Genomic DNA, 288,358 nt, shown 5'->3' with positions numbered 1-288,358 from the left:
ATGTGTGCATATTTAAGACACCAGAAAATTACACACCCAGATTTTAACAGTGGTGTTCTCTGTGAGGGAAGGTTATATATCATTTTAATTTTCTTCCTTGTTTCTGATTGTTCCAATATTTCTAATATTAGCATGTGTTACTTTTGAGTTGAAAAAAAATTTTAAATAAAACACAATAGAATAAACTGTGTGTCTACACGTCCACGGTACCAACGTAGTAGATGAATTCTACCATGGACACATTCAGCTACTTGGAATCATGGCCGTGAGGCCACACTTTGAAGATAAATGATATGTCTTAAGACTCTAGGGAGGAAAGAAGTGAAGGGAAAGAGCAGTAACAAGAAGTACCAGAAGGTCCAAATGCATTTATAATACTCTCAATGTGATCGTTTTCTCCCATAGAAGGTCCTAGGAAAGAGACAGATTATGACAGAGTGGTTCCTTCATCTCCGATTTCTTTTCTTTTATTTGACCAAACCACCAAAAGCATTCTGAAAACACAAGTAAAGCTCCATCAGCAACTACCTGTTGAACTGACACATTACATAAAATTTGCTCTTGAGAGGTTAAAAGAAAGAGTGAAATATATGTAAATATGCCTGTGCTGTTTATTTTTAAATACGAAGGTGGTTTTAATTCATGTGGTCACAGAAACAAATGTTTGGGGGCGCCTGGGTGGCTCAGTCAGTTAAGCATCCGACTCTTGATTTTGGCTCAGGTCATGATCTCATGATTAGTGTGTTTGAGCCCCAGGTCAATTCTCTCTCTTCCTCTCTGACCCTCCCTCACTTGCTCTCTCTCACTCTCTCTCAAAATAAATAAACCTTGAAAACAAATAAATAAACTAGTAAAAACCACAAATATTTGCTTAGATTTGTGAGAATAGATTCAAGAGACTATCCTAGTGCTAGTCTACCGTGAATTCCTGGAGAGCTTTCCTGTAGTCCCAGCGTGCGCATGTAGAATTATTACTATAATCTACGATAATGGTTGGTTCCAAGTTCCCCTGTGATAATATAGACTGAATTGGGCAGTCTAAGAACTTTGGAAAGAGCTTTGTCATGAAACTGAATATGCCAACTGGTTTTTATATAGCTCAGACCTCTTATAGATTGTTTTCTCTGACACAATGTCTATAGCCTTATAAAACTTCTCGTATGTTTAACCTGTACATAAGAAACTCACAAGACGAAAGCCCAATCCTGCCGAGGTAGCAATTGCTTTCCCTGGAAGGAAGACCACGTGTTCCCATAAACCTTAAAGACAGAACCTAACTTAACTTTTCTCTCATGGAATATTTCTAATGCTTAAGCGTCCAACATGACCCAAGCACATTTAAGGTACATTTGTAAGCTGTTCAAGAACAAAACGGCAAATAGGCAGGGATTGAATGCTTCTGGCCACTGCATCAGAGAACACTGGCTTCACGTCTCATAGGCATACCTTTCTCTTGCCTTTGAGAAAATGACATGTAGGCCATTGGAAGGAAAGAGTTTTCATTCTGTAGACACTGGGACCAGCAGATAATCTCTACCCCCAGGAGAAAAAATAACTACTACTCCGTAGACGACACCACACGCCTTCACTGAGCCACATCTGACTTATAAGAACTCTGCAGAGCACTTTGGTTGGAATGACTGTGTCACTGCCTGTTTAAGTAGATTTTTAATAAAAATTCCTCTGCCTTGATCAATCCATGCTCTTCAATTTAGAGCTGAGATTAATTCTCCAAGACACATGATGGTACAGTATTAACACTTGAAATCATCTCAGAACTGCTTGCTTTCATATTTGGCATAACTATTGTACCACCTTGGAAACTGCTTCTATTGACCTTTAGATTAAAAATATGTTGGATTATCGTGATTGACACTTTTAAAATGACTCATTCTTGCCAAACACAGCATAACAACTTTTAAACATCCCCTTTTCTTTGCAACTGCCTCCACTTTCATTATTCGAAACATGGCTGTATTCTACACCACCTCTCTTTGCCTAACATGTTTTTTTTTTCTTTCTTTCTTTTTTTTTTTTTTTTTTCAGAGTTCGAGAAGATTTACATTTGGAGCTAAATGTTTCAGTGATTGCTCTGTTGGGTTTCATTATACCAGTGTAGTTAATCAAAGCAAGTCTGGCCTTGCTACCATGATTCATTGTATGGTTTTTTGAACTTAATCATTTACACAGAATGAATATACACATTATCACCAGGGCTGGATTTCTTTAACAGCCTGCACGACACAGTATTGTAATGCCTTTGTCAACTGCTGGGTCCCAAGAACGTCACAGTTGCTAGGGTTTTTAAGACATTTCATTGATGGGCTTTCGATTAGGAAAAAAGCAAATAGGAAGCCCCTGGTTGGAGCTACACGGAGCAGAGGAAATGCAGAGTGAGTTGGCTCAACTCCAAGTTGGGCTACCTGGAAATCCTCTGGTTAGGACATAATGTTTCTTTTCATGGTGTGTGTGGTCTTCACAATCATAATTAACAAGTAACCTTTCTTCTTCCTCATCCCTAAGCCCATCATAAACTATTGGCTCTTGGCATCTGGGTAGGCTTTGGCAGATGCCAGATGTGGGGACGGCCTGAGAGAATTACTGGGATTGTTGTTTTGAAACTGAAAAAGCTAATTGCATAAGTATTAACACCTGTGAGCTGGGTCTAACAAGTCTAGTCTCTGTATTTAACAATTCAAGTCCAGCGATGCTCCCCTTGACACCCTGTTCCTCCACAAAAAAGCCGATTCACATCTAGCCAGAAAAGGTGCAAGGCGGGGTTCCATTCCAGCCTCATGGAGGTCAGTTGTCAGTTGTTCAAGAATCTTAAAAACTGTTTGCTAAGCGCAGCCGTTATTAAAAATCGAAGCATATAAACTTTTAATGAAGTCAGTTATATATTTTAAAAGGTAATAAATACTCAAAACTCATCACTTCCGATGTATTTTGCCAGATTGTACTGTTCTCTATGCCCTTGAGGTTATCTGTGTCTAGTGTATCTTGTATGATGGAGACAGGATATAAGAACACATGGCTGCACATCTTTCCCCAACTTCACATTCCCCCTACGATGTCATGTCAGTAACCTGAAATCAGCCATAATGAGAGTATTTGCACCACGAAAATCACAAATGCTATAAACCAGGACTTGACCTGCTGTTTTGCCTCTTCCTCGCATAGGGAGGAGGTACTATTTTATTTTGGCTCTCAGAAAACTTTAGGAAGTCAGAGAAAATTGCACTAGGTAACCTGGCCAGAGGATTCCACTGCAGCTGTTTTCTGACCTCAAAATCCATTCTCAGTGTTGTGTTCTATACCTCTCCCTCGAGTGGAACTTGAACCTACCACTGTCCTGATAGACTCATAAAAACTACTAGAGGCAGGGCACTTGGGTGGCTCAGTCAGTTCAGCATCTGACTTCAGCTCAGGTCATGCTCTCGCAGTTTGTGGGTTCGAACCCCTCATCAGGCTCTGTGCTGACAGCTCGGAGCCTGGAGCCTGCCTCGGATTCTGTGTCTCCCTCTCTCTCTTCCCCTCCCCCGCTTGTGGTCTGTCTCTCTTTCTCTCAAAAATCAATAAACATTAAAAAAAAAAAAAAAACCAACCTAGTAGGACCATTAACTAGTGTTTGGTTGGTGTATTTGCTGTGCTCCTTGAGTTAGTTACAACTTAAGCACCTTAAGGTTTAAACCTTTTTTTTTTTTTTTTTTTAAATCAGAGAGCCAGTTGTTACCCATTTACTGACATATCACCATCCAGGGCTGGAGGTCCAATTTAAACAAATCTACCCCCAGGAATGACCAGACTGTTACAGCAATCCTGTCACTGGGCTTTCATATCCTCATTACCTCTCTTCCACACCATCTCCTAACCCCAGAAAACACTGAAAAGGACTCCTAGAAATCATTTTTTTTTCCTGTTCATTAGAAAAATATATATCCTAATTACTAGAGTTTACCAATTGTCAAAACTCTCACTGGTCTTCAGCCTTTCTTTGGGACTCACCATCTCTACCACGCATTTTGTTTACTGGCATCGGCCAAGATGGTCCCATCTGGTTTCAACAAGGAAGCAAGATGAAGGCGATAGAAATGAGAAACTGAGTCAGTTACACAGACGTACAAGGAGAGGCTGGGTTTAATGGGCTCTGAAAGAATCAGGCACGGGACTACCTGCGCCTATCCTCTCTATGCCATCATGATTTGCTTTCTATGGAGAAAACACCCTCCCAGTGGGAAACCCAGGGTATATTATCAACCAAGTACTCTCTTGCTGATGTAGGGTGAAGGAATTGAATGGAGCGCTGGCTGAGAAACAGAGACTGCAAGTCTGATAAAATCATATGGGGCCCACCCACTTCTGTTTCAGATTTTCTCAGCATTATTTGCTAGCACACTCACAAAAGAAGTATTAAGTCCGTCTTTGTGCCTTGTATTCAAATGTTGTGTGGGAGCAAGGCTGAAATGTGCACGTGTCCTATTGGTGGAGCTTCTCTAATGGGCTATTTTATCCTCACCCCCACCCCAAAGCTCTTTAAATAGTGACCCCAAAACCTGACCTCCTGACACATTTCAGTCTTTTCGTTGGTTATTGGTACCATATGCAGCAAGAATTACCTTCGGCTTTACCATTGACCCTGGGAGTCAAGACTTTCTCACAACTTTATCCACTATGGCATAAAAATTGTTTCTTCAAAACTATTAGTCACAGTGAATACTTTCCTCATGTGTACCATCGTCAACATCATTGCCTGTTGGGAAACTTCTGATGGGGTGCAACTGACAAGTTTCTGCCTCACTCCTGATTCAAAGAAGCCCTTGGTAGCTCATAATGGAAATTTTTTGGTGTGTCATAATTAGATATAAATCACACTCGAACTTTCCAAGAAGATTTGTTCCCAAATGAAGGAAGGAAGGAAGGAAGGAAGGAGAAGGAAGAAAGGAAGGAGAAAGGAAGGAAGGAAGAAGGAAGGAAGGAAGGAAGGAGAAGGAAGAAAGGAAGGAGAAAGGAAGGAAGGAAGGAAGAAGGAAGGAAGGAAGGAAGGAGAAGGAAGAAAGGAAGGAGAAAGGAAGGAAGGAAAGAAGAAGGAAGGAAGGAAGGAAGGAAGGAGAAAGAAAGAAAGAAAGAAAGAAAGAAGAAAAAAGTAATAGCAAAATTCCTTAGGTGATTACAAAACGTTTTTTTAAGTTTATATATTTTGTGAGAGAGAGAGAGAGAGAGAGAGAGAGAGAGAATGGGGGAAGGGCAGAGAGAGAGGAAGAGAGAAAATCCCAAGCAGGTTCTTTGAGGAGCCTGACATGGGGCTCAAACTCACAGACCATGAGATCATGACCTGAGCCAAAATCCCAGACACTTAACCAGCTGAGCCACCCAGGTGTCCCAATAGTTACAAAACTTCTATGCAAAGATACTAAGAAGAGAAGGTAACAGGATTCACTTAACTGGAATGCCTAAAAATCAAAAACTGAAGACAGCTTATGACAAAATTATTGTCCATTGTTGGGATTCCTTTCATTCTCTTAGTAAAAATGCACTATAGCCCTTGTTTTTTCCTAGACATGCATACATTTTCCTCCTCAGTTGGACTAAGAATAAAGTATTTTGCAAATAGCAGTCGCTCCCAAACACTAGTCCACTGGCTGACTTCAAAAGCCGTGGGATTCTACAAATTGACCCATTAAGCAGCTGCTCCCACCTAAAAGTTACTCCTATTACCACTAAAATGCATGATTAGACTTCACATAGACTCGGTAATGATGCTCTCACCTAGTGTTCAAGTCCTATCTGTCAAAATTCCAATCAGGTAACAAGATGCTGGGAACATAGCTGGTGAGATGCCTGAAGGTTGGCTTTCCATGCTATTCCATGCAATGTTATTAAGGAAAGCTTCTAGCTAACTTACCTTAAGGTTAAACCGAAAGAAAAAACAAGCATTAATCACATACAGTAAAACTTTAGGGTGAAAAAAACCTAACAACGTACTTTAAAGCAACTCATTTTTGTCAAATGAGCAATGACTACTCTGGAGTTTGGTTTGAGACTGCTGGTATATGTTCTGTAACTTTGGCCAAGTCACTTTAACTCACCCTTTTGTGAAAATGGGAAAATAAGACTGTCTTAGTCTACTCAGGCTTCTAGAACAAAATACTATATGTGACATACGTGCTGTGACAAAATGCCAAGGTGACTTACAAACAACAGAGATTTATTTCTCATGGCTCTAGGGCCTGGAAGTCCAAGAGCAGGTGCTGGTAGGAACCGGTTGCTTGTTCACAGCTGGCCATCGTTTTGCCATGTCCTCACATGGCAGAAGGGGTGAGGGGTTTCTGGAGTCTTTTTTTATAAAGGCACTAATCCCATTCATGAGGGTTCCACCATTAAACCCCCTGACCTCCCAAAGGCCCCGCTTCCCAACACCATCACACGGGGGATTAGGTTTCAGCATATGAATTTGAGGGCAATACATTCGGTGTCCAGCAAATTCATCGTTGGAAATGTTTCCCTGGAGTTCCAGCAAATGATAATTCTGGCATAGGTATCTGCAAATGCTCAGAAGGCTGTCTAGGGCAATACTTCTGCATCTCTGGCACAATGGCAGGGTGGGGTGGGGGATAAAGAAGTCGGTCTAAAGGAGAGAGATGCAGCTGCTGTGAGCCTTCTTAGCACAAAGCAGGATTCTGTCCTCTTGAGTCTGTGAAACACTCAAATTCGCTGAAAGCAGAGAGGAGGAGGACTATATATATATTTATATATTGATCTGCATGCTGAGGTTTCAAATGTGATTCATTATGTACCATTTCCTTTACCCTAATCCATCTGCTAAGGTTCTCTTCTGCTGTGCAGAAGGAATTTGAAAAAGACATGCGACTTTAACTGGGAAGAGAGTAACAGCATGACATAGTTAGAACCACCTGCACTAAAAAAGATTCAAGATGGTATTTGTCAAATATTGGAAGATGTGTGTCTGCTAGCTGAGGGATAACGGGATGTTTTCAGAGACTGTTTTAAAGTTCTATGGCCAAGAAAAAAAAAAGGCTACATTTGCTTCTCATAATAGTGGTTATCATTTCTCTTGTGAAATGTTTATCTACTGGTGATCTCACTATGGCTTCCTTTGGATTGTCTTCTTGTTTTATTTTCTCTCACTAGAAAAAGCAAACATCTTGGTTCCTGTCTCTTTCTATTATAAGTACCTAGCATGTGCAAAGTTAAAACAAAGACTGCACATTTCCAAGGAACTGGATAAGTACACTCAAGTGGATCCTAATGGAAACTCCGTGCTGTGGGCATTTGGTTACACATGCTTGTTGATTCTGTAAGAAGTGGAGGAGAAATGGATCAAGAAGGGGGTGAGGGCGAGAGAAGAGGTAATAGAATGAACACTTGGGATATAGCTCCTAGGCAGGAGTGAATAAAGCGCTACTCTTCAGCTCAACTTAGAACACATAGACAATGCTTTATGTACCTGTCATACTAAATTTCATGTGTTGAAATCAGCCGATAATTCATGGATTCGCAAAGTTATGTATCATACCTCTATGGGAATTTAAATTGTAGTCTACTGACTTGCTGATTATCCATACATACTGGAAGGTATTAACTTCATCAAAGTGTGTTTTTGAGCTTGACTAAGGTATTTATTGCCGCTGCATATTTTCCTTTATTTCAGAGTCTAAAAGAAATTTGTTATCATAAAACTGATATAACCACATTATGAAAAATTTGGACAGGAGGCAAAATGAGAACCAAAAAGTACCTAAGACATAACCTCATGAGACCTTAAAAATGTTGGTGTGTGGCCTTTTGCCTTTCTGTTCTTTAATTCTTCTTTGATTTTTACATTATAACCATTCATATAAATATTACATATTTATATATATATATACTTCTTTTTTTTTTTTAATTTTTTTTTCAACGTTTATTTATTTTTGGGGCAGAGAGAGACAGAGCATGAACGGGGGAGGGGCAGAGAGAGAGGGAGACACAGAATCGGAAACAGGCTCCAGGCTCCGAGCCATCAGCCCAGAGCCTGATGCGGGGCTCGAACTCACAGACCGCGAGATCGTGACCTGGCTGAAGTCGGACGCTTAACCGACTGCGCCACCCAGGCGCCCCTATATACTTCTTTATATATATTTATATTTATACAAATTTTATATATATACAAATTTTCTGTCCTGTCTTTTCTCCATAAGATTATATTTTCATCATTCTCATATACTGTGCTTTAAAAAATAAAATTAAATAGCTGCATATTATTTGAGAATGGATTATAATTTACTTAACCTGGCATTAAGTCCACATTATTATATGTATTTAAAAAAAACTGGGATCTAGAAATAAACAGATTGGAATACACCTCGTTGGAAAAGGTTAAAGATGTTACCTTATAACATCTCCTGTATACTATTATGTTCTGTGAGGCTCTAGGAGGGGAGCTTAGTGTGCTCATCTCTCCAACTTAATTAAACATCAAACGGTTTTCACCATGGAGCATTGCACAACATTGGTGTTCCCTAGAGCACACTTTGGAAAACAGTGGTTTAACCATCCCATTATTGTCAGATAGGTAGGTTGTAAGATCTTTCATTATAATAAATAATTAAGAATTTAACATCATATGCAAATAGATTTTGCAATATTTAGAATTGGGTGTTTTCTTTTTTTTGAGGTTAAGTTCCCAGAAGTTAAAACAAAATAAAACAAATGGAAAAGTTCGTAGAGTTTTAAGGTCTTTGATACGTATTGCCAAATTTGCTTCCCAGTTGCTTCACTGGTATGTTAAATATTTTTTTGGCAAACATGACACCGTTCCATAGAGTCGGTTGTGATACTTTGGACAGTCACTACTGCTCTAGGATTTGAGTGTGGCTGAGACAACCAACCAGTATACAATCAGCAGTATAGTTCTACACTATGCAGCGTGCACATACTGTTAGTCTCCTGAAGTATATGCCTTGTGAGACTTACTGATTTCATGAGCTGCAAAGTGAGTCACCTACTTCTGACTATCATACCCTTAGATTACAGGCAGAGATTATTTTCTGCTGTTTATAAAGAGACTGAAGATTGTGTTGTGTTTTTGAGATACCTAGAAAGTTGCTGATGCAGGGGGCATGCTCAGTAAATATTTATTGAGTGAATCATTAAATGCATGAATGCATACCCGTAAAATGTTTCCTTCCAACCAGCTCTCTTGAGATACCCCCCATTTCACCCATTACCCCCTTACCACTGTCTTCACCATACAGCCCTTAGGCAAAGCTCTAAAGCACGGATGATCCAGGTTTGCCACAGAGCTTAAATATGGTAGACCAAAAGTGGTTGAGGTTCTTTTACAATTGCTCGCTGGAAGGATGATGGATACAAGCAGCAGGCCTTGGGCGTTACGAGCCATTTGCTGGCTGTGTGACCACTTCAGCAAAGCTTAGACCTCTCTGAGCTTCAGTGTTTTCATATACAAAATAAAGTTGATGATACCCTTCCCCGGGTGTCTCGAGGCTCAAATAGATACAAAATCACTTTGAAAAGTTAATACCTCATTGAAAAATGAGGTGTAATTATTATTTTTACCTACTCTACAGTACGCATCCCAAATAGTGAGAAGATCTGGAAAACGGAGTGCTAGGAGTTTGTAAATTAAAGAGAAAATATAATGGTTTTATCCTAGACTTGTCCCTGATACTAGTTTTATTGGGTTTTAATGTGACGTGATCTTGTGAAATGCTTTGAAACCTGATTAAAAAGCAACATGAGTAAAGGTGAAGAAGAAATACCAGCAGTGTTGCAGACCTAAATAATAAATTAATGAAGATGCAGTGGTAATTATATGTAATTAGAGTAGACACTTGACATTCATGAGGGATACAGACTGAGACCTTTGGAATCTCCCAGTTTGTGAATTCAGAAATATTAATACAGGCATTCTTTTGAGAGTCACACATTTCTTGGATATATCTTCATATCAAATCACTATTTCAAACCTTGAAGTTTAGATCTTGCTCAGTTAGTAATTTTGACAGTGGCTGGCACGTTTTTCTGATCAGTTTCACGAATCTAATTTGCTGGTTTCCATATAGAATTTATGATGGTCTTGTTTACCTCATTTACTTATGTCACTGCCAAATCAATATTGCACTTAATTGTTTTCTTAAAACTCCTAGTTGTGCACAAGAGCCCATTATTCCTTTTCTTTTTCCTTTTTCTTTCCTCTCCTCTGCTCTCCTCTCCTCTCCTCTCCTCTCCTCTCCTCTCCTTCCTCCTTTCCTCCCTTCCTCCCCTTTCCTTCCTCCTTCTCTCTCTCTTCTTTTTTTTAAACCACTACAAACCTGAGACCTGTTAAGAGCACTAGACATACAGCAAGTGTGCTCAATAAATATTTGCTTAACACTTTCTTGTATTTCTTCACTTCCAGGTCAGTACCAAGGGTTGGTTTTTTGGTAAGGATAATTTTTGCACAAAGAAACAAGGAATATTTGTTTGCTTTGCTTTACTCATTTTGTGAAATTACTGTATGCACTCCCACCCCTGACATTTTGGGGTTTTTTTCCACCTAGAAGTCCTAATAGAATAACATTCCTTGGCCTTTCTCTTTTACTCTAGAGTGGTGATTCTCCACCAGAGGTGATTTGGCCTTGGCAGTGTCTAGAGACATTTGTCACCGGTGGGGTAGGAGGGATGCAACAGGCATCTAGTGGGTAGAGACCAGGGATGCTCCTAAACATCTTATGGTGCACAGGACAGCCCCTTACAACAAAGAATTATCTGACCCAAAATGTCAGTGGTGTCAATATGATAAACCCTGATCTAGGATGAGAAAGAGTCATGTGAAGTAGAAGTTGTTGAGGATTCTTAAACCAGTCCCATGCCCTTTTTTTCCCCCTTCTCTTTGTGCTTACAAAGAACACACATTTCCATCTGTTTGCACTATTTCATGGGATACAACTAGTGGGGCAGGATCTGCCACCAACAGTGTAGTACCTGAAGTCTGGGGAGTAATAGCAAACCCATATATCTACATTCCCTAAAGTCAGTTGGGGCGGGGAGGGGTGGGGGGGGTGGGGGGGGAGATTTTAATATCCCTCTGCTTGAGTCCTGAATCTCTCTCTCAGTCCATTCTAAACTTGGGTAGGAAAGATTACCATTTGGGGGACTCCCTCAAGCTCCAACATTGTATATAGTGAAGACAGCATGAGATATAGATGCTTAATGGCCAGCTGGGTTTACTGACTAGCTATGGCTTCTCCCTCCTTATACCAGCTCTGCTTAAAAAAACAAAAAAAAAACAGTAGAAATGATGATGGTTGAAGAAGTAGATGTCAAAGGTGTGACAGTTGGGAAGATTAAGTTCTACAGAGGCAGGGAAATTGAAGAGTTCATTTATTGATAGATGGAAGAATGACTATGAATGGAGAGAAAACATGGTACCCATTTGGGATATGCCCACTAATATGTCTGTCCCCAACTTGGATGCTAGAATGGACAAGTGTTATTTCTGTTTATCCAAAATACATCCTTTCAAGACAGAACCTACTTTGTCCTTGGGGGACAATCTTTCTTCCACTCCTGGTCCATGTGGTCCAATGCCATACCTGACTCCAGGGACAGGCATGAAATATGGTCCGTGAGTACCTTGATGCCCTTAGGCCTCAGTACTGACCAGTGAACAGATCGGCAATAGGCATGTGTCCCAGTCAGAGCCAAACCAATGCCAGGATTTTGCTAGAAGAAACAGGAAATAGACACATTTTATTCCTGCTGGACTTGGGGCTATGAGTTTGTTAGCCTAAGCTGCCGTAAACAGGATGCATGAAGTAGAAACCAACATACAGAATACAACCAACTGTGAACTAGAAAGAATCTAGAACCTCATGCTATCATTTGATCACGGAGATGAAATTGTGCCTAAATCTTGGATTCCTCACTTACATGAACCACTAAGTTCCACCTTACTACCTTTAAAAAACAACTTTACAATATAAAGAGTCTTAAGTAACAGTGACACCAGTTGTGGACTCACCGTCTCAATGTCCCTAAATATGATAACTCCTCCTAAATCTGGAGGCATACATTCTGCCCATTGTCTTTGCATTTTTACATTATAACCATTCGAATAAATATCACATATTTATATATATAAATTTCACATATATTCATATTTATACAAATGTTATATATATACATATATAAAAGTATATTTTATAATAATGGCAAATTACATACTCTTGATTTCCCTTAATTTCATTCATTCAACTGCTTTGGTCACATTGGAACATATTTCCCTACTAGTCGCTAGAACACTCTGACAGCCATGGGTAAAATGATGCCATGAACCAGGTTATAGGTGAAACACACTGTTTCTTGGCATTTATCTGACCAAACCCTGAAAAAACCCCACCAAATGCTATTCTACAATAATAACTAAAATAACAACAAAACTCCTGTTATTAGCACCTACATTGATTAGTACTTTGCCACATTTCAGATACTATGCTAAGTGTTTTTTGTATTATCTCATTTAATGCACTCACCAATCCTGTAATAGAATCTTGATTTTTCTACTTTACAGAGGAGGAATGAATCAGGGACAGAGAGAGGTTCAACAATTTAGAAGAAGTTGCAAAGCTAGCAGTAAGTAAGTGGCAGTCTTGACAAGCAGATCAGACTCCAGACCCTGGGACCCTAACAATTGTTCTCTCCTATTTCTCAAGAGTACTCACTGGTGAGTACCTTTATAGCAAGGTTTTATACTGATCACAAATGGGAATCAGTGGTAGGCTTCTTATTCATTTTTCCCAGGAAATTCATTAATAAAGTGATCCTTTTCTGGCATCTACCGAGAACAATTTTACCATAAAATATTGACAGGTAAAAATAAAGCAGAAGATATGATGCCTGCACGAAAGACACAGACCGGGATGGCTTTTGCCATTACCAGTCTCTAACATTAGTCAATTATTTACCTCTCTCAGTCTGTTTCCTCCACTGCAAATAGAAGAGGGTGATTAAAGCATAATGATATCATTGGGGCGCCTGAGTGGCTCAGTTGATTAAGCATCCAACTTCGGCTCAGGTCATGATCTCACGGTTTGTGTGTTTGAGCCCCATGTCAGGCTCTGTGCTGACCGCTCAGAGCCTGGAGTCTGCTTTGGATTCTGTGTCTTCCTCTCTCTCTGCCCCTCCCCGTCCACACTCTGTCTCTCTCTCCTTCAAAAATGTAAATGATAGGGGCGCCTGGGTGGCGCAGTCGGTTAAGCGTCCGACTTCAGCCAGGTCACGATCTCATGGTCCGTGAGTTCGAGCCCCGCGTCAGGCTCTGGGCTGATGGCTCGGAGCCTGGAGCCTGTTTCCGATTCTGTGTCTCCCTCTCTCTCTGCCCCTCCCCGTTCATGCTCTGTCTCTCTCTGTCCCAAAAATAAATAAACGTTGAAAAAAAAATGTAAATGATAAAACAACATAAAATGATAAAAACATTAAAAATAATGTAATGATATCTTTGATTGAGGACCTGCTATGTGCTAGGCATTATTCTGGCCTTTTACATCCATTGTCTCTAAGCAATCATTCACAATGAAGTTTTGGGGTAATGGGGGGTTTTGGGGGCCTGGAGCCAACAGCTGAGAAAGAATTCCTGAAGACATCTTCGGTGCAAAAAGGTGATTTTATTAAAGCATGGGGACAGGACCCATGGCAGGAAGAGCTGCATGGGGTTGGGATGGGTAACTCATTATATACCCTCAGGTTGGGAGGGGGTCAGGGATAGAGTAAGTCTCTAAGGAATTTTGGAAGCAAGGTTTCCAGGACCTTGAGGGGCTAGCTGTTGCTAGGGAAATGCCACTTATTACCATTTAATAAAACCTCAATCATGAGACACCTCAGATGCATATCGGGGGGCCATAAGCTTGGAGCATGATTGCCAGCATATATCTCGGGTGGTTGAGATAAAGGAAGTAGACTTAAAGGATCCTTGAGCTTGGGATCATGTTAAGCTAAGGTTCTCTTTTGCCCCTAGCCAAGCGGCATACAGGCAGCTGAGCTCCTAGAGGGAGGTCACTCTCGGTCTCAAGGACTTGTCAGTAAGGGCTTCAATTTCTCATTTACCTTAGTTTCCCATGTTACCATGGCAAGCACTTAAACCCCTTTCCTTTGTCCTTGAGTAGCCAGGAGTGTCCAAGGAACATCACACAGATTCCACCTGGGGCGGGGGGAGGGGGGGGGAGGTGCCAGCCTGTATCTTGCCCTCAGCTTGCCCCACACTCCCCCATCAATTCATGCCTTTTTAGGTCTAAACCTTCTGCGATGGCAGGCTGTCTATGAATTAAAATGTTTTTGAAAGGGACGCGTGAGAAGACAAAAATGCGATGGCTTGCAAGAGTTGGATTAAAAATTCCAAATAATACAGTCTCCCAAAAGTCCATTTTTACTTTTATTCTTGACAGGGCAGCATTGTTTGCACTTGGCTAGCACACACACTGCCGCCATTATCCTTGTTCCAGGGCAGCGACCGCTGGATTTGGTGTGAATAAGAAATGAAACGCTCACAGCTGAGCTCTTGGTGGCCTGCTTAACTTTTTGGCTGAGTCCTCTTGCCCTGCTGACGCCCAAATGGACACGTGAGAAGCCGGAGCATTTTGTTACTATGCAGGAGTTTTCTCCCAGGGCCACAAAAGGCCTCCGTGACTCAAAGAAAATTAGGTTCCTCAGCAGTAAACTGCCCTTGCGAGGGGGGGGGGGGGGGGGGCGGGGGGGGCTGGAAGGAAGAGAAATTCCAGAAGAAGGAAGGAGAAAGGGAAGAAGGAATTCCAACTACTTCTCTCCATCTTAATTGACCACAAGGAGGGCAGTAAATGACAATTACGTCTTTCAGATGCGTGACTGCCTCAGAGTCCTCCTCCAGCGGGTTTCCTCAGTTTGTATTTATTTTTATTTAAATATCCTGGGACAGGCACATTATTATCTGCTGCGGACATCTTTAGTAAACAGGGAGCTTAGGCATGTTTGCATTGTTCTGGCTTGTAGAGTTGTTGACCTGATTGGATCATGCACCAGCTTTGATCACATAAAAATGAAAGCAGTTTTTACTGCAAATTGCGCTGGAATGATTTGAAAACTAAACAAACCAAAAGGACATGTTCTATTTATTCTTTATTACTTACACATTTAAAAGAACACACAGGCCTCCCTTCTTGCACTCCCCAAAATGTGAATGTGTTTAGAATGTACTGTTTAACCGCCTTCTCTTTGAAGGTTCTAGGCAAAATTCTCTGGAGGGTGCTTCTGAGAAAGGAGCTATGGGCTGGCAATTTGGGTTTGAGAAGGCACCCTTTGTGTTGTTGTTCTTTTTTGTTTGTTGGTTTTCTCACTAGACTCTTCCCCACTGCTCTGTTGGACAGACCCAGGAGTTGTTGTCTGGACCCCAGCACTTACTGGCCATATAAACTTGGACACCACAGTGGAGCTGTCCCAGTGTCGCTGTACAATGTGTGTACAATGGGTCTACGATGGGGATAGTCGCTTAGTCTTATTGAAATGATTGAATTAAAGCGTATGATTGGTATTCAAGGAAAGGTGGCGACTATTTTTAATTTTGGTGTTGTTTTTCATTTACAAATGAGGAAATGGGATCCCAAGGAGATGAAATGACCTGTTCAGGTACTCACAGCTTACAAGTAGTAGAAATGAACCCTATTCTTCTGCCTTAAAACTCACCTCTTCCTATTTTCCTCCCCTAGTAGCAACAATCTAAGTAAAAGCTCTGCGCTTGTTACGCACATGTCCCTTTAAGATGAATCTATCCCTTGTTACCCCTAATAAGTTGTCGGCCCAAAGTTTCCTAGTACAAAGACATTCCAAAGCTGCCATTTCTCTATCTTATTTTTTTTTCTTAAAATGCCCCCTAATTAAAGGATACTATTAGGAAAATGAATTGAGAGCCAATGGTTTTAAAACCACTATTTGCATAATGATGTGTCTGTTGCTCTCATTGCCTTTTCTTGCCTTTTTGATCAACGCCATGATAGCCTTATCTTCTCAATGCTACAGTCATGAGGTTATTAAAAGGGACCAAATACCCTAACAGCCTTGTACCTTTGATTTTCTGCCATACTCTCCAAGTTAATGAGTAAGAGGGTCAAGGGAATTTATTCCTGTGCTTTAGGAAATCCACAAACAATATTAAAAGAGAAGTTGGTGGCAGATTAAGAAACTTTTAATAACCTTGTGCAAACCTTCCAGACACTCATTACTCAGCTGCAGTTAGCTCGTATTGGTGATTGAAATATGCAATTTCAAAATATGCTGTAGGAGCTAGAAGACACCCAGCGGCAGACAGAGAAGTAGTTTAGGCAAGAAGAAAGAGGTCTCAGGGCCAAGGAGTTCAGTGGAAGAGTGAGCTCTTTTATGTTGCTGTATTTTTTTAACTAGAACAACCACAGAAGAAGGAATGTTGGAAGCCTTGGAGGGTTTTGTATGCACACCATTTTGGAAAACCACTAAGGACCACTGATTGATTTATGTGAGGCACGTATACTTTGGTTGAAAGAGAACACCGTATTCTCTTTCCTCTCTCCCTTTCTCTCTGTTTCGTAAGGTGCTATTTTTCCGGGCAAGCGAGTAGCTTCTTAACCGTTTTATCAGTTCCAGTCTAAGAAATGGAAATTCTAAGGTGTATTCCTCATCATCTTCGAGGAGGCATTTACCTTCCTCAGAGCCAACTGTGAATTTGTACATGGTTTAAGATTATCAACCAGATTCCAACTTCCAGTCTTAGCTCTTTCCACTTCTGGGAACCTGTGCCAGTCACGTAATAGTTTTATATTGAGTGAGTTAAGTATCTTATCCACATTTGATAGATGAAAATCTGAGGCTTGGAAAAATTAAGTGACTTACTTGAAGTCACACAGCTACTGGGTGGAGTTTTTAACATCCAACTTATGTCAATCTGGCTCCCAAATCCTTGACATTGGACATCCCCCCCGACATCTGTTTCCTTTCCATAAGATCGTAATAATCCCTGCTTTATCATCTCAAAGAATTGTTTGTAAGAATCAAATAAACTAGTATTTGTAAAAGTGTTTTTATCAACTCAATATAGCAATAAATGAATATGAAGTTTTCAGAGAGAATAGAGAAAGGGCAATTTCAGTGGAGGAATCCAAATGGCCAATGGCATGGAGTGGAGAGAGAGTGACATCCCTAAAATACAGTCTGACCATGCTGACTTGAGTGGGGATTCATTTAGTAGAGCACGGGTCTGCAGATTTCTTCCGTAAAAGGCCAGAGAGCAAATATTTTAGACTTCGCAGCCCATCTGTTTTCTCTCAAATACCTCTGAATGAAAGCAGCCATGGACAACATGTAAATAAATGAGCATGGCTGAATTCCCACAAAACTTTACTTACAGATGCTGACATTTGAATTTGATATCATTTTCACATATCACAAAATATTATTCTTGTTTTGATTTTTCATTTCAATTGTTTACAAATGTAAAAACCATTGTTAACTCACAGGCCATCCAAAATGAGGCAGTGGGCCCCCAGGGCGTGGTTTGCAGATCCTCACTAGGAAGCCATGAAAAATAATGAAGTGGCTGACTCACTCAGTGTCTGCTGGGCAACACAATGTCACTAAGGTTTATTAGCAAGAGGATTACAAGACTATGTTTGGAGTGCTTTGGGCTGCAAAGAAACCAAAAAAAAGGTAACATTGGGTTGGAAAGCAGGCAATTTTATGGTACAATTAACAAGAAATCTGAATGGGAAGATTCCAAGTCTGCTCAGAGGTTTAAGAGTGTCATCAGGGACCCAGAATCTTTCCATTCTTTTGTTTCTTCATTCATAGCATGTTGAATTTCCACATTTATTCTTGATATCTCACAGTCCTAAGATTGCTTCTATGGCTCCATCGTGTCCTCACCGGAGCATCCCCAGCATGAAAGGAGAACATTGTTCACCAGGAACACTCCCTGTCCCATTTGCTTTTGTGTGAAAGCAAATGCTTTGACAAAGCCCTTTAGCAGACTACCCCTTGGATAAAATTGGGCCATATGGCCACATCTTTGCATTGCAGAGGAAAATGCAATTGTCATCATTGGCCTATGCCAATCATCATTTGCCATCAGGCTGCTATAACAAAATACCATAGACTGAGGGGGCTTAAACAAAGGGAATTTATTTCTCACAGTTCGGGAGGCTGGGAGTCCAAAATCAAGGCACCAGTCAATCCAGTGACTGGTGAGAACCCTCTTCCTGGTTTACGGACAGTGTTCATTTTGCTGTGTCCTCCCATAATGGAGAGCAGACAGCAATCACCTCTCCTGTGTCTCTTCTTATAAGGTCAGTAATTCAATTTATGAGGGCTCCACCCTCATGACCTAATCTAATTACCTCCAAAGACTCCACCCATCACATTGGGAATTTAAACACTGACGTATGAATTTAGGTGGGACACGAACATTCAGTCCATAGCGATCATTTGTCACCTTGGTCCAAACAAAATTAAGATTCCATTAGCAAGGAGGAAGTACAGTGATGACTCTTGGATATGCCATTGACAAGATCCATCCCAATGAAAGAAGCAGTGTCTTATGGGAAATTGAGATAGGATGAAATGTCTGTATTCCTACATGATCCTCTATCTTACCACTTATCATGTACAGCGAAAACTATACATAAGTATGGTTTTCCAAATCCACCATCAGTTTGCTGAGGGCCAGGACCATACCCTTTTCATTAGGGTGCTCTCAGTGCTTGCCACCTGCTTTGAGAATACTTGTCAAATTGAAATGTCAGAGCTTGCAGACAGAGTTAAGGAAGTCTCCCAGTAAACGAACCAGAGTCTGAATTAGAGAGGGGGAAGAAATGGAAATAAGAAAGAGGAATGTTCTTGAATTGAAGCTCATGCAACCTTAACCCTTCACCAACCTTAACTCTTTACCTAAGCTCCGAAGCCATCCTGGCCCCTATGTCTGCTCTGCTCCCACGAGTCCTGGTCCTGCTGCATCCTCAGTGGGATGGAAAAGACTAGATCCAGTCTTCTTGCATCACAGTGAGTTAGCCAGAAAAGCTATCAGCGTCCCCCTGAGAAAGGGCCAGGGAAAATCCGAATAAACTTGAAAGACATTTCTGTCGAAACATGAAGGTGGACTCATAGGCAGGGTGGGACTTCACCAGCAACGGTTGGAGGCTAGATTCCAACTGCAGAAAATTACATTGTCATCTCGTTCCTTTGTTTCATGAGAGAGACACTATAATCTGTTAGGCTCTCTTCTAACTTGTAAACTGGTGGCCACGTTCTCTGAACAGATGGCAACACCCTAGTGAATAAGGTAAGCAAAGCTTTGTCACCAAGCAAACTACTGAGAACTATAAATGCCTTTTTATCTAATTTTTGTATCGTGTGAGTTCAATGTTGTCATCAAGTAAAACGCACCACAAAGTTAACGGATTACACCATCAATGATATGCTTATTATTTGCCACGCTGCACGGGGAGTAAAACAAAGATAGTAAGCAGGTCACGTGCGTGGCTACAATTATTATTAAACTTATGTGGCCAAGCCAAGGTTTCATAATTTGTCTTTCCTTTATTAATTAACCAGTACCTGTAACAATGTCAACCTATGTTACCTTTGTTAACGTCCTGTAGTTTTATGTGCACCGTATATCGGGACCTATGTAGTCACACAGCACAGTTCATGCCAAGAGTCACACATGCTCACTTCCAGACACAGTGCTGAGGTCGGCCTCGTCCACAGCTAGAGTTTCCTGCGTGCTTCGCTCTCTTAGCCTCCGGGCCCCTTGTTCCACCCACGTCTCTCATTCCTGGTTACTTCTTCCACCCTTCCTATCCCACCCACTTCCTGCTACCTCAGGAAAGGATGACAAAGGACTTTTATCTGGAGTACCAACTCCAACCGAATTGTACTCGTTGCTAGGGGAGCCCTGTTTAGAAAAAGCGTGAACAATGTCTACAATGCGCCTGGGAGGGAAAGAGAGCCAGGTGCTTAGAAGCTACTGCTTGGCCCTCCCCAGACCTACAGAGGACCTGCCCTCAGTGTCACAGTTGCTGGAGGGCTGAGGTCACCAGGCGTTCAGGCACACGGGAGTGCCCGTGGCCCAGGCCAGGAAGAACACCCTCGCAGTCTGCGCTAAGAAAGAGAGAAATGATGGCCAGAAGGTGGGTTGTGCGTGAGCGTGGGTGGAAGGAACCGACACAAAAAGAACAGACCTGACAGTGAAGCAGAAGAGGAAAGAGTCGGGCGCCTGGGTGGCTCAGTCAGTTGAGCATCTAACTCTTGATTTCAGCTCAGGTCAGGATCCCCGGCTGGTGGGATCGAGTCCTGAGTCAGGCTCTGCGCTGACAATGGAGCCTTCTTAAGATCCTTTCTCTCACTCCCTCTGCCCCTCTCTTCCCCCTCACCTACTCTCTCTCTCTCTCTCTAAAATAAAACTTAAGTGGGGCGCCTGGGTGGCGCAGTCGGTTGAGCGTCCGACTTCAGCCGGGTCACGATCTCACGGTCCGTGAGTTCGAGCCCTGCGTCGGGCTCTGGGCTGATGGCTCAGAGCCTGGAGCCTGTTTCCGATTCTGTGTCTCCCTCTCTCTCTGCCCCTCCCCCGTTCATGCTCTGTCTCTCTCTGTCCCAAAGGTAAATAAACGTTGAAAAAAAAATTTTTTTTAAATAAAACTTAAGTAAAATAAAAGAAGAGAAAAGAGTAAGAGGAACACCTGAGCAAGAGGAACCGTGTTCAGGCACATCTCCTACCTGCAAACTTCGTTCTCTGTGTCCATAATCTTCATGGGAACAGCTCTTAGATAAACTAGGTTTAAGGGAAAAATCTCTGGTGCCTTCACCATTCTCTCAAGGTGTGGGAGAACAGTCCTACACACATGCACACACACAAATACACACATGGTCTTACCTTTTTTCACCATTCCTCATGGATTTTCCCACTTTTTTTAAATTTACTTATTTTTAACATTTATTTATTTTTGAGAGATGGAGAGACAGCGCATGAGTGGGGGAGGGGCAGAGAGCGAGGGAGACACAGAATCCGAAGCAGGCTCCAGGCTCCGAGCTGTCAGCACAGAGCCAACATGGGGCTCGAACCCACAAACCACAAGATCATGACCTGGGGTGAAGTGGGACGCGTAACCAACTGGGCCACCCAGGCCCCCAGATTTTCACACTTCTTGGAAACATCATCCTTCTCGTGGATTCTCCCGTGTGGAGGGAGGAATTGGTTGCACAGCCCTGGGGCTGAAAACATGGCTGTTTTCTTACCAGTATGCTGTGCCGGCCTAGAAGCTTACTTTCATTTTAGGCACCGAGTGTTGCCAGGAGAGCTGAGTGGGTGGCAGATTACAGATAGGTAATTGAGGGCTGGAAGTGGTAATTGAGGGCTGGTGTGGCCTCCGTGGCCCACAGCGTAGTGGGAACGTTGCTACTGACTGGGTGGGGAGAGGCTAGAAAAATCTTCTTGCGGAAATAGGAAGCGCAGACAGCTGTGGGTGATGCCAAATTAAGAGTTTACGTGTCTGGGGAACCTACTTGCGAGGTGGTCCCAAAGTTCAAGTCCTACTGCTGAGATTAATTCTGCATGTTGCTGATACTGACTGTGTCGCCTCATCTAGCATATCACTTGAGGTCATTTTAAAGGCTCCTCTCTCCCCTCTCCACCCTCATTCATTGTTTCCCGGGATTCTCAAAGCGGAAGAAAAAAACTTTTATTCCGTGATTCAGTTCATGCTGATGGACTAACCTGTGGTGTAGGAGGCATTAGGTGCTTGGAGAGGTGATTCGTGGCCTTGGGGAGCGTACAATCAGGAAAATTGGGGGGAAAAAAGCTAATGAATTAGAAGGAAAAGTAACATCCTGGCTTAAATTGATCATCAGGTGCTTACCTGTCTCACCATCATGAAACTGTTCATAAAAGAACCTCCGTGATAAGGAGGACGAAAGCATGTGACGGACAGGAGGGGGACAAAGCTCCAAATAATCCATCACAACCACAAAAATGTTTTGGAAGTGTCATGCCATATGCCAGTGGTTTTCGACCAAGAATCACTTTGGCCCCCTCCCCCAGAGGACATTTGGCAACATCTGGAAACATTTTTGGTTGTTGCAACTGGGAAGAGCATATACTTCGAGGGGGTGAAGGTCAGGGACGCTGCTAAACCCCCTACAAAGCATAGGTCGGTTCCCCAACAACAAAGAATTATCCAGCCCAAAATGTCAACAGCACCAAGGTTGAGAAGCCCTGCTCTACATCAAAATTCATGCAGATTTATTTTGCATTCCACTCGATGTTGAGCATAATGTTATTTGACATGTTTGTTTCAGTTTTGTTTGTTTTCTCCCCCCCACCCCACCCCCAGTGAAACTGACACTGAAGGAAAATGAGGTCATGTTTTTCTGATGCTCTGTCCTGGGCTCTTAAAAAAAAATTTTTTTTAACGTTTATTTATTTTTGAGAGAGAGAGAGAGAGACCAAGCATGAGCAGGGGAGGAGCAGAGAGGGAGGGAGACATAGAATCCAAAGCAGGCTCCGGGCTCTAAGGTGTCAGCACAGGGCCTGACATGGGGCTTGAACCCACAAGCCATGAGATCATAACCTCAGCCAAATTTGGATGCTCAACCGACTGAGCCACCCAGACACCCCTGGCCTGGGCTCTATAAAAAGCATGGCCCCCAAAGGTGGCCCGTTAGTACAGTAGGTAGCTCATGAGTCTCATTAAAAGCATGGCCCCATCCCTACCTCTCCATTGACTATATTCATCATTCAGCTTACTTCCCACCTCTTCTGGGAAGACATCACAGAAGCTTTGTAGCTAGGGGGTGTCAGATGAGGCAAGTAAAAACACGGGATGCCTGGTTACATCTGAATTTCAGAAAAATAATTTTGTGGCGTAGGCATAGCCCCAGAAATAGTTTGGACAGTTGAAATTTAGAATTTTAGTTTCAATTTGGGATGTGAATTTCAAATAAGCAAGAAATAATTTTCTTAAAATATAAGCGTGTCCTGGGGTGCCTGAGTGTCTCGGTCGGTTAAGCGTCCGACTTCAGCTCAGGTCATGGTCTTGCAGTTCGTTGAGTTCAAGCCCCATTTCAGGCTCTGTGCTGACAGCTCAGAGCCTGGAGCCTGCTTCAGATTCTGTGTCTTCCTCTGTCTCTGCCCCTCCTCCACTCACACTCTGTGTGTGTGTGTGTGTGTGTGTCTCAAAAATAAATAACATTTAAAAAATATATGTGTATATGTGTGTGTGTGTGTGTGTGTGTGTGTTCCATGTGATATTTGGGATATGTTTATACTAAAAAATATTTTTTAAATCTGAAATTCCGTTTCATCCAGTAGCCCTATCTACCCCTGCTTTCATTGCTTTCTGTCTTCTCTCAAGTCCTACGATGCTGCGGACTGGTTGTAGTCCTCCTTTAAGTACTTGTATTTAATAACTGTGTTTGAGTAATTCTCCCTTAGCAAGGATATTTTAACCCCCGCTAAGTAGAATCTAAGTTTCATAAGGCTGGGATCAAACCCCATCATTTTGTTGTTGTTGCTTAGAAAAGCACCCTGAATACTGCAGGAACCCAATAAATATTTTGTGGCTGATGCATCGTGTCATCTTAATGCTATGCTGGGAAACTAGAAACTTTATCTGGTCTCATTACATGATACGTACTCGTGAGACAAGGATTTTAGCAGTGAGTACAGACTATATTGGTTGTGATTAGCTTGGCTGTTAGGATTACCACAAACAAACAAACATCATCCCTAAAACAGGACACGAGTTCACTTCTCTCTTGCACAGAAGCAGCCTGGATCAGCAAGGCAAGGCTGGTGCGGTGTCTCCACAGTCAGAGACCTAGGCTTCTTCCGGTTTTTCACTCTACTATCCTTAGGGTTTGGTCTTTGCCCTCACATTCCAAATGGCTGCTGGAGATCCAGCCCTCATATCCACATTCCAAGAACCAGAAGGGCAGAAGGGAATAAAAAGGCTTACCCTCTGCCTTTAAAGACAGTTTCCTCCACTTGGCATCTCATTGACCAGATCTCAAGTATATGGTCACACACGGATGCAAGGGAGACTGACAAATAGGGTCTGTATTCAAGGAAGAAGTGTGCCCAACTACACATTAGGTTAATTTGAGAGTGAAGTGAAGAATGGGGATTTGATGGGCAGGGAGCAGTCTTTGACACAGATCTCTTCTGGCCTCAGACGCGAATTCCATTACCACTTTTGACTTAGAGCCCTTATTCTAAAAGACACCAGGAAAACAGTCGGTCGAAGAACCCTGACTCCCGTCACGACAGTTCAGACCTTGCTCTACATGCCACCTCTTTCACTCAGCCTTGTTCGTTCTTTGTCTCACTTGTCCCCTTGTGAACTATCCAAGCACTTTATGTACCTTTCTCGGGTATGCACGATTTTGACCTTGCCTCATAGTTATTTCTGTGAATTCACCTTTCCCTGGTGGGTTGGGGGCATCTTGAGGCCAGAGTCGCTTATGAAGCCCTGTGGCCTCCTGATGTCTTGCACACACTAGGAGTTCACCTGTTGGCGTCACAGGAGAAGGTCAGCCGCACACCTGACACAGGCAGGCAGGGCCTCGAGGGAAATGCCCACGTTATCTTTAATGATGGCAGAGATAATAACACTGTGGAGATTGCTCCGTTGAGTTAAGCGGATTGGGTAAAGGGGAGAAATGAGTTTGTTTGGAGACTACGGGGAGCTTTTTAATATACCTGCAGTTGAGAGTGTGTAGATTCGGGCTAAAATCCTGTGCCAAACTGCTCGCGAAAACAGCACATCTGCAAAACTTGGCCATTACTGAATGCATTGGTGTAGGAAGGCCGTTAGTGAAAGCTAATGCCTATACAGACGGTGTAATGAAGAAATGGGAGGTTTAGGCACGGGAAACCACAGCTCCAACAGAAGGAGCTGAAAAGATATAGATAAGATTAGTGACATATGTAAAGGCCCAGATACTGTGTGACAAAGTCTACCCAGCTGAATAGGCTGAAGCCAGAAGTAATAGGAAGGCCATGTTCTCCCTAATCCGCCAAGATAAGCTGTTCCATCCAGAATTATCAGCCAACAATCTTCAGGGTATCAGGCTGAAAATGAAGTTTCAGACTGCTTTGATTCCTCATCCATAAATGAGAAAGTGCCTGAAGGATCTTTATTTATTCTCGCTCCCACCGAAACACTCTTCGAAAAGTGCCAATATACCAGCAACAGATGCATAAAGCCTCCCTGCCTTTGATTGACAGAACATGATATAAAGCAACCCTCACTTGACATTTCCGTTTCATAAGTCTCCTAGCAGGGGGAGGGAAAAAAAAAAAATCTTGAAAAAAAAATCCACTAGAAAATAAAGAGGGTTTATGCAAACTCACATGAATGTTTTCAGAATCAAATTTAACAGTTTGATTTCTCTCCAGCCCTTATTTGATATTTTGGGTTGCAGATGAATCATTTCAGCAGAAGTAATTTCAGCCATGTGCTTATTAATGTTTATGGCTTATTAAAACAAAGTATTTACATGTTAATGTTTGTTGATTACTGGATGTTTAAGTTGCTTAGTTATAAATAATTGGGATATTCACTCTGGGGAGGAGATATTTAATTTGGTGCTGTGTGCGCTTTAATTTAGATTTCAAAATAAGTAACTGAATGAGAAAATGTCATCCACACCTATACATTTCAGTTTTGAAAGGTCATCCCGTGGTTAGTTTGTACATTTAAAGATTCTTGTCACACTGTTCAATAAGATATTAAAGTCAACTGCACCCCTCTCCATAGTTCTTGCAATTGACATATAAATGTTTTGTTTGAAATAAGAACTGAATTTAATGCCTACATATTTCTTAAGGATGAAGCGTTGAAAAATCCTCCAGACGAGCCTTTAAGAAAGATACTAATGCTTTTGGTTTTACCAAAGGCATTTGCTTTGTGTTTAATTCCTCTCTGAGTTTTTGCTAAGGTTATCTGGAGCTGGGGCTGGAGTTGTCCACGTTCTGTGGCAACCCTCTAGAACTCCAGCATGCCAGCATTTCCCTCACACACATCAAAGCAGCTTTGGATCCCCGGGGTTGCTTTTACATCACTCAAAGAGCATTTCAAATGGTAATCTTCAGACTGCAGAGAAAACTCTGGGTGAATGAGAACAAGAGAAAGAATACACCGTCTCTGACAAGCCTTCGCTAGATGGAAGGCAGTTTTATTTCAAACATAATTTACTTATCTGTGTCTCTTGCTTTCTCCACTTGCCAACAAGCTGAACAGTAGAGAGCAAGCAAGTGTTGCTAAGAATCGTGTTATCACTTTTTGTTGTGCTTTGTGTATTAGCGGCAGGGGTGGCTTGAAATTTTGGTTATTTTGCCATAGGGAAGTGGGAACCTGAGGAAAGCAATTAGGGTAATAACATTCCTGTTACACACCACATGTTAGCGTCCTGCCAAAATTCATATGTTGGAGCTTAAGTACATGCCTAACGCGATGTATTTGGAGACAGGGCCTTGGGAGATGACTAGGTCAGAAGGGTGGAGCCCTCAAAATAACATCAGTGCCCTTATAGGAAGAGACTTTCCCCTATCTCTTCCCCTCCCCCTCCTCCCTTACCTCCACCCTCCCTTCCCCCCTCTTCCTGTCCCTTATGAGAACATAGCAGCAAGAAGGTAGCCATCTACAAGCCAGGAAGTGGTCCTCAGGAGACCTCAGATCTGCCTCACTTTGATCTTAGACTTCCCAGCCTCCAGAACTGTGGGAGATAAATGTTCCTCACTGAAACCACACAGTCTATGGTATTTTTGTCATAGCAGCCTGAATGGACTAAAACACACCTAACGGTAGTATTTTCTGTCGGCATAGAGATACGCTTAGAGAAGCCAGGAACAAGTTATTGAATTGCCCACCCCCCCACCTTTGTTTTTTGATTTGGTGAGAGATTCTATAACGTTTCCAGATTTCAATCAACAACCAAGGAAAACAGAGGAATTAGATTGAAAAGATTGAACAGAAAGTATACAGAGAAAAGTATTTGCGTAAATACGGAGAATTCATTTTAAAAATAGACTTCTAGGGGCGGGTGGCTCAGTGGGTTAAGCATCTGACTCTTGATTTTGGCTCAGCGTCCCCACAGTTCCTGAGTTTGAGTCCTGCATTGGGCTCTGCACTGATAGCCCAGAGTCTGCTTGGGATTCTCTCTCTGTCTCCCTGCCCCTGTTCCCCCCCACCTCCACTCTCAAAATAAAGAAATAAACTTAAAAAAATAGATCTCTACTCCCCCATTAATTTAGGACCCAAATATTCGTCTTAAACACAATAGTTCAGATGATACATGCAAAGTGGTTGAAGAACACAGGAAGGGATAGATTACTGGGAGCCCAGAAAAAGGAGCCGATTAAATTTTATCTACAGGGTCAACTATGAACCCTACATCAGAAATCAGTGGTTAAATTTTTCAAAATATAAAAATTGGCTCCTAAGAAGTTCCAGGCTTGACTACCAAAGACATCGGTAGGATGTATATTTTGATTAACTATAGTTCACAATGCCTCCGCCCCCTTCAATCGATTTCATCAGTTCACCTGGTGATTAAATATACTATATCGTGGCACAAAATATCTTCTCTTTTCATTTAAAGTTTATTTGTTTATTTTTGGCAGAGAGAGAGAGAAAGACGGAGCACAAGCAGGGGAGGGACAGAGAGAGAGGGAGACACAGAATCCAAAGCAGCCTCCAGGCTCTGAGCTGTCAGCACAGAGCCCGACACAGGGCTTGAACTCACGAACCAGGAGATCGTGACCTGAGCCAGTCTGATGCTTAACTGACTGAGCCTCCCAGGTGCCCCTCTTCTCTTTTCATTTAAACCTCATAGAGACACCCCAGAAGACACAGGCTAGGAGTGACTATGTGACAACAAGGACTTTCATCTCCTAGGGGAAATGTGAAAATGTCCTACAGCATTTTAGAAGTATCGTATCATAACTGGACCTTAAAGAAAAGAAACACTTAAAATCAGCAGACAGTATTAAAATAAATCGGGGTGGCATAGAAGTTTCTCCTAAAAGTTAATAGTTTTTTAAATGCAGGTTATGAGACAGAAATTCTGTCTACATTATTTAAATTTCCCAATAACCCTGTGAGGTGAGTGCTGTCAAAGGCCCCATTTCACCTAGAAGGAAATGGAGGCTTCCTTTGGAGCCTAACTGAGCACGGTTCCGTCACTCGGCCAAGACTGCATGGCTAGTGAACACCCTAGCTGTTTCTGATTGCAAGCCCAGCCCACGTTCATCACTTTATATTTCTAGTTTTTTGATTCTTGTGGTTGGGAGTTGCTTCAACACATCCATTAAACACACACATTTTTGAAAATATTGTAATGAGGAAAAACCACCTGTAGCCTATGTTTTACTTCTAAAATCTCTGCAACCTCAGACATGATTATATTTCAGAATATGCAGTGTGGACAGGATTGCCACAATATATTTATACGGTAACGATTTAGTATGATGTATGTGTAGGTATATGCATGTGTTTAGAGGAGTCATTCTGTTATTCTAAAATACATTTTGCATACATAAGTGTACATCCTCTGCTAAAGGCAACATGTCAGAATCGCACTTATAATTTCAGGATAGGCTCAAATTAAGTCTGCCACCTAAAATGCAAAAATCTCAAAATCTCAAATATACAGACTTGATTCCAAAAATGGCCATTTAACACAGAATTGTTGAATAATCCATTCTGTGCTATATAGGCGAGTCCTGCATTCGGTTGGCATTGGTACAGGTCACATATAAGCTGATGCATTTTACTGTAACTCATGGCCACAGTTTGTGGTCCAAAAGTCTTTCTAATGTGTAATGTTGCCTATAGAGAGACAAGATAAGAATGCAGATGACTCAGTCAAGACTCCCTCACCATGTGTTCTGTACACGTCAGCAATAGATGAAGTTTACAAATAAAGATAACACTTTTAAAAAAAGTAAATATAGGGGCACCTGGCTGGCTCAGTCAGAAGAGCATGCGACTCTCCATCTCAGGGCTGGGAGTTCAAGCGCCATGTTGGGTGTAGAGATTACTTAAAAAAATAAAATCTTTAAAAAAATTTTAAGTAAATTTTAAGTATATTTAAGTATATTTTAAGTAAATATAGGCATATTCTCATTAGCACAGGAAACACATTCCTGGAAATAGGAATGCTAAGTGAATCAGTACCCTCCATGTTCGTCATGGCATGGCCCTTTTGAGGATGTGGTCCCTAAGTGGCAATTGTTCAATCATTAACAGTGCCTGAAATAGTCCTTGTCCCAGAGCAGACACTCAATAAATATTTGTTGAATGAATGAATGGATGATCCATTCACGTCAGCTTCCCTGAAGTCATCACATACCTTTCAACATTGTTTCTTCTGGGTAGGAGCCTCAGCGCTGCAGTCTGTCTCCCTGTCTGCAGGGATGTTTATCTGTCTGAGGGCTTCTGCCCATGCTGGTGTGGGTTGAACTTTACCCCTCTGTTTCCCCACCTGTAAGCTTGTCCTTTGAAAACATCTCAAGCCATTATCAACCTCGAATAGGAAAACCCTCCTACAAGTCTTGCTTGCACTGTTGCCCCTCTTTTGGCATGTTTACAAATACATTTATTATATGCTATTCTGAGTCAAAGTTGTTCAGCTAAACATGAAGCCACAACAGAATTAGATACTCAAGAGAATCAATAAATTGCCTGACAAACACCATTCAAGCTGAGCCAAGCATCGCATGGTTTGCTACCAGTCTTTGACAGATCCTGGCCTCCCAGTGTTCTCTTCGGTACCAGCTACCCTGTCATAAGAAAAGTAGCTACTAATTACACTATTCACTACCTACATATTTAGCAAAAGTACTTCTGAGACAGAATAAAGTAGCAAGTAAGTAGGATAGGAGGGAATCCCAAATGTATGCCTCCATTCTAGTTAGACAACAACAGATTTGTTTTGTTTTCTTCCTCCGTTACAGTGTAGCATGCATACCAGAAAGTGTAGTCTCTAACAGCACTGTAACGAGTTTTACAAAAGAAACATAGCCACCCCGCAACCCAGATAAAAATCATTACCAGCAAATCAGAAGCCTCCCTCATACTTTCTTCTACTGGTTACTTACCTCATTCCCACCTCACAGCAAAGAAACTCTGAGATCTATTACCAAAGGTCCATTTGCCTATGTTTCACTTCTTACAGATGTGTTGACACAGTGTAGACTCATCTGTGTCTGTGTTCTTTGACTCAGTCTTTTGTCTGTGCGATTCATCCACATTGTTGCTGGCTGTGATTCATTCATTCTTGTTGCTGTATAGTATTCCATTGTATTAGTTTATCACAGTTTATTTATCCATTCTTTTTTAATGGACATTTGGATCTCAATTTGGGGCTGTTATGAGCAATCTTGTGCATGTTTTGGTGCACGCATGTAACATTTCTGTTGGGTGTATAACTAGAAGGGAAATTATCAGGTTATAGGATAAGCACATTTTTAATTTTTAGAAAGTACCGCCATACAATTTCCCAAATCAGTTTCAATCACTCTACACACATAAAACACTTGATATATTCTGGAGTGTTTTGGTTTGCATTTATTTTAGTCATCTTTGTGAAGGTGTAGTGTTGCCCCAGTGTGGTTCTCTTTGCATTTCCCAAATACCTAACAATGTTGAACGTCTTTTCATATATTTTTTGATCATGTAGATATTCTTTTTGATACAGTGCTTTTTCAAGTTATTGCCCATTTCTATTGTGTTACCTATTTTTTTTCTTATTGATGTACATAGTTTGTACATGTAAACATATATGCAGATATAAACATATATATGTACATGTACAATAATAATGTATATGTGTGTATGTATATATGCATATACAGAGAGAAAGATAGAGGAGGGAGAGAATTTTTTGTTGGAAATACATTAATAGCAATTATCTTTGTCCACCGTCTCCCTAGTCTTTTTCACTGTCTGGATAATGTCATTTCATGAATTGTGATTCTGAATTGCAATACGGTCCAATTAATCAATCTTTCCTTTTAGGGCTAGTGTTCTTTACATTCTATTTAAGAAAACTGCCTAACTCCAGGTATAAAAATAAATCTTCTGTGTCTTCTAAGAAGCTATATGATTTTCACTTGTTCCTTTAGTTTCTGTGATGCTTATGGAACTGATTTTTGTGTATGATATGAGTTAAGGGTCAAGATTCATTTATTCTTTTAATAGGGATATCAAATTGATTTAGTACTATTTTTTGAAAGAAAGAAAAAAACTTGGTTCTACATTACATTGAAGTGGCACATTTGTTGTAAATCCTATTATGTAAATTTGTGTGTGGACTCTGTTCTTTCCAGTGATTTCTTTGTCCATCTTTGTGTCAATACTGTTTTTGTTAATGTAGTCTTTGTAAATACCTAGATAGGACCTCTTTCTCCTTCTTCTCCAAAATTATCTTTGCCAATTTTGGCCATTTGCACTTCATATAAATTTTAGAATCAGGTTGTCAATTTCCACAAAAGAAAATCTGGGATTTTGTTTGGGATTTCATTGAATCTCTAGATAATTTTAGGAAGAATTCACATTTTAACAATAATCAGTCTTATAATATCTAAAAATGGTATGTCCCTTCATTTATTTAGGTATTTAAATTTTTGTCTCAAAAAATTGTTTTAGTGATCTGTACAGAGATTTTATACATCTTTGTTAAATATATCCCTCAGTATTTGTTATTTTTCATGCTATTGTGCATGTATTTTTAAAAATTTTAATAACTAATAGTTTTTTGCTAACATATAGATATACAATAATTTCTTATTGAGTATGTTTTTAGATTTTCTATGGTACACAATCAGGTCATCTTCAAATAAGATGGTTTACTCCTCTTTTCAATCCTTCTACCTTCTTTTTTTTTTTTTTTTTTTTGGCTGATTAGGACCTCTGGTGCAATGGTGAATTAAAAAAATGATAATTGACATCTTTATGCTCTTCCCAAACCCAGGGTTAAAGCTTTTAATATTTCAACCTTAAGTGCTTATTGGTTGCGTGTTTTTTTTTTTTTTTTTTTTTTTAAAGTTTATTTATTTTTGGGACAGAGAGAGACAGAGCATGAATGGGGGAGGGGCAGAGAGAGAGGGAGACACAGAATTGGAAACAGGCTCCAGGCTCTGAGCCATCAGCCCAGAGCCCGACGCGGGGCTCGAACTCCCGGACCGCGAGATCGTGACCTGGCTGAAGTCGGACGCTTAACCGACTGCGCCACCCAGGCGCCCCAGGTTGCGTGTTTTTGAAGGTATCTATAATCAGGTCAAGGAAGTTCTTTTCTATTCCAAGTTTATTGAGCTTTTCTTATGAATCAACCCTGGATTTTTATCAAATGGTAACACATCTATTGAGAAGGTCATGTTCTTTTTCTCCTTTATTCTATAAATTAAGTAAGTGAATTTCATTGATCGATTTTTCAAATGTTAAACTGAACTTGTATTACTGGAAAACTCTAACTTGCTTTCTCTTATTCGTTTTATATATTTCTGGATTTAATTTACAGAAGTTGTGTTTAGAATTTTTGCCTCTATGTTAATAAGAAATATATGTTGGCAAAATAATCAGTATCTATTTGTGAATCAGTAGCATCCAGTGACATTCTGCAGATGTGGGGTCAGTAAGAATAACCTCTTTTAGGGGCTCCTGGTGGCTCAGTTGGACTCTTGGTTTTGGCTTAGGTCTTGATCTCACAGTTTGTGGGTTCAAGCCCCACATGGGACTTTGTGCGGATGGTTCAGAGCCTAGAACCTGCTTTGGATTCTGTGTCTCCTTCTCTTTCTGCCCCTCCCCCACTCAGGCTCTGTCTCTGTCTCTGTCTCTCTCTCAAAATAAACAAACATTAAAAATTTTTTTAAGGGGGCACCTGGGTGGCTCAGTCAGTTAAGCGTCTGACTTCGGCTCAGGTCATGATCTCATGGTTCGTGGGTTCCAGCCCCGCGTGGGGCTCTCTGCTGGGGTCACGAGCTCATGGTTTGTGAGTTCGAGCCCTGCAATATGCTCTTGGCTGACAGCCTGGAGCCTGCTTGGGATTCTCTCTCCCTCTCTTTCTGCTCCTCCCCGGCTCTCTTTCTCTCCCTCTCTCTCTCTCTCTCTCAAAATAAATAAACTTTAAAAGTAAATAACATAACATAAAATAAAATAAAATAAAATAATTGGCATTCAGTTCCATATCTCTTATAGAATACTAAGGCTTAGATACCCAGGAACAAATACAGCTAAGAGTTTTCTGAGTCTTCCTCAGCTATGGATCTGCACACCAGGAGATAGAACAGAGGCATTGGCTCTGCGCTTTGAGGACATGTCTGTGAACCTACAACTTTCTCTTGTTGATGGTTGTGATGAATCCATGTAGTGGTTAGCTTTTAGGATCAAGCCCAAACTCCTTAATACAGAAACCAAGATCTGTGTGGTCCTGGGGTCTACATACCTCTGGGGCCTCTCTCCTCCCTAGATGCTCCCCCCGCCCCTACAACCCTCATGCAGTTTGAACAACTCCGCCATACTGACCTCCTTGCAGTTTCTTCAACATGTCAGGCTGCCATTCATCTTGGAGGCTGTGGCTTGCTTCTCTCCTGATAGCAACTACATTCTCTATTTAGGATTCAGCTAAAGTTTCCTCTCTTGGTGTCTCGCATTATATAGAGACATGGCTGGGGATAGGGACTATGTTTTGTGCGTCCTTTCAGCCTATAAACTTGACTGGCACATAAGAGGTGCTCCAGAAACATTATTTGTCTGGATGAATGAAAATGTACTTACTACAATTCCCCTACGCCCACTGATCATCTCAAGTGTAAGAACTAAGGACCAAAAGAAAAGTGAGGAAAAACAAAACTATCGCTAATTTGTTCACCAATTGAGTCAGCAAATAATTATTGACTACCGACATGGGTTAGGCACAATGCTAGACATGAGGGATACAGCAGTAGGTAAGACAGGAAAACTGAAGAAGTTTATAGTCTGGTAAGGGAGACAGCCAGGTTAGTATAAAGGGGAAAAAAGAAATAAACTCATAAACTCCGCCTGAGCATTTTCTATTTAATTGGGAAATTTTTGTAGCCTCTTGTTTATAGCACAAGGAATAGGAAACCAGGCATCCTTAAGTAAAATAAAAACAGAACAAACTGCTCATTTTAAACTTCTGGAATCTTTTCCTTGAAATGTGGCCTCCAAGTCTCTCCCACCCAATTAACTGTACCAAGACCGCTCAGCCACTGTCCAAGATGATCAAGCCCGATCCATAAAATATTCAATCACTCTGTGCCTCCACCTGCTCCCTGGGCACTATGGCACCGTGTCTCCATCATACTTTCATCTGGTTTTCACTTTTATTGGCCAAACAAAAAGTTATGAAACTGCCAACCATAAGAGATCAGTTACGGAGGAAACATTTCTTCAACACTTATTAGAAAACAAAAAACAACAAATTAAACCCCTCCCAAACTAATTTCCGTCTTCTGTCATTGCTAAGAAAAATTATCTATTTCCCTTTGTAAAAGTCTTATATACTTCAACACGTATCTGAAACTCAATTAGAAGTCAACAAAAGAAAGCACACCACGAAAGAAAGAAAGGAAGAAAGAAAGAAAAAAAAAGTAACAGAAATATTTTAAATTGATATTCTTTTTTTTTTTTGCTATTCTTATAGCCTTGTTCAATGTGTTATCCCCTAAGAAACATTTATATCTATCCCAGATTTGTAAGCAGAAATTATCATATTACTTTGGAGATCCTTCTGTTTGAATTTAAGCTTTCTAAGGTTCTGGCTTTTCCTGTTGTAAACATGCTCTTGCAGACTTATACAAGGTACTGTATATGAAATGTATGTTACACAACAATGATATAAATACTCATGTATTGGACTGTTATTGCAAGTAAAGAAAGCGAAATAGAAGTTATTGACACTATTCTATCTAATCCCCTCCGGTGATCGGTAAGAGTGTCTGTATCCAACGTGTTTTGTTTCTTGACTAACGGAACATTTCTCAACTGACCCTTTCAAGTATATATGCCATCAAGTGATCAACCTGTAATCTGGAGCCCTGTTTCTTTAAAGATCTCCAAGTCTTTCTTGGATACTAATTAATCTATTCCTGAGAGATTCTCTATTAGCTAAATTCTACAATATGCATTCCCCTATGTACCCCAATATTGAAACAAAATAACGATGTGTAGATGTTATAACAGATAAAGACCAAGCCATACCATTATCTTTATAATTAGGTACCCAAATTTCCTTGGGTGCATTGATACATTCTCCAGAGCTAGATTTTCCACTTCAGAGAACCAAGAGGTTCTCAGAATATTAGGGGTAAAAATAACACGAAAAAATCAAGCATTACAATAACAGACTCATAATAATTGTCATTCCTGTTGTGAGGACTCAATTTATTTGAACAGATTTGACTAGAAGAAATAATATTCAGTGAATGTGAGGATGCGGGATCATTATTGTATTTCCTTGAAATCGTTAATAATAGTTAAAAAGACATCATGACACTGTAAGATGAAACTACTTCTGTGTAATTATTCTGCTGCTAAGGACTATGAACACATGAATACCGATTTTGTCAACAAGATTGTATAAAATCTTCCATAAAGTGATCATTTACTCGGAGGCCCTCAGTCATCACAGCATTTTAATGTTCTCTAGCTTTTTGGCATACTATGACTGTGATTTGGAAGGGGTAGGTCTCCAGAAAATATTTACTTCCCGGATTTGCTTTGTGTGATATGATCCTTTACTCATCGAAGTTTCTAGACACCGTCTTTGTTTCCCTGTTAGTGTCACTCTAAAATGAAGAAAGGGGAAGGGAAAGATGTGAAAATGCTTTCTCTCCTTAAATCTTCCACCATCCTTAGCAAACACTGAATAAGTGAGAACCTCAACCCCAGTTACAAAAGAGAGAGATCCACAGAGCACATTTTGGGACGTCCTAAGGAGATGCCTCCTATTCTTAAGCACACCGCATGCTCAGAAAGAGAGACACCTTTGTGGGGTTTTTTGTTGTTTATTTGTTCTGTTTTGTTTAACATTTTTTTTAATGTTTATTTATTGCTGAGAGGGAGAAGGGGAGAGGAGAGAGAGAGAGAGAGAGAGAGCAAGCGGGGCAGGGGCAGAGAGAGAGGGAGACACAGAATCTGAAGCAGGCTCCAGACTCTGAGCTGTCAGCACGGAGCCCGACATGGGGTTCAAATTCACGAACTGCGAGATCATGACCTGAGCCCAAGTCGGACACTTAACCAACTAAGCCACCCAGGCACCCCAAGAGAGACATCTTCGTAAGGAGGGAAAAAAAAAAGACACAAGAGTAGAATTTCAAGTTTCAACTTTATGGTATAAGTACGTTTCCTTCAGAGGAGAAGGAAGAAGCAGACAGCTTTGACAGCACTTACATATTTCTGGAAGGCAGTGAGATGCCCTACTTTGCCCAGTGTTCATAATCACTTACAACACTGAAACCATAGTTTTTGCCCCGAATAAGTCCATCTGTCAATCATACATGAACAAAATTGGATTATAAAATGATTAGAATGAATTTAAATGTGTTTAAATTGCCATTTATACTGCTAATGAAGATTATTTAAGTGTAGACTAGCTCCAAAACCTATATAACAAAGAAAATATCATGCTTAGCAAAAATCAGGCAAAATATTTGGTTTAATATTTGATGTATCTGAACATTTTTTTATTGGCATTTAGGTTTTTCTTTCTTTATCCTCTTTCTATGTAAAGTTGTTAATGAATAATGCAGAAGGTATAGCATTTCCAACCTCCTCCCCATTCCCCTTTGTTGGAGCTGAGCAATCACTTGGTGCATTCAGTGGGCCCGAGTTGGATGTCATGGTAAGGGCCGAGGGAAAAGCCTATGAGATCAGAATATTGGCTATCTAGGAGTACTGAACAAATATATAAATAAATGAAGTGAGGATAATGGGAAGCATATTTCCCACTGTTGAAGAAAGGAATTACAAATATGGAAAGGGGGGGATGCTGGAGGTAACATTGTAGTCCTAAACTGAAATCGGAAGTGTTGGTATGGAGTCATGATTTTTAAATATACATAAATAGAAATAGATATAACTGTATACAGCCATGTGTGGGTATGTTTATACATGCACATAACCCTTAGTTCTGTCTGCTAAAAGGGCCTAGATGCAATGGCACCCTGGTAACAACAAGCATCCAAGGTACTCAGATCTTGACTCCTAAGTAGCTTTCTCTACTTTAAAAGAAGTATGGGAAATGGCTGTCTGTAGGGTTGGGACAGGGAAACAAGATGAGTATGGACTATCTTGCGCCAGAAAAGTAAAATAATGTCCAAAAAAGTATGCCAAAAGGACACAGAAGCCAGCTTGGAGGGACTTTCATTGGCTAAGACAGGGACAATTTGATCATCAAGACATATAATAATAATAATAATAATAGGTCGTAAAACATTGAGTAAAATGAGAATCTGAGTCAAACCTGGTATAGATAGATGGTAGGTAGGGAGATACATGATAGTTTGGTCGATCTAGCTTTTATGGTGAAAGGAAAACTCTATCATGCAGTAGGATGACATACATATTTTAAAAGAACAAACTTACAATATCACCATTTGCTGGCCATTATAGAAATAATTGATTTAGGGGCGCCTGGGTGGCGCAGTCGGTTAAGCGTCCGACTTCAGCCAGGTCACGATCTCGCGGTCCGTGAGTTCGAGCCCCGCGTGGGGCTCTGGGCTGATGGCTCAGAGCCTGGAGCCTGTTTCCGATTCTGTGTCTCCCTCTCTCTCTGCCCCTCCCCCGTTCATGCTCTGTCTCGCTCTGTCCCAAAAATAAATAAAAAACATTGAAAAAAAAATTAAAAAAAAAAAGAAATAATTGATTTAACAAGATTTATCAAAGGTTGCTAAACCTGGTGGGTAAAGATTTGATAAGGAGCAAGATACTTACATAGTCTCAAACTTTTCTCCACAGATTAGTTAATTACTTACCAATTAATAGGTACAAAACACATATTAAGTGTTTCCATGGAAATATCTGGAAAATATCGTCTAAGGCAAATGAAGAGTTAATAGCACCAAGAATGGGACATGGAAATCATTTGCCTCCAGAAATGATGCACTGAGAACGCCCTTTACTTCTATGATGCTTCTGCCCAAAGGCCGTAAATCACAGGCAAACATCAGATAAACCGTGATTGTGGGACATTCTACAAAACTTGGCCTGTGCTCTTCAAGCTTTTCAAGGTCATGAAAAATAAGGCAAGACTAAAGAACTGTTACAGATCAAAGAAGACAGAAGAAATATAACTAAATACAACATGTGATCTTAGATTAGGCCTTGTACTTTATAAAGAAACTTGTTAAGAGAATTGGCAAAATTTGAATGGGCCTGCGGATTAGATGGTAATATTTTATCAATTTCAATGTCCTGATTTTAAAAGTTGGACTGGGATGATGTAGGAGAGTGTCCTCATTTTTAGAAAATATATGTTGAAGTATTTTTTTAATGTTTATTCATTTTGCGGTGGGGGTGGGTGGGGGGTGGAGGGACAGAGAGAGACACACACACAGAATCCAAAGCAGGCTCCAGGCTCTGACCTGTCAGCACAGAGCCAGATGTGGGGCCTGAACGCAGTGAGATCATGACCTGAGCCCAAGTCAGGTGCCTAACCAACTGAGCCACCCAGGCACCCTACATTGAAGTATTAAAGGGTCACAGGGTAACATACCTGAAACTTAATCTCAAATGCTTCAGAAAAATATACTGTAATGTGTACATATATGTATAGTGTGTGTGTGTGTGTGCATGATAAAGAGTGATAAAGTAAATGTACTAAAATGTAAATATCTGGGAACCTGATTGAAGGGTATATCAGAGATCTTTGTACTGTTTTACACGTTTCCCATAATTTTAAAATCATTTCTAAGTGAAAAGTTAAAGAAAAACTCCGTTCTCCTCACTTCTCAATAAAAGGACATGAAACCATGACTTTAAAAAGCAAAACAAAACACATACACATAAATGTAAGAAGCAATGGTCCATAAAGCCTACAAAAAATAATTCAGGGTTGTATTAAACCATCAAAACATAACAAGGAAAACAGTTGTGTATTTTACCCAGTTCTGTCTCCCAGGAGATGTATGTCAAAATTTGGGTTCCAAATTTATGTTCACTTTTCTGTATTTCAATTTATTGATTTCTAGATTCTCAGAGAATCATTTTGGCAGTCTTCCGCCCTTTCCAATATTTCTCGGTGAGGCTACCTTCCAAATATCCATCTAAAGTTTTATAAATGTTCTCAATATGACCACATATCATATCTGTCCCCTCTAGGAAAACAGAAATTTTTAAATCCCTAGACAATACCTAGTATTTTAATTTGAGACATTGTACCTAAAAATTATGTTTCCTCCTCTAGAGTTTGGACTTAAAGAAGGAGCCCTTAGATGGTAGGCAGAAGAGAGTAATAATATCAGAGGTGTTTCTTGTCAGCTTTGGAGTTTTGTGATACAGCCAGTTTCATGTTTTTTCTATGATTTTCTCTAACTCTAGATATTTTCATGATTAAAGTTTAAGACTATCTTTTACATATGACTTTTTTTAACTGGGAATCTTGGTAAATTCCAATACCTATTTGAGTTATAAACTATCACAAGCAATACTTTTTCTGTGTCACATTCTTCTAAGTTTTCAAATTCCTGATTAATTAGTAATTTTGTTTAAAGTTAAAAACTACTGGGCACCTACGTGGCTTAGTCGGCTTAGTGTCCAACTCTTGATGTCATCTCAGGTTGTGATTTTCCAGTCGTGAGATTAAGCCCCAGGTCAGGCTCTGTGCTGAGAGTGAAGCCACCTTGGGACTCTCTCTCTCGCCCTGTCTCTCTCTCTCTCTCTTTCTCTCTGCCCTTCTCCCACTTCTGCTCTCTGCCTCTCTCAAAATAAATAAATAAGCTTTAAATAAGAAAGATATTAATAAAGTTAAAAACTTCTCCCCCAAAAGAAACTAAATAATGCGCTTGCTGGGTTGGCAAGATCAAGTAATTGAGTTTGGGTGGATATCTAGGGTTACAGAAGTCCAGCTAGATCCAGAATGATGATGATGATGGTGATGATGATGGTGGGGAGGATTTTCCTTCCTGAATAATAAATAATACAAAGCTGCTTGAGAGACACACGTTGGATAATACCTAAAGGCACAATGACATCTCACAACGGCAAGGCAACAGCATGAGGATAAAAGCCAGCTTTCAAGAACAGAAGCATGAAAAAACAGGATCCAGCTGACATCAGCAGCCAGGTGGCCTTAAAGCCCATCCCTCTGCCACCAAGAGGGACAGGCTGAGCAAGGAGCAGGCAGGGGATGGTGAGTATTTCCCACGAGTTCATCTTTCTTAGAAGCCTGAACTGGGACCCAAGAACACAGAAGGACTGAGTTTCTGTCTTTGCAGGTCAGGCGCTCTTGAGTTCTGTAACTTAGGAGTAGTCTTAAAGTGATTCAGCCTCAGAGCCACGCACTCTGGTCACCTGAGGACATTTGAGTTAACACTACTATGGAAGACACCACTCTATTACATCTGCTTTCTATTATCGGGTTCTTAAAATCCCTACTTGTACTTTGTAACTTTTGGTTGCAGAAGATGAAGTAGGAACAAACAAATCGAGATTCTGTGTGTTTTCCTGACAATCTGTCCAGCCATCCCGATGTGAAAACCTGATGATTTGCTATCTTTCACACTGCTCTTCCCAAAGACATAAAAGCTTGTCTGGACATTGAGAGGGATCTGGTACACGGCCATGACTTCATGTGTTCACTTCTTCAGCCAATACCTGTTGAGTACTTACTGTTTGCCAAGTAGTTGATATAGACAGTGAGCACAGTTGAGAGTGTGGGGAGAGAGATCATTAACACAGTGCACAATTAATAAGTTAATTATTGGGGATGCTAGAAGACACAAGTGCTATGGAGAAGAGAAGGAGGATAGGCTGCAGGGATCAGGAATGGCAGACAGAGGAAGGGAAGGGAGGTTCCAGTATTAACTAGTGTGAATAAGTTTAATGTTTGGCGATGGGAACAAGTCAGAATTGTTTAATCTGACCCATCCTCAGGCTGCCTTCCAAATGTGCTCCCAACAGTTGTCCAGGTGAGAATTTCCAGCTGGAATAATTTAACTAGAAAAATTTAAATTATTAAGTTTAATACTTTAACCGTGTGGGGGATGATATAATTGAAGGATACATTATAGACTTGTATAGTTTTAGATTGGGGGTGCCTGGGTGGGTCAGTCTGTGAAGCGTTAGACTCTTGATTTTGGCTCAGGTCACGATCTCACAGTTTGTGGAATCAAGCCCCAAGAGTCAGGCTCTGTGCTGCCAGCACGAAGCCTGCCTGGGATTCTCTTTCTCTTTCTCTCTCTCTCTCTCTCTCTCTCTCTACCTCTCCCCCACTCACGCACTGTCTCTCTCTCTGTCTGTCTGTCTCAAAATAAATAAATATTTTTAAGTATTTTTCTGAAACACAATTTTCAAATTTCCCGTAACTTAAGTTATTCTTCTATTTCTTGTTTAGTTTTTATTCTAATTCCCACATCATTCCCAAACTACCCCACCTTTCCCTGCCTTGGCTCTTAGTTACGTGGTTGTGTGCACGTGTGTCCTTTACGTGCATCTTTATGTGAGTACAAAAAATATGAATACATTATTTAACCTCTTTTAAACACAAAAGTAACAGATAGACACTAACTCTGTACTTGCATGGACTTTATTGTTTTTAAAGAGATTCCTTTACCTCTTCCCCTAAATTCTCCAGTTCCTATCTTACACTGAAGGATATAATAGTAGCAGTTATTTATTTATTTTTTTTTTTAGCGGAGATTGGGACTATAGAACAGAGTTCTTTAATCAGGGTTTCAGTTAGAAAGGCTACAGCTTGCAGATAACAGAAACCTGATTTACAGAGACTCAAACAAATAGGCAGTTTATTCTTCTCTTATAACAAGAACCCCCAAGGTAGACAGTTGCTGGCATTGAGTCAGCAGTTCAACAATGAATCAGGGACCTGGATCTTGTTTTTTCATGCTTCCATTCTTGAAAGCTGGCTTTTATCCTCGCGCTGTCGCCTTGCCATTGTAAGATGCCATTGCACCCTTAGATACTATCTAAAGCTTGTCTCTCAAGCAGCTTTGTATCATTTATTATTCAGGAAGGAAAATCCTCTCCGGCAGTCCTCCCCTTACACCCCATTGGCCAGAACTGAATCACATGCGCATTCCTAAACTAATCACAGGCCAGGAGGAATACAGTTACTTGGCCCAAATAAACCAATCGACTCTAGGGGCTGAGGTAGGATTCTATCCTCCCAGAGATCCAGGGATCTTTATGCTGTACCTGAACAAAACAGGGTTCTTTTAGCAAGAAAGAAGGGCATCAGGAATGATTGTTACATGGGTGACACCCAACTGATACACTAGGAGCATGAGGGAGAGAGATGGCCGTATGCAATTTTAGGAAATCATATATTCTGAGAAGTGTGAGGGTTCTCTTATGTGTTGAGAGTATATCACAGCTTCTCACATCCCGCCCATTGTTTCATTGTATGCCTTTGCTGTATTTTCAAGGACTTGGATTTTAAAAAATAATAATAAAAGGAAAAATCACATGAGAACAAGAAAAATGAAAGAAGGGCGGGGGAGGGAACTAACTTTGAGATACCACATAGAAAGAGGAAAGGAGAACAGGGCTTCCATATCTGGGTAGATAGAGGTTACGGTAGAATAAAAAACAACTGTGCTCTCTTAAGGCTATCCCAAACTACACAATAAATAGAGATGTAAATTCATATTGCAAATCCTAGCTCTGTCCTTATTAACGTTTACTAATTACAAAGGGGAAAATAACTTGACAGCGGAGAAATCTGGCATTCATCACCTTACTCAAGGGATCAAAGTCAACATCACCAGTAATGAGGTAAATTGAAACCATGTGACACGTGATATAACTGAGCTGACAGCTCAGAGCCTGGAGCCTGCTTGGGATTCTGAATCTCCCTCTCTCTCTGCCCCTCCCCCCACTCACACTGTCTCTGTCTCAAAAATAAAAGAAAATGTTTAAAACAAATATTATATCTACTAATATTATCTTTGTTGTGGTGATTTCGGCTAAGTCTGGTTGGCAGTTTGACACACGGAGTCCTCTGTTTTTTTCCTCCATTTCAAGGTTTCACTGAGCCTCCGTGGGCTTCAACCATCTCCTGAAAGATGGGGAACAGTGGCCCATCTCCACAAGAATGAAATATTATTTTCAAGGTTGTTTTTCCCACATGTTTTCAGAAAGGAATTTAGAAGTAAATACATTCATAAAAAATTTTCAAACGTAAGTGGAGGCCACTAAAGACTCGCACTCTAGGAAATTGACACTTAACAGAACTGACAAATTGCATAAATGGCCTTTTATGGATATTGATACCAGCTGTGCAGACGGAGGAGGCTCTCCATCAAGAATTTATCGAGGAGATTCCCCAAAATAAATCGTAGTGCAAATCCCAGAATATTCCTAGACAGTCTTGTTAAGGAGTAAATAATGACAAACAATTAAGACCCCAATTTACCAGGAAATAAATCTCTTAAGGTCAAAAAAGTAATTCCTCTAAATTGAGGACCTCCATGATAAGGTTTGGAGTTAGAGCTAGAGGTTTGTCCAAATTGGAGGTCAGTCTCTGGTTTTTAAAGGGCCAGGCAAAGCCCTGGATGTAGAACAGGGCAGTGGTTGGGAGCCTCGTGATGACTTGGGAGCGTATCCTCAGTATTTTATAGTGTGACCATTCAGTGGGTTGGTGATTTACCTTCTCTGAGTCTCAGTTTCTTTCGCTGTTGAATGAGATAACAACACATCCTTCTACCCAAGGCCTAAATAAAAGTAATATAAATCCAACTAGTAGCCTGTCTGCAACGTGTTGAAATTTGCGTATGAGTGCGCATGTTGAGTTTTGTTGGGTGTCTGAGTTAGCGTGTCATTAAAGAACTGCCCTGAGCCTGCTTTTCCAGCCTCACCCGTCTCCACACCTCCCCTCATAAATTACACTTTAGAAATAATCCCCATAATGTCACGTTATCCACGCTGCTGCACTTGTCTATTCTTCTAGCCTAGAATATTTTCTCTGTTTCTCATGCTCAGCTCAAGGGTAGTATCCTTACCACTGGCTTTCCCACTTGGCCGAGTCCAGCATATATGCACCTGTGCCTGAACATGTTGAGGAGGACCGGGTGGGGGGTGGGGGGGTCTAGAGAGAGGAGAGTGTACAGGAAGTGAGAAATGCATGAGGCTGAGGAGGTCCTCTGGGGCCGGACTGGGAAGGGCTTTACACGATAGACTCAAGAGCTTGGCTTTATCTTAAGGGCAAAATCTTATAGAAGCTTACAGAACGTCTTACTAGAGGAGTGACATGATCAGGTATCTTTTCCTTAGGGAGATGACCTAGCTGCAGTGATGAGGATAGATGGCGGCAATGTCACAAATCCAGCTGGGTGCTGAGAACAAGTCTCCCTGCAAGCTTCTTTCTCCTCTCCTCTGATGTTTCACAGAGGTGGTTGCTTGGCGTATGGACCTAGAGTGGGGGCATGCAGCGCAAGTCCTGGAGACTTACAAAGCATCAGGGGGTGTCAGGGTCCCCCAGGGGTGAGTCTGACTGGGGCAGCCCCAGCCTCTCCCCAGGTTCTGCTCTCAGCCTTCCTTTCCTTATAAGAGAGAAGACCCAAGGCAACACGAATATCTTCTAATAACAAAAACGTAGTTACCACTTTTGCACAGGAACACTGGGCCGGGAGTATTTCCTATTCGGTGGTTCTCCAATCATTATAATCACCTAGAGGGCTCATTAAACCATAGAATCAGCAATTCTGATTCTACAGGTCTGGGGTGGGGCCAATAATTTGCAATTCTAACCAAAAGCCCAGGCGAGGCTGATGGCTGTTGGGCCAGGGACCATACTTAGAGAATCGCTCGTCGTCCTATTTTGTACCCTTTGCTCCTCTCAATAACCTGGAAGGTGGTACTGATTCAACAGAAGAGGAAATCACTTTTGGAGGACTTTGTAACCTGTCCCCTGGCCTAGGTCAACTAGTAAGTAGAAAACAAAGCTTTGGGGCCAGATTGTGTTGGGCTCAAAAGCCCCTGTTTTTCTCACCTCAGCTCCCTTTCCCCCACAGCTGACTGTAAGCAAAACAGGTCAAGTTCCCAAGCTATTTCCTTCCCATCAGGGTCCTAACTGCCCACAGCTCTTTAGTGTGAGAGTTACATACATCCTTAAGTATGTAAAGGAACACAGTGTATGTCTGAGCACTTCCTTTTCTAGAAAAACCGTTCAACTCCTTAAGCTGTGGTTCCCAGCTAGGCCCCAGGCGGTGATATGGAGCCCCTGCCTGTGCAGTTGCCCCCGGAACATTTTCTTTGAGAGGGCTACAAAGTGAACATCCAACTGTTCCACACACAACATAATGCCTGGAAGTCTGCAATCTGCCCACATACGTTTTGCCTTTGATGCTTTTTCCAGTAAGTTCCGGCTTCCCCCGAGCTTGCATTATTAACTCTTAGCACAACCACAACCAAGGGGTTTTATATGCAATTGCCCCCTGTGCTCTCTGCAGGTCTTTGCTTTTTTTCCTTTTTCAACATTTCCACATGCTATGGCTGTCCTGTCAAATCCTGTTTCTGACTTCAGATCATTTGTGTGAGCATCTTCACTTGCCGGCTGTCCACTTTGAGCTAGAAAACAAGAAAAAACAAACAGCCCAAGTAAGCATTCCCTTTGAATATACCTTCGTTGTTGTTGGGCTTTTTTTTAAGATTTTATTTTTTGGGGTGTCTCAGTGGCTCAGTCAGTTAAGCATCCAACTTCAGCTCAGGTCATGACCTCAGAGTTCATGGGTTTGAGCCCCAAGTCGGGCTCTGTGCTGACTGCTCAGAGCCTGGAGCCTGCTTCGGATTCTGTGCCTCCCTCTCTCTCTGCTCCTTCCCCTGCTCATACTCTGTCTCTCTCTCAAAAATAAACATTTAAAAGAATTTTAAAAAAGATTTTTTTTAAGTTATCTCTACACCCAGCATGGGGTTTGAACCCACAACTCCGAGATCAAGAGTCATACGCTCAGGTTGCCTGGGTGGCTCAGTCGATCGAGCATCTGACTTTTGGTTTCAGTTCAGGTCGTGCCCTACAGCAGGCTCTATGCTGACAGTGTGGAGCCTGCTTGGATTCTCTCTCTCCCTCTCTCTCTGCTCCTCCCCAGTTCATTCACACTCTCTCTCAAAACATAAATAAATAAATAAACAAACAAACAGACAGAGTCACATGCTTCCACTGACTGAGTCAGCCCCTCAGTGCTCCTTTATTGCCACTGTTTTATTTTTTAATGTTCTATTTCTTTTTGAGAGCAAGAGAGACAGGGGGAGGGGCAAAGAGAGACAGAGAGAGAGGGAAAGAGAGAGAGAGAATCTGAGGCAGGTTCCAGGCTCTGAACTGTCAGCACAGAGCTCTAGCACATGAACCAGGAGATCATGACCTGAGCCAAAGTCGGATGCTTAACTGACTGAGCCACCAGGTGTCCCATATTCCTACTGGTTTTAAACATAATATTCAACCTGTACAGTAGCAAGTTTTGCTCGAGGAATTTTACAAATTCTTTCTTTCTATATTAGTTACAAGGCAAGTGTTCCATTACTGCAATAATCAAAAGAAGGCTATGGGGCACCTTAGGGTGCCCAGCTCCAGGCTATGGGGCTGGGTGGCTCAGTTGGTTGAGCCTCTAAGGCTTTGGTCATGATCTCACAGTTCATGAGTTCAAGCCCTGCATAGGGCTCCATGCTGACGGTGCAGAATCTGTTTGGGATTCTCTCTCTCCCTCTCCCTCTGTTCCTCTCCCAGTAGTGTGCTCTCAGTCACTCCCTCAAAATAGATAAGTAAACTTAAAAAAAAGAAAAGGCTAATTGCTCTGAGATTTTTTTTCTGCATAAGACTTTTTTTTTCCTGAATAGAGAGGTAGTAAGCACCAACAATAAATTTTGCCCACCTAATTTTGTACAAAGCAGGGCTTGATAATCCTCTTGAACTTCCAAATTTACCTCATTGGTATAGTGCTTGTTGACCTCATTAACTTAGTATTAGCTGATGTAGGATTAACACAGCTTAGTATTTCTTGACTGTAGGTAGCATTTTTGTCGATGTGGGTTTTTTTTTTAACATTTATTTATTATAGAGGGACAGAGGGACAGAGACACAGAGCATGAGCAGGGGAGGGGTAGAGAGAGGGGGAGACACAGAATCTGAAGTAGGCTCCAGGCTCTGAGCTGTCAGCATACAGCCCGATGCAGGGCTCGAACTCACAAACTGTGAGATCATGACCTGAGCCGAAGTCGGTCGGTTAACCAACTGAGCCACCCAGATGCCCCCATGTGGGTTTTGTTTTTTAATCATTAGACTTTGAATGGTTTAGGCAAATGAAAAATTTATTTTCATAAATGTAAATTTTCAAAGTTTAATATACTCTTCCTTTTTTCTCTCTTGCCTCTTTTTCTCTACCAGCTTCCCTCTTCCCCCTTTTCCTTCCCTTCCATTCTCCTCCCTTTCTTCCCCAACAGTTCAGCCCAAAAGCTATCAGATAGTGGGGGAGGAGACAATCAGCAAAGGCTGTCAAAACTCCAGTGAGGTGAGGAGGGTTCTACACTGGGGGATGGTCATGCTTGGTGACCCAGCATGTGAGGTTACCAAATTTAGCAAGTAAAATTATGAGAAACCTACTTAGGTTTGAATTTCAGTGAAGCACTGAATGTTTTTCTTTTAGTATAAGTATATCCCAAACATTGCATGGGATATACTTACACAAAAATTTTTTGTTTATCTGAAATTCAGATTTAACTGAATGTCCTATATTTTATTTGCCAACACTACCAGTGTGGGATGTCAGAACCTAATGTAGATGAAAAGGGCATCCACATGGGGAAGGGGCAGGTTAACACATGGTATCAGAGCTAAGGAAAATAACAAGGACATCCCTAAAGTAGAGGGATGATGGGATTGTTCATTTACAAGGCAATTGATCAAATAGGGAAATATATTGAGGATAGTGTTAGAAATGGGAATTAAGATTTGGAAAAGGAGAAAACTAGAATGTGCCATGTTTTATGAGGTTGGGATTGGAGATATCAGCGTGAAGTCATGGTTGATAATGTGCAAATGGTACATATACTTGCTTGGTATGCATAGAATGTCTCTGAAATACGCACAGGAGAGTCATAACGGTTTTTGCCTCTAGGGAGTACTACTGAGTGGCTGGTCCATGAAAGGGAAAAACAACTTTTCCTTATACTTCCTTTTGCTCCTTTTTATATTTTGTGCCACATACTCACATTACCTGCACCAGATGATATTTTTTAAACATTTAAGAAATAGAATTGGCTCTATTTCAAATCAGAATATCAGAAGTAGCAGAGACCTTAGAGACTTTTCTAGGCCAAATTCCTGAATTTAAGATGTTATAACAGAAGATTAGTGACCTTAAGTGACCTTCAATGTCAGAGGACCAACTAGTGTGTTACAATGGAAAGAAAGAGCTCTGGATTAAATCATGATTCTATCCCATGGCAGCATGGTGCCCTTGGGCAAGTCACTCGCCTCTCTGAACCTCACACCCCCCATAGTACAGAGCACAAAGTAAGGGCTCAAGGTCAGCTCGCTCAGGGACAAGTCCTGCTCAGTTTCACCTGTCACAGTGCGTGCTCTTGGGCAAGTTGACTGGCCTCCATAGACTGCAGAATCTCCATTTGTTACGATTGTATTAGCTTTACTTTGTCAAATCTAAGAGACTTTAGATTGTTTAAAATGAGCCATTATTTTATGTTCCACAAAGGAATTTTATAAGTGCTATAATTAATTGTAAGATGGCAATCTTACACCGTGAGATGCATGCTGATTTCAAAATGTTAAAATGTGAAAAAAAAAACAGTATGCATCTTAGAATCAGCGTAATATTATGGGGAAAAGGGAAAAGATTTATAATATAAAAGGTGGTCCAATGGTAATTGAGAAATAAATGGATATAAGTGAAGAAAATCAGGCTGGCATTTAAAAATATTATGAGGACGGGAGAAAAAAGAAAAAATAGTAAAGATACCATGGGAAGGAAATACTTCAATCTTTATACAATTTTTTAAAGTTTATTTATTTTTAGGGAGAGAGAGAGAGAGAGGAGAACTTTGGAGGAACTGTCGACCTGTCCCATTGACCCGGGTAAGATCCAAAAAATTGAAAAATAATGTGGCTGTGTACCTAGATTGCCTGCTCACCTCACCAACTAATCAGTACCACATACTGGATCCGAGTCCCAGAAGGAGGGAGCCATGTGAGGGAAGAAGCAGAGGCTCACCCTAGAGCCCCAGTCTGGGATGGGGGCTTCCAGCCAATCAGTTGTTCGGGTCAGTCTGACCTTATAATCCCCCAGGAGGGTGAGGTTGGAAAGTAGGGTGTTGAAGAGAAAGTAAACACTTATCTCATAGAAGTGTTACATGAATTAAATGACATCACCGCATCTGGCACGTGGTAAGGGCTCAGTAACTATTGTTAATGGGGGAAAAAAAACCAACCTCTCGCAACCATAAAATGCTATACAAATATTTATATCATTTAGATTTTTTAAGCACCATCACTATCAGATCCTGATTCTTGAGGCTCACAATCTAGACCTCTTTGCAACATGCCACATTATACTTGTTTCATGCACTATTACTTTAAATTGAACCCTTTCTCAATAAGCTGCATTACATACACTTGTTCATAAACAATAGTTGTGTGCATGGGGCGCTGTATATCTTTCAGATATTTCCATAATACATACACACGATGTAACATAGAAACAGATTTTTCTTTTAAAGAGCAAAGCTTCAGCAGTTTCTCTTGAATTTTACTCTGTCATTTGACTACATTATATTTCTGATGTTCAATTTGCACTGAGTACATTATGGACTTCTCTAGGGAGCAGAAAGAAATTTTTTTAAGTAAATATAAAATGCTTTGATAAATCAAAACATGTGAAAGAAATTTCTGTTAAAAATGTTCCAATCTGTTTTGAGGCTTGAAATAAACCTCTGTCTTTAACATAATAAAACCTGTTAACCCAAAGGCAACAACAAAGTAATAATAACTTGTTATAGGAGTAATGCATAAGGCTTATTTTAAAAGATTAGTTGTTATATAAAATACAAAAGGAAATCTTGCTATAAACTAATTGTAAAGAAACTTAAAAGCTATAAAGTCTGTGCTTTCTGATTTTTGCTGGCAATAAGAAGTGTACATTGTTTGGAATCCGTACATAACAGCTTGTATCATAAACTAGCCGTAATGTCTCTCATATTCTAAACCGTGGAATATCACTCCAATAATAGCTCTGTGAGAATGAGACCCTACCTGGCCCATCACAACAGGATTCCCAGTATCTAGAACAATGTCTGCCCAGAATAGGGCTCAGTAAGTGGTTATGGAATGAATAAATGAATGAACAGTTCAGGTAGACATTCAGTGACTTTATTTTATTTTAAGTTTATTTATTTATTGAGAGAGAGAGAGAGAGAGAGAGAGAGAGAGAATCCCAAGCAGGCTCTGCATTGTCAGGGCAGAGTCTGAGTTGGGGCTCAAACTCATGAAAACCATGTGACCTGAGCCAAAATCAAGAGTCTGACGCTCAACCAACAGAGCTCCCCAGGTGCCCCATATATTCAGTGATTTTAGAGATCCTAATAAACAAAATTCTAAATATAAAAAACAGGTAATTGGGGAAAGATAATTTAAAAAAACTAAAAAGGTGCTATGAGCTTGCCAGTTTGATACACATTAAAGGGCTATAGAACAGAGATCTGAAAATCTCAACTCAGCTAGGTAGCTATATTTAGTAAGTCACATAGCTAAGCCATTTGGCTTTTGAGTTTCAGTTTCTTCAATCCTAAAGTGAAGGGAGAGGCGTGGCTAGAACTAATGATTCTAAAGGCCCTTCCAATTTTAAGAGTCAGTGATGCTGGAAATACAAAGTCCCAGCCCCAGGCATGTATGTGTATACTTGCTCATCTTAACTTGAGATAAAAACAGAGAAGCTTGTAGCTAAATCACTGTCAAAATTGAATACGTAGAAGAGACTTCTTGGTATCCTCGAAAACATGCTCTCCCCTTCTTCCTGGAATAGGGCTACATATCTCAGAGTTAGGCTATGTATCTCTTCCTCTAACACAGTGAGGCGCGGCCATGTGTCCAAGTCCTAGGGGTGGAACGTTCGGAAGGGGTGTGCGCCACTATCAACCTTACCTCCTAAAACCTCCCATGTGCACGCCTCCAAACCCCTCTCCTTCCAGCTGTCTGGGATGGTGGCATCCCCATTCCCTAGAGTAACCTTAGAGGCCACATAGCGAACATACCCGAGTCACCATCCGTCTGGATTTCTGAATACCTTTGTGCAGTACAACGCCTACGGCCGTCCTCCCCCTAGGAGTGTTGGATGGCAATTCTCCTTGGGTTGCTCATGTTTCTGCATGTCCTGTGAGCAGAGGCACTGGCTCTCTGTGTTTCAGACTATCTTTTCAAGGACGTCGATACTGTGAACATAGCCTTGGAAGACAGAGATAGCATCTCCCTGAGAAGCAAAGGGCAGGTTTTGCTTTGTCGACCGGTATGGTGAAGGTCATATCTTCCTGTGGGGGGAAAGGGCAGTTTTGCTTGTGGCTCATTATAAAACAGCCAGGTTCCCTAAGCTCAAGGATCCTTAGCTTTGACTCAAACTTGCTTTATACGCAGTGTTCACACTGGACACTTTCTGTCCTCCTGTGAGACTTGAAGGACATGGAGAGATGACACACACATAAAGCTCACGCCACTTTCTGTGGCATGAGTAATCGGGTCACCAACCCACAAGTTGTGTCTTCTGCCAGCTTCCATGAAACTGTGGTAGGCTAGCTACCTCATAAGCTTATGCATGGGGTAAGACCAGATATTTACAGTTCTTAATACGCGCCCACTCTCTCACGCCATAGAAACTCTGGACTCTTAACTGAGCGAACCATTACGTTTTAGGTCTTTTTCTTAGGGCCTGAACTAATATAGCAGCAGTCACATTCCCATTGAAAAATCAATAAGAAATTAGAGTCGCTTACCTTATCTTTGCCAAATAAGATGATGAAAATAAAGAATATGAGTCTGTTAAATGGGGGATTGAATTAGATAAATATTTTCAAAATGTATCAGGGTACACGCTAGCGCTGTATCTGGTGAAAATAATGTTCCTTACTCAAATATATCTGCAATACAACTCACTGTATAAATCTGATTCCCTCTCCTTCCCTGGAGAGTCGCACTGCACATAAGTTTATTAAAGACGCCGAGAAATCCTGTGGTAAAGAAAATTATTTGCATTATTTAACTAGCAGTATTTCCTAAATTTTTTCCACATAACCTCTATTGACATTCTGTGAAATGAGTGTTCCATGAAATACACAGGGGGAAACGCAGGGCTAGATCATTTCTAACATCCCAGTATGCTTCTACGATTCACCTGTCTGAAAATAAGTAAGAAACATACTCATTCATTTATTAGACTAATGTGAGTACACTCAGCGCTTCTTAAACTTCAACGTACACTTGGGAATCTTGCTAAACTGCAGGTTTTGATTACGTTGATGTAGGGCCTGATACCCTGCATTTCTAATGAGTTGCCAGGTGATAGCAGACCATTGTTTGAGTAGCAGGGGTCTAGACAATACAGGATCTAAAAAAGGCTGATCACACTTATGATGATTGTGTTAGGGCATGCAGCCAATTGGTAGGTAAGGATTTGTTACTGTAAATAAGTTTTTATTACATCTTTAGAAAAAAAATGACCCAAACTTCATATTGGACAATTTAAGGGTGATTTCAGAATTTCTCAGTATCACCCGATGAATTTAGGGACATGTTTACTAACCAGAAAAAGAAATGGGTATCAGTTTGGGAACTCTGTATCATATAGCCTATTGCCAATTTATAAGTTTAAACACAAGAGTCGGGATCTTCAGTAAGAACACTGACAAATAGTCCGTGATTCAACCCAGTGCAAGGTATTAATCTGACCAGATTGTTACCTATCTACTCTAGATTAAAGATGGCTACACTTTTTTCTCTCCAGAAAAAAAAATGCTTTTCCTTCCTTTGTTTCCTCTTAGCTCAAAATTTGAACTTCTTTGGCTTATTCTCAAGAAATAATTTTCCCCACTCTATTCTAGTGGTTCTACAGCATAATTTTTTGACAAAGTATAAAGGCATGTGAGATCAGGTAGAAAGGTCGTAAGGAGATCAGCTTATGAGAGCATGAAAAGTTAATATCACTGAAGTTACTTCCAACAACGAAAACGAGAGAAAGTTTGGCATGTGCTAATTAAGGAATTTGATATGTGTGAATTTGTTTCCAATTATGAGATCTGAGTCCAATAATGAATTCTTTGAACCTGTTTCCAAAGTAACATATTTGCTTCTATGATAAAATCTCATAGCAATCCCTAAATAAAAATAATTCGCAACCTTCACGCTAGTGAGAGGAGAAATGTCAAAGAAGGCACACCACATGTTCTCAATGGAAAAATAATTTTAAAAGACATTTAACATTTTAATAATCTGAGAGAAATTCATGATATAGCTTTATGTGAAATAAGAATAAAAGAAAGTATATCTTTTCTATAAGTAGACAATAAGAAAAAAAAAAGTTTAGCAGGTGGGGTGATAGAATCATGAATGCATTATTTCCTTATTTTGACTTCCGTTAATATTGTATTTCCACTATTGGTAGACATTATGAGATTGCAGATAAGTATTTTTTTTTTTTTTTAAATTTTTTTTCAACGTTTTTTTTTTATTTATTTTTGGGACAGAGAGAGACAGAGCATGAACGGGGGAGGGGCAGAGAGAGAGGGAGACACAGAATCGGAAACAGGCTCCAGGCTCCGAGCCATCAGCCCAGAGCCCGACGCGGGGCCCGAACTCCCGGACCGCGAGATCGTGACCTGGCTGAAGTCGGACGCCCAACAGACTGCGCCACCCAGGCGCCCCAGCAGATAAGTATTTTAAGATAGCTCGTGCTGATGGGTCTGCGGAAATGGTAGTAGTTATGTCCACGAGAATTAGAAAAATATTCGTTTTGGTAATTTTTTTTAACCTGTTGGTGTGGGAGAAATGTTGCTCGATCAGAACTCTCCAGTCAGTGGAGTGTATAAGTCTGAGCAACGCGTAGGGAACAGGGGAGAGTCTCAGCAGAAAAGAGATGACAAGCCCAAAGCGAACCTTTGAGGAGAGTTTACTAGACTATTTACAGAGGTGAGGGCAGGGTTATGGCAGTCCTGGTGGGGAGGAGGGAGAGCAGAGAGGGTGCTGTTGTCATCATCGGGCCTGAAGGAACAAAGGACTGAGTAGTCACAGGGACCCAGGTTGGGCAGCCCAAGGGAAACGGCTACTGACGGAGACAGACAACTAAAGCACCAAAGGCACAGCATCCTGGTGGGAAAGCCCGAGACAGAGACACCTGGACCTCACATTCCTCCTGCCTGGACCTCACATTCCTCCTGCCCCTCTCACCTCCGGCGCCTGCGCCCTGATCGTCCACCCCAATCGCAGCCACGGGACAAGGGAGCTAGTTGGTGCAGGTCAGCTTCCCCGGGCCGGAGTGGGACCAGAGAAGTGCGGGACGTGGATCTAGGGTAGGTGGGAGGGGTAGGTGGAAGAGAAGCAGAAGGAGGGTCCCGTAGCGGTGCAAAAGCTCGATCTGTGCGTTTACGCAAGGGGGCACGTGCGGGTACCTGCTAAGTGCTTCAGTCTAATGCTAATGAAGAAAAATATGGCCAAAGGCATTTCTGAAAACCTAGAGCATTGCATAAACATGTTTATTTCTCCTTATGTGCGACGGTGCTCATGCTGTGTTTGCTTGACTAAAATAAAATGTTCCAAGACATCCTGTGCTCGCCTTTGCGTTAATAGCGGGAGCTCGTGGAGCTTAAAACAAGAAGACTCGCAGTCAGACCTTTGTTTAAAAATCTCTCCTAATCAGCTTTTATATAATAGAGAGAATATATGTTATGTAAAATTAATAAATCACTATTATCCCCTCATTGAGGCTCTCTGGATTTCCAAATTTCCCCCAGAACAATGCCCCCCCCCTTTTTTTTTGCTAGAAGTGTAAGTTAGTGGGGATAGTGAGGACAGTGATGGTGATGATGATAGCTATCGCTTACTGAATGTTTACTAGGTGCCCAAGTACCTGTTTTAACACTGTACTGGAGAAGAATTAAGGTTCAAGGAAGATCATTAACCTCTTCTAGTCACATCACCAGAAATAAATGACTAGGGTTTTGGAGACACCCAGACTACAGAGCCCCAAATTTAAAACACTTTATCGTCTCCTGTCCAGAAACACTGCATTATACCCTTTTTTTAATATTGGAAGAGATGATTGAGGTTCTTTAAAACTTTTGCTTGAAAGGGGTGCTTGGATGGCTCAGTTGGTTAAGCATCCAGCTCTTGACTTTGGCTCAGGTCGTGATCTCACGGTTTGTGAGTTCAAGCCCCCATGTCGGGCTCTGCTATGACAGTGCAGAGCCTGCTTGGGATTCTCTCTTTCTCTCTCGCTCTCTCTCTTCCCCTCCCCTACTCGTGCTCTCTTTCTCTTTCAAAATAAATAAATAAAATCTTTTGCTTGAAAGCTCAGCAAATAAAACGCAAGATGGTAAAGATGAAGGAAGAACAAAAGAAAAGACATCAGAGGCAGAGTGAGCTGAGGGGAAATGTCAATTGAGGAAGGTTCTACACAGACCTCAATCTACCTGCTGGCTCCTGCCATTCATGAATGTTCTGTTCTGCACCTTTCCATCTCCACTGGAATGTCTGTCCTTCCCTTTCCTGAATGATTGCTTTGGACACTTGGGAGCCGAGTTTGATTGTTTTGTTGAATCTGTATTAAGGTCCTACATACAAAGCTGTAAAAGAATGTTTTTGCCATTGGCCTTAAACTTATCCCGTGTCAGGTTTGTTTAGTGGAATTCTGAGAAATGTCATGAAACTGTGGAATGCGCATACGGCCACATTGCATCTATCAGTGTGAACAGCATCACTAACATATTAAGCTGCTTTTGTAAAACATTGTGATCAACCAAACCACATATGGACAACCAAATATAGACAACCAAGGGTTATCCATATTACTTCACAGGCTTCAATGCTCAAAACATTAAAACATTGTAAATAAACAACTCTCGCTCTACTTTGGAAGATCAAGGAATAAATAGGCAATTATAGATTATTGAGGCTTGATAGCTCTCCATCTCTGCACTGCTTGGCTCATTTTTCTATTTATTGGATGATAGTCCTGAAAAATATGTAAAAATGGACCCCTTCAGTAAGTTAATTTAAGGACTTGTTAACAGCTTTGACACAAAGGTTGGTGGTGACATTACAATATTTATGGAAGGTGACATTTGGAGGTTAACAGTAGGATTCAATTATCCGTGATATCCATTAGCACGGAAGGCTAAGAAGTTGCTGTAAATTTCCTAAAGCTTGGACTGCCCTGTAGTTTCAGCAGAAAAGATGAGAAGGAAGACATTGGCTCCAAAGTGATCTGATTCGCCTTGTGGCTGTGTGCCAGTATGTACTAGCATAGATATGTGAATTGTAGGCTGCTGAACATGGTCCTGTAATACCTCATGCCTTTGCTACATACTAGAAAAGCCTATCTGGGCCAGACCTGGACTTCTGAAGTCGTTTCCTATCATGGTCATTTGTTATTTTTGCCTCTCTGGTATCTGTGTTCTTTTTCTCGATGTTACAATACTTCATATTTCCTTTGGAGTACCATCCCCAAACTCAGATCAAGTGGTTTGAGACAGATTACGTGACCCAGCACTCAATTTTCCTAGCCAGACTGATTGGTTCAGACATGGATTCTTGAACCAGGCCTGTCCTAGCATCAAAATTCCGTCCCTCTGGCACAATGACTGGTTTAGAGCCAGGCATAAATGCAAGTTGATCCAATAATAGTTAATTAAAAGTTTGGGGAAGGTACACCAGAAAAGCCTTTCCTGCTCAGATGACTAGCACTAACAATGATATAATCCTAGAACTATAGGGCATCTTTATGGAATTCAAGAATGAAGCCCATGAATGTAATGCAGAAAAAGCCAGGAAACTGATCCTTGATAATGCTGTTTGAGCCCCTAGATCAAACCATGCCTAAAAATATAAGTACTGAACTTTCAATAATATTAGTTAATTTATCCTTCTTTTTGCTTAAATGTGTTTAAATCGGATTTTCTGTCACATGCAACAAGAGAGTTCTAAACAATATATCTCTTATCTACAATGATTCTCATCTTCTGGTTCTAGAAAAATCCTGCTATTGATCTCCCTTTTGATCTAGCACTCTCCTATTCAAGAACATTTAACAATGACTCTTCAGTACTTAGCCTAACAGGCACAATCTGCTCTCTGCCTAACCTTGGCTGGCTCAGGCATGTGGTTTAGCAGCATGAGGCCAGTTGGGAGGAAGAACAAACAGGACTTAGTGAGAAGCGGTCAGAGGGCCATGGCCTGCTTGGGAGAGGACAGCGTGGTGGCTGGGAGCAGTGCCTTATGGTCATTTCTAGAATCGTGAGTAAAATAAATTAGAGACAATTAGAGACATAAAACAAATACTTCAGAGACATCATTCTGGGAAATCTGGGTCATCAAAAGGAGTAACAGTGACACTACAGGTCAAAGGCTAAGCTAGTTTCTCCCAGTCCATTGGTCCTGCCTGGTTGCAGGCAGACAGCTAGTCATTTGGTTGGGCCCCCGGAGCTTACTCTGGAGAGCAGCCATGTTAAGCCTCACCTGGCAGGGGAACACAGGTCACTACCAAATGCACTAACCTTGTCGATATTCACTCAAGAAGTCCGATGGGCCTGAGCCTGGCGCATTAGCACTTCAGTACCTTCTACCTTCAGCTGGAAAAAAGGAGAGGCAGGGAAATATGGTGGCTGTCAACATGTGCAACCAATAGATTCCGGCTCCAGAGTGGGATTGTAAGTGTGGGCCTGGGCTTAAGTCCCAGATCTACCGCCCGCTAGTGGTGTGGTCTTAAGCAAGTGTGTAAATTGTCTATGCCTCAGTCTTCTCATCCACAAAATGATTGTTTCCCTCAGAAAGTAATTGTGAGGATTAATTGAGAAAGGGGTATAAAATGTTTAGCACAAGAGTAAATACTCAATAAACACTGTCTCTCATTACGCTCCTGTACAACTGATAAGCTGAATGTACCATGTACAATTTCTTATACATAGCTGGTGCCCCCATGTTCCCACGTTCCATTTTTTTCCCCTATGTTTCCCTACTGAAATTCTACCCATCCGTTAAGATTTAATTCAAAAGCCATCACTTTCATGAAGGCTTCCTTCCAACTAGATGGAATCTTTCCTTTGGCTTTAGCTCTTTGTAACAGATAGAAACCACATATAGGACAGTAGTTCTTAATCCTGGCTGCACATTAAAACCACTTGGAAATCTATTAAAAATATTGATGCCTGGGCCCCTATCCCAGAAATTCTGATTTAATTGGTCTGGGGTGAGGCTTAAGCATCAATATGTTTAAAAAGCTCCCTAGGTGATTCTAATGTGCAGCCAAGATTTCGAACTGATGGTTGAATGAGTATGTTCTTAAATAATGTTTATCAATGAATTCAAGCTAAGATATTAATGGCTTAAAGTTTTAATAGACTAACCTTTAGAATACTTGCATTTTTATTAAAAGCAATGCAAAATTACAAAGGTAAATAGAAGTTTTAAATAACATTTAGCCTAAAGCAAGGAATCATCATCTAACTAGGGAGATGCCTAAAGAACTATAAGCATAGAATATGATATATGAGTGCTATTCTAGAAATATATCTAAAGTATTTGGGGAGCACAAATGGGAAATGTCCGTGAATTTGGAGTGGCAGAAAAATAAGAGGGAAAGAAGCTTTAAAATGTGGGTAGCATTGCTCTGAGTGTTGAAATGTGAGAACAGGTTTGCAAGGTAAGCCCTTCCAGGCCATATATGGAGGTGTCAAAGTGTATGGCTCATTCCAGTTTATACACTTTCCTAACCCAAAGAATGAATTGTGAGCAAAGAAAATGGCAACTCTATCTGCCTAGGTCTTAGTTGTGAGGGGGTAAAAGCAAGTTTTGGGGTACAGCTATTTCCCAAATTTCAACTATAGTAGACTACTTTGGTTGTAATGGACCAACTTCTAACTTGAGTTATTAAAAAAAAAAAAAATAGAAAGAGTTCTCTTCCAAAACCAACTCATAGGAAAGATGAATGTGATAGGGTTCAGGGATAACTGTACCAGGAACTGGAATGCCCCCATTCTCCTCCTTTCCTTTCTGCTTCTCCCCAAATGTCAATTGCATTGCCATAAGCTTCCTTTGTTCATGTTGCCATGGCTGATGTCACAGGTTCCTACATTCATAGATGTTCAGCCCTCCCACCTGTGGAAACATTTCGAGTAGCCTGAATTAGTCCTTGTCCACAACTAGACCAAGCACTAAGGCAAGATATGGAGTACTCTGATTAACCTAAGTTGGAACAGGACCCACCTCTACCTAATCACTATGGCCAAGGAAGCAGAGTCAATAGGAAGATGTCAGCATTCTCTTAAGTAAGTCCTATGGTTAAAACAAGCATTTCTTTTTTTTTTTTTTTTAATGTTTATTTATTCTTGAGAGAGAGAGAGAGAAACAGAGTGTGAGTGGAGGAGGGGCAGAGAGAGAGGGAGACACAGAATCTGAAGGAGGCTCCAGGCTCAGAGCTATCATCACAGAGCCTGATGTGGACCTTGAACTCATGAACCGCACGAGATAATGACCTGAGCCGAAGTCGGAGGCTTAACTGACTGAGCCACCCAGGCACCCCTTCTTTTTTCTCTTAATGTTTATTTTATTTTTGAGACAGGGAGAGCATGTGTGTGTGCATGTGTGTGCAAGTGGGAGAGGGGCAGAGAGAGAAGGAGACAGAGGATCCGATGTGGACTCTGCACTGACAGCAGAGAGCCTGATGTGGAGCTTGAACCCAAGAACCAAACTGTGTGATCATGACCTGAGCTGAAGTTGGATGCTTAACCAACTGAGCCACAGAGGGGCCACAAAACAATTATTTCTTAGGAGACTGGAGGTGTAAGAATACAATAACGCTGGACAGATCTTAGATACAAATCACTACCACTGTCCATCTCTTAGGCACCTAGCTCTCTCATATACCTTCTTCTTCCTATTTAAATAATTTCCTGCACAGCCTCTGTGGTTGATTGATTGCAAAAATAGCTCCAATTCCCCCTTTGCCCTCTATCCACACTCTTTGCAATGTAACTTTGCAGCAGCTTTCATCAATAGGTGGAGTCTATTTCCCCACCTTTGAACCCGAGCTTGCTCTGGCCAATAAAATAGGACAGAAATAACAGTAGGTTAGTTGACCGTAGGCTTGAAAAGGTTCCGTGTGCTTATGTTCTTTATATTACAACCTTCCACCAACACTAAAGCAAGCCCCGGCTAGTCTGATGGAAGATGATGGACTTTAGAGGCAGAGCCAGATCATTGTAGGTGAGGACATTTTAGACCAGGCATCCCCTGGCCAACCCACCAGCTAAGTTGCAGACACAGGAGTATGTTCAGCCAAGATCAGTCAAGCCTAGCCAAGACTGAAGAACTGCCCAACCAACCTACAAACTCATAAACTAAATAAAATGGTTGTTGTTTTAAGCCACTGAATTTTGTGGTTTCACGTTAACAGATTTTTTGTGGAGATAGATAAACCAATATGGCCACCGGTTTACAAAGGCAGTAATGCCACATACAAACACAGATGCATTCAGCGCATCTCAATGCAAATAGCTGAATGTGCAGTATCGGATGATATCTGATCTTATTTATTAAGTTTAAATGTGACTTTTCTGATATTAATATTTAATGGTGGCAGAAAATTAAGATACTGCTAATCAAAAGTTTCCACTTAGAAATAGCAGATATAGAAGCCACATGCAGGGGCAAATGCAACCCAGCATTGAGTATTGCTATTGATCCTGGCCCAGAGCACTCCAATTTCCTTTGGGAATTGCTCTCAGTCTTTGTATGTGTGTGGCCTTGGCAGGAGAGTGTTTCTAGCATTTTCCATCCACAAAAAAAAAAAAAAAAAAAATCCTGCTGGTCAGGCATAATAAGATAAATGATGGCTTTAGTAGGTCTCACTGGCATCTATGTGTTGAACCATTTCCCTGGCAGTATGTTGGGTTCTTTAATTGGCCAATCTGGTAGCTCGGGTTCTGCCAGCTGGGTGATTTCCCCCCTCCATTTTCGTCAGCAGGATCCCCAAGAGAAGGGAGAGAGGTTTGGGGACGTTTCGACACCTCAAGCATCCAGCATCCCTACAATTGGCACCCACCTAGAGGTGTAAGGATTTCTTGGTGCTTAAGCGATCACTGGCTTCTGTGTCCAGATTTGAAATTTGTCTGGCAACATCACAATGGCCCAGTCACCAGCGCCAGAACTGTGGTCCAGCCTGATAGTTGAACTAAACATCACCATCACTTTTTCCTCCTACCCTCCATCTGCCTAGATTTCAGTTTAAAATCATAGATCTCGGCCTCTGTCTTGTGGTCAGGAGGGGTGAGTAGAGAAGGGAGGCAAAAACTATTTTCTCCCCTAACTTTAGCTAATGCTGGGGAGAGGGCCTGGGAGATCAGACTTCCTTGTTTCCCTGGGTTTTCCTCAATCTCCCACTTTAGCTTGGGCTGAGAAAAAGACTTTTGCAATTCACCGGTGCTTGAATACCAGGCCCTCGCAGTTATAGGCCCTCTGCTGAGGACAGAAATGGATTCGCTTAGCAAAACCATTTTGTTCTCCTGCTACTTTAATAGGGGCAGAGCGTGTCTTTCTCTTGCAGCACCATGCCGAGTGCCATAAGAGGAAATCCCACACTCCACTATCATGATATCCTCTATCACATCCTCTAAAACTTTAGTCTTGATGGAGATGGGTTTTGAATTCCAAGAGACCACAGGCTGCAGTTTAACCAAACCTTCAAACCCACATAAAAGCCCAGGATTTGAACCACACGCTTGGAAGACTTTTCTAGAGGAAGAAGTGTGCTCTTCCCGGAACATCAATATTCTGGGCAAACGAAAGAAATCTCTGATGACTACAACTCCATTTTGAACCCCGCTCCTGTAGGGGATTGATTGGTGGGTTGATTGGTAGGGGCTGCTTTTAGGGCCAAGTTGAAAGGAATTCTGAGACCATGCCTTGACTCTATGAGAAAGAATGCCATGATTAATTAGTTATGTCTGTGAAGGTCAAGAGATAGGAGAATAACAAGACATATGTCATGTTTTGCCATCCTTGGTCTACACCAATTAAATGTAAGATTAGGTCTGCTATGTGGCTTTGTCTTTATAAGATAAGAATTGAGAATTTGATAAGCATTTGAGAGAAACTTTGAGAAGAGTCCAATATGAAAAATAATCGCCTTAACTTCCAAATAGAAGACCTTCATTTTTCAGAAAACTAGTTCATTTGTATATATAAATCAACACTGTCGACAGAAGATTTTGTTTGCACTCTAAATATGCTAAAGTCATCCCCAGTTGAAACTGTCGCATACTTAAGGTTACACATCTCTTTCTTTTAAAATAAAAAGTCAGGTAATCACTGAACACCTTATATTCTATAAAAACAATCTCATCTTTTTGAAGCTCAGATATAATACCTGCTCTGCCTGCATCTCAGTCTTGTGAAGATCAGATGTACTTTGAAAACCTTAAAATAGTGTATGAAAGCTATTTTTACTGTTTTCCACGTTGGAAACTGTAATACTCTATGCAAATTATTCTTACCATCATTCTTACCATCATACACCTTTTTATTTTGGCTCCCTAGCTTTGGTCCTTCTTCCCAGAGTGTCCCAGTCTCCTTTGGGAGTTGCCCTCAGGCACTGTGAGTGTGGCCTCTGCAGGAGGGTGATTAAGGTACTAATTGTCCACAAACAACAGGACAAGAGTGGGGGCATTGGATCCTGCTTCCACTCATTTCTGCAATTGCCGGTGTGCAGGCATGTGAGAAAGCTCAGCAGAACCTGATGCCTGCTCCTGAGAAACTGGCTCTAGAATTCTAGAATACAGGCAGAAGTCAGCAACCCTGGAAGATGTGGTTACAAACTCAGTGGAGACTGTGAAGGTGGTCATGGCTTGATTATGACTTGGTCATTCCTGGGGACGACCGTGGCTGTGCCTTCTGACGCCCAGCCTTCCTCCTTGTCTTCCGTCCATTTTCCAAGTCACATTTTCCAGTCTTCCAGTGAAACTCTCATTATCTAGTCTCTTCTATGAATCCCCTCCCCCATTTCATCTTATATTCTAAAGTATTTATTGCAATAAATCTATTGCAAACAGAAGCCGTGGGTGATACAATACCTGATGGAAGTAATGAGTGAGGACCACAGACACGTATGTGTCTGTGTCTTGTGCATCGAGCCTGAAATGTAGCAGGTGCCCAATAGATAATTGTGGAGGAAATGCAGGCATGGAATCCAACTGACCTCTGACCTCTGTGCTCTAATCAGCCACATGGAGATCCCAGTACAGCTCCAGACAGCATGTCAGAGTTCAAAGCTGGAAGAGCCATGCCCACAGTGTCTGTCTTCTTCGGGGAGGGGGGTAATCTTTCTCAGAAGCCATTGTCCCAATATCTCCTACTTCCTTCTCTTTCACCACCACCCCCAGTGGCCATGGAGGTTGGGAAATCATGTATCCCACATAGGTGTGGATCTTCTGTTGCCACAAACAGATAGGGGTTCTGTGAGTAAGGAAAAAGTGGGTTAATAGATATCGAGTAGACAACCAATGATGTCTGCCGGAAAGAGATCTAATACACACGAGCCTCGGGCCCCATGGCCCATTCCCTCTGCCCCAGGCCAAGCAAGATGTGCCTGCAGAGGATGTGTGAAGTCTGAAGATGGGGTGCTACTTTCAGACCCAAACATGGAAGCTCTGGCTGGAGAGCTGGACTCCTTTCTTCAGAGGAACCAGGATTACTATAGTGAATTGAGGTCTTCTAAGCCTAAAGGTTTCCGCCTGGATGGCCCTCAAATGCCCAGAATGAAGGCACCCGTCTGTGACGTGTTTTCCGGGATGCAGCTGTTCTGGTCAAATGCTGTGTGTTGCCAACACTCCTGCTGGATCCTTCCTGACAGCCTTGCAAGGGCTGCTGCAGACTCCTGACCCCACCCTGACCTGCCCCTTTAGGACAGATGGTCCCTGGGGACCCCACTAACCCAGCAATGACCCCTGCCACTCTGACCTGTCCTGGAACTCCCTGCCTCTGACCGCAAGAACTAAACAGCCCCATACTACGCCCTGCGGAGGCCCCAAACACTGGGCCCGTGGAGTAGCTAATTGGTTTTTTACAAGCCTGAGATAATTCAGACATTTAAATATTGATGTTCATTTCTGGGCAGCTATAAACACAAAGGGTGGGGGGGAGAACATGTTTAACTGCTTCCTCTCATTTGTTCTCACCGTGATAATGGTTTTTAGTCAATAGGCCCAGCTTTCTAAAGAGGGGATTCATTTGCATTAAAAAGGATGTTCAGAGTGCCCCTTCTCATTGTGACAGGATGATCCGTCCACTGGGCAGCTACCCTGTTCACCCAGCACCCTCACATTTTGGGGTGGTGGGAGAGCTATAGAAATCTGGAGTCCTGGGCTGAGGGAAGAACAAAGCAGGCTATATTCACTGCCCAAGGAAGCATTTCCTGGTAGCTGGTGAGACCCCGCTGAGACTGGGGGGGGGGCCCAGAGTGGCAGGCCATGGGCCCCTGCCTGCCTCTCCTTGAAGCACAGCTGTGAGCGGGGACATGGGTGGGGACTTCAGATGTCTGGGGTAGGTCACTGAGCTGATGTGTCCCAGAGGAACGTCCGTGCCATTTCTGTCTCCCTCCCAGGCCCGCTTACCTCCTCCCATAAAGTTGTTCTGTGCTGCTGTCCAGGTCTCACAACCACTTGTCCGTGTGTCCCTGACATCTGCTGGGTTTTTTTTTTCTTGAACTAATTTGTATCGTTTCTGGAAAAGGCCCAGCAACAGGTGGACGATAATCTGCTCCAATGCTGATACTTCTGTTTTCACATATATTTGACTATTGTTAGTCAAAGGATCTGCTGCTTTCTTTTTAAAAAAATTGTTTTAATGTTTAGTTATTTTTGAGAGAGAGAGAGAGGGAGGGAGGGAGGGCACGAGCTGGAGAGAGGCAGAGAGAGAGGGAGACAGCATCCAAAGCAGGCTCCACACTGTTAGCACAAAGCCTGATGTGGGGCTCGAACCCAGGAACTGTAAGAGATCATGACCTGAGCCTAAGTCGGATGCTCACCTGACAGCCACCCACGCTCCCAGGATCTGCTGCTTTCTTAATCAGGATCAATAATATTAATATGTATAAACAATTTTAATAGTGAAAGTATCCTTTGGTTCAATTAAAACACCCTTAATATTACAATACAGGTCATAGAATCACAATTTGCTAATTTATGCATAATTGAAACATGGTGTATCTCTCATAGACTCTTACGCGACTGTCTCCTTCGTGTTACATAGGTTCCCATATTATCCCTCTTTAGATTCTAGACTTCTTGAGGGCAGTGATGTCATTACTCTGGGGCCTGGAGTCACATATTTACTCACAGTACAAGTCAGATGTTAATGGAAAGTACAGTTTCTTTTATTTTCCTGTTAACTCATCTCCTTTTATAAATGCCTAACTGATCAGCAAGGAAAAAAAGAAAAAAAAAAACAATTTTATTTTAACAACCCAGAACATTTCATCCTCTTCCTTAATTGTGACATTTTCTCTACCTCACAGTTCAGCCTGTTTTGGAAGAAATGCTCCACACCTTTCCAATTTCTGCTTCCTCTCCCTGTTTTCCCCAAGATGGCCCCTGAGTACCTGTGGAGAGGTCCCGGGGTTTCTGTGGCTAGTGGAGGTAGTGGGGTGACAAGGTCCTCAGATCAAAAGAGTCTATCTTGGATCCTCATGAGGTTTGCTGCGGAGGGACTCAAAAGAGTTCTCCGGGGAACTGATGACCACGGAGGGTTAGTGGCTCTCCTTCCAGGAGGTTCTACGGTGAAGCCATCCTGGAGTAGGGAGCTACAGCAACTGACTGTCAGTCTTCTCTTTCTTGATCTGGACTGGCCATTTCCCTGGTGACTTCTTCCCACATTTGCTCTGCTAGTACTGAGGACTCCCTAAGAAATACTGGCCCAGCCAGTCCACCAGGCAGAACTCAACTGCTGCTCCTGACACAGTGGCTATCCTCCTTCTAGAGAGTTCCTGTCAGACTCTCCCTTAACTTTTCAGACTCCCTCTCTTTGGTTCCTTTGGGTCTCATTCATGCCACTGAGAAGCAGACAGTGGTTCAAGAGGTCTGCCCTCTGCCTCACTTTGGGGTATCTGTGAGTTTACTTTACTACGGCCATCCTTGCTCTGTCCTCACAGAGCCACAAGTGGAAAGGAGGGGAGAAGCACCTCTCTTCACCTTTTCCTTCAACTTAGAACATTTCTTTGAATACACAGTGCCATTGATTTTATGATATACCAATGTTCTATATACCACTGGAAAAAAAAAAAGAAAGAAAAGAATTCTTTGGAAGATATGACACATCCTGATAGGTCCTGATTTCAGAGATATAAAAGGGTGAAAATATGTGCATGAGTGAATGATTTATGTGCGTAACATATGTTCCTGTCGACAGAACATTAGCCCAAGAACAAAGATGGAGTCATGGGCCTGACCACTACCAACCTTCCTCTCTCACTTCCTTCTCTCCACAACCCTCAGGCCAACAGGAATAAGCTTGGGGAATTTTGTTGTCACTGCATTGTCCTGCTACCTCGGGGCAGTAAGCATCACTGCCTGGCTTCCCCTCCCATGGAAGAGACTCATCTATTCGGCCAAGCCTAGCTCTCGATACAATGGTACAATGAATTTGGAAAGTCCTTTCTGTTTCAACAAAGCCTGGCTTTCAAGTCTACATTGACTTGTGACAAAATCTTCTTTTGGATATCAGCAATTGAATATTAACTTTTTTTTCATTGTGAAAGATTTCTGTAACAATCCTCAACTTCTAGGAAGTGAGCTTTTTGAACGCCTGTGGCAACATGGGAGGAGTTCCCTTAAGGGAAATAAAACAAACGAGGGGGAAAAAAAAAATCAAAGCACGTGAAAATATTAGCAAAAAATGATGCTCTCTCATTTTTAATCTCCCCACAAGGCCTAGCATGGAGCGATGGGCAACATTGATATGCAGTAAATCCTAGCAGAAAAACAAAGAATGAAAATATTGGCACTTGTCCCCCAAGCTCCTTTTTATGAGTACTTCTGAAGGCAGAATTTGTATCATTGACTTTTTTGGCAATTTCCCACAAAGAGCTAAATTAGACCTCATTTTCAGGGGACCCACAGTGGAAGTTGACTTAGTAGTTGACCTCTTTACCATTTCCAAACTGATAATATCTCTCCCACCAAAAATAACCCCGAGGCCCTATACACTTTTGTGCGTCTCTGTGTGGCAATATTTGGATGAGGAGTGAATATTTGCTTCTTTTTGCTATTCTAGTATTGGTATCTCATAGGCGGAGTAGAGTTTACACATGAAAATGGTTATTATTGTATTGTATAAATATTACTTTTATTATTATTATTATTATTATTATTTTGGAGAAGGCCCCAAAAGTAATTCCAGGGGCAAGACTTCGTGTAATGGAGCGCTTTTGTGCAACTACTGAAGCTTTTTGTTCCTGGCATTCCTTAAAAGGAAACTTTATTGAGATGCTTGGTGAGCTAATAGGGGCCAGGCCTTAGCTGGCTGCACAAGGAACAACTATCTCGAAGGTCCTCTCTCCTGGCTAGCCTGTCCCAAGACACTGGTGACAAAATCTAAATAGAAACCTAAAGTAATTGCAGGTCAGTGGTAGAGAGTATTCCAAGAATACAAAAGAGAGCATACTATGATTGCATTGACTTTAAATAGGTAGTTGAATGAAGTAAAAACTTACAGAACCCCACAGATTTTTCCGTCGTATTTTTCTTCACAAAAGCCTCATTAATTATTTCTCATATTTTCAGTTGCAGTGTTTTAATCACGGAACCATCATTTAAAATATAATTTAAGGGGAACTGTCATATTTCTTTAAATATGCATCTTGAAGTGCGATCTTTACCATTAGGGCAAAATTGTGTGTGTGTGTGTGTGTGTGTGTGTGGCACTAAATCCCCCTACACTTGACTTTAATATGGAAGTCATCAAGAACAGAAGTGAGTGAATGTCACTGAAATTCACATTGTAGAAATTTCTTTGGGAGACTGATGGTGAGCTAAGCTATTGTTAATTTTGCAAATTGATCTTTAGGATTCTGAAAATGAATGAAATGTTTCAGTTAGAAGATCTTCCCATATGTTGGAGGGATTGCTTGAGGTGAGGGGAAAAATGTTTTGATACTAACTAATTGTTAATAGCTTTCTCCTGCTGCAAGTATAATCCAGTATTTCCTCATCAGGTTTTTATTCTTTCCGTAATCGCTCCTGTGCCTCACTTTCTGTAACATTTCCTACCAGCAGGTTAATAGGATGCGATACACAAAAAGGGCCCACGAATCTGTTTTGTTACAATCTACTCGCTAAAGCTATGGCCACAATACTCTAGTGCTGAAGTCAGTGAAAAGGCATCATCCAAATACAATCCAAGGAAAATGCAAGCTGATACAGCACAAAGATGCTTTGTTTAAGAATGGCAGAAATTTCCAGCAACTATCTGGAAAAAAAAAAAATGCAGGATGGGAGGGAATGTAATCAAATAACAAAACAAACCCAAACTAAAAGAGAATCTTTATAAACCAGCACAAGGACACTTTGTTTTTAAGTGCACACAATGAATTTTAAAGATCTTTGTTCAGAAGGGAAATAAAGTATTATGAAGGACTGACACATTTGATGGATGGATGGTTTCTGAAAAAAAACACATTATCAATTACTTTTTCCTTGTTTGGCCCCAGTCCAGTAATTTTTATTTGAACAAGCCACATGCTAGCATGGTTTTGATTGCAGGAAGTAACTGGTTGTTGTTAAAGGCTACTATTTCACTCAGGAGCTTATCTCTTCCTCCCCCTCCGCTTTCTGATGGGACTCTGATATGAAAGGCACAGCTTCAGTTGTTATAAACAGAGTCAGGGATTGTTTGATAGACCCACCCGTGTTTTGCTTTCAGCCTTCCGTGGTACAATCTGGACAATGTATTCAGCGGCCCTTCAGAAAACAAACACTTGAATTTCTGTCCTCGACTTTGATATGAAATTTTGATTTTTCTGACATCTATAGCTCTCATAAATTTAAGTTTGTTAGCAAAAAACAGTTATGAATATGATATTCTTTTTTCTTTCTTTCTCTTTCTTTCTTTCTTTCTTCCTTTCTTTTCAGTAGACTCCAATGAACCTTGCTGAGAAAAAAGGATCTTTTTGAAACAGTTAACCTAGAATATGTCAAGGATCTTCTTAAACAATACAATGCCTTGTTCTTGCTTTGCTTATTTTTTATCTAATCAAAACAAGTATATTAGAACACTGATCATTAGTCTAAATATAAGAAAGATAGCAAATGAAACTATATTATTAACTATTATCAGTTTTCCTCTATAATTAAAGAAAGATTTGGGTGCAGTCATCAGCAGGCAGGAAATTATTTATGAAATCAACTGTTGAGACTCACATGTATATGTGTGTCTTTTTGTGTTAGTCTCTACTATTCATGATAACTTCCTTTATGACTGGATTTTTTGCATGCTATCACGCCTGAAACTTAAAATATGCCGAAATTCTCAGGGTACCATGTTGACGATAGGCTTTGGTAATTACTTAAGTGTGGTTCCTAGTTCTATATTTTAAACACTAATTTTAGTGATTATTCCTCTGCCAAGAATTAAAAATAAAACTGATGGGCTTAGAGAATGGGTCATTTGATTATTCATTGGAACATCAAAACAATTTGAATGAATTAGGATTTAATCTTGTTCAACTGAGGAAATAAAAACTTAGCAAACATTTGTTGACTCATTGGTTCACATCAAAATTCTTCCAAAGAAGATCACACAATATAGAAAGACACATAAAACGCATTGTTAGCCACAACTTATTCCCTGAAAACAAAATGAAGAAAACAAAAGATATTTTATTTCACAAGTATGTATCTAAATGTCTTACTCCTTTCTGACCTAGAAAAGGGTAGTTCGGAAGCAGCAGAAAACAAACCAACCCACAAACCTGAAAAACTGTCTAGAGAAACGGTCTTGAGTTTGAATCTTTCTGTGCAATTTGCAGGTTGGATGAACTTATGCAAGTTAGAGAAGTTGTTCAAGAGTCTATGGCCTCACCTTTAAAATAAACATGAGATGGAATTTAAGGTATTGTATTAGATCATTTATATGACAGTGTTGGGCACACTTCGTGGGACTTCTCAAAGAATGTGGTTTGAGAAGTAAACATTAGCTACCAGTGGGGGTCGATTACATGTAACTCAGCTGTGGAATAAATAAATACAGGTCCTTCTTAAGATATAACAGAAGGCCATGCGGCAAGGTTCATAAGAGAAATCAGTAACTTTCCAGCACCGGAAGTCTTGATACTTGAGATGTCAAAAACGAAATACACATCCCTTTTGATCACTATTTAAATTTTCAGTTGAATTGACTAGTGAGTATTTTATTTGGCTATGCTTCCTCTCTAAGCTATGATTTTGTATATGTTTGGCTTTAATAATTAGTCAAGTTCTAGTTGTGCATGCAGTAGCTTTACAGATAATAAAAATTTAATTAAACTTACTTTGATGCAACTTTGATTATAAAGTTTCCTAAGCATTGCATAAATAATTCAAAAATGTATGTGACTAACATACTTCATTCAACAGAAAGCAAATTTTCAAAAGGTAAATGCTGAATCTGGTTGTTTGTGTTAGGCTATCGTAAACAGTTTGCTTGAGAATTGATGGGAATTGTACAGTTAGCATACCTTTTGCCAGTACAATTATTACCATCCAGTGTTTTTATAGCTTAGAGTTGATTTCTGAAGCTGACTAATTTTTTCACGTGTTTACTGTTTTTGGAGCAAGTTGTTAGGGAACAGGGCTGCATAGCAATTTAAATGTTGTAAAAATGCTCCTGAACACAATTTGTAATAAATATTTGACAATTCTTTAGTTTACATTTTCAATGTCTTATTAAACTATACTTATACATGACAATTACCATCATAATAAATCATTTTCCGCATGATTAATTACACATCTTAAAATTTTCACAGAATATAAAATCCTCCACGGAATTAAAAACAAACTGTTTCCTTTCAAGAAAGCGTTAAGTACCAAATTTCGTAAGCCTGTAAAGGAGAAATAGTTTATGCTGCTGTTTAAATCCTTGATGAATGTCATTCCTGGAGACTATAAGATTATTTCCAGCATGGCTTCCCTTTCACAAGCCTTAATTTTGCTTTAAATTCTCACTGAATTATTTTTAAAAAGGTGCCTCGGTTTGGGTTACAAATCAAGAGAAGAATGAGTGAGTTATTCCTGCGCATCTCTCTTTCCTACATAGATGTTGCAACAATTGGGTTCAGAAATCAACCTTCCAGTGTAAAAATGCTACACAGTGGTAACTATACTAGAGAAAGTATGCCAACCATGCTATCACTGCCTGTCCTACGAAATGAGGCAGGAGGAGGGAAGGAGAATTGCTAGACTGAACAATAGTTGGATGGTGTCCGTAATTGAGCTGGTCAAGGGGGTAGAGATAACCAAGGGCCAGGGATGGTTAATACTCTATTTTCCTTTGTTTGCCCTACTGAGTTGTTAACTCCCTCTGTCACCCAAACCTTCAGTAAAAGTGTTCATCACAGACTGCTTGTGTCAAGGGTACTTCAGAAGACTGAAGGATGTCCGGAAGGATAGCCTCATGTGGAAAAGGGACAGATGAGCAGGAGGCATCACATAGAGATCAAGCTTTCAGCAGTGATGGTGAAGAGAAACAGAGACCCTCCAGCATCCCTGGAGCTACTGAGAAGGATGCTGAATTTTTTACTGTACATGGGTTGGTGGTGGATCATTCCTGTTGAAAGCTATAAGAGCAAGAAATCCAGCAGTCTGCAAGATAGGGACATGGGCTAGCTGATTCATGGGTTATACAGATAACACCTTTCTATATATTTTCTTTTTTTTTTTTAAGTTTATTTATTTATTTTGACGTGGGAGGGAGAAGAGAGAGAGAGAGAGAGAGAGAGAGAGAGAATCCCAGGCAGGGAATCCCACGGTGTTAGCACAGAGTCTGATGCAGGGCTCGAACTCACAAACCATGAGATCATGACCTAAGCCAAAATCAAGAGTCCGACACTTAACCTACTGAGCCACCCAGGCACCCCTGTATATTTTCTAGCTGTATATATTTCAGGATATTAACTGTTATTATATACGGCTATACATAAAAATTTACATTGTAGAGTTGGCGTGTACCTATATTTATACACAGATGAGTCAAGCCCGTCACTTTTCTCTGAGTTACAGTATTCACATGTGTAAGGTGGTCACAATACCTGCCCTCCTTGCCTACCAGCATTTTGTAAGGAAGGAAGAGGCACGTGGGAGCACTTTGGAAAGCACAAAGCCTTATAATTAACCTATGATATTGAAAGGCAGATCTTGTGGAGTGGAGTGGGAAGAATGAAATTGAAAGCTCGAGTTTGAGTCCCATGTGCTTACTAGTTGTATAATCTTCAAGAGGCAATTGGTTTCTCTGAACTTCAGTTTCCTAGTCTGTAAAGTGGGGGTTTTAATACCCATTCTTCCCATCTCTCAGTGTCTTTACATATTACCAGATATAATAATGTGTGACAACACTATGTAAACACTTGTGCTCCATACAGAAATAAGGTATCCAATAGTCTCTCTTGTGGACATATTTAATAAAAATCCATAATAAAACCATTTAAATCTCGTTCTATATAAAGCCAAGCAGTGGTGGTTATGTATAAGGTGTCTCCATGAATGAAAATTTCCCAGAATTAGTCTTTCCTAAAAGTGGTTGTGCACTAGACTAGATACTACACTATGAATGATGGCTCCTTCACACTATTTTACAAGGATTTCTGTTAAAGGAAGTCATGTGACTTACCAGAATTGTTCCAGGCTCCATAATATTGAGGACAAGTCCTGAATTAAATTATAGCAGTGGGAGCCAACATACTGGCATTAAGATTCTAGAGCCTTACAGTTTTGGTCACTTTATAAGACAACTAATCGATTCTCAACAAAACGTGTCGGCTTCCACTTCCCCCAATAAACGTTCCCTCCAGAAGTTCATTTCTTTGAAATTATTAAAGAAGGGGAAAGAAAAAGTGATCGTGCTTGGCAGGGGATCCTGAACCCAAATCCATTCTGTATGATCCACGCAACTCCCAAATTATGATATAAAACTCTCTGGGGGCTGCAAACGTTTGCATTTAGTGGGGAAATGTTTCCCCGCATTATGGAGGAGGCGCCATACAGATGGAATCAGAAAGGTGGAAAGGACGAACCAAAGTGGACCAGATCACGATAAATTGTAAACTGAGCCCTGGTTGTGAAAAGAACACTGGATTTTCATGAATCATTTTCTAATACAAAGCAGTATGGTATCTAGTTATACTTTCCTACACCTACCCCATTCCCGTATCACCCGCTTCAGAAAGTAAACCCGGTTTTTGTTCCTGGAATACCTGCATTACAGGCTGTTGTAATGAGCAGCTGAGTGGCCGTGAACCCTGCTGTTGTGGAAGTGGAGAACGACTTGTGCCTCAGCACCCTTGATCTCCCTCGAATTGTGCTTCTCCAGCCTGCAGAGACTCTGAGGGTGGGGGCTGGAGGAAAGGAGGGAGCAAGGTTCTCCTCAAGCATCCATGGGAAGCCTCGGGTTCAAGTTTTGTCCACTGGCAGCTGCAACACAGTCATCTCCCTGATTCACCCTCCACCTCCAGTTTAGCAAGAAAACCTCTGCTTGAAAAGGAGTAAACCATGCAGGTGAGATGGGTAGTGCTTAAATCACATACCCACTTGTGGAAAACAGGTTTTAGACAGGTCTGAAATAAGGAGGCAGGAGACAGAAGTTTTGATCTCTGCCACTGTACCTGTAAACTGTATAACCTCAGGCAAGTAACTTCTTTCTGAGCCTCAGCTGATTAATCTTTAAAGTGGGGATAATAATACCCCATTTGCTTAAAGGCAGGGGTATGGAACAGATGTATCTATTAAATGTCTCTTCTAGATTCCAGGAAAGTAAATATAATGTGAACTTTTCTTGAGCAAGAGGGTCATAAAAAAATTGTTTTTGGGGCGCCTGGGTGGCGCAGTCGGTTAAGCGTCCGACTTCAGCCAGGTCACCATCTCGCGGTCCGTGAGTTCAAGCCCCGAGTCAGGCTCTGGGCTGATGGCTCGGAGCCTGGAGCCCGTTTCCGATTCTGTGTCTCCCTCTCTCTCTGCCCCTCCCCCGTTCATGCTCTGTCTCTCTCTGTCCCAAAAATAAATAAAAACATTGAAAAAAAAATTTAAAAAAAATTGTTTTTAATGTTCATTTATTTTGAGAGAGAGAGAGACAGTGCGCACGCACACGTGTGCAAGTAGGGGAGGGGCAGAGAGAAGGAGAGAGAGAATCCAAAGCAGTCTCTGCACTGTCAGCGCAGAGCTTGACTCAGGACTCTGTCTCACGAACTGCGAGATCATGACCTGAGCCAAAATCCCGAGTTGGATGCTTAATGGACTGAGCCACCCAGGTGCCCCAAGAGGGTCATTTTTAATAGTGTATTTCTTAAATATAGTTTGCTTTATCAGCTTGGAATATAAATAAATTCACAGCTCCTCTTAAATATTCAGACAAATTGTCAATTGTTCATTGTTCAGACTAGCCATAAGTCCAGGCTCTCTCCCAGAACTCAGGACTATTGCTGCCATAAGGAGGTCCTCTACTGACTTCTGTCATCCTCATACAGCCATTTATCCCAAAGCACTCCATTAGTGCTAGTATGAGTAAGCCAAAGGGGATGATTCCTGTCTTTAACCCAGGCTTCTTTCAGAATGAGAAAGACCCATAAATCCCTGCCTCTGTAGCTACTGATGCCAAACCTAGGTCACTGGTCCATTCTCCTGTAGACGGCATGGTGAGTTCTAGACAACCCCCCATACCCCACTGTGTCTGTGCCCCAACCCCTGGTGGGGGGGGGGGGGAAGAGAAAGGCTTCAGTGTTCCTTCTTGCCAATAAACGTAATCAGGGACCATCTGAAGGGGTTCAAACAATGTAGCAGTTCAATAAGAAGAATTCTTTTCTCCCAGGAAACCTCCTTAGTCCCTATATGCATTTGTCCACCCTACTCCTGAGCCAAGTGCTACCTTTCCCTCCAAAAGCAATGGGTGCCCACTTGCCTTTTAACCAAGTTGAGAAAAGACATCACAACAAAAAGGTAGTTTGGCAGTCTCTACCAGTAAACCTGAAGGCAGCTGGCAAAGAAAAGGCTCCACCTCACCAGGCATTCTCTTTGACATTGATAGACTAAATCTTTTCACATAAGGAGTACACTATACAGTCAGGCCCATCTTATCATAGCTGGGAGGGTGGTGACAAGTCAGTTATGAGGCAAATCAGTTGCTGATCTAGAAATGAATCTCCATGTCTTTAATTCTCTATGATTATTGCTGTTCTGCTTGACATTTCTGAATTGCATAAATGGCCTCTATTCAAATTAAAATTTACCCATCACTCGACAGTGGGGGGAGGCAGCGCCAATGCCAAGGGGATGTATATCTCCATAGTCGGTATTAGCTGCCCCAAATAAAAGTAGTAGGTATTCTTCCATATGGAAAAGGATGTTTTCTCAATCGTAGGCCAAGAGTGAATGAGGGCACTTACAGACCACATTCATGTTTGTAATCATCCCGTCCCTCCCTCCTACCATCCTTCCTCCTCCTACAATGGCTTTCCATTACGCTCAGAATACAAAACAAATGCCTTTGCCAGATGTCAAAAGTTCCATGTGATCCGGACCCATCGATGTGGCTGTGACCTGATCTTACACTATTTTTACCCTGACACATACCAGTCTTTTTGAAATCCTAATGAATTCACCAACATTTCTGCAGATGGGGACTTTGTAGTCCCCCTAAGAAGGCTGCTCGGTGATCCCTGCCATGGCTGGCTCCTTCGTGGCACTCAGGCCTCAGCTTAACTGTCTCCTCTGGGGAGCATCCTGCCATCCCAGCTGGTTCCACTACTGCAGTCACCCCTCTCTGCCCACCTTGCTTTATTTCCCTTCATAGCACACACTGGGGCTTTCGTAGCATGCTGCTACTCGTTCAACTGTTTGCCTCTCTCAATCAGAATGGAAGTCCCCGAAGGGGAGAGACTCTGCATATGTTGTTTACTGCATCAGCCTGAGTCCAATTACACAGTAATTTGAACAAGAGAAGTTCAATATAAAGACTTACTAATTATGACAGGGCATGGGAGTAAGGAGGGTGTGGTGAGTAAGAGGTAAAGAGAACCCTCAAGAATATACAAATAGCAGATATAAGGAACAGCCAGTACCTCTAGGGCTGAGACAGAGGACTCAAGCAGGAAGCTCCCCAGGACCCACACACACCCTATGGCTGAAATCCAGACCTTGCTCAAAATGGCACAGCTGGAGCGGGTGGACCCTGATAGAAGCCTGCTTTCTGGAACTTGCCAGAAATCCACACTCCAGAACTTACTAGAAATCCATCCTCTGGGGTGCCAAAGAAAGCTGTTTCAGGGAATGTCTCCCCAGAGGCACTCTGGTCCGAAACTACATGAGGAGAGTCTTGGAAGAAGCTTCTGGCTGCTGGGTACAATGGATTGTCACCTGTGCTGTGGCAATCTGCCTGGCCTGCACACCAGAACCAGGAAGCAAAACCCTTTCCCCTTGTAATGTCTCCCCAGCACCCTCTATTGACAAAGTTTTGGTACCAGCTGGCAAAGAAAAGTGTTGAAAGGGCCCAGATCTATTTTCACACAGCAGGCAATGAGGATGAATTTGAAGCTGTGAGGCAATAAATTAAAAAAAAACACCCACATTTATTGCTCAGTTCCCTTATCCTGGCACAAAATAGGTAAAAAAAAAAAAAAAAATTATTTCAATAAATGCTTGAAGGAGGAATACATAATTTATAACATATAACATAAGAGAAAATAATGTGCTTGCTTTGCATGTATCACTTTAAGATTGGAACCTCCAGGCCTAGCTTCCAACAGGCATGCTGTGCTGAGCCCTGCCCACAGAGACATTCCAGAGCTCACCACTGTGTGTAAGGCGAGCCCCACCCCCCGCACCCCCACCCCTGCCAGGCCACTTCACAGCTTGCTTAACAGTTTGTGAAAAAAGTGCAATCAAGGGAAGCACAGGGGTGCCTGGTTGCCTAAGTTGGAGGAGCATGTGACTCTTGATCTCAGGGTCGTGAGTTTGAGCCCCACACTGGGTGTACAGATTCCAATAAATAAATAATAAATAATAACGAACTAACTAACTAAATAAATACACTTTAAAAGAGAGAGACAGAGAGAGAGAGAGAGAAGCACAAGCAGAGAGCAGAAGAGACAAAAGCAGCTGTTTTTGTGTCCTGCTTTCTGTGTTCTGCCGGGTCACCAGTTGTTTCATTTGGCATCTTTCTGAGACATCATTGTCATGTAGATCTGCCAAATGAGCAAAATGTGAAACATATCCAAGGGCAGTATTCTAAAACTGCACTTAATAAAAAGTAAAGAAACATCCTGATGTCTTATCACCTTTCTGTTGACACGAACTATTGAGAGAGTTTGGGAGAGAGGTCCCTGCCGTAAGCTATTTGAGATTTCCTAACAGAGCAGTTTCCCTTTGTCCGAGCTCTTCAGTTTCTGTTATTAGGATTCACATTCCCCGTACTAGGAAAAAACTGCACAGAATCTCCATAAATATGGCCCAAAAGATACAGAAGCTTTCCATGCTGATACAACTTGGGGTTTGCTCATTAATGCCATTAGCAAATATTTACTGAGCACCAACTATGTGCCGGACAGCATCTGGAGCGTGGCTGTGAGCATAACCAAATTCTTGTTCTTATGGAACTTGCTAACATTCTGGCAAGAACAGATAGCACGGAACTTCCTACAGAGGCGCTGTGGGTCATTTAACCAACTATTGAAAAGCTCCACTGGGAGAAAATAACCAACCATAGAATAAAACGTGATTGTTGCTGGTGTTCTTAGAAAATTCACTGTCCTAGTGTAGAAACTGTATCACTTAAGTCTTCTAACTACGGGTTCTTAGGAATGTTTCAAAAACAGTGCTGTCCAGTGAAAATACGTGGGCTCCATCAAGTAATTGAAACTCTCCTAGTATCTGGGTTAAAAAAGTAAAAAAGAAACAGACAAAAATTAAGTATAGCAACATGTTTTGTTTAAGCAATCATATTAAAATATTAGAATTTCAACATGTAATCATAAATTATTAAGCTATTTCACTTTACTTTTTTTTTTAATTAACTCTTCAGAATTCGTGTGTGTTCTTACAGTACATCTCATTTTGAACTGGACACATCGGACAGAGGAGGTTCAGAAAACTGCCCATCCTCTTATTTTGGGGGACGGAGAAAGTATTCGCTGAATTGAATTGCTGAAAGTGTTTGGGGATGGACTTTACATTGTGAAGACGTTCAAAGCCTTCCTTTGCACCAGCCTTCCACACTGCCTGCACAGGAAGAAGCCCATAGAATGTGCTAACTTGGACAGTAAGTCATTGATTGTCCACTGAGGCGTGAGATATCATTAAGAAGACTGGTTTTCCACTAATGCTGAACCATCTCTGCCAACGTCTCAAGATAGAGTAGGCAAAAGACACTCAGAAATGAACGTCCAAAACAGACCCTTAAATTAGTCAACCCTCAATCTGACTTTTTCTGAATTCCTGCACACCCCCAAAAGGCTAGAGGGTTACTAGGAAAGGCTACCAGCTTCACCGACAACCCTTAAACCAGGGAGCAACTCCAGCTGGATGAGGACTAAGAAGGCGCTGTCTACCTCGGGCCCCTTCTTCTTGTCACAGAGTCGGTCCCCTCCTCATTAGCTCCTTCCCTAAAAATGCCCCTTCCCTGGCCTCTGCCCCTGCACCACCCCCACTTTCCCGGACCGTGTTCCGGGGGTGGCCGACCCACCCTCTCTCGTGGTCCGCTTGGCCTCCTAGCGGGTTTCAACCACGTCAAGCTTGACTTGCTCCTCCCAAGAGCAGGAAAAAGAGGGGCAATCTCCTTCCTACTGATCCGGGGGGAAGGAGCATCTCAGGGGCGCAGGGGGGTTTTCTGCCCAGTACCTGCGTCTGGTACCCCCTTGACACTGCCATAGTGCTGACCGACTGCAGTCTGCGGAGTGAGAGTGGCCCTCTCGACAAAGTTCTTTTGGGAATCTGGCGACCCTTGCCCCCGGGCCTCCAGCCCTACCCCGAGGCTCCACGGTTGCGCCCCCGCGGCTCTCGAGGAGAGCGACTTGGGGCGCTTCCTCTCATAGCTGCTTGAGAAAATCGGCCCCACTTCGGGGTTAAACGACAATCACAGCCCCTCGGGCCTCGGAGGGGCGCCCTCCCCACCCGTACCCCGGCCCCCTGCCCCAGTAAGCGTCTCGCAGCTCCGTCTCCTGCTCTAAACAAGAACAGGGGCCCGAGACCGCGTTCACACGGAAAATTATGCCGGCTCCAGCGGCGCGTAAAATTGATGTGAACCGAACGAAGTGGGATCGGTGTGATCCTCCCTCTCTTGTCTCAACAGGGGTTTCGGCGCGTTACACAAGGCCGAGCTTGTCTCTTTAAGGAGACATTGGACCCTAATTAGTCCGCATTCCTGGCGAGGCCGAGGAGCAAGGGGCCGAGGGTGGTTTGGGTTGGAGGGGGGCGGAAGGGAGGACTAGACTCGGAAGAAGATCTTCTGACCAGCCTCTAGCCTTACCGCCCCCTCCACCCTCTTTATTTTGCCGCCACCATCGCCACCAACACCCAGTTCTGAAGATGCAGCCAGGGCAGCAGCAACAGCAGCAGCAGCAGCAGCAGCCGCCGCCGCCGCCGCCGCCGTTACTCCCAGGCCCACGTTACTTTGATTGACAGCTGAACAAATGTTTCCCCGGTTCGAACGCTCGCGCTAAGGAACGTCAGCCAAGGCGAAGCTCCGCCTTGGGCGGGCCGTCTCCGCTCCGCCTCCGCTAACCCCATCCCGTTCCGTTCATTGGCCTGAACCTCAGACGACGCCCGGCCCCCACGTGGGCTCCAGCCCGGCCTGCTCCTCCCCTCTGGCTCGCCATTTGTCAGCAGTGAAATGATGGGCAGTAACACAGAACGGCGATTAATGTTCAGCCACCTCTGATTGGTTGCTGGAGACGCCTACCGCGCCGAGGGTGGGCGGGGCGCTTGAAGAGCGCCCCAGAGCAGTCGCGTGGCGGGCCGGTGATTGTAGTCAATCTGGCCGAATCCTCAACCGAGGTCGCTGGGGGTGGACTACATCTCCCGGGATGCTCTGCGGTCCCTCCACGGACGGTTGTGAATATGTATCAGAATGTTAATGATTAGCTGCTGCTAAATTTGGTCAAAGAAGTCACCTACACAGAGCGTGTTGTTAGAGCTGTTCTGAGCGGGTGTTTGGGCTGTTGGCTGCTTTCTTCCCCCTCTCTCACACACTTGTATATTATTTTGAGGTGGTGTTCGCAGAGTTTGAAAGGAGAGAGAATTAAAAAAAAAAAAAGCCGCAAGCGTTTCACTCTCTTTTATTTTTATAATCCCCTTCAATTTGGGGTTAAAAAAAAAAAGACAAGAAAACAGGAAGGAAGAAAAATAAGGAAATGAGATGTGGTAAAAGAAGCTAAAAGGTGCCTTTTAAAAGATCGTTGCTGTGAAGTGAAAAAATCTCCAGAGAAACCAAAAAGCACCGCCGAGACCTCTTCCGAACCAAAGGAGTTTGTGTTTGCTTTTAGAAAAGAAGAGAGAGATCATTCATTCGGAGGAATAACAACCAATTAAAAGACAAATAAAAAAAAGTTTGGAGTGGGACGAGCGAGCGAGCGGGCGGGCGGCGCTGCCGGCGGGCGCTGGTGCGCGGAGCTCGCACTTTCCCGGCCCGGGGGAGCGGCGCGGCCGCGGCGCCGGGCTCGGCGGGCGCGCCTCGGCGGAGCGAACGTCGGAGCGTTGCCGCGGGAGACGCGCGCCGGACAATGCCCGCGGCGGGCCAGTGACGCCCGCGAGGAATGCCGAGCGGCCCGGCCGCCCGCACCCAGCCGCCGCCACCGCCGCAGCGCGTTCCTGCCGCCCGCGTCACGCGAGACCCGGCGGGGGCCGGGACCGCCCGAGTCGCCCCTCGGACCTGGCCGGCCGCCTCCGCCGCCGCCTCCTCCTCCTCCTCCTTCTCGGGGCCATTAAAGCCAATGAGCCGCGCGCCTCTGCCCAGCGCAGCCAACTAAATCGGTTTGGATGATTCGCGATCTGAGCAAGATGTACCCGCAGACCAGACACCCGGTGAGTGCGGGCGGCGGGGCGCGAGCTCGCCGAGCGCGGGGGGATTCCCCGCGTCGCCCCCTGCGCGCCGAGTTGTGTCTGGGGCCGGAGGGGCTGGGAGGGCGGCCCGCGCCCCGCGGCCCGCTCGGGGAGCCGCCCGCCGTCATCCCCCCCCTACCCCCCGGCGCGGTGGCACTCTCCTAGGGGGTGCGGAGAGGCAATTGAGTTGTAGCCATTTTCTTATTGTTGTCTTTGAAGCCCCTGGAAGCCGCGCCGAGCGGTTCGCCGTCCCCGCGACTCCTCCGGGGGAGGGGGGGGTGGCGAGCGATGGAGGAGGCGCGACTCCGCGGCGGGGCGGGGAGGGCGCCCTCGGCGGCGGCGCGGCTGGTCCCGCTTGCGGCTCGAGAGTGCGGGGCGCCGGCCCCTCGCGCCGCGGGCCCCGGGGACGCGCGAGCGAGCCCGCCAGCTGGCCGCGGAGGGTGGCGGCTGCGTCCCCCCTCCCCCGACCTGACCGCGGCCAGACGCCATGGCGCGAGTCCCCCCGACGGGCCAGTTTCGATTCCGGGTGGGGAGGGAGTGGGCGCGGCGCGCCGGACGCCTGGTGGGGGCGTCTGCGGTGGGCGAGGGAGAGGAGCGGGGTTTCGAACCCGCAGGGTCCGGGGCGGGCCGGCGGACGCGGGGGCCTGGGGCCACCCCGAAACCGGCCCCTGGCGGGCTGTGCGGCGAGGCGGGGGTGGGGTGGGGGAGCTAGATGAGAGTTTTAATCGCTCTTTGCCTGCCTGCGCGGTGACCCCCCCCCCACCCCCGCTAGCGCCGCGTGGTGTGTTTTCTCCATCTCTGCCTCGCCTGTGATGTGGGCTAATTAAATATTTTATTGTTCTTTAGGCACCGCATCAGCCTGCTCAACCCTTTAAATTTACAATTTCCGAGTCCTGTGATCGGATTAAGGAAGAGTTTCAGTTTTTACAGGCTCAATACCACAGGTAACGATATTGACTTTAGCTGATCCTCCTGTTTGCTTAGCTCTTGTCTCCCCCCCCCCCCCTCCGCCCCACATACACACACAAACACCCCCCCCCCCCTTGTTTTTTTGGCCGCCGCGGGGATGGTATTATCATTTTTACTTGTGGGCAGAAAGGGCAAGGCAAGGCCTCTTTTCCTTAGGCAGGTGTAAAGAAATTAAGCATTCTTCCCTTCTGTAAGTAAATAAATAAAAAGGAGGCAGAACAATCGAAACTGGGGAGACTTGGAAAATGCTGAGGCCAAACTTTCGATATTGATTTATTGGGGCCAGGAGAATGGAAGGTTGGGAAGATTCTGGGGCCTTTTGACTTCCTTGGTTCTTTATTACTCCGGGCTTGATTCCGTCTCACTTTTTTCTGCCATTCCACTGAAATACCGAGAGCTGAGAGCCCTGGGAAGTCGCAAGTGAGCGATTTCATTACTTTTATGCTGAAAAAATGTTTTCTTCTTAGAGACGACCGTTGGACTTGGAGTGCCTTTGAAATATTTTTCTTTCACTGGCTTTCTAATGACGTGGAATTCTTTCTTAAATGCAAGAACTTAAATGCAAGCCACTGAACCCGATCCACACTTTGCCCCTGGGTGGTGGTATTAAACTTGTCTCTGTTTTGGAGGGAACAAATAAGACATCATTCATAAGACATGCTTGATTCATATTTTCGTTAATCTCTTCGCGGAACATGAAAGAAAAAAAACCCCTTGTGACATTTTGGGGGACTTAAATTTGTGTTTGGGTGTGTAGACATTCTTGATGTTTATTTTCTTCTTCTTTTTTCATTAAATGAATTTAGTGAACGTTCGTTTCTCAATGCGGTTCTGGAATTAAATGGGCCAGAGGATTTTTTTCTTAAACAAAACCCCCGCTTTTGGTCCTTCTTGAAAGGGCAAGTCCAGGCTCCTTCCAGTCACCCCTTTCTCTCCTTGGGTAATGAGAGCGGTATTTAAGATAGTTGATTTGGCACCTTGTAGGTGATGATTTAGAGGAGGGAATGCGTGTTTACTTTTGAAGAACGTAAGTCAAGGTCTGCATTGTATTTAGATTTCATTATGTCTTGAACAGCCTGAAGCTGGAATGTGAGAAACTGGCCAGTGAGAAGACCGAGATGCAGCGGCATTATGTCATGGTAAGAAAACTGTGTCACAGATTCAAAGTGCCTATTAGTTTAGGATACCAAAAGCAAGGAAGGGTATGTTCAGATTGCTGGAGGCTGTAGGATAGATCCCAGTCACAGTGCCAGCGTAGTTGAGGTTGTGGGAATGTGACCATTAGCAACCTGTAATTCCAGGATGTTAGAACTTGCCTCTGACAACCAGCTTTGATTTCATTTTCAAAAAGTTCAGCTGTGTGGGGTATAATCCTCTGGGCTTTGTTTTTATAGATTGGAAAAAAAAAAAGAAAACCCCAAAAAACAAACAAACAAACCCAAACCTCCTTTATGTTTTGTGTAGAGTCACAGGCAAAATGTTTCTCTGTTAGTGGTTTTCTTTGTTGTTTTATTGTTCTTGTTCCAAACAATCTTAACCAGTTTTTCCGTACACAGTTATATTTTTAATGTTTCATTTCTCTTAGAGAATGACAGATACCCAGACACCAGACACCTTTTCAAATTTTTCCCGCGTTTTAGGTTACTAGTTTGTGTGTCTTTGCATGTGTTTTGTGTGTTTTCAATTTCTGTGGTGTTCCATTGGTTTGAGGAGTGTTGTCGGCCCCTGTATAACTGATTTGTTCTGCCAGAATTTCTGTAATGACAGTTACGTTACACGTCCAAAAAAGAAAAAAAAAAAAATCAGATCTGCTTTTTCAGAAGTCTTACCAAGCATGTTTTTATGCTTGTTCATAAAGGCTTCAGAGTAACTCATTCATTTCCCATCAAGCCCTTTTCCTTTGAATGTATGAACGTGAGCATTACACTAAAAATGAGAGAACTCTGAAGTAGCATCACATTTCTGAACAGTTCTTTCAAAGCGTCAGCGTTTGTAGGAGACTCTTGCCATTAACTTGCCCGCTGTGCCTAGGAATTAGAGTCCATATGGTACCAAATTTTCATCAGACCTTTTTGATGCATCTGTTTGTGATGTATAAAGAGAACTGGCGATGTTAAGAATGCTATGTGTGAACTTGATTTTTGTGAGTTATTTTCCTAGAGTCTGTGTCTTAGGGTGGCTTCTAGTTTATTCAGCTAAGTGTTCCTCTTTAGCAGCATAAGTATTATGGTTATTTTGGTTTAGGTGAGGCTTTTACGTTTGTTTTAAACACAGTTGGAGCATTGGGAACAAACTAGGGAGACCAATGAAAAGCATGAAATTAATTGCTTTCCCTTCTTTGACAGTATTATGAGATGTCCTATGGGTTGAATATAGAAATGCACAAGCAGGTAAGTTACTTCTTTATACCATTTGAAATGACAGTAATATTGTATACTTTAGAAAGAAAATTGTATGTTTCGCAATTTTATTCTGCACGTTTTTGTGGCTGTCTGTATTTTAAAAGACTGTACGGGAAACAATGCTATCTTTTCAGGTGTGGTTCCCCATCCTTTTTGCATATTCCCCTAATTTTAATCATATAAAAACATGACTTAAAGTGTCTGAATTCATATTAAACTGTGTACACTTTCAAAGGCAGGATGCTAAATTTTAAAATAGGTTTTGTTTTTCTTTTGAAAGAGTTAATGTGTGTATTTCAGGCATTGCAAACTTGTCCTAGGAGAGGGCTTTTCTTAGCGAATATTAAAAAGAAAACTGTAAATTGTGTGGAACCTTCCTTGGCTTGGTGTGAAAGAATGGATAGAGGGTGAGCTGGGAGGATCAAAATGAAATCTGTAGCGCTACAAAAGAAATTGATGTAAAATAAAATCCTTGTACCAGTCCCCTGAGGCTACTTAGTTGGGTCTTACTAGGAATTGTAACTGTACTTCCAAAATTTGTGCAGTAAATTGAACCAGATAGGAGGTTGTGATCAGGTTCAACACCACTGAGTCTTCAAATCTAGTAATTAGTTCAGCCAAAAAACAAAACAAAACAAAACAAAAACCACAATGATTAGTCAGAAAGTGTTGAGAGGTATGACTCAAACAGCTTTTTTTTTTTTTTTTTTTTAAATGCAGGCAACTGAATTAAATGGTTTGGTTTAAATTTTCTAGATAGAAAAATAGCATATATGTAAAAAATATTGTTTGGCAGCAATAATTTATTTTTAGTGATCTCCTGGTGAAAGTGCTTCAGGTCTGTTTCATCAGCTACTTTAGAATAGGTGTGTATGTGTTTACCTGCTGGGAAAAGATGAGGGAAAACTTAATGCTCTTCATTTCTTGTTGATGCTCGTGGTAGATATCCTTATTTTCTAAGTTTATAACCTATAAAATGGTCACATATTATTAGGCTTTTAGTACTTACGGATTCCTTTCTGGATATAATCACATACTTACAGGTAGTAGATATTTAAAAGATGCGTGTTTTAAAAAAGCCATCAGATAGGCAGTATTTGAAAACAGAAAGTTGGAAAAAGGGAGTTGTTACTTAAGCTGAAGACTTGATTTCAGGTACTTTTGTTTTTATCATATGCTGTTTACGTATGTCAGTATTAACACAATATAGTTTGCTGCATATTAAAATATCCCCTCCAAAAAATCATCAAGCTTATGGATGGACTCCTCTTAGCTGTACCTTACAGGAGTAAATTATATGAGAGAGATTGTTCGTTAATTATGCTCATTACGTGTCATTTTAGGTCTGGATCTTGTACGTGTCTTTTTTTTTTTTTGTCCTCACCCCACCATCCCAGGATTAATTAGTGTCTTTTTAAAGATTGAACCAGATGATTAATGTTCCTTTATTTCTCCTCCTGTGTCTTATTTACCATAACACTTAGTTTCCAGATCTCTTTACATATAACATTTACAGTTCTGAGAGACCCAGGGCTTGTATTTGATTGTATGCATTTCTTTGGCGAGGGGGGGATTGTGTGTGAGATCCCTTAATTTTACACATTTTGTACCTCCGTAATTCTGTCATCCTCTTGTCCAGGTGGCCTCACATGCAGTCCATTTAAAATTGAGAATGGAGTACATTTTCCCTTTTTTTTTTTTCCCCTTGCTTTTAAAATTCAATCATATCAAGAATCCTGAGGGCAGTTTATCACATTATGAAATACAGACAGCCCTGCAAACCACCTACTTATTATATTTTCTTTCTTTCCCCCCTTAAGCACAGAGGCATATCTGTCTTTATTTGTTTTCCTAGGCAGACAGCCTTGGTTCCTCTTGGCCTCTCTTCCAGATGCACTCGCTGGATACCCTCGTAATGGAAAGCAGCAATAATGCAGGGAAGTTGCCCTGCGGCATAATTGGGCCTAGTTCTCAAGATCGGGTTAGGCTTATTCACTTATTAGATTTGTGTCTCTGAAGGGTTCAAGAGTAGGAGTCCCCGGAGTCCTTGGAAGTACCCTAGTAATTGGTGGCCCTGATATTTGAAACCTTTGTGTATTTTTTGGTTAACGCTCCTGTTCTTCTTGGCTGCTGCCAGCCACAGAGTATTTATTTTTAGAGAAATTTTTCATTGGAACAGAAAATGATGGCTGTGATGGAGTCATGACTCTGTGACTTAGCAAATTGATAAAAGGATAAAAGCATAGAGCCGGTGACAGACAGGGTGGGGGTCTGGTATTATGGCCCCTCCCCTTTTTGTATGATGTTCGTCGTCAGTCACCCTGTGTTGATTCTGATAGAAGACTATAGAGTGAAATCTATGGGGAATTTGTCATTCTGAAATGAAAGCTAATGTAATTAGTACCAATTAAAGTACATTTAGTAAATTGGATTTAATCTTAATTAAGCCTGCATAATGTTGCCAATTTTTAACAATTATGTTTGAGAACATAATTAATTTAAATTTTGGTAACTGAGTAAATAGCATTAGTCTGGTAGAATTAGTTGATTTTTTTTTTTTTAAAGGAGAACTGGGTGACATGACATGGAATTAGAGCATAAAATATGAATCTAATTTCTGCTACTCTTTAGTAGGATCGATAGAGCTGAGCCAAGGAAGCTGGAAACAAACCCAGAAAAGTTAGAATGGAGCATTGTAGGCCATAATGTGAATTAATGCTTCACCACTGTCTCAAGTTCCAGCATGAACACGAAGATGACAAATGGGACATAGTTAGAAATGGCACATGTTTTACTGTGATGTCTGCATAATGGAATTTTTTTTAAATGAAAGAACATTGGCCTGTGTTCCCTAAGGATTTCCCAGTGAGGTTTTTGGGTTTTGTGTTTATTTTTTGGGGTGGATGGGACAGTTGGCTCACGGTTTACTTGTTACTATTTTTGATGATTTTTTTTTTTTTAAGTTTTATTTATTTTGAGAAAGAGACAGCACGAATGGGAGAGGGCCAGTGAGAGGGGGAGAGAGAGAATGCCAAGCAGGCTCTGAGCTGCCAGCACAGAGCTCCATGTGGAGCTTGAACCCACGAAACCATGGTGAGATCATGACCTGAGCGGAAACCTAGAGTCGGATAGTCAACTGACTGAGCCACCCAGGCACCCCATTGATTGTTCCTCTTTATAAATGCAGTGTGGCTTCTAAATGGGTCAGTGACCGTGGGCACAGCAGGGTGATGCATGCAGTTGATAACATTGCTAAATGCTGCTCATTCTCATCCTTCACCTGTAATGCTGTAATTAAAGAAGACCTCCCTGATGTAATCTGACAGCAGCAGTTACCTCTTTAAAAAGTGAATATTGGATGTTGATTAGGAACAGTAGGTATGTGAATTCCACCGAGAGGAGCTGCGAACGGAGATGAATATGCCACATTTTGAGGACATCTTGTGACTTTCTCATAGTCAGTCTTCTGTAATCTGAAGGTCTTTTTGCTTCTAAAAAAACTTAGCTTAGTATTTGAATTTTAGAATTAGAAAAGTTTGGAAATCTACAGCACTCAGAACCTAAAAAAGTAAATACTGTGCTCTCAATATACACGTTTGTGTGTTTCTGTGCATGTGTGTATATGTGTGTGTGTATTTTTATATATAAATATAATTATTATTTTTTAATCAGAGCAGGAGAATTCCTTTTTCACTCCAAGCCATGTAAATTTTATTATGAGACTTGGGCCACAACCATTTGAGTGCTGCTAAAATATTAATTGAATAGAAATGAAAGGGCCTTGCCAACTGATAGGATATCATAATCATAGCCTCTCTGGTCGATGGTAAATGATGATAAATGACATTAGGAACCTTTTAGCAAACTGTAATAACTACAAGGAGGGAAGCAGTATGGATTTGCATTATATCTGATACCCTCTAGTACCAAGTGGATTGCCAATACTGCTTGTTTAGCATTTTCTAAGGGCAATAGGATATTGATTTCTGACTTACAAGGAACAGCTCTATTTTCACCATTGAAAAGTATTGCAGGTTGTTAAGAAGAAATTGACTTGAAGAGGCCGACTGCTGCCCATCATGGAGCAAATAAAGCAAAACTGCCGAAGCATGGTGGAGCAGCGAGACGGGCCCTCAGCAATTTGTTGCTATTAATTTACCATGCTCGACAGCAAATCAATCGGCATCTACTTCATCTGCTGGAGAAAATGCTGTCCAGGGCAGATAAAAGGCTCGGCATGGTACAGAGAATAGACTGGATTGGCCAAAAGGAGGCTGCAGTTAATGTGTAAATAAGTGAAATCAAGGCCACTGTTGCAGAGGAAGCTGTTGTTAATTAGGTTGGTGCTTTTTCGCGAACTATTTGAGAAAGTAGCCCAGGATTTGAGGAATAAAAAGAGATTTATTGAGGTTGAAGTAATATATGACTGGCATCACATTCCAGCCTTGAGTGGTCTTGATGCGAGGGTGCAGTAAATTTATTTGGGAACAGTGCTTGCGATGGAGGTCCATTTGTTTAAAGTTCTGCTTAGAGCAGCTTTGCCATAAGAAAAGTATTTTTTAAAAATATTCCTAGTTTCTTACACACCTTTTGTCTTGGACAATAAGCGCTTGGATTAGGAGGATTAGGTGCACGAATAGGTGTTTGAGAATGTAGGCAAAAATGTGTCTTGTCTTCCTGCACAGTGACTAATTATTTTTTCCAGAAATGAATGATCGAACTCTTGTATACTAATGAAAGTGAACTATTATGAAAGGTGGGATGTTCTAGCTGAAAGGAATAAGCCGATGAAAATTTTACTGGCAGAGCTTTCTTTTGCTGTATCAACATTAGGGTAATAGTCTAGAGGTTGGTGAATAGTGGGTGGACACTACGGCGCTGGAAAATCTCAAAAGAGATTACAAGTGAGATTTCGATGATGGTGCAGAAAACCTCCAGATACAATTAGAAGAGCATGTGCATGCTTGGGGAGGGGGGGGGAGGGGTTTCTTGTGATTTTGTGTGTGTTTTTCATCGAGGCTTAAAGCCACCTCTTCTAGTGCAGGGTTACTGAGCCTTCAGTGATACTTCGATAATACTTCGCAATTAATATTAAGCAGATGGTGGTGTTTTCTTACCCCTTGCCTGTCTGATCTGGACATTTTGGGATAAGGACCCAACTTCAGCCCTACTTAGTAAATCTAGATGTCTGTAGATTTTAAATTATGTATTTTTTTCCAAAACTCGGAGAGGATCTAGCATTAGGACAATTGATACAAGCGGCAGTGCCTTGGGCAGGACCCAGTAAGCTGTCACTTTACTTCTCACAGGGCTTTGAAGAGAAGCAGATGTATGAGGAGGAAATTTAACCTGTCAGGGTAGGTGCATAATGAGGGGTGTTTTCTGAATGGTGTGGGTTCCCCCTTTTTCTTTTCTCATCTTCTCATGTGTTGAGTTCTGAATTTTCTCTTTTTTGAGGTCTTCTAGAGTATCTGAAGATTGTTCACCTGAAGTAGTGAGCATTGAGTGGAACTGGGATTTCCTCTCAATGGAAGTGAACGTTTTTTATGTATCCGGCATAGGCACTTATCTGGGCACACTGCCAGAATTCTTTATTCTCACAATGATCCTAAGAAAGGGATTATGTCCAATCAAAGGGTGATTAAGCAGGGTGAGATCTGCACAAGGTGAGGTAGTTATTAGGTAGTGGATTCAGAACTTCAGATGAATTTACCTGGGAAGATGTTTCTTGGGAGATAGGTCTGCCCTGGGTTGGCAGGCCCTGATAGGTCAGGCCCCCTGGTCCTTCTGGGAATGGAGAGCGCCTGGGAGACTGGTGTAGTCCTGGGGTTTGTCCTTAAGTCACTGAACTTCCGGGCTCATGCCCAGAGTCCCTGGAGCGTCCTTCAGACTCTGTCAGTGGGTGAGGGGGTGAGGGTCTCTTTCGCTTGGAATCTCCCATGGATGGAGCAAGGAGAGCTGCCTGCTTATCAAGACTGAGTTTGCTTCCTCCGTGGGCAACCTATTTCTCATTTGTTTACAGGCTTGTTCTTCCATTTAACTTTTATCTTTTCCTTGTGGCTTCTAAAACTATGCCTGAAGACAAGGGGCTGTTTTTTAATCACCATCTTGTGGGTTTTTGAAGGGGAAAATGGGGAGGGGAAAATGTGATGTTTTGTGGCCTCTTTGTAGATCAGAAAGAGGCTCTTAGATGCAGGAAATCACATACAACTCAAAACTTTTAAATGAAGGTAAATATTTTGCTTTTACTGGTGAGAGATTTTCTTTAGAGCATTCAAACAAAGGGATATTTCCTTCTCACTGCCCCTTAATCCCTCCTGGATATTGATTTTATTTTTTGTTTTTCTGGGCAGAGTTCTTTGTGACCTAAGTAATAATACCTTTGAGCTGGGTTGAACATCTCATGCCTTGAGGTGATGTTGCAGCCTTAGTGAAGTCAGACCCTGCTGGCGGCGGCCATTGTGCTCACACCTCGGTTCCACCTTTTCTCTCCTAGAATTTTTACTTTTTTTTTTTTTCTTTTTGTGTTATGGAGTAGGTAAAGTACGTTGGGAATTAGATGTTTAAAACGTGGACTTAGAAAAGTTATTTGTGGGCTTTATTTATTTATTTTTGGTCTGTTTTTTAACGAGGACGTTTTCACTACCTTCGACGTGACTGGGTAGTCTGGCTTATTATGTCAGGATGGCAGGAAGGTATTTGACGGCCATGGAGCCAGTGAAGGGGATGTGATTTTTAGAAGGTACTTTGGCTCGATCCCCTTTCACACCTCCCCTTAAAAAGCCCCAGCACACCAGCAAGGGAGGCACATCCAGTAGTCTTGTGGTTGGGTTATCACTTTTGTGAACTGGGCTACTGGAGAAGAGCAGGAGACAGCATGTGGGGTGGGGGGGGGGGGGGAGCAACTCTGTAAATCAGAGTGTTTACACTGATAAGGACAGTTTGTGAGGCTTAGGACTTGACTCGTTCCAAGTGTACTGCAGACCAAATTCATGAAATTAATATTGCTCTACTTTAAGTGAGAAGGGCTTTGCAGGTTTTTGACTTTGCCTCAGTAACAGCTGTCAGTGGTAGTTGCTTTATATCTGTAAAGAGGGACTTAGCCAGCATTCGTCAACACAAATCTATATACTCTGTTTTCATTGGAATTGACCCAGTGTTTGTGCCAGGCCCTTGCTGGTTCTCTACCACCCGGCCAAAACTTTCTCCGGAGGGCTTCATTGTGTTGCCTGTGCTCCATCCAGGAGGTGAAGGGCAAGGTGTGGGTTTTTTAACTGGACTGTCAGAGAAGCGAAAGACAGATGCTCCTGAATGCCCCTTAGGGACTCAGTCTTCTGGTGAGTTGTGTCCCTTGGTCATTATTTTTGAGGACTTTGTTCACAGGTACTTCAGGATTTGTGTTGCGAAGGGAGCGTCTCCCATTTCTCGGAAAGAAAGCGTGGCTGCACTCCCAGCTCGGGACGCCGGCTCTGGCTGTGGTCTGGGTGGCCGCGGTGTACCTGGGACCCCTGCGGGGACCCGGCCTGGGCAGCGGCCCTGGCAGGGAGAGGTTGCGGAGGGGAAGATGGGTATCTGCTTCCTGATTTCTTAGCAAGCTTATTCCACTTAGCAGTATTCTAATTAGGACACTGCTCTTATTTTCGCTCTGTATTCTGCGTCTCTGGGTTTGTGGATGATTTTGGTTAAGGAATTTGAAAATACAAGGAAATATAACTGGAAAGAATAGTAATTGTAGAAATTATGAGCACTAGTACCCCGTAACACTCTCTCTTTACAGAGAGCTTAAGGCATTTTATATGTTCTCCTTAATCTTCCTGATGTTCCTGTAAAGCAAGTAGCAAGCTTTGGATCCGTGTATTTATTTAAATAGCTTCTGTCAGTGGAGTACTCGACAGTTTGCCAAGCAGTGTCATTCCGCTGGCCTCCTTGAACAGATGACACTAAGGCTTAAGGGCTTAAGAGACTAGCCCAGTGTCACAGTACAGGAGGATCAGCACGCGGGCGGGAAGCCTAGGGTTCACGGAGGTCGGTGAACATGCCTGAGGTCGCATAGCGAGAGTAACTGGCAGAAAAGGAAGTAGGTTTCTTGACTTCCCTTCCAGGGCTCCTTCACTGACCGTGCCGTTTCCAGACAACAGATAGTGTGCTGTTCCTGTGACGTTCTTGGCTGTATGCAGTGGGAAGAGCTCGGGAATGCTGTTGGCTCCAGGGGGTGTTAGGGGTCCTCTCGAGCTAGAGATCTGATCTGGGCGTTTGTGTGTGAGTACAGAGCCTTTCTCTTTTCTTCTCTACCCTTCCAGTGCTTGGGCCTTGCCCAAAGGGAGGCTTACCATCGCAGATTAAAGTATGAAACCCAGATCCACTTTTAGCAAAGTGCTTAATAAAACTGGCTTTTCCTGCATTCTTCAAATATGCTATGCACACACACGGTACTTGATACAGCCTTGTTTCTCGCCAGTGTCCCCTGTCCCACTAGCATGTAAGCTTCATGGGAACAGTGTGTTTATTCTCCGTGGTGTCCCTGGTACTGAGAACTGTGCCTGTCACACGGAAGGTGCTCAAGAAATATCTGGTGACGAGGGAATGCTCACATTCAGATTGAGTTAGCCAAGAATATGTGTGATCTCCTATTTTTAAGGCCTAATAGTTAGGTTGCAGGATAACAAAAAGTGGAGTTTCCAAGCCTAGTTAGGCCTGTGGTGCCTACTTGTTAAGTTCGTGGAAAAAATGACAGACGGAAAGGGAAGTAAAAGCGGCCTAGCTCGGCGTGCCCTTCGGGAGCGAGTTAGGATAAAGTAGAATATATGTATTTCAGCATGTGGAATCTGCCTTTTTAAAGATGAAAACATGAATGCGTCCCAACTGAATCTAAAATTCAGTTTGAACATCACTACATCACTAGTCAGTGTTAATCTGGAGAATCCTTTTTACTATTAATAAGTCTGTGCACATGTGGTTTGAATGAGTGTGGGGAGATACGGGTCTGAACCATACTGTGGTGTGCTTAGCTAACTACCCTCCAAGTCCGTAAAAATGCCAGTGTCTAGTTCTTTTCCAGGGACAAGGAACTTTAAAGATATGTTAGTTTTTTATCAGTGGAGATGGTATAGTGTTACTGAAGGAGTCACGATTGTAACAGTAAGTGATTTTAGAGAGCTTATTGCGTGAATAATATTTCACTTAATCTCACAATAATCTTATGAGATTATAGTATATTATTATTTCCATTTTATATATGAAGAGTCTGAGATACAGAAATCAAGTAACTTCTTGAGATCAACCAACCAGTGAAATAGGTCCTGGGTTTGGCTCCGTTTTCAGATCATTGGTATAATAGATATATTTCTGCCATATTCCAAACGCTGGGTTTGGAATACTCTTATTACCAACATTCTCTCCTCTCTTGCTCTCTTTCTCCCCCCCCCCCCCAAATACTTGACCCACTCAGGGGGTTCAGGTTCTAGTTCTCACCTTACCAGTGACCATCTGTGTGATACTGCTGAGTACCTTAACTTCTCAGGACCACACTTTTCTCAGTTTCAATTAGTAGAAAACAACATTGAGATCCCTTTTAGCTCCTCTGGTCTAAAATGACCCTTTGGTTTTGGTTTGTTATTTTCTGTGACCGTATGACTAGAAATTGAGATTTACTATCACTTCTTTTTAGTCTTAGCAAGTCTCTTTACACATCTATTCTCTGAATTTGTTTGTTTGTTTTAGCCCAAAATTAACCTGATGAGACTAGGAGTCGGAATGAATATTTAAATTTATATAGTACTTTATATATTTTACAAGGTACTTTCTCATCCATTATTTAAGTCAGTAATGTTTGCTAAAGCGTTTTCCCTATCCTGTGGATGAATAAAATGAGATGCAAAAGTCAAATGATTAAGTCCCACAGTTAATTAGTGGATTGGTCAGAATTCACTGATTTGTGTAATATTACTATTACACATAATATAAAAGTATGTAATACCAGTGCCTTTTTTTTAAGTTTATTTATTTTGAGAGAGAGTATGAGCAGGGCATACTCTCTGCAGGAGGGGCAGAGAGAGAGGGAGAGAGAGATTCCCAGTAGGCTCCACACTGTCAGTGTGGAGCTCGACCTCATGAACTGTGTGATGGTGACCTGAGCCAAAATCAGGAGTCAGAGGTTTAACTGACTGAGTCACCTGGGTCCTCCGACAATTTTTTTTTTTTTTTTTTTTTTGTGAACACATGCACTGGGCTAGTGAACCAATCGGTTCATCTTTATTGCAGATTTTCATTGCTGGTTCATGGACTGATGACCCCAGGCCTATTGATTTCTTTTGTACTTCTAACTATGAAGTCTCTAGGACAGGGACGGTACCTTTTACAACCACATGGGAGTGTCCAGAGAACTAATGCACTGAGAGCCAGCCTGGGGTGAGAATGGGATGGAGAGTCCTTGACTGGGTTTTAAAGGATCCACATGGTCCTTGAACTTCTTTGCAGAAGTTTTTCTGTTGGAGAAGAGTCCATAAGCACCCACCGATCCAGTGAGGAAACCCAGACCCAAATGAAAGAGTTTGAGAACTACTCTCTGGAGCAGTGGTCTCAAACTGGGGCAGTTCCTTTTTCCCAAGGACGTTTTTGGCCGTGTCTGCAGGTGTTTCTGGTTGTCACAACTTAGGGGCGCTGTTGGCGTGGGATGGCTAGAGGCCAAGAGTCAGCCTTACCTGGCTCCCCTAGTTACTTCAGTCAGTTTGAGAGAACGTGTCAAGCCGTGCTTATCTTTTCAGATTTTCTTGTGATGACAAGCACAGTAGGGGTGGTCGTAGGCTCTTATTTCAGGTTCTGAATGGGGATATTACATGGTCTTCTGTAAACCACTCTCTTTTCTTTTCTCTTAGAAGGAGGCTTTTTCATTGGGACTGTTGGGCTAGTCGAAGTTTATTGGCTTTAGGTGAGGCCCATTTGTCCTGACTACCCATTGAGGGCGCCAGAATTAGTGTTAGTCCTTTCGCAGGGAATAGTTTTGTCCTTTGTGAGCCCGTGTTTGTCCATGCTGAATGTTGTCGGTCATTTCAGCCATTCTCTTGGACGGTCGTCTGGTTGGTACCAAGATGTAGATGATGGACTGGAACCACTTGAGAACTGAGCACGATACCTTGGCTTGATCTGTGCCAGTTCAGGGATCAGGGCAGATCTTGCTGGAAAATAGCCCTTCTACCCTTTGACTTCGTCTCCTGCTGAGGTCAAAGGGCATTATCTTGTCTTTGTCTAGTCCTGCTCACATTGTAATAAACAAAACGGAACCCTGAGTTTTCTCAGTAGCCTATGAGTCCCGAACTGGATTTGTTTTATTTTTGAATGCATCGGCACTGGTCAGTGGGACAAAGTTTTACTTTGGGCTTACTTCTCCCCCCGCTCCATATTCCGTTGAGCTGTGCTGTGAATGTGGGTGACTGTTTTAAAGGCTTTTGATTTTTTGGGACATAGAATTGTTTTGGAGTGTGGCTTATTACCACTAAGTACATCTACATTGGTTAACCTCAAAAAAATATAGTTAACCTAAAGTGGCCAATAAAAAACATGGTGGCAATTCCACAGTTTTACTTACTTGAATATTTTTTGGCTAACTTGGAGAACACAGAATCCTTGTTTGGGCTTCTTAATGGAGAAATTGTGCCCTGCAAAATTCCAGAATGTCCTTCTTAAGCTTTTACCTTTATGTAGGTTCCGGGAATGTGGAGGTGACAGTTTGGCAGCTCTGTGTCCTTGTGAGCCTTTCCTTCCATTTACAAGGTGGCAGATTTAGGAGAGGCTGGGTCAGGCATAATACATTTATGTACAAAGACCTGGCTTTTTAGTATGGCTGTGTATTTCCAAATGCTCATAGATGGCTCGTAGTTGGGACCTATTGTAACCAGATCTAAGCAGAACTGATAGGATTTTCTTATAATCGAAGCAAGAATTCAGAATATTTTGCATCAATTTTGGATGCATATAGAAAACATTCTGGTAAGATCTTTGTTGCTTTTGGGTTGTTAGATGGTATTCATGCCAGCTTCCCCACTTAGATTTATACATCCCACTTTTTTCTTTGATTCAGGCGTATCTTGGAGGTATTGTCAGGTTTAGTTCCAGACCATCACTATAAAGCAAATACTGAAATCAAGTCAAATGAATTTTTTGGTTTCCCAGTGCATATAAAAATTAGGCTCCTATTATACTGTAGTCTGTTAAGTGTGCAGTAGCATTATGTCTGAAAAAACCATGCACATACTTACATTGAAAAATACCTTTGGTAAAAAATGCTAGCCATCATCTGTGTTTTCAGTTATTTGTAATTACTGATCACAGATTGCCCTAAGAAATAGAAGAATAATGAAAAAGTTTGAAATATTGGGAGAATTAACAAAATGTGACACGGGCATAAAACAAGCCAGTGTTGTTGGGAAGATGGCGCTGATAGACTTTCCTGATGGGCTGGCGCAGACTTTCAGCTTGCAAAAAAATACAGTATCTGCGAAACTCAGGAAACTGAGGCATGGTAAAATGGTAAAATGAGGTATGCCTGTATTTGATTTTCCAGTTTGAAGGCATACTTTTGCCACGTTTGTTTGTTTGAAGCGCACCCCAAGCTTTAACTATCTGAAATGGAAATATGTAGCTTCTCAAATAGAAATATCTAGAACCAGACCTACAGAAGCTAAGATGATAATCTAAAGACTTTAAACCTGAGCAAGAACTTAACCCTCTTGAGGTTGTTTTATTCCTCCTACATTGAGAGAGCTACTTGGTCAAGAGACCTCAGAATTAAGGCAAAAGCCCTGATGGCTTTTAATTGTTCTTTGAGCAAATGCTAATAGACCTCCCACTACTTGTGGGGCACACTTTGAGGTCTAGGGAGTTAGAAGAGAGGATAGGCTTGCCTCTGTGGAGATGCTAATCTTTTTATGGCATTTGGACCAGTGTGAACAAAACAAGTTCTCTGACATGGCACTCTGACAGAGACGGAAGAGGGGCAGTCAGGAGTGATTAAGAGCGCTGTTCTTGAGACAGATTCAGGGACATTTCAGTTGGCCCTCGGGGGCAGCGGGGGGAGCACCTAAGAAGAAGGGAAAGGGGATGATTCCAAGTGGAAGCCACATACATAGATGGGAAAGGGCCGTGTCTGTTCAGGTTCTGGTTAGCATTTCTAGCTTGGTTGGGATAGGGGGAGAGAATGGTTGAGAAGGCAGATTTGGGATTCATCCACAGAAGGCCTTGAATGCTAGTATATTATGTGAGCTGTTGAACGAAGGCAAAAAGAAGTTTTAATCAGCCAGGAGGGCGAGGGTGTAGCAGCTAGCATGGGCCCTGACAGCAGATGTTCAGTGAATTTTAGCTGAAATGATTTGAGTGGAGAGGCACAGGACTGGAGAGGGACAGGGTTGAGGAGGGATGTGGGACTGGCAAGGAGGAACCCAAGTGACCTAGCAGTTCATTGGACGACGGGTGTGTAAATGCATTCGTTCCTAAGACATTGACCACTGCAGCCTGGCAGAATCATGGTACCACTGATAGAAAAGGAAACCTTCCGGAGGGGGAGGGGAATTGCTCTTGATTATGCTGGCGGTGAGGTGCCTAGGGAGGAGGGAGTGCTAGAAGGAAGAGGAGGAAAGAAAAGTGAGTTTGTTGCTTCTCTGGCCTTCCATGTCTTCATAGCCGCATCTTCCCTTCATCTCCTGCCAAATCTGTATTCCTGCCAAGAACCTCAAGGATTCTTTTTCATAAGACTTGTATTTGTGCCTTATTATTCTATACCCAGGCCACGATGGGCTTTGCCAGGCAGCTCTTTGTGGACAGTGGGTTTAGGAACTTACCATTTTAGGGAACACGTTTGACCTTTGTGTCAGTGTATGAGAGCGAGTGTTGTTCTTCGTCATTTTGCTTGATTACTGCCGTTACCTTTATAGACGTAATAGTGGGAGTTTGCAAATTACCTGATTTTTTTACTTTTTTCTTTTTAAAGTTTTTTTTTTTTTTTTTAAACATTAAAAATAGGTACAGAATCTTCTAAATTATGCATCAGCTGTGGAGACTTTGCTCCGGTCATTTTTTTTTTTCCTGTTTCCTTTCAATTTTTATATCATTTGGCCAGCAACTGGATAGGTCAGTGATTCCATATCCTTTTTGTCTTGAGAAATTTCGTGGAAACATGAGGCTGAGTCTGTAATTGTCTTGAGAAACTACTGTATTTCAAAACAAGTAATTATCTCCATTGTTTATTATGTATGAGCTAAATACTGAAATTACAATGGATGCTTTTAGTCAGTGCAAATTAATGTGTGTGGTTAATTTTCTTCTTTTTTTGTAATGTGGCATATTCTGTAGTTTAAACCCCCGCCCCAGACTCTTGTTTTAAACTGCTGTAGTTGAGTGAGAACAGCAATGATAGTAAGGAAAGTTAAGTAAACATGAAATTAAAAAGGCCATAGTGTACATTTTGGTAAACCAAAATATTGCTTGGTGGCATAAAACCACAGATCCATTCCAAAAAAAAAAAAAAAAAAAAAAAAAAAACATGCGGAAATGTGGTTTTGCTGTCTGTCATGCAGTCTGTTTTCAACTGTCAGAAACATACGTTGCTTTTCTGGGGTAATTTTTTTTTCAAGTCTGACCACAGCTTTTAATTTCCTCCGCTCCACCCCCACCTCCCACCACACCTCTACGCATCTTGTGCGAATTTATGGGTGAAATGTCATGACATAATCATCAACCACCAGAGGGGTCAGCAGTTGTGGCAAAAGTTTCTTGTCTCCCATGTGCCCCGAGCCAGTGCTGTGCTTTTGGAAACTTTTATAATCAGCACATAGCGACTGTCCTTTTGTTTGAACTTTTCAATGTAAGTAAAATAAAGACCTTTAAAAGGCAGTTTCAAAGTGCTTTTGCTTTTTTTTTCTTTTTTTTTGCTAAAAAAGTAGTATATTCATATTACAGACATTTTAGAAAAAGAATCACACATGATCCTTCCACTCTGAAGCTAACTGCTGACCTAGGCAGAAGCCCAACCAAGGCTGAGGCTTCACTGTCTCTACCGGTTGTTCTGTGGCCGATGGAAAATTATGTCTGCCTACCCACCATCGAAAAATACTGGGCAGGGTTCAAAGATACATAAAATAGACAGGTATATGTTCAGTTTCTTTTTAAAGTGCAAAACAGGGGCGCCTGGGTGGCGCAGTCGGTTAAGCGTCCGACTTCAGCCAGGTCACGATCTCGCGGTCCTTGAGTTCGAGCCCCGCGTCAGGCTCTGGGCTGATGGCTCAGAGCCTGGAGCCTGTTTCCAATTCTGTGTCTCCCTCTCTCTCTGCCCCTCCCCCGTTCATGCTCTGTCTCTCTCTGTCCCAAAAATAAATAAACGTTGAAAAAAAAATAAAAAAAAAAATAAAGTGCAAAACAGTTGGGGTGCTTCGGTGGCTCAGTCGGTTGAGTGTCCAACTTCGGCTCAGGTCATGATCTTGCGGTTTGTGAGTTTAAGCCCCTCGTCAGGCTCGCAGCTGTTATTGCAGAGCCCGCTTCAGATCCTCTGTCCCCCTCTCTTTCTGTGCCTCCTCCACTCGTGCCCCCTCTCTCTCTCAAAAATAAACATTAACAAAATGAAAAAATAAAAGTACAAAAAAGTATATGTGTAGTAAAATGAAACCTTAGTTTTTTAAAATTAATTTTGGTTTATTGCTAACTTAATGGTTTCTTCATCATTTTTATGGGCAGCATGATCCTAAATACTTTTTTAGGATTTCCTCTAAATTCAGCTGGTAACTTTCTGTGATCTTGGTAAATTACCTAACTTTTCTGAGTCTCAGTTCTCATCCATACCTATAAAACGAGGGGATAGAACTGGACCAATGTGTTGTATAAAATGCTGGTTCCCAGGCCCCACGACCTGGGACTTGGGCGTCAGCATTTTTCTAAAAGCTCCAGGGTGATTCCGATGTGCAGCAGGGTTGAGGACCAGTGAACTAAAGTGGTGCTTCTCAAGCTTCGGTGTGTGCACAAGTCATTGAAGATCATGTTAAAATCAGATTCTGTTTCCACAGGTCTGGAGTGATGCCTGATACTCACCATTTCTGATGCACAGGTGATGCCGATGCTGCTGGTCCACTGACCGTGTTTTGAGTAGCAAGGAGCCAAGGAATGTTTAAAATTTCTTGTGTTTCGTTGTTACTGTCTCCATGATGTAGTTTATATCGTACATGGGGGAGTCCATGTGCTGCTTGAATGACACCCCCAATTTAGGATGTGAGGATTGATAGCTAGTGTGATATCTGCATAACCTGGCCTTGCTTACATTCCAGACCCGCGTCTCTGTAACAGGTCAGCAAATTGAAGTCGTTTTAATAGTACCTTGTTTTAGGTGGCCTGCCTGGACTCCAGCTGGTCACTGGTGGGGTTGGTACCTTGTTACAGAGAAGGGAGACACTTCTATTTCTCCCTCCTCTGCTCTCTGAGACGCCACTGTGACAGGTACTTACACTTTCAAATTCTGTCCTCTTTCTTCTCATCCTCCAGTGTCTGCCCTGCTCATATTGACCTCTAATTCCTGAGCAGTATTTTAGGTAAATGGGCAAAAAAAAGTCATGGAGTAGTACATTTTGTTTTAACTTCATTTGTCATGTGAGCACATTCTCTGCAGAAATTTTATTTATTTATTTATTTATTTATTTATTTATTTATTTATTTATTTATTATTATTTTTTAACGTTTATTTTGAGAGAGAGAGGCCCCGAGACCGAGCGCAAGCAGGGGAGGGAGAGAGAGGGGCAGACATAGACTGACTCCAGGCTCCAAGCTGTCAGCACAGAGCCGGACACAGGGCCCGAACCCACAAACCTGGAGATCATGACCTGAGCCGAAGTCGGACGCTTAACCGACTGAGCCACCCAGGCGTCCCCAGAAAATTTATCAAAGTTAAGTTTAACAAGCAAAACTCCCAATTTTGAAGTGTATTTTGTTGTGGAAGAAGCACAAACATCCTTGAGCGTTTGCCATGGTCTTCTTTAGCCCTGTCATTTAGAAAGAAAAAAGTACTGTTTATAATTGTAGTTCTTTACAGTTGGCTGCAGGATAGCATCCGACTAGCAGGCAGCATGATGCAGTGGGAAGACCCCACTGAGGTCTAGGGTGTCTGCAGAACTGATTTCTAGGCCATCACCTGCCCTTAAGCCAGTGAGTGTAACTGTGGACACGTAGCTTCTCCACGTAACACAGGCAGGGATCAAAGAATGCTCCATTTTTCAGGGATCTGTCGGAGAATTTTGCTGCCTTGAAGGAATATACTTACCGCTTTTTCTAAAGTCCCAGGCAATAAGAAATTATCGTTTGCAACGCGGGAGTGTTGCTTTAGAACAGTGCTAGTGCATGTGGTCTGTGGACTGGTGCAGGTCTGCGAACAATTTGCCACAGATGGGCGTTAACAATAAGGAGTTTGTACCAGACTGTAAATCAGCACACTACTTTCTTCATTGGGAATGTCTTCACTGTTCAAAAAAACCAAAGGACGACAACAAAAATTCCACCTAGTTGAGCTGAACTCAACTCTGAGTTGATTTAATTCTGGCACAAGACCATTGTCTTCTTGATAATGGATAACAATGTGAGGATTGACTACTTTTCATTAGCGCTGCTTTACAATATTTAATCAGTGGGTTTATCAGGGCGGTTTTATTAGGACTAGAAAATTGGAGTTCATAAGATAAAGGAAGGTGTAACCTGAAAAATAAAAAAAGTAAATTTAAAAGCAAGTTAGGTGAAAGGTAAAGTCAAGTTCAAGCTGGTTAGGGACATGTGCAAAAATAGTAAGTTAAGTCAAGGCAGTTGACACAGATTGTCAAGTGGGGAGCCGTTCAGTCACTGCAGTTTGTGCTTTGGTTAATGCAAAACTCATTTAAATTCTTCTGAGTACTTCTGAATTCTTAATTTCATAACTTAGAATTTTTGTTTTTCATTTTCATCATCTATCTAACAGAAATAACGTATTTCTATAAATCTCACCTGTTTTCTGTAGTCTTAAATTACAAGAAGCTTTGAAATTAAGCCTGACTTCCCCTCCACCTCTCCTCCTTTCCCTGCAGCCTGCTATTCTTTACTCTTTACTACTATATATAAAATTTACTGCATCCAGGGCAAGTATCTGTTTACCAAGAAAAGAGGAAGAGAGATCCTTTGCCAGTAGCGAAACATAAATACTGAGAATGTCTTTTCTGGGTCATAGTGCAAGAAAGTGGAGAAGGAGCACATTTTCTGGGGCTGGGCTTGTGACCTCTTTCCTCTTCCCGATCAATTGGGAGGCACTGTTCTCTTATTACTGTGCCATTGAGTCTGCCCCCCACCCTGCCCCTTTAGATCCGAAGCCCTTCCCTGGTGTAGTATAAATTAGTGAGGGATGGCTTCTTAATTGAGGGACGGGAAGAGCCTAAGCTTGAATCGATACCTAACAATACAGTTACTCAATTTGTAGCACTATCTAATCTCAGTTCTGTTTTAGAACAGAACTACTTACCTTAAGGGATTTTATTCATAAGTGTATCCTCATAAATATTTCTGCCCACCAGATATGGGCAGCGGGTATTCTTCCCATTTCATGGGTGTAGACGTGGAGTCCCAGATCACTTAGGGGTTTGCTTAAAGTCATGGTTCAGCTGGACTAGTTAGTAAATAGAGTCATTTTAGGATTTGGGACTCCACAGTTGTATCATTCACAGTATCGGTGTGCTTTCCAGAATGTTTTGTCATTTGAGTTCAGCTTTTTCCCCTTGCCTTTCATAACTGTCCCCCACGACAAACCTTGAAACTAGCCTTGAGACTTCCCTACCCTAATGAGTGGTAGCTCCATACCCAGGCTTTACATGTTGGAGTCATGGATTCCATACTTCTCCTTATCCAGGTCTAGGGAAGTCACAACATGCTGCTGATTTTCCCTCTGCAGTGTGTCTCCTTTCCTCCCACCATCACCAAGCCTTATGGGGGCTTATGGGACTCAGGGAGACTTGAATGTCTATCCATTCATATTAGGTCTTTTTTTCTTTTTCTTTTTCTTTTTCTTTTTCTTTTTCTTTTTTTCTTTTTCTTTCTCTTTTTCTTATTCCCTTTCTTTCTTTCTTTCTTTCTTTCTTTTTTTGAGAGAGAGCACATGCACATGAGCTGGGGAGGGGCAGAGAGGGTGGGGGGGGAGACATAATATCTTAAGCAGGCTCCACACTTAGTGCAGAGACCGACCTGGGGCTCGATCCCATGACACTGGGATCATGACCAGACCCGAAATCAAGAGTCGGATGCTCAACGACTTGAGCCACCCACGTGCCCCCGTATTTGGTTATTCTTTAGGGGCCCTTCTCCACTCCTGGAAATCTAGTCGGTATTCCCATCATGGCTCTTACCCTCTTTTTTGCTCATTTTACCCTTTACCTTGGTGACCTTGTCCACTTTGCTTAGTAGACGAATCCCAATTTTTTTCTACAGCCTGGATCTCTCCTCTGAGACCGTTGTATGTAACCGAGTCCTCATTTCCCTTCAGTGTCTCACAAGTACTTAAACTCAACATGTCTGCAAACGACATCTTCCCCCGCAAGCCTGCTCGTGGTCCAGTGATCTCTATCTCAGGAAATGCCAGAACCATCCACCCAGTTTGCCAAGCCAGAAACCTGGAGGCTGGTGATGATTGCCTTTCCTTCTTGCTCATTAGCCACACCCAGTCAGTCTCTTGGAATCTGCCCTCAGTTATTCTTGCGTCTGTTTACTTCTCTCCAGCTATCTGATCATGGTAGATTACTTACCCGAGTTGTTCTTCTTTGGCTTTATCTGTAAAATGAGGACAGAGTAGTTCTCTTAGAATTGTTCTGCACTGACGTGAACTATCTGGTGCAGGGGAAACTCGGTGAATGTTAGGACGACGATGATGATCGTGATTGGCGCATCTAGCCTCCATATGTGACTTTCATGACAGGCTAACCTGGGTGGAGATAATCGCAATATGCTGGGCTGTTCTGGATCTGCTTCAGCCTCATTTTGTGCTGCTGCTGCTCCCTTTCTTTCCCTTGTCCCGTTTGTTGAATATGAATGCCCCACATGGGTGCCACAGGCCAATCCTTTTTGGGATGTTGTCGCCCTTTTCCCTGCCTCTCTCTCCTTTGTCTGTAAGATTCATTTCACCCTCAGTTACTCAGGGAAACAGAGACCTCTGTTAAGCATTTTTAAATGCCCTGCATTTTGTATTTTTTCAGTGTCTGTTTCATTTGCTAGATTATGGGCTCTGTAAATCCTGTCTTGTTTCACTCCTCTTTTTCTCAGACTGTGTCTGACACAGTGCCTGGTAGGATAGCAGAGCGGTATTGAGAACTGTGGAATTAACCTGGTTCACATGCGGCTCTTTCCTCAAAGACTTCAGCCAGAAGGGATTTCTTCCGTCCTCACCCTTGCGTATCTAGGGCTCTCTTGTGTACCACCTCGATGCCCCATGCTGTCTGTTACCACGTTTGTTTCCATTTGGTCTTTGCTTTTCCTAGGTTATAAACACTGGAGTCCAGATCAGTTCAGCATTCTTTGCTGTTTCTACCACAGCTGCTAGCTTAGAGTAGGAGTGAATGGATGAGCTGGTATCTGAAAATGTCTTGTTGAATTTCCTAAGTTTGTGGTGCTGTGGGAATTCATATTGTTCCTATTCTGAAGTTATCTTTCATCCTCCATCTTTCCTTTTGTGGTATGTTTTGTGGTTATAAATCTCTTCTATCCTTCCACAGCCACTCAAGTATAATCAGTGGCAAGAAAGGGGTGGAGGGCAGAAATGCACTGGCATGTCTTGACCTCCTGTCTGGTATTTATCACAGCTTTCCTAGAAATGCCCTTGATAGGTCCTTGCTGCCTTGCAAATAAAGTTCAGGCTCTTTAGTGTGGCATTCAGGACCTTCCACGGTCTGACCTCATGAGCCCTTTCTGTCCTTATTTTCCACTCTGTTTTTTATTTCACGCATCCTGTGCTCTAGCTTAATGGTTTTCAATTCTGCCTGTACATTAGAATCACCTGGGGAGCTGTAAAATAATATACTGAAGCATGGGTTCTACCCTCCAAGAGCATGAGTTCATTGGTCTAGGGTGAGGCCTGGGCGTTGGTGTTTGTGAAGGATCCACTTGTAATGCTAGTGTAAAGTCAGGCCTGGAAATCCTTGACCAGCTCAGTGTTTCCCACAAAATGTGATCCGTTCTAAGAGCTTTGAGAGGAAAGGGTTCCGCAGACAGGTCTGATCAATGCCGTGTGTTTTCTGTCCTCCTTTCCAAAGTTTTGTGACTAAACACTATCAAATGAAAGGTCTGAGATGTCCCAACAGCAAAGGAACCTGTTTCACTTTGTTTGAGCTCCGTGAGGTCATCTGGTCAGGGAGTGCTTTATGTGTACAACACTTGTTAATAACATCTGCCAAACTCCGTGTGGAACCTGCTTTGGGCGATGCTGCTTCCAGCCATATCTCCCCGCTCTCAAGTCTGTTCTTTATTTGTCCTTTAATCATCTCATCCAGAGCAGATCCACGTCCCATCCCAGGCTTCTCTTTTAGACCCCCCCCCCCCATTTTACCTTCTTCAGCACTTCTTGTTTCTCAGATTCCTCTCCATATACTTTTATGTTTGCTTCTGTCTCCCCCTCCTGCACTGTGAACTCTATGACAGCAGGAACTTACTTGTCTTGTTCACCCCCGTGTCTCTTTTCAGCACCTAAAATAGCTCTGACAAATAGTAGGTGCCTAACAAATATTTGTTGAATGGACAGAAAGGCAGCCATACATTTGTGGGTTTGGCTTTTTCTAAGGTACACGTTTAAATGTTTAAACTGCCTGCACAATTTAATTAAAAGCAGCTTGAAATACATTTGAAAAGTAACTAGGGATACTGGAGCAAAAGGGGATGGTAGGAGTTTCCTGTACTTTTAATTTTCTCAACCTGTCTAGTAAAGTATTAGGAAAAGAAAGAGGGGCGCCCGGGTGGCTCAGTCGGTTGAGTTTCCGGCTTTGGCTCAGGTCACATTCTCACAGTTCGTGAGTTCGAGCCCCGTGTCGGACTCTGTGCTGATAGCTCAGAGCCTGGAGCCTGCTTCGGATTCTGTGTCTCCTTCTCTCTCTGCCCCTCTCCCACTCTCTCTCTCTCTCTCTCTGTCAAAAATAAACATTAAAAAAAAATTTTTTTTAAAGATATGAGCCTGACTGTAGAGATAATGCTATTTTTCTGAATATAGAGAGACAACAGTCTGTGGGACTCCTGTTTTTTTTTTTTTTTTTTTAATTTCTTAACCAGCCTACCACTGTGGCTTCTCCCAGCCTGTGGGGTTCACACCTATGTGAGTCATTACGAGAGTTTGGGTGAGGAGTCATTGAGTGATGGTGGACTTCTGTGTGGGATACATTGCAGGAAGGACAAAGAACACACAAAATGCGTCAGGAGTTAGTAGGTTCTAGGGGAACAACATCCCCCCTCCAGTGAGAGTATTCAAACAGGCTTGTCAGGGAAGGTGGGGAGGGGATTTGCATATTTGAAACTATGCATGGATCCCCGGGATTTCTGGCCCTTGTTTGGAAGGCATTCCAATGGTGCGTTCTCTGTATGAGCCCTCATGCTGGGGCTGTGACCGTGGCTCCCCAAGCTTGGCTCTGACTGTCCTCCTTCTGGGTGGGGTCGGCATGTGTGGACGGCACTGCACATGTGGGAGGGTGCGTGTGACCCGCTATGCGCTGATTACCAGGAACTGTTCTTTTACTTCCTTGGAGAGCATGGCTGCCAGTGCCTGGCTCGGGCTGGGCCCTTCCTTGGACTGTAAGAGTTATCACACTGTTTTACTCTGAAGATACCATTGTGGAGATCTAACCTAACTTCGCGTACGAGGTGCTCCCCCACTGTGCTGTCTAACAAATAGCCTAGTTCAGCTGGGTGAGGTGATCAGTCTGGTGTGAGTAATCTCAGGAGGGAGCTTTGAGTGGCATCGCCTTTATTGTATTTCTCAAATACCTTTTAAAACACATATCCTGCTAAGGTTTTGGAATGGAAGTTTTAGTCACTTATCAGCCAGGAATTGTCCAGAGTGGATTTGCATTTCCTCTTGTCACCCACCGAGATTACTTATTATTCTTTTTGAGCAGCGCGGCATCCTGAATGCCAGAAAAGATGTGTGTTGGGAAGGTAAACAAACCAAATCAGAGTATAAGCAGGACCTCCAGATGGATACTCCTTTCTGGGTGAAATGCTCCTGACTATTCTCAACTTTAGTGTGCTTGCCAGAGATTTGAGGAGATCCCGCCACCTGACTCAACTGCGGTTGCTTCTGTCCACTCAGCAGATCCTCGTGAGTGCCTTCTGCTCGCTCCTCAAGGTGGCTGCAGACCGAGATCTCTGCCTTCCCTGAGCCTGCGGTCCGCCTGCAGACCGCACCCAGAGAGCCTTGCTGCTCAGGGTGCGGCCTGTAGACCCGCAGCGCCTGTGTCTCTTTGCAGTTTGTTAGAAGTGTAGATGGTCAGGCCTCACTCCAGCCTGGATTTTAACAAGATTCCTGGGTGATTAGTATGCACATTAAAGTTTGAGGAGCACTGCTCTCCTGCATGTAAACAAAAACATGTGAGATGATTTCAGATGATTATAAATGCAGTGAAGAAAGGGCTGTAGTGGGCCAGAGAATGACTGGGAGAAGGAATCAGAGGATGGGGAGTGATGATGCCTGAGGTATCTTTGGGCTGAGACAGAAAAGGTGAGTCGGCAGCGAGTCCTGGGACTTTCAGGCACGGGGTCTCCCCCTCATCCTTGCATGGGTTATTCACCCCCATCTTGGGGATGCTATTCTTTTCTTCTCTAGCCAGGTAGAGGCCCATGGATTCACTTGCCTGCTCTGCCTGGACCCGGCTGGTAGTGGGGGTGTTTGGCCGAGCAGTATGAGTGCAAACAGCAGAGGAGTGCATCCTGGTTCTGATAGGAACTGGCTATTTATCAAGGCAAGAAAAGAGTCTAAGGGGCTAGAAGGGTATCTTGACAGTGATGGCTTCAGAGACTTGAGATTTTATATGATTGGGAGGGGTGAGGGGAAGCCAGTAGAGGCCGTGCTAGAATTGAAAGGATGAGAGAAAAAGAAATGCCGAAGAACGTAGATATAGACAGATTTTATGCAAAATGGAGGTAAAGAAAACAGACCAGGAAGCCTTAAGTCTAACGTAAGAGGATAGACTGAGAAGCAGAGCATGGCTCTCAGTGTATGAAAGGCGGTTTATTGCTTTCGTGGAGGTACATATCCTTGACGAGAACTTGAAGAGCCATTAATATTTTTATTTGTCTTGCTGGTTTTATTCCAGTATCCAAAGTTTCCCACATACCGTTTAATCACATAGATTGTGTTGGGAAAACTCAAGGTAAATGATACTCACCTACCACGGGCACAAGGAATATTTGTCCCGTTATATTATCACTAAGTATGAAAACGCTTACTTGTAAATCGACTTACGAAGGCATTTGTATGTTTATGTCAGTAGGAAACAGTAAGGTGAAAAGAGAGCGCGTGTGAGAGAGAGATTGATTTGGAAACAGGGAAAGAGAAAAAAGAAATCAGAAAGTAGCAGGCAGGTCTTTGCTATGACACACTGACATGAGTGTCATAGGACTCAGAGTAATCAGGTTCTCTGACCAGCACCACCGTGTTCCATGAAGGCTAAAGTTAAGCCCACCAGAGAGGTCATTTTCTCTTCCCACTCCTGACATCCCACTTTTCCCTCCCATCTTTTTCCCCCATTTTCCCTGCCGCTCCCCTCTGGTGGAATGGAACATAATCACGATAACATTGGTTACAGTGTTTTTCAGACTTGAGAGCCGAAATGATTTGACCTTGTAGGAGTAATTGGATGTCTGGCACAACGATCATTGTTCTTAACCTTGATAATACATCACTCTCAACGCTCGGAGTAGTATTTAAACACAATAACGAGAGCCCAGAAGGTGTAGTAAGGATAATAGGCAACTGTCTGGATTTCCCTTAAAGACCTAGAAAGCTCAAGAGATGAGAGGAAAGGGCACTTTTTTCTAATCATTGCAAAAAAGCTTCAATAAAATACAGCCTTGCCTTTAGGGACAGATTGGAGTAGTTTTCATGAAACACAGGCATACCGCCATACTCTTCAGGAAAGGCATTGTCCTGAGTATTCTTGTACTGGCGCCACAAATGGTAGCACCCATATATCTTGTTAGGACAAACAAATGAGGTACTTCATTGTATGCAATTAACTGAACAACATACTGGGTACTTTATAGCATACTTAGCGCTCAGTAAATTAGCATAAATATGAGTTCAAAGCACAAAGCAGATTGACCCCGCTTTGCGGTATTGTTGTCAGTAGAATCATTGCTTTAGTTCAACTCCCTGGGGGAGGCGGAGGTTGGGTGGTGGCTAAAAATTAGTTGAATATTGGCACTTTCATATCGTTCAAGGGAAGACTAATTGGGTACTCCAAGATAGTACCTCTTTCTTGTTAGAGGAAGCGGGATGATGACAGCTTTTAAAAGTCTTAATACTTGCACCAAAAAAAAAAAAAAAAGTCTTAGTTTGAATCAGCCCTTTATGGAAACTGATAGATGTTTTATTAACTTGATTCTTACAACAGTATCACTTCATTTATTGCTCTATTAAGCAATATAAAATATTTTGTGCAAAATAAGTACGTGAACTAAAATAAAACTTAGCCGTCTAGTTTACCAGCTTGCCAGCAATGTGGACAGCACCTTTGATCTAGATCTCTATGCCTTATTCCAATCTGGCTTTTCTTTTTTTAATCCATAAAATTAGTTTTGTCCATTATATGTTCTTTCTTTCATACGTAAAGTTCAGTTTTGATGACAAGATCAAACCTGGATTGTCGGTTTAGAGAAATAGTCCTACTTGAGTATTTTTCCTTATGTTTAGTCTGGATTTTTAGTCATTCGGAAAGACTTTCTCATTAGTCCTCTGACTTTTTAATCTCGGGGCAAGCAGGATCAGTTCCCGAAGTTAGGCCATTTCTTAGAACATTTGGAACAGATCAATGAACAAATGAAGATAATTGATTTTCTGATTGAAATAAAAAATTACAATCTTTGGTTCTGGGTGAAGGAGAGGCTTGCAAGATTATTTGTACATACTCCAGAAAGGATTTCAGATGGAATAAGAAGAATGTTTTCGTCACTTTTTAGAAGTGTTTTATATAATTGGTGAATGTATGTTCCTGATAAAAACTTAAAAAAAACGGAGTCTCTCTTGAAAATGTTTTTGGCGAAGAAACCTGTGTAGAAAGCAAATTAATTGTGAAATGTTATTCTTCAAGAATGTTTTTCTGAAACTATAATTCGTTGTGTTTTGTTGTTGTTTTCTGATTGGGCTGCTAAAATGGTTTCTTAGTAATGTTTTGTTATTCTGTTTTATTTCAACGGTACGGGGTAGTAGTATGGCTCCTATTTTGATGAGAGACTAAAACTCCAAGAAATGTTTTTTTAAGCCAATAATTGCTTCTGATACATCTCTTTGATTACTAAAATAAAGTTATCTGTACTTTCTTTCAAGCTTATTATGTCATAAAAATAAAATTTGTTTAATTTTTTAAGGAAATCATCTAGGCGGAAGTAATCTAAATAAAAATTAGATTTTTATTATGTTACAACTATTTGAGGGGATGTAATTCAATTCAAGGGTAGGCTTAGCCAGTTTTTTTGTCTTACTTAAATGACTAATGTCATTTGTTGTAAGTGATAAAGAAAATATGTATTTGATATCGTGTTCTCCAGGATTTGTTACTTTTTTAATCTAATGACTGAAATGTGGCATTCTTTTCAATGCCTGATGTTGCTTTCCCATGTTGCAAGGTACTTAATACATCTTCCGATAGTAACTGAGTTGGAGTGTGAAGGAAAAAGGGATGAAAGCTTTTTGCCTGTTTTTCTGTCCATTACTAACTAGTTATAGTTAGTTAGACTGTCAGCATTCATGTGCCAAGTGCTGAGTGCGCAGCCAAGGTATTTTCATAGAATGCCCAGCCAAGGTATTTTCATAGAATGCCCTTTTCTAAAATATTTTGCCCAATTTGTTGGTTTTGTGTGCATGTGTGTGTGGGGGTGGTCATTTGTTGGTTCTTTTTACTGGAGGGTGGCATAAAGGTGGGAAATTACAGGGGCAGTTCATAGAATGGTAGTGAATTGAGAGAAGGAAAATACAGGTAAAACTTATTTTTAAATGACCGTCTTGATGGCTAGAAGAAGACATAATATAGAAGTATCAAAGATTATTAATGGATTTCACAAATTATGGCTGTGAAAACAAATGATTTTGTCTTGTTTTGGCACAATCGTCCTTTCACTGGGGCCATTAATGCCATTTTGGAATATCGTGGGCATCTACAGACAATAGTCTGGCAGTGTCCGTAAGGCCTCGAATACCACGAGAACAGAGCCAGCAGCCCTGACAGCAGTATTTCAGAATCTTGCCTGTTGAAATGGGTTATCTGTGAATGTACTTGCTCAGGGAAGCATGAGCCACATCACCTATCAATCTGATTGGAAGCTGCAGCCCTGGCGTAGGCTGATGGATAGCAGATTAGAGCCCTGATTAACCATGTGATTCGAAGACTGGGGATATATTGTCTAAGCAAGATTCATCAGACGCAATCAGAATTTCAAGTGGTCAGATGAAATTCAAATGTGTATTGTGGCTTTTCCTCCCCTAGTGCTTTTCCTCCTAGGTTGCCTTTTTTTTTTTCCCTCTCTTTCCCCAAAGCTGAAAAATACTTCTTTGATGAATCTGCTCCTTACCCTAAAGCTGTCTGTCTGTTATTCATCAGAAAGCAGGTCGCAGTTCAGTGAGCAGAAGAAAAGATTTTAATAGAAGCTGTGCCAAGGGCTGTAATGCATCATTTTAGGGCCCTAATTACATTACAATGACAAATATCAATGGTGACAACAGCAATAACCTACATCCTTTAATGGCTGTGCTGGAAAAGGAGTTTGGGCCCCTCGCCATTAGATTAGACTCAGTTTCAAAACACAGGCCATTAGAAGTGTGTGTCCACAGTATTATTGGCTGATCACTGAAGCCCAGTGGAAAGGCCTGTAAATAAATGATGCCTCCCTAAAGCTGGGTCCTGTGGGACAAAAGAGACAAAATTAGTTGACCATGGAAGCAGCAGTGTTTCCGAGGCAACTTTAGCTTTCAAAGTGAGGAATGACCTGCTTAATTTTATGAAATCACACACACATCCCCCCCCCCCCCCCCCCCCGCTGCCAATTAGCCTGACCATGAAAAATCCATTGGCATGACAACTTAAAGAAATTAAGAAGTCTTTTGAACAAAAGGAGACCTATAGGGAAAAAGTTTGGAAGATCCTCCCCTTTTTCTGTTATGTATGTTAAATATACGGGAATAAATGAACTTTTTAAATTTATTCTTAAGAATACTCAATGTGCTGTTTTTCCTCCCAAAGTTGCTCAGACTTAAAATAGCCTGGGTCCAAAATTGAAGAGGCCAAATAAATACCTTTTGGTCTTTATTTTGCCTGATGGGTAAGTTTCCTTAGAGTAGTTTTTATTGCCTAGATTATGTAGGCAAACTAAAGAACTCAGTTTTCTTATGTGCCCACACATTTTTAAACCCTCCTAGCAAGGGACTATTTTATTTATGTAAACAACATAATGAGGAAAATATGCTTGGCAGATGGTTCTAAGCATTAGAATCATCAGTTTGGTCTGCCCCAAAGTGTCTCATTATCTTTTATTCTCTCCCCCTCCACCTCTCCCTACAAAAAGCTTAACAACTAAATGCCTTTGAGATGCAATGCTTTCGGTCTGGTGAATGCTACTCTATTTTCTCAGCTCACACAGGAATTTCACCCCATAACCACTGTGGTATGTCCGTCCAGGTGGAGAGTGGTTTGGTGATTCCCACTGCAGCTTTTCATGGTGGTTTAAGCATTCTTAAAGGGTAGCTAAATGCTCCATGGGGCCAGTGCAGTAAATTAAATCAGGTCAGCGCAGTCGGGTCCTCATTCACTGCTGCATATTGGTGCTGGGTTTTTGTCCATCCTGTTAGGAATGCAGGCTGGGGTGGAAAGCTTAGGTTTGAAACTTCCTTCATGGTGAATTTGTGTTTTCTCTTGGCTGGCAGAGTTTTTAAGGTGCTGGCATTTAAAAGATTGCATAGCTGCAAAGTCAAAAGGGTTGCTGATGAAAGAAGGAAACCTAGATTGCACAAGTAGAGTGTCGCTGTCATTCTGGTAATGACTTCGCAAGAAAAAGAGCATTTTTGTCCTCTTATAAAATGAGAAACTGACCCTGGATGGAATGTATTTTAAGAATGTCTCAGGAATAGTAATTGCTTTACATTTTCTGCCTCTCAACACTTCTCTCCTGTCCTTCACCCCACCCCGTTATTAAAATATAAGCTATTTTGCATATATGTGTATACAAAAACCCTGTGCTTACATGTCCCATACCGAAGTGTATAAGGAGCCATCTGATAATACAAATTAAGATGAACATGAGTGAAGCTCTGGGTAAATTTTTAAAGAAAAGTTGGCGGGGGGGGGGGGTATGTCTTTTTTTTTTTAATTACTGTAGTATCCTATTGATAGAAAATTTCTATACTTAAATTATTAGAGATTAGACTATATTACCAGATATTGCTGGAACTTCACAGCTCTATAGTATAGGAATAATTAACGTTCGCAAGGTTAGTTTTCATATACATACAAATTGCTTTCTGCTAAGTCTAGGAAAATTTTACTGTGTTCTACACTTCTGCACAGTGAAAGCCCAGGCGGCGGGACACATTTGGAAATTTTCATGATTGGCGAAAATACACTATTTCCCAACAATTTATAACTAAGGATCTGAATTAATCAACTTACCTGACTTGGTTGGGTGCTATTCTTGGAGGTTGGGGACTTGAAGCAAAGACCACAGCTGTAGAAATCCAATGAGTTACTAACTGAGAGAAATTGGGATGGAGGGAAGAATTTATCTTTACTATCAAAACTCTAAAAACTCAAGGTTTTATGAATAAACACATCCGAATGAACAAGGGTCTTATTGAAGACTTTTGAAAACTGATTCCCAGTCATGAAAATCAAATTCCTTTTTATGTTGTCCTGGTGCTTGAAGGTTGACTTTTTAAGATGAATGCTGGTTAATAAATCGTGCTATTAATGTGGCACTGTTGTCACTGCCTCCTTTTAATGGGCTCGCTGATGAGAGTTTTCCTCTTCCTTAGGAAATACGCCAGGCAGAATATAAAGTGTGTTTTAATATCATCCTGTTAATATTTCGGGAATGTGTAACCAGCTGACTGTTCTGTTTATTGCTTTCCTTTCCTTTTTATTTTATTTTTTATTTTTATTTTTATACAGGCAGAGATTGTCAAGAGGCTGAATGCTATCTGTGCACAAGTCATTCCCTTCCTGTCCCAAGAGGTAAGGCAGTTGGTTTGAGGCGCTGGGCTAGAAGGTGCCATTTTAGTGGTTTAGCAGAAAAGAGATTGTGGAACTGTCTCTTTGGCCTTGTCAGTCTCTTGGTGTTTGTATGGCACATTTCTAAGATACAGTGTTCACATTCCAACTTCTACATCTTATTAACATTCAGCGGAATATAATTGTGTTCATATAATGGAACATTTTCTAATGTGTGAAGCAAAATCCAATTGTTAAAATGTGTTGCTGTCATTGGACGATATAGTGTTGCTCAGAATTATGACTGGTTTTCATAATGGCATCTAATAGGGTAGATTGAAAAATCGCCCAGAAGGGCTTGTCCTACATTTTTGTCACCGGGCATTAAGAGCCGGCGGAAGACCTGTCCGTAGAAAGTGCTTTCCGTAGCAGACAAACTAGTGTAACTTTTGGCCGGCTGCTTTACAAAAGTTACTTCTTACCCGATGAAGTCTTAGCAACGTGTGTGCACTTGGAAAAAGACGCACGGGATGGGCTCCGTGGGCTCCGTGCTCTGGGTACCGCAGCCTTCATGCATGGCCACGGCCTGTTGGATGGCTCACACGCTTCCTCTTGCTCACCACCGTGGAAGTGCACGCTGTCCGCAGACACGCTTGTGTGGGAACAAGAAGGTGCATTTCTAGTGCGCGGTGGCTTCCTTGTGGCTTTTTTCCCCTCCTCTGGTTTGCTCGCTGGCTTTTGGTAGTTAGCAAAGTTGAGGTGAAAGTGCTAGAAAGAGATCACTTTCGCTTCGGGATTACTGAATCCTTCATCTGCTCGGGTCAGCTCAGCCATCAGAAGGCAAGGAGCTACCTCATGGACTGTCTGCATGTCTCGCAGCCACTGAGCTTTGTGCCGTGGGCTAGGAGCACTGTCCCACCCTTCACTTCTCCAGATGTGTTGTGGCGTTGCTGTCCAGGAGAGCGGTCCCTCTGCCTGTCCACCAGTGGGCACGTGCTGATGTTAGCGTGCAGCGGGCATTTGCGCATGGGCGTGTATCATACATACGTGGATTCCTCTGCGACTTCTTACTTGGTTTGAACTAGGTTAGACCTCGGTAACCATGGGTACCTTTCATCGGATACGTATCCCACGGAGGTGCTCACGTTCACAAACCGTGGACCTGAGTTAATATCCTGATTTCAAATGCTCTGCTGGACCACAAACAACAAAGGATGAGTTGTCTTTCTCCCCCTTTCGCTGTGACCACAAAACCACTGCCCGCTATATCCCCGTTTACCTATTTCTTCTCAGGATTTGCTTTTTTGTGACTGGATTGGGTGGAGTGGGAGGCAGAGTCAAGAGGCCTGTTTGCATTTCTTTAGGAAGCAGAGTCAGACCAGTGCGGGAGGCCACTCTGCCTCGTGGTGGGGGAGGAGAAGGATGTGTAACCCACAGAGCTGCAGCCACGCTGAGGTCTTCCACCCCAAGGTAGAGGGGAGAGTTTGAACTATCCCTGAGGTACTATTAGACTTGAGGCCTTTGCAGGCATACACCCCCATGTAGAATCACTGGTAGAGCTTATTCCCGAGGCCTTTTTGCAGGATCTGTGGGCTTATACACGGCCGTGGAAGGAGGTCGTGGGGGTGTTGGTGGAGCTCATTTGCAAAAAGGTTGCTTTCCCATATGAGTTACGTTGTTTGTGTGAGCGGGCCCAGCAGGAAGGGAGTGTGTAATTGTAGTGGTTCTGAGCAAGACTGGGCTGGAATCACTAGGCCAAGGAAGTGGGACCCTGCAGAGGAAAGCCATGGGGAGCTACTCACAACTCCTTTTCTCTGCTTTAGCTGGGGAGACAGCATCATGATCTCACCACTTACTGTTTATTTCCCCGAAACTTTTCACATTTCTTGGTTGAAATCCTTGACTTGTGTGTAATGAATGACGTGTGTCATAATTTTCGAATCCTAATTCTGTGTATATCTTTTCTTTTGCTTACTTTGGACTTAATTGGCTCCTCTCTTTTCAGTTCCTTACGCTGTGTGTCTATCTTTTCATGTGTGGGCCACAGACACGTTTGTTCCTGTCTAACCCAGGCCTCTCTGATGTTTTGTGTCTGAACACTGCCCACCTTGTCTCATCTTCTGGGCATTCTGCGAGCATCAGACTCCTCGCTTCTGTCCCGAGGCCAGATGGACCGTAATCTGGAGGGAGGGGAAGAGGCAGGTTATTAGAGGAAGATGAATTCTATTTCCTGTCTCTTCAGAGGCATGGAAAATCACTCTTGCATGGCTGCGAGCGTCACTCGGTGCCAGGACTGAAGGCTCTTAATCTGATCTTTTAACACCGGCTCTCTGTGTGACAGTCTCACTGCCAAAACGGCAGCTGTGGCATTAGAATTTATTTTAAAACGTTTTTATTTAAAAATTAAATGATTGTATTTAGAAAAAAAGAAAAACATTCCCTGAAGACTAGTACATAAGCTACAGGACAGTAGCTGAAAGGATTTTTTTGGAGTTTGACAGGAACAAGAGGTAAATTCACATACTTTGAGAAGTCTGTTTTTAATTTAGCCCCCACATGCTCGTTAGTGTACCTGCTTAATATTTATTGCTTGTGGCTAGTGTACCCCATCTTCTAAAATTTAAAAACACACGTATAATACTGAATGGCAGTTATTAAATACATTTAGTTTTAACTGCAAGACTTTTTTTCATTTTTTAAATTTTTTTATTTTTTATAATTTTTCTTTAATGTTTATTTATTTTTGACAGAGAGCCAGAGCGTAAGCCGGGGAGGGGCAGAGAGAGAGGGAGACACAGAATCCGAAGCAGGCTCCAGGCTCTGAGCTGTCAGCACAGAGCCCGACACAGGGCTCGAACTCACAGACCTTGAGATCATGACCTGAGCCGAAGTCGGATGCTCAACTGACTGAGCCACCCAGGCGCCCCTGCAAGACCTTTTTTTTAGAAATGAGTTGCATAATTGTAGTTCAGAAGCACTTGAAACGTGTCTACATATCGCAGGAAACAATCACAGAAAAAAAACATTTTCCTGTTAGATTTCACAAAAACATTTTTTAGAGTTACAGCCAATGTATATTTTAACGATGTGCTTGTTGCAATCATATACGACTACTTCCGAAGTCCCAGACATTAGACAAAGATATTGCCAACTTTTGTCATTAAAGTGAGTCACTATCACATAAAAGTTCTAAAAATTTTCTAAGAGCCTTAATACCAGAATTTAAGGAAAGCTTATGAGTGAGTCCTCACTTGTCTGAAGCTGTTTTTTTCTCCCACTTTCTTTTGGCTCTTAGGAATGGGTAGGACTGATCTCTGTTCTCCAGCCTACAAGTTTTTTCTTTAAAAGGCAGACCTCAGTGTAGTAAGTAGGAAGTTCTTCTTTCTCCCGCTTTGGGTCTCATTTGCAGGGGAGGAGCTATAAATAATCAACTCCCCATTGGCAGTTCCATAAGCAGGAGATGCCAGAATGATGACAGTTGGATCTGGGTTGAGTCCTGGCCTCCCTGTTACAAATTGCAAGGCTTACTCTAACCAAGTAAAGCTGGGTGACCTTTAGTCAGTGGTTCGCCTCTCTAAGCCTCAGTTTCCTTATCTGTACATGAGGTTAATAATAGCCTGGGCAGCATGCCGTCACCGCGAGGATTACTTGGGATTACCCACGTTCAGCTTAGCACACCATAACCCCTCCTGCTGTTGGGCGGCAGTAGGGATCGGTGCAGCGGAGCAGCAAAGCTCTGAGTTTCCTTTTTGAGAAGACCTGGAACCAAGCCTCCCCCACCCCTCCACCCCCCCACCCCCCCCCCCACCGTTTAGTCATTGCCTTTTGGAAGAATGAATTAGTTATCTTCCTCTCCAATGTCCTTCTTAGAGAGGAAAAGAAATGTAAATTAAAACCGAACCCAGGGCTGTCACCTAGCTAAAAATCTCAGTGAGGCATATTAGGTAGCCCCGAGGGTAATTCCCTTCTAGCTCCAAAAATTAATTTTCCAGTTTAGCAACACCCGAATCTTCTCAGCCAGCAAGCAAAGATCCAAACGGAGTTTAACCTGTAGACTCACCTCCAGAGACTCAGTGGTCTTGGACGGGGTCTGTATTTCACCTGCGAAGCTATCTAGAAAAACAAACTTGTCAGTCAGAAGCTATGGTCAAAATACCTGGTTGCTTAGCTGAAGTTAGTTTTGTTCTTATGAGTAGCTTATGGGTGGACTCTGTCTTCATCAGTGATTTCAGGAGCTATCTTGTAGACCTGTAGATCTTATGGGGCCTCAGCAACATTGAAAGATGCTAGTAAATTCGGACTCCCTTTCGGTGCCCGTTCTCTCAACCCCCGTTTCTTGTTTCTTGAGTTACTTAAGTGGGAGCAGAACTGCTTAGAAGGCTGGTGGAGGACCCCTGTGGACTCGTCCTCTCCAAGCTGAGGCGAAGTCGTGGCGGGGCCCGGCTTTGGGGCTTGGGCTTACCAGCAACTGGCTGTTTCTTCCCTTGTGTGTGAAAATTTTGATTTAGTAAATGAAATAAAGAATTTAAATCATTCTTTTGACCACATTTGACAAGAGTTCTCTGGTCATTGGAAATTTTAGGGTATAAAAGGGAAATTAAGAGTGAAATTTTTCAACCTTTTATTTTTATTCTTCTCTTTACCTAGGGAAAAGAGACCATTCCAAGTTGAATGCTTTCTGGTGCAAATTTAATTTTAACTCATAACTTGGTTTTTATTACCCTGTTAGCTTATCTAATGAGTAGAACCAAATAGTGTTTTCCTCTAGAATTCTGTAGATTTATTTGGTTGCCCATTGCCCTTAAATAGTAGAAAATAGTATACAATTACATAATAGTGATAATACATGTTGATTTAAATTCCAATTCCAAAAGGCAAGAATAGCCATGATGCATCAATTTCTATTTTGGACATGCCATAAATTTGGTCCTTTTGATTTAATGGAAAACATACCCCTTCTATAATATGAGATAGGAGTGTTTCTCAAATGCTGTCTTGTTGGTACCTGGGTTAATAGGGGACTGAATTACTCTGAACCACATTTTGCATGTATAGAATAATTGTAAAATGGAAGTTGAAAAATGTGATCAGTCACTTTCATATTGCGCCTCAGGGAGGAAATGAACAAAATACAGTGGTTACATGCACTGGTGGCAGTGTTCTCGCCTCATAATGGCACCAGGTTAACTCATCTTATTGCTTGTTAACTTTGTAAGGAATCAGTGGCTTGTGATAACATGGTTTGATGTAGGTGAGCTTGGCTGAAATCACCAGAGATCCCCTGATAAGTATGTGACACCCGTAAGACCATCTTCAGAGATCGTTCATTAAATGCCAGCAGCCTTCACAGGACATGTCTGCTTTCCAATCAGGGCTGTTTTGTCAGTGCTGGTAACTTGTTACGACAGTGCTGTATATATAAGGAATGTTCAGAAATGACTAATCTGCCTAGATTGGGACTTTGGATTTTGTCTCGCTTTCTGATTACTCACATCGGACAGCCTTTCGTTTAAAATCTGTTTTGTTTGTTTTTCCTTCCTCACAATACTGAATGAGGCATCAGGGATTATAATGCTGTCCCGTGTTCCACGGTTTGACCAGTTGGCTCGTTCTGTGTGACCATGCATTTTGGTGACAGTTGGATGTCTGGTGAGATCCTTATGGTGGCATTATGGCCTGCTTGCCCTCAGCAAGTAAATGATTCCCAGGAGGGAGAACTTTTCTGCAGGTTTCCACGTCAGCCTCCTTTCAAAGGCAACAGTGCCAAGCTCTATATCTGTGTGTGTCTAAAAAAATTAAGGTGCATTTGAGAAACCTCATTTCTTTGACTTTCAGGTAGGTAGTGATTGGGTTGTTACTGGAGCTAAGCTTTATAATACTTTAAATAGAGCTTGTAATGTCTAATATAGTAGCCAAAGCCATATGTAGCTATTTAGATTTAAATTAAAATTAATCAAAGTTAAATAAGGTTACAAATTAAGTTTCCCAGTCACATTAGCCCTATTTCATGTGCTCAGTATCCATCTGTATGTGGCTAGTGGGTACCATGTTATTAGCACAGATTTAAAATGTTTCCAACATTGCAGAAAGTTCCGGTGGAAAATACGGACTGTCGAACTTATTGGACAGGTCCGTGAAGAATGCTCTGTCCTCATGTGGCTGAGAACAGAGAAGGTTAGGCTAAATGGTCAGTAGGAAAAAGCCTTGGGCAGCATTTCCCAAGCTTTAATCCCAGGTTCCACAGCCAAAATTGTTTGGAAAACCCTGCATGTATATTCACTCTCTTTGAGATTCGCAGCTCAGGGGAGATCTGCCATTCACCAGGTATTAGCCAAATTAAACAGGTGTTTCAAGTAATGCCTGATTTCTTGTGGGACTAACATTTCTTGGGCTACCATTGAGGAAAGGCTGATTTGAAGTTAAAGCTTATTTGTGCTAGTAAACTTGGTAGAGTTGCTGAAAAGGCCCAGTAGGATTTTAGCCTGACTTTACTGGATACGGAGTGACCCTTTCACTCAGATTTGACCCCTTTAGCCATACCTGGACTATTCTTTCTTGTCACCTAGGACGTGACCAGAGGCGTGGTCAGAGGATAAGTGGCCTAGAGCCAGCGGCCTGGAGATGTTTAACCTGGAGTAGAGAAAGTGAGAACATCCATTATGTCGTTTTCATGACTTTGAAGTGCACTCCAGGGGAGGAGAATGTAGAGGCAACATTGGGTCCCCTGGGAAGAAGTTCTGGAGGGAGAGATTTCTAATGAGTGTTAGAGCCCATTATCCCCAAGTGGGAGAAGCTTGTGCATGAGGTAGTGAGGTCCCTTCCAGAGGATATGATGAAGCAGAGACTGCTTGTTGGGTGTGACAGAGGAAACGCTTTTGGGTTGTGGTTGATACTTGTGACACTACCACCCGGATGCCCTCCGCCAGGGCAGCATTTGGAAATCTGTAGGCATTTGGGAAAGGGCGTCGGTTTGTTGTTACAGTGCCTGGGGCACTACAGCCTTCTGGGTCCATGATTTCTGAAGGCCTTTTCTAGTTCTGATTGAGTGGCTTTCTCTGTACATGTGGCTAATGAGTCTCATGAGCGGGAGGGGCATTTGGTCCAAGTTCGGGTTTCTCTTTCACCCTGGAGAATTGCTTTAGCCTTGTACCTGTTCTCCCTCCTGTCTGGTTCACCTCCCTGTCATCCAGCTTCATTACTGTTCTTTACTATCCCGGGTCCATCTTCCTAAAGAGCAGAACTGATAGCACTCAGCTGCTTTAAGATTTTTAACCAGAATAAAGTCCAAGTTTTTTTGCATGTCAGGCAAAGCCTGGCAGCGTTTTGGGCTCCTCCCACCTTACAGATTTCCCTGGGGGTTCGGTAGGGTATGCTCGTGCTGTCCTCACGTGACTCTGGGTGCTGGCCTCGGCTCTTTCTGTGGATGCCTCTTCCACCTGAAAGTTTTGCACCTGTGTCTTGCCAGGCCCAAGAAGGCTTTCAAAATCCTACCTTAACGTTTGTCTCTCCCAACTTTTCCCTTAACCCTACTCTTCTCTTGCAGCCACACGTTCATTCTCTTCCTTGACAGAGAAACTCCTTTCTCCTTCAGGGACTTGGCCCATGCTCTTCTCTCTGCCTGGGGTTCTTTTCTCCTTGCTTCCCCCTCAGAACTCCTGCACATCCTTCACGTCTCGGTTCCATAGGGAATCTTCCCTCAGCCCTAAGATCCCACGAGATATTTCCCCACTAAGTGATTGCATAGCATCCTGTAATTTTCGTCATGGAAATTACTCTCCGGTTGTAATTACCAAGCTCCATGTTACTCATTTACCAAGTGTCTCGTTCATGACTCTTGTCTTAGTGCCTGCCACAGTTGCCTGGTGCGCAGTAGGTTCTTAATAAAGAATTGAATGAGTGAATAAGAAAGCAAAGCCTTTCCCAATGCTCCAGGAAGTGTGCTAGGCATTCCTTCTACCCTGCTCTCCTGTGTTGTATAAGATGCTCCATGTCCGGGAGTTCTCCGAGCAGTAGTGGGGTCATTATCTCAGTTGCTCACTTTTGCATCTCCACGTGTCAGGAATGTCAGTGGTTCATTGGAAGAATCCTACTTCATTTTACACCTCTGCCTTTAACTCCCCACTACCCTTATTAGTAAGGGAGGTAAGGGAGGATGGGTGAGTATTAAAACAAAATTCTCAGTTGTAATGTAGAGGGTTTTTTTCTTGTTATTAGAAGGGCTACATCTATCGCCATACCCTAAAGTATTGGCCTGGCGGGCATTGTCATTGTAGTCTCTTCCCAAAAACATACGTTAAATATCTATCGTACACATCTCCGTGGTTTGTTAAGGTCTGTTTCTCAGCAGGCCTTGTTGGACTTAGGACTTCTATTGTTTCAGTCTCTTTCTTGTTAAAAAAAGTTATCCTCAGTACTTTGCTGGACAAATGCAAAAAAAAAAAAAAATTATGATGAAAGTTAAGTAGGCAGGTGATTAATGTATCGAATTTCATTTTCGTGGCCTTCCCCTCCCCCCATCCATGCTGGTGTTCCTTAAATTACGGTATTTAATTGATATGTAACTTACACATCATTTGTCCTAAGTGTACAATTCAATGATTTTTAGTAAATTTAGAGTCACACAGCCATATCACATTATAGGTTTTATTTTTTTAAGGATTTCTTTTCTAAAATTAAAAATCACAGTATTGTAAAGAATAAATAATTGGGCATTTTTTTTCTCTTGCAAATCCCAGTTAGAGCCCCCTCCCCCCCTTGCCTTAGACTTTATCGATGTATTTGCCTTAGCCTTTTATTTGGTGGTGCCTGTAGAAAGTTGCGATGGGAGCCCCCCTGTGAGTGAGCAGTTCGAGCAGTAAGAGGCCAGAGCGCTGATGCCTTCTGCAGGCCGGCCTGGGGCTGGAGGCACTGTCGTCACTTGTGGTGAGGTGGCAGAGGGGAAGCAGGCAGTGGGCGAGGAAAGGAGATGGCGGGTGGAGTGGGAGGAAGAGGGACAGACGGGGAAGGGGAAGAGAAGGGGAGGAGATGACACACAGAACGGGAAAGCCATCAGGATTCTAAGATGCGAACACTCGCTCTGTTTTCTGAGTCAGCTTATTTGTTGAAATTTGGAAACAGAAAACAAAATGCCACCTCTGGGTCAGTTTCTGAGGGTATCTGGGGCTTCTTCCTCCAGTGTTCCTTTTTTTTCTTTTGTGATCGCTTGCCCCTTCTTTCCTGAGTTTTAATTTTCTCACCTTACCTGGTGTTATTACCATGTGGCTGAGTGAGCTATGTCGAAGTGGAGGTGTTTCTGGTGCTTTCAGAGCCATGGGGAGGAGGCACTCCTTGCCTTAGGGAGCTTCTGTTCAAAAGGTCCTTAAACAGCAGATGATTCACAGTTGTAAGCAGAAATAGGGAAGTAAGATCCCGAACGACAGGTAAAGTTCAGATGTGGTATTAGCCCATGGCCACTGTCAGGAGAGAAAACGAAGGAGCTGAATCATGACTTCCATTGTCATTTTAGCTTTTTAGTAAGAGTTTCTATAGGAGCATCAGATGTCAGTGTTACGGTTCACTGCTGTGTTTCTGGTTTTCTCAGTAAATGCACTTGATATTTTAATGCTGAGCCAGAAAGATATCCCTACTGCCTAAGGCATCTTTGCCCATCTTGGCAGTTGGAATCTAGTTTATGAAGCAAGAGTTGAACAGTCTTCATGGTAGAAAGGCCCCTAAATAGATGTATTTTCTGCATATCTTCCAGAACTGTTCTTTGAATGCTTAACAAAAAGCAGATGACATTTCACTAATGTGGAAGTAGTTCAGTAATATACAGAAATTGCATAGAGTAAGCGCTTTAAAAGGCTTTTGTTGAGTGGATGGTTGCATGAGTGGAATGAATGATATGTGGTTGGTTGGATGTGTGTTCGCGTGGTCCTTTGGTTTTCAGTTTCTTGGACGTTCGGAGCAGCCGTTATTGAATGTTGGAAAGTAAAAGGTGGAAAATCCCATAATAGTTTCTGTCTGTATGCTCACTTTGAGTATGAGAAAAATCCCAGAGTCGTCTTACATGTTGTCTTTTTCTCTGTTTTCCAAGTACTGCTTTTTTCCTGACATTGACAACTGGATTGCTTTAAATCTAGACATGAGCTCTGTGCTGACTGGTTAACACACTGCTTAGTCTAGCTTCAAGGAAAAACTGCTGTTACTGGTCATTTTATTGAGTGTGCCTCTCTGTTCCTTCCTGTGTCTTTATAAATCTTTAGGACTTTCACTGTCTTCAAAGAAAGAAGGAAATCAATTATTTCACTTTGGCAGATATTTTATTCAACAGTAAGAGTGGATGGAGATATCTAGAAAGACTTTGGGATTGTAACTTAAGCCCTTGTTTTGAAACTCTTACAATTAAAAAAAAAATCAAAGGTACATAGTTTAATGTTCAGAGTTTAGTAAAATCTTAAAATGCAGTGATCTTTTGACAATTTTCTTTCCATTAGATTATAGGCATAAAGTATACATCTCCGTTAGGAAATCAAGGGTGAAAACACTACATGTGGATAACTAAGGCAGTTTCCTTTCCCACACCCTCCCCTTAACCCTACACAGCTGGGAGGTGGAAATATTGGTCACCCTAGTTAATCTCAGTATCTGCATCTTTGAGAGTTTTGGAATGTAGTACCAGGTAGCCCAAGGGAAATTTCATATATAATGGATGGCTTACCTCTTTGTATGTATTATGACAATAGGTTAGCTAAGCTTTCTGTGCATTTCAGCTACATTTCTCACCTGGGGTCCCACAGGACCAGATTCTCCCTAGCCATGCAGAGGAGTGCCTGTTTCGTAGCACAGTCTTTTTGGCTCTTCATTCACTAAACCTAGTTGAAAATAGTCCAGAGGAGACCTGTTCGAGTGTGTAGATACTAGAGTGTTGCAGTGCATTTGGTGGAGAATAGTATTTATATTTGGGGGTACTTGTGCAAGCACTCGTGAATGTCCAGATGCAAGCGAGCGCCTCGTGCAGAGACTCCTGTTCTACTTAATTTTTCTTAATATTACAAAACTTACCAATACCCTGGTCCTGCTCCTTCTCTTTAGAACTGAACCATGGCTAGACGGAGTGATTTTCCTCTACTTTCCATCCTGTTTTCCAAAAGAAAAATAACACACTTGTAGGTTTTAGTTTTTCTATCGCAGGTGAAAGCAACCCCTGAAGTCCTTAAACTTGACTGCTAGTCAAAGCTGTACATTTTTAATCTCTTTTATAAATATGCAGCCCTTCACGACATAAATTAAAACGTGAACACTTTTCACATTTCCAGAAGATAAACGTTTAATTCTAAGTGGCCTTCTAGTCCTTACTGTAACAAATACCAGGAGAAATTTTAAAAATAAGTACTGCTAGGAAATATTTTCAGACTTTTTATGTAGAGGGCAGAGAAAAGGGGGCACAAAGAAAGCAGGTGGGACGGGGTGTGTTTTGTTTGTCAGCGCCAGTGGGAGACGTTGGGTCACAGTGCACCTCTGACGTCAGAGGGAAGTCGAAGCTGCTTCTATCCGTAGTAGGGGCGCAATCAGATGCCCTGTTCCTGCGGTTCCTTCTCCGCAGTAGAGACCCAACTTGCCCTAGACATCCAGTCAGCCGCCCCCACGGGGCTTCTATGTGAAGTATGGAGACCCCTAAAGCCTGTTTTGCATGTAATTGAAGTTAGAGGACGCGTTAGGAAAAGCTGTTCTTGACTGACTAGAAAGCAAATAATTGTATTCTGTTTCTGATCTTCATTTATAGCACCAGCAACAAGTGGTGCAGGCTGTGGAACGGGCCAAGCAGGTGACCATGGCCGAACTGAACGCCATCATTGGGGTACGTGGCCTTTCCATTTTAGCTCTGATCTTAGTGTGTGTCATCAGCTCGCTTGCTCTCTCTTTTTAAATTTTGTGCCATCAAAAGGGCAAAAGGCAATAGAGGACCACAAAGTGGAATTAAGCACTTTGCCTTCTGTCTCGTGAAATTGGATGGCTGCCTCAGAAACTTTGGATCACATTCTCACCAGTTCCAGTGGACATGTTCGCAGAAATTCTCCCCAAGGAGCCTGGGTAGTTCTTTTTTCATAATATTTCTTACCTTTGCAATCAGTTCCTGTTGCTGGGCTAGGCCTGAAAAAAAGATGGAGATTGCCCTGATGTTAAAATGACCTGATTGATTTCTTTGATCTTTCCACAAATATAGACTAATACCATTTTAGGTGAAATAAATTGTACGGGGTTTTTTTTGTTTTTTTGTTTTTTTTTTTAATCTCCCTGCTCCTCTTCCTCCCCTGTGATGAGTGTTTCTTAAGGGCTTGTGGCCATTTGTGTTAGGAATAGCAGGTGAAAGGTGCACCTTTAGGCAGAATCCGTGGCCCCGTTAGAAAACCCTTCCTGGCGAATGTAGCATTAATGTTGCATAGAAATCCTACTGGAATTCATGAGTTTGGACAGTCACTCCGACTCCACTTAGATTTTTGTTCTCTCGGATTAAGGTAACAAATAATAAACAAGGTGCTACAACATAAGGGATAATAAAGGTGAAACTCTTAGCTGAAAAGCGCACAGTATCCATCTCTATTTATGCAGCTGGTACAAGCCTTTCCTTAGATTATTCTAATGAAGACAATACAACTATACTTTCCTCTCTCTGCCCCCTCCCAAATACTTCTTTTGTGTATAGGTTATACACAAAAGTCTTTTCTCTTTTTTTTCCCCTCAGTGTATCAAACACACTTTGAAATGCTAATTATTCCATTTACTTTCATTAAAATTCAAATTGCTGAGTGAAGATGCGGATAAGGGTCGCCTGATAATCAATCTGGAGTGAAGATATTGCTTCAATTATGCCTCTGTCTTTTAACAAGGAAATCAGAACTCTGGGCTCACTGGTGATGGTGGTGGAACACTAGTCCGATTGGAGCTTGTTTTTTAATGGCCTATTTTGAGCTCTTACCTTGTGTCCCTCTGACCACAAGAAAATACGGGTAGTAAATTGGAAGACAGTAAATGGGAAGGGGTAAATAACCTTTAGTTCCTCGGAAGTGCCCTCTCGGAAAGAAGGCTGAATCAGAACAAGCCATGTAGATTTGTTTGGAGCACATTTTCTAGCTCTGGGGATGGGGAAGAGATGAATACATTCTACAATTTTTATTTCCTAAATCTCCAGAAAATAGCAGTATGTCACATTTTTTAGAAAGTTGAAAAAGCGTTGAAGTTAGGTACATATGTATATTCCAGTTGTGTTTGCTTGAAGCCTGCGTGGGCTTCCCATTGGGATGTGTTTTGCTCACCAGACCTCCTAAGTCACCAGGGATATCACCTGGGATATCACCTGGGATAGAGAGCTTGCCTTTCTCACGCACTCCACCACTGTCTGCTGTTGAAGGAGAGAATGCTTGCGGGAGGACTCCGGGCGGGGGCCGTGCTGGGTCACTTCTGGCTTAGTGTTCATTGTCCCTGTGAACTGCTACAAGGCAGGTAGCCATCTTACCTTACTTAGGACTGGTTGGCAGCAGCTGTTCCTGGCTGTTTTGTTTCTTTTTCCGGTCTTATTAGTTGCCGTCTGTACAGTGGAGAGATTAATCTAAATCGCAAACCCATTGTTTTATGTTGAATGTTGCTTAAAAATGTGAGGGAAGATCTAAAAGTCAGAACAAGTTCCTTTCCCTTCAGTGCAAAATCAAGTATAGTTTTAATACTGTTTCATATCTATTTCATTTTACATACTTTGTTTTGAATGGGATGGCAGATTGCCTTTTCTCAGGGAAAGGATGATTTATTAGACTGTAGTCAAGTTACTGACAGACATATTGTGTGTGTGTGTATATATATATATATATATATATATATATATATGGGTCCAATTATTAAAATACAGCAAATTTAATTTTGTGACCTAAAAACTTACTTGAAGAGCTAACTCAGAGGGGCAAGCTTTGTCAAAGCAGCACGAGCGGTTTGTGAATCTGGGGGGAGGGGAGGATTCCAGATTATTTGTGTTTGAGCAGGAAGTGGAGTCACAGTCACACAATCTGACTGTTCTGAAAAATAGATTGCAGAAATAGAAAAACAAACCCAGCAGTTTTAGGGAGCCACAACCCAAGTGAGAAGGAAGAGCCCCATTACAAACTGACTTGATACATTCCTGCTGCTACTGTTCTCTGAGGTGTGTGGTCTTTGTCTATTTCAGCCCTGCCGGTGCCTTCAGTCCAGTAGTTTTCAGTTTTGTAACATTGTGGAATTCGCAGTGCACCTGCCCTTCTCATGGCTTGTGTTGTTGGGTGGTGCTGTTTTGACTTGCTACCCAAAGTGATGAGGGGGGGTCAATCTTAAGATTTTTGTACTTGGTTTTGGGAATGTAGTCGGCAATGGTTTTCTCCCCTGAGGGAATGAAAATTTTCCTCTCAAGAGGCAAAGACCCATCTAAAGCCCCTGCAGACAGACCTTCATTTGTTTATCACTACGTATGTATCTGTTTTATATGTATGCACACCATCCAGACAAGCGCAAATGTTCCCAGATTTAATGAAATCTGATGAAGCACCTTTTTAACTCTGCAATATTATTCTACCTTCATTGGTAAATGAGCCAAACCAGTGATCCATGCAGTTTAAATGCAAAATGCTGAAGTGAGCCCGAAACCTGGAGAGGCGGCTTGTTCTCTTGACAATAAGCTAGTTGTGTTTAATGGAATGAAACACAGTTATAATGATTTCTTTCACAGGTCATGTTCAGTTTAAAACTGTTGATAGATTGAAATAAGTTAAATATCATTTATCTTTTATTTATAAGGAAAAAACCCAGGAAAATTCCTGTGTTGTATTTTACAGTCAGTATTTTGTGTTTTGTTTTGAGTTGGTCATATCTCACATTTCCCTGAAGCTTTCCCGGAGTTCCCCTAAATGGGCTGAGGGAATGTTATGTATCTAGTTTGATCTTGTCATGTGTCCTACTAGCCACTGTGTTTTTAAATTAGAATCTCTGCGAGATCACACTGTTGGAACAGCACACAAATTGTAGTTTTAAATCAGTAATATGATCTAATTAGAAATGATGTTTTCATTTCCTGTATTATTAAATTGAGTCATCTGACTGTCTTAAAATGCTTTTTAAATCCATTACACTATATAATCAGCACATGCTGTGTGAATGTGGTTATGCTTCATAAAGGAGACTGGCTTGGAACCTCAGAAGAATTTCACTAAAGAAGCTACCATTAGGGGAAAAAAAAGTTTTGTTAGTATGAACATTGGAGAAGAAAATATTTGGCTTGTAAAAATAGAAAGTGGGGTTCCTTTGGATTTTCCTCCACCCTCTTTTTAACCTACCTCTTTGAGGGGAAAAAAAGGTAGAAATATGCATTTAAAAAAAAAAAAAAAAAACCAACCCACCCTCTTAAAAAAATTCCTTAAGAACAGGTATGCCATGGTGTTTGTAGGAAAATGCAGTTTAGCACAAGAAATGCTGAACCTCAATTTTTAGCAGTGACATTTTAATGATAGGAAGTCTGCAAAATTATTTGCCATCAATTGTGAAGGCAATAACAAGCCTTGGTGGTTTTTCACACTCTCTGTGTTAAGTGCTTTCAGAATGACAGCGTAAACTGTGTTAGAGAACTCCAAGGAAGTAAAACTGATTAAAATGTTCATGCTTGAATGGTGCTGATGGAATAGTTCATTTGGACTTTCTCTACCTCCTGCAGCTCAAGCTGAAATATTAAAATTCAGTGGATTTAAATCTCTCTCCTCTCAGCTCAGGAAAAAAACATTACATTTTAATAGGTTTTAAACCCATAATTCATTGGTTTGGAGCAGCACTATTAAATCTATTTAAATATTACTTGTATTACTAAGGAAATGATTTAAATGACTTTGCCTTTACCATCCTATATGTTTGAGTTAGTTTAAAAAAAGGAAGACAATACCTTCAAGGGTTTTTTCTTCCTCTTAGCATTTTGTTTTATTGTCCTTGTCATATGATTGGCCCTTAAATTATACACACACACACACACACACACACACACACACATGTATACGTGCACACACACATACACATATTCCAGATTGGCATTTTGGCAGAGGGTCTTACAGTATGGCAGTTTTAAAATGTATATCCCTCTTTTTCCATTGTAGATTTCAAAACTGCCATTTTAAGTTTCAGAGGCATTTAGACATGCTGTTGTAATTTTTCTTGTGCTTTTTTTTTTTTAATGTTTATTTGTTTTTGAGCGAGGGAGATAGAAATGAGCGGGGAAGGGGCAGAGAGAGGGAGAGGGAGAGAGGGAGGGAGGGAGGGAGAGAGACACAAAATCGGAAGCAGGCTCCAGGCTCTGAGCTGTTAGCATACAGCCCGATGCAGGGCTCGAACTCCAGAATGGCCAGATCATGACCTGAGCCGAAGTCAGATGCTTAACCAACTGAACCACCCAGGTGCCCCCTCTTGTTGTCTTTTTAAGCTAACTGGGCATTGGGCAAAAAACTGAATGATATAAATATGCAGGTATTTATAAAAACGTGTGTGCGTTTGTTCCTGCCCATTATATCACAGCCTCCAGTAACACAAATTTGAAGTAAAATTAAAGAGGCTTCACTTTCTTAACAAACGCAAAACTGTATTAAGTATCAGGAGCCATGCTTTCATCCTCCCTCTGTTTTTGCCCAGTAAAGGGCTTTCTAGAGGCACTGCCAATTGTGCAGGAATTGTGCTCTTGTCCTCTTTTGGACACAGATAGCCAGCCCCGCAGTGCCAAAGCAGTGGTGTCCCTCCAGGGTTACCACGTTCCCCTGGTCAGCCTTCCTTTCTGTCGTTTTCATTGCCATTGCCATTGCCATTGCAACCACAGGCTTCCCAGGGTTTGACAGCGCCCCCCCTCCGACACTGCAGACCTCTTGCATTTCCCAGTGCTCTTTGTGGGGAATCCACTCTTCACTTATGCCTGTGCAGTGTGAGAGGGTGAGGTATTGATACCTACCCCCGTGGGGTAGTCCTGGGCCCACAGGCAAACAGCCCGTGAAATGACCCCCCTCCTGCCCCCCGTTGGTGGGCAGTTTTGAGGTGCCAGGATGGGGTTTCAGCTAGCCGCCCATGGTAGAATACAGCTACTCAAGAATACAGCTTTAGTTACGAGTTTCTTTTCTTCCCTGATTCACTTGCCCTAGGTCCCTCTCCTGTTCTGGGATCATTTCTCAAAATTACTTGCAGCCAGAGCCCTGTCTGTCCACCTTCCTGGATGAACAAGGATACTCACTTCATAGGCCCACACTCTTCCAGGGGCTTTCTGGTATAGGTAGGCACATGTTCTCAGGTGCTGGAGTCCTGCTTTGTTTTCTGACGTTGAGTTCTGTGCGTAAAACATTTTCTTTAACACCTCGGCTTTTATGTCGTTTTTTAAATAAATACTTTCCCATAAGTTTATAGGTGAGCTTCCCTTTCTCTTTCTTCTCCCAGCTGATTGCTGCTGATACTTTCTAAACGTACATAATAGGGAATAAAGTTAAAACAAGCTATAAAATAGATTTGTGTTTCATCAGAGGTTGTTTTTCCCCTTTTGTTACAGTCTTTACCAAAGGGTGTGCCTGGAGTTTAAAGACTTTATAAAATACGCTGACTGCACGATGGACACAACTTGCTGGGGCCTGGAGGGGAAGAGGTTGGTTTTCTGCACTTGTAGGGCTTTGCTCACCTGCTCTCACAAGTGTGATAAACCCATGATTGCATATCAGCCGAAGCAGTTTTATAAGTCTACACATTCTGTATCTTATGGTGGTATGCCTGCCCCTCGCCTTTTGTTTTGTTTTGTTTTGTTTTAACTGATTCATTTACTGTGGATCAGGGGGCTACCTTATTGAGCGATGCAGTCATAATCTAATCTTTGTGCTACAATTTGATGAGGATCTAAGAGGCAGTAATTTCCCTTCTCTCATAGCAAAGACTCTCATATATTTAAGTAATTTTTTTAGCTCTGTCTCCACCTCAGAACTCCCTGAGAAACCTGGATAAAGAACAAGATTTCTAATTTGTATTTATGGTGTATACTTTGTACATTTCTGTTACTGGGAGACATTTCTGGAAGCTAGTTGGTTTTTCTTTCAGCCTTTTTCTTCCTTTCTTTTCTTTCTTTCTTTCTTTCTTTCTTTCTTTCTTTCTTTCTTTTCCTTTTTTTCCCTTTTTCTCCTTGTTGGCAACCAGAAGGGCTACCACTCTTTTTCTTTCTGTTGAGGAAGGAGCCCCTCTCTCCATCCTTCCTGTTAATATATGTGTTTCCACCGCTCAAGGCAGAGCTCAGCAAAAGTGTGACAAGATTTGCAGAATGTGTCTGAGTGGGTGCATGTGACTTAGCTTAAGGCCTGTGGGCTTGGTGCTTCCACTACTGAGGAGAAAGTGGAGCTTCCCAGATCCGGGAGGCCGAGTTTCATTCACACCCAGCACACCCGAGCGCAGCAGGCTGAGCCTGTGCAGAGGTCCAGGGTGTGGGTGGAAGTGTTACACAGAAGAGCAGGTTTCACTGGAGGCGGCTTCAAGCTTGCATTTGGGTTTCCCTGTTTATTGGCCGGCGGTTTGTTTTGTTTTGCTGTTTCGCATCCCTTTTTCTGATTCTCTTACTGACGTCTTTCCGTCTTTCCGGTAGCGACCCTACAAGCAGCGTCGTCAACTCCTGTGTAGCCAGAGCTTGTGCCTTCAGAGCTGGGAGGAGAGGAGGCAGGCTCCCCCCAAACAGGCACCTCAAGGGCTTAAGGACTTAGACTTCAAAGGACTATTGCTCTGTGTCCTCCTCAGAGCTCCCTAGGAACTCCGTTTCGGAACCTTCTACCTGAGAATGCATTTGTGAACTTAAGCATTCTTCTAAAGGTTAGAACCTTTTATTGAATGGTGAGAATAATTTAATGATTACATCTGCTCCCCCATTCATTCAGCGAATAGCTGAGTACCTTCACCACATCGTATCAAAGGAGCACATTTTATGTTCTCTTTGAATGATAGTGTTAAACGTTTTCTGAAGTGTATTTTGAAATGGTCCTCAAATTACATTTGAATCAATCACCCTTATTAAGGTTTTGGTAGTTGTAAGCTTTCTGGTTTTACATTTTACTACACAGAATCAACTTTTAATGTACACATTTTAATTTTAATGACACTTGAGTTTCCAAGGACAACAGAATAAAGAGAAACATAGGAGAAAACATAATAAAAATGAGGCTGTGTACATCTGTAAGTTTATATTTTTTATGTTTGGAATTAGGAATCTAGCAATCCACATTCATTATTGATAAATCTTTTCACTAATTTACATATACTTCTGTGGGTTCGGACAACCGAATACAGTCATGGAACTACCACCACTATTGAAATAGAGAATATTTCCCTACTGCCCTGCTGCCCAGATTCCCTTGTTCTGTATGGATAGCCAGTTCTTTTCCATACCCCAGCCCTTGGCACGTGCCCATAATATTTTTTGCCCCAAAGCGAACCTTTTGAGAATGTCCTATCAATGGAATTATGTAGGTACACCATGTGGTCTTCTCCATTTTCGTCTTCATGTAGCATGACGCGTTGGAGGTTGGTCCATGTGCTTGCCGTGTCCATAGTTCCCTTCGCATGGCCCAACGATACCGGTGGACTGGTTTGCTTAGCCATTTATTCCTTGAAGGACAGTTCAGTTAGCTGTGGTTTTTGGTGACTGTGAACAAGGTCCCAATTAGTAATAACATACTGACTTTTTAAAGTTTTTGTAAGTGAATAGAAGCTTTCCTGTCTTCTGGGTAATCCCTAGCAGCGGGATTGTGGAGTTACACGGTTCGTGTATTTTCAAAGTAACTGCACTAGGGCTTTCCAGAGTGACCGTGCAGTCTTGCAGTCCCACGAGTACATTATGCGAGAGAACTTTTGCTCTGCCTCTTGAGCAGCACGAGGAACTGTAGGCTTTGGAGCCCGTTAGCCATTTCTGAAAAGTGATGGTGGCCCTCATGTTTTCATGCATCTCCATAACCGCCACTGCTGTTTGAGGGCCTGGGTGCTCACTTGCCATCTCTGTATCTTCCTTGAGTTTCTGCTCATACCTTGCCACACTTTTTCCTTGAGTCTGGGTTTTTACTAGTAATAAGCTGTGAGACTGTTTACAAAAATTCTCTGGATATACATCCTTTATATATTTTGCAAATATTTTCTCCCAATCTGCAGTCATCCTTTCATCTTTTTTAACAGTATCTTTTGCAGAGTAGAAATTTTTAACACTGGTGAAGTCTGGTTTATGATTTTTTTTTTCATGACTCTTAACTTTTGGTGTTGTCTCTCAGTAATCTTTGTCTCACCCAAGACCACAAAAATGTTCTAGGTTATCTTCTAGAAGTTACATGTTTAGGCCTATGATCCAGTTTGAGTTAATTTTGTTTATGGTATGAGATATAGGTTGAGTTTGTTTCTTTCTTTCTGATGGATATTTGGTTCAGTTGTTGTAGTACATTTGTTAAAATAACTTTTCTCCATCAAATTGCCATTGCACCATTATAGAAGATCTACTGACTCTATGTACGTGGGTCCACTTCTAGACTCTATTTTGTTCTGTTAAACTGTCTGTTCTTTCACCAATGACATACTATCTTGATGTCTGTAGCTTTCATTATTGGTATTCGCCATTCCATTTTGTGCCTGTTCTTTGCTGTTCTTGTTTGCCCTCTTTCCAGTACCCCTCAGAACTCAGGTCTTTATTATCTGTGTCCTAGAGACTGGCCGAGGGAAGAATGGAAAGAATCGAAGCTCAGTAAAAAAACCTCTCCTGTCAAAAATGGTGTCTATTCTGCCTCCAGACTGTCCTGTCAAGGATGACCGCGCTCGCTGCCCTCCCCTGGTCCCAAGTATCCCTCTCCTAGACTCCTGCAGCTTCCTGCTAGTAGGGCTTCTCGTTTGCATATCTGGCTGTCTATACTTCATTCTTCCCGCGGCAGCCGGAGTGATCTTCGGAAATACAGCTTGGATCCTGTGCTGCCCCCTGCTTAAAACGTGTCTGGGAGGGCTGCTGGTTGTCTTAGAACGAAGTCTAAGTGTCTTCCCGTGGCCTACAAAGCTCTGTGTTAGCTGACTCTTCGCCCACCTCTATGACTTCACATAGCGCTCATTCTCTTCATTTGACTGTCTTCCACCCGCATTTCCACGTTGGCCTTGTCTGTCCCTGGGTCACCCCAGCTGCTTCGTGACTGAGTGTTGGTGCATCAGCTCTTTTCCCCCTAGAAGGCCTGCCCTCCACGTCCTGACATGGTCGTCCTCGTGCGCCTTAGAGTCCTAGCTCAGACATCTCCTGAAAAAGGCCTTCCCTGGCCAGCAGGCTGTAGTAACTCTTACCCAGTTCATTTTCTGGCCCGTTAGCCGGTTCTATTTTTGTCACGGCATTTACTGTTTATTTGTTCATGAATGCATCACTCTCCCTTCACTAGCAAGTGAGATCTTGTTCACTTTTCCTGCCGTGTTGCCTAGAACAAATGTAGCTCATCGTGTTCAATAAATATTTGCACAGTAAGTACTCAGTAACTATTTGTTCACTAAACATGCAGCAGTTTATTATGTCTAATAAATATCTGGTTAATAAATATTTGTTAAGTGAACAAATACTCCATTTTGAGCAGTTTTTGTGTTTTGACCCCTATCTCTCCGACTGGTAGAAAATACACAATCCTGAGTGTCACTCGTAATTTGCTCTTAGGAATTTCATTTAACAGTTTTCTCACCTGTAGGCTGCATGGCTGGAGCAGATAGCCACTAAAACACTATCTGGTTTTCTAATGTATGGTTTCTAAGCTTATTTTTTGGTAACTGGATTTTTTTATTTTAAAACTAGAGGGCCTTTTGAGTCATAGTTATTTCTCTAGATTTACATCCCTAGGCTTATATTCTTTTCCCCAGACACATAAGTAAAACATAGCAAGTGTTTCTTATTTGTCTTGGGTTAACACTGCGTTAAGGATTCACATGGATTATTTTGTTTAATCTTCACATCAACCCCATGCGGAAGATAGTATTACCCTCTCTCAGCTTTACCAAAAGTGAAACCAAGGCTCTGAAGGGATAAGTCGTTTTCTACAGGCCACACAGGAGAGGAAGTGGTGGGACTGGGCTCCAAACTTAGACCAACTTCAGAGCTCACACATCTGACCTTGTCCCTTATTTGTTCCCTCAACTCTGTGTTCTTCTTTCTTTTACACTAGGATCAATGGTCTCTTTATCCCAGGATCCACTATAGGGTTGTCCAGTGTTCAGTGCCCGGAGCTCAGCGAGGGAAATGGAAATGGGGTATGCCTGATGCACATGCTAATTGGTTAGTCGAAGTTGTCCGAAGTGTATTAGTTGCACAGATTATTTGGCTACTCCTGACTCATCCGGTGTTTCTCCCTCTCTGTTTGTAACGTACTCTCACACGTAAGAATCAAAGTTGTTATAAACACCACTACCAAATCAGGTATTTTAAACCAGGTCCTTGGATCTTCTTGGATATGGGCTGTCCATTAGCTCCCTGAAATTTTGACACAGTTCTGGGTGGGTGGATGGGATATGTGTACATTTTCTAGAGGAGAAGTTTTGGACTTATTTTCCCAGAAGGTCCCATGACACAAAAAATGTGTGAGCCTATGCTTTAATGGGAGTGGAGCCATGCAGAATCCTGATGTGAAATAGGAAAATACCTGGCAGAATGCATGCAGCTACAAAGCAGTTGTCTGTAGCAGGAAACATAAAAGGAGACATTGCTAGACAATTGTTCAGAAGCCTGGAGAGCAGGAGCTAGCTTCTACTGGATTTGTTTCTCATAGTGCCCAGGGGGTGGGGGAATTTTTTTGAACTGTTGATGGTTTAAAAAAACAAGCAGAAAGGGGCACCTGGGTGTCTCAGTCACTTGAGCGTCCGCCTCTTGATTTGGTTCAGGTCACGATCTCACAGTTCATGGGATTGAGCCCTGTGACGGGCTCCGCACTGAGCACGGCGCCTAGTTGGGATTCTCTCTTTCTCTCTCTCTGTCTCCGCCCCCCACCCCGCCTTCTTTTCTCCCCCTCCCCCGCTCATGGTTTTTTTTTTCCTCTCACTCAAATTTAAAGACAAAAACAAAACAACAGAAAACAAAGCTACATTTTGTTGATATCATCACAGATATGGAAAATAAGTTAGCCACGTTAACATTTTAGCTTTAACAGACAGTTAATGATAATGACTGCCTGGAATATTGTTTATATTAAGAGGCATTAACTGGAGCTAGCAGCTCCCTTCATATAGTCCTATTAAAAAAAATACAGGCAAGTAAATATTCCTTCAGAACACTGTATTTGTTTCCTGTTCATAGAAGCACCCTTTCAAGTTCTGGGGACACAGTGACGATTAAAAATCGGTCCCTGCCTCTTCGGTGCTCATGATTTCATGGGAGGGATATATCCAAAGATGGATAAATCATGTTAATCTTGGGTAATGAACCAAGCATCGGGGTAGCAGTTACCCAGTGAAAGCAGATGTGTGAGGCTAAGTGAACTATAGGCAGCCGTGGGTGAGTGAAGAAGGAAGGGGTACTGGCAGAGGAGGGCCAGGCAGAGGGACGTAAGAATCTATAGGGATTGCCAGTATATTTGGGGGAGTCCTATTTTTGAAATTTTTTATTGTCTTAGGATAAACCGTGTACTTTTTTTCTGTTTCCATTTCTCCATCTGGAGAAAATCTTGTCCATTCTGCTTGTGAACAGTAACGGCTTCATGAGGTATTGTAATACTCCACACTGAAATAATCGTGTTGCTCTAATAAGCAAGCATTAGCACTGACCCTTACAAACCTTTTAAGGAAAACTCAAAATGGTACATTCTTGAACCCTTTTTAAGGCAGCTCCACAGCTGTTCTATGTCCCTTGTGATTTTTATACATCTTTTTCCCTTGGCGGGTTTATGAAAAGGTGACAGTTCATACAGGCACCCGAATTATCTTCTCTGACCAGCAGGGGCAGTGCCGCTGTGGCTCCGAAGCAAAGTGGCAGTCGTGTATTTTCACCCCGGGTGTTTCTTGGTTGTAGACGCATCTCTGTACAAACGAATATCTGGGAGAAAGAACTGTTGCAAGGAGAAGTTTCAGCTGCTGTCTACCTGCGTGGTTTGGGGTCTCTTTCAGCAAATAGGCACAGACCGGCCTGTGAGTAAAGATAGATGTCAAGGCGGGTTTTGTTGGTTGTTTCTTGAAGGCTCAGCCTGCCTCCTGCTGTGGAGGCTACGCCATCTAGGTGCTCTGTCCAGCTGTGGGCCAGTGACCCTGTCCAAGTCCAGCCGTGAGATATAATGAGATATAAGAAGATATCTTTTTCTCCTTAACAGAAGGACCCAGAAAGAGAAAACTGCCCTCTTTCTGCGTTTGAACATGGTTGTGTGAGGATGAGATAACACTTGGAGCTTTGGCAGTCATCTTGGTGTGGAAATGGGATATGAGAGAGGCCGTGAGAACCAGAGACATGTTGACTCAAAACCTTGATATTGCCAGGTGATCCAGCTAACCCTGGACTTGTTAAGTGAGAAATAAAAACCTCTGTTATTCAGACCACTTTGATTTGGGTATTCCATGACTTGCAGAGGAACTGTCTTAACTGATACATTGTAATACCATGGTGACTCCGTATATACATCAAAATCGAAAACAACCTAAATTTTAACCAAACAAATGAGGATCACTGAAGTGAACTCTCCTATAGCTATGCAGTGACATATACTATGCGGCCATTACGAGTGATGCAGTCAAAACAGTAAGTAGGGATATGGGAAAAAGTTGTTTGATTCACACTAAATAGGAAAAGAAGAACTTTAAACTTCCAGATAGCATGGTGTTCTTTGTGTTTTAAAATGCTTATATATGCATTCACAGAAATACTAGATGGACTCATGATTACATTAGCCATAATTTGGCTGGTAGGATTTTGCATGACTTTTAATTTTTTTTTATATTCTGCTTGTCTTCCTCATGCACAAAACTGTTCCAATCTAAAGAAGTTATAACTTCTGTGAACCTAAAATTGCTTTATGAAAATGAAGTAATTAAAAAAGAAAAAAGTACATCGTAAAATTGTATCTGTAGCCCCCCCCCCCCCGTCACTTCCGCCCCATCCGAGTGAACAGGCCAATCGTCCACCCAGTTACTGGGGGCCTGGTGTTAACAAGGGATTCTGGATTCTGTCAGTTATCCTCGCACCCTTCTCCTTCCAAAACCGTGTCTTTGCAGTGCTGCCTCACCTTATCTTCACTCCTTCTACTCCTGGCAGCTGACACTGCCGCAACGCTTGTTGCTTTTTGATCTGAATCCCTGTATTACCTCCCAGCTGGTCTCTCTTCTTTCACTGTGGCCACTCTCACAGTCTCACAGAAGCATTCTGCGCTTCTAACATTTTCAAATTATTTAATACTCTGGCTCGCAATACTGATTAGTCTTTGTTTTAGACTAGTGGAATAAAGTACTCAGAAATCGATCCGTTCATATACGTCAGAGGGCCACGCGGATCCATGAGGGGAAAGATGGCCACTAGTGAGTATTACTGAGGGGGGATAGTTGGTTATTCTTGTGCAAGAAGTGAACTTGGGTCCACTTATCATTTGCAGTGTCGATCCAAAAAGCTTATTAGAGACAGAACATGATGACTTTCGGGGAAAAAAACAAGAAGAATCTTTATCTTGGGGTAGAGAAGTATTTCTTAATGGGTCACAGAAAGCTCAAACCATAAGAAAAAAAGATTGATAATGTTACCCAGTAAAAATTAAAAACATCTGTGTATTAAAAGGTATCTTAAAATGGAAAGCCAAGCCCAGAAACTGAGAGAAGGTACTGGCCAGCACATGTAGCCACCAAATGATTACAAGCCAGCTTATGCTCATTAAGGAAAACTAAAAGTTCAATTTGAAAGACAAAACAAAACCAAAAAAAAAAACTCATCACAGCCTCAAGTTCTCCTTATTTTTACGTGAAAGTCTGAAGTCCTTTCTGTCCATGATCTGATTCCCATATTTACATTCTATCCTACTTCTCCCTTGCTCACTGGGCTTCCCCACCAGACTTCATTTTCTTCCTTGGTCACTAAAGTCTACTGACACTTACCTTGGGCCTCACATGTGTGGGTGTTGGCCTATAAAATTCTATACCCCATTCCAGTGGGGTGGGAGGATTCCCACTCCACCAAGCGATTCTCCAGCAGTTCAGCTCATTTCTGACACTGTCTACCTGGACATAACTTCCTGCCGCAGCCCTGTAAGACATCTTCCCTCCACCACTGCCCTCTCCAGGTTGTCACCTGTGTTTCTGATAGTTCCCTTCTTGGGTTCCGTTAATTTGTTGCAGCAGCTCACAGAACTCAGAAACATTTTACCTAACCAGATTACCCGTGCATTATAAAAGGATGTAACTCAGGGACAGAAAGATAGAAGAGATTCATAAGACGAAGTATGAGGAAAGTGTGTGGAGGTTCCATGCCCTCTCCTAGTGCACATTCTCTCCAACTCTCCATGTGTTCATCAACTGGGAAGTTTCTCTACCCCTATCCTTTTGACTTTTTACAGAGACTTGGTCATGATTGATTAGACCATTGGCCCCTGGTGATACGACTCCATCTGTGGCCCCCTCCTCTCCCCTGGGGTCAGAGAGTGAGGCTGAAAGTTCTAATCTTCTGATCACATGGTTGGTTCTCCTAGCAGCCAGCCCTGTCCATCTTTAGGTGGTTTCCCAAAGTCACCTCATTAACATAACAAAAGACACCTTGGCTGCAGCCTCCTTGCTTAGGAAATCTCTCAAGGATTCTCTGTGCCAGAAATAGTGGACAGAGACCAAATATATAATTCTTATTATAATCACAATATCACACATATCACAGAACCTGGTTCAGTGTTTTTCGAATTGTGAGTCAGACTGAGTGTGCAGTGAAATCAATTCAGTGAACCATAGTCAACATTTTCTATTAAGAAGTAGAAGAGAACAGAAAATATTACAGTGAGCTACACATACTATTTGATATTGTTTGTTAAAATTTTCTTTTGTTTATGTGTATATTCCCTGCACATACACGTGTGTACACATGTAAATAGCACACATGGGAGCTTTGGTCAAGATCTTGGAGAGCAGCACATCTCGGTATCATCTGTGATTCATTCTACTTTTGAAGGTCAATTGCATGATTATTTGAAGAACCTAATGCGTATCGCTTTTTAAACACACCTTGACTTTTTAAAAGGACTCTGAAATAACTAAAGAAAACTTCTGAGCAAGACACCCTAGCTTGGTGACTTTAATGACTAAAACACAAAATAGAATCATTGGTTTCATTGAGATAATACGTTAAAAAATCTCTAAAAAAAAATTCTTTCAAAAGCTTAAAGAAGGGGCACCTGGGTGGCGCAGTTGGTTAAGCGTCCGACTTCAGCCAGGTCACGATCTCACATTCCGTGAGTTCGAGCCCCGCGTCGGGCTCTGGGCTGACAGCTCAAAGCCTGGAGCCTGCTTCTGATTCTGTGTCTCCCTCTCTCTCTGCCCCTCCCCCGTTCATGCTCTGTCTCTCTCTGTCCCAAAAATAAATAAACGTTGAAAAAAAATTTAAAAACACTTTAAAAAAAAAAAAAAAAAAAAAAAAACTTAAAGAAGTCTCCAGGAAATTATATTTCTCTTATTAATTTGCTTAGAATTACCTTTCCTGGTAAACTTTGGACCAATTCAGAAAACATTCTGACAGGATCTCAGATGGGAAATTTAACATAATAAATCGGATTTGGGGGATTTTTCCCCTGCTTTTCTTGCCGTTATCAGTCTGTGAGTGAAACTACAAGGTAATCCAATAGAGTCCTTGGCACAGGAGTCACAAGATTACTTGCTTTGCTTGTTATGTGTCTTCCCCTTAAAGACCAGCCCAGGGACCGTGAGAAACATCCTCCTCACAGTGATAATCTTCCTTGGGTTGCTCTCAATGCAGGTTCTTTCCACTGCAGTAAGTCTCATTCATGTTTTAAGTCATTGGAGTCAGTTACAGATAAACTCCGGTTGAAAAGTTCTTTCTTTTGTTCTTTTTATTCTTGCTTCTTTCCACGTATTCACTTACAAGCTTTTGCTAAAGATACTTGTTGGAAGCAAGAACTCCCCATCTTTTGGCCAGAAGGGCACATCTTACTGTCCCCACCCCAACAACTACAGGGAAGTGGAAAGAATAGTTAAGTCAACACCGTATACTCATCGCGTAGACTCGGTAGTTAACATTTTGCCTTTTTGTGTGTGCCGAACGTCACAAGGATGGTTTGCCTTGTGATACGTCAGCGTGCATCTTGTATGAACAAGGATATTTTCCTATAGAAGGGCGATACAGTTCACACGTTCTGTATATATCTAGTGTATTGTTTGTATTCCTAATTCTCAGTCATCCACAAAACGTCTGTGGTAGCACATTTTCTTCCTAGCAGTTTCCCCCCAGTCTATGACTCAGTACTCACAGCTGTCTTTGTTACCATCTTCTCTAAGGTACAGCAGTCCCTGAACCATTTACTTTGTGACTTTGACATTTTGGAAGATTCTAGACCAGTCTTAATGGCATGTCTCATAATCTGGATTTGTCTGATTGTTTCCTCATGTTTAGATTCAGGTTAAGTATTTTTAGTAAAAATACTACCTAGGTGCTCTTGTATATTTACAGTTGTATCACTTTATTGGGGAAGCTCAGTAATCTGTGGGCTGATGCTTGACACTTGAATCACTGGGGCCCCCAACAATTTTTTACCCATTGGCTTTAGCCTCTGTTGATGCTGTTAACACATTTGGAGTGGCAAAATGGTAAATTTTAAATTCTTTCTCCTTGTAAGTTAATATTCTGTAAAAAAGAATCCCCCCACCCCACCGTGTGTGTGTGTGTGTGTGTGTGTACTTCTGGATACCTTTTTCCAGTGATAGCAGTCACCATTTATTGAGTGTTTATTACTTGCCAAGCACTGTGCTAAAGGTTTTATGTGCATGACCTCATAGAATTCTCCCAGCACCCTCAGGGGATAGATTTTAAAACTATTCCCACTTTTTACGTGAAGAAACTAAGGCTCAGAAACGTTAAGTGGCTGGCCCTTGCCTCCATAGATGGCAGTGATCCCAGCTGGGTGGCTCTGATGCCTCCTCGTTGCGGTACATTCCTGAGTGCCATTCCGGATCTCTTTTCCCAGACTCAGCCCAGCCCCCAAGCCAGTGTCCTCACAGAAGGGCGTCTTCACAGTTCACAGAATGTAGACACCAGCCCAGTCTTGGGCCCCTCCCTAGACTTGCTCCATTTCAGTCTGCTGCCTCCCCTTCCCAGGCTTCTCTCAAGGTCACTGGGTCCCCCGTTGCTTCTCTGTCAGCACAGTGGCTCCTGGTTGGCTCCCGTCACACCTCCATTGTGCACACCTTGGCCAGCCGGAGGAAGGATGTTGTGAATTTGGAAGCCGTTCCCTAGTCCTGGGCCCCAGAATGACCCCCAGCCCCACCTGTTTTCTTTGGGTGCCGAGGACCCCACTCCTGGAAACTTGTTTTTTAAGATGTGTTATAATCTATTACAATTATTATTCTTTATAATGCTTTACGTGCCTCAAGTTTTCGCCAGCCGAACAAAACCTCCTAGTGGCTCATTGTCCCAGTTGTCACTCCCCATTAATTTTGGTAGCTTTCTTAACGCTCTGTAGTGGGCTCGCCGTGCACTTTTTTTTTTTCTTTTTTTAAAGAAATGAAGATACGGCACTAAGTACGCTCATTGCCGCCGGGGTGGTGGATAAGAAAACCGTCTGGTGTCCAGTTGGAGCTGTCCAGGATTGCCAGGGATCTGTGTTGCACGGAGGCTCTGACTTACCTGCTCACTGGCCTGTCAGGCCCTGGTGCTCCCGCAGCTGGTGTCATTTGGTTAAAATAACTCCTTTTTTGCAGTAGGACAACATTTCAAAAGACATTTCCTGTGAACTTGATTCCCTCGCAAGTCCCTTTCTACCCTTCGTTCCAAACTTGAAACTGCAGGGAAATAATTCTTTGTTACAGAAACTCCAGTAAAAAGCTATTAACGGAATTGAGGCTGTGTCTACCACCTCATTGCTGTATATTTTCAGAAGTAATTACTGGCTATTTTTCAAAATTAAATTAATCATCTTAATGGAATGCTTACTTGTCTAAGTTTAAAGTTCACTCCATTTTAACGTTTATTCTCTTCAATGGCCCATCAAGGGAAGGCGGGGGGGAGGATTTTTATTTTGTATTGTGGTTGAGATAAGAGTGTTTTGGGTTTGTTTGTTTTTTTCCTCTCTGCCACCCCCACCCCCCCCTTTTAAATAAGCAACTTAAAGATAGTAACAGTCTAAAGAGCTCTGTGAGAGGAATTTTTCCAAGATACGTATCTTTCTCCGTCCGTTTTTCTCAGTTAATGGTTACACAGAGTATATTTTCTTTTAATGTTTAATTGGTACTATAGTCTATGCCCTTCTCTTTGATTTTTGACTGTTTTTTATCTTACAAGTCGTTATTTTTCAACTTTTGTTTGTAATTAGAATGGTGATTTATCTTAAATTATTTTAGCAACAGGTCAATGTTGAACTATGTACTCTACATACATTTCTTTTCATTCTGTCTTTAATAAGGAAGTTTTACGTTTCTTAGCATGACTGTAGGATAAAGTAGTAAACCTTTGCAGGTTAATTACTCTGTAATTAACATGGATGGGGCAGAGATCAGAGGACAGAGGACGCCATGGATTCCCCATCAGCAAGCTTTGCTCAGGTTGTAGGGCGGGCCATTAGGTTATGCAACTCTCAGATCTGGAATAATATCCAGTGAAACCTGAGGCCTCTTCCTGGGAATCTGCTTTGAGTTTTCCTCTGTTGATGAGAAGACTTGACAAGAGATTCTTTTTTGTATTGAATTCTTGAATGTTATTCGAAATTTGACAGATTGAAGCCATTTTATTTTTAATCGAGGAAAGGGTGTGGTTCGGTTGGTTGGTTGGTGATTCAGTGCTTTTATTTAAAGAAGACGGTGTCTTGTATGTTTGTTTTATTGACTCGTGTCAGTGTGCACTGCCACTCCACTTCCTTGTAGGGTAGTTTCTAAGTGTGAACTCAGAAAGAAGCGTAAACGTGACCGCTTAATACAGAAAGTAGTCTGTTCATCGATGCAAACATTTTCAAACGTACTGTATTATTTCTGCATGTGTCTTACATTTTTGTCATATATCTTTGGGTGACTTATTTAATCTCCTTTTTGTCTTAAAATTTTGTATTTTAAACACTTGCTTGAAATCACACCTTTCTACAGGGTACCCTACTGAGTGTGCTTTTTTGTTTGATATTTTGTGTGGCTAGTGGATGACTTGTGAAATGGGTTCCTGGTAGCCCCTTCTCATTCTTTTTTTTCTCTCCTACTCTCCAGGCATATTCTAGTCAACAACGTGACTGTAATTTGAATGTTGCCATTCTTAGGATCTTTGAAAGGGCTTTGTAATTTTGGTATGCTGACATGTGAAAAGTCACAACTTCTCAGCGCAATGTGACATCCTAGGACACAACAATGGCATTTAGTGGGAAAACCAGAGCAATCTGAACCAAGTCCGTGATAGTAACAGTAGTACCATGGGAATTACTTAATAGTAACGTAGTACTACTGCGTTAAGTTTTTAGTTTTGATCATTTCTGTGGTTATGTAAGTTATCAACTTTAACAGAAGCCAGGTCAAAGGTATGTAGGAACTCTTTTCGTATGTAGTGGAAATCTAATTATCCAAAGCTTTAAATGTATGGTCCTGTGACTCAATAGGGGTGAGTTTAGGTGCCAGGGGTATAGAGGCTTGAGGCTGGTCTCTTCTCTGCAGAACTTCTCAGTCTCGCTGGCAAGCCCAAGGTCTTCTTAGCCATAAAAAGGTGAATGACAGTACCTTTACGAGGCAGCCCACGCAGTGAATGATGCAGGGAGTCTTGTGAGATAGTAGACACGGAACGTTTGAGAGGCCCTTGAAGAACAAGTGAAACAGGAGGTGAGCTGGGATGGGTGACTGACTACAACTTGGTGAAATCAGGGTGAGGTGGTTTTAAGAGATGGGAGATGATAGGAATTGAGGGGAAGAACATGCCAGTGGTGATGCAGGATGAATTCAAGTGAGCCAATGGAGGCTTGCCGTCATCAAAGTATGATAAGGGTCTGCCGGGCATGGTGGTGGTAGAAATTTAAGGAATTATTTGAGAATTGATAGGATTTGGTGATAATGGATATAGGCGCACAGAAAAACAAATCGATGGTGGTTGATGAACTTGAGCCAGCGGAAGTTACCTAGGGCGTTTGTGTTGAACATTTTTATTTTCCGGGAATATTGGACTGTCAGGTAGAGTTGTCTGGCAAGAAGTTAGACCTGGGCTACCAGAGTATGGGAGAGGAGCAGACAGTTGCCGACTGTTCTCTTTAGTGAGCAGGAAAAGAAAAAGCTGAAAAGGAAATCTAACGGCTGAGCATTGAGAGAGGTGAAGAGAGGCCATGGGGTCATTACAGTATTCCTGAAGCAGGTAAAGGAAGGTTTCAGCAAGGAGGGTGTGCGGTCTGTGGCTGCATGTGTGTCAGGGAGAAAGAAAATTGTAAAATCCTGAAATAATTGCTATCTAGGTGGTCAGTTGTATGAGAAGGGTGGGCCTGGAATCCAAATTATAGGGGTTAAGGAGGAAGAGGGCGTGTGTGTATGTGTGTACAGGAGGGGGTTGCTGAGAAGTGGAGAGAGCAAATTTACACTAGTTTTTAGAGAAGTTTGGCTGTGCAAAATCAAGGATATATCTATACAGGCCAGCAGCTGAAGAGGGCAAAAGAAGGTTATTTTAATTAAATTTAACAAACATTTATCAAGTGCCAGTTATGTGCAGGGCACTGTGTTAGGGGCAATGGAGGCCACAAAAAGTGATTAAAATATAGTGTTTTTTTTCCCTCCTGAAAAAGCACTACCTCAGGTTCTTTCAGCGTTCACCGGGCAGTTCATCTTAAACCAAATGCCAGGGATGCTGGTACCCGGCTTGCTAGCAGGACAAGATCGCTGAGAGAACCACCAGAGCAGGAGTAGGGGAGGGAGCTGGAGAATCGACGGCAATGGAAGGGAAGAGGGGCCGACCACAACCTGATGGCCTGGGGAGGTGGGGAAGGGTCTCAGCCTTGGAAGGGAAAAGGGCCCCTCCTCCCTCACAGATGGACATGGAGGAGGGAGGATCAGGTGGTATCAGAGCTGCTTTGAGGTAGAATAGTGAGTGCATATTGTGCACCAGCCTCTAGGGCTGTGTTTTCTGCCCTTGAAAAGTTCCTGGTTGACTGGAAACATGAGGATGATAGTGTTTCTATTTTGTCCTGCAAGAAAAAAATAACAGTGAAACACCTGCACCTTTGAAGGTTTGTTTTTGACTGAGGGCTTTTTTCTTTGCTTTTGCTTTTTTTTTTTTTTTTTGTCTAATGAAATAGACATATGTATTTTGAAGTTGCCCAGATATTCTGAGTCTGGGTGCCTGCAGTGAGCTAGGGTTTGAGTCAGATGTAGACTCCCAGAGTTCAGAGTCGAGGGAAGGTGAGAAGAGAGACAGACACATTTGCAGGCTCTTAATAAATGCTTGCCAATTGAACTCTGATCTGAGGCAGAAAGTGGTTACATGCCTGACCCATACCCACGAAGTATTAGGCGATTTAGAGGAGAAAGGGAATTGGAGCATTGTGTGGTTATTTCAGTGGAATGAGGTTTTGAAATAAATTTGCCATATATTTACGTAAAGGCCTTGTTTTCATCATAGACATTATTTCCTGCACATCTAGAACATACGATCGTGTGCTCATACTTTTTGGTCACAACTAAGTGACAGTACATAAAGAGTCATGAACATGATTTTGGCTACTCACATGAAAAAATACATTAACTTTGAACTGTCCAGACAGTTCGTGCTTTGCAAGACCACAGGGTGGGTGTGAGTTGGTGGAAAGTCTGGAATGCTGCTCCGGTTTTTCTGTTTTATACACGTAAACTTGCTTTGAAAGTGTCATTACTTTATTGATTGTATCTTAACTGCATGTAGCCAGAAAATAGTTGTGGGTCATTTGGAGAAAAGAGCTAATTAGTGCTATACTTTGACTTTTATGGTCAGACACAGGAAGACACGTAGAAGGGAAGAGGAAGGAAATAAAAGTCACTTGGGAAGGAAATAAAAGCCTGGGTGGCGCAGTCGGTTGAGCGTCCGACTTCAGCCAGGTCCCGATCTCGCCGTCTGTGAGTTCGAGCCCTGCGTCGGGCTCTGGGCTGATGGCTCAGAGCCTGGAGCCTGTTTCCGATTCTGTGTCTCCCTCTCTCTCTGCCCCTCCCCTGTTCGTGCTCTGTCTCTCTCTGTCCCAAAAATAAATAAAAACGTTGAAAAAAAAATTAAAAAAAAAAAAGTCACTTGGGAGGAGAAAAAAATACTTTTTTCATTGAAATATTTTTTTATATGTAAATATACATAATTTTAATTTTTAGTATCTGTTTATTTGAGAGAGAGACAGAGGCAGAGCACAAGCAGAGGAGGGGCAGAGAGAGGGAGACACAGAATCCGAAGCAGGCTCCTGGCTCTGAGCTGGCAGCACAGAGCCCGACGCGGGGCTCGAACTCGTGAACTGCGAGATCGTGACCTGAGCCGAAGTCGGATGCCTTCCTGACTGAGCCACCCAGGCGCCCCACATACACACTTTAAAAAAAGCATTTCAGGATCCTTTTTGCCAGCGAAGGGCAGCAGCATACACCGCCCCACATATTTTTTTAAAAGCTATTTTGTGCAGTCCTACTTGGAAAGATTATAGAAGCCTCTTTGGCTGTCATTGGATAGACCTGACAAGTGATTTATTTAGAGGCATTAATTAAAATGTAATCACTACAGAAGTTAGTCTGAGAATTTCTCAGCACTTGTTCTCATCCAGCACTGTTAAGCAGGGTCTCCAGTGGAAGGGGGTTCCTGTTGAGGGACATGTTTAACTTCACGCCCTCCTGTCACCTCCCCCTCCTCCTCCCCACTCCTGGGAGGCAGCAAGGCCTGCCCAGAGCAGTTCCTGTAGCTGAGCTTGATGTGGCCTCTGCTGAGGTCAAGCACTCCCATTCCAGCCTCTCGAGGGCTTTCTCCATGTGTTGCCAGTGTGCTGGTAAAAATGACTTTAAACTCTTGTCAGCACAGTTACTGGTGCATGCATCACAGTCCCCCTCAGATAAACCTGTCACAACACAGAGGCGGCCGCTAGAGAAGAGTACAAGGGCAGGCCTCTAGCTTTCCATTCGAGCATCACTAAACGTGCACAGAGTGCCCAATTATTTCAGCATTATTGAGCAAGCCTACAGGAGGACCCAGGCCTTGCTACATTAGATTTTCTTTAGTAATTTGCTCAAGTACCGCTGAGGACACTTAAAGGGCTTAAAACGGTGGCTGCAACCAGTTTCCTTTTCTGGGTTGTTAATTCAGGTTTTCTCTTTCAAATTAACTCTTGCTGCATGCTGTGCAGCGGTTCTGGGAGAACTGTTTAACGCTAATTTTCTCAATTTTCAGCTTTTTTTTGGTTCACCATAACTGCTCTAACAGTTAGTCACGTATGTGTTTTGATTAGAAATGTATGATAGCAAGGCCTTATGTTTTGGAGAACAAAATATGAACATTTTGAAGAAATCTGACTTTCGGCTATTAAAAGTTACTTAGCTAATTTCAGTGAGAATTAAGTTCTTCACAGTGAAGTGCAAAACCCCCAAATCTAAGGGCATTTCTCCATTATACATCTCCCTCCCTCCCCTTCTAAAAAATAGGTATACAAAAGAGGAACCTTTCCTTCATGGGTGCTGGGTTTTCCATGATCTGTTTGCACCTCTTTTCTTTTGGCGGCGGGTGGGGGGATGTGGAGGTGGGGAACAAGTTCAATATCTGTGTCTCATTTCTCACAGCAGCAACAACTCCAGGCCCAGCATTTGTCACATGGACATGGTCTGCCGGTGCCTCTGACCCCACACCCTTCCGGCCTTCAGCCCCCTGCCATTCCTCCCATTGGGAGCAGCGCTGGCCTCCTGGCCCTCTCCAGTGCCCTGGGAGGCCAGTCCCACCTTCCAATTAAAGATGAGAAGAAGCACCATGACAATGATCACCAAAGAGGTGAGTGATTCCCTCAAGATGTCAATCTGCTGTTACCTGCCTGCCACTGAGGGTGGGTTCTGGATACCGTTGTGCATTCTGGCTCTGGATTTAACTTTACCAGTGACTGACTCGACAAAGGATTTCTGCTGGAAGGGAAATTAATGATTGGAAGCAGTCTTTTTCCAAATGATACCCTAGCAGTTAGCAAGAGTTAATGCAGTCCCCAAAGGCAAGGGCTCCTGTTTCCTGGTTACTGCCTTTGACCCCGTGCTACCTCCTATGTTCCCCAAGTCTAGATCAGTAATGAAGTCCCACAGTGCTCCATGTTTGAAATAGTGAGTGGCATTAATAGCTCATTTTGACCTCCTCTGTTTTGGGAAAAGACTTACTGGTAGAAACTACTTGATAATTTAACAGAGCCAATTATTATTTATAAATCAGATCAGCCTATCTGGTGCGATAAAAATCTTGCAGGTGAGAAAACAATTTTAGTAGTCTTAGTACTTGAGAAAGTGCAGCCCAAATTAAATCTGTTGATTTAACTACCTCTCTCACACAGGCTGTCTGGAAGCATGAAATGAACTCTTCTCTTCCTAGAAGAATAGCACAATTGTTTATGCAAATAATTGATTTAAAGGACAGTTGTGCTCCTTCTAGATTGGTTTCTTCCCTCCGTTAAAGTATATGAGATATTTTGATGTGACCGTCTGTTTGTATGGTGCTTACCGATAATTTTTATTAGTCAGTAGCAGAAAAGCAAACGAGATTTCTCCCAGCATTCCTTTGTGGGAATTTAGTTAGCACAAGGGTGGTTCATTCGTTAGAAGGGTGTGGTTGTAATTAAAACTTCATATCTACTCCTCTTTCAGTGTCATTACCATGAATTACAATCTTGGGTAAATGATTTTTATCACCTAAACATAAATTTCCCATCTCTGATGTTGGAAACACTGTATTATTGTCATCCAGTTACCTAAATGCTGTGATGCAGAGCTGAAGCGTGACTATAAACATCTTTGTAAGTGGACAAGTCAATAAGGAGTATAAATAATCTGAGTATCCAGCTTTGGCCTCTGAAATTGTGTCAAAGGTAGATTGGCACTTTGCGTGTGGATCTGGTCGAATGGCATTAATAATGAACTTGAATGCAAAGTTGCCATCTGTGCCATTTATTATTTAGCAGAGATCAAGTTTGATAAATGGATGATCTTCTGTAAACTAACTGGTACTTTTCTTTTCCCTTCTTCCCACCACCTGTGTTGCTGCCGTTTTGCCTGTAGACAGAGACTCCATCAAGGTAGGACTCAAACCCACAGATTAAGGAATGGCTTACTAGGTCTCTAAATGAGTTGAATAAATCTAGAAATGGAGTCTTCGAAATGTACAGAATGATGTGGTGGGCTTTACCAAATAGTGGTCAGCTGCATTTTTTGACTGTTTTCAGTTGTGTGTGGGAGGTTTTTGAAAATCTCAGTCTTACTTTTCTGTCACAATCTGATTTATAGACCAAGATTGTCCTACAGAAGATCTGGCTTGCAATGCTCATTTTATTACGTCTTGCTGTGTGACAAAGAATAACTACTTCTTTTCACTTAGGCTTTGGCTATAAGATAAATAATAATGAAGAGTAAATAAATTGATTGATAAGAAATGTACCTTAGTCTCATTTTAGAAAACAATTCCATCCTACAAAACTCCTTAACAAAACATTTGTTTTAAAGCGTTTTTCTTCGAGGCGCCTGAAGTAGCTCAGTCGGTTAAGCGTCCAATTCTTAATTTAGGCTCCTGTCACGATCCCAGGGTTGTGGGATCGAGCCCCGTTTGGACTCTGCTCTGAGCGTGGAGCCTGCTTGGGATTCTCTCTCTCTTCCTCTTTCTATTTCTCTCTCAAAATAAATAAATAAAAAATTTTGTTTAGATCTAAAAGGTATGACCCCATTGAATAACATCTTGTTTCCTGGTATAATAAGGTATTCTCCTTAAGTTTTGCATCTCTCTTATCTGCCTCTATATCTCTTTATAGACAAGTTGTAGGGAAAGAGGAAAAGTATTGGGGGCCTAATAATTTGGATGTGGTTGTGTAACCCCATAATGGGATGTACTCAGGATGCCTGAATTTATATAGTAAGCAAACAAAAACAGGCCACCACGGCAGGACATGAGGAAAATATGAAAATTGTTCAATCACTTTTGAGCCAGCCACGGTGTAAATATGCCCGTGTGTTATGCATAATTATATATGTAATATGTATTGTATTTTGTACAGATTAGAAGGAAAGCATAGTTCTCAAGCATCGGCCAATGCACAGATGCTGTCAGTTCTTTTCCTTATATTTTGCAGCAGTTGATTGTTGTGGATTATAAGCAGTTCTGTCTCTTGTAGTTTTTAATGAAGTTATGTTTATGAAGACTAAAATCTTCCCCTGAAACCACATGTGCTCTCCCTTTGAACGCCTCTTGACTCCTTGTCCTTTTTTCCAAAACCCTTACATAATGGAAAATAAAAATTAAGTGTATCTATTTTACCCTTCAAGAGTCTTTGTAATTTGAAAGGGCATCTGTACACCCATAGAAATGTCAACATTTACAATTGAAACTGCACACACTGAATTATTTACTTACGCTTTTACAGTTGTGTATTTTGTTGTAGAATGTGCATATCAGTATGTAGATTTTTTAAAAGAGCAGTTTTAATCTGAGTGTGGTAAGTGTTCCACACACATGTACTTAGAAGTAGTGAGTAAATGCATCCACCAGCATTAGCTGATAGCAGCCCTTGGAAAGCCTGTCTAGTTATTCTGAGGCCATATAAACACTCCCTGCCTTCTTATGATAAATACATACCTTCAGGCAGGCCAGTGAACTAAACAAAAGCTCCTGTCCTGCCCCACTCTCAGAAGACTATGAAAATATTTATACTCCAGTGCACACTTTTGCGTCAATTACATTTTATATTCCCTTGTGCCAGAGTAGGGTGTATTTTGAAATCATCTATAATCATTCAGGATGAGTCTGGGAGTGAGTGTCTATATAGCCAGCAGCCAGGGGGAAAACAAAAAGCAAATAGAAGTGGATGATTTTCCTTGATTTATTATGGAATGGTAGCTATAAATAGATGTTTCTTGTTGGTTACCGTTCTCAAATTGGAAGTTGTGTCAGCTTTGGGGTTGTGCTGTGGCTTTGCAAGGTGAAACAAGTTTGCTGATTTTCGGCAATGTGTTCTGTGATGCTCAGGGAAAGTTAGTTGCTTGTTCCATTGATTGTCCTCATCCTCCCTTAAGTGGCTCCTGGTTAAGAGGGGCTTTTTATGATTGTCTGCTGTGTGACTCGAGATGGTTTTTTATCAGCCGGAGTGTGCCAGTTGCCTGCAGCTGGAGTCAGGCTTGTATGAAATAATTTATTCATGCAGGATAATGCTCCTTAACATTTAACAGGTAATGAACGTGACATAAATTTCCTTCTTGCTTTTAATTTTTCCCTTTCCTCTTCTAATGTGCAAACAGGCAGCTCTGGTGCTCTAAATAATAAGTAATTTTTGGCCATCTGTCAAAAGGAAATTTCAATACAAATTTAAATTAATGGTGCCTGAAATTTTTTATAGCTCCTCTAAAAGCCTCTAATGTGCAGAAAATTCTGAATCTGCTGGTAGTAATTAGTGTTGCATGTAATGAGGATGTGGGCAATGTTATACAGCCCCAGTGTAACATTTTGATATGGTAGCAAAATTTTGATTTATACAAGGTTGTGGATGGGTTTAATTGTGAGAGACACTTTAAAATGTTTTCTTGACGTTACAGATTATTAAACAGGGCAGATTTCAGAATAGCTCATAAAATGTAATTTAAACTTACTGTAAAGATTCAGATAATTAAGGTGCCTTACCTTTTTAGATGTCGAGTAAAATGAGAAAAATTCACTTGTGAAAGTGTTGGGCCTTTTTCTTCCTTTTCCTTTCTCTTCTTGGAGGTTCTGTGGCCACTAAACCTATGCTATTGGCTTTATTGATCTTGTTTTCTATAGCTCCAGTAGCCAAGTTCATTCCTAAGCCTTTTATTTACAGATCTGTATCTGAAGTTTTTCAACAAGGGTGGAGAAGGTAAATATGGACCTAAACGAGAAGGCACTGTAGAAGCCCAAGAATCGGTCTATTTGGTGACAAGAAACCAGAATGGGGTGTATTGTAGGGCTGTTGACGTGAGGGTCCAGGGCACCTGCTTTTCATTTGGCTCTCTGTAACTCCATATGCCCAAGCCTGGGTCCCAGAAACACAGACCGTGATCCACTCTTATCCTTAGGGGTAGGTTGGAAGGCCCAAATTTAGCTCTCCAAGAAGCTCCCGCAGTGGGGCTCCCACTTCTCTCTCCTGACCGGGGGCTTTCTCACCATCTTCCGGCACATACGGTACCATTTCTCTCATGCCTTGAAGCATCATAAGCGAAACCAAGGGAACATTCTCTAGTGTGGTGGAACCTCACACTGCCCGTGCCTCCTGAGGGTAAAGGGGTAAAAGTTGGTTGGCTCCAAAGTGGCATTCCTGTATCCTGCCAGGAGCTGCCCAGTTGCTGGTGGCACCAGTTCATGACGAGAAATCATTAGGCTCCTCACATCACTCTCCCATTTTTATCTGAGCGGCTGATGGTGAGGATGATGAATCAGAGGTATGAAGGCCAAGTTACCCAAAACTTGGTAGGAGTTTGAGGTTGAGCAATTAGTCTTATTACCCCCAAATGTCTATACAACTCTGCTACCGTCTCGCAAATGACAGATACCCAAATCAAGACCAGCTTAAATAGAAATAGAAAAATAGCGAAATTCACTCTCACCAACTATTGGTAAACTCCATGGCCCCTCTCAAACTGGTATTGTGCAAACGTTGTGATTTCATTAGTCCTTTTAATATATATTATGTATCCCAAATGCAGTAACCTCCTCGAGTCAGACCTGTGAAGGATTTGCCATGTTTTTTGGTAAAATACAGCACAAGTACATTTGTTTCCTCCAAAGTGGTGGTGGTTTTATCTTACTATTTTCATTGGATTGTTTTCCCCAAAATGCCATGCTCATCTTGAGAGTGTGATCATCTTTAGTGACTTGTACACTGCCAGATTAATCTCCAGAAACAGCATACCATCTTAAAATGCCGTGTTTATGTTTCCACACAGTCCGCCAATATGGCACTTACAATTTTTGTAAGTCTTGCTAGCATAAGTATGGGTGGTGCACTTTATTTTTCTAAACTTACATGTAGTTATTTTTCAACCAAAATGCTTTTCTGTGAGTGCATATACTGTGTTTTCCCTCCATTTCCTACGTGAATTCTTTTTGTTTGTTTGTTTCACGGTTTTCAGAATGATCTGCTCATGAGTCGTATCTAAGGCAATGCTTGTGTATTCTGCCTCTGCTATATTTTGGTGTTTATTCTATGTAGATGATTAAAACATCATACGTTGCTTTTCTTCTTGCTTCCAATTCTTTCCTGTTGGCAGTAAAGGTTTGTCAATGGAGAATTAGACTAAGACTGTTTTTATATAAAAATTGAAGTGTATGATTCAGGCCAAGAAAGCACTTTTACCTCATTAGTTGGGTGTTACAGGTGAAAGTGGGCTTTTAGCTTGAATTAACAGAATGATTACTTCTGTTTGCCACTTTACTTGGTACACCAAGACTTAATGGTTAAGGTTCTGTTCCAGGATCTTGTGTGACCTGTATGATTTGATGATGGGTTTTTTTCCTGTCTCAAAGGAGTATCAGTCTGAAAAAAGTGTGCCTTTTATACATTTAACCCTTTGGCATGTCTCGTGTGGGGGAAAGTGGAGAAGAAGCCACTTGAGAAAGAAGAAAGGGGGACCAGTGCGAGAGGGGATAACCCAATGGCCCAGTCAGTTTTGTTTTTAACGCTGCCCCCCCTCCCCGCCCCTATGCACCTGTTTAAGATGGGAATGTTTGGCATTTTACCGTGTGGGAGAAAGCTTGATGGGATTGATTCCCATCTTTCATTACTGTAGACTTTAGAAGGACATGTTATAGAAAGACAGAGGCATAAAGTGATAGGAGACTAGATTAAAAAGAGGAGTAGATGAAATCTATAAAACACTAGCGAGACCGTATAAACAAAACACCAGCCCTAAACCAAACTCTACTGGAGCTTCTTGCATTGTCTCCTCTTTTCCTCCCAGGCATCAGTACTCTGAGAAAAGGATGTATCTAAATAAGGGCTGTAACTCGGACACTGCAGCTTATCCGCTCTAACCTAGGGAAAAATACGGTGGATTCTTACTCAGTCCCACTGCTGCACGTGCGGCTCAGTTTAGATTTCAGCGGCGAAGGTGGGAGGCTGGCATATGCTCGTCTTTCAGACGTGAGGAGGTGCTAAGGTCCTGTCCAAGGTCACATAGGCAGTGCCTTCCTCAAAAAAGAAGCTTTTGGGGTGACTCTGCCTTCTTTTTTGCTAGTAAAAATTTGAAAAACTTAGAAATAGAGATAATAGTGCAAAGATCCTCCATATACTTAACATGGAGGTATAAGAGCTGTCAATTTACAGCCACATTTTAGTCTATTCCTCCTTTGCTGAAGTATGTTAAAGCAAATCCCAGATAGCATGCCTTCGCCTTTATGTACTTCAGCATGTAAAGTGAACACATGTCTTTAAATAATGGACATGTTTTTGGTAACCGTAATGCCTTTAATCACTCGGTAAAAATAATTATTTGATAGCTTCTAATATCCAGCCTACAAGCAAACTTCTTTGATGATTTCCAATAATTTATTTACTTGAAATGGGGTCCAAATAGGATCAATTTCATTTTGTTGTAATACCCTCAGGTTTCTTTTAATCTAGGTGTTTCCTTCACTTTTAAAATTTTCCCTCTGCCACTGACTGGTTGACGAACCTGGCCTGGGCTTCCTGTAGAATGGTCCATATTCTAAATGTCTCTTTGTGCTTCCTGGTGGTGGCAAGAATACTTTGTGCTGAATCGTACCGGGAAATGTCTTTTTCTTACGATGGGAGAATGGGTAGAAGAATGACCCCTTGGTTTGCGTGTACGTGTTGGCGATGACCAATCTAATGAGGTTTATTAATACACAAAGGTGTATTACAAATGATGCTGATCGTTGATAAATGGAATTCTCTTTGTGTCCTTTAACCTTCACACACACACTGTGATGTATTTGAAATCCAACTCCACTTTCCCAACGTAAATATGACTCAAGATGGGCTTTCAAAAATAGGTTTTTAAGTAGGATTTTTAAAATATGTTAAGTACATCTGTTTCCTTGTGCGTGGTGTCCTAGATGCCCTGTGCTCCAACAGAATAAAGTTCTCTCCCACTAAATTTTTAGCTCCTTGAGGGCAAAAATCTTAATCTTCTTTGTGGAACTGTATAGGATGACACATCAAGGATTAGTTAAGAAGGGAATTATAATAGAGTTAGGAAAATCCTGCTAGGACCTGAGGACCCTGCTAGGAATCCTCTCTCCCTCTAGGTTAAGCTGTGTCACAGTGGCAGGTCCCTGGATCGCAAAGCTATTCTGCTAGGTATTTTTTTCAAGCATTTGGAATGTAGATGTTTTCTTAGGTAATTTAATTCTGCCCTACAAGTGAACTTTACAATAAAAATCTTATACCATAGGGTATGTTTCATTAATAAAGTTGGCCACACCATTAGCCAAATAAATACAAGTGGCAGTTTTATTTCATTTTGGGAGTGGGGTGCCTAGGGGATAGTTTAGTGTTTTAAAGTAGGCTTCTCAAGCATTTAATGTTTAACTCTTCAGTTTTCCAAAATAAGATGGTAATTTGTAATGAAATGTTTGAGTATCATTGTTGCTTTTCTGTTCTTTGTAGAAGTATTTGTTTCTAATGTGCATTTTACTATGTAGAGTTACCTTATCGAGGGACAACTGGGAACTTTTGTTCTGTGGGTTTATGATGCAGTAATTTGTTCAGTATTAATTGATACCTGCCTCCAGGCGTGTAAGCTGTGTGAAATGTAACAGGTGCCCTAATTCCAGAAAATATGTTGTAATTGTTTGTTTGTCGAACGGATGAATAAATATCTTTAGGGCATAGCTGGTCCTCAGGTGGCAGGCACAAATGGATTAATGATGTGGCTGGGGGAGAGGTGCCGCTCTTTGCTGTGCCCTCCACCCCCGATCACCCAGGCAGAAGGAATAATTACGGGGGGGGGGGGGGGCTTCTTCCTCAGCTGATTTTTGGCAAGGGTGGTTTCTTTATCTCCATGAACCATCCCTCTTCGTTATTAGACATTTTCATCCTGATGTTTAACGTGTCTAATTTGCTTACTTAGAATGCATTTCATCTCTTGAAAAGTTAGTATCTAACATTTCAGTTTTGTGGAAGGGCCTGAGATTAATTTTACTGGCCCTTGAATTTCAAAAGTGTTTGTTTCTTCAAATGTAGATAGTTCTTGCAAAAAAAGTATTCCAAAGAATTGTTCACCATCTTTTTTGTGTTTTACAGTAACACCCATAACCTACTCTGGCAAAATTACAAAACCACTCAGGGTGGCTGTGCATTCTTGCCTCTCAGGCTTTGTTGAATCATTTTTGCTGGAAATCATTGTATTTACTTGTATCCAACTTCCGTATTTTACTCTGTGGTGGTTTAAAGTAATTCATGTGTGTCTGGAGTTCAAGACTCCCTACGCCTGAGGGCCATCACTACTAAGGGTTGTAATGTCAGGTGTAGAGAGGAGTCTTATCTAATTATGGCCATGCCAGCCACGTTGGGGCAGGATTGAACACCATTCTGGTGTCGTGACAGAGGAGTAGAAAGGAAGGGTGCTGAGGGCTGAGAAGCGCTTTCTGCAAGAATTTTAGATTCCTTTAAATAAGCTTGTCATTAAATGACAGTAATAAAATCATATTTTGAGACTCAGTAAATGCTGCTTAGATCTGCCAGATCGGAAGTTTAAATGTTAGCGTTGAACTGCTTCGTTGTTTTCCTTCGAATCTAAAAAGTGAACAAAAGTACCGTTACCTTAGCTTTATCAGATGCATTACTCGGAACCAATCCAGTTGTTTCTGTATGCTTTAGAAAGCATGTCCGGCTTCCAGCACTAGTCCCTTAAGTTAGTTAGATTCCTGTTTCTTTGCGATGGCTGAAGGTGGTGGATAAACACGCCCCCCCCCTCCCACCCCCGGGTCCAGTGCCTCCCGTAGTCGTGCAGCTTCAGCAGCAGGCTGCAAACAACCGCATGCCCTTGCACGAAACCCACCCCTGCGTCATCTACCTTTCTTCCCTCGCTGTTTAATATTCCATCCCCTCCTCAACCTCTGAATGTTCAAGAAAAGCTTACACTTTCCTTTCCTTCACACCCCTCGCCCCCGTACTGAATTGCAGTGAGGTGGAAGTTAAAATGTCTTAAGCATTATTGTTGTAAGTGAGCTTTCTTAAGACAGTGATAGGGTCGAGCGAGGGGAATTCTTTTTCATGGAAATGGACTCATTATTTAATTGCATCGCACCCTAAGGATTCTTGAATTTGTCTTTCAAAATTGGTGCTTTCCAAGTTGCTGAGTATTCAGATTTTTAAGGGGAAGAGGAGAGGGGAGGGGGAAGGTAAACAGGTTTAGCGATGCCACCCAATGAGAGAAGCTAGTAGGCAATGTAATGACGCCTCGTTTTGATTTACTCTTTCCTATGGTCATTTTAATTCTAGAAATTTTTGAGTAGTCTCTTCATTTATCTTTCTTTAAACTTCTGTTTTCTTGAGCGACATTTGGCCTTTTGAACAACAAAATAAAATTGGAAATGCTAATGTTTTGAGCCAACTAAAGGCGGAAAATAAAAATGTCACCATGGTAACAAAGCTGCTTTCTAGATGGTTTCCTAAGATATGCCTGAACTAGAAGCAGATGTCTGATTTGAGAATCTTGCCTCCTTCAATGTAAACAAATAACTTCTGGGCAGGTGTTGGAAATAATATGGAAATCCTATTAAGGGGCCCTGGGTTCCTGTCAGTCAGGAAGCCCGTGCCACAAAAGGGCTGGTTGTCACATAAAGGAGCAGAGTAAATTCTCATTAGGCTTGAGCTTTTCCCAGGAAATGATTGTCTCGGTGTGTTCTTTCTCCTGTGAATCTGAATGTAAGCTGTTGCTTCTATTGATCTATTCACTGGCTTTATTTTTCTCCTCTTCATTCCAGATCCTCCCTCGCCCAGCCAGCCTGTATTCTCCCCCTCACCCACCCCTTCCCTTTAGATTAACACTTGATCTGTGCTACTGCTCTGAGAGTTGTGACATTTGTGATTTTAACCTCCCGCCCTGGGGTGGGGTGTGGGGGGAGGGGACGTCAGTCTCCATCCCGGGCCCGTTGGACAAAGAAGAACCGGGCTGATTAGGCCGCCGCCAGCGGCTGTTTGGAGCCAGCACAGTGAGCCATGGCCAGCCCTGAATGCTGTGCTGTGTACGTTTACTTGGAGTCATATTTGTGTTAATTAAGCAGAAACTAAAAGCGTGAAGAGACAGCACTTCGTGAACTTTTTAAAACCTACCTAGTTGTTTCGGTAAGCCTCTAAAACTGCCTGAAAACGGTAGCCACTGGCCACGTGAAGCATTACAAATTTACATTTGTTGAAATGAAATAAAATTTTAAAAACTAGCTTCGTGGCAGCAGCTAGCCACACTTTCATGTGCTCAGTAGCGGATGTGGCTGCCGTGACTGCCTTCCCAGTGCAGGTGTGGAACGGTCCCATCATTGCAGAAAGTTCTCTCCCCTGGGAAGAGACTTTGGCCTGACAAGGCTTCCTGGTCCTGCTGGTTAAAACCAACTGTGATATTCAGCAGCAAGGGTCTTTCCCGAGCATAGGAAGTCAGGGGCATGTGCACGTTTTGGTTTTTGTAGTAGCTTCTGTGCTGCTCAGAAATCGTTGGTGTGGTCAGCGGCGCTACTAATAGAGGGATTTTTAAATGGTGCAACTGGTTGCGCAGTTTAACGTGGATCTTCCCAAAATGGACCCCCAGGAGATACATTTTAATGCTTCTAGATAGAAAGTTGGGGCAGTTTGGTGGTGGTGGTGGGAGGGTTTGAAGGCCATGCATAACGATGCCTCTTCATAATGCTCAGAAGGTTAAATGTGGATAAGCACAAAACAAGGCTTCAGAAAAGCCACACTATTATTATGCAGCATTTCTCGGACTATAGTCCCCGAGACGCACTTCATAAAGCCAATAAAGCTCGCACTGGTGGTCTCCCGTTGCCCTAGCAACGGACCATGGGGCACAGTGTATGTGAAATGCATGAACATCTGTGAATTAATCTTTTTTAGTTTGTTCTTTTCTTGGCACTGATTGGGCCACTCTGGCTTGTGCCTGTGACACTGTGTGTGGAGGGGTAATCTGGAGCGGTCCCCAGGGTCTTGCCCTAAAGTGGATGGTGGGATGGCCAGTGAAGGGAGATTGATCCTGCCAGTGCATTCAGCAGCAGAGGGATTTGGCCTGACAGCACTCTCGGTGGGATGTTATTAGCTTACTTTCTGGTGCATGGGGAAATGAGTAAAAAATTTTCTAGTAAATCTGGGCATTATTGGGTTTATTGGGCTGCCCTGAAAAAATAATCTTTGGAGAAAATTGAAATAATCGCTTGTGTTTATACCACAGTGATCAGGACTTGACCGGCCTCTGAGTTACCCCACACCCTTGCCCTAGCCTCAGGCCGAGCCTCTGCCCGGGGATTATAACCAAACCATATTGGGCTAGTCAGAGGGAGGCTCCCGAATTGGGTGCTTAGGCTGGAATCTGTTTTCATAATAAAATCCGGTAGTAACCTAGTCTGCCCCTATTTAGGAAATTTTAAACTGAGCTGGTGACATTTTTGCCCTTGGGAAAATCGAGCAAACTATGACTAATAGAGAATTACAGAGTGGGGCGTCCAGCAATAATCCTTTGGTTAGATAAGTTACACCCCTGATCCTAACAGGATTGTCTTCAGTTCTTCCCATTTTCAAACTGGCGCCCTCCTTCCAGATTGTAGCACGTTCCGCAGACTCTGTGCTCAGTTCCTCCTGTCAGTGCCAGATGCTCACTTGTGAACTGTTTGGCTCACCCTTGTCGTTTTCAATTCCCTTCTTTTCCTTTTTTCCTTCTTTTCCCTCATTTTGGTCTCCCTCCATTCTTCTTTGTGGCTCCACCTGTTTCCTTCCTGGGGAGGAATGAAAGAATACTACATATGAAAGGTGTCCCAGGTTGGATGTAGTCTGTGCTTAGTATGTAGGGTGAGGAATTGCTTTAATAAGTGTGTTAAGATAAAAGTCCATGGTGGGGCGCCTGGGTGGCTCAGTCGATTAAGCGTCCGACTTTGGCCCAGGTCATGATCTCGCGGTTCGTGGGTTCGAGCCCCGTGTCGGGCTCTGTGCCGACAGCTCGGAGCCTGGAGCTTGCTTTGGATTCTGTGTCTCCCTCTCTCTCTCTGCCCCTCCCTAGCTCATGCTCCCACTGTCTCTGTCAAAAATAAATAAATAAACTTAAAAAAAAAAAAAAGATTAAAGTCCATGGTACCTGCTAGTCCATATGATTTGCTTGATTGTCATTCATATTGAGGGTCATCTAAGTAGAAAGAACTGTCATTGTGTATGTTTGCCTTTGGATATTAAAAACGCACAGCTGAACTTCTGTAGCTGGACAGTTTTCCTGATTTTCTTTTGACAGCTTACCCCAAATTATTATCTTAACGGTTTCTGACTTTGAAACCTGTGTTGGTGTTGGTGTTGATAGATGAGCTTGAAAATTGATCAATGTGGTCAAAGTAAAATATTGAAAGTTTGTTGGTAGGTATTGATTTGGCAGCTGGAGGGCAAATAGACTTGCGTTGCGCCTTTGGGGGTGTGTGGTGGAGATTAGATACAATCCCTTCCCCTTAAAATATATTACTGGGCAGTTCCCCTTCGTTTCTCTGAGCTTCCGGTTGGTCCTGAATTCTTTTAAAATGTGCATATAAAACTAGTTTACAGTGATTGGAGGACAGCTTTTGAAGGCATTCTTCCCAGGAAGCTGCCAGGGCTGATGTGCAAACACATGCAAACCTGGAACCTTCCCGCAGACACTGACAGCATTGCCAGTGGCAATATTCTGTAGACTCCCAGCCTTGATGATGGTGCCTTTTTATTGGTATTTCGATAGTTTTGTAGGAATCAGCAAAGCAATTGGACTGTAGGGCTAAAACATTATATCGTTAGACTCGTGGTGTTTGAGCTCCCTCAACTTGCTTTTCAGGTGGTTTCTCTGATTAAAAAAAAAAAAAAAAAGTTTTCTGTTGCTGCTCCCAGTAAATAGCTCCATTTCAGGTCAGGTGAAATGGTCTTCTTTCAGGAATCTTTTAAAGTTACCAACTTTCTAGTTGATACGTGGAAGCCAGCCTCAGAAATACAACAGTTATGGGGGTTATTAAAGATCTTTAGAAGGAAGTAGAATTCTCAAGTTGTTTTTCATATTCCAGACTAGTATTTATTTTTTGAAAGCACAATTGTTTATGCCGAGAACTAAAAATTCTTAGACACTTCTGGTAAGAAGTGAGAATCCCACAGTAGAGTAATAAATGGCAGTGAGTCCACTGGCTGTTGGGAGCAGAAGACACGTGTTTGAATCTCTTGTTCCCTTCACCTGTGTTTAACCAAGTGTGTTAAAAGCAGTAATTTTATAACCTGGGTATTTGAAGGCTGGAAAAGGAAAGCAAATACAAATAATCTAGAAGGGAAAAGGCCTCTTTACTGTATGGACTAGCCCAGCAAACAACATAATCCTTGAATTTTTAACTCTTGAGCTTTTTGTGTTTTTAAAGCGTTTATAGAAATAATATCAGTACTTTCCTTCCACTTGTGGATTGTGTCTGGATCTGTAAAAATCCAAAGGTTTTTAAGGGAAAAAAATTCTTGCATGGTTTTTCGGTGCATTGCAGTGAAGTGTTTGGTGGTAGAAGTGATCTCTTCAAAAGATGGGGTCCCCCAGACTACATGCCAACTTCCTGTTGGGCCTGCCCCGAACGTTTGTCGGGCCTGGGAAAGGGTGCAAATGTCTAATACGTGTCTAACTATTTAACAGTTTTAAATCCAGTTAATAAATACACCTTCATGATTATGTGAAAGGCCAGCATTGAATTTAAAGTTCACAGGCCCCCTGGAGTTCAATGCTGGAACCACATGGGCTCCTCACGTGTGCTTTTCTAGTAGACACCCCAGCTGTCACTTCAAAACGTTGCACCTCAGTGGCTGCCCTCAGGTCCAGGTATGCTCAGACCAACAATTTAGTCTACCCTTGAGGGGGTCCAAGAAGAAGATTTTGGTAAACCCTGTATGAGGGTCAGGAATTTCGGGGTCCTAGTGCCCAGCTCAGGGCCCATGCCGGGGGAGGGGGGAGGAGGTCAGAGAGTGGGGGGGGGGGGGGGGTTGTCCCTTTGGTCCTGAGGGAGGTGTTCAGCTGGATTAGGGCCCAGACCCCAAGTCAGGGTTCCCTCTTGCCAGGCTGTTTGGTTTTTGTGTGATTTTATAAGCCATACATTTAAGACAAAAGAAAGGAAAAGTGGGGATTTGGAACAGTTACATCTCAGAGTCATTCTTTGTTAAATAAACGTCAACATTTTTATCAAAATTAGTCCAGGGCATTGATGTTCTAAAATGCAGTCTTTAGGAACAGGTACTTTTAAACTATGCTTTGCAGCTTGTTAATACACTTCTAATTATGCTTTTAAAATACTCCATTAGAAACCATAAATGCATGTTGTACCTTTTGGCAGTGGTTCTGAAAGGCAGGGGGAAACTTCTCAAGTTGAACAAGGTCAAAGATAGATGGTCGGTCGTGGGTTGTCCTGAATGGCTGAGTTAAGTGGCTTTCTTCTCAGCTCTACCCCCAGGCTGGGTCCTAGTGAAGCTTAGGCCTCCAGTGACAATGCCAGGCAAGGTTAGACCCAAAAGGATTAGTTGTAAAGACTTGGCTTTCTTAGACTAGAGATTATCACTGGGAACTCACTCGGGTCATGATTTCTGTTTTCATCCGCTTTTGTTCCTTCATGTGCCTCTGCATCGGACAGCTGGAGGCCGCGGAAATATTTGAAGAGCCCTGTTTAGTAGTTTACGTGGAAAGTCATTGAATAATTCACATAACAAATGATTAGACAAGCACTTGTCCATCTAACTGAATTATTCTACATGTTTGCCGAAGCAGCAAAGGAGGAGCTCAGTCTCCTCCTCCAGAGGGTACACAGTGGCCATATTGACCCATCTGGTTATTGGGTTTCAGCCTTTTGTTGACATTGTTGTAAATGAAAGCGGCCCGGAAGAGCTTTGGAGCAGCTGGGCTGGATAATTGTGAAGGATTCATGCTTGTTGCTGTTACCCCCAGTGTTTGCAGTGGGTTGTTTGCTTTGACTTTTGTTGAACTGTTGACAAAAGCATTAGATACAAATGGGAACAAATAAAGTGGTGAGATGCCAGGAGGGCTTGGCAGGAGTAGAGGTTTTCATTCCGACTTAAATGGGGGCTGTCGGGGCTGTCGGAACTTATCTAGATGCGAAATGGAAGGTGTGTGTGTGCGCGCACGCGCGTGTGTGTGTGTGTGTGTGTATGTGTGTGTGTGTAGTTTTCTTTTCACATCCCAAACAGGAAAATAGTTTGCTGTTTATGTACCTTGGCTCACAGAGGTGAGAGATTTAAGGAGGCCCCCATGTTTTAGAAAACCTTAAAAAAAAAACCACACTAGACCACTGCCCTTCAGCCGTTTTGCTGGTCAGGAATGCCCGAACCCAAATAGTTTCTGGACTCCCCGTTTCCCAACTTGAAAAAAAAAAAAAAAACACGACACTTTTAATAGTGGAAGTATATTGGATTGGGGAGATGACAGACATGACGTTGAGGTGGGGAGGATTAAGAAGAACAGTATATGCTAAAATAGTATAGCCAGCAAAATGGAAGTCATTTACTGGAACGCTTTTAATTTGGTTTAAACAAAATACTCTTTTGTATATTCAAATGGGGAGTAGCTCAGCTGTTGTGAAGCCAGAAAATTAATGGTATTTTTAGTGAAATAGCAAAAGCATGTCAACAACATAGCTGCAGATGATAATGTTGGCATTTTATTCATGAGGAATTATCAATGCAGGTTACTGGACAACATAGTGTGACTGGAAATGATTGAGTGTTGGAGAAGCCGCTGTCCTTCTGCTCGATGATTTCATTTTGCATTTAGTCTTCCTCAGGCTTATTTGTGCATGTATTTTCCCTATCACAAACCAAAATACAAAGTCTTCTTGGCTGAGGATTGTAGGCATTTTCTCCCCTAAAAATATCTGGAAGGGAAGGTTCCCTTTGAGTATTGATTCAAAAGCTGTGGACTGTTTTCAGTGGCCAGATGGTCAGTCGAGGTGGGTGTGCTTGGGAGAAAGGACTCTCTAAATAGGTCCGTGGGAGCTGTCTAAAAGCACCAACCAGCAAACTTGACCGCACTGTGGTTGACGGATGACGCTGCCGAACTTGCCTTCCCTGGCAAGCAGAGGGTTTGGAATACATAGGCCAGAAAAGTGTCTATAAAACCTGAGCAGGGAGAGACAGAAACTGTATTTAGGAAGTTCAGATGCCCTCTGGGGCAGTGCATTTCAGCAGTAGGATAATTGAAAAGTTCACTAAAAGTGTGTGTGAATGGTCAGAAAAACTAAGCCATGCCTTTGTGTGTCTGGTCCTTCATTTTGGTCCGAAGTGCTCTGGGCACCTTGAGTTAAGACCTCCTTTTGTTGTTACCGCTTCACCCGCTGTTGGGGCAAGGAGAATGGTGCTTCCTCTTCTGTGTTCTGTTCTCCTGATTTCCCTCCCCTACTAGTGACAGAAAGAATGGATTGCACCTTTGTGTAATTGTTCCAGTACCTCATGATCAAATCATAAGGAATTCTGATGGGAAAGACTAGGCACGTGCTGAGTTTACGTTAAAAGGGAGAATGTCAGGTTGCTTCTGTCTTTGCAGCGTGTCTGGTCACCTGAGAAGTGGAGGGGACTTTGTGAGTAAAGGAAAATGGAGTGCATTACGTGATGGTGCTCTGCAGTTGACGAAAAAGAACTGCAAGATGCTCTCCAGGTTTCACCTCCTGGATATTTGGTTATTTCAATAGAGATGATCAAGGGCAGGGACCTAGATGTGAAATTCGCAAGGAAGAAACGCCTGAAAGGATTGGTATCGAGTGGGGATAAGTGCCTCCCCTGAAATGCGGAAATGCTCCAACCTGAGCAGTTGAGGTTTCTGACAGAGGTTAGTCCTCCAGGGAGGAGGCAGGGACTTCATGCAGGTTAGAAAACTTGAAAAGACAAGAAGGCAAGAAGTTTACCATTGTTCACAAGCTGGAAGAAGAAAAGAGAGAGACCTAGACTCCACAGACTTGACTCAACAGGACTCCAAAATTATAAGAGACCTGAGCAGAAACACCATAAAAGACTCACAAGTGAAGTGAAAGGAGTTCAAGAGAAATTGATTTAGGCTGAAACAAGTAGGTTGGTACACTGCATCCCTCAGGCAGTGGCCGAGGGGCCGCAGGGGTAAGCGTATTTGGGAAGAGACATTTTTTACAGTCAGCTCTGCCTCAGTCTTCCCTCCTCCTCTTCCTTTCCCACCCCTCGTTCATGTCTGCTGTGCTCTTAAAGCTGAAATAACATCCTCATAAAGGGTGACTCTTTGTACACTGTTTGAACCACATCTCTTCATGTTGGGAAGCTGGTGTATGTTGGGACCTGTCCACATCTGTGCGTGTGACACACTGTGACCTCTAACCATCCCACAGGTGAAAAGCAGTGTTAGGGATACCGGTTAGAAACTTAAGCTCTGGGGTCAGATACCCTGGCTTCAAACACTGCCCTCTGCCACTTACCAACCTTGTGACCTCTCTGCAACCTCTTTCTCTGTCTTCCAATTCCTGGGACACAAAAGTGAATGTAGTGGTAAAGATTCATGGGTGCTTAACACTTGGTAGGCACCCAGTGAATCTTACTGTTAGTAATTTTTTAGCGCACAATACGGAAAATTTGAAAATGACTCAGTTTCATTTATTCTTTTGGGATTTAATATTTAAATCAACTTGCATTTCGCAAGCAAACACTAGACTGACAGCAGAAAGCAGCAAACTAGAAATGTGTTAGGCTGTGGGGGAAATTATTCTGGGATTAAAATTTTGCTGCAAAAAAATCTACAAAATGGATCTTGTACGTGCAGATGGTTGAGAATTAACTTTAGCTGATCTGAGCACACATTTAATTCCAAAGGGGATTTCGTGTTTCGGTATAGTTCAACCTCAGCTGAGAGCGTGACTTTTATGTATTTCACAGCAAAAACCTCTTGCCACTCATAATAGATGAAATTGGAGACCAAGTGGGGAGAACCTCGTGGGTTCCTGTCAGCCTGAATCCTCGTTTTAAGAGGCATTCCCTTACTGTCCCAGCGCAACGTGACTCTGCTGGTATTCCTGACCAGCCTTCCAAGCACTGAAGGGCTGGCCTGAGGACGGTGGTCCCGAGGTTTACCTTGCGTTTTATAGAGAGCCTCTTTTTACTTTCATGTCAGATTATCTGTAAAATGGACCTCTCCCTCCAGTGTTGTAAACCGTAACAATTCCGGCGTTCCTCTAATTGTGTGGGGAGAGGGAGTATACCCAGTGGATGCTTGTGGAGCAGGAGAGACTCTTGCTGCTTTTCATTATTTTACTACTCATACACCTAATCCCTGTCAATAAGGTTGACTGTTCGGGGAAGGAACACACATCCCTGCACTATAATACTGATTTATTTGCAGCTCCTTGTCTGCAGGCTGAGTTAACAGAGAAATCTCACGAGGCAACAAGAGTCAGTCTTGGTATGGGCTTTGGCAGGGGTGCATCTGAGGGGGAAAAAAGGATGTTAGCGGCATTCGGAGTGCTGGGGGATGACGGACGGCGGGCCTGGGTCCAGCGAGGGAGGCCCAGGACTGCCACCACCCGTATCTGAGAAGTGCTCTCATAATGGCAAATGTTGAGAAGAGAGAGGCTCAGTATGCTACCTGGTTGCCGTGTCTTCAGTAGAGAGGGTAGATTCACCTCAGTTTCTCTGGAACGTTAGTCTAGAAGCTTTCGTATAGCCTGTGCTTTTTAGGCAGTTGAAACAGTATTTTACCTTCCCTGTTTATTTTTTGGTACGTGCCCTTTCCGTGATGCCATGCGTGTCCCATGTCCTCCAGAGCCTGCAAAAATGAGGGACCCCTCCCGTTGTGGGGAGAGGGCGCCCGGACTGTGAATTCACATTACTCAGAGAGTCCTACCAGGATTCAAGCAAATTCTGAATTTTCTTAATAGGAATGACAAAAGGGCCAGAGTTTTGGAAAGCAAGGTAACAACTGGGCATTGGGTGGTGCTTGCCCTGGTGGGGAGAGTTTTGGCCTAGGCAGGTCTCCCACTGGGGATGGAGGTGAGGGGCCCCTGAGCAGACAGGACTTTAGCTCCCCACAGGGGTCACGGCTGGTCTCACAAAGCTTTAGAAGGTGTCTTTCAGATGACTCTTTCTAGAGAATTACCCCATCTGGATGTTTAGAGCCATTTTCTTGGATAATCTGTTGCCTGTGAGACAGAGGATTTGGGAGCCATCAGCCAAAGTTGAGGCAGTCCATTCTTCCTAATTACCAAACCTTTGTTTTTAGGAAAGTCATGTCTCCACGAAGGCTCAAGAATCAGCTATGCTCGAGAATTCTTGGGTCTTTTTACCTTTTCCTCCCCGAAATGCCACTTTTGAGTGCTTATTAGCTCAGGTTTGAAATTTGATTAAGAAGAATTGATACTTTTCTGGTTATCAAAACTGAACAGCAACCGTGTTTCTCTGTAGAGATTTATTTTATTTAAAAGATAAGAAAATGGAATATACTCGGCGAAGAAGGACTCGATTAAGTGGAAACTTTCTACAGCCACATTCGACTTCTGTTATAGAAACAAGTGCGAGTGAGGGCAGGTGGGGTGTAGAACACTCTCAGCCCAGGAACTCAATTAAAAATGCTTTAAAAATGTAATTCCAATCAATTTGGATAGTCTTAGAACATTGCAAGATGTGTGAAAACATGCTTTAAATGCCAGCAACCAGTGAAAAGGGCACGATTTCAGAAACCCTGCTATAAATTATGTGCCTTTGGCTTTCAAATACGTGCAGGATACATCACTGAAATATTCAGAATAAATATCAGAATTGTACAGTCTTTGCATCCAACAAGGAAGGAAATATTTAAAGTGCTGGTTTTGTTGGCCTGAGATCCTGATTTTTTTTTTTTTTTTTTTTTTTTTTTGGTGGTGGTTGTCACAACATTTGTTTTGGGAGATGTGCTAATCAGATCTGATGATAACAAATACCATTACAACAAAAATATCCTTACAACCAAACAATTTCTAGACCCCAACCAATAGTCCACTTACTTAAAACAATATTAAATGTAACCCAGTTCCATTAAGGCAGAATAATGTGGGTAAGTCTTAGAGGTTTTTCCTTCATGATTTACCTCCTGGAATCCCATGTATGTAAATTGGCAGTGAGTGATTTCAGAAATGTTTGTTTGCCTTTAGAATATACTACATGATTTTTTAAAGTGTGGTTTCCCTTTCAGATAACTTTATGCATAGGTCCATATCAAAGTATTTGCTTTCGTGGGAGGATTCCACCTCAAGTGAAATGTTTCTGTCTGATTTCCTACTTTGCATATTTTAGTTTTTTTAATTTTTATATCTAGAAAAGTTTTCATGAATAACTTCCCCGTACAAAAATTAAAGTTGCAGTATAATTCACGTTTTACTCATTGTCAGCCACCAAAACCACAGGCTGCATCTTGCTCCAAAGTAGTAAATGTGAAACAAGACATAGACTCAAAATGTAGTTATGGCGAATGGTCATCGTCACACAAGAGTGGGTTTTGCCCCTGAGCCCTGGTGGCCGTTGCTTCCAATCCTGGCCAGGTATGCCTTCCTCAGTGAGATGGCCTTGGAGACTGGGCAGTTCTGGTTGCTCTGGCTCTGGCTCTTGCCTCTGGCTGTCCCTGGGCCCATCACCCCTGGAATCTTCCTCTTAATTGCCCTCACCTTCTCTAGTCCCCTCATAGGACACATGCCTCAGGCTTCCTTTCCTGTTGAGGGAGGTGGCCTTTTGCTCTTCTCCATGTTTATGAAAATTGCCAGAAAGCTGCTTAGTATAGAGTGAAGCAACCCGGGCTTTGTAGCCACTGTCATTGGTTCTAGAGGCAACTCTGCCACCTGTCAGCTTTGTGAGCTTGGACAATAATAATAAAAATAATGAGCACTGAGGGTGTGTTTATTCCGTGCTGGCCGAGTCCTTACCTTGCACCCATCCTTTGCTTTAGTCCTAACAGGCTGAGGAAAGTGGGACACAACGAGGCTAAGAGACTTGCCCACGGTCACCTGGAATGTAATCTGTCCGATGAACTGATTAGAATCAGGTTAGTGTCCAGGGCCCATCCTATTCGTCTCTGCACTAGGGTCAGTTTCAGTCTCATCTGAGTGTACCTTTCTTGGTGTAGGATTTTAGTATGAGGATTAGAGACGCGTTCGAGGAGACCCGGCACGGTGCCCGCCCCTTAGGAAGACAGCCGGGCTCCTACCTGAGCTTCTTCCCTTTCTTGTCTGTCACATGCACGGAAATCCACACTAAATAGATGTGATTTTGTGCATGTGTAATGATGCTGTTGTGATGTGTTCGCCTGTGTGGCTTAGCTGTCATATGTCCTTAGGAGTGTAAGCACTTCACCAGGGGAAGGTATGTGCTTTTAATAATGGTGATTTGAGGCCATTTTTGTTTCTCAACATTTTGGAATGTTATCACACAATCCCGTGTGTGTTTTTCTGTTAAATTTCTCATATTCAGCAGATGTATCCTCCTCCTCTTACAGCTCAGAATCTGTTATCTGACTAATTAAAATTTATGCAGAAGAAAATCGGAGAAAGAGTTTAACTTGTCACCTCATCCTCTTGTTGGGGGTTAACAGGAATACTCTTGCAGTCAGAATTCCCTAATTTGGGTTTTATAGTTTGTTGTCATTTTTCTTTCATGGAGAAGCTAGGGTTGTTTTGCTTTTTTTTTTTTGACATAACCACTAACTGCATTTAGTGATGATACAGTACTTCCTAACTTAAATGTCTGTAATAATTTGTAATTTTTTTTTAATGTTTGTTTATTTTTGAAAGGGAGACAGAGCACGAGCAGGGGAGGGGCAGAGAGAGAGGGAGACACAGAATCCAAAGCAGGCTCCAGGCTTCGAGCTGTCAGCACAGAGCCCAACGAAGGGCTTGAACTCATGAACCATGACATCATGACCTGAGTCGAAGTCGGATTGCTTAAGTGACTGAGCCACTCAGGCACCCCAATAATTTGTAATTTTTAAATCTATTTATGCTTACTTCTCCTCCTTAATTGATGCACAAATGCTCAAGCTTTTACTGTTTTGGCTGTTATTTTCATCAGCTGACTTGGAGATATATGACACAAATTGAGGAAGGACCACTTGTATTTCGTAACTCAGAGGCCCCTTTGGCCTCTTTGGACTGTTCCGCGTTTTCCTTTCCAGTCCTTTCCTTCTCTCTGCTGCTGCCCCTCCCCCCTCCAGGAAAGGATGACTTGGTACTTTCAGGACAGAACGCGTGGGACACTTGCTTAGGAACCACGGGGGAATGAATGCTTTATTGCAGTGCTGTATCAGTTTGTTGAGGATAATGCGGAGAATTAAGTTGGGGGCTGCATATGCTGGTGATTTCTGCTTTTAAATACCAACCCCCCGGGGGGGGGGGGTGGAGGGGGGCCCATGGCCTGACAAGAGCAATTTTGTGTCGATTTGTGGATCCACTTGAAAAGAATTAACAGAAATGGAATCTCCTTTATTCTATATTTATTTATTTAAAATGAAAATAAAGCATGATACAAGGCTATCCTGTCAGTCCACAGTGGGGGACTCATTAACAGCTATTTATGGGCAGTTTTTTTTTTTTTTTTAACGTTTATTTATTATTGAGAGACAGAGCATGAGCGTGGGAGGGGCAGAGAGAGGGACACACAGAAGCCTAAGCAGGCTCCAGGCTCTGAGCTGTCAGCACAGAGCCCGACGTAGGGCTCAAACCCACAAACTGCAAGATCATGACCTGAGCCGAAGCCGGACGCTTTACTGTCCGAGCCACCCAGGCGCCCCATCATTAACAGCTATTTATGACTGGGGGCTTGAATCATTTTCAGGATCCCTCTTTTGTTTATGAAGCACTGTCTATGCCACCCTGATTAGTCATTCTGCTTTTCTTTTGAACACAAATCTTGGCTTTACATTAGGGAACTGCAGTGAGGAGAGATAGATGGTGCCTGAGCGTCCTACACCGGCCACTTTGATGTGATTGGGTCCCAGTCATCTTGCAAGATGCTTAAAGCTAGTTTTCCCTGGTAGAGTGGCAGTGAAGGAACACTATTTTATACTGTTTTATTCTACTGCCATATTTGATGGCCTGTTAATTGCCACTGATGTTTGTTTTAGAGACTCTAATTAATGGGATTCTTCACTGTTTTTGCTCCCCAAGGTCTTTTCCAGCAAAGGATACAGCAGATAAAAGTAAATAAATTATTGCTTTTGTCACTGCTGAAACTATTTTGGTTCAGAAGTCTAACTCCCTGAGTATACTTTATTATTTTTTAAAATAAAATACGTAGAAAGAAAAAAAAAAAGCCAACTGGTGATACAGTAGAAAGAGCACTGGGCTGAGATTCAGGGATTCTGCTCCTGTTATCTGACCCTGGGGGTGTCCTCTATTCTCTCTCAGCCTCAGTTTTGCCATCACATTGCATGACTGCTTGGGTTCTTCAAGACCTAGCGTTTATGGCGTATTATATGATAAGTGTAATGAAGTATTGTGAAGTTTGTTTATCGTATATGTGGAAGTATTTTGTTTATTCAGATTTGTTTATTCAATTCGCTGGCAGTACTCCATGGTGCAGAAACCCCAGTTTAGTTTACTAGTGGGCCACGTGCTTCTCCTGCTTTATCTCATTTTAGGGTGTCCTTGCTTTTCCTTCAAGATGTTAATTTTAATTACCTATAAGGACTAGACGATGGTAATAGCAGAGACAAGATGACATGGCAGGAATTAAAAAAAATTTTTTTAGGTTGATAATCACAGGTCCTGATAACCTGATTTCTTCATTAAGCTTTTGGTAAGACACTTCTATATTTTGAATTTATATATGACCAGTGCCAGATTTAATTTTTTACTTTGTTTTCTGGAAACAAACTTATACCCAGCCTCTACCCTCCCAAACTTTTAAGATGTGGCATCCTCACAATTAAACTCCCTCTGGGTTTTGAATTTAATTTTGTCCTTAATTTCACCTCTGTATCGATGTGGTCCAGTGGTGGGCACTCTTTTGCCTATACAATCGGAAGTGGGCAGTGTAGGAGGAGGATCCTTACGTTTGCCAAACTCAGAAACTTAAGGAGGAAGATTAATGAGAGATTAACCTTATCAGGTGCTCTTGGTAAAATTGCTTTCTTCTCTTTTGAATGCCTGTTTGTATATAAAGGTGAAGATCAAATCAGAAGCTTGTTGGCAAAGCAAGTAGTGAGTGGGATGCACTTGCTGCACAAGTTCAGAGAGCTGTTTTACATTGTATAAAGTCCTCGTATTTGTTAGAGAAATTAGCAGGAAATCATGTTAGCCATATTCCGAAATACATGAAATAAGGCAGGAAAGAAATTGGGCACAGCCTTTGCCCAGGATCAGGATGCTTCAGTTCAGGGGTGACGAGCTTCATCCAGTTGTGTGTGGACCTGCCTCTTTGATAATTAGAAGCTTTGTTTCCTCATAATCTTGCCTCTGTGAGCCTAATGCAGTACGACCAGAACTAATGTGTAGGCTTTAATCTGTACACATTGTCTTGGGTAAACATCCTTGTTTATCAGCAGATTTTCATTACCTGAATCAGAAACCACATGCAGACCTCATTCTGCCCGGGCTTCTCCTCTTACTAGTTATAGGCCCTCAGACAAGTCCTTCTCCCTGCTTTTATTTCAGTATTAAAACCAAAATAGTTGGACCAGGAGTCCTCTAAATCTCTTGTCTGCATTTAAAAAACCAGATTCATTCTGGGGAAAATAATGTATTGATGTATTCAAATGAGTCTTGGATATACTCCGTCCACTGTGGTGAAAAGAACTTACCGTCTGCCGGTTTAATGAACAATATAGTTTGTTTTTCATGTTAAGATGTACAAATGAAAATCGCTTGGATAGATTTGTTAGGTTTTGACAAAGGGCTTGCTTCATACAGGGCACTGTAGCGGAAGCAAAGGTCATTTGGGCATAGGCTCTTTCCTCATAGAATGACAGGACATACATACTGAGAAGGTCAGGAGATCTCTAGCTTTCATATTATTGGGTTTTGGAGCATGTTCTCTTGGAAATTGAAGATTGAATGTCCACATTACAGTGGCCCCATTCTAGAAGTGTATTACCTTTTCTAGCCACACAGCCACGGGTACTTAGTGATTTGATGGATAATATATTAAGAAAATTATATTCTTTCCTTAACTACCTCCTAGGGAATATTTTACGTATTTTTTCGGTCTGATTTTTTTAATAGATTTTGAGTACGCAAGAAAACATTACTAAGAGTAAAATCTTGATGAGCTTGAACTCCCCTCACGTGCATCTCAGGTAACTTGTTGTCTTTGCTAAGATCTGGTGTCATAAAGAAGGCTGTGCTGGTATAGCAGAAGTTGACGGCTGCTTCGAGTTTGGCTCTGGAATCACCATATTGTGTGGTTTTCTTAAGTTAAAACTTTATTTTCAAAGAAAGAGAAAGAAAAAGTAACTTTACAGACTCTTCTGGGATTAGGCCTCATCTTACCCTTATCCACGACGGTTCCATACCCGCTACCCCGAAATCCAAAGAGCTCTGTAAACAAAGTGTTTCTTTGCGTCTCATCTGGTAACAAAACTGAGTTGACGATAGAAATATTAATGTTTGGCCTTGGGCTGTTATCCCAGAGCATGTACAGTAAGTGTATGATACTGCCTTTCTCAAATTGCCCGAATACTGACTTTGAAAGCACATCTGGCTCGAAGGGTTTCCTGACTTGCAGGCTCTCAAGTGCAGCCTTAGAACTTGTGTGCTTATCTTATCTCGAGCTTTTCCAGGGACAGAATGCTCTGAGGGGGAAGACCTTGTCCTTTTCGGCTTTGAGCATTCCGGGATTGCTGTCAGGGTGCCTCTGTCACAGCAGTCCTTTCTTTGTTACTGTCTCGAATAAACCAGTGAAGGGAGGCAACTGGTCTCCTTCTCCTCCAGACTGGTCCGTCAGGGGCTTCCGTCCAGGGTCCCCAGGCATAGTAAGTGCAGCCATGCGACTCAGTTGACTGGTAACTGAAGTTATTAACATGACCACCTGTGACCTTCTTCTTGTATTTAAAATAACAAAAATCTAAATGCCCAGGCATCTCAGAGTGGCGGGACGGCCCCAGGTGGAGCAGCTGGTCATACCTTGCAGACCCCATCTCTCTCCCTGGGGAGAGAATGCTGGAAACTTGATAGGATTGTTGTGGTCATATGCTTCAGGTCATATAAAAATGTAGGAATACACCACATTCTCTTGCAGTTATATAGACGAGGACACAGGCAAACTGTAGCCAAATTCATTTCTTATTTTTCTTTTTCCTTTCCTTTTTTGTGGCCTATGAACTCAGACTGTTTTTTTACATTTTTAAAGGGTTGTAAACAAATAACATGCACCAGAGACCTTATGTGGTCCGCAAAGCCTAAAATGATGGGAGCAAGCCCTTTACAGAAAAAGCTGGCCAACCTTTGATATAGACCATTAATTTAAGTCCCAGCTCACTGTTCCCTGTCTTTCAGATGAATCCTTTGCTTCTCTCTGCCTCTTCTTTTTTGGTTTCAGGAGTCCGTGGACTCCACGGTCCTTCTTCCTAGGGCTTACGGGGTACTTTTTGTGTCTGTGAAATGATAACTCTAAAAGGTTATTTTATTTCCTTTTGAAAATCTCCTCAGGAGGACATTTAAATGAAGATGAGATGTAGAAGTAAGCTGAGCATAAACTTGAAGTTGAGAGTTGTTTTAATATTCAGATGTGGAGAGAACCAATTATAGAGCTTCCACAGTGCCTGTCCTGACTAGCTTTATGGAGGTATCATTACCGTGGTCCCTTTATCTTCGAAATTCCTTTGATTCACAAAATTGTGCGCTCAATCTGAATACTGAGAACTATTTCAAAAATAATGACCTGGGAAAATATTTATTGCTGTGAAAAGAAATGGCATTTGAATACATATCTAACTTACGTAATCTTGGAATATCAGTGTAATTTAGGATTTATACCATGAGCTGTTCTGTTTTTTTTTTCCTAAATTATTTCAGTTACGTCAATATCTAGTTTTTTGTGTCTTGCCTTTTTACTCCATGAATTGATCAAGTGTGAGTAATCTCATTGACCTTGTCCTATTCTCCTGACTTCGTGTCAGGGTATTAGTGAAAATCAGTTCCAGTCTAGAGTCAGAAGCCCTGTATTCTGGCCCCAGCTGTACTTGTGTCTAGCTTTGTGCCCTCAAGCAGTTCCTTAATCTCACTAGAGTTCTGTTTGGTCATCACTAACATGGTGGTGATAATACTGTCCTAACAAACTTTTGGAGAGGGCAAATACGATGAGATACGTGGAAATGATTTGAAAATTATAGAGTGATTTTCAAATGTTGGTTGGTGTTGGTGAAGCAATAATGAATTTATGAGAGTTTACCATTGATACATATGTTGATTCATTTCTTAAGGTGTTAGAAGTGATAAGGCTGGGAACCAGAAAGGAATGAGCTTGCTTTTTAATTTCCATTATTTTCATCTATTTTTAATATAGCTTGAAGAGTAAAAGGGGCATATATTCTTATGGTGCTAATTCTTAATTAAATGGTTATATCAGTTAGCAATGCTGTGTAATAATCTTTTCTAAAACTTAGTGGTCTAAAGTGAAAACTATTTGTCATTTCTCTTTAATTTAGTCTTTGTGTTAGCTGTGGGGCAAGTTCTTCCACCCTGGCCGGGCTTGGCTGGTCTGCTGAGCTTGTCCAAATTTGCTCTTGTGTCTGAAGTCAGCTGGGTGGTCCAGAATGTCTTCAGCTGAGATAACCTGGTGCTCCCCATATGTCGCCTGTAGCCATCCAGGAGGCTAGCCAAGCCTTGTTCTTTTTTTCTTTTTTTTTTTTTTTTTTCTTCTTTTTCTGGCAGGAGTAGGGTTCTTTGCATCAAGTTTGATACTGTGCTCTTGACCAAAGCAATTCACACGACCGAATCTAGCATCAGTATGACAAGGCACTACCAAATGTGGATACAAGGAGGTACGAAAGCTGTGGCCAGTACTGCAGTCACGTCTGCACAGTGGTCTTAGCGGTGAAGGAAAATCTTCCAGAGTGGGAACCAGAGAGCATAGCACGCGAGAGTCCTGGTGGTCCTGTGTTCTTGTGAACCTCTTACATAATTTCAGTGCTTACACACTCCTCTTCCTCGTCACTGTACTAGAAACTTGGCAGCCTCACAATCTGCTTTGCAAGAAATAGCCCACGCCCAAATGCGCACCTCATGTGTTTTAAATAATACAAAGAATATTGTTTCCAAGACAACTTTGATGAAATGTCAGCTTTCTCTAGGTTCTAACCCACATAAGAAGCATTGTTATCCTCATCCCTGCTGGGTAATTTGTATACTACAGTAGTTTGTTTGGAAACATGCCTGTTGTTCTTTAAAATATGCTTAATGCTAGATTAGAGAACAGATTTTTTTTTTCTTCTGTTTATGCAGGCTCATTTCTAAAGCATTTAAAATAAAGAGCTTGAGCATGTATGGTATTTAAAAACCCTTCACATGATGTTTTTAAAACAGATCAATTTCAGCATTAAAATGTTAGGAATTCAGCCAAGGAAAATTCAACTTGGATTGTATAGCTGTAATGATAATGTATTATAACCATCTTCTTTGAAAGTGATTGTACCAGCAGAGTTGAACCTGGTGAATTACATAATTTAAAAGTGTTTGCCAGAACACTGTTGTAAGGGTATTATTCAAGCCTTTCCTAAACAAAAGCAAAATGAAAGATGGATTTTACTATGAGGTGCTTAAATCACAAGAATAGTCGTCACAAAACATCTAAAGATAACTTATTTGAATTGAACAGAAGGTCATATGTCTGAATGTCAGTTATCACACTTAACTACTTGGCAGCATATTAGGATGTAAGGGAGCATGATTTCTGGTTTTTTGCTTCTTTGGCTTGAATTAAAAATGAGTTTGCTTATTACTTACCAAAAAGTATTTTCAAGTCCAGAGGATCTCAGAGATTGAGACTTTATTGATTTGAGCTATTGGCTTCCACGTTGTTAGGAAGTTTCTATATCAGTCAGTTATTTAGGCATATCATTAATCTTTTAAAAACTTTTTTTAAAGGAAAAGGCTCATATGTTCTTAGTTCACCCTCAACCCAGTAGCCCTGTGTCTGCATCACATGAGGAGTGTTTTTATGGGTCTGTTGCATCTTGTCTGCTGCTGCCCTCATTCATTCAAGTTCTTGAGTAAGAGGATGTTTTGGAGAGCCAAGTTCATCATTTTGCAATATAAATATTGTTCCTTTGGAGAAATGCTACAGGTTGAATTCCTTAGTACTTTAAAATGCTGGAGATGAGGCAAGACTCTGAAAGAAATTAGGAGGAGGTGGGAAACCTTTAAAAAGCCAGTGCCTCTGCCTTGACACTGAGACCACGTGCATGTGGTGAGAAAGTCATCTAGACAGGATAGTTCCTGAGACATTTCAGTGACATTGCCACTGTTCCACAGGGTGGGGGCAGGGAAGTACAAAAACTGAGAGAGAAGAAGGCCATATGAAGACGAGCAGAGATTGGAGTTACGCAGCCACAGATAGAGCAGTACTAAGGATTGCCAGCAACCACCAGAAGCTGGAGTGGCAAAGGATTCTTCCTTAGAGACTTCATTGGGAGCATGGCCCTGCTGACACCATGACCATGACTTCTAGCCTCCCCCTCCATGAGAGAAGACATTTCAGTTGTTGGTGGTGGGTTTGTTTGTTTGTTTGTTTTTAATGTTAGAGACAGAGACAGAGCATGAGTGAGGGAGGGGCAGAGAGAGAGGGAGATGCAGAATCCGAAACAGGCTCCAGGCTCTGAGCGGTCAGCACAGAGCCCGATGCGGGGCTCGAACCCATGAACTGCGAGATCATGACCTGAGCAGAAGTCGGACGCTCAGCCGACTGAGCCACCCAGGCGCCCCCATTTCTGTTGTTTTAAGCCATCCAGTTTGTGGGAATTCGTACAGCAGCCTTAGGAAACTAATGTAGCCTCCAAGAGTTAAGTTTATCTGTCAGTTTTGTCCCATCACTCAGTGTAGCAACTGCTAGATGATGCTTAATACAGTGAGCATCTCCACATAATAAGCCTCAGGACTGTTCTTTGTTAAATGTTGTTAAAATTTTGCTCTTCAGTGGCTAGCCAAGGACAGGCACCGTACTTAGGCTCTGGGGATATAGTATTGAAAAAGACCAGTATGCACCCTCACGGAGCTCACATTTCACTGGGGAGAGAGACATTCATTCTATGATTAATGATGAAATTGCCTCAGTGACTTTTATGTAGCCTGCCTTCTTTTTTTTTTTTTTTTCTTTTTTCTTTTTTTGTCATTGTCTAGAATCCTGATTGACCTTTAGAATGCAGCCTTAGGTGATGCGACAATCTGCGCGTCCTTGTCATCGCCTCGTGAGTTTGTGTGGCGACGTACGGTTGTGCAGGAGCACAATTCATGGTGCCCGGGGTGGTCCATCCGCTTTCTCCACAGTCCTGTGTGGTGGCCCCGCGGATGCCACGTTTCCTCTTATGTCTCCATCGCCCTTCAAAAAAGTAAAGTGGAGACTCCACAACTTTTCCTTCTCTAGAGCTTTTCTTTCCCAATACACATTTTAATGTCCTTTTCATCTTTTATATTTCTAGAATTTGTAAATTTTCACTTCATACTTGTTTCATAGACTGCTTGGCCCAAGTAGAATAGATTTGAACCCAGACCTGTCCTACCTAATGAAGCAATCCCCTTTGTCATTCTCTTGACTCCTTCTGTCCTCTTTTATTGATGATGCCTTGTTGCTCTGTATACAGCTTGGTTTCTTTTGACGCAGCACACAGGCACCATTTCCTGGGCCTCCTGTTAAAATCAGAGGGTCGTCTTTCAGTATCTGCCCTGTTGGTTTGAGCTCCTTCATCTTAGGGATTCAAGTTCCTTCCTGTATAAGGAGGTGAGGGGGAGGTTGAAGTAGACAGGTGCTTGTCAAATATTTTAATGAGGGTAAACAGACATGTGAGTTAACTACAGATTTAGTTAGATACAGGGCAGGGCCGTCAGGAGTGTATTTGGGACAGACTCTCAAAGGGGATCTCCACGGTGCTGGACAGTGGGCCATACTTAAGATAGTAGGGGACTAGATGATGTCCCCTAAAGAGGAGCACTTACCAGCCTTGTTCGGTAGAGCCTGTCGCGGCCGTGAGCCTCACGTGGAGGAGGCCCACGGTGGACTTCACATCCCAGTGTTGCTATCCCCGCTCACTGTGTTCCACCAAAGGGCAGAGGACATGAGGTGCCATCCAGGAGTGCTTGAAAGGACCTGCTGTCTGCACGTCTTGTTTGATAGCTTGATCCCTTGTCTAGACCCACTCTCCATGGGGTCTTGATCCCTTGTGTAAACCCACTATCCACTGCTTAATTAGCATCAGCCTTCAGGTTGCATAGTTCTTCGTGTGGCTGTTCGCCTTGGGTTTCCCCATTCCTTCATCTCACAGTAATGGTAGATTTATAACTGTCCTCATAACTATGATTAAATGTCTCAATTCTTTTGCTTTATGTGGCGTTCTTGGCCACTTAATTACACTACATTAAATGGTATGTTGTTGCTGTCAGTGCAGTTGGATTGCATCGGGGATAGCATCTTTGGATATTTTGAAAAATGTTCCTATCCTACAATCGGAGCTTGTAAACCGAAGTGCTGAGCATGCATAAATGCGCTTTAAGAAATTATTTCTTTATTACTGTTTAGTTGAACTGATGGTGACACTAAACATCAAGACTTTGATGTTTTATACGGCATTCTTCCCCACTAATTAACTTCATTAGTGCAGTTAATTACTGGGGAAGAATGCTGTATAAAACATCAAAGTCTTGATGTTTAATCACAGCTTAAAAAAGAAGTTTTATACTCTTCGATTGCCAAACACATTCCAATTAGCCGAAGGAAGGTCACACATTCTGTTTTCCCTCTTGTCTTCCGGGCTTTTCCTGACTTCTGGTTGACCATTGGTTACTTGAGCCTGAGTGTTGGTCTACTAGGCAAGCTGACAGTGGCATGTGGAGGGTGAAATAACTTCCCACAAGCTAAAACCCATCATATCTGAGAGACTCGGTTTCTGCAGAAGTCAGTGAAGACTTCCTGTAACGTGCCGAGGCAGGGAAAATTACTCTCAAGGAGTAATGGGTATTTGTTTTTCTGTTGGACTAATTTTATTATCAATTTAGAGCCACTCTGTCTTCCTATATGTTACCGTTCTGAGCCACCTAACGTCTGAGAGGCACATTTCCTTAATGAGCTCAGACTGCAGAGCTGAGGAAACAGGTGTGGTTTAAAGGGATAGGATGTAAGTGGGGACCCTACAAAGTTGATTATACGAATTCTTCAGTGACCAGTAGTCAGGGAACAAGAACAACAAGAACTCCTTCTCAGGTCATTTCCCTGTGGTGTGTGTTAAATCAGTTTTTGGTGTGTGTGTGTGTGTGTGTGTGTGTGTGTGTGTGTGTGTGTGTGTGTGTGTGTGTTTTAAATCAAGCGGGGTTTACAATAGCATAATGTGATTCAGATTAGCAATTATTGTAATTGACCTTGGCGATGAGTATCCTTGGCTTTTACCACAGTTTACTTAATACCTGAGGATGGCCAATTATCTCATAATGCCCACTTTATTGAGATTATCGTTTTAATTATGGCACTCAAAATACATCACTTTGTCAGCATTGTAGAGTCATGCATGGGAACACCACATTCAGGCTTTCAGAAATGGGTAAAGAGCATGTCGCCTCATCTTGTGACACAGTTGTGATTGTTTTCTCTCTCCCAGCTCCAAACTATGATTTTGAAATATGTTATTTCTTACCGGTTAAATGTGGGTCATCCCGGCAAGAACAGCCACAGGGAGATAAAGTCTGGGATGCTGTTGCTGCTGCTGGGCTAATTGTGCCCTCTGAAAGGGCTGGAGGTGACTTGGTATTAATAGGTAGGTGGTTCTAGTTGATTAGGAGTACTAGTTGACAGCAGTCCCAGCACTACTGATTATCTGAATACGCCTGAGGTCAGAGGTTCTCAAAGATAGAGCCACCCACCTGGGGGGCTTGTAAAATTGGCCAGGCCTACTCCCCATTCTGACTCTTTTGCTCCAGGGCAGGGCACAGGTGAGGCTTTTTTTTTTTTTTTTTTTTTTTTTTTTTTTTTTTTTTTGAAGCTCTTTGGGCAAGTCGGTCATGAGGCCAGGGCTGAGAACCACTGCCTAGTCCTTGAATTGCCCCCCACCTGCTTGTCTCATCCTGTGACACTATCCCAGAGAAAGGACACCTTTCTGTCCTCGCTGCTCTGTGTCTTACTCTCCTCCTCTTCCTCCTGGACTTAGCCTCGCCTTCCCCCCATGCCTGAAATCCCCTCAGCCCAGGTGTGGACCCTGGCAGCACTGTCTCCTCCTTCCCTGGCAGTGCCTGGCCTACTCTCCCATAGGAGTCTCAGTGGGTAGATCTCACCCCCCAAAATGTCTCACATGCTCTTATAATCCGGTTTTCTGTTCATCACAGATACAGGTCTTCCTTCCTTCTTTCTAAGTTTCTTTGAGTAGCGATCAGCATTTATTCTGCAGCGTCTCTCTCAAATATCTAGTGTACCACTTTGTGGAAATGTAATTCTGGTTGATTAGATCAATTGTGTGTTCCCACCCCACCCCCCTTCCGTGATCAACCTGGAGGATGCCATTCACATGTTTCCCCGTCGTCCCATGAGCACCTTAAGGTTAAGCGCATTCTTGTGGGATACCTAGGAAAGGACAGGAGCTCCTTGTTTTTCCAGTACAAACGTATATCACAGTGAAGATGAGTGAAGTATGTGGACAAGCTGGCTTTCCCTTCTGATTCTATAAATACATATATATACCTACACACACCCGGCAACATACACATACTTCTGTGTGCGACACATACACGATCGCGTGAAGTGAGTCGCCGGATCATACCTCCCCATCTCTCAAATCCATCCTCTTCGCCCCTTCTCCAGTGCCCCCTCCAGTCCGAGTCACCTGCATCTGCCCTGGATCACTGCCTCCCTGCTAACTGGGTTGGTAAAAGCAGGGACACAGAAGTGATGAAAGCTCAGTTTTGATGATCTGAAGCAAAATGCTGTTGTTTTAATTTTAGTATAATTGCAAGGTTTATGTTGTGCACCTAGTATTGTTTTTATTTTTAATTACCAGGGGGTGGAGGTAAGTAAGCAAGGTGGTCTTTTCCAATTTTAAGTGCTCTGAAAAGTCTTAACTCTGGTCCCCGTCTAACATAGAACTTTCCAGAGATCTGACCGATTTTGAGAACATGTGTCATCCCCCCATTCTCCTCAGTGGCACTCAGAATTAAACAGACTTCCCCATGGCCTGCTGAGCCCCGCACAGCCCAGCCCTCCCGCTGTCCGGCACCAGCCCCTCATGCTGGCCCTCCAGGGTCGGCACCCAGGCCTCCTGCCTCTCTGTCCACAGCGTTCTCCTGGCCGTCCACATGGTTGGCTCCAGCTTCTGCTCCCACTGTCAGCTGAATGTCATCTCTCTGAGAACCAGTCCCTGGCCACCCTGTCAGGACGCTGAAGGTTAGCATCCTGTTTATCTCCTTTGTAACATGTTGCTGTTGGCACTTGCTAATTTTTTATTACTATATCAGTAAGTTTATTTTGATGCCCCCTACTACAACAGGGGTGCTCTGAGGGGTAATGTGTGCTCAGTCAGTGCCTTACAGCCCAGCAGAGTGCCTGGCCCACCCCACCCCATCAGTCCCGACGCCTTACTCACCTTAGGGTCATTTGTCAAACTTCAGTGAGGTTGGGGTTGCAAGCATAGACTTTATTCTACTACCCCGGCTCAACGTCATGTCAGAAGGCGTGCTCGACGTGAATCCTACGAATGAGAGAAAAGAGCAGAACTTCTGAAGAGGGCACCAAGCCAATAGGGCAGGTAGATGCCCAAACTAGAGAATCTGCTGGCTGAAACGTTTGAATCTGGGCAAGTAGTGGGGTGGTGGCCTTTGCCCAGAACCTGAAGAACTGCCCATTTGCCTCTGTCAAAGGCAGGCCAGTAGGAGATAGTGCGGCCGCACTCCAGGCCTCCCGTTGCCTGCTTGGGCTGCTGGCGAAGCCTTGGCCTGTGGCTTCTCGGGCAGATGCCAGAAATACGCATGAAAGAAAGGTCAGTATGCTTGCCATTTCATGTGGCTATCTCATTTCATCTTCATGACAATCTGGTAGGACAGGTATCTTTATTTTACAGGGATGAAAATTGAGGCCTCGGGGTTTGTTTGCCAGAATCACACAGCTAATAAGTTGCTGGAGCTGAGATTTGAAACCAGAGCACTCTCTCTGTCCAGCTTGTGATTATTCCATTCCATCCCCTTCCCTCTAGACTCGACAGCACCGAAGCACTGGTGCCGTCTTCACTTCGTGTCCCCAGTGTCTCACCACACTGCCGGTACAGAAGGAGCATTCGGTTAACGTTGTGGGATTTTACTGGCATTGCTACATGAGACTGTGCTTGCGAAGTCTTTGTTGTTCCTTAGATAGAGGAGTAAGGCCTCGTGTTTTCATCTGCCGGCCAGTATTGAAAGCACTTCGACAAAATCACCCTCCGTCCCTCTGCTCTGGCTGGTTCCGTTCAGGGCTGCGGATGGCCTCTCTGACCCACTCTCCGTTCCCAGTAGAAGTCCTTGGCCATGTGTTTTCTCAGACTTTCAGTGGCTCACAGTCTATGGCATGTCATTTGATTAATCTAGTACTGGATGCTTTGATGTATATACAGAGTTCTAGGACATTCTGCATCTAACTTCTGTGCCCCGGGTATTTACAAACCCAAACGCTAGCAAGAGGATAGACGGTTGACTGTGTTAGCAGAGGGCTATCCTGCCACGGGACACATGTGCTTGAGTGTATGCGTGGGTGCCTGTGGAGAGGGAGACAGGGGACACATCCATACCGTGAAAGTCACACCCACACTCTGAGTTACTTTTGTCGTCATCCAGGCAGTCAGCAGGCACTTACTGGACCGTCCATATGTTACAAAGTGCAGGATTCCTTTAAGCCGTATTTAGTATTAAATAGCAAAAGCCTACCACTGGGCTAGTGTGCTTGCTTTTTAATAAAATAGCGATTGATCAAATGGTGTCCACCTCATTTCTCACCGTGGTGAGTGAGAGCATTTTCTCGCGGTCCGTTTTCAGCATGCTGCTATTACCGCACCATTTAGCTCGATGCCAAATTGCAGTTGGCTCCATTCACTTCTGTTTACTCGAGTAGTGCCGTAGTGATTAAATGTCACTGGGTACACCGAGTATACAAAAGTAATTAACCTAAAAGGACATGTTAGAATAAGGGTCAACAACCTCTTTAGCCCACGCTGCCACCAGCAAGACTAAGCGTTGACAGAGGTGTTGATGGCAGGGCAGGGACCAGGTGAGGAGTGGGAGGGAAGGAAAAGTCAAGGTCAGAGAACAGGAGCCGGGGCCCAGCACCCACAGTTGTTTGCGGTGGCAAGTGGACACCTCTGAGACGTGTTCTGTAAGGCCCTTTACAGTTTCGCTCTCTGACCTATGATCGAGTGGTGGGAGGGGGTGGGATTCGACCAGCATCTCAGCGCTGGTTAGTGGAAGGAGCGTGGTTTCCTGGTTAGACCAGACTCCTCTTGCTTGGCACACACTTGGCAAGTCAACCTGCTTCTCCAGTGCTTTATGTATTTTGTCAGCCCTGCATCTTTAGATCTGCTTGTCAAATGAAAGCCGCTGCTTGAAATCATTTCTTGGGAAAGATTGGAAATTGTATCTCCGAGTGTCTGTGTCTCTTTTGTTTTCATTCGTCAGTATACTGAAATCACTTTGTTAAGCTGATGGATACTCATGCTGTATGTTGCTTTACATGCTAAAAATTTACATAAAACTCTAGTCATCTGTGACTGAACAATCAGCCACTGTAAAGCTCTTTTTAAAAAAACAAGTATTATGTCTGTCTGCCCTATACGGGGCTGTTTCTTTCATCACCTGTGTGTGGTGACTTACTATCCATTAAAAAAACATGAGGACTGAAGGTGGTTTTTTTCCCCCTTCCTTTTGCCACATACCTCCTTGGGAGATAAACATTTCTAGGAGATCCCCAGGGATCACTATTCTCTAAATGAGCAGCCACAGAAAAACTGCTGATGCCTGCATTCTTCTTGTGGTCGGTCTGTCAGGCAGGATTCATTTAAATCCTGCCTTTTCAGTGGTCAGACTTGAATAAGATTTGTTTCTCCCTGGTCACAGACAGGTGATGAGTACATGATGAAAGACGAAGGAGAGCCAGTTGAAAAATGTCTCCCTTGTGTAGAAGATTTATCTCTTTCAGAATAAGAAAAATTGGTGGCCTTGATAGTGTCACGTTTATGCAACAACAAATACTTCCTGTGTGTTCACCCAGAGGTCAGATCCTGTGCCCTTGCTGGTGGGGAACAACCAGAGTAAAGCTACCACCTCTGACCCTCTTTCCACCTGGCATCATTCCGCCCTCTGTCCCAGTTTTAATTTTTGTACTGCTTCCTGTTAGTAGTTTTACAGCATAATCCTGAAAATTGTCTTGTCACTGTATCACTTTCAGAATTACCACTTTTGGCTTTTGAAGGGCTGCCTCCTTCCTTTGGTGTGCCTACACACACCACACCTGCACTGGTGTCCCCCCGCCCCCCGGCCCCAGGCAGCTGCTCTTCTGGCTGTGACAGTCATTATACTGAGTGCTGAGAACACAAAGTAATAAGGCACAGTAGCTTTTGCCCTTTGGTAACGCACAACTTCTTCTCTCCGGGTAACACGAAAACAATATGGGAACAAGCAAATGTAGGCATGCGTGTTGATACAGGAACAGATCAAGTTTTGTACTCACTGATTTGTTCAGCAGCTATTCATTGAGGCACCAAACCAGGGGGATGGTCCCTGCCTTCGTGGAACTCGAGTCAAGTACAAGGGACAAGAAAATAATAAGAAAATAATGGCTGTCGTATAAATGCTAGGATGGAAGTAAATAAGGGGCTGTGATAGAGATTTCCAGGAGAGATCTTGGGTAATATCATCAACAAGACCTTTCAGAGAAAGTGGCATTTAAGCTGAGACATAAAAGGTGAAAAACGCTAGCCACTTGGACTGGGGAAGAGTTCTTGGCAGAGCCCATGCTGTGGGATGAAAGAGTATGGGATGTCCAGCTCTCTGACAAAGAGACTCTGAGCTCAGCTTGGAGAAGGGAGGCAGTGGCCGGGTCAGGCCTGTTGTACTTCTGTAAAGTGCCAGATTCTTACATTAATAGGCATGATTCCCATTGTGGCTTTAGGATCTTTGAGACCTCTGTCATCCAGTATGGTAGCCACAAGCCACACGTGGCTGTTAAAGCCCTGGAAACGTGGCCAGTCCAAATCGAGACTGGCTGCAGGTGTGAAACGCGTGCCAGATTTTGAAGACCTCGTACTAAAAAAATCACGTAAGATGTCTCAGTGCTGGTTTTGACATGGATTGTACGTTGAATGGTATTTGGGGATACAGCGGTTTAACTAGGTATATGACTAAAACTAATTTTACTGTTTCCAATTCTTAAAAATCTGGCTACTAGAAAAGGTCTAAATGCGTATGTGGCTCACATGATGTTTATGTTTGTCGGGTCTGTTCTAGAGCACACACTTGAGTGTTTTAGTGAAGGACCTTACGGCCAAATTGAGTCATCACTGAAAACTGTTTTGCCGTATTGAGGTGGCAGACAAAGACCTGGAGTTTCTGATTAGCCCCTCAAAACTGTTAGGCAGCCTGCCTTTGAATTGATACACTGTTGTTTCCTTCCGTGTTCCTGTTGAACTACCCTCCGATGTTGTACAGAATAGAGAATATTTGCATCCGTAATACATAAGGAAATATAGGAGGCTCTGTGGAGTTAACACTCTTTGGAAGAAAAAAAGGTTTAGTCTTTGAAATAGATTAAAACAGTTTACTGGAAAAAATAGCAACATGAAAAGGCTTTCTTTTCCAATAAATTTTAATAGTTACTAAAATGAGGATTCTGGTCCATTAAGACATAGCTTTTGCCAAGTCTTCGAGCTGAGTCACTTCTTTTCTCGGAGCAGCTGCTCTACTTCAGCTTCTTTCAAAGCAGCTGGTAGAAATCGGTTGATATTTGGATTTAGGAACAGAACACAGTGCAAGTGTAGGTCCAAAGTCAGTCACCTTCCCGGAAAATGTAGGAAGGAAATTTTTGCCAGTCCCCCCTTTTTGTTTTTAGGGCAGTCAGACTCACGTATCGTGTCGTAGTTGTCAGCGCGACTTGGTAACATTGATTATAAGGCAGCAGTGAATGAATGATCTAGGATGTATTTTATGGGTGCTGTACTTAAAAAAAAAAATTCCCAGAGGAAGGTGGCAGGTGCTTGCGACTGTAGTTTACAGAGCGCGTACAAGATTATAAATCTTGTCTGTTTACGAGGGAAGGGAACTCTTGACGGAGGACAGACGCGCATAAGAATGTTAGGTCTTGTGAACTTTGAGGAGGCCCATTGGATTGAAGGGCATGCGGCGGCTCTGGGGCGATCAGCCTGGATCAGAGATGGGACTTCTGAGCAGTATCTGTGGGCTCACTTCTCCTGTCCCCTCTCATTCTCCCAGTTGCTTCCTCATGTAACCCACAGTTTGGCCCACGGGCAGACAGTGGCTGTCCGGAGAGGGAAGCTGAGGTGGCCACACAAGGACCAGACCTGTGTCTTTGGTGTCAGAGCATCACACAGCAGCAGCAGCTCAGCTCGCCAGCTAAAGTAACTGTGTTTAATGAAATTTCTGGGGTGGAGCCAACTGCTTTATTCCAGGAAGAGGAAATAACATTCAAGAAAACCCAGGAGGACATTAAGATAATGTCCTGATTTAAAATCAATTCTATTGATACCTTATAAATTATTATAGCGTTTTATCCTGACCAAGTAATACATAATGCTGAGGCCATGGAAACAAAACATGAATGACTGAATATGGAAGTGCTGTGTATTTTACTGCATGAAGGAAAAGATATGTGGGACTTTTGTATTCTAAGTATTTTTAACTCCCGGGGCCTTAGTGGAGGGCAAGGTGTAGGTTTCATCCATCTTTGTTTGTCCGTGCTTAGTGGGTATTCAGCAGATACTTGCCGAAAGAGTCCATGAGCACACTGACCTTGTGTGGTGGCTCCACATTAGCATAGGAGTAGCGGCCCTTCACAGGCTAGCTACTGCGTTCACAACATGCACTCTCCTTTCATCTTGGCAGCAGCCTTCCCAGCAAGGACTCCACTCAGCCTTGGTTTGCCCACTGGGAAACTGAAATTTAGAGACGTTCATTAACTTGTCCAAGGTCACACAGCAGGCGGTACAGCCTAGTTTAGCCCACCTGCGCTGACTCTAGGACCCATTCCGTACCCACTGTGGACACTGCCTCTCTTGTTAATCTCTCCTCTTTCAGCGCCTTGTTTGATCGAGTTTTGATTATCTGCCAGAGACATTTATCTTGATCCAGGTATCTCTTACCAGGAGAGAAGCAGAAAGGTAAAGACAACAATAGAACATTTTAAGGAATGTGTTGCTCTTGTCATGTTGTGGAAGGTGAAACATTTATTAAGAACAGACTCATTACTTTATATGGAGATTATACTTTAACAAGGGCAGGTCTTCAGAAAGTCCCAGTCATTTTTGAAGGTGAATTTTGATTTATGCTAATTTGAAAAAAGCAAGTTCTGTGAGGGTTATATACAGATTGTGTTTTTAATGACTTCCTTAATCAAGCAGGTTATTTTAGAAAAGTCTTACTGTAATGAGCAGTAAACTGACACCGGTGACTGGCTTAGAGTCCCACCATATTCAGGTCTTTCACCAGCAGCATGCTATAAATTTTAAGCTAATTTACATAAATTTGCATGTGTTACGAGTCAGTATGTAAGATGTGTATATTTTAGCCAAATATTTTTTATGTTTTAATTTTTCCAAATTGAGGATTATTTTCTCCATCTCTTCTGGTTGTTTTTCTAATGGGTGGGATAATCAATGTTACAATGTTGTATCCGTTTTAAAGAGCTGTATGAATGTAAATAATAAGCATTTTGTGTAATACTGTACAATAAAACCTCAGTCAGGAATGCACTGGGGTGTGGTACTGTGTTTGGTAAATATAGGTGATTCAGGATACTACTTTCACTTCAGAACTTAAAGTATTTCATAACTCTGAAATGCTTTGAGGACTAGTGAACATATCGTTGGCAGGGTGACTCATGATTGAAGGGCTCCTCCTGAAGGCCCTTCTGCTTAGGATGCGGGGTGGGCAGAGTCCCTGCTGATCTCCAGCAGTACCTTGGCCTTTCTGAACTCAAGAAAGTCAACAATATTCATGTCTGTTTTAGTCATCTAGGGTTTTTTTTTTGTTTGTTTGTTTTTGTTTTTGGCAGAGGAAATGATGCTTGAGGACTTTAGTTATGGCACCAGTGAAGGGTCAGCCAGCCTCTTGAGCCTGACTTCTCCATCCTTCCCTCCCCCACTGCCATTAACAGACTTCCTCTGAATTGTCCCTGATCTAAACTAATTCCCATACTGAATGAACTACAGTCAGACTAACAGTATAATTAATGGTCTAAACTGGGCTGGTTTTGAGAGTAGAGGAGGCCTGGACAGCAGTTGTAAGGTAGGGGCAAAACCCCAGCCGGATTTTCATGGTACCCTCTTGTCCCATCATTATCCCCTTTATCTGATGGTTTTACTCTTTGGTACCAAGTAGATGGGGTGTTCGAAGGCTGTAGCTAATGAACAGACCATATCAAATGTGTTTGAGAGTTTTTGATCATGGTTCTTCAACCATTCCTTCTGGTTGGAATCTTGTAAGCGGGCAGGGACATACACCCACTGCACTTCGTGAATGGCAAGCAGCCTTAGCTTGATGTGTGTTTGAAATCAAATTAGAAAGTCCGACGTGGAGGTGGTATTTCTAGTCCTGCCTGCAGTATCGAACCAAAACCTTAACTTTGTTGAAAGGAGATGTGTTTGGTTCATAGCAGTCTATTGAAACCCTGTCATTACACAGACCATCTGTATATCTGTGCTGAGGGCTAGTGCTACACAGATGCCAAGAATAATCCTTATGTGGGGCTCCAAATAGAAGGTCCACACCAGCTCTGTAGTAAATAGCATGCAGTTCTCCGTCATAGTGCCGAGTTGCTGCTGCTGAGGGGCTCAGTTCTCTGTCTGGGACCTTGCCTTGTACTTCTTTACGTAGGTTCTTTCTCCTAGTCCTCAGCGCAGCCCAGTGAGGAAATGGGCGGGGTGTTCTTGTCCCAGACCACAGAGAGACAAACTGGGCAGCATCCCCAGGGCTACACAGCTATTAAGTGGAAAACTCTAGACTCAAATCCAGACAGGCAGTCTGACTCCAGACAGATGCTATTGCCTGCTAGTAAAATCTGTGCTACCTGTTATTAAAATTAGCTAATTGTAACAACACTATTTCTTGGGGTTTTTGGGGGGGGGGGGCGGTGGTGTGCTTTATAGAACTCTTTGTCATACATGGTCGTCTTTGAAGTGGCAGAGGAGTAAAGGTGAAGGGACGGGGCCATCCATTTCAATTGAGGGGCGTGTCTGTTTTCCATCTGACTTGGTCGGTAATAACCTTAGTAAAGTCTTGGTTGGGTTTCAAACCAGGATCTATCATTTTTGTCATTTGAAGATAAAATATGATTTATAATGTTAGGAGTAACTCTTGTAAAGCTTACCTTTTGCTTCCAAAGCAATTGGGATCTCCATATCATAAGACTTACAGATTTTTATTATTTTTTCCCCTGGTTTTTTGTTTGCCCCCTTCCTTTTCTTTCCTTAAACATCTACTTTGTTCTTTTTAATATCCCAACACAAGTGTTTTGTTTTTAAAAATACAGAGCTTTTGGGACGCCTGGGTGGCTCATTCGGTTAAGCGTCCGACTTCAGCTCAGGTCATGATCTCACAGTTGATGAGTTCAAGCCCCACGTCAGGCTCTGTGCTGACAGCTTGGAGCCTGGAGCCTGCTTCAGATTCTGTGTCTCTCTCTGTGTTCCTCCCCCGCTTGTGCTCTGTCTCTCAAAAATAAATAAAGATTTTTTAAAAAATTAAAAATACAGAGCTTTTTAGTAAGCATTCACATTTAAGGTATTTTGCCTGAGAGGCAAAAAGGCTACTTTTTCTGATTGTTATGACCCTCCTTAATGAATTTGCTGATACATTCACATGATCAAACGGTAATGAGAAAATGTTTCTGAGTTTGTAGATTTATACAGAGTCATGATGCAGCTCCAGTAAGTTTCCTGTGTAGCAAGCTAGGGGAAATCTAATGTAGGTAAGCTTGTAAAGTAGTGATAGAGAAACAGAAGTACTTTGTAGTGAAAGCATGACTTTGTCTTTACAAGTATTTATTTAATTCCTCCTGTTCACATGCTCAGCAAAGATCCAAGAGGCCTTCCAGTGGCAGAACGGTGGTGTAAGATTCGTGATGGCAGTCTGTGCCAAGTCCAATTTGATTCCAGAGCAATTATGTTATTGGAACATCGTGGATTGCTCCGGTGCCCATTGTGTAGCTTAACCTTTAAATGCTAGTGATAATTAACTACTTTATCCTTCTACCAGGAGACTCCAACATATAACTCTGTTCTGCAGTAAAATTCACAAATAAAATACTGCCCACAGAGCCAGAAACCAGCCAGTTAAGTAAAGCTGTCTGTACATGTATGTCAATAAGTAAGTATAAAGCATAAAGATAAATAAACATTACCATTTAAGTATTGATTTTTAAGAAAGCATTTCATAATTGTTTAAAAATCAATTTTTCCTTTCGGACAAAGTGGAAATGACTTTATCAGTAGAGGGTCTCAGAATCAAAAGACTCAGATTGTTGATAATCATGCACACGTAGAATTTTTTTTCTTTCTTTTTTTTTGTAAGATATCACGAGTCGGATGAAGGCATGTGGGAGTAGGTAGAGGAGTAGAGATGAAGGAGACACAGAACTTCCCTGCTGCTAATTCCAAGGGGCGTCACTGCTCAGCTCTCACTGCAGTGAATGGTTTCTTGTGGAACCGTCCAGCCTAGTGGTCTTCTGAAAGGGAATGTGTCACTTGAATTTTAGGTTAAGATTGAGGAGCACAAAAGTGATATTTGCTCATTGACGTTCAAAAACATTTCTGGGCAGTTCTCTGCTGCTCACTGTGCCGGGGGCCCCCACCCCCAAGTAACCCACAGACCGTGGTGGGAAGTAACCTTGTAAACAAATAGCCACATATTGATTGCGAGGGCTCTACTCACTGGGTGAACAAAGTGTTAAGGGAACAAAGAGGAATTGAGTGATTAATTCTGCCTGCCAGTGTCTGAGCGAGCTTTAAAAGGTGACATTAGAGCTGGTTCTTAAGAATGAGGATTTCAACAGAAAGATACCGAGGGAAAATGGGCATTCTCATAAACCGGGAAAAAAGGCTAGATACAATGAAAATGCACAGAGCACTGGGCAACACCAAGCTCGTGGTGCTGAGCTCTAAGGCCAGGGCTCTGGTTTAGGGCATGGACTGAAGGGCTTTGGAAACAGCCAGGCTCAGATATGGGATTTTTGTTTTCCCCTGAGGATAGTGGGAAACCATTTGTTGTTTTTAAGGAAGACTGAGAAGTGGTTGAATCTCTCTTTGGGGAAATACGAACCCCAGAAATGTGGAGGATAGACTGGAGACAGGGGAACTAGATATGGGGTTCTGACATTAAATATGGTAGGTAGAGGCTCACAGATGATGTTTGCAGGCATGATTTTAGTGGAGTAATGGTCATAAAAACCTAGTCATGGTGTGAAAATAAAGCAGAAGCATTGAACCGAGTCTTTACAGCTTAGGAACAAGGGTTGGAACTGAGTGGAAATACGTGAAAATGAAGCAGTCCAGTTTTAAAAATTATTTGGCTTCTAATGTTTTGTTTCAGCCTTCCGCCTTACTGAGTAATGCGTGCCATCTTTTCTGCCATTAAGCTTAAGGGTGAATGAATAGGGATAGTTATAGGGTTTGATGCCTACACATTACTGCATTCATTGAAAATGCTGAGAGAGAATGCCAAAGGAAGGAAGGATTTAGAGATACCCAGCCCTGTCGTTGGGAACCCACTCACTGTCCTTCTCGTCTTCCTTTGCCATCAAACCCCTATCCCTTCTCCTTCCTGCCTTTGAAGCTGGTGGTGGAGTTGCCATCAGCACAGCTGACCACTAGGGGGTGGTGTCTTGGTAGAGATACTGGCGGGGGAGGGGCGGGGGGGGGGGCGGGAAGGAAGTTAATTGGTTTTCCTCTAACAACACACTTTGCAAGTTTAGCCACAGAAGAAAATGTGCTGTTAAGGTTCGGAGGAAGTGAAATGGAATACAGGGCCACAAGTTCTGGATATCACACTCCCTCCCCCATAGTTAATTTAAAAGCCCTTATAAATGTGTATCTTTTTTTCTTTTTAAGTTTATGTATTTTGAGAGAGTGCGTGAGCTGGGGGACTGGCAAAGAGAGAGGGAGAGAGAGAGAATCCCAAGCAGGCTCCATGCTGACAGGCGCTCCAGTGTTGTGTATCTTTATAATACCATCAGACTAAGATAAAGGAGAAAAAAAAAGTACAAAGGTTAGTTTTATATGAGAAGAGTAAAAGTTATCAATGAGGAAGAGCTTTAGGGAACAGTTTCCTGAATTGATTCAGATGGCAAGGCGGAGATATTCTGGTGGAGATTGTTTGCTGTTCCTAAAACTTGTTTTCTTAACTCCAAATGTTCTTTCCACCGTCCAGCCTGGGTTAGTCTAGCGCACAGAGCCCTGTGCTGGTGCCCTGATGAAGGACTTGGCTTCTCTGGCCTTTACGACCTACCCTCCACAGGTCAGCCGTGCTCCCTCTCTCACACCTCACCTTCACGTCTAGCTAGCTCCTGTTTGGTCTGTCTGGAGCTGAGTCACTAGCCAGTTTGTAAGGTTGCTTCCCGGTTCCATTGACACTTTCTTCATTTCTTCATATCTGGTTTTAGGCTGTCATACTCTCTAAATATGCCTCCCAGTAGCCACCTGGCCTCAATGGCAGACACATCCATTCTCTGTGCTTTCAGTGCTTATTTTTGACGTGTGGGCCTCCTCCTCCACCTGGGACCTCTTTGGAAGGGCAGAAATGACGGACATCACCTGAACCCATACGGGTTGCTCCCGACCGTGTTCCCAAGAGGGAGGGACTGTCTTTCTCTGTTACCTGGTCCTAATGGGGGTTCCAGGGTTTCCAGAGATTAAAAAAAAAAAAAAAAAGAGCAGGCTTATGAAAACTGTAGGAGTCAGAAAGGAACAAAGTGAACATTTTTGCAGATGTTTTGTTTCTGTTCTTATTACTTGCCACTCTGAATCTTCCATGCCCACAAGACAAGGGACGAAGCAAAATTCTGTAAATAGGACCTTAGTGTCACATGATCACCATTTTTGGGTGCTCAAATTCCCAAAGAGTACCTCTCTTCCCTTTTCTTTGAAGATTTACTAATTTTTCTCCAGGTTGAACTCTAATGTATTTAGTGTTTCTGTAATGGCTTAAGATATTGGCTTCCTATCAGCCAGCAAACTTAGTGGGGGTGGGGCGGTGGTTTGCCTTTTTCTTCTTTCCTTTTCTTCTTCTTCTTTTTTTAGTGTTTGTTTATTTATTTTGAGAAAGAGAGTGCAAGTAGGGGAGGGGCAGAGAGGGAGACAGAGAATCTCAAGCAAGCTCCTAACTGTCAGCACAGAGCCCAATGCGGGGCTCAAAGTCAGGAACTGTGAGATCATGACCTGAGCTGAAATCAAGAGTCAGATGCTTAACCAACTGAGCCACCCAGGTGCCCCATTCCTTTTTTCTTTTCTTTTCTTTTCTTTTTTTTTTTTTTCCCCTATCCGCTTCCTTTCTCACTTTTCTAAAGATGCTTTGCCAGTGTAATCAACATCTCCTTTGGACCAGACCCCTTCTGTCTTCTGGATTTGCTGTCCCTGCCTCCTTTTTTATTCCTTGGCTCCCTCTGCCACGCCTCTACACGGTTCGTTCCTTTTATCCCTCATTCCCTTTTCCATTTCTCCTTGGTTTTCTCTTTACACCTCTGTTGCCTTCTTCCTTTCACCTCCTGCCTTCTCTCCTGTCTCCTCCTAACAGTTTTGCAAGTGTATGTATACTAATGAAGAAGAGGAACATTAAGTCTTAAGTGACTGAAGAACTCACTGTTAAAGGGATGCTCATTTCTCAAAGCTGCTTTCTTTTCTAACTCCAGAGTTCTTCAGTATCCCCATCAGCCAGTTTCCGAGGTGCCGAGAAGCACAGAAACTCCACTGACTACTCCTCTGATAGCAAAAAGCAGAAAACTGAAGAAAAGGAAATTGCAGCTCGTTATGTAGGTTCATTCACCTTTGCTTTGGGGGAGGCCAGTTTATTCCGCTTTTTATCAGCAGCTATTTTACCCTTTGACTGTTATCAACCACAATTAGAACACAAGAGAAAAAAAACATCTACTAGGAGAAGAAGCTAGTGATTGCATTTATAGCTGGGTCTCAGTGGGCTAGCTGAAGTCCTCTGTGCGTGCAAGTCCGTGCACACGTGTCGTGAGTGAACACGGTGCTTTATCTGGAAGCTAATAGAAGACATCTTAGGTGTTCCATAATATCATTTCTGTAGATGTATTTACTTCCCTCTGTGTATTTCAAGGTGGCTGAATTTTCTCTGGTCAACTAGAAATGTTAAGGAAAAATATAAAATCATAGAAAACCTGGTAAAATGCCTAAAATGAACTTGTGCTAAGGAATAAAGCAGGTTTTGTTGACTATAACTTGCAGAGGCTCCCAAATGTGTGTCCAGCATGGGTGAAGCTCATTTTTCTTCGGTGACTGGCCCTCCAGGGCACATAGTGAAGGGAACAAGCTGGATGGCACTGGGGCGGATGCAGGCAGTCCCCTGTCTGCCCACTGTGGAGCTGCCCTGCAAGACTGTAGGCCTCAAAACAAGGCTGCAAGCTTGAATTCTCATGTGACATCTCCCAATTTTATTATTTATTTATTTATTTATTTATTTATTTATTTATTAAATACAATTTATTGTCAAGTTGGCCAACATACAGCGTATACAGTGTGCTCTTGGTTTTGGAGGTAGATTCCCGTGATTTCATCGCTTAGGTACAACCCCCAGTGCTCATCCCAACAAGTGCCCTCCTCCATTCCCATCTCCCATTTTCCCCCTCCCCCGCAATCAACCCTCAGTTTGTTCTCTGTACTTAAGAGTCTCCTGTTGTTTGCCTTCCTCTCTGTTTGTAACTGTTTTTTCCCCTTCCCTTCCCCCATGGTCTTCTGATAAGTTTCTCAAGTTCCACATGAGTGAAAACATTTGATATCTTTCTCTGACGGACTTATTTCACTCAGCATAATACTCCAGTTCCATCCACAGTGTGGAGGTTCCTTAAAAACTTAAAAGTAAAACTACCCTGTGACCCAGCAATAGCACTACTAGGAATTTATCCAGAGGATACGGGAGTGCTGATTCATAGGGGCATATGTACCCCAATGTTTATAGTAGCACTTTCAACAATAGCCAAATTATGGAAAGAGCCCAAATGTCCATCAACTGATGAATGGATAAAGAAGATGTATATATATATATACACAATGGAATACTATTTGGCAATGAGTAAGAATGAAATCCCAATTTTAAAAGAGTAGCTACTTACCCACAAAAACACTGAGAGAACAAATCACACACAACTATAGGCTGGATTTAGCCGGCCGTGCTAACTTCTGCTCTGGAGTAACAAGCAAGCCATAAGCTTCAGTTTGTTGTGTGTTATTTTGTTTTTTTGTTTTTTTACCTGTGAAGCGGAATCATCATATTACCTCCCTTATAACATCACCATGAGGATTAAAGAACATAGTACGTCGTTAAGTGTTTAGCCCCGTTTGGCGCCGTTCATTTTTGTAAGATGTGAGGAATTAGTCTGGACTCATCTAGGGTAAATCTGTCCTTTGTTCCTGGGCACTGGGGAAGGAAGTAATGCTTGTCCATTGTCAATGCAGGACAGCGACGCTGAGAAGAGCGACGACAACTTGGTGGTCGACGTTTCCAATGAGGTACGTTCAACCTCCTGCTCTCACCTGCTGTCCCAGTGACTCGTGTGCAGAGTCTGTGCCTAGTTTCTAAAGGGACCCGCTTTTTGTTTACGTGAAAAATTTATGCATTACTAGTTTTCTGTCTTAATCCTTTTTGTATTGCTATTCTTTTCCATGAAGTATCAGTGCCTTTTGCTATCACCATGAATGCACACCAGACCTCTGTGGTCATCCTGCAGGTCTCGCAGACAGGCAGCTTGCAGATGTGTAGGGTACTGATTCTTGTTTTCTTTTTTTTTTTTTTTTTTTTTCAACGTTTATTTATTTTTGGGACAGAGAGAGACAGAGCATGAACGGGGGAGGGGCAGAGAGAGAGGGAGACACAGAATTGGAAACAGGCTCCAGGCTCTGAGCCATCAGCCCAGAGCCCGACGCGGGGCTCGAACTCCCGGACCGCGAGATCGTGACCTGGCTGAAGTCGGACGCTCAACCGACTGCGCCACCCAGGCGCCCCTGATTCTTGTTTTCAATAAGTACAGCTGACCCGGGGACAATGCAGGTGGTAGAGGGGGTGTTCAGGGGCGCCAGCCTCCCTCATATTAAAAGTCCACATATAACTTGCCTTTTTTTTTTTTTTTTAATTTAAGTATATAGCTAGCCCACAGTGTTCTATTAGTTTCAGGTGTACCACGTAGTGATTCAGCTAGTCTACACATGATGCTGCCGTGTAGAACTTTGGTTCCCCCAAAACTTAGCCTGCTTTTGACCTGCAGCCTTACTGATAACATAAACAGTCGATTAACACATATTTTGTGTGTTATATGTGTTACATACTGTATTCCTACCATAAAGAAGCCGGAGGAAAAAAATGCTAAGAAAATCATAAGGAAGAGAAAATGCGTTTATAGTACTATACTGTTATTTATCAAAAAAAAAATCTGCATATAAGTGGACCCGCACAGATCTGCCCCCATGTTGTTCAAGGGGTGACTGTACTATAAATCTTGTATTTTCTTTGAGCTCAGTTCCAGGTATTTTCTTGAGCAACTTGGTGAGTCTTTTATTATCTATTACAGAACATTGTGCACTTCCCCATGCTCTCCGCTAGAGACGTCCACACCCAAGTACTCCAGCCTTGTAAATGTGCCGTCCTGCATTAATGCCCTTGATGTTCCTTTGTAGGATCCATCTTCCCCTCGAGGGAGCCCAGCACATTCCCCGAGGGAGAATGGTCTGGACAAGACGCGCCTGCTCAAGAAAGATGCCCCCATCAGTCCAGCGTCTATCGCATCCTCCAGCAGCACTCCTTCCTCCAAATCCAAAGAGCTTAGCCTTGTAAGCTGGTCTTCGTCATCTTCTTCGGCGTTGCCTCTTTCGAGATGGTTGGCTTTGATTATTTTGAAAATTTTCTATTTTTCATATTTTTCTATAGGACTCTTATATATATATATATATATATATATATATATATATATATATACACACACACATATATATATAAACATACATAGATTTTTTTTTTTTCTACCGGGTATTCAAATTTAATCGACAAAAGTACTTTTGGAGCAGAATGGGTTTACTGACTTACCAGTGATAGATGTGTGTTTTATGACTCTTTTTGCAAGGATAGGGGAGGGATATGGGGAAATTGAGTGAAACGTGTCTTAGGGAAGATGAAGAAATACACTCTGGGGTTACAGGGATGGTTTTGTCACCTATGGTTTACGGTAAATTTCGTTTTTGGCTTAGATGTGATTTTGTTGCTAGCTTTGTTTGAATTACCAAGCTATATACGACTGCAATAATTTTCCCTTCCTATCTAAGAAGTAATCTGTCATTTACAAAAGTCTACCTTGACTCACACCACAAATCATGGATGCAAAAATGAAACTGCTTGCAAGTCAGGATAATCTCTCCGTACCCCCTTCTTCTGTGGCTGTGTAGTTAATTGCATTTTTTGTGTAGTATGTCTTCCTTTTTCCTCACCAGTTATTTCCTTGTAACATAACATTAAAAAAAAAAGACAAATTCAGTTTTCATCTAACCTCTGAGTGTACAGCTGAAGGAAAGAAAATTCCTCAGTGTGTCCGCAACCTAGGGGATGTGTCTGGCACAGGGCTATATTAAGTTCGTTTTTTCTGTTGTTTCCTCTTGGCCTTCTGGTCTTCTTGTATTGGCAACTCCTCTGTGCTGATCTCTGTGACAGTTCAGGCTTGGGTCTGTTTTAACGGGACCCGTTAGCCAGGAAACCTTGTGACGTGAGCAGTCCACCAGGAACCCAGCTCAACCAGCTTTAAGTCAGAGCAACCAGCAAGTGGTCGGTCACAGTCAGGACATCACGATTTGTCAGCGTCTGTCTGGCTCAGACCAGTTTCCTAGAAATCATCTACTCTGCCCTAAATTCGGCTTCAGTTTACGTCCTCCTGAACATTGGTTTTGTGAACTCGGTGAACTCTTTTTGTTTGTTGGCTTGCTCCTTTTAATTATGAAAGTGAAGGCTCAAGCTGAAGAACCTTTTCCATTTTTTTCTTCCTTCTGATTTGCCTTTTTAAATGTTGAACGTCATGGTTAAAATTGTGCTCTAATTGCCACTATATTCTATTCCATCTCTTGTTAGAATGAAAAATCTACCACTCCTGTTTCAAAATCCAATACCCCTACTCCACGAACCGATGCACCCACACCAGGCAGTAACTCCACTCCCGGATTGAGGCCTGTGCCTGGAAAACCACCAGGAGTCGACCCCCTGGGTTAGTAAGAAGAAAGGTTTTCTGTATATTTATGCTTCTTGTTTTTAAAGAAGTTAAAGCAATTTAAAGAGTGCAGTACCTTCAGAGCAGTAATGACCAGCATTGTAAGGTTGTTAGAATTATTTAATCTGAACCTTGATGCCTTTTGGCTTTTGAGAATATTACAATAAGCTCATTTGAATCCTGGCTCCTTTAACGTGTGTATTAACATTTTACTAACTTACTGTTATCTGTGTTCTTGGTTTTTCTCTTCCCTCCTTCCGTTTCGGTCTGTAGCCTCAAGCCTAAGGACCCCGATGGCAGTCCCTTGTCCATACCCAACCCCGTTTGGGATCGTGCCCCACGCCGGGATGAATGGGGAGCTGACCAGCCCAGGCGCCGCCTACGCTGGGCTGCACAACATTTCTCCGCAGATGAGCGCGGCGGCCGCTGCTGCCGCCGCCGCCGCCGCCTACGGGAGATCCCCAGTGGTACGCGTGTGGCCCTTACAGAATCAGGCTCTTCCTCAGCCCGTAGGATTGCCAGACAGATTTGTGAACGTGGTCTATATAAGTGGAGGTATTTGTAAGGGGACCTGTCATACTTGTAAATTAAACTACATGCAGTTCTGTCGTGAGATCCATTTTCTTTCCTAAGGTGAGGAACTGTCTTTGTTATTTTATGTTTTCTTTTAATTTTAAACCCCCAAGAGCAGAGCAAATAATAATGAATGCAGTGAACCCTTTGTTTCCATCATAAGCTTCAAAGCTTACACAAATAATTTTTTTTCATGTATGGTTCACCCCCCCGCCCCCCCCGATACATTACCACTAAAATCATAAACATCCTCCCTTCTCCCCAGTAGATGTTGCTGCATATATATTTTTAAAATCCTATTTTAAAGGCTGTGTTCTCCCAGGATTTAGGGAGGTAGCGGGTAGGCTGAGATGAGTTAATGTAACTGTGCTTGTTTTTGTTGTCTTGCCTGGGAAAATTGTAGGTTGGGTTTGACCCACACCATCACATGCGCGTGCCAGCAATACCTCCAAACCTGACCGGCATTCCGGGAGGAAAACCGTGAGTACCCCTGTGCCTCGTGCCCACTGGACCCCGGGCCCCTGCCTGCCCTTCAGACTGAGCACTGCCAGGCAGTGTGGGGGAGTTCTTGAGGCTCACGCTTTTGCGAAGAATTTTCCATTTTCTCTTCACCCAAGGAAAGCAGTAATGAGGTGGGGTTTTGTATTTTCAATTTAAAATCTGGAGCTTCTAATATGGAAATGCAAATTACCGAAGCATCTCCAGCAGTCAGGTCTTCTCCACGTCTGTTACTGAATTCTTTTGTTGCCTTGAAAAAAAGCGTCTTATGTGCAAACCTGGATGCTCACAATTTGAGCGTGTTGGGAAAAGATGTGCCAAACTTCAAAGGCTGTGAAAAGAAAGAAGTGTGGTCTTATGCTCAGTTGTGTTTGTGGAAAAGGTGGCTCGCTCATTTGGCTTCTTGTCCCGTGAGCGAGGTATTTGTAGCATCCGTATTCACAGGCCCCTTGAGTTACAAAGGCAAAACGCACACATCGGTTTTTCCGGCCTCTTGTATGTTCCACTCTCTCACCTTATCTCATTCCACGTCCTTCATTTCAGTCCAGCGTAGCTTTTTCTTACTACCTGTGCACGGTTCTCTGCTCTCTGGCTTCGTCTTCCCGGTACAGAGACTTTACTGTGAAATAACACTGGCTCCTTCCTTAAAATCACAGCCTGCTTCCTCGGTCCTCTCTTTGGGAAGCATCCCCGCGGACCCTCCCCGCCTTATCAGTCACGTGTGTGTATTTACTCTCACGGCTCTTTCCACCAGCCGCCTCTCTGACGCTCCACGCCGCGCACACGCTGCTTCCCCAGGCTGCTGCTCTCTCACAGCCCTCTCCTGTCCACACGTGACCCTCCGTAGCAGCTAAGTCCCTTCTCCCAGAGGCTTTCCTCGTGGCTTGCCTGCCTCGGGGCATTTGCTCTTACTGGAAGGCCTGCAGTGCTTCTCTGTGGCTTATGGTCTCAACTTCAAGTGTCTGCTGAAATGTCACTTATTAGAGCGTTCTGCCCTGACAGCCCTATCTAAAATAGCATCCATCGCTCCCTTACTCTCCCCATCACTGTTCTTTTCAATTGCTTGCCTTTTTTATGCTTGTCTGTAGGCATCATCTGCCTCTCCCTGCTTGAATGGAAGTTCCGTGAGAGCAGAGCAGAACGCTTTACTCTTCAGTTACGGAAGTAGCTCCAGTGCCTGAAATGGTACCTGGTTCCTAGTTGGTGCTCACAGTATATAGTTTTTAAATGAGTGAATGAATGGGGGTGCGGGGGAGAGAGAGCACAAGTGGGCCAGCCGGTCTCTTTCTTCTCTGATCTCCCATTGCTTCTTTATTCACTCCTGTACACTCAGGCACTTAGTTTTCACCTTGTTGTTTCCCATGCGTAATTTACTTCTGTCCAGATCTGTGCTAAACTTCCCTGTTGCATCAGACACAATGCTGGCTCCATAGCCAAGTTGCTCCGTAAATATTTGACTGATTAATAAGGGAGGCAAAGCAAATTAGACTTTGAGTTCCCTGAGAATCGAAGGTATAAATACCCATTACCATAAAATTCTGTGTGCCTGCCTGTGTTCTGCAAATAGTTGTTGACTGACTTACAAGTCTTGTTGACTAAGAACTCTGATGTATTTGAAGGTGAAAATTTGGTGTATTTCAAGCAGTGACTAAATAACAAGGTCATAGGATTAATCAAATAACTCCAGTACCTATGAGTTCCATATGAACCCATGGAGATGGGAGAGGTTTTTGTAGGGAAAAGGTGTGATCCCAGGTTCAAGTACCGCACAGTCACCACTTAGTTAACTAGCTGTTGCACCGGAGCTGGAGTATCACCATGGGAACAGAAGAGCTGGTTCTTCTTGGCTCAGCTGCTGCCCAGGGGCCATGGCGGGGAGACAGAGGTGTGTCAGGAATATAGAAAGAAGATGACCGTCTTGGTTTAGGTTTGGGCCGTTGGAACCACTGTCGAGTTAGAGCTAATCTGATTGAGGAGGCACTTCGGAGCCTTAAGCTGGGCTCCTTTCCTTCCCCTCATTTTGATTCTTAGCATTGTACAATTGTTGGGATCCTTTGGGGCAGATTGATGGTTTTGAGGATGGTTGTGAAGTTTTGTTCCTGGGGGTGATAGAGCCACATCTAATGCAATTGGCAAATGACATTAGGAGTCCCAGAGAGAGCAAGGTGTGGTCAGCAGAGCGAGTTGTAGAGTGTGACAGATGAAAATTTGAATTCTTACTCTGCCAGTGGGCAACCTTGGGATAGTTGGTTAACTTTGTGAGCTCATCTGTAAACCAGGGGTGGCACCTCCCTGACAGGCAGGGCGTAAGGATGGAATAAGATAAGATGTTGTATGTTTAGCACCGTGTTTGGTATAGGGCCGCTGTTCAGTCCATTGCAGCATCATTTCCTGGTTAGCTTTGCCCCAGGGTATTATCAGTTTCTCAGCGGCTTCTGCAATAGAACATATTGTAGCGGGCAGAAGTGGCCCGAGATGATTAGATTGAGTAAATTAGACTCCACATCCCTGTCAGTTGGTGCCTCTTTATACAAGAGGGCGTCAAGACACGTAAATTCACGTTCATGTATGCATATAGAGATAATATATTTTTATTACAGATTTTTTACCGAAGAAATGATTGTAACAATTAGGTGGCTCTTCAGATCTTAAGGTACAGAATTGTGAAACTTTGTTTTATGCTTATTTTTCAACAGAAGCAGCTCATATTTTTGTGCTAGAGCACAAAACATAATAAATCACCTAAAGGCTTTTCCCCTACCACGCACACAAAGTAAATGGCCTTTCTCCAGACAGACTTAAAACAGTCGTGTATCTCTATCCTAATTATTTTTACAGAATGAGTTGCTAGATGTTATCAAAAGTTATAATTAAATGCATGTTCCAAACTAATGAATGAAGTAGCTTTTCTCGAATAATTCACATTGGGTCCTCTGGTCTATTCTGGTGAATTCGCAGGAGTTCCACTCAATATGTAATTAGAACGGCAACATAGTTTAATTTCAACATAAGCCCAAAACGGACTTTTTCCCTCACCTGCTACTTGAAGGAGACATCTGTAAATATATACAACTATTCAGTCAGAACCATAGTACTAATTATATCATGAGGTATGGCATGTGAATGTAGCCATGACAGAAGACCTCAGGTTTATGGGTTTTAGGCTGCTCACAACTCAGAAATCTTTCCCTGTTGTTGTACTTGTTTGTTTTTATAAAAGCAGGCTTTTTCAAGATAGGAACAATGCTTGACACACAGTAAGCCACCAACAAGTATTTGTCGGTCAGCTAACGTACTAGTGGGTTCATATGCTACTTACAACCTGATTTTCTGTCATACTTCATAAAGTTCAGTGGCCAGACCTTTTGTTGTGAATTCAAGGCCTAGTCCTGTCTTGTGAGACCTTGGAAACTTGAAGTGTTGCAAAGTATGAGAAAGATAAGTGCACCGTTACAGAACTGGGCCTTTTAGAGAGGGTCAGGGAGGTGGGGGTGGGAAGGCCAGGGACCTTCTTTAAATATGCTGCTTTTTCCTAGAAAGGTAGTGATTCGGATTAAGTAGCATCTTCAGCGCACAAGTTTTAAAAAGAGCCATTTGCAGATGCCTTGATTATTCGAAGTATATAGTTCTGTCAGAAAGTCCAAGCTGCTTCTGTTCTCCTTACAGTCTTCCTTAGCCATTCTTAGTTCTTAGTGCTTTTGCCTGCTGCGCACACATGTGCGTATGCGTGTGTGTGTGTTTTGGAAGAGTGCGGGTCACCGTATTCTCTGGTGCCCTGTACCCTCTCCCTCCGGCCCCACGTTGCTACTTAATGGCCGGACATCTCGGACATCTTGAGTGTGTTACTCGCACTTCAAGTTCATCCTATCACGATGCTTCCCCACACTGGGTCTTCCTCCCGAATTGCCCATCAGGACTACTGGCATTCTGGTTCTTGTTTCCTAAGCTCAGAAACTCAGTTATTGGCTCCTTCCTCACATCTCATTCATTATGTCCTACAGAATTTTATATCCGCTGTTACTTCTAGTGTGGCTTCCTTAGCCTAACCTAGTTCAGGTCCCCCACTGCCTTGCATCTAGATTATTGGAATAATTGTCTCTTACTTCTCCGACCCATGTGTTCCTTGCTATCAAATTTATTCTGTCAGTTGCCCCAGGGATGTCCTCTCGCTCCAAAAACCCTGTGGTGAGGGGCGCCTGGGTGACTCCATCGGGTAAGTGTCCAACTCTTGATTTTGGCTCAGGTCATGATCTCACGGTGGTTGAGAGCAAGCCCTGTGTTGGGCCCAGTGCAGAGCATGGAGCCTGCTTGGGATTTTCTCTTTCCCTCTCTCTCAAAATAAAAAATGAACTTCAAAAAAAAAAAAAAAAAGAATTTAGTGAATTCTGTTTGTCGAGTTGTCAGGCTGGCATTCTAGGCCCTCCCCTTTATAGCGTTAGGTGTCGATACATTGAGTTTCTATACATATAGATACATATCAATATATATACATGTATGTACACATTTGATCAGACTGTACTCGGGCCAGCTCCCTCAACCACTCCTCTGTGTAATCATTATTAAATAAATGAATCCTTGGATTAAAACCAGTCCAGGAATTTCCATCATTTGTACCTTATCCTTTTAGAGCCCTTGCTCTCTGCTATTTCTACCCCCTGGAATTGTTTTTCTGTCTTCCTCCCTCTTTGGTGAGATCCTCCATTCCACAAAACCCATCTCTACTAACTACCGTGTCACTGTTGAAATGTCAGCTTTGTCTTTTCTTTTTGAACCACCACAAAACCTTGTATTTCTTATCTTCCGCCTGGTATTGTGGTCACTTCTATGCTTTTCTCATCATACTTCCTAGATTAGAAGCCCCTAGTGGGCAAGACCAGTGCCTTCCCTGATTTTGTATTCTTAGCATGATGTCTGTATCCAAGCATGTGGCTAAAAGGTCCTTACTGATGAAATTAATGAGACAGAGAAAGAATAGTGCTTCAAGCCTGGGTTTCTCTGAGTTTTAGAAAGATTGGCTTTCAGTACACATTTCAGTACACTTTGCTAGCTACACATCAAAGAGTGCTGAAATCTGATAAGTGTGTACTAGAGTTTTATCGTTTCCAGTCTTGAGTATCTTACGTGTGCTAACAGCATACAGAGGACCACATTATATCCTTAACACAAGTAGGTTCTTGAAATTCTTATTAAAGGATCTCCAGGAACATAGTAGGTGCTCACAGAGTGGTCGCGGTTGAGTTGAAGAATGTCCTATCAAAAACCTCAAAAGAAGTTGTGTGCCTAGTTTCTTAACTATTTTAATTCTCAAAGCTCTTTAAAAACCATTTAGTGATACTAGAGAGGAGAGAAGGGATGGCTTTTCAAGTAAATTATCATTAAGAATGTATAACACCATCTAAACTTGGAATAACCTTCCCCTGCCTTCTTTTAAGATTTAGTCTTCATGACCTCTTTAATTGCTAAATCATTTAGCCTTTTCCTCCTTCGTCATCCCTCAGAATCTCAGCCTTTCTCTCCAAGTATTGCTGCCTTTCCCTCCTTGCCTGATTGACACCCAGCTCTCTCCCAAGGGGAGCCTCTCTGAGGGGATGCCCCTTCATTTGTTTCATATCCCAAAATCCTCAGGGCCAGTGGTGGGGTAATAAAGGCTGTCATCACCCCGCACCCCCTTGCAGTGTGTTCTAGAACCGAACTCCTTTACCTTTTTGGGAAAACTCTAACCCTTTCAGGCTTGTGCCATTGGATTGTACCCTCCCCCCCTTCCACCTTGTTGGAGGATTTTCCCAGTTTATTAAAGACTGGACCCTTGGCTTAGGGTCTTCCTCCACTCGGAACCTGCCATCATCCCAGGTGACTCTGGTGTTCACAAGGTCAACCCCCAGTAACCTCGTCTCGTGGCTTGGACCATGTCCCCTCTAGCTTCTCCCTTTGAGTTCAGTTACCTACTTATAGGGTCACAAGGAAGATGTCGTCCCTGCCCCTCCCTGTGTCATCTCCGGAGTCCCAGTGTCCCATCCAGCACACCCTTCTCTACCTCCACCTGGCCAGAGTGATCTTTTGCATTGCAGATCTGTTCCCAGCTGTCTCACTGTCTCCCAAACCCTAGCCACTGGCTTGTCCCTTAGATCACTGCACAGAACTCCTGTCTGGTTTCCCTTTTTCTATTGTGCCCCCTACAATCCGCTCCTCACCCAGCAGCCAGAACGGCACTTGAAAACATTAACTGAATCCTGTCACTCCTGCCCCTGAGTCTCCTGTGACTTCCCCTTCTGCCCAGAATAACACCCACACTCCTCTTCACAGCCTGCCAGGCCCTTTTTAACGCTGCCCTCCCGTCTCCAGCCTGCCCCTCTCCACTGAGTACATGCGAGCATTCCCACTTGGTTCTGCTTCAGGGACTGTGTCTTGTTCCTCTTCCTGGCACGTCCCCCCCTCAATGTGTGCAGGGCCTGTGTCCTTCCTTCATGTCTGTGCTCGTACGCTGCCCCAGACCTGTGCAGCTCGTGTGTGTGTGTGTGTGTGTGTGTGTGTGTGTGTGTCGGCATCTGATGGGAATCTGAGGTTACTGATTTATCTCCTTATATATGATGTCTGCTTTCCATTCTAGATGTGGGCCTGGAGGATAGGGACTTGGTCTACTTTATTCACCTCTGATTCCCCAGCACCTGATAGCACCTGATTCATACTAGGCACTTAATTAATAGTTTCCGAGTAGATAATAAGCATTCGGTCTCACTCTGGCCTTCATGTTTGTCACACACCTCCTCACACCGTCTTCTTTACACCATTTCCTCACTCTGTCAGATTGTCACGGTACCATGCACTTCCACTGTTCATAGCATTGACCATCTAACATTTTAATACTTCTTTATGTGAATATATCATTAACGAACCTGCCCCTCTGCCTACCTGCCGCCCACTCTCCACAGCCTGTAACCTCAGGAGAACCGGGGATATGGCTTTTTTCTTTCTGTTGTAACCCCAGTCCGGCCAGCATGGTGCTTGGTGTGCTGGGGTACACAAGAAGTACGAGTTGAGGGGCCCCTGGGTGTCTCGGTTGGTTAAGCATCCAACTCTTGGTCTCAGCTTAGGTCGTGATGTCGTGGTTCCTGAGTTTGAGCCCCATGTCAGGCTCCGTGCTAACGGTACAGAGCCTGCTTGGAATTTTGTCTCTCTCAAAATAAAGAAACTTAAAAAGTCCGTGTTGAATGGTTGAATCTCTTTGATTGACCATCCTCTCCTCCCCGACCTTGATCATCTCTCTCAGTTATCCACGTCTCTGACTGCTCTTGCTGGTCAAGGTTCTGTAGACGGAAGCATTCCCTTAGATCCCGCATGTAGTCTGTTGACTGCGTAATCTGCCGCAAGATTATTGTTTCTGTTCCCTTAGTTTGAACTGTCAGTTTGAGTCGATAAGCACGCACAGGGGCGCCCGGGTGGCTCAGTTGGTTAAGCGTCTGACTTCATCTCAGGTCATGGGCTCACAGTTCGTGGGTTCAAGCCCTACTTAGAGCTCTGGGCTGACAGTTCCGAGCCTGGAGCCTGCTTCAGATTGTGTCTCCCTCCGTCTCTGCTCCTGCCCTGCTTGCGCTCTGTCTCTCTCTCTCAAAAATAAACACTAAAAAAAAAACTTAACGCGTTGTCCTTCTAACCTAACCTGTCCCCTGAATCACGTTACTTGACTTCCTTCTGAGTTGTTAGGGTTCCTGACTGCCCTCACGTTAGACAAAACCAAACCATTTTCCTCCCTGCGGGCATACCTTTCAGTCATGATTCCCTGACACTTGACTGATGTATCGTGGGCTACCTGAGTCATCTGGGTTCCCAGCTTTAGAGCCCTCCTCAGTACTTCTCTCTCGGGTTGCACATCCTATGTATCTCCCAAGTCCTTTTGATTTGACAAGGCAATGTCTTCTGTCTCTTGTCTTCCTAGTTTCCTGCTTCCTTCCCCCTCAGCAATCTGACCTACTACTTTTCTTCTATAACCCAGTCCTGTGCCTTTCTCTGTTGTTTACAGAGAAAGAAAAAGCCCTCCACTACCTGGCACCACATCTTCCACGGCCACACGTTCGCATCATCCTTTCTGAGGACACTCAGGGCCCCTTAGTAATGGGCTGCATTTTGATGAATTTAGGTGACTAGCCTGTAGATTTTTGCATTGAGGAACCATAAACTGGCTTGATTCTAAAACTTCCCTGATCGGACCAAGCTCCAATCCTTTGTGTACCCACAGACACTTTCCCTGGGTACGTCTTTCGTTAACTTCTTTCTATAAACAGAGCGCATTCCAAAGCTTCACCCCAAAGTAGAATGACATAATTTCCAAAATGAGCTATCGCCTGTGGTAGAGGATGGGTCCAGCCCTCTCCCCCCAGCCCCTGCTTCACAGTAGCCTCACTGAGGCGCCCTTCCTAACCTCTGCACCCTAAAAACAGGGGTGTGTTGAGGGAGATGTTCTAACTTAAGTTGCATTTTGGAACCAAATGCTTTCCCATATAGAGCTTTTCCTGGAAATGGACTAGAAAAGGAGCTGCCGATAGGTGCTCACAAGGTCGGCCTCTGTGGTGGTCACACAGGGTGCCTTTTCAGGTTCCAGCTCCCTTGGGAATTACTTGAATTGGCGATGGTCAAGTCTGTGGTTTGTGTGTAGGGCACATCGGTCATTTCACAACGTAGGCCTAGATGCTCTTAACTCCTTAAAGCTTGATAACTTGGGCTTATTGATCCCCATTAGTAAACCACTTGATCGAATCGAGAGACAGGCAGAATCTTCTCACAGGCTTCTGAATGACCCATAGCAGAAAGCAGTGCAGGTGTGCTGAGCACCCTGAAGGAGTAGGTGTTATGCTAGACGTTGGCTGTCCTGTTTAATTCTCCAGGAAGTGTGGGTAGCATGCTCCCCCTTTTGAAGTTTAAAACTGAGGTTCAGAAAGGCTAAGTAACTACTCAGGTCACACAGCAGCTAGTGAAGGGTCGGCCTGAGAATTTGATCATAGAGCTAGCTCTGTGACTCTGAAAATGATGTTCTTTCTACTCTAGTAGGTAAATTTGATTTCTTTGCAAATCACAAGTAGCACCACAAATGTTTTATTTTTCATCTCGTTACGCCGATCAGTTAAGTAACATTTTTTGCATTCCCCTCTTCCTATTTTTTTCTCCTCCCCACTACCATAGAGCATACTCCTTCCACGTCACCGCGGACGGTCAGATGCAGCCCGTCCCTTTCCCCCCCGACGCCCTCATCGGACCCGGCATCCCCCGCCACGCGCGCCAGATCAACACCCTGAACCACGGGGAGGTGGTGTGCGCGGTGACCATCAGCAACCCCACGAGACACGTGTACACGGGCGGGAAGGGCTGCGTCAAGGTCTGGGACATCAGCCACCCCGGCAACAAGAGCCCCGTGTCTCAGCTCGACTGTCTGGTGAGCGAACTTGATGCAGAAATAGGATGGGACAGTGAGAGACTTGGGTGTACAAGCAGCACACAGAGTTGATCTCAAGTGGGTAGTTGTCCTCACCGCTTGGTGGCCTTTCGCGTGGAGGTTCAGAGTGCTGCTGAGGAGGCATCTTTCAGTTCCCCAGGGCAGTCAGCAGGTCTTGGTGGCACGTGCCCCAGGGCAGCTTCCATTCACCCGGCCCAGTGCACGGGCACCGACCCGCCACCTGCTTTCCTGTCTGGTAAGGGAGGTGAGGAAAAGTCGAAGCCCGGGAGGGTTTCTGTGAGCATGCTCCTGGCTCTCTCAGTCTGTCACATTGTGAGACGAGACTAGAGTACCCCCTTAGCTGTCTCCTGGGCACCTGTCCCTGTGTTGTGTTTGAAACCTCACTTGGACGTTCTTCCTTAGACCGGCGGTAGCGCTCTCGCTGCAGCGGTGTTAGGTCCGCCTCACATGCCTGACGCACACAGCATTCCCAGAGCCTAACTAGCTGGAAGGGGCCTTTTTTTTCCTGTCCCTTAACAGTCCTTGATGGGGTCTTGCCCCCGGTTGATGATGCTTGATCAGCCCCGGCCGCCCGTCAGCCAGCTAACGCAGGCCGGAAGGGAGGAGACTCCACGTCTCTGACCCCTGACCTTCTGGCGGTGGCAGGAGGACCTTTCACTGGCCAGGTCGAGTGTGCCAAGGGACCCAGGTCCCCAGATGTGACTGCTCCGGGATTGTGTGTGCATGTGTCTTTGTGTGCAAATGACTGAGGCAGCTGGGTGATTTGGTGGTGGTGGGAGTTGGGTCTAGATCTTTGCATTTTCATGCTAATTAAGATTAAATATCTCAGCACTAAATTTGTAGATCAAGTTTAAGTACTTCCCTAATTTCATGTAATTTTCTAGCATTAATCCACTTTATCATTGTCATAAGTAAAAATGGCTCATTAAAACCAGGAGGGAACACAATACTTTTATGGATTTCTGCTCTCATGTTAATGCTGTTTTCCTTTCCTCATGAGTGATCTCTTGATGGTTTTTGTCTCTACAGAACAGGGATAACTACATCCGTTCCTGCCGATTGCTCCCTGACGGTCGCACCCTCATCGTGGGAGGGGAAGCCAGCACTCTGTCCATCTGGGACCTGGCGGCTCCGACCCCGCGCATCAAGGCGGAGCTGACGTCCTCGGCCCCTGCGTGCTACGCCCTGGCCATCAGCCCCGACTCCAAGGTCTGCTTCTCGTGCTGCAGTGACGGCAACATCGCGGTCTGGGACCTGCACAACCAGACGCTGGTGAGGTGAGTCGGCAAGATCCCTTACCAGGGCACGAGGGGAGCTGATTTTACCACTCTGGGCCAAAGAGCTGTGTGCGTCTAAAAAGATGAAATAACAATTATCGTACTAAAAAGTGGTAGGAACAGGCCTCTTTTAAGATGCTGGAAACAAATTAGTAATGTAGAATCTTACTTTCTATACTTCTGATCTTAAAAAATGAGGGCTTGTTTTCTTTCTTTGCTTTTTTTGGATGTTATCCTGAGCATCACCAAGTTGGGTTTTTAAAAAATGGGTCATTTTTACATAATTAATGTACATAATGTTCCCATGACCTCATGAGCTCGTTAGACATCTGTAATTTGCCATCTGTGCTCGCTAACCAGCCATTATTGTGGATAGACACTCACTGAGAAGATTCCCAGCACATGGCACTGTCCTTTGTGCCACGTGTAGCCCACACATTCATTCGTTCAGCAGATAACCATCGAACACCTACCATGGGCCCAGGCTTTGTGCTACTTGCTCTGAAATGGTCTAGATGATCTGTAGTCCCACGTTTGAGGATGGATAGATGCACCGAGATGTCTGTTTTAAGAAGTGAAATTGTATAGGGTTGGCGTTGATAGGTAAAGCCCTGAAATGAGTCTCCAGATGTCAGTACCCACAAGAGCAGGAAGCAAGAGGTGTGATCCGCCGAAGGGTGTGAGAGGATTGTAACCAAGCCTAGCTGTGAGTTCGAGGGAGTGTGTCAGGAGAAGAGGCCTCCACTGTCCATCCGTCAGATATTTTGCAGGACTGAGCTCTAAGTATGATTCCAAAAACAAAGTAGTTGTCATTTGTTTCATCTTGAGTAAGGCTCTTACAAGAAATTGCTTCTAATCTCTCCTTCCCCCAGTGTCTTTTGTACATTCCACCAGCTCCTGGGGCAGCTGAACCACACTGCGTTTCTTTCCACGTGCCTTATCTGAGAGCATGGCCGTTTTTTCTTACGTAGCCTCGTACAGTTGCATTGTGGTGCCTTGGCAAAATTCGCTCTGCTGCTCCCTTGCCCTCCTCGTAGCTTTTGTAGAAGGGAAGATGTTCCTGACTTCTTAAATTCTTTCCTTCAGGGGTGCCTGGGTGGCTCAGTCGGTTAAGCGTCCACCTTCAGCTCAGGTCACGATCTCACGGTTTGTGAGTTCGAGCCCCCCGTTGGGCTCCATGCTGACAGCTCAGAGCCTGGAGCCTGCTTCGGGTTCTGTGTCTCCCTATCTATCTCTCTGCCCCTACCCCTGCTCATGCTCTGTCTCTTTCTCTCTCAAAAATAAATAAATGTTAAAAAAAGGTTTTTTTAATTCTTTCCTTCATATCACAGTGATATAATAGGTCTTAAAGTATTTTTGGTTAGTGCATATACATGTAGCTCTGTGTTTTCTTTGTTTACTTCTGTTGGAGATTTTTTTTCCCATTGGTTATATTAATCGTTTTTTGGTATGAAGAGTACTTCCTAAGTATTCAGAAATAAAAAGTGCAGGAAATACAACATCTTAACTAAACTTCAATCTATGTATATGCTTTATTATTACTTTGAATAATTAGAAAATACAGTAAATCCAAATGAAATCTATAAGACTGGCAATGATATTGATCCCTGAGGAATTCTAAATTTTTTTATTGAAGTATAATTAACATTCAGTGTTATATTAGTTTCAATATGCAAAATAATGATTCACCAGTTACTAAGTGCTTATCGTGTAAGTGTACTCTTAGTCATCTTTGCTCATCTGTCCCCTCTCCCACCTCCCCTCTGGCAACCACCAGTTTGTTTTCTAGGAGTCTGGTATTTGTTCATCCTTTTTCTTTGTTCATTCATTTGTTTCTTAAATTCTACATATGAGTGAAATCATATGGTGTTTATCTTTCTTTGACTTATTTCACTTAGCATTATACTCTAGCTCTATCCATGCTGTTGCAAATGGTAAGGACTTTTTTATGGCTGAGTAATACTCCACTGTGTATCTATACCACGTCGTATCCATTTGTCAGTGGACACTTGGGCTGCTTCCGTATCTTGGCTATTACAAATAATGCTGCAATCAACATAGGGGTGCATACATCTTTTTGAATTGGTGTTTCCTTGGGTAAATACCAGTAGTAGTGGAAATACTGAATCGTATGCTGTTTCTACTTCTAATTTTTCGAGGAAGCTCCGTACTGTTTTCCACGGTGGCTGCACTGACGAACTCCTGAGTTGAGTTCACCTAAAAACTAACTTTTCAAACTCTGAGTTGAGTTCACCTAAAAACTAACTTTTCAGGGGTTTTCACTCCATTTTGACATTTTCAGGCAATTCCAGGGCCACACAGATGGGGCCAGCTGTATTGACATTTCTAATGATGGCACCAAGCTCTGGACGGGCGGCCTGGACAACACGGTCAGGTCCTGGGACCTGCGCGAAGGGCGGCAGCTACAGCAGCATGACTTCACCTCACAGGTCTGGTCTTGTGCCCGTGACCTTTTAGACGCCATGGTCTTGTGAAATATAGGACGTGCTTAAGGTTTAAGTCATTTACCAGGTGATGAAGTCATTTTTGACTCTAGGTTAGATAACTGAAAATTTCATTGTTTTCTGTCAAAATACCATAGTGTATATTTTATTAAAGGATTAATATATTGGACTTTACATAAATGGCTAATAAATTCTGTTGTGGAGTTGTATTGCATTACCTTAGGATCTGGCTGTGATTTCTTCCCATACAATTCAAATTATCTTGACGTCTTTCATAATTGGAGTAGTATCTATCCCCAGAAGAAACAGTACCTCCCGGTTAAAGGAGGTGCTCTTCCCTAGTCACCGTCACTATCACCTGTTTTAATTCTAGATCTTTTCTCTTGGCTACTGCCCAACTGGAGAGTGGCTCGCAGTGGGGATGGAGAACAGTAACGTGGAAGTGCTACATGTCACCAAGCCAGACAAATACCAGCTACATCTCCATGAGAGCTGTGTGCTGTCGCTCAAGTTTGCCCATTGTGGTGAGTAGTCCCCTCCTGTCGGCCAGAATCCCTCCTTCTGCCCTCCTGCTGATGCGTTTTACTCCACCCCTTTAGTTTATTAACGTGTCCCTCTTCAAAATTACATTACTTTCTTATACATACTTGCTATGTCTCTAACGCTGTGTACTAATCCACTTTACCCTTCTTGTAAGTATAAATAACTCACTAAATCTAGGAGAGTGAGCTTTATTTTTCCCGTGAAAAGAAACTTTTGTTGCAAATGAGATGGGTTTTCTGTGAATGGTTGGGTGTTCTATATAAAGCACATCTCCGGTATCTGATGACATCACACGAACAAAACCCCTCTTTCTGTAGGCAAATGGTTTGTAAGCACTGGAAAGGACAACCTTCTGAATGCCTGGAGAACACCTTATGGAGCCAGTATATTCCAGGTAACATTAACTTGTTTAGCTACCACTTCTGTGTGCTCGCTGCATGGCAGTGGTTCACCCAAGCTCGCTCTGTGCGTTCTGTCAGGTTAATAAGGCCCCTCAGTGTTCTAAGAGGCAGGTGTTGTGATTCACCTGTCGTACAGACCAGAATACTCTGCGTGAGGGAGGCTAGTGTCCTAGCCACAAGCCGTGGAGGGCGGGGATGGTGTCCAGTTCTCTGTGAGCCCAGAGCCGAGACACCGTGCCTGATACGCTAACTCTTCACACCTCAGTCCCGTTTATACACGAGAGTAGAGGTTTTACGTCTTCTGTGATTTTCATGTGGGGGTTGTATCTTTAAAATGCTTACATTTAAAAAGTTTGAGCGTATTGCTTGAATACTTCTATTAGTATTGTTATTTCTTTGGGCTTTTTTCCCCAAAGAAGAGTGTTCCGGAAAAGTTTAGTAAATCTTAATTAATTTCATAAATGTGTATTCTTATTGAATCAGTGGTCCATGGTGTAGAGTGTGAAATTATTTATAGGAGGACCAAATGGTAGACATGGTACCCCGTGTGCTCACGCACAGTCTCGCTGCTCTCTGGCTGTTACGTGTGAATCTCATAGACAAGTTAAAGAAGACCACCTTTTTTTAACCTGTACTTCGAATTTTTTTTTTTTTTTTTTTTTTTTTTAGGAATAGAAACAGATTTGCAGTTTTCTCGAACGAGTAGTATTAAGTCATCATAGAGTAGATCAATGCAGTTGAATCCAAAAATATATATATTGAGTGAAAATACTGTGCAAGATAATCAACAGGACAAAAACAGCTAGTTCTTGCTGCCATGAAGTTTATAATTTAATACAATGTTTTTTTTTTTTGTATTATGGGTTAAACCCTTTCTGGTGGTCCCAACCAGGACTTAAATATATGTACATGTATGTGTATATGTATGTATGTGTATGTGTATATCTATAAAATCTTAGAGTGGATCTTTTTTTTTTTTTTTTTAACATTTACTTATTTTTGAGACAGAGAGAGACAGCATGAACGGGGGAGGGTCAGAGAGAGAGAGGGAGACACAGAATCTGAAACAGGCGCCAGGCTCTGAGCTGTCAGCACAGACCCAACGCGGGGCTTGAACTCACGAACCGCAAGATCATGACCTGAGCCGAAGTCGGACGCTTAACCGACTGAGCCGCCCAGGTGCCTGGATCTTTTACAAGTGTGTGAATATCTTATGTGTATAATGGGTTGTGAAGTAAAACCGATTTATTACAGATTACAGTCCAAAAAGTTTGAGAAACACTGATAATGGGTTAGCATCTGCATGTCAGATTTTGTTTGTATGTGTGTGTGTGTGTGTGTGTGTGTGTGTGTGTGTGTGTGTGTGTGTGTTCAGAGTTCTGGTTAAAATCCTGTGAAGTTTAGGGGTGCCTGAGTGGCTCAGTCAGTTCGGCGTCTGACTCTTGATTTCAGCTCAGGTCATGATCTCACAGTTCGTGAGATTGAGCCCCTTGTTGGGCTCCACACTGACAGCACAGAGCCTGCTTGGGATTCTCCCTCTCCATCCCTTCTTTATCTGCCCCTTCTCACCTCCCCCACATGCTCGCTCGCTCTCTCTCTCTGTCTCTCTCAAATAAACTTAAAAAAATATATAAAATCTTGTGGGGTTTTGTTTAGCACAGTTCAGTTCAAAGTTGACATTGAACTCCTTGAAGGTAGTGTAGTTGAAGACGGTATCCAGAACTCTTACATATGTACAGTTGGCATTGTTTTTTCACACAGGAGAAAATGAGACTTTCTATTACAAATATTTTTACATTCCCGATGTCAAAAGATGTGGTGTTTTTGATGCCATTTTCCACTTAAACTCTGAGGCAACCCTCTGAGGTGGCGGGCAGGCAAGATGTCTTCACCTGCTTGTCAGGGAAGGAGGCTCAGACGGGTCTAGTGACTTGTCCAGTGTTCCACAGCTGGACCTGAGTCCAAGCCGACTGTCTGAGGTTGAGGGTTTCCCGCCCTTGACCGTGTGGAGCACAGGATCGGGAACCGGGTGTGGCTTCTTCGGCCCCGCCGCCCGCCCGTACACCCGGCCTGCCTGCTGCCCCACGGCCCCAGTGCAGGAGCCCGTAGCCTATCTCGGGGCGGCGTCCCGAGAAGTGCCCCTGGCCCCGCCATTTAAGGAGGTGCCTGGCCCGTCTTTCCTGCCTTGGCGCTCCCGTCGGGACAGCGGGACGTGTCACACTCTTCCGCCGTGTGTTTTCTAGTCCTGCCTCATGGGTTTGTCCTTCAGTACCTGACCTTTGTGTCTGTTTCCTTCCTAGTCCAAAGAATCCTCATCGGTGCTTAGCTGTGACATCTCTGTGGATGACAAATACATTGTCACTGGCTCTGGGGACAAGAAGGCCACGGTTTATGAAGTTATTTATTAAGGACAAATCTTCATGCGAACTGGACCCCTTCTCCCTGTAGCACTTTGTTCTGTCCTCCTCTTCCCCTGCATCTAAAACCAAGGATTCCACACGCTGGCTGCAGCTGTGGGGTTTGATCCCGCCTCTTACCCCCACTTCCTCCTCGCTGTTGAATTGTGAATACCCATTAAGAACCTGTGATACCAAATCTTCAGCTCTCTACTCGGAAGAACATGGAAGAACCATACTTAACCGTGACGGAATCTTGAATTATGTATTATATCTGTAATATATTTATTTTGTTTAAAGAAGGCTTTCTAACTTTGACTGAATAAAGCTGTCTGCTCCTGCATTGATAATGAAGATGCGTTGTATTTGATACTCCTCCCCTCCTTTTTTTGGCAAAGGAGGGGAAAGGAAGGTTTAAAATAATTGATTAAAAATGTCACTAAATGTAGACTAAGGACTGTATAGAGACGTGAAATGTATAATTACATATGGAAGCAATATGTTGCTGTGTTGTTAGATTTTTGTTTTTGTTTTTGTTTTCTACTTTAAATGTTTGGAAATTTGAACGATTAGAACCTGACAGGCCACGTCGTATTCATTTGAGTCTATTTGGACAACTTTAACAAATATATCTATAGCTTTAGATTCTATTTGATAAAAGTAATTGGACTTCTCCTTTTTCTTTTTTGACTCGTTGACAAGTGTCTTTGTAATAAGTTTTTAATTCCTTTTTTTATTGTATTATAGACAGATGAACAAATCAAATCTGGCCTAAAGAGAGAACTTAATCCCTCCCAGATATTTTTGCCACGTTTCTTTGCAAAGGGAGATGTATACCTTTGGGCAATTTTGTCATTAACGAGAAATTATGGGCTATTTTTTGGCATGTTCTTCGGGAACTGCACAGACTCAGGGGAGGATTCCTCCTGCTGTGCAAGGCAAGTCTTTTACAAAACGAGGACAGCAGAGGAGATTTGCAAGGACCTCCCTCTGAAAACCAGAAAGAATGGACTCTCACCTGGGAGGAGGACTTGCTTTCTTTACCTCCGGTTCTTTCCCTGTCTTAGTTGGATGTCCCCGAAATGGACGCGGGCTGTGCCATTGTGCCAGAAACATTGTGTTATCTTTTATGTTGTTGTTGTTGCTGTTCAACTATGATATGTGACTCCTTTTTTTTTTTATTATTATTATTTTTTGTTTGAATGCTTTAAAAATCTTTTAAGTCTGTGGATCTGCTGATGTACAGTGCCTTTGCTGCTATGGATCAAAATCAAGAGAACTGTGTAGATAAACTTTATTGTACAAGTAGAAAATTACTTAATTTCATACTAGAAATGGATGGATGCTGCAAGTTGAAATGGACTGTCCATTGACGTTCCTAATGTGGTAGCAGAAAAAAAAATGGTGTCTTAAGTGCTTAGTGTTTGATGTCATTAACAGTTTCGTAAAACTCTACAGTGTAGAAAGATTTTGATACTAAACTGTGCATTGTACATAGTTCTAATGCATCGTATTGACCACCAGTACTTCTATAACGGTAGATTGTTTGTGCATTCAGACTTTTAAGCATTAAACATAAAATAACTTCTAGGACGCTTATTTCTAATTCTTTGTTTTGCTGACTTTGGTTTGTTTTTTGTCTGTGACTTTGCCACTCCTGTATGCTAAAAATTACTAGTTTGATTCGAGGGAGACTGGGGTCGCGTGGGCTTTATTGTTACCGCCGTCTTAGTTCTGTTTTTATTTTCACTTGACAAGAACGGGAGGGGAGAGCAGATGGACGTTAGCGAGGACGTGTTGCTACCAAACAATTATTGAATGTGTCCTTGGTTTGTACAAATACGGTCTCTCGAAACGTTGTCAGTGTTACTCGAATGCTTTAGAGCTGCGCTGTTCGGTATGGTTCCACTAGCCGTTTGTGGCTAAATTTCACTCCATTGAAATCAATTTGGGGGGGGGGTGGGTAGTAAGTTTGTTAGTCACACTAACTGCATTTGAAGGATCCAGTAGCTGCACGTGGCTAACGGCTACCATATTGGACTGTTCGATTTAGCCCCCACATACCATGTCTAGCCACTTGGGTTTAGGAAACATTTCTGGTGTAACACACGGGAGTCGTTGAAAGCATGAGGCCCTACGGGCTGCCGCTAGTGAGGCATGTGAACATTGGACATGAGGAGGGGCTTAGAGAATTCTAAATTCCTGAGGCTCAAAAACCTGGCATTTTAGGGATCCGCTGGGTAGAAGGAAGGCTGGGGTTGGAGGCCCCACCGTGGACTGGAGGGGGCTCAGTGATCAGCTGTGACCCAGACGGACTCTTCAGGTGCCAGATTTCAGCAGTGTTCCCCCACGCGGTTGGAAGCATTGCTTCAGAGTGTGGGTACCGTGAGTGCTACCGCATCAGATGATGACATTTTAAAGGATTCTTAGCTCCCATTTCTGTGCAGCCTTACTAAGATTTCTTTAAAAGTATAGAGGTCCGGAGTTTTTAAAAAATCCCTCGAGTCCAAGGACTATGACAATACCATGTTTATGCCTCTAGAAGGAGAAAGTACTGCCTCAAGGAGGTAGAATTTCCCCTTTGGTGTCGGGTGGTGAAGTCTGCAGCTCGTCAATTGTCTCTTTAGGGAGATCCAAAATACTGGCTTGTTCTCCACTGGATTAAAAGTTGAGGTGGATGCATACATATAGACTCAGCCTTTGAAACTTAATGAACATCAGCTTCCTCTCTTTGCCCAGGGTTTATCAGATTAGATTTTTATGGCTTCGATAGAAATCTCAGGCCTGGATTGATCTACACAAAAATCTTGATGTTGTAATTATACCTTGGTTTACGTTGGTTTTCGCTCCGAGTATGGTCTGGCAGTCTGAAGAACTACTGAGATAGGAAACACCCGGAACCAGAGAAAACTTGGTTCCAGGGAAAGAACAGTGGTGTGGGACTGGAAGACTGACTCACGTAGAAATAGCAAGAAATAGAAAGACTGAAGAAGCCATCAAGACTTTGTCCCGAGATTGGCAGATAAAGCGTGCTGTGACAAAGTACAAGATCTTTCAAGTTTTTACAGAGAAACACATCACTCTTGGGCCCCTTCTTAGCAAGGCGGTTTCGTGTCCAACAAGCTGCTAAAGGTCCAGCCTTGTTCTGGAGGGTGTGTGCCGACACTAACTTGCAGCCCTGTAAGCCATGAGATCTCAAGAAACTCAGCTTTAAACCGTCTCATGTAGCCACGAAATCCCGGGACGTCACAGCCACGAGCAGGGGAAATTGATGCCCCACGGTCAGACGGTGGCATTGGCATTCTGGGCAGAGAGGCCGTGCCCACGTAAGCAGCTAGACCATCGGTGGTCCCCTCCATTATCACGGGCCATTTGCATCCTCAATCTGGATGATCTTCCCCTGGGGCTGTATAACCCAGAAACAAAAGATGCGACTTAGAGTATTTGTCTTTGGGTCTTTTTGGCAGCTGTAAGGAAATGTGTAGAGTTCCTTGCCCAGCGTTAAGTGAGAAATTACAGTTATAAAAACGGTACCAAAACAAAACAAAACAAAAGCCTCAATACTTTTGGAGGCTCATTTCTGTAGCCCTCCAGCTCCTGAGCAATCCGTGGAGCGGCGTCCCACAAGCTCCGGGTCGCTTCTCGCCGGGGCATCGGCAGTAGAAGCAGCGGGGCCCAACCATACCTCTTCTGAGCTAATTGTATTTATTTGCCTTTCGGTGCCAGCTTTGATTCAGGACTGACCATGGAAATGGCTTAGTTTTGGTAACCCGAGCACATCAGAAAACCTCTCGCTAACGTGTTACAACATTTTAACAACAGTGCTATCCTGATGGTGCGAACCAACTCTCGTTATAAGCTGCTATCAAAAACTTCAGTTTCCTTTTCATTTGGGTTTTTGGCAGCAAGTGATCATCTTTTGGGTCCCAGATAGGAATTAGTAGGGGGATGTCTCTGGTCCTCCGGGAACGAGATCCTCTGCTGGGTCTTACGTGTTTGGCCTGCAGGGAAGGAGAATTCCTAGGGCTGCCTTTAGCCCAGAGGAGAACCAAGAGTACAAGCATTTTGACAAAAATTGTCCCTTCTGATCTCACAACAGCCTCGACAGGCTGGGTGCCAGAGTACAGGATTTACACAAAAGTACCCAGAGAAGCAGAAGACGACAATTTGTCCAAATCCCCTGTCTCCCAAGGAGGGCTAGCCGACCTCCACCCCCAAGGCTCCAGATGTGGAGTTGGAAGTCTGTGCCATTTGCCCAGTGTGGCAGATTTGGAGTCCTCCACCCACCTGGTGCTCTCTGCCCTTCAAGTTTCCCACAGGCTAGCTGGCTTGGGATTTAGGCATCACAGAATCTCTTGAAAACTTCATCACAGGGGTGCCTGGGTGGCTCAGTCTGTTAAGCAGTTAAGCATCTGACTTGGGCTTAGGTCATGATCTCACGGTTCGGAAGTTCAAGCCCCATGTCGGGCTCTGTGCTGACAGCTAGAGCCTGGAGCCTGCTTCAGATTCTGTCTCCCTCTCTCTTCCTGCCCCTCACTCACTCATGCTCTGTGTCTCTCTCTCCCTCCCTCTCTGTCTCTCAAAAATAAATAAACATTAAAAAAAACCTTAATCATAAATCATCTTTGGAGTCCCTAGGACGTGTGTGCCTACTGTGGAGAGTGGTACATGCAAGACAAAAGCCCACTTGTGGCTGAGTAGACTTCCCCAAGGGCAACCCTCGTGACCTTGTTGAGCCTGGGCGTCACCATTAAGGTGACATCATGGCTTGATGAGAACATTCATAACTAACAAGCTTTATGTTACCTTGGAGGAAGACGTAAACTGACTTGAGCCCAGCAACGCTAACACACACGCCAGAAGGTACCAGTGAGTTCTATTTGAATTTTGAGAATTTAGGCAGTAAATTTTTGGACTCTATTGAGGTGGAGTTCAAACTAATGACCAAATGGTTTTCAGTGGCCCAGCGTTTCTCCACAGACCTAGGTAGACCTCACTGGCTTTTTCCCAACCTACCAGATACCTCCACAGCTGCTTCTAAAAGAAACCACCAGAGGTAACACGCTGGCTCTCCCTTGTGTCATGTGGCCGGAAGCGTGAGTTGAACTAGAGATTTTGTGTTCCCAGGAGGCTGAGAAGTAGCAAGAGAATGAGTCATGGTGGGATCTTAGTCAAAGAGAAGGCTGCTGGCCCTCTCACGAGGGCTCCAGCACAGAAAACAGGCCGAGCGTGTGCCCTTCCTCCTAGCAAGGCCAGCAGCACAGGGACAGGAAAAGACACCGGCAGGAACCATCATCGGGGTTCATCATTGGAGCGAGACCCCTGGACCGCCAGGCATCCAGCAAAGGAGTTTTCCTTAGGACAACTTCCTGTTTTTGGAAGAACTTCAGTTGGATGCCTCTTGGCCTCAAGAGTTTAGCTTAAACAAATACTATTCACTTCAACGTCTATGAAGTCAAGTTTTTAGCATCATGCATCTAATGCAGAAAAGCCTAGTGCTGCTGAGAAGGAAGCACCTTCCCCCGGAGCCAGTTGGTCTTTGCCAGGTGAACGAAGACGAGATGGTCTCTGGAGTAATTGAAGAAACCATCCGTTCAACTTTGTTCTTAAATCTCCTCCAGATATTAATAGCCCCTTTTGTTTTTCCTCCAAGTAGACAGTCACTGTTAACAAAATGTGATTTCAGGCTTTACGGCTGAGTCAGGAAATTCAAAGTCACAAGTTTCCACACTGAGAATCAGTCAATGCCACTGCGCACCACATCCGCAGGCCTCAGTGCTTTAGTGGAACACGAACAGCCTCTTGGGCACAAATCAGCTGTGAAGGTTACTCTGAGGACAAAGGCCCTGGTTCACGGACACTCGTTCCTGAGCTGTGGTCTTCAAAAACAAGGCAGAAAGTGCCCCCAATGGGAGCTTTAGTGGTGACGCAGGCTGACCAAAAGTGAAGGATTTGGCGATGATCCCTCAGGGGCAGACTTGCTTTTCCCCTTGAGAGGTGCTTGGTCTGGGCCCATGTGGCTCTGCAGACATCCCCCCGTGTGGGCAGTTTTGAGCTGGAGTACAAACTTGACTTGAGTTGAACTCCTCTGGACTTTTGGCAGACGGCATCTCCAGCCCCCAGCATTTTGTGTTTGCTTGAATCTGTGCTTTTCGCGCCGGAGATTTGTTTTCCTGGGAGTTAACAGAGAATAGTGTTATTATGGAGTCTTTCCCACACTGATTGCCCTTTGGTTTGTAAGACTCATAGGAGCTTGTAACCTGACCCCAGAGCTGCACGGTCAAATAAGATAAGGCAGGTTGGTGTTGGAGCTTATATAGGTTCATCTTACCCTCCCCCCGACTTATGTTGCAATATAATTGACCTATAACATTGTGTACGTTGAAGATCTACAACTTGATGAGTTGATAACATGCATGTATTAGGGGGTGACCACCACAATAAGGTTAGTTAACACATCACCCTCACCTAGTTACAATGGGGTGCGTGTGTGTGTGTGTGATGAAAACACATAAGATCTCTCGTGACACATTTTCAAGTACGTGACAGTGTTGTCACCTATAGTCACCATGCTGAATAGTAGGGTCCCCAGACCTTCTTCACCTTTTAATTAGTTGTTTGTACCCTTTGACCAGTATCTCCCCATTTCCACCAACACCCTGCCCTCAGCCCCTGGCAACCATTATTCTATACTCTTTTCCATGAGTTTGGCCTTTTGGAAATTCCACATATAGGTGAGATCGTTCAGCATATGTCTTTTTCCATCTGACTGGTTTCACTTAGAATAATGCCCTCGAGGCCCATCCATATTGTTGCAAATGGCAGAATTTCCTTCTTGGTAAAGGCCAAATAATACTCCATTGTGTATATAAACCACATCTTTTATCCATTCATGTGTGGATGGACAGACATTTAGGTTGTTTCTATTTCTTGGGTATTATAAATAATGCTGCAATAAAAATGGAGTTGCAGATGTCTCTTCAAGACAGTGATTCATCTCGGCGCACCTGGGTGGCTCAGTCGGTTAAGCATCTGACTTCGGCTCAGGTCATGATCTCGTGGTTCGTGAGTTTGAGCCCCGCATCAGATTCTGTGCTGACAGCTCAGAGCCTGGAGCCTGCTTCGGATTCTGTGTCTCCCTCTCTCTCTCTGTGCCCTTCCCCTTCTCATACTCTGTCTCTCTGTCTCTCAAAACTAAGCATTAAAAAAACGTAGTGACTCATCTCCTTTGGACATACACCCAGGAGTAGGATTGCTGGATACTATGGTAGTTTTGTATGAGGCCCTTCAGGGGTGCAGCCGGACTATTCATGCAGCCCAGTTACAGGGCCCTTTCAGATTCTACTAAGTTGGGTGGGCTTATCTCCAAGGGTTCCTGGGCTCCAGCCAAGTGGCTGGAGCTGGTTCGCAGGCCACTTCCCGAGGTCTACGTGCCTATCACCCGATGCACAGGTGGGTGTAACTCCTCCCCGGTCGCTGGGTGGCGCTGGGACCGAACCAAAGCCAAATGGGGCTGTAGCTGCCGCTGATTCTGCTGCCAGGACTCCCCATGGGCCCGGCAGTCCTCTGGGTGCCGACCTGCCTTCTCAAGACGGTTCTCCTCGATCTTGGGCGGCTCCGGGGTTTCCCAGGCTCCTACCTGGACCTCAAGCCCCCACAAAGGCACTTCCGTCTGTGGATAGATGCCTAGCCATTGTTGTTGAGGATGGGACACAAGTGAGGGACTTATTCGGCCACCTCGCTGACATCACCCTCCCAAGCTTTATCTTTTCAAAAACTTTAACATTTCTCCATTTTGGGCTGTGAGTGATTTAATGCATCGTGACTTACTTGGCATTTTAGAAAATGAAAAAGTCCATGCTATTTAATTTTCCAAGTAACTGAAGTTTACTCAAGAACCAAAACTCAAAAGAAAAGCCTTTTAGATGGGCAAATGTCCAAAACTATTGAACTTCTCTTGTGCCTTTAATTGCCTTCAAAAGATGCTATCAACTTTACTTTTTTTTTAATGTTTATTTATTTTGAGAGAGAGAGAGAGAGAGAAAGCGCACATGTTGTAAACGGGGAGGGGTAAAGAGAGGGGGGCACAGAGAATCCCAAGCAGGCTTTGTGCTGTCCGCAGAGAGCCCGACGTGGGGCTCCATCCCACGAACCATGAGAGAGTCCGACACTTAACGGACTGAGCCACCCAGGTGCCCCAAAAGATGCTAGAAACTTTCCTGATGGCAGAAAGTCAAAAGAAGACTTACCTTGCTGTGCTGTATGTGGCACCTATGCTTTTGTTATTTTCTTTACTGAAAACTAGAGCAAGTGACGTGAATCTCTTACCATATGGCCAACCATGAAGCTAACAGCTTTATTCACAGAACCCCATTTTTATCTGCAGAACAACCCCACGAAGCAAAGGCATAAGTTCTCAAAACTTCCTGGAAATCCTTGGGTCCACATATATTTGAGAATAGAGATTGGTTTGGGATTTTGAAAAGGTCAGATGTTACATGCACCATATAGGACATCATATGAGCAGCGCTCCATGGTGAAGCCCGCTCGTATTTCTAAGGGTAACGTGAATGTTCCTACCAAGCGGAGTTAAGTGAGGACTATGAACACCCGCAACTCCGTTCACGGCAGTTTTGCTCCAAATGCATCACAAAAAAATTCTGATATTCTTTGAATGTTCCATCTTGGAATTGTAAATAAGGGATTTGTGGGCCTATTATCCCCATTTCACAGATGAGAAATCAGATCCACAGAGGTTGAGTGGCTTGAATGACACCAGAGCCAGTGTCCTTCACGTCTCCCCACTGTTAGCACATCAGGGACCGGAACAAGGTTGCCCAGAATGTTCCCTGGGTTAGGCTACTTCTACATGCTCTCTGCATCCTTTCTTCAGATCAGTTACTGAAAACTACTTTCATTAAGCCCAAGAAAAATCCCATACTTTTTCTTAAAAACAAAACAAAACAAAACAAAAAGGGTGGAGAGAGGCCTGGGCTTTGCTCTAGTGCTCTTAGCTCTGAGAAGTTTGCTTCTTGCTTTGATGCTATTTTCTATGTGACTAAAAGTCTGATCTTTAGACAAGAGGCATTGTTAAAAGCGGTCCACTTTAATGGTAACAAAAGCATCAGCAAAAAGCATGTGATGTCAAAAGCACCTTTCAAATTTTCTGATTGGAAATGTCCTAAACCATGTTTGGGTTTTTTTCTCTTCCAAACGTTAAACTTTTCTTTTTTTACTTTTGATGTTATTCTTATGTATTACTCTTGATATAATATTGTGGGTTTTTCCTTTTTTTTTTTTTTTTTGGCCTTGTTTCTTTTATTTTTTTTTTAACTTTTTTTTAACACTTATTTATTTTTGAGACAGAGAGAGACAGAGCATGAACGGGGGGGGGCAGAGAGAGAGGGAGCCCCGATGTGGGGCTCAAACTCCCGGACCGTGAGATCATGACCTGAGCCGAAGTCGGACACTTAACCGACTGAGCCACCCAGGCGCCCCTTTTTTATTTAAAAAAATTTTTTTAAATGTTTATTTTTGAGAGAGAGACAGAATGAGCAGGGGAGGGGTAGAAAGAGAGGGAGACAGAATCTGAAGCAGATTCCGGGCTCTGAACTATCAGCACAGAGCCCGACATGGGGCTTGAACTCACAAACTGTGACATCATGACCTAAGCTGAAGTCGGAGGCTTAACCGACTGAGCCACCCAGGTGCCCCTCTTTTATTTTTGGAAAGCACTTTGTGGTATGCACAATAGTCTTGTTTGAAAGATGGACCACATGGGAAGATTTTCTTTGATTACCGGTGTGTGTTTTGATTCATGGGCTCATAAAGGCCCAACCATGGTAGTTAAAGCAGAATTGTTTACGTTCATGTTAAAATTGTACTGAGATGACAGGCGTTGTGCTCACAGGACAGATTGAACTGCGGGGCAAAGGACACACGTTGCTTGAAATCCTAGGAGCCGCTCTTCTGGACCCAAAAAGGCATTTTGATCTATTGCTCTAGTCTGGGGACAGTTTGACTATGTACTCTTGAGTGCTGGATATCACACACCTGTATTAAAAAGGTCAGTGCTCTCGACCGCCAAGAAAGGAATTCTTGGGGAATTCGGGGAGATGATTTTGCAGAGTTTTAATTAAGATTTCATCACAGAACTTGGACCGGTCAAGGTACTCTCCGAATTGCTTTCCGGTGAAAAACAAGAGCTGCCAGAGGGCCAGTGCAGAAACGCACAGCTGTTTGGATAAGGGCATAATTGGTTCCCTGGAGGAGAACGGGGCAGCTATGAGTGTTTTAAGTATTTTCAGGATCGTCTTTTAGGGATGTGGCAAAACTATAATCCTGTTCATCTGTGGTCTCTGAAAAATCCTCCCTGAAATCTCCAACAGTCCAGGGAGGTATCGCTACGTCCGGAACTGAACACAGATGCCTTGCTCGCTTCTCTCTTTGGAGATAATGTATCGCATCCCATGCCAGTGACAGGCACAGCAGGAGGCAATAGATGTTAGCTCTCCCCTTGCATCACCCACCTTCCCTCATGCTGTGATAAGACAGCCTTTTCGGTCGATGTTTGCGCTCAGGGCTATGATTTGATTAACTTACACGTATAGAAGTGACCACGTAAAATGTGGCACTAATCAAGCCGTTTGGCAACGGTGTTGAAAAAAAATATATTTGTACAACTTTTTATAATGCAGATGGAGGAGAGTTTTTTGAAAAGAAAACTTGGGTTGGGGCGCCTGGGTGGCTCGGCTGAGCATCCAACTTCGGCTCAGGTTATGATCTTGCAATTCAAGCCCCACCTGGGGCTTTGCACTGGTGGCACAGAGCCTGCTTTGGATTCTCTGTCTTCCTCTCTCTGTGACCCTTCCCCGCTAGCACACACACACTCTCTCTCCCTCAAAAAACAAACATTTTTTTAACAAATTTTTAAAAAATGAAACCTTGGGTTTTATTCCACTAGGATCATACCTTGATGTCCAAGCAAATGCACCCCTCCCCCCCATCAGATGTGTGTAGCTCCCAATATTAAAGGGATATTGATGGAAAAACTTGTGTCTTTCATTCAGAGGTCACCCTCTTTGCTACATATCTTTACAAGAGATGCTTCTCTCTTTTAGCATTATGTTTGTGGCTCAAATTACATCTTACTTTAAAACATAAAGTTTGCTGAAACTGAGTTGTTAAAATCCTATTGCGCATTTATTCAACAAATGTTTATTACATAGCTGCACCACGTTTTGAGGAACTGAGCTAGACCCTGGAAATACAGAAATGGACAGAAAAGAGATGGTCCCTGACCTCACAGAGCTTAGGAATGAAATAGAACTTCAAGTAAGTCATTCTGTGATTACCACATAGTTGGATGGATAGTATGCCGAGGACACTCAGAACACTCTAGGATCACATGGAAGGGAGCATAGCCCAGACTTACAGGGTCAGGGTAAGATTCTGGAAGTTAGGATAAGCACAGGCTTCCAGAAGAAGTGACATATAAGCCCAAACCTGAAGAACACGTAGGGATTGGTCAGATAAGGAATTCACATATATGAGTGAACACTCAATGCAGAAGAAATAAGTGGAAATCCCCAGAGGTGACATCATGGAGACGTCAAAGAACTCAGAAGCCCTTTGGCATGGCTGCTGTGCTTCAAATCCAAGGGCAGTTAGACCATGAAGCCCCTTGTGAGCAACATAAGCACTTACAACTTTCCACTAAAGGCAATGAGGATCTATGAAATGAAGAGAATAGACAAGAAAGACAGTGGACTGTAGTCAGGGACTGCTTTGGAAAGTGGGGCGATTCAAGGGAGAGACAATGGTGACCTGAACAGAGAGAGTGACAGTGGAGATGTGAATGGGCTCTAGAGACATTGAAGATGTCATTGATGGAGCTGGCCAGGACTGGGTGACTTCATGCATGCTGAATGAGGTCTTTATGTTTGTTTTTCTGTTCTACTGGGCAAGCGACAGAAAGTGTCTTTGACCAACTAAAGCAAAAATGGGATTTCTGGGAAGGCTCTCAGTATAGGTCACCAGAAGAAGAGCGAGCTAAACAAGCAGTCTGGGGATCCAAGAAACAGAGCGCTTTGACTCTTCAGAATCTTCAAAAGCCCAAGGAGCCTTTTTTTTTTTCTTTTGGAGTGCTGCCATAAAATGGGTTGGTTCCAATCATCTCTGACTTATCAAGTATATTCACTCAGAATTCAAAGTCTCAGATCCAGATGGCCAACAGATACATGAAAAGATGCTCAACATCACTCCTCATCAGGGAAATAGAAATCAAAACCACCCTGAGATACCACCTCACACCAGTCAGAGTGGCTAAAATTAACAACTCAGGAAACAACAGATGCTGGCGAGGATGTGGAGAAACGGGAGCCCTCTTGCGCTGTTGGTGGGAATGCAAACTGGTGCAGCCGCTCTGGAAAACAGTGTGGAGGTTCCTCAAAAAATTAAAAATAGAATTACCCTACAACCCAGCAATAGCACTACTAGCACTACCCAGCAATACTAGGTATTTATCCAAAGGAATACAGGAGTGCTGATGCATAGGGGCACATGTACCCCAATGTTTATAGCAGCGCTTTCAACCATAGCCAAACTATGGAAAGAGCCTAAATGTCCATCAACTGACAATGGATAAAGAAGTTGTGGTTTATATATACAATGGAATACTACTTGTCAATGAGAAAGAATGAAATCCTGTCTTTTGCAGCAACGTGGATGGAACTGGAAGGTATTATGCTAAGTGAAATAAGTCAGTCAGAGAAAGACAGATATCATATGTTTCCACTCATATGTGGATCTTGAGAAACTTAACAGAAGACCATAGGGGAAGGGAAGGGGCACAAAATAGTTACAAACAGAGAGAGAGGGAGGCAAATCATGAGATTCTTAAATACAGAGAACAAACTGAGGGTTCATGGGGAGGGGAGGGGAAGGGAGAGGGAAAATGGGTGATGGGCATTGAGGAGGGCACTTGTTGAGATGAGCACTGCGTGTTTTATGTAAGCGATGAATCACAGGAATCTACCCCCAAAACCAAGAGTACACTGTATACGCTGTATGTTAGCCAACTTGACAATAAGTTATATTTAAAAAAAAAAAAAAAAAAAAGAATTCAAAGTCTCAGGAAAGGAAATCTGAATGGGCCAGCATAGAGCCCATCTCTAAAACCCAAGCAGCCAGGGTTGGTATATTCTTTTACCAGTGACCTGGAAGGAGGAGGGCCAACCATAGCAGTAGCCCCAACAGTATGGAGGGGGGCAGGGAGAGGAGTGAAACTTTAGGCCCAGGTCCGCAACCTGGGCAACTGGGTGGATGAGGGCGTCATCGCCTGAGACAGGAAAAGGGGCAGGTTTGAAGAGAGGAGTGGGGAGTGGCATTTCATATCAAACACACACAATGAAGAGGTCTGCAGGAGAGTGAAAATCCATGTCTGAACCAAGAGAACAATATCTAGGCTGAGGAGATAGTCCTCGGTACTCACACGGTCGTAGAATCCCTGGGGATGGAGAAGAGGGTATAAGGAGAGTGTGTAGTATGAGAGGGAAGACAAGCTTGGACAGAATCTTCGGAATTAACACGGGCAGATCTAAGAGGAAACAGAGGTAAAATAAGTTTGACCCAGGCTGGCGTTGCCAGCCTTGGAGATGGTGGCCAGTGGTCCCCACCTCCTGGTATTCACACCCGTGTGTGGGCTCCCTCCCCCATGGTACTGGAATTGATGCGCGCCACCAACAGGATGTGCAGACAGGATGGCATTTTAGGTTATAGGACACGGTGGCTTTTGTTTTGCTCTCTCCCTCCCTTGTAGATCTCTCCCTCCGCCCACTGACATGTTGTGAGTGCCCCATCGAGAGGCCCATGTGATGAGCAGTTCAGGCCTTTGGCCAACTGCCATGTGACCGAGCTTGGAGGCAGGCGCTCCAGTCCTGGGTAAGCCCAGGTGACTACAGCCCCAGGTCACACATTGCTGGGGGATTCATGACAGATCCCGAAGCAAAATCACCTGGCTGAGCTGCTCCTAGATTTATGACCACAGATATGGTGAGATAACTTTTTGCTGTTTTAAACCACAGAGTTTTTTTTTTTTAATTTTTTTTTTTAACATTTATTTATTTTTGAGACAGAGAGAGACAGAGCATGAACGGGGGAGGGGCAGAGAGAGAGGGAGACACAGAATCGGAAACAGGCTCCAGGCTCTGAGCCATCAGCCCAGAGCCCGACGCGGGGCTCGAACTCACGGACCGCGAGATCGTGACCTGGCTGAAGTCGGACGCTTAACCGACTGCGCCACCCAGGCACCCCTAAACCACAGAGTTTTGAGGTAACCTGTCGTACAGCAAGAGATACTAAGCACAAAGCTCTCTGTAACCTGGATTTTTAAACAAATTTTAATTCCAGCATAGTGAACCTACAGCGTTATGTTAGTTTCAGGTGTGCTTGTCAAGGTAAGTGTACTTTTTTTTTAAGTTTATTAATTTATTTTGAGAGCAAGCACGAGAGGGGGAGGGGCAGAGAGAGAGGGAGAGAGAGAATCCCAAGCAGGTTCCATGCTGTCAGCACAGAGCCCCACGCAGGCTTGAACTTACGGACCATGAGATCATGACCTGAGCTACAACCAAGAGTCAGGCACTTAACCCACTGAACCATCCAGGCGCCCCGAGGTAAGTATACTCTTAATCCCTTTCACTTATTTCACTCATCCCACCACTTCCCTCCCCTCTGGCAACCATCTGTTTGTTCTCTATAGTTAAGAGTCTGTTTGGGGATTTGTCCCTTTGTCTTTCCATTTGGTTTCTTAAAGTCTACATATGAGTGAAATCATAAGGCATTTGTCTTTCTCGGACTGACTTATTTGACTTAGCATTATGTTCTCTAGTTCCATCCATGTTATAGCAAATGGCAAGATTTCATTCTTTTTTATGGCTGAGTAATATTCCATTGAATATGTTATATCACATCTTTATCCATTCATCTGTTGATGGACACTTGGGTTGCTTCCATCATTTGACTATTGTAAATAATGCTGCGATAAAAATAGTGTGTATATCCTTTTGAATTAGTGTTTTCTGTACCCTTTGGGTAAATACCCAGTAGTGGAATTACTGGATTGTAGGATAACTCTGTTTTTTTTATTTTTGAGGAACCCCCATACTGTTTTCTAAAGTGGCTGCACCAGTTTGCATTCCCACCGACAGTGCACGAAAGGTTCCTTTTTCTCCACATCCTCACCAACACTTCCTGTTTCTTGTGTTTTTTATTTCAGCCATTCTGACAGGTGTGAGTTGGGGAACTTGGATCTTGTCAATGTTTTTCCTCTGACATTAATTCAGCTCTATTATTCAGTTTTCTTCACATAGCATTTTATTTCTAATCTCCCTGCAAACTGTTATGAAACCAATAACGACTTTCAGGGTCCCTTGTTCATTTCTAGCCAAATTTATTTGTTTTTTCTCTGTAACGGTAGTAGTCCTATAGCTGTAACTTCTTAGAATTTTTATTGGTTAAATAGATTTTTTAACATCAAAGGATTAATCTATACAAATGAGACCTTCTTTAGTTACAATGCAGAAAGAAAGAGGACCAAAGAAATTGACCTGCTAGAAAGAAAGAAGAACAATTGTCAGGAAGGAAAGATGTCAAGATTGGATAGAACCTACTAACGGTATGGGAGCTTTTCCTTTATGGAAAAATGGTCAGCTCTTAAAAGGCAACTGCATTATTTTTCCCTGGGAGAGTGGAAGTGAAAAGAAATCTGGAGATTTTAAGTGGCTAATGAAAACTTTAAGGTGTTGATTATATTCTGATCATATTCAAATGATTTAAAGATATGTAGGGGCACCTGGATGGCTTAGTCGGTTAAGTTTCTGACTCTTGATCTCACCTCAGATCTTGATCTCAGAGTCGTGAGTTCAAGCCTCACATCGGGCTCCATGCTGGGCGTGAAGCCTACTTAAAAAAAAATTAAAAATAAGTAAATAAATTAATTAATTAATATATGTAAAACTTGGTGGGTATCGTTGCTTCGGAGAATCCCCTGAAAGAGCAATTATAGTACTATTTCTCAAAAAAGGAATGGGTATTGTAGGTCTTTATTTAACCTTCAACTCACCCTTAATGGAGAAAAGCATAGGTATCCAGGCAAATAACAAAATAGCATGACATGTTTGCAACATTGATGATGAAGCTTTAATATTTCTCTCTCTATATAAATGGATTTTACAAATCAGTTAGAGAGCATACTAATAGAAAATTGGGCAAATGACGCAAATGAACGTTCTGCAAATATGAGAATAAATAGCTATCATTAGCCCTTATAACTAAACAAATAAAAATGAAACAAAGATGCCATTTTTCACCTTTCAAACTGGGAAACTATATATATATTTTTCAATCCAATGGTAGGAACATATAGGTAACATATTCTCATATGTTGGGGAGTTGAAATTAATGAAGTTTTTCTGAAAGACTTTTTGGAAATGTGCTTAAATAATCTTGATAGTATATACAAACCTTGACTGAAAACTACAATTTATTTGATTTTACTCTACATAAATATCTGACAGTATAATAAAATTTTTTAAAAAGGATTTTAGTTACAGTGATTTTTGAAATCTGGTTACAAAGTGAAAGAAACCCAACCTAAAAAGGCATAAGTAGAAACAGAGAGCTTATTGGCTAAGGGAATCCAAAAGTTAGAAGAACTGAGTTATGGAAGGCAGGAATACAACTGCAACAACCAGAATCAGGGTTTAAATGTTGACGGGTCTTGTCCTGTCAGTCTTCTTTGCTGTTCTCAGAGTATTCTCTTATTTTTAGGACAGACTGGATTTTTCTTGTGGTGGGAAACACCTCCATTGGTTCAATAGACATCATCAACAAAGAAGAGGCTGACTAATCTGAAATTCTCTGAGTTCTAATTCAAATCCAATTCTGCAGAAAGACTCTGAAGGCCCATTCAGAAACTCACCAATGGAATCGTCAATTGCAGTGGTGAGGATTAGCCTATATTGATGCATATACCCAATTCAGATGAGTTGGTGTGGTCAAGATGCCAAGGATATAATACATTTCTGTCATGGTCATGTGGCTTTGGAGAAAGGGGAAGGGTATAGTGATTGGGCAGGCAACTCCATAGATATCCCCTGGAAATTTGGGGGTTTTTCCATATGATAAGCCAAACACTAGGTGGAGTATGTTATCTAAAATATGGAAACTGGGGGTGAAGTATGAGAATCATGGGGTAAACATCAAATGGCCATTGGCCACTTCAGATTGATGGCAGAAGATAAGAAGTTGATATGTATCTCACTGAATCTACTACTATAAATTAGTTTCTTGAGGTGGATTATCCAGCATGTGAATGGAAGTGAAGAACCAATATTTATTACATGCCTCCGGTATGCCTAACTCTGGAGAAAGTACCTATATACCTAAATATCTAAACACATTGTATATATGAATATATATTTATATATTAATATCTTGTATACATAAGATATGATGAAATTTCCTTTATGATTTCAACTCTGGAAGATTTAGGAGGTCCATTTTACATAGAAGGACATGGAAGTCCAAGAAACAGTAAATAACTTACCCAACATCGTATAATTAGTAAATAGCCAAGTCACTTCTCAAACCCTGACTGCTGGGTTCTGGCTCCTCATCTTTCTCAAAATTTTACCCCAGAGATATTTTAAGAATATGACATGTTTTTCACTTGCCCTGCATTTCATAGACCACTCCTTTTGCATTTTCTAAGGTTTGAGTTTATGTAGTTTGATCTCCAAAATGAAATGTATACCATTATTTTTGCATATTTATAAAACCTTCAGAGTCATTTGTAACGAAATCTTTCTCAAACAACGTCAATCCCTTACCTAATATTGTTCTTAGGGAACTGGCTCTTCGTAGGGAGAGGGAGGTGGTCTTCTCTAATACGCTGGTCTCTGACCATCCATTCTTTTGAGAGTCATGATAATGCACCAAGCAGCAGCCATGAGACGCGTCCTTCTTCCATTGTGAGTTGCTAGGGCTGTGTTTGGGACGGGTGAGCATATTAAAGTGTCCAGGAGCCACTCAATCCTGTGCCCAACATCCCCTGCCCAACCCCCTCCCCCTGCCCCCCATTTGGGGCAGAAACACTAAGAGCTGTGCTTTTTTAGTAAACCTGTGCAGCAAATTTCTTCTGGTTTAAAGTCATCTGTCGATGAGCGTATCATGGAAGACAGAATCAAGAGCTTTGTGAAATTCAAGGTCTCTTACACCTATTTCATTCCTCTGATCCAACAGGCCTGTCACTCTGTTTTAGAAGGAAATTAGATGGTTCTGACAAGACTGTTCTTTACAAAGCAATGTTGATTATTACCTAGTATTCTGTGATCGGATAGGTGTTTGCAAATTTATTTTTTGATGATTTGTTCTAGTATTTTTCCAGGTATGAACACTCTATGATTTTCAGGGCTGTCCCTTTCTCAGTTTCAAATATAGATCTGATCTCTACTTTTTTTTTCTTTCCTTCTTCTTCTTGTTCTTCTTGTTCTTGTTCTTGTTCTTCTTCTTCTTCTTCTTTTACTGTTTAATGGCCTCACTAATCCCTATTGAATTTTTTAAGTTGCTTTTGGAAAACATCATTAAGCTTGCTTAGTAGTTATGTAAGGGGAAACACTTAAAGTAAATGATTACCAGAACACTTACAGTTAATTTTTAAAAAAGAAAACACGGCAACAAAGAAGTGAAATTTGGAGTTTCTTACAAGTAAGGCACCTTCTGCAGCCCTAAGGTTGACCTTAAACAAAACTTAGAATTTATAAGGTTACCATTACAGGGGCATAACAATAAGTAACACTTAGTGAAATAGTTAAAGATTTTAAGGCCAATTGATTCAAATAATTATTCCCCTTGGCAAGCTTGTTTCATGAAAGATATACGCGGATGACCAGATAATATATACTTTCGAGATATGAAGAGACTGGTTTAGCCTTCCAAAGGGAATAATCATTGATGGAGATCAGTATGACTGCTTTTTCCTGCCATTAAAATATGTTCAGCGTTGGGGTGCCTGGATGGTTCAGTCAGGTGAGTGTCTGACTCTTGATTTCAGTTCATGCCGCATTCCCAGGGTCGTGGGATAGAGCCCCGCATCAGGTTCCACGCTGAGCATCGAGTCTGATTAAGATTCTTCTCTCTCTCTCTATCTCTCTCTCTTTCCCTCTGCTCCTCTCCACCACTAGTGCGTGTGCACATGCTCTCTCTCTCCGTCTATCAAATTAAAAAAAAAAATAAGTTCATCGTCATGTTAGAAGCACAGGTGAGATATCCTTGTTACTAACTCACTAGGAAAATGTGGTCAGCAGCCAGCTTGTCCTTACCGTGTGGAAATGATGTGAAGACGGGAGCTTTTGAGTTTTGCACCAGACTCCCTGTAGGAAAACCAAAGAACAGCTGTGAACAATGCCTTTCTCTACACATCGGGGGGTGAAAATGAGGTGAACCTACCCGGATGTGCTCCGGATGGACAAACAATGGGATTGTCTTTATTCTCTGGGTACTTTCTTGGCACCGTCGTGGGCTCACTGGCACACTCGGCTTTGGAGCCTCAAAGCGATAGTTCAGTAAAGAGAGCTCTGTGACTCCAAGGCAGACAGAACCATTTTTCAACCGCAGAAGCACTTAATTCTTTCTCGCTTTAAGTGTGAAAGCCATTTGGGTGATAGCCCAGGCAAGGTATTGCAGACCGAGATTGAAAAACTCTTGGCCTCTAAGAAGAAACAGTAGGGGGCTGGGGGGTGGGGAGGGGGAAAGCTCAGTTACCATTTAAGAGCCCAAGAAAAAATATATATATATATATTGCATTTAGAAAAAAAATCGCTTTTGGCAACTGCGCTCAAGACTCTCAGATTTGGAAGTTAAACATGGGAAAATGTTATAAACGGGTTGCACCATATTTGTCTATCACTCTCTTTTTGAAGTGGCAATCTGGGTGACTGGAAAGTATGAACACATCTCTATTCTGGTGCAGCTTGCTGAGAACCGCAAGTTACAGAATGAAGCCTGCCCGTGGGGCTGCTGCTTATAAATAGAAGGAATCTGGTTCATGCCGCAGAGGCGGGGGCTTCCGTGTGATTTTTCGCGTGAGCGTGAAGGCGGTCACTGGGTATTCGACGGGACACCTCAGCTGTCGTGAGCTGGCAAGTAGCGACGGCAGGAAGGAAGGGGCCAAGCAAATAGCCACCCTCTGAACGTGCTCCTTGAAGAGCGAGGATGTGCCCATCGCAATAATCCTCATCCTTGGGCTAGGGTTGTGGGGTTGGCGGGAGTGTGCGGGGAGGAGGCCCGGGAGCTCTGGAATGTCACAGGGCTTCGGAGCCATACCCGTGAGTTTTTGGCAACAACACATCCTCCCAGATGACAGGCATTCTCTTCCTCCTCCTTATTTTTGGACGGTGGTAGCCGTTTTATGGGATGATGGGCCGATAGAAATTTGGGGAGAATTGTGGGATACTCACGGTGAGGTAGGAAAATAATGTCATTAGAAAAGAGGGAGGAGTGCCTGCTGAAGAAGTTACTGCATTTACGACCTTTTACTTAATGCCCACAGTAACATAGTCATATAGGTGGTATCAGCCCAACGGAAAGGTGGGGAAATGGAGCTTCGGGGAAGTGACGTGATCGGCCCGAAGTTTGTAGCCAGGAGCTGGTGGGACCAGTCTACCCAACTGGAGCTCACCAGCCTACGGTCAGCACACCTGGGGGGTGCTCCGAGAGTCTAATCATCCCAGGGGACCAGTGAGCCTTTGCCACGTAGCTGGGGGTATGGCTTTCATCTCTGCATCTGTACAGAGAAGCGGTGGAGTCTGCAGCCAGCCACCCGCTGGCAGTTCTGTCCAGAGCCACCTGCTGTAGAGTTAGGCACCAGACCCGCTTTACAGAGGGGAGGGAAGCCATTTGTCAACGCTGTCCGAGCCTATCAATTTTCAGGGAGGGCGAAAAGTGTTTGTTTATTCTTCCGGGACTGCCACCGTCCAGCTCTTGTTCGGGCCCTTAGAGGGCGAGTTTGTGCTATTTCCCTGGCCATATTTCTCACAGCGACCACTGTGTGTGTGTGTGTGTGTGTGTGTGTCTTTCCTAGTCTCTGGTTCCACTGAGATGGGTACACTGCTGTTTTTCTTATGCTTAAAGCCTCAATAAGCCAAACGCATCTTGATGGCTTGACGTTCCAGGAACCACCATCATGGGGATGTTTAGAAGCCAATGCCAGGAATAATATTGGGTGATTTCCAGACTTTGATCAGTTTGGCAATAATCTCACCAACCTGGGCACGAACGATGCGTCCTGTGGTATCAGACCCTCTGTGGGGTCTTTCGGTGGAGATCTTGCGAGGGCTTCTCTCACTCAGCTCGTTTGCACACATGTAGGCACTGGAACCTGAAAGTCGGTCCGAGGACCAGCTCATGTTCCTGAAGAAGCTTTCACCAGATTTTGAACACACACACAGATGAATACACAGATGCAATAAATGAGTTAAAACAAAAACAAAAACAAAAAACTAACCAGTTTAAAGATGTAGTCTTTCGTCTAAGTGTACGTTCTTCATGCCTGTGTGTATCTATGTTAGAAATGTCTTTCTTGGGGCGCCTGGGTGGCTTAGTCGGTTGAGCTTCCAACGTCGGCTCGGGTCATGATCTCGCACTTGGTGAGTGCCAGCCCTATGTGGGGCTCGTTGCTGTCAGCACAGATCCCACTTCAGATCCTCTGTTTCCCTTTCTCTCTGCCCCTCGCCGACTTGTGCTCTCTCTCTCTCTCTCTCTCTCTCAAAAATAAATAAGCATTAAACAAACTTACAAAAAAAGAAATGTCTTTCTCAGGAATTGATGGACATTACAGAGGGTTGGTATTTATTTTTCAAGGCCTATTTTACCCTTCCCCCTCAGCAAATGGTCAAATTCCTACTGTTCCCTGAAATCCTGATTCTGGAAACCAGCAATGCCACGTACAATGTTTTTTGCCTCCACCACCCTACACCTGCATCTCCCAAACTCCATCAGTGGAGAGAGTCTTAGACAGAAGGGGAAAGCAGAAGAAAAATTGGGAAGAAGAAAATAGCCCCACTTGCTATAGAAAAACAAGAAGAAAATACATCATGTATTATATGTACTTTGTAAAAATTACAGAGAATAGTATTTACATATTTATGTGCATTTATTTAGAGAGGCTCTTGAATGGAGGTGAGCTGAAGAGTTTTCACTGGATGCTCTTAGCACATAGGAATATTTTCGACTGAGTCAGAGGGAGGCTTTAATTTCTTGGAGATGGGAGAGGTGGCCTCCTCATCTATTTTCTCACCTGTTTTCCTTTCTTTCTCGTGTCTCCTTCCTTCTCTTCATTCTCCCTTCTCCTTATCAGTACTGAGCTTACACCAGAACAAAGTGGTCCTTCTCGGGCCTCGCCCTTTAGAAAGCCCTACTTGTCTCAAAGAGACATAAGTGAATTAAAGAACACGGGGGCACCTCTGTCATTTGGGATCCCGTGTCCAGTGCTGGGTCAGGGTAAGCCTGAACATCCACCCTCAGTATTAACACCATTCAGGCCCCGGGGAAATACCTCCCATCTTTGCCCTATGCCCTTAAAATGATAAAGAGGACTCCATCAAAATGCCATAAAGACCTCCGGGCTGTACTGCTGATACATCGGAAACAAACATTGCATTGCACCTGGTGACAAGATTTGAATGGCAGAAGCACTTAGGTAAGAGAAAAGACAAATTAATTCACTTGTCAAATTATTGTTCTCTGATAGCATGAGTGTGATAGCGTCTCGTGCGATCAAATATCATTTCCCATTAGTGTCGAACATCCACTCTCTTATTCCTCTTTGTGGTTCCAGAGGTATTTACAAATTAGCACAGTGTTCAGAGCACTAGCACATAGAGTCTGTGGAACATTTTCTGAAAGTTAAATAATCCAAATTACTACTACATCTGTATAGATGTAGAGGTAGATAAAATGTGAGAAGCATTTTTCTTTACATTATTACATGGTTCTAGATATTGCTTTAAAAGATGATGAAAATCATGATATGACGATTAATATATTGAAATTAAAATATGATATAGTGTTTTGGGGCTCCTGGGTGGCTGAGTCCGTTGAGCGACCGACTTCAGCTCAGGTCATGATCTCATGGTTCGTGGGTTCGAGCCCCACGTCGGGCTTGCTGCTGCCAGCTTGATAGCTCAGATCCTGCTTTGGATCCTCTGTCCCCCTCTGTCTCTGCCCCTCCCTGACTTACTCTCTCCTAGAAATAAATAAGTATTAAAAAAATTTTTTTTCTGGGGTGCCTGGGTGACTCAGTCAGTTAAGCATCCGACTTCAGCTCAGGTCATGATTTCACGGTTTGTGAGTTCGAGCCCCGCGTCGGGCTCTGTGCTGACAGCTGAGAGCCTGGAGCCTGCTTCGGATTCTGTGTCTCCCTCTCTCTCTGCCCCTCCCCTGTTCATGCTCTGTCTCTCTCTGTCTCAAAAATAAATAAATGCTAAAAAAAATTTCTAATTTTTGTAGTAACAATAATCTATTGGACACAATCCAAATATCATGGTTGCGCGTGATAGATTAAGGAATTTTGTTAACAACTCCAGTTATTACTGCTTTAGCAGAGTGAATGTTCTCCAAACAGAAATTAATAATAAAGAAATTACCTTAGAACTATAATATTTCAAGAAATGTATCTATTTTACCATTACTGTCAATAGAATACAAATACATGAAAGTATGGATTACAACATAATTAGTGTTTTAGCGAAACAAAGGCAAGAAAAGCAAATTTGTATGGAATATATTTGTGAATTAATGAGAGTTATTTTATTACTTATCAAACATCACTAGCCCATCAAGGAAACACTCAGACATGTACAATATAATTAAATCCAGACTTTGAGAGTTTGTTGACTTTCAGTCATGTAAAAACCATAGCTTCAAAAAGAATTTTCATTCTATCATTGTGAATACTCACTTGTCAAGGAAGAGGATAGAATGTGTATTCTTTAATAGTTCGTTAACTTGCTTTATATCTTATAATCATTGAGATCTATGGCATATGGGCTTCCATTTGAACTCTTTCCATATTTTGCCTTCTGTCCCCTCGTTTTCTCCCTACTTTTCTGTTCTCCTCCCTTTGATATAGCCTAATTTCTCCCTCTTATTCCTCTCTTCTCTCCTCTTTGTAGAAATCTTATGCACAATCTCAAGTGCTTAAAGCAGTCTTTATTTTTTTGAGAGCAAATCAAATGCATGCCTGAATCTTCATCTCTCCTCACTGGCAAGAAATCCAATCTTTGTTATTATGGAGAAGGGTGTAAAGATGGAATGTTCTCCCACCTTCTCTTTCTCTAGGGCCATTTATCAAATCGGAAAGCTTACACAGCATCAGAGGGCCCTCTCACTCAGACATCACATTGACGACTGACGTCTGGCAACCCAAGCTCGGTGATCCAAGCTAGGCAGGCAGTTCTGCAGCTTCTTCGTTGCAAAGCAGGAACCCAGTGTCAGCATTGCTCATGGGAGCCTGGTGGTTGGAGTCTAGGCTCTCCAGGGCACCACAGCCTTTCCCTTCTGGGGTGCTGCCCCCCTCCAGGGTGCTGGGAGAGCTGGGTGCGGGTCATACTCTTTGAGGGGTCTACCAACCCCAACCCCTTTCCAGTCTGGGGGAAACACCTCTGCTTCCTTTAGCAACAGTCCAAGATTCCCCCCTCTCTCCCCACCCCCAGATGACTCCTTCAGGAATCCTATGCTTCTGGAAAAACAAGCCAGAGGATCACGATGTCTAAAGGCAATGTCTGCTTTTATGAATCACAAACTCCTCTAAAGCAAGGAGCTGAACACAGCATCCTGGCTATCTGCTTGGAGGAGGGGAAAGAAAAATACAAGAATGGCAAAAACAAATTAATATTTTAAAAAATTATCTCACACAGTTGGACTTGGGGCATGAGGAAAAGAGCACAGCATATGCTTAATGCTGGGGGCCTACGGAGGCTTGGAAAATAAAAGTAAGGGCCCAGCTAATTATGACTGAGTTTAGATTTTAAGGGGAGTTTCAGGCTATCCATTCAGCTCACTGGAGAAGAGATGGAGACAGGGACTCAAGGGCATACTGATGAGGGGCCATAAGCTGAGGGCCAAGCACAAGCTAGCACCCACCCCCCAACCCATCACCACCCCCACCCCGCCCCAACCCAGATGGGATATGTGTGACATTCCTCAGGCACTCCTGGCTGCCTAAGCACAAAGGAAAGGACAGGAAACAAATGGTTAAACTGTAGAATCTCCATCAGTTTACAAATATCTTAGTAATATTACAAGAAAAGGGTAATCTTATCACTAGTCTAATCTCCAGGAATTCCCTACTATCTTCATGATAATGCTTTGCTAGAGGGAAAAACAACCTTAGTTTGACAATAGCTAGGCCTCCAGTAATCTGTAAACCCTCTTTAGCATATGGAAATCCTTTTAAGAAACTTCCTCTTGACCTCACCTCCCCCAACTCCACAGTATACAAGCAGTCACTCTTCACAACCCCAGTGCAGCTCTTTCTACCCATGGGTCTTGTCCCCATGCTTTAATAAAATCAACTTTTTGTACCAAAGATGTCTTCAAGACTTCTTTCTTGGCCAGTTGTCTCCGAACCCCCCCATCACTCCAAAATCCCATCAATACTTCCAGCCTGGAATGGAGTCAGTGCCCTTGTCTGGCACATTCCCTGAGGGATGGCTCTTGGAAATTTGTGTTTTCGTCAAGCTCCAGTGTTCACCCCCCCCCCCCATAACGCCTGTCTACTGTCCCCATATATACTTAACGTATAGAAAAAATTAAACATGCTTATGGGAGAATTCCTTCTTTATATATTCACTTACTCATTCAAAAAATATTTGTCAAGGGCCTTCTAAATACCAGGTGTTGTACCAGGTGCTGGGTGTATCCAGGTGCATAAAAGAGACAAGATGTTGTCCAGTGGAACTTACAGCTCGTTAGGGAAGAGATTCAATAAACAAGAAAACAAATACATATGAATCATGAATTATGCCAAGAGAGTGAACACAAGAGAATGGCCAGGACATTGGAAGAAACTAAAACATCATTGTACATAGAATTGAAGGAATTAGGAAGGTTTTGCCTTCTCCATAGAAGGCTCAGACCTCCCCACTATACATACATTTTAAAGGATGTCATATGAAGAAGACTTTCTTTCATGAAGTCTAAGGGGTTGAGTATCAAAAACCAAAAGCCTTAGAGAGGTCCATGTTGGATTGACAGGATGCAGACTTTTTTTTTTTTTTAAGTTGTAAAGGAATGGAATGATTTGCTTGGAGGAATGGGTCAGGTCAAGAGCTCTATTGATTAAAAATAGCCACAATTAGGGGCACCTGGGTGGCTCGGTCTGTTGAGCGTCCGATTTGGGATCAGGTCATGATCTCATGGTTTATGGGTTCGAGCCCCGCGTTGGGCTCTGTGCTGACGGCTCAGAGCCTGGAGCCTGCATTGGATTCTGTGTCTCCCTCTCTCTCTGCTCCTCCCCTGCTTATGCTCTGTCTCTCTCTGTCTCAAAAATAAGTAAAACAGGGGCGCCTGGGTGGCGCAGTCGGTTAAGCGTCCGACTTCAGCCAGGTCACGATCTCGCGGTCCGTGAGTTCGAGCCCCGCGTCGGGCTCTGGGCTGATGGCTCGGAGCCTGGAGCCTGTTTCCGATTCTGTGTCTCCCTCTCTCTCTGCCCCTCCCCCGTTCATGCTTTGTCTCTCTGTGTCCCAAAAATAAATAAACGTTGAAAAAAAAATTAAAAAAAATAAAATAAAATAAGTAAAACATTAAAAAAATAAAAAAAAAATAGCCACAATTAGTACTCAATAATAAAAAGGAGTAAATATATAACAACTTGGATGAATCTCAAAAACATTACGCTACATGAAAGAAGCCTTACACAAGACTACATCTTGTAAGATTGAAATTCTAGATTAGGCAAAACTAATCTGTAGGGGATAAGCAGAACAATGATTGCCTGGGGAAGGGAGCAGGACAGGAAGGGCTAGGATTAACGAGGAAGGGGTGTGAGGGAACTTTCTGGGATAATGTACATGTTCTGTATCTTGATAGTGATTTGGTTTACACAGGTATAGGCACTGTCAGCATTCATTCAATGGTACATTTCACTATGTGTATTTTCACCTAAAAATAAATAAGGCAGGAAGACAGGGAGTCACAAAAAGGGAGGCGGGAAGGGTGGGGAAGGAGAGAAGAAAGAGAAAATAGTTAATTACACACAAGAGGAAAGAGAAAATAGTTAATGACACACAAGCTGGAACTGTAGAATGGAAGATACTGATGTCTGCATTTACTTTGAGATACATGAGAAGTAAGGCTGGCTGACGAATGCATAGCTAGATGTAGCTGGGGCACAGGGGGGCAAGAGCACCCGGTCCCGGGGTCCCAAACAGACCAGGCTTGGCCAATCGCTGCTGACAAAATCCAAAGGCAGACAGACAGTGCTGGCGAAACAGGAAAGGACTTTATTTCAGTGAGGCCAACACGGGGAAGACAGCAGACTAATGTTTCAAAGACTGTTTCCAAAGCACTGAAGGTACTTCTAGGTTTACTTAAGGAGATTGTGCGACGAAGGTTGGTGAGTGTGTAGGTAGTAAAGGTCAGGTCGATCACTGTCTTGGGGTTAATAACACAGGAGCTTGCTGGCTCAGGGCAGTCCCTATTGCTGGAGGGAGTAATTTTGGTTCCCATCAGGGTGTGCTTTTGCCTGTAAGGTCTTTGCCTGAGTTGAGAGATAAGCTGGAAAGAACTTACTCAATTAGAAAGTTTGAGGTCAAAATGGAGGTATCATAAACATGTGATAAAGCAACATAACCAAATGTTAACAATTAATAGAATCGAGGGGGTGGGTATGTGGGGATTCCCTGTACAATTTTAGCATTTCTGACATTTCCATTTTTTCTTAATAAAATGTTAAGGAAAAAAATAGTCCCTATTCACTGATAGTCCCTATTACAGTCTGTTTGTCACTGTGCTATGCGTTTTAGATATATTAACCTCTCTAATACTAAAGAGAATAAATGTATTAATATACTTATTGATTATATTTTCTTCTATTGCAAATTAGTAGATTTGTAAGTGTAAATAAGAAAGAAGAAAAGTCCTATGACTTGTCCAGGACCGTATCATGAAGTGGGAGACCTGTTTGTTTTCAAAGTCTATACCCATGTTACCTAAGATGATACCTACTCACCACAGGTAGCTTGTGAGCATTTGAAATATGGCTAGTGTGACTGAGGAACTGAATGTATAATTTTATTCAGTTTAAACTTAAAAAAACTGATACTGAATTCAGTGATTGGAAAACTCCCTTCAGATACTGGAAAAGTGTCAAGTATGTTTGTAACAACTCGGGTCAGTGAAACTACTTCTTCAACTGAACATTTGATGAGCTCTATCTGCTTAGCAAATACACCCAACGGAAAGTAGCGTTCAAACTGGAATATGCTTTAAGTGTAAAGGTAGACACATTTTGAAGACTTACTGTAAAAAAAAACCAAAACCAAAAACAAAAAACATCAACTATCTCACTAATCATTTTTTATATTGATGGAATGTTGAAATAATAATATTTTGGGTACATTGGGCTATATTTTTAAATTGTTAAAATTTTTTTTTAGGTTTTTTTAATTTTGAGAGAGAGAGAGAGAGAGAGAGACAGAGTGTGAGCGGGGGAGGGGTAGAGAGAGAGGGAGACACAGAATCCAAGGCAGGCTCCATGCTCCGAGCTGTCAGCACAGAGCCCGATGTGGGGCTCGAACTCACGGGCCGTAAGATCGTGACCTGAGCCGAGGTTGGACGCTCAACCGACTGAGCCACCCAGGCGCTCCTATTATATTTTTAAATGTTAAAATGAATTCCACCCCTTTTAGCTTTTAAAAAATATGAACATTACATGTAAGACTCATATTATATTTCTGTTGGACGGAGTTGGTTTATGGTCTTACCGTGTATACCAGCCTGGATAACATCAGTATTTAGACTAGGGGACGCAAGTTACCAGGAGTGGGTATGGGGTGGGGTGGGCTGAGGTCCAAGTGCACCAAGTTATTAAGACCCTTGATAACGGTGAGATCCCGGGAAAGTTTATGCAGCCTTTACTTGGCACCAAGGACTGTTTTCAAGCCTTGATATATATGAATTCACTTAGTCCTTGCCACAACCCGATGGTGTAGGTACTACCATTATCCCTATTTTACAGATGAGGTGGAAGCACAGAGGGGCGTCAGTGGATATTTAGTAGCAGCTACGTCAAAGTAAAGAAACTGTCATAATTGGGATATACTCAGAATTTAAAGCGTGCTCTTTCAGAACTTCCTTGAAATGGCTTCTCTTTACAGATTTGCTTTCAATCTCTCAGACTCTGGAGAACGTTCTCTTCTAAGGACGCAGCCCCCTTTCGCACGCACAAGCGGCTCTCCGAATTGTGCATCTTTCCCAGAATTCCAAGGCATCTGTTCAAACAATGGGGATCGAGCTAGATAATTGGCCAATAGGAGTAAACGTAGCTGAGCAAATGGATTATTATTACAGGGGTCTCATTTGAGAATTCATCATTTTCTTCTGGTAGAATGGGTAGTTTAATCTCTCTAAAAGCCTGCCACACCCTGTGATAATTGAGCTGTAGAATTGCACTGCAGAAAGCCCCTGCATTTCTATGGCAGGGGTGCTGATGGAAGTCTTGAAGGGCCCAGGAAGGGCTCCCAGTTGTTCTTCCTATAAATTCACAGGAGAAAAGGTGACCGCCTTCAGAGACAGTTAATTTCCTAAATGCTAGGCTCTGTTCATTCGGAAGAGAACTTAGATTGGCTGATGTTCTAGAAGCAGCAGCAAAGAGACTCAGGCGAGTCCTCAAAGATTACTTGAGGAGCTTGGGTGGTAGGCACTGTGGGTTTTCAGTCCCGGAGAGCAAGCCCTTCCTTTCTTTTATGAGTCTGTCTTAAAATTCAGGTCAGTACTGATGCCAGTTATAATCCCTATTTCCAGAAGGCATTGCCTGCTCTGGTTATGAGACCCAGCATGTGTATGCTGTTAACACATTGGCAAAGCTTTCAAACAGCGAAAGAGGAAGCTCTAAAAATTCAGGAGAATGTCACCGTAATGCCAGTTCTGAGAGGGTGGAAGGGGATGACATGGAAAAGTCTTGAAGAGCAGAACACTGGGAGCGTGACAAATGGTAACTCCCACACTCTTCTGAACACACAGAAGGTGCCAAATAGAAACATCTGAAAGGTCTTACCTTCTGGGACCACAAAATTAAAATGTCCAGGTTTGTGAGTCAGCAGTGACGAAGAGTGGGGAGCAGCTGGTATTAAGACTGATCTAGACCATCGCCACATAAAATGTGGTCCTGACCAGCAGTATCGGCACAACCTCGGCTCTTGTTAGAAATGCAGGTTCGCGGATCTCACCTCGAATCCCTGAATCAGAATCTCTGGGATTGTCGATCGAGAGTCTGAGTTTTAACAGTACCCTGAGACCCGTGCTTCTCAAACTACCCATGATGAAGGGCAAGTGTTTTGTTTTCCTACGTTTAGAAATTTGTCACTAGCCCATTCTTTTGTAAAACATCTTGTTCGGCAAGACAAATTCAGCTCTCCCTGCTATGCTGTTGCAGGGGCGTCCATCGCTATATGAGTTTTAGATGCTTACTCTCAACTTCTCTACCTTTCTTATTGGAGGCTGCATGGGGTTGCACCCGTCCACAGACCGCGCTTTGAGTGTCACTCATGTAAGCCAGTACACTGGCCTTCCTCAGTCTGGAACGATCGCTGTTGCTGCCTGGACCTTACGGACCTCTGCCACAGAATACCTCCGATCTTGTAAGAAGAGAATAGAATCATAGAGATGATTGCTGACCAGACACCCCCCCCCCCCCCCCCCCCCCCGCCCACCACCCCTACCCCTTATACCTAGGCTGGTCAGTTACTAAGCTCACTTTCAAAGAACGCTTTTCAGCTAAAACAGACCAGGCAAAATTTTAGTCTTGGATGGATTGCCTTCTTACATTATGGGATTAAGATGGTGAATTACAAAGGTTTGCTTTTCATGCATTACTGTTGTGGTTCATGAAACTCACAGTTGCCCTGAGTACATAGATACGGAGCAAAGTAAATTTATTTTCACGTCTGTCTTCCAAATAGGACTGAGTTTCTAATTTTCTGCTTAAAGGCTGTGCTACAGAACTTGGCTGGCCAGATAACATTTGGAGTTCGTCAAATTCTAACTGATGAGTAAACACAGGGACAATGTTTCTCTCCTGGACTTAACTTTCGGAGTTGTCAATGTCAGATGGGCTTGAGGTGTTATAAAAATTTCGCTTTACTTTGCACCCCGTTTGGTTATCGTCATCTCATAGCCACATCTCTTAAAATCTTGTTAAAGTACATTAGGGCTTATTACATCTCTTGTTTATATTAGGGATTCAGTAAGAGGAGGTGTCAATGATGTAAACATTACATAAAAGTAAAGGTTTCAGAGATGAAGAAAGTGCTTAATGGAGATGCTTTGCTAGCGGGAAATGAATTCTGATATTATCCAGAACCGGCTCTTATTCTGAGATGCTCCCCACTTACAAAGAGTGTCACATAGCCTTTTAGCAACCTTCAAAAAAAAATTTATGATTGTTTACATAAAAGTGTTTCAAACTCTTCATCTGCTATAAATTGTGTACAGCCAAGTGGGTACATTAGGATTTATACTAAATCTCTTTATCTGGTAAGATAAAAGAGATGTTTATAATTTCCCTGAAATGTATTTGTTTCTCCCATGGCTTTAGATAATACTGTTAGCCCTCTAAAAGGAACCATTTAAGAAATAGCTGTTTAACCCACAACGCAAACAGTAGCATAAACCCTTTGGTATTTTCTAATGTCCAAAAATGAACGATGGGGCCTTTTCCAGCTATTTGACCTCTTCTATAAGAAGGGACCTAATGTATGAAGTTTATCCAATTTTTCTACATACCTATGGCGGGGCGCCTGGGTGGCTCAGTCAGTTAAGCTCCGTCTTGATTTTGGCTCAGGTCGTGATCTCTCGGTTTGTGGGATTGAGCCCCATGTCGGGCTCTGTGCTGACAGCATGAAGCCTGTTTGGGATTCTGTCTCTGCCTCTCTCTGCACTTCGCCCTACCCCAAATAAATAAATAAACTTAAAAAATAAATCTCTCTCTTTCTCTCTCTCTCTCTCTATGTATATAAACATATAAACATATCTATGACAAGCTGTTTTGAACAGTTTCTCATCTTGGTTTCTTGAATTCACCTGTGATGAAAGTATGCCTTAAAGAAATTTAAAACCATGATAAGTTACCATTTACAGCCACCACAGTGGTGAAACAAAGAAAAAGGCCATCAGTAACAAGTGTTGGTGGGAATGTCATACACGGAGCTCTCACACAAGCTGGTGGCGGTATGAATTGCAACAGCTACTTTGGAAAACAATGTGATCTTATGGAGTAAAATAGAACATTCCCCTTCCTGGTGTACATCCTACAGATATTCTCGCACATGTGCACTGGGACATACACAAGAATATTTTTATTAGCGTAGTTTCTAACGGCAAAAATTCCCAACGGGACATTCAAAGCCATCTACCGGGAGAAGGGGCGAATTCATATTGTTATATTCACACAACTGCAGCAAAAGTGGGTAAAATAGAGCTCCACGCATCTGCACGGATGCATCTTAAACACATAACATTAGGCAAAAGAGCAAGTTCCAGAAAAGTTCTGACAGTAAGATTTCAGTCGAATGAAGCTACCTAATATGCAAAGCTAAGCAATATGCACGAGAGATAAAATGATCAAGAAACACAAGTGAATTATTAACAGAAAGAAAAAGATAACTGTCGTCTTTCGGGGGCGGGGGGAGGTTTGTGGAAGAAGGGAGTAAGCAATGGAGAGTCACATGGTGGAGCTGGAAGGAACTGGTCACGTTTTATTTCTGAAACTGGATGATGTTTACACGAGTGCATGTGAAAAATCAGACAGAGGTGGTATATATATAATTTGCAAGCATGAAATTTTTCATAACACCATAAAAGTAACCGGAAAAAGGGTATGTCCTAGAAAGAAATCACGAGCGCTGTATCTGTTAGGTCCCATTAGGTTATCCTGGGTAACAAGCCATCTCTAATTCACACTGGCTTAGTGAAGCAAGGTTTATTTTTCTTTCACAGCTATGTGTCCAGCAAGAGTCATCAGATACTCCTGATTATTGTGGTGACCGAGGGACCCAGGCTGACAGAGCTGCTATGGGAAGGGCCTTATGAGTAATGTCTTTGGGAGAAATTATCGCCCGATCATCGCCTACTAAGGGGATGGGGGGAGGGGAAAAGCAACACAGTAAGTCACGCCCTGGCTCCAATTCCTACCTGGAAGTGGTGTGTCGAAGTAACACATCTTTATTGACCAAGCGAAACCCTGTGGCCCTGCTAACACCCACCGAAGTGGTTAGGAAAGTGCAATCGTACCGGGTCTCTGGAAAGAGCACCTGAATGTTTGTGAACAGACCCAATGACCCTAATGACTTCCGTATGACAATGGCCAAATTTTGAGTTCATCGCTGTTTCTCCCGTCCAGAGCCGCAGAAGAACACACAGTTAGGCCTGGTTGCCAGTCTACCTCTGATGAGGACACGAAGTGCCGAATTGGGAACGCTTCTTGCCTTCATTTTTTTTTTTAATGTTTGTTTGTTTATTTACTTATCGAAAATTTTTATTTATTTGAGAGAGAGGGCACAAGTGGGGGAGGAGCAGAGAGGGAGAGAGGGAGACAGAGAATCCCAAGCAGGCTCCACAGTGTCAGCACAGATGCCAACGTGGGGCTTGAACTCACGAACTGTGAGATCATGACCTGAGCCGAAATCAAGAGTTGGATGCTTAACCGACTGAGCCACCCTGGTGCCCCAAATGTTTATTTATTTTAGAGAGGGGGGAGCGGCAGAAGGAGAAAGGGACAGAGGATCCGAAGCAGGTGCTGGGCTGCCGGCACAGAACCTGATGTGGGGCTCGAACTCATAAACTGTCAGATTATGACCTGAGCTGAAGTTGGACCCTTAACTGACTAAACCACCCAAGTGCCCCCGGAAAGAGGTCTTTCTCGATGGTCTTAAGAGAGAATCCCTTCTGGAGATAGGATGCTTTTATTCCAAACGAAAGCAATATACTTGGAGTAAAACTTCTTATCTGTGGGCCTTCTCTGCTCGTTGTGGAGGCCAAAGGGAAAGACAGTCAGTGGTCCACTTCCCAGAACTGGGGAAAGTCAGGTTGTGGTGGCAGTAAAGGTGGGTAGAGGATGGTGGGTAGGGATACCAACAGAAATCCATGCTTATTTGAAAAGGTAGCCACTAGTAGTTACAAATTCATGGCCAAGATCTGCCCCTTCCTTTGTGTCAGATTTCCAGTGCCTCATAGATGTCAGACACACCTGCATCCAGGCAATCAGAGGAGGGAGAAAATACATATCACCCATGAGACATGGGTGGTGAGGCCAGCTGCCAAAGTCTTGCCCCCAGGGGTGGGGCAGAGTTCCCCAGCCTCCCCTGCAGTTAGGTTTGGGTCAGGGAATCTGGATTCTGGATTCTGGATCCCGGTGGACAAGATGTGATGTCCAGACCTGGCCGTAAAAGAGCAGCACAGTATCTCATACTTTGTGACTTCCCTTGGCTCTGGGCCCAAAGCAGAGAAACCGTTTGGAGGAGGCAAGCAGATGGTAGGAGCCTGGGTCCTCAAATCACCTCAGTGAAGGCTGGCCGCTGAAAACCCAAGAGGATGATGATATGAGAAATAAATAAGCCTTTATTTCGCGAAGCCAGTAGGATCTGGGGGTTTTTAGTTTCATCAAGTAGTGTTCCTTCACTATAAATAATGTAAGGGACCACAGCCCCTTTCTGCAAAGCTACTGCTGGCAAAGACCTCTGCTGGGCTGAATTCAGATACTTCTCTGGAATGAGTTCTCCTGGTATATAAGAGAGGCTTGCCATCTTTTTTTTTTTACTACTCTCAAAATGGGTAGGCAAGCCAGGCCTGCTCATGTGTAGGTGATCATTCAGAGTTAAAATTATAATTTGAGCACATATAAATGCTTCAACTGATTTTAAATTTTTCTTTCCATTCAGACTTTATGGTTGTCTGGGATTTTGAACCTTGGCTTACCTCTGCAAATGATTTAAGAGCTGGGTATTTTTTAGCAGAAGGTGTGATATGATTTAAGAGATGATATAAGAATTCTGTAAATTTCTGGACAGGCTACTTTATATGCTTTAGGGTCAGTTAGGCATAATAAGCCCATTGAATGAAGGAGGATACGGGTTCCAAATGCTACTTTATGTTTGTGGAATGTGGAGAGGGAAATGCCCAGAGTGAAAAAGGCTGGAGTCCAGAGTAGATAAGCAGGCAAGATGATGGTCAGAAGGGAAGTTGTCCATCGAATATATATATATTTTTTTTCAATAAGAAAAGAAAATGAGGATTGTAGTCATTGTTATAAGACCCGCAAGGTGACACCCTCGTGCCCATGATGCAGGTGTAAACGCCGTCATGTTTAAGAGGCTTACTCTTCCTTGCTTATTCATGGTCCCATAGAAACCTTGAGAAAACTGTAATGGCGGGCGGCCTCCCAAGAAGAGTTAGGGACACGCCAGATCAAGCATCTGAAGTGCTTGGCCCTTGTCACACAGAGCCTTGCATTCTTGATCCATATATGCACGTCCCCGAAGCAGCCTGGTGACTGCTTGACTCATGAGTCAGGAGCCAAAACCTAGATCTCCATCCCGTTGCTTGTTGTAAGGGCAGCTCTGGGCAACATTCCACAACCCTCAGCTTCAGCACCCACATCTACGATGTGAAACTCCACAGAAATTTTGTTGGGGGCAAGTGAGGTGATCTACCACACGGGAAAACAACGACAGCCACGCCTGGCATGCTCGTAGCATTCAGTAACATTTGCTCCCTTCATTCCTTCCTCAATTTGATACGACGTTCCTTGAGGGAAAGAGCAGAGCACATTCATTTCGCATCGCCCTAAGGGCCTGGAGCCCCGTTGGGAAGATAGGAGGCTAGATAAATAGCTATTGAATGTGCACCTGCTAAGGGCCAGTGGTGAGGCTTCGGGGCTGATCGCTGAACCTTAGTAATTAAAATACTGAACTTGCCCCAGCCCCCATGAAAGCTCCCGTAAGATGCGGGTATTAGGTGGGTCGTAGTGGCATCAGCATTTAACAGAGACTCCAGTGAGAGGCTGGAAAGCTAGAAAATTTATTTCTGTCTCCTGTAAAAATCTTAATGGGCCGTGCAAGGCTGGGGTAATGGCGCCATTGTGAGCAGGGGAAGAAGAGGGAGAGAGAGGGAGACACGGAATCCGTCAGCTGTCAGCCCAGAGCCCGACGCGGGGCTCGAACCCACGAGCTGTGAGATCGTGAGCTAAGCCGAAGTTGGATGCTTAACCGACTGAGCCACCAGGGCACCCCCAGAGCTACCAGGTAGGTGTGAATTACCCATTTATGTGTGAGAAATAAATTTCTTTCTTAAAATGTGCATTATTTTGGATCTTTGTTATCTATAAGTAGATCTATATCCTAAGAGATGCAATCGGGCTGGTGTGCCTGAGTGTGGCCACGTGTAAGCTGCAGAAACTTTTACCCTCTGCCCATATTATTACCCCCCCGGGGGGTGAGCGGTCCCTCTCTCACGAGCCGTTACCCTGACTGGCGGGGGACTATTCTCTCCACCCAGCTGTGACTTCATTCTATTATGCTAAAATTTAGATCAGGGGTGAGTTAATATACCAAATTGTACCCCAGTGGCTTCCAATTTATTCTCTTCTCACTTACAGGGTCAGGCCCCGTATACTTAACATCTTATACTAGCAATACAAATTGTACAAGACTCTTAAACAATATCAGGCCAATCAGAAGTAACGAGATGATAAAACACAGTCCTGCCTTGCTGTAGGAAATCTCGGTATGTGAAAATTCAGATATATTTGAAGTGATAATGCCTGTACAAAAAGATTGATTCCTTTATAAAATAAGCAGAGTAAGAGGTGGGGCCACCTAATAATTTGCTGAGTATCTAAATAGTTTTAAATAGTGACATTGCCTGACACATTTTTTTTTTTTAATCTTCATTTATTTTTGAGAGAGAGACAGAGTGTAACCTGGGGAGGGGCAGAGAGAGAGGGAGACACAGAATCCAATGCAGGCTCCAGGCTCTGAGCTGTCAGCACAGAGCCCAATGCAGGGCTCGAACTCACGAGCCGTGAGGTCATGACCTGAGCCGAAGTCGGACGCTTGACTGACTGAGCCACCCAGGCTCCCCTCCTTACACATTTATAATATTGTGTTCAAATTACCTCGAATGTTCACATAATCCATCTGTTACGCAAAATGAGATACCCAGCCCAAATAGCCATGTTGGGTCCAAATACAATAGTTGAAAATTCATCCATGTGATGTTGTTTTTCCAATGTTACTGCTCTGGCAGTAACAGCAAGAAAGAAAACCAGGAAGGAACAGTAAGGAAATATTACCTAACAGTGAAGGAATAAAGATGGTGGTCCAGTCTATACAAGACAAGACTTCACATTTCTTCCCGTTATGTTTTATCACAGTTTGGGCACCTTCCCTGCCCTCCACTACCTTTCAGAGTTTATACTGTCTGTACTTGATAGTTTATACTGTGTATATTTTTAATGTCATTTAAAAAGTCTCAACTCTAGGCAATTTCCCTTCTCACGCTGTAGCTATGATACCACAGAAGGGTGGAACTCACTTAATTATGATCCTTTAAGGCAAGACCTCCAGCCTTCATACACAACAGCTTGAACTTCTAATAACACAGGGAAATAAATAGAAAAAGTGCCTGGAAGGGGAAACCAAGATTTTCATCTGGGCTGTCTCTCATTATGAGTTTTTAGAAAAGAAAAACTATATATATATATATATATATATATATATATATATATATATATAACTGCTTTAAGGGTGCCTGGGTGGCTTAGTCAGCTGAGCATCTAACTCTTGATTTCTGCTCAGGTCATGATCCCAGAGCTGTGAGATTGAGCCCTGAGTCTGGCTCTGAGCATGGAGTCTGCTTAAGATTCTCTCTCTCCCCCTCTGCCCCTCCCCCACTCGTTCCCTCCTCTCCCTCCTCCTCCTCTTCCTCCTCCTCCTCCTCCCTCTTTATCTTTCAAAATAAATACATAAACTTAACAATAACAACAACAAAAGAAACAAAAACCTGCTTTAATGATCTATTATCTCACTTTTCTCCAGGAAGCACACTTTTCTGGATGTGAAGGCTGCATCTTTTTACACTCATGAATCCTGGAGAAGTCCACTTGTTGTGAGCAGTTATGTCCCTCATCAGCTTTGGAGACACAGCTTCCATTTGCAGCTCCAGCTGCCTCTTCGTGGGGGAGGGAAGGCCCTGGCAGCTGTCCAAGGCCGCACACCAAGCAAGAAAATCAAAGTTTGCAAAGAGTGTTGAGTACCAGCTCCACCGGATTAGGCCAGGAGAAGTGAACCGTTCAGAACCGCTCTCTGGTTTATTATCTTCTCTCCCATTCCCAGGGAGTATCTTCTACAGATAAGCAGGGATGGGAAAACGTATCAGCACTCTAAATGCAAGTTTACAGAAAGAAATTCAATTAGCAGAGGGAAAACCATATGTAGATACAGACGAGGTAGGACTATACCCACAACTCTTACACATATAAGCTCTTTTCTGCCTAGAATATCTGCCGTAAGGCCTGTTCACCTCACTCTGCCTCTGGGCAGCAGGCGGCCCTCCTCTTTCCAGGCCTCATCCGAGGCTGCCTCACTCGGGGGTTTACACGTTCAGCTTTATCCTGGCAGGACCTTCTGGAGACTTCTCCAAGACTCCAGCGGACGTCCGCCTCGGGGTTTTGGCTCGCCCGGTTTCGGGCTTCCCCGTGGTGCTGGCTGAATTATAGTGCAACCCGCCTGGAGGAAAGACGCGGAGAACCCGCATTCAGATTCACGGCTGAAGTGTCACTTTGTTGTTTTGTCTTGCCTTTGAGTTGCTGGCTCACCTCCTGTCTCCATCTATCTTTACGCTGCACAAAGCAGACCTGAGAAAAATTCAAACAGTCCCTCTCTCTGCTTCAGGAGTGACCACCTACCCACAGGCCAGGTGCTGCCGGCCTGCATTCTTCTGCCTGGCAGACCCCTGGACACGAGCTCTGGTAACCACTTTCTGTTCTGCCTTTTGTTTACTTCCTGTCCGCACCATAGACGCTGGTTGAGAGTGGAGAACAGTGGAGTGGAAAGGAAGAGAGCTCTGAAATTGAAGTCATAGCCATTCTAATCCTCCCGGCCCGAGGCCTTAGTGTCTGTGTGACCTTTAGTTGTCATTTAACCTCACTGAGACTCAGTTTCTTCATCTGTAACATGGACATCCACGTGCTCCTGCTCAGTCACCAGGGGCCAACAGAAACTCCTTCCCCAGAGATTTCCCCTCAGACCTAGTCTCCATATATATGTATTTAAAGATTTATCGCATGTATTCTGCTTAAGAGCTAAGAACCAGACTCCTTTAAGAAAGTAGAAATAGGGGCGCCTCGGTGACTCAGTCGGGTAAGCGTCTGACTCTTGATTTCAGCTCAGGTCATGATCTCACGGTTCATGAGATTGGGCACCGATTCCGGCTTCGTGGTGACAGCGTGGAGCCTGCTTGGGATTCTCTCTCTCTCTCTCTCTCTCTCTCTCTCTCCCTCTGTCTTTGCCCCTCCCCTGCTTGCTCTGTCTCTCTCTCAAAATAAATAAATAAACTTAAAAAAAAAAAAGAAAGTAGAAACTGAAGCTGACATGAAGATCTGGAGAATTTCTGATAATGTGTTGTGCTGTTTAATTGAATTACTTGATAGAAAAAATTCAGCAGTGCTGGGTGCCTGGTGGAGGCCCCACAGGTGAGCCCTCTTCTCTCTTCCTTACAACACATTTTCATCTCCAGATCTGGAACAGAAGTTTCTAGGAAACCAGGGAAGAGAAAGTGAAAAGTATCAAATGCCCAGGAAGGCATTCGGAATATTGGGTTTCTTTCCTTTTTTTTTTTTTTTTAATGTTTGTTTGTTTATTTATTTATTTTTGAGAAAGAGAGAGAGACAGAGAGAGAGAGAGACAGAGGGGCAGAGAGAGACACACACACAGAATCCAAAGCAGGCTCCAGGCTCCGAGCTGTCAGCATAGAGCCCGATGTGGGGCTCAAACTCATGAGAGGTGAGATCATGACCTGAGCTGAAGTGGTACGCTTAACTGAGCCACCCCGATGCCCCATGGGTTTTCTTTTACAGAACAGCCTTCTGGACATGTGTTCCCTTGAAGCAGAAAGGGTAAAGTTAAATCCCCCTGATCTCATTCTGTTCAGGAGTGAGCACAGCAGGTGCACAAGTGGATCCACATACAGCTTCTCCAAACTCCTCCACTGTGATCCCAGGCAAGGGAGTGTGGGCGCACCTAAGGTGCCTGTTAAGCCAAGGAGAAGACCAGTGCGACCTGTGGTCATTTACAAAGCCACATGACCACACCTGTGACCGCGACTACAACGGCTCTGAGAGGTGGCTATGGGTGCAAAGGGGAGCTGACGCGCTACTGCAGAGGAATTCCTTCTTTAGAAAGCCCTCCTGTTTCTCTTGGTTTGTGCTTTGGGTTAGCAGCAGAGAGGTGGGACTTGGGTCCCATGCAGCGTCCCCCATGCTGCCCAGGCGGGTGTCAATTCTGAATCACAGGCTACCGCAGAGAGATGGCTGGCTGGCCTCTTATCCAGCCCTCCTGTGTGCACGTTTACCGAGCACCTATTGTGTGCCACACAGTATTTTTTAGTACTCTGCTGGTCTTAACTCATTAATTCCTCACAGCACCTCCAGAGGCGGGCACCACTTTTATCCCCGCTGCACAATCGAAGAAACTGAGGCAAAGGGAGGTGTAGCTTTCTTTGTGTCCTCTTTGCTAGAAATTGTTTTTGGTTTGTGGTTATTGACTTGAAGGTGGCAATTTCCAGGGGAAAAGTTTTCTTTAATTGTTTTAAGTTTATTTATTTATTTTTGAGAGAGAACACAAGCGAGGGTGGGGAGTAAGAGAGAGAGAGAGAGAGGCACAGAATCTGAAGCAGGCTTCAGGCTCTGAGCTGTCAGCACAGAGCCCAACGCAGGGCTTGAACTCATGGACATGAGATCATGACTTGAGCTGAAGTCTGACACTCAATTGACTGAGCCACCCAGGCATCCCTCATTGCTGTTTTAGAATACCAACCTATGATCATTTGGTATATGTTAAGGGTAAGACTCAATAGTTCAAAAATAAGTGATTCTTCTCTATCTTAGTATTCTCATTATTTCTGGCCATTTGTTTTAAGATCTATGGAATGTTCCATATCTGGAAGGGCCCCTAGTTAAATGGCAGTCTCTAGATCCGGATACCAATTTTCATCTCTACTTTCTCAAGAAAGCCTGGCTTTTGCCTATTCAATGGAATTCTTGTAGTACGTAAATCTTATAAAAACACATGGAGATGAAAAATAAGGGCTTGGGTGCAAGGGTTTTTCCTCAGCTGCTGGGGACCCAGCTGGGCCACGTGGGTTGTGGACGACACAGAAGAAGAGAGGTCTTTGGAAGTAGGTGGCCAGAGCGGATACGACTCATTCAGTCCACGTGGTCAGTAAAGACGTGGGCGGAGGTGTGAGATGTCCCCTAGTCCTTACAGTCCACTGGGTGCAGTTTAGATCCCAACAATTCTCATCTTCTACAGGCTCTTTCTGATCGCAGCCCGGATCCAATGACTGGAAACAAAGGAATTTCACTTACTCCTGAGCGCGGGCAAGACCCTGGAAAGAGCATGTGTAAATCATCAAGAGTAGAAAACACAGCTTCAACCATAGGTAACTGGTGAGTGTAACAAGACTGCTTGTGACATAAACAAAACACAGCATGACAGTCTTTCCCCCAACAAACCTTTAAGCTTGATTCAGTGGGATTAATTGTCTCCTGCCCGGGGATGTGAACTCTGGCACATTTTACTGCTTTTGCCTCCAGTCTTATATAAAAGATACTCCAAGGTCACTTTAGGTTGCAAACACAATCTCCATTCAGTAATTAGAATGTCATGGCGCAGATGTTAATCAAAACTTCGAACGTGAAGGCATCCAATTGTCTGACTTCCTTCAGTTCTGACCTGCTTCAGGCGTGGTCCTCTTGTCCCCACCCCTCCCTGTTCACTCCCTCCCTCCTCTCCTCCCTCCTCACCCCCTCCTTGCTCAAGCCCCTACTCCCCTCCCTGCTTACCTCTCTCCCTCTTTCCTCTCCTCCTTCTTCACTCCCTCCCTCCTCCTTCCCTTTCTTCCTCCCTCCCTTTTCTACTCATCCCTGCTCATTTTCCTACCTCTCACACCCCTCGTTCCTCACTCCCCTCCCTCCTCACCCCTTCCCTGTTCAACCTCCGTTCACTCATCTCTCTGCTCACCTCCCAGCCCTCCCTCCCGCATCCTTCCTCCTCTCCCTACTCACCCCCTGCTCACTCCCCTCCCTTCCCATTCCCCTCCTTACCTCCTCCCTGTTCAACCTCCTGCTCACTCACCTCTCTGATCACCTCCCAGACCTCCTTCCTCCCTCTCTTCCCTCCCCCCTTCCTTCATCCCCTCCCTACTCACTCTCTGCTCACCTCCCTCCCTTCCCATTCCCTCCTTACTCACCCCCTCCCTGCTCACCCCCCTGCTCACCTCCCTCCCTTCTCGTTCTCCTCACTCTCTCCCTCCTTCCCCCCTCCCTGTTTATCCCTTTGTCACTCCCCTCCCTCCTCACCCCTACTCACTCCCCTCCTTCCTCACCCCCCTGCTCACTCCCCTCCCTGCTCACTCCTGTCCCTCCTCACCCCCCATTCACCCCTCCCTCCTCCTTCCTCTCTCCTCATTCTTTTCCCTCCTCACCCCTCCTCCCCACTTACTCCCTGCCTCCTCCCCTACCTCCTGACCCTCTCTCTGCTCCCCTCCCTGCTCTCCTCTGGTCTTACCTCCTCCCTCTTCATCTCCCTTCCTCCTCACCCCCTCCCTGCTCACCTCCCTTGCTCACCTTGCCCTCCTTGCCCACCTCTTCCTCCATGTATACTTTTGTGAACACCAAAGAGAGGAGAGGGAAGGAGGGGAGCTTAGTTATCCCTGGGCCTGAAGCTACCGTCCCTAATTAGGTTGCCGATGATTAACACAGACCTTTCCTACGTCTTTGGGCTCTTTGAAGTACTCCGCTGAGCTCTTCTCCCATAGCTTCCGTTCCCCGTGTGGATTCACCTCTGTTCCAGTGGGCCATGTGGAATCTCCCCTTAGCTGCTGGCTGTCCAGTGAACTCCTGCTGGGATGTTCTTACCGTAGGCAGCAAGATGGGCTGGGTCTCTCTCTGGCATGGCGCACATCACCTCGCCGGATCCTCTGCCCCGCCAGCCCTGAGGATGCGGGCTGACCCCATCACAGAGCACTCTCGCAGCGTTAGCACCAGAAGAGTGAGGCAGCTCCTTGCTCTTTGGACACATTGCCCCTGCAGAAGGCAGGCCTTAGGTAACACTTCATCCTGGCATTCTTAGTCATGAGTTGGAAACCGGTCGTTGGTGTATAGCCGTTGCCATTTCCAAATTTTCTGCGGGGTCCCTGAAACCCTCTAGCAGCCTCTCGCTCTACACCCTTCAGGGTGGAAGATGGTACCCCTGCCATTCTCCCAGGTAAAGAGGATGGGCGTTCACAAGACGGTAGCCCTTCTTGCGAAAAGGAAAAGAAAAATGGAAAGAGAAGGAAAAACCTTGCTAATTTCCTTGGTCTCCTTTTATACTTTTGATCTGACTGAAAGCTTCAAGATTCATGGGACAAGTTTTCGAGGCCTTTCCAAATGGTTGTATGTGAAGCTGAAGGTCTTACCTTGCTTCCACTTTGACATATTGCATCCGTTCTATCACCCTGTAGAAGCAGAGGCTGGAAGAATTCAATGCTAACACGCTGTAGTGCATATTATCCCAAGTAGCTCTCATCAACTAGATATGAGCTTCTTTTCTGCCCCTGCCCAGGGACATGAGGTACACGATTTGGGCCTGCCAACCTCAGAGCAACAGAAGAATAAGCCTGTTGGGACCAGTCCTTTTTATTTATATTTATATTGTCCTAGACAAGGCCAGCACTTCTAACAGGTTGGGTAATGAGCGGGTAGGGGGTTTCAGCTCATTGAGGGGAGGAAGAGAAATTAATTTTTATCTTTTTTGGCCCCAGTGTTTCAATGTACAGGGTGAGGTGGGAAGAGAGAGGTGCATATTCCTTGGCATTTACAGGGAACTCACTGGTCACCCTGGTAACGAATCACAACCCCCAGTCAGCCAGGTCACCAATCCCACTGTGGCATACTTCACTTTGTGGGCTACCGTGCTCTCTGTTAACATCATGATGCTACATTACAAACAACCACAAGCTCAGGGGCCTCTATGAGGCAACGTCTGCTGTTTATGTATATGTCAGAGAGTTCCCCTGGGGATTGGCCAGATGGTTCTGCTGATCTGGCTGGGCTCACTCTTGAATGGAGGTTGAGTGAATGCTGGCCAATCTAGGCCCACCTCGGCTGGGATTGACAGGAGGAGATCTGGCTCTGTTTCACATAAATCTTCTCCTATAGCAGGCTAGCTCGGGCAGGTACAGGTGCAAAAGTGGGTGGAAATCTGCAGGAACTCTTGAGGAGGAGTTCTTGGAACTGGCACACTTTTCTTTTCTTTTCTTTTCTTTTCTTTCTTTTCTTTTCAAGTTTATTTATTTTTGAGACAGAGAGAGGGAGAGAGAGAGACAGAGACAGAGGCAGAAAGAGAGAGGAAGAGATATGAAATCCCAAGCAGGCTCTGCATTGTCAGCATACAGCCTGATGTGGGACTCGAACTGATGAACCGTGAGATCATGACCTGAGCCCATCGGATGCTTGACCGACTGAGCCACCCAGGTGCTCCTGGCACTCTTATTTTCAACTTGGACATCCTGTATTTCTTATTTGCCAAATCTGGCAACCCTATATTTCATTCTACTGGCCCAGATAAGTCCTGTGGCTGAGCCCAAAGGGGAGGGCCAGGGCAGATCGCCCTGCCCACAGCAGAAAGCCTTGCAGTTACCTGGCAAAGGGCAAGGACGTAGGGATGGCTAGAAATGCAATCAACCTACCCCCTGGGCTTTTCTATAAACTTTTGTCTTTCTGGCTAAGGACAGTCATATTTATAGTGGTCTCCCTCATGGTCTCTTCACCTGCATTGCTTACAGTTGACACTGACTTTGTAAGTGGCCATACTCCCTTGCTAAAGTGACTCCTGCCCTCGCAAAAGCTTTGCAAACAGATAATTCAAAGTCCTGCTTTGGCACCGTGATGAATTTCATCACTTTTGGCCCTTGTGGTCCCAAAGAGTCAAAAACGGTAACTGTGAACTCTGACAATATCAGGGTATTATGGTGCCAGGATCACTGGTGAGTAAGAATGACAAGTGAGAGGGAAGAAAGAGGCACAGAGCCAAATGGGGGCTACAGACTTTGGAAGACAGAGCCAAGGGGTGGCAGGAAGAAGCTGGCAACGAGATTGTAACTCAAGTCATGGTTTCCAAGCCTGCTTAACCACCCGAATCACCTGGTGATATTCTACATTCCTTAGGTCCCTGTGAGGACTGGGGACTCCTAGTCTTTATCAATCTTAGAGATAGAAATCCAGTTCCTCAGGTTTTCTCCATGTCAGTGTTAGTGGGATCATGCCCTTTGATGGAATTAAGATTGGCTGGAAACCTCCCTCCTCGAAAACTAATTGCACGTAATTCTTAAACTCTTTTTCTCAGCTGTATTTCATTAATTTAATGGCCACTATCTCTCTGCATTAGAGATAATGATTACAAAAGTTGTGTTTGACTTTTCATATATTTGCTTACATTTTTGCCTTGCGCATTCCCCCAGAGAGATAGCGTACCGGTTCGGTGTTAGTGTGGAATAGTCAGCATTTTTCTGATATTTAAGTATTTGTTTTGTTAAAACAGTACGTTGTGAGGACTGGAAGAAGAGGGAGTAGCTATTAGCATGACTTAATTTTATTCCTTTTGGAGCAGCAAATGTTCATTGACTTGCGGACAAATTATTTTATTTCTCTGAAAAACTGTAGCACACGAGTGACGGCCGATGATGTGTTTTCTTGGCAAGTACTTTTAAGAAGACTATTTCTTTTCTTTAAAAACAAATTTTTTTTTTAACGTCTAGTTTTGAGAGACAGAGAGACAGAGCACCAGCGGGGGAGGGGAGAGAGAGAGGGAGACACAGAATCCGAAGCAGGCTATAGGCTCTGAACTGTCAGCACAGAGCCCAACGCGGTGTCTAACTCATGAATCGTGAGATCAGGACCTGAACCGAAGCCGGACGCTCAACCGACTGAGCCACCCAGGCGCCCCTTAAGAAGACTATTTCTGGGCGTGTCTGGGTGGCTCAGTTGGTTGAGCGTCCAGCTTCGGCTCAGGTCATGATCTCTTGGTCTGTGAGTTCGAGCCCCGAGTCGAGCTCTGTGCTGACAGCTCAGAGCCTGGAGCCTGCTTCGGATTCTGTGTCTCCCTCTCTCTGACCCTTCCCTGCTAGTGCTCTGTCTCTCTCTCTCTCTCTCTCTCTCTCTCTCTCAAAAGTAAATAAATGTTTTTAAAAAATTAAAAAAACTAAAGACTATCTCTGATTGTAAAATGCCAAGCAAATTCTTGGGAAGAAGCTGCATATTTCTTCAGTGTGTTCATAGTGGTTCACTGTATCTTTTCCATTTTGTCTGTGCTCCTTAGAAATCCTTTATTTATAGATAGAAATACTTTATCTATTTTTCTTTTTCCTGCTTTAAATGGAAATACTCTGTGGAGAAACCACTTTATATATCTGTATTACCCTCTTGATCAGTTCATTAAAATTCATTTCTAAGAGTTTTTGCGTAGCTTGGACTTATGACCCTAAACACTTAAAGTCAACAGCGTGTCAGAGACTATGTAGTGCAAAGTACTGACATTTTGTAAGCTTTGACAATAAAGGGTAAAGATCTATATTCATTTAGAAACTAATATTGGAAAATAATGCCTTGTAATTTTATAGCGTATCATCTAGTTGATTCTCAAAATAACCCTCGTGTGATATAGGCAGTGAGGTAGCCGTATCCCCATGTCCATGATGAGAAAACTGAAGCTCAGAGAGGTTGGGTGAATTGGCCAGTGTCATCCTGGTATATTGGAGAAGCAGGATAGGAATCCAGGTTTTCTGCCGCTAAGTCCCGACTTTTTACGTTACAGCGTTATGACTTCTAAGATGGAAGTGGTTAGTTAGGGTGAGGCCTGGACACACAAAGATTGAATGAGACATCATCCCTGTTTTCAAGGGCTCATTGGGAAGTTCACTGGGAGACCAATCAAAGCATGCTTTGTGGTACGGTTTGGTAAGGGCCAGGATAGGAGCTGCAGAATGAGGGTGCAAGGGAAGGGGGGGCCTAATTCTGTCGGGATTGGGAGCGGGGAAGAGCGTAAGCTCCCGTCATTACAAGATGGAGTTTTGGTCCATGGTAGTTTTTCTCTTCCACAAGGCCTGAACATAGAGGAGGAAGTGTTTGGGGCACCTGGGTGGCTCAGTCGGTTAAGCTTAACCATCTGACTTGGGCTCAGGTCATGATCACTCAGTCTGTGAGTTCCAGCCCCGCGCTGGGCTCTGTGCTGACAGCTCAGAGCCTGGAGCCTGCTTCCAATTCTGTGTCTCCTCCTCTCTCTGCCCCTCCCCTTCTCATGCTCTGTCTCTCAATAATAAATAAATGTTTTTTAAAAAAAAAAAAAAAGAAGAGTAAGTGTTTTTGTTGTGCTTGTTTCCCCCGTGGTCAGGAAACTGAGTGATTGAGGAATTGAATTGATGGAATTGAATTGAATTGAATGCAGCCACTCCAGCTGAGCCAGAAAGTCTGCGGCAATTGAGGAATTCATGGTCTGGGTGTAAGGGGCGCTCCCAGTGAAAGGCAGGAGGGGTAAAGCCTGTAGAGGTAACGATGACTCCAGCCTTTGCCCCCACCTGAAGCTTCAGACCGTCATTGTGGCAGATGGTATTTTCCAGAGATGGCCGCAGCGATGTCCTTTGTTCCCCATGCTCCTTAACAGTATGGCCTTCTGTTCCACTATTGAGAGGTTGAGTCTAATTCTTCCCTGGAATTTGGGTGAACTTGTGAGTGCCTTAAACAATAGAGTATTTAAAAGGGTTGCTGTGATTTCCAGGACTAGTTGCAAAAAGGTAGACAGCATTGTTTGCTGGGACGCTTCTACTTTATTCGGGCTACTTTCCATAAAAAATAACATCAATACTCCAAGGATGAACCATTTATGTATCTCTTCTCTCTCATGATCTCTATTATCTGTCTATCTATCTATCATCTATCTAATCATCTATCCATCTATCATTTATCTCTCTTAATATGAGAGAAAATGTTTCTACATTAGTTCTATTTTTACTCTTTCTTTCTTTTTCTTTCTTTTCTATTGGAGTCACATTATGGATATGTTAAATTTGTTTATACACAGGGTCAGAAATAAAAGTTGAAGTTGAAAATAGATCTGTTTGTTTATTAAGAAGACTGCACAGGGGCCCCTGGGCGGCTCAGTTGGTTAAGTGTCTGACTCTTGGTTTCCGCTCAGGTCATGATCTCACAGTTCGTGAGTTGGAGCCCTGAGTCAGGCTCTATGCGGACAGTGCTGCGCTTGCTTGGGATTCTCTGTCTCTCTCTGCCCCTCCCCCATTCTCTCTCTCTCTCTCTCTATCATAATAAATAAGCATTAAAAGAAAAAGAAAAAAAAAAGACTGTACAGAAAGAAAAAGACTGGTGGACAAGGGCAATGCTGTGCCCCGTCCTAAACGAAGTTAATGTTTATGCCTCCACAATCTTATGTTTTGAGGCTTTTCTCTATCTCTCTGGTTTCTCAGGCTCAGTCTTTTTATTGCCACTTTTTGCTCTGTCCATCCCTTACTTATTGCTGGTTTCCATGGTTACTCCCGAGGCCCTCTTTTCCTTCCTGTTTATTCCTTTTTCTTCCCATATTTTCCCTTTCTCCCTCCCCACGCTCCAAGGGTGATCTTGTCCTTCCTCTCTCTGGGCTTAATTACTATTTCTTGCGGATTGTCATTAACTCCACAAGCATTTATTGAGTGCCTTCTGTGGGCCAGGCATTCTTCTGAGAGCCGGGGATACAGTTATAGCTTAACATTTTTTAGTGGTTTTATGCTTGTGAATTTTATTTTCAACTGGCAATGATCATCGCAGAAATTCAAATATTATTGTATAAATTTACATTAACATAAAATATGTGTTCTGAAGACGACGAATGTTTAGGAAAAACTGAGAAACTGGTTAACAGCTTGAGCCAGCAGACTTTTTCCTACCTCTTAACTTGGAAACAGTATCTGTTTATCCTTGGTATTAAGGTAGCATGATTGATGAGAAAATAATTTTCCCTTTTTGACACATATTGCACTGGGTAGGATGCAGTTGGGAAGTCCCCTGTGATGACAGCTATTAATGGCAGAAAACCTGTTTGAGGCAGATGCCAGGAGGGAAAGAACTAGGAAGTGTCATCTTTTACTCTGGTCTACTTGGCTCTCTCGTGTTGTGGATTGTACCAGATCCCTGCGGGCCAGGTTTCTGGACTTTAGATTATCTTGATTGACTTCTTTCTTGGACTGGAGTTATTTGGTAATGTTCACAGGGACTTTCCAGAGGAATAACTAGGAAAAATAGCATAAAACCATTCATGCAGTTGAAAGCAGACATCTTTGGTGATATTTATATTGGGCAGAGAGACTGTGCCTTATTTTGGGTTATGTATAAAGACATTCTTGGCTTCCAGAATTCTAACCCTAATGTAATTTGCAAAATTATTTGGTTTGGAAAGACGTGGAAAAGCAAATTTTAAATTGTCACGTAGTTTTTACTTTCGATCCATTGAGGAGCTTAAAAATCAACATGAAATTAAAAAAAAATGCAAAACAGTTCATCTTTAAAAAAAAAAAAAAAGGTCCATCAAAATCAAAACAAACAGCCAACATCTTTTCCTAGACTATTTGCTTCTAGACTTTTTGGTGTTTTTTTCTTTTTCTTTTTTGAGTTTATTTACTTATTTTGAGAGAGAGAAAGAGAGCATGTGTAGGAGGGACAGAGAGAGGGGAGAGAGCGAATCTCAAGCAGACTCCATGCTGTCAGCACAGAGCCTGATATGGGGCTTGAACCCACGAACTGTAAGATCATGACCTGAGCTGAAATCAAGAGTCAGACGCTTAACTGACTGAGCGACCCGGGCACCCCTGTTTTTTATCTTTTATTGGCATGATGTTTAGGACTCTTCTTCCTTTTGAACTCAAGACACCGAACGGCTTTGTTCTGAAATTGTTTTCCACCAAAGCAGCTGGTGGTCTGTGAAACACAAAGAGGTGCTTAACTTTTACAAAGCTTCCCATCCTCTTCTTCTATCCCCGTTCTGCTGTTCTCTAACGCCAGTCAGGACTAATCATCTTCAACTGTGTCTCCTGAGGTACTCTCTGGTATTTTAATACCAAAGACCTTTAGGCCAATTATTAAATCACACCCAACCATAGTGACAGGTTTTATTGCAGGCAGCTACTTTGAGTTTCCTTTTATTTTGCTTGGTCAAGAAGTTTCCAGTTAAACTGATGAGAAACACAAATGCATCTGTGATAGGGATGGGATAGAAAATAGGCAGGAGAAATTAATAACACAGTGGAGGGCATGTTTGGGTAGGAGCAATATCAAAACTCATAAAATTTCTTTGAGGCATGGTAACTGCTGAGTAAAGCCCAGTGAAGTAAGAAGGAGGGAACACATCAAAACACCTAGCATGTGTCAGTCTCTGCGCAAAGGTTTTCCTAACCTTTCTTATTCACATCTCGCAACAAAATTAGGGAGTGATTATCATCCCTAACTCACAGACGAGAAAGTGCAAGTTCAAAGATGTGAGACAATCTGCACCAGATCACCCAGCTCGTAAATGACGGGGCTGGGATTTGAACCCAAATCTGAAGCCAGAAGCCTTGCATTTTTCCAGCACACCACGAATCCCAAATGATGCATGCTACCCATTGACTATTCGATTTCATGATGCGTCAAGAAAGAGTGGGCCAAAGTGTCCTTGTAATTGCTGGCAATGTGACATCTCACCTCCCTAAGTGAAAACACTTGGATGAATGACCTTCACGGAAAATTAGGAAAACCATTTACGGTCTCCAGACATCAGCCCAAGAAACAGTCTTAACACACAGATTGACAGTCCTCATCTGTGGCATCAGACAACCAGCTGAAAAGCTGAGCCTCTTATTGTCTTGGTAGAACTAGAGAAACAAGGAAGCGTGGTGTGGTTTTCTGCGTGGATGAAAAGAAAGAAAAAAGTGGCTGGTTGTAAGGTTGCGGCATCTCGATGGCGTGGTTCGCCTCTCACCTTCCACTCATTGGCTTCGGAATGCTTTCCCTCCAACACCTACTTAGGAACATCCCACCTGGTGCTTTAGCAAGATGAAGATTTTTTTCTGTTGTTGCGAGGCAGGGTTTTGTGTGTGTGTGTGTGTGTGTGTGTGTGTGTTTTGTCTTTTTAAAGAAAGAAACTTAATTCAAAGTTGAGTTTCAATATGCTTGAATTTTAATCTCATATTTCTTAGCTCGGGCACAGTTTTTCTTTTGGATCAGAAAGCACTCCTGGCTGCCATCAAGAGTAAGAAATCCCGTCCTGAGACAGATGTCCGTTTGCACCGCCAGGCTGGTGTGGAAGCCGACCCGTGTTTCCTTCCCCATCTGAACGGCGGGGGAAGCAGCGAGGAGATATCAAACATTCTGCCTGAAACATTTTTTTCTCACCCCAATGCTCTTGCCACATCCAGTGTCTTTTAAAATAACAGCAAAATGGCTCTGGAAGTAGATGGCGTGGACTCTAAGCTTGTGAGTCATGCCTATCCCAGGAGCAGGGAAACGTTGGGGCTGGGTCAGACCTGGATTTGAATCTCAGCCCTAATGGTTTATAAGCAGTTTTGTCTTTGGATACTTACAGGACACAACTTGTTCTGCATCACCTTTCCTGTGATCTTGGAATTTTAATTAAGGCTCACGGATTGAAGATGATGGGTGCCCATGCTTTGTAAGGAAGGTCTAGACATTTCTTTGTAGATATTTTAGGAAGTAGTAAAACTAGCCTTTGAACTCTGTTCCCATTGCCCAGCTCCAGTCTATGCAAGAGAAAAATGAGCTGATGTGGTAGAGAACAGGAGAATTCTCTAAAGAGTCCACGCGGGATTAGAAAATGCTGGGTTTTTCTCCCCCACGAGGGATTAGAAAATACTGGCTTCCTTCTTGGCCTCAAACCCTGGAAATCACTGTTAAAGACAGGGGCCAACTGATGGAAAGGAAAATTGACATTCACAATCCTGCTATTTGCTTGATGACCTAGAACAGCGATGGACACGTTTTTTTCTACACAGAACCAAATAGTAAATATTTTAGGCGTTATGGGCCACGTGGTCCCAGTTGCAACAATTCCACTCTGCCATTATAGAGGGACGAGAGTCCCAGACAATAGGCAAATGTGGCTGTATTCCAATAAAACTTCATCTTTAAACATCTACTGGTCATATTTGGCCTGTGGGTTGTAGTGTGTGGACCCTGATGTAGAGATTTACCTATTAGTTTGGGTTGGATCACAAGTGAATTTCTGGTAGAGTGTCTGATGGGCATAGGAGAAAATAAAGACCAGAGTATCCCATAGTGGACTGGTTAGGAAAAGTTGTGGAAGACTTGAAATGGGCAGAAACTGAGTCTTTTGAAATGGAAGCCAGGCATCGTCTGGAACACTCTCCCGGGTTATATGATTCTCTGGGATCTGAAGTTTTCATTCTCTTTAAGTTATAAAGAGATAATTTCTCTTTACAATTTAATTTATATTATATATTTGTGTTCTCATTTAATTCTATAGTTTCTGTCAATTACAGGAAACTGACGAGTAGTAATACAAATGATTTCTGTCCATAGAGATGCAAGTGAATTTTGTCTGACGGGTATTCAATTGGCTCCCTGGTCTTTTCCTCCAAAGACACCAGTTTTAGAACCATTCTGCAAATTCCTTTCATTCCAGATTTCTGGGGAGCTGCATATGTAACTGCACTTTTGATACTCTTATGAACTGGTTCAATGTCTTCAGTGTTCCCTCATTAATTAATGAGTTAAGGACCATTTTTGACAAATGTTCATTTTAGGTTTGCGTTAAGAGTGGTGATTTTGTCCTTTAACGCCCAGGAAAGGAGAGAGAGCAGTAGAGGACGCGTGCTGAGGACCTTTCCCGCATCCCTTTGGGATAGTCTTGGCCACTTACCCCTAGCTCCGGTCTCCTCTGTTTTCTGCAGGTAGCGGGAGATAAGGCCTGGCCTCAGGCCTGCCCTGCACAGCCTTCTCTTCCTGCCCTGGGGCTTCTCTGATATAATGGCCATGAATTCATTGTGCTTATCTTGGGATACTGGAGAGTTGATACCGGTGGGGTCACATTTGGCCAATGGGTGATGAGAGACAATTGATAGATGCTTCCTATTTTCCTCAGTTTCCCCCACCCCCAGCTCCGAGATGCATTTCATAAAGGTCTGTGGTCTGTCCTCACAGGAGGCACATCTTTGTCCTTCGCGGGGGCCAACTTGATGAACCGCAGCTGTATAGGCATCTCCTCCCTCTGTTGCTCTCTTGTTCTCCAGCTCTCTGGCTTCCTGGCATCATGACCGTCCATGAACTACCCATATGCCAGCCTCTGGGTCCGGCCCTACTTTTGCGGAACCTAGGCTAAGACAGGGAGGGACTTGTATTTCCATTGTTTGCTAGACAAGCATCCAGAGTTTCCCGGAGGCCACGTTGACTCAGAGCAGGATAGCCAGGAGTGAACCCTGTTGGAAGGATACCGTCCTGGAGGACGGTCTGCTGGGGTGAAGCAGCCCTGACAGAAAGAGATCGCATGAGGTGTACCGACAGAGGCTGGAATAGAGCTGGAGTAAAGGAGGTCAGCTTGAAATTTCACTCCCCACCCTGAGGATTGGTCCAATGGGAGGCCTCTGAGAAGGACCTGGAAAAACTGACGGTGAACCCCATAGAAGGGCCAGAATTTGATGACTGCTTTGCAAAGACCATTAGACATAAAAGACAACCGTAAAAAGCACCAATTCAAAAAAAAAAAAAAAGAAGCTCTTAGTCCCTTACCACTTATTCTAGTTAGTCCTCTTGACCTTGGAGGAGGTAAGGTGACCATGAATAAGTGAGGAGCTGGATTAAAGAGAGGAAACGAGAGCATGCTGTCTTCCCTCTTCACTCATGTCTGTAAAATCGTGGGTTAGGATTAGTGGTGCAGGAGGCGAGAAGTTCTTAAATGTCTCCAATACCTCTCCGCTTCATGCCTGCATTTGCTCCAAAAGTTTGCCAAACAGTTCAGTCTTTCCCAACTCCCTACAATGGCCAGGTTTCTTTCACTGTTTTAGAATTTTCACTTAAAATGCATGAAAAGTAAAATGACCATTGCTGTGATCTCTGTGGGGCGGGGGGTGGGGGTGGGGGAGGGACATTTTGAGAGATTGAAAGTTGAGATATTGACCTTTTTATTTTTTTTTTAAGTTTACTTATTTTTGAGAGAGAGAGCGCACAAGAAGCGGGGGGGGGGGGGGTAGGGAGCAGAGAGAGAGGACGAAGGATCTGAAGCAGGCTCTGCTCTGACACCAGAGACCCTGATGTGGGGCTCGAACTCACGAACCGTGAGATCATGACCTGAGCCCAAGTCGGACGCTTAATCGTCTGAGCCCCCCAGGAGCCTGAGTATTGACCTTTTGATTTGGACCGGGTTGGACTTCTTAACACCTGAAATCGAAACTCTTTTAATGCCTAAAAATGACTGGAAAGCTATGGAATCTGCCTCAGATATTGTCAAGGGTCAGGGAAGGAAAAGTTGGTAGTATTTAAGGGCTCTTTCTTAAATTTGTCCCATTCTATAACTTATTTAACTTCTCTGGTTTTATTCTCCTCATTTTGCAAGTGGGGATACTAAACCTGGCTTATAGGTTCGTTTGTAAGGATTAAATGGAACGCTTGGCATAGGGTATGTTGACTGACTGATCGATTGACCAAAACAGAAACGCAGGCACCAGGCTAAGATCCCGTTGGCCAGATAGTTTTACTCGAATCATCTCAGTTCAAAAGATCAATTGGTATCAGCTCCCAACCCCTCCAGTCAGTCAGTCTTTAAATAACTGCTCTCATCATCAGAGTGTCTTTTTCTCGGGAAACTCAATTGGAAAGGCAGGATTTTTTTTTTTTTTTTTTTTTTTTTTTGATTACTGCTTGGACGACATTGTTCTAATTTCTATTTGATATGCATCAGAGTAGGCCAACACTTTTCCTGATGCACCTTAGTGTAATTTCCCCTTCATCACTGAAGAACATTAAGGCACACTGATGTCAAAATTAGCAACGTAATTAATAAGGAGCACGGGGTTGAGATGCAATTTTTTTAATTCTCAAATGCTCTATCCTGAGTGATTTAATCCTGGGAACATATACATAAATTTCTGCTCTAAGTCATAAGATGTTATTTGTCACTCATCAAAATAAGGATGTCATTTTCAGGATGGATTTACAGAATTGCCAGAACTTAATTTTTTTCTTTCTTTTTTTTTTTTTTTTTTGAGTGGAGGAGTGCCTCCCTCTTTGCTCCACATATTTCTGACTTAGGTTTTGTTCTTGTTATTTTATGTTGCTGAGAAATACGCAAAACATGTTGTCTTGGGACTGTGGCCAGGTCTGACTCAACATTTTCCAAAAACTCAACTAACAGTAGGAGAGGTTCTCTGATTGCCCCTGTCCCCTGATTGTCTTCCCCCAGCTAAATTTGCTTTGTAAAATTTTTCCGAAGAAGGGAATTGCGACATCTGGGGAAATATTTAAAAAATTCCTTCTATGATATTAAAAAAAAATTCCTTCTAGGATATTGGTGGTTTTACCAACGGCCCGTAAAATATTCCCAGAAGAACTGTAGACATCCTGACTTGAGTCCATGCAGGTGCAGGGTCTCATGAAGATAAGCAGTAGCATGGGGGCGCCTGGGTGGCTCAGTCGGTTCAGCGTCTGACTCTTGATTTAGACTCAGGTCATGATCTCATGGTTCATGAGATTGGTCTCTGTGTCGGGTTCTGTGCTGACAGTGCAGAGCCGCTTGGGATTCTCTCTCTCCCTTTCTCTGCCACTCCCCACTCTTTCTCTCTCTTTCTCTCTCTCTCTCTCTCTCACACACACACACACATACACTCTCTCTCAAAAATAAATAAATAAACAGTAAAAAAAATTAAAAAAAAGATAACAAGTAGCACATGTTCCACTGGGTTTGGTCCAAAAGTATGCCTGTCTCCTCTGAGGAAGGGAGAAAGTCTAGGAAATGTCACATCATTTGGGTGGCCACGTGGCCAGTCTCAAGCAGAGCTGGCTCTTAGTAAAATGTCAAAATCACAAAAATTTGACACAGTTATAGTTTGGTTATTATTTTGGCTCTTTTCTTCCTTTTCCCGCCCCTTCCATCAGCCCCCAGCCGCTCACGGTACCTGACTGCCCTGTGGATCCTACCGCCTTCAGGTGCACTGTGCTGGGACACATAGTAGGTTCACAATGAATATTTGATAAGTGAGTAAGTGACATGACATATGCTGCTTTCATCATATGCACTTTTATCCCTACCCATTGCTAAGGGGCTTGTTTTGCCCTGCAAGGTTGTAGTTTCCAATGCGTGGCCATAGAAATCACAGAGCAGAGGGATCGCCATGATTCCTGTGTCCCCACACATTCACATCCATCAGGAGGCCCGATTAAAAACATCTCCATGATGGGGGCGCCTGGGTGGCACAGTCGGTTAAGCGTCCGACTTCAGCCAGGTCACGATCTCGCGGTCCGGGAGTTCGAGCCCCGCGTCGGGCTCTGGGCTGATGGCTCAGAGCCTGGAGCCTGTTTCCGATTCTGTGTCTCCCTCTCTCTCTGCCCCTCCCCCGTTCATGCTCTGTCTCTCTCTGTCCCAAAAATAAATAAATGTTGAAAAAAAAATTTAAAAACATCTCCATGATGTATATTGATATCATTTTTTCATGTGCATAGATGAAATTGGGATTCATAAAATGCAATGATGCTTATAGGCCTTACTGGACAGGGTTTCACATAATGATGAGAACCTGTAAATCTGTACTTAGTGCCACGAGAGGATGTTGGTGTGTTATTTTGTGAGAGAATGAGTTTTAAAACAGTATAGAGGGGCGCCCGGGTGGCTCAGTCAGTTGAGCGTCCGACTTCGGCTCAGGTCATGATCTCTCAGTCCATGAGTTCGAGCCCCGCGTCGGGCTCTGTGCTGACTGCTCAGAGCCTGGAGCCTGTTTCGGATTCTGTGTCTCCCTCTCTCTCTGACCCTCCCCCATTCATGCTCTCTGTCTCAAAAATAAATAAACGTTAAAAAAAAAAAGAATAGAAAGTATAACATCATTCCCACAAGATAGTATGTAAAATAAGATGATAGAAGATAGAGGGATATATAGATAGATGGATAGATAGATAGATACATGTAAATCAGGACAAAGATGGATGATCTGACAGGTATTTCTCATTTTTAGTTTATTTCTTCATTTTGGTGAAATACATCATCTGCTTGATTTCTGAATAAATGAGCACAGAAGGTTAAGTTTTTTAGATCATTCATTTTTTTTTTCCTGTCATGTTTTTAATTTGTAACATTAAAAAAGTTCTCTCCATGTCCTTTTTAAAAATCATCTTCTGTTTTTGTTCTATGTTTATGAATTTTTCTAATGTCCTGAAAATGTATTATAATTATTTAAGGGTTCTTTACTTTTTGGCAGAAAAAAAAATTTTTTTTTTCTTATTTGTTTATTGATCTTGGGTTTTCACATTTGTTCTTGGTGAACCCTGGTGATCTCTGGCTGAACTGTCATATTTGAGAACAAGGCACTCAAGGTCACTGGCAGCTTCGCAGGTGTGGTGGGGCTTTGTCAATGGTGGCCCTCGCAGCAGGGCGGGGCCGGGGGGAGGTGGGTTGTTCTCCAACTCTTTTCGCTGGGTCATCTAAATTTCTCCAATGTTTTGCTAACATGGGGGCAGGTTAGGAGTCTGCCTGCCAGTGTTCTGAAAGGCAACCAGAGGATCACTGTTTCATCTGTACATTTTCACTGTCATCTCCGTCTTTTCAATTTCCTGCATGATCCCAGTGATCAGCTCAGCCTGGGACTTCTAAGTCCAGAGCTTCTGGTGTACATGAGCTGGATAAACCTATCCATTCTTTCTCAGATGGAGCAGGTGGGAATCGAACGTCTAGAACGGGCATCTGGAAATCTGACGACTGCCTATTCAGACTACAACCGTAAAAGGTCCTAAAACATAACATGCAATGTATATAAAATGTATATTTGACTTAGAAACATACATTTTAGGGGCGCTGGGTGGCTCAGTCTGTTGAGCATTCGACTTTGGCTCAGGTCATGATCTCACGGTTGGTGGGTCTGAGCCTTGAGTCCCGCTTTGAGCTGATGGTGCAGAGTCTGTTTCAGATTCCCTGCCCGCCTCTGCTTGCAATCTCTCAAAAATAAATAAATTAAAAAAAAAAAACCTCACAAACACATACATTTTAATATATTATTTTAAGTATACTTTACATATTACAAATGTAAATTTAATATATTTTAAATATATTATAGCTGTATTTAATTCACAGAAACAAATTGTACTTTAACCATAACTTCAGAATATATTGTGTTTGCTGAAAATAGCTAATTATATAGGCAATTAATTAATGCGTTTTTACAGTAGTTCACTTAAATAGGTGATTTTTTAATTATTTTTTTTTTTTGAGAGAGAAAGAGAGTGTGTGTGTGTGCGTGCACGAGCAAGCAGGGGAGGGGCAGAGGGAGAGGGAGACAGAATCTTAAGCAGGCTCCACGCTGAGCGTGGCTGATCTCACTACTGTGAGCTCATGTGAGCTCATGACCTGAGCTGAACTCAAGAGTCAGATACTTAACTGACTGAGCCGCCCAGGCGCCCTCAAGCAGGTGCTTAATTTTCATATGATTCCTTCTTTTTCTTTATATTATTTTAATCTATTGAAAGTACACGCTTTGCCCTAAAATATTAAGGTGGTACACAAGGGGATACATAGAACTGGAGTGCCCCTTCAACTTTTTTCTCCCCCAATCAGCATGTGTGCCTTTCAAGAAGTAATCACTTTTAAGAATTGGTGTCAGTTTTCTGTATTGCTCTTTTGGCTATTGTTGCTAACCCTTGGCCTTCAATTAACTTAATGTGTATTATCATGCCTGCTGAAAATAGATGGGAAAATTTGGGATATCTCCTCTCAAATGCATATAATTTGGACTAGGTTTGGTGAACAGCTGTGCCTTCCATGAATTCTGGCTCCTTTCAAGGGCCTTCAATTAATTATAACAGGCCAACATTTCCCCAGTTACCATGGCCAACTAAAGGCTGACTATCATTCAAATTGGTTTTACAGATCATAACATTGGATATCAGATTGTAAGAATGATTATTTTAAAGAGTTTCCTTGTATTCTGTGCTGGGAGAAAGATCCAGTTGGGAGAATAAGAATGAAATGAGGAATTTAAACTGACACCCAAATGAAAGGCTGTGTGCCGTGAGAAGCATTCAAATAATTTTTTAATGAACTGGTTCCTTTGACTTATTTTAAGATCTACATGTAGGGGGAAATAAAAACGTGACAGGAATAGAACAGATGAAAAAAAAAATTAAACAAGATTCCACCCCATTAGTTATGACTGACAAGGAAAAGATAATAGCCAAAAAGCAAATGGAGTTTGTTGGCAGAGGGAGATAATGATAATGGGACTTTCACAAATATATCAGAGAAGAAGTAGATAAAAGTTTTTAAAAAGTTCAGTCATCAGTAGAGATAGGCATCCTATGAATGACTCTATAATGGTTGAAATATTGGTGTTTAAACTGTCATTACTAGGAGACATAAAGAAGGGAATTTCAGATCACTAATAAATAATAAAATTGCAAACATGGCTACTAAAAATGCAGGTAAGTGACTGTACTTGGAAAATTTGAAGTTATATGTATCAGCACATCTGGTTGACATGCCTCCTCTTGAGTATGTGAGGATCAGCTAATGTGCTTACCAAACCACTTATGCGTAATTTTTATAAGATAATTGTGCGGATTTAACGTGAACTAAATCTCTAAATGCACTGAACTCTAGAATTGCCACTTTTCAAAGAAGGAAAGCAGGGAAACTGGAATCACAAGAATTTAAGGTTTCTATGATTTTATTCTTCAGATTGGCCATCCTTCTCCTGTAGCTCAGAAGGCCAGTAGTCACAAAAAGCTGTGCACAATCCCTTATCTGATGTAAATTTACGATAACAAAATACCACCTCATTTCCTCCTCACCTTTATTCCCCCCCAAATAATTCCAGAAAAGAAAAAAATAATTGTTCATTCGTTGATCAAACTCTGTGAAATAATATAGTAGAATGTCTAGTCTATAAAGCGTGTCTCCACAGAAGTATCTATTGAGATGTGGGAGGAAAATATTAGAAATTCTATTTATTTATTAATGTTCTAATCCTACAAACATATTATCTAAAGTGAGAAATAAATTAGCCTTATGAATATTTAATTTATTGATTGACCCTGCATCCTTATTTTGGAGTGTTCCACTCCAAAAAGATTGGACATTGGTAGATGGTTGACCATTTGCTTGTTTTCGAGCTTCCTGCAAACTCTTTATAGCCTATATGGGTCTGTTTGCGTGGTTTTATAGAAGGTAGTATCTTGCTTGAATCTCGATCTTTCAAAGGAAAGTGAACTAAAGAGATTTCTGGAAAGACGCTACAGATAAAATAGTATCTATGATTAAGCAGAGACAAACATCAAGAACATGGCAGAGAGACCTACTCCTAATGTGAGTGTGTGGTTAGCCATTCAAGAGGTAAAAACAATAGCAATCTACTCAACTGACTAGTGGATATAAGGCTTGAAACTTACCAATTTTCACATATGAATTCGCCACATAGGGATTAGCTACTGACAGTGTGAAGTCATCATGATTTCCAGAATTTTTTAAAAATTTTATTTATTTTGAGAGAGAGAGAACACATGCATGAGCAAGGCAGGGGAAGAGAGAGAGAGGGAGAGAGAGAATCCTAAGCAGGCTCTGTGCTGACAGTGCAGAGGCTTGAACTCACGAACTGTGAGATCATGACCTGAGCTGAAATCAAGAGTTGAATGCTTAACTGACTGAACCACCCAGGCACCCCTCGCAGAATGTTTAAAAGTAGTTTTATTTCACTTGATATCATCCTTCAAATTGTCTAAATTTTCTACATGTATAAAATGCACAAATAGGTATCTATATTTTGGGAATGCTTGCAAAAATTTATTAATGGTGTACAGAATTAAGAATGCTTGGAGATCACTGTGTGTGAGCGGGTATATTAGAAAAAAGATGCCATGGAGGTTCTCAAAGGGGGTGCTCTTTAATGCTTGACTGCTTATTGCCATGCATGTCATATTTAGGTATAAATTCCACGATACACACTTTGCAGTAACTAACTTGCTTTGCTTTTTTATGAATTCTTCTGCAAGTTGGTCACGGCATTTTCCCTGTTCTTTCATGGTGTGGAAATTAATGAAGACCAATCAGATGAGAAGAGCTGAGGCTATTTATTTAGGGCATGTTTTAGCAAGGAAGTCAACCACCATCACTTGGGTTTGGCAGAGACTCAAAGGCAGGCAGAGGAGTGGGAACGCTTTAGAGCGGAAAAAAGAAAATGCTTTGGGTGCGCCCTGCTTGGAGGCTGCTGGCGTGGGGGAGCCAGAGGCAGGATAATCAGAAGGTGGGCATCCTATGTGACCGGTTAGGGGTGCATATTTGACTTTCTCTGGTTGTTCCTAAATTGGAAGCAGGGACAGCAATTAGGGAAGCTGTCAGTTATTAATCAGTATCTGGCCATTTGGGGCTGATTGTTATAGAAGTTATTGTTTAGCTTCCTGGATTGTTACTAGAGGTAGCAGTCCGACTTCCAGCAAGTCTCATAGTAGGCTGGTTTCCTGGGCTGTTTTCTGAAGATGAGGGCTCGGTTTCCTGGGCAGGGTTTCTGAAGGTTGTAGGTCAGAGTTCAGAGTACCATTTTTACATGTGATCTGGGCACTTTCCATTTGTATATTTAGTCTCGTACTGGCTATTTAGAGCGTTCCTTTTACCACTCCTCTTAAAAATGCATTCTGAGCTATTGTACTTTTCTGATAATTTATTGAAAATTCTACGACATGACTTAAGATAATTGGAGGATCCTTCCATTCTGCCTCCTGAATGTTGCAAAATAAAGACAATAGTGCCGAAATCACTGCTCTGGATACTTCTGGGAGTATGCTAGTCTTTCCAGCCTTTGGGATTGTGGATCTACATCTAAAAAGGGAGAGACTGTGCTCCAGGGGGTCTCTGGGATCTTTCTAAAAAAATTATATTTTCTCTCTCTCACTAAAAAAACATATCCTTGGCTTTATTGAAGTCCCTTAACACCTCCGAGAATTAAAATTACACCAAGAAGAACAAAAAAGAAACTTAAGGCAAAGCCAATATACAATCTCGGGGCCACACAGTATTAAATTAGTATTCCAGAGATTGGGTATTTAATATACTGCCTATAACAAACTGTGAAAAAGCATTTGCTCCCATGAACAGTGACACTTGAGAAACATATAAGTCAGGACTCCTGGTGGTTGCACTCTTAAGAACATTCTATGGCTGGGGCTTCTGGGTGGCTCAGTTGGTTAAGCATCTGACTCTTGATTTTGGCTCAGATCATGATCTCCCGGTTTATGAGTTGTGGAATCTGCTTAAGATTCTCTCCCTCCATCTCTCTCTGCCCCTCTGCCCCCCCTCAAAAAAAAAAAAAAGAACATTCTATGGTGAAGCTGTGGCGTTTCATGAATAGTTCACTGCCACTATTGGTCTGTAAGGCCATTAGAATCCCACTTACACTTTCATTCTCAGAAAGGACGCTTTCTCATGTAATCCCAGCAACTCTTTCACTATATTGTACACATATATACAAGATAGAACAAGGTTGCTAAAAAAAATTTCAGTATTTTCCATTAGAAATGCCCAGTTTAAATTGCAAAGGTGTTCATTCCAAGAGGCAGAATTCTTCTCAGAGTACATGTATGAAATTGTGATGAAAATGAGATTGCTTATTAATAAAGAAAAACATTTTTTTTGAGAGGTGGGGCAGAGGGTGAGAGGGAATCCCAAGCAGGCGCTGTGCTCAGTGCAGAGCCCCACATGGAGCTTGATCTCATGGACCATGAGATCATGACATGAGCCAAAACCAAGAGTTGGATGCTTAACCAACTGAGCCACCCAGGCACCTGAAAGAAAAACAGCCTTAAAAATACCAATTTTAAAAGACTGTAGAGGTGCCTAGGTGGTTCAGCTGGTTGAGTGTCTGACTTTTGATTTCAGCTTAGGTCATGATACCAGTGTTGTGGGATCGAGCTCTCCGTTGGGCTCCACACTCAGTATGGAACCTGCTTAAGATTCTCTCTCCCTCTCCATCTGCCCCTCTCCCCTGCTCACACATGTTCTCTCTCTCTCTCAAAAAAAAAAAAAAAAAAAGATTAAAAAAACTGGAAAGCACCACATAGGCTAGTTTCTAAACAAGTGTTTATTACATTTTATTAAAAATATTAAATGCTTTCAGTAAGACTTATTCATCATAGGGAATTTAGGACAAACAGAACAATGAAAAGAAGACATAAAGGTCACCCAGAGTCCTAAAACACAAAGAAAACCCCAAAGAAAACCAATGTTATCTGGTTGTATTTCCTTCCAGTCTTTTTTTCTTTCTAGGTACAGAATTTTAAAATAATATGTAGGTAGAGCCATATTGTTCTTCTGAGATTTGTTTTTTGTCTTCTTGCTCATGTCTTGTTCACACTTAAACAGAGTGGTTTGTTTAAAAAGTAAAAAAGGGGCACCTGGGGGTCTCAGTCAGTTAAGTGCCTACTTCAGCTCAGGTCATGATCTCGCGGTTCATGAGTTCAAGCCCCGCATCAGGCTCTGTGCTAACGGCTCAGAGCCTGGAGCCTGCTTTGGATTCTGTGCCTCCCTCTCTCACTGCCCCTCTCCAGCTCACATTCTGTCTCTCTTTCTCTCAAAAATGAACAAACTTAAAAAAAATTTTTTTTTTAAGTAAAAAAAAACATTTGAGGAAAAATTGTGAAATTGTGAGGAGCTCCCTGCAATTCTGCTGTATTTATTTTATGTTCCTGATCTGTCTCCAGTACTAAAATAAAGGGAGAAGGTGGCAATTCACCTACTGGAAAATCACATTCAATTCTGCTGCGGTGCTTCTTAAAAATTTTTTTTAATGTTTATTTGTTTTTGAGAGAGAGAAAGATAGAATGCTAGTGGGGGAGGGACTGAGAGAGAGAGACACACACACACAGAATTTGAAGCGGGCTCCAGGCTCTGAGCCCGAAGTGGGGCTTGAACCCACAAACTGTGAGATCATGACCTGCGCCAAAGTTGGATGCCCAACTGACTGAGTCACCCAGGAGCCCTGCTGCTGTACTCCTATTCCCCAACCTTTAGACTCAGAAGAAATTGAGGGGAAATGGCATAACTAACCAACTAACCATTTAGTTATATAGGTCAACAAAGATATATACACATTCTATTAGGCCTCTGGGTCCTATCTTCTCCCCCAGCATCTCCTCAGTGGCACTGACCGTGAAGCTGAGTAGCCTGATATTACACAAAAGAAAAGAGAGTGAGTTGTGCACTGATACAGGAAGGGTGTACCGGAAAATACTTTTCTTATGTGGGAAGACATACCATGCTTATAAATAAACATATTGTGCTATTTGATTGAACCTGATGTCTTTGAACATTATGAATTTTGTTTTGTTGGCATTTGTAATTCATTTAGTCCCCTGCCCCCTTTTGTCCCTCAGGGTTATTTCTAGCGATTGAGTTATGAAGATGTGATAAGTAGGAGTTCAGAAATGTTGCATTTACTGTATTTCCTGTGGGTTTGTCAACCGATCATGGATAGAGACTTCTCAACACCCAGAGGACCATAGGTCTTCACAGAAATGAATGCCTCTCCACAGGTGTGGTTAACATCTATCTGTTACCATGGAGAAAGGGGACCATTCTTCTCCATGGGCCAGATATTTCCTCCATCAGCATTTCCCCTGATTTAGTTAGTAATTACTGAAACCCTGTAGAGATTGAGTGGGGCAGGATGAAGGTGGATGGTAAGTCAAGTATTACACCCTAATCTAGTTACCCTGTATGACACAAGAACCTCTAGAACTAAAGCACTAGATGGGAAGACTGGATTGGAGAGAGAGAGTGAAAATTCCTTGAGTGAATTGATCTTTTGTTATGCATAGATCCAGAAAGACCTTCTGACATGTTTGTCACCTGAGTCAATACATAGCTGGCTTCTATTCAATCTGGGTCATCAGTCTTAATACCAAAAGGTAAGTGTCACCTCAAGGCAGCACCTAATAAAAGATTCCACAGTTCCCTGTACTTTTCTTCTCTGAGTTTGCCCCTTCTCTCCTTTGCTTTCCCCAACCCATAGCTGGTTCATCTGTGGTGCCCTCAAGGATTCTCTCTCCTCATCTCCTGTGTTTTCCAGAACAGACTACTCCTTGATACAGAAATAGTGAAGTTCAGAGAACTCTCTTGGACTTTGCCAATTTTACAAGCTTTACCTGCCAACAAATGTCAAAAATCCCCATCTCGACTGATTGCTGCTTGCTCTGCAGAGGGCTCAAGGAGGACAGAGATGAGAAGGAAGACGAGCTTTTGACTCTTTGGACGACAGTCCAAATTTATTTAATTTGCAAAACTTCCCTAGGGTCTACTTGACAAATTTTCTTTCTTCTTTTTCAATATTTTTACTTATTTCAATGTGAACTAATAATCCTGACCTTGATCCTATTATGATAAGAGAGCATTTGTACTCTTCCTGCTCTGAGAATTTATAGAGCAAAGCTTTCCTACAGGGACAGACCACAAAGAATGCCCGGTCTAAATCAGTTTCTCATTTTCCCAAGTCATGGAAGGTTCTAGAGTGTTGCTTTAGCCTGGTAATTCTGAAAAGAGGTTCCGGGAGTTTTAGGAAGGTTATCCCACAAATGTAGCACTGATTGTGTTTTGTAGGTTAGAATATAATTAAGATTTTTTTTTTATCATTAAATTCCATTCCATCCATGTTAAGTAATTTGCTAAATGTTTCAAGCCACAGCTAATATTTAGGTTGTAGTCAAATTATTATAAATAAGACTGATGTGAACATCTTGGTGCATAGTTTTTCTGAATGTAAGAGGAAGAGTTTTCTACAAATAGAGGCTTTGTCAACACATAGTCCTTTTATCATTTCCTTTTTGTTAATTAAAAAAAACTACATAAATCTTTTTTTGCTGCTATGATATTAAAAACAATCCAACTAATATTTGCTTCATTATAACACTTAAGGTTAATCATTACTTACTCCTTTCATCTTGTTGTTTTGTTTGTGTATAGTGTTACTATTTAATTGAGCACGTTGGTGAAACTGAATTTCTTGTTTACTCAATTAAAAATGCATTCTTTTAATTG

The 288,358-nt window shown here is 42.8% G+C and overlaps 1 protein-coding gene across 8 annotated transcripts; it reads left to right on the top strand.

Moving 5' to 3' along the window:
- Positions 1 to 80,828: 80,828 nt before the first annotated feature.
- TLE4 (TLE family member 4, transcriptional corepressor) lies at positions 80,829 to 239,776 on the top strand. Of its 8 annotated transcripts, XR_007146331.1 has the most exons (21): positions 80,829 to 81,743; positions 82,608 to 82,705; positions 83,806 to 83,869; positions 85,076 to 85,120; positions 115,516 to 115,578; positions 127,319 to 127,393; positions 151,480 to 151,684; positions 152,947 to 152,963; positions 199,332 to 199,451; positions 201,118 to 201,171; positions 202,333 to 202,485; positions 203,768 to 203,900; positions 204,177 to 204,370; positions 204,880 to 204,956; positions 214,149 to 214,398; positions 215,449 to 215,696; positions 217,999 to 218,146; positions 218,535 to 218,685; positions 219,022 to 219,098; positions 221,406 to 221,960; positions 239,766 to 239,776. XR_007146331.1 is itself a non-coding variant. In XM_047830182.1 (20 exons), exons 1-20 carry the CDS (start codon positions 81,699 to 81,701, stop codon positions 221,511 to 221,513), a joined length of 2,322 nt encoding a protein of 773 aa, XP_047686138.1. In that variant the 5' UTR covers positions 80,829 to 81,698; the 3' UTR covers positions 221,514 to 223,107. The 8 variants fall into 8 exon arrangements, 7 of the variants coding, with proteins under 7 accessions (XP_047686138.1, XP_047686137.1, XP_047686141.1 ...); XM_047830182.1 differs by lacking the exon at positions 239,766 to 239,776 and having other exon boundaries at positions 151,483 to 151,684; positions 221,406 to 223,107; XM_047830181.1 differs by lacking the exon at positions 239,766 to 239,776 and having other exon boundaries at positions 221,406 to 223,107.
- The last annotated feature ends 48,582 nt before the right edge of the window (positions 239,777 to 288,358 follow it).

The sequence above is a fragment of the Prionailurus viverrinus genome, chromosome D4 (genome assembly GCF_022837055.1).
Source record: "Prionailurus viverrinus isolate Anna chromosome D4, UM_Priviv_1.0, whole genome shotgun sequence".
NCBI classification, from domain to species: Eukaryota; Metazoa; Chordata; class Mammalia; order Carnivora; family Felidae; genus Prionailurus; species Prionailurus viverrinus.
Note: the sequence above shows the minus strand (reverse complement) of the source record. Positions and strands in the feature narration are given on the sequence as shown.

Coding starts and splice junctions, on each gene's coding strand:
- TLE4 (XM_047830181.1), top strand. CDS start 81,699: ATGATTCGCGATCTGAGCAAGATGTACCCGCAGACCAGACACCCG. Junction 204,957..214,148: donor GGCATTCCGGGAGGAAAACC/GTGAGTACCCCT, acceptor CCACTACCATAG/AGCATACTCCTTCCACGTCA. Junction 215,697..217,998: donor CACAACCAGACGCTGGTGAG/GTGAGTCGGCAA, acceptor TGACATTTTCAG/GCAATTCCAGGGCCACACAG.